The sequence below is a fragment of the Natrix helvetica genome (assembly GCF_964273705.1).
Source record: "Natrix helvetica genome assembly, chromosome: 2".
NCBI lineage: Eukaryota > Metazoa > Chordata > Lepidosauria > Squamata > Natricidae > Natrix > Natrix helvetica.
This window is the reverse complement of record NC_138552.1, coordinates 62,833,360-63,121,717: the sequence shown is the minus strand read 5'-3', so window position 1 is coordinate 63,121,717 and position 288,358 is coordinate 62,833,360. Positions and strand designations below refer to the sequence as shown.

Below are 288,358 nucleotides of genomic sequence, written 5' to 3'. Positions count from 1 at the left end.
CCAGCATGGCTGGCTGGGGAATTCTGGGAGTTGAAGTCCACAAGTCTTAAAGTTCCCAAGTTTGGACACCCCTGATCTACACAGTTGAAAGCCTTTGGATAATCAATAAAGCAAATACATGTGTCTTCTTGGAATTCCCTTGATTTTTTTTCATTATCCCATGTGACCATAATTGCCCTGATAGTTTAAATACAGCTAGTACATCTCACAGTTCTTGTTCCTTGTTTTGCCAAAGTCTGTAAAATTTGGGGAATTATCTTATTAGAATGTGAGATATTCAATTCCATTCAACCTTTATTACAGTCACAGACAAGTACAAAAATGGGAGAGAAATGCAATTGTTTAATAGTTTCAGCATTCTTTGATACTGCATTTTATTAGTATTGAAATATAAATGGAAATTTTCCAATCCCTTGGCCATTGCTTTCTTTTTCATACTCATATCATCTTGTGAGATTTTAAGCAATTCTGTTGGTATATCATCAATGTAAGCAGCTTTGTTCTAATTAGCAAAATTCATTAGGGTCCATTTAACTTCTTTTGTTCAGAATGTCTGGTTCTGGTTCAGCGATCAGATCTTTGCATATATCATATTTTTGTTGTTGTTATTCAGATCTCCTATGTATTTGCACTGGCTCTTTTTTATATCTTCCTTCTTCTAGAAATGTTTTAATTTTTTGTATTTTATTATGTAATTTCACATTAAAACTCCTTTTATTTTTGTAATTTTCTAAAATAAGATCCTTATCTTTCCCATTTTATTATTATCTGCAGTACCTTTGCATGTGTTTAATTATAATTATCCTTATCTCCTCTCCTCTCCTCTTGAGAATTAAGTGTTTAAGTGGGCAAATTTTTCTGTCTGCTTTGCTTATTGCTTTTTATCTTTCTTTAGCTTATATGCAAGCAGAAATATTGCTTTGCATATCTAATGAGAGGCCTATTTGTCATTAATTCAAATTTCCTGTTTCTAAACTGTTGCTTAGTATCATTCTTATATGTGGTGTAAGAGTATAGTCAAGATCTTTGAGTGTTAACAGCATGGGTGCACAAATACACACAAAGGATATAACAGTTCTTGAGTGTTATAAATATACAGTTATACTTAACTGTTCTTTTTGTAGTTTACTTTAAGACATTCTATCCAAGTAACATAGTCCAAAGCCAGCCTCCTTCTCAACACGATTACTATTATTATGTGGTTGATCTCACAGTCAGCAAGATATTGTTGTTGTTGATAATGATGATATTGTAAATAGTTTTTCACATTGTTCAAAGAAGTTTCAGGGAGGAAAGGAAGGTATTCAATTCTTTTACTCGATATTGGAGGGATCCAGCTGGAGACAGAAAAAGAACCAATGAGAACTCTGAAATTCTTCCAATTTCCTCTTGGTTTCAGCTGTCCTACCTCTGTCTTCTCCAGCTAGATATAGATGCACCATATCTGCAACAGGCTTTTGGGATTTGGCCATTAGAACTCTATTCAGCACTCTAAGAATTATTCTTGCATACATTACAATATTGGCAAGCTTATTTTCCTTACATTCCTGTAATGTAGCATTTACCAGTGTTACAACTTATATGTTGGATTGACAGTTCCACTGAGCTGCTTGATTCCAAAATCCTTCACTTGTTCAGTCTCTACCAAGTTGGACCCAGGCATTGTATTTCTGCAATTTATGCAGACGTCTCCCCCTATTTGCATTTAAATTGGACTTGGTTTATAATTGACCATGCAGCCACGTATAAGAAATCCTTTTGGAGCTCTTCACAATCTCCATTTGTTTTCAGCACCCTGAATGTTGCCAGCAAACATTGAAATTTAAATCATAAAGCAGCCCTGTAGATGTTGTGGTTTTTATCAGCAAAACAACCTTGAAGCCATGGGATTTAACATTGGTTTCTAGAAAAACCTCATGTTTTCTCTCTGGTTGTTCTTCCACAAAGTCTAGGGTAGTTGCTATCAAGGAAACAGCTGGCCTTTTTTCAGTTGCAGGATGTAAGAGGCTTGATGAAGATGGGATGGGCACGTTTTTTAGTCACCATGTTCCAACTGCTGCCTTCCATGTATGGGCTGTTTTCAATAATTGAAAGCATTTTCAAGGACCGTAGAAGAATGCCAGCAATGCCTTAGTAGCTTCTCTTTATACACCTATTTTTGCATTGTTTATTAATGTTTCAGCTAAGTGATAATTAGTATTAGTATGTGCCATTAACAAACAGTATGTGTTGACTCTTAATGTCCACAAGGATAGAGCATTTCCAGGATGATCCATCACAACCTAATCCTTCATGTCTTCCAATAGTGCCCCCATCACTGCTATGATAAAGTCCACCTGCCATAACACTGGTCATCCTCTTTCCTTCCATTATTCCTAGCCAGATTCCCAAGGAAACTGATTGTTCACATAACGTATCCAAAATATGATAATTCGAGTCTGACCATTTGTGCCTTGAGCAATAGCTCTGAATTAATGCATTCTATGTTTCATTTGTTATTTTTCTTAGCTATTTATAGTATTCCCAGGAATCTTCTCAACAAAGGTTCCAGAGCACCAATGTTCTTTGTATCCTGCTTCTTCAGACTTTAATTTTTGTTTTCATAGAGGGTCGTAAGGGAAACCATTCCCTGCATGATTATGATCTTTGAAGGTACAGGTATATTCCAGCATCTCAATATCTCTTCCTGGCTACATTTCTTGACTTACTTGACTTGACTTAACTTTATTATTGATATTTATTTCTAAAAGCCAGAAGTTATCCCTCCCTCCAAGGTTGGTTACTGCATATATTGTCATGAGGTTGTTTGGGGGTTTTTCTTCCTAACATTTTTCCCACAAGTGCAGGTTCTGTTTTTTCCCCCTGATCTTTGGTTGCAACAGAAATTGATCAACTGGTTTGCCATCTGAGTCTGATCTTGGGTTGAGAGAAACCAACTAACCCCAGTTTGGTCTTTTTTCTATTTATTTTTACTCCTTTTTTTTTTTACTGTGCTCTTTGACTTTCATAACTAGAGCTTGCATATCATTTGCATTTTTAGCTATGAAGCTAGTATCATCTGCATAGTATGGATTATTGATGTGTCTTCCTCCAGTTTTAAAACCACATTAATCTTCTTCCCATCCAGGTTCCCTCAAGACTCTTTCTGCCCATAGGTTGAATAACTGAGGAATGAACATACAGCCTTGTCGCATTTCGTCGCCAACCTGGGGCCAGTACATTTCATCAGGTTCTCTCTGGAACGTGGCTTCCTGTCCTGGTGCAAATGTATCATTAAGTATAATGAGATCTTTTGGGAAATTTTCTAAGAAAATTTCACAGCTTGACAGATTTGACACAATCAAAGGCCTGTCTATAATCAATGAATATATGTGGTATTTTTGCTATTTAACATTATTCTTCGGCCTTCTCTAAAACCAGGTTAAACACTGTTTGTTCTGTCAGTCAAGTGCACTTTCTTCTGCTGTTTGGTCTTTATCATTCTTTCCAAATTCATCCTTAACCATTCCTTTGATTTCATTCCACAGTTCCTCTAGCTTACTATCAGCAAGGTTTAGGACAATCTTTAATATTCTTCTTGAAAATGTTAGGTATATAATGGAAACTGTTCATCTTTGTTCTTCTGCTTTAACCTGACTTGCAACTTGCATACAAGAAGTTCTATGCTTAGCCTCTGGCTATGTTTTGTTGTCATAACTTTTGACCTTTTCCACCTCCTTGTCCAAATAATGTAGTCAATTTGATTGCTATGTACTCCATCTGATGATATTTTGGTTGTTTGAAAATTGTATTAGTAATGAAAAAGATAACTGGCAAAAACTAATATCTCATTCTTCTATTTGATTTCTGTTATACTGGTTGCAAGTACTTAGGCCATGAGATTTGTTTGTTGCTTGCCAGGCATTTTACCATCTACCATAATTTTTTATGCATTTAAAGAAAATTGTGATGAACGGTCAGATGCCTGGCAAGCAACAGACAAATCTCATGGCCTAATATGCATAATATTAGCATACATTTTTATGCATAATAAAATATTTTGAATATGTCATAAACCATATAATTGCAGCAGTGGTGGGATTCAAAATTTTTTACTACTGTTTCTGTGGGCATGGCTTGGTAGGTGTGGTGTGGCTTGGTGGGCATGGCAGGGGAAGGATAGTGTAAAATCTCCATTCCCTCCCCACTCCAGGGGAAGGTTAATGCAAAATTCCCATTCCCTCCCGATCAGCTGGGACTCGTGGGGCAGCAAATAGATGAGGCTGGGCCAGTCAGAAGTGGGATTTGCCAGTTCTCCAAACTACTCAAAATTTCCGCTACCAGTTCTACAGAACTGATCAGAACCTGCTGAATACCACCTCTGTATTGCAGGCTTGAAATAGTCATAGATAGATTAGATAGATGATAGATTATGGGTGGCAAACCTGCTGCGTCATGTCATCACATGATGTTTTGTGACATTTTCCCATTCATGGAACTGGGGCAGGCGTGGCCTGCATGAGATTCATCTGTCCCATGGGCTGCCAGTTTGACACCCCTAAGATAGATAGATAGCCAGATAGATAGATAGATAGATAGATAGATAGATAGATAGATAGATAGATAGATAGATAGATAGATAGATAGATAGATAGATAGATGATAGATAGATGATAGATAGATAGATAGATAGATAGATAGATAGATAGATAGATAGATAGATAGATAGATAGATGATAGATAGATGATAGATGATAGATGATAGATAGATAGATAGATAGATAGATAGATAGATAGATAGATAGATAGATAGATAGATAGAAGACAGACAGACAGACAGACAGACAGACAGACAGACAGACGATAGACAGATATAGGGAGTACTTTCAGCATCCTTAAATAGGAGAGGAAATCTAATAGCCCGAAGACTGCTCGTCCAAAATTATTCCATTTTTTAAGGATATATCTGAAAATAGTTGTAAATAATTTAGCAATATATTGGTGCAAAAGTTGCAAGGACAAGACATATGGTTTCCTAAAGCAAGTGTTCTCTTTTTAATTTTTTCTTTTGATTTTTCTTCTTCATCCTCCTTCTTCACACATTGGCAATGAAGCTAAGCTTAATTTTCTATTCCATCTGACAATAAAGAACAACCTTAAGCAGAGTCAAATCGTGGGAGAGCAGTTCCAAACAGCAAGATAAGGCCAACCAAGAAGAAAGCACTCAAGAAAGAAATATTCTTGCAGTTAATCTTTTCCCTCCTGGATATTTTTGACTAAAAAAATATCTAAGACTAAAACTCTGACCAGCTTTTTTATCAATCTATCATCAATTATTTCCCACAATATTAGCTTTTCTTTTTTCAACCATCTCAGCCAATTAATTTCTGGCTTTGCTGTGGTACAGAAGGATATATTGAGAAGATTGCTATGCAGTATTAATGATGGAGACAGTCAAGTTGCTGGTTTCCCATTAGTGAGAGCTACTGCCTCTTGCTTCCTCCAACAGCCCAGCTCCCTGGGTCTCATCCCTCCCTGTTAAAGTCATATCTTTCCACCATGCCAAAAGATTATTTTAGACTGGCTGTTTTTCTCTCTGCAAAAATAAAGGTAGTCATATAAGAACGAAGTAGCTGTGTTGTTTTAGTAGTCCTTTTTGCAATCTCCCACTGGCTCTCTGAACAACATTATGATGAGCTCATGAGTTCAGAGTACTGCAGCAATGAAAATATTTGCTGGGGAGCATGAACTCATTTCCAATATTGGAACTGAAATAAGTAGCTGTATAAGAGAGCCCTAAACTCCCTATATTTTGTCTAAAAGTCCTGCTGCAAGTAGAAAAAAAATAGAATAGTAACATTATTCCAGTTGACAAAGTAGATCTCCAAGTAACTAAAGTTATAGCGGAAAATCTGGAAGCAAACGAACACAGAAACATGCAAAAAGCATGACAAGGGGTCAGGTTTGAAATGTACCTTGTTTAAATTGGAGTAGATTATTATGATTTCATTTACTCTGCTCCATATGCTCTGTGTTACCAAAGATGGCAAAAGTAAGCAACAGAAGGTATCATATTTGCCAGATGGTATGGCTGTATGTGACTCTTTAAAACATTTAAATAAATATATCACTTCTCTTTCACATAAATGTTATGCCACGCACAGCCGACCTTTATTGTTGGTGATTGGTAAGTTGCTCAAAAATGAAATACACAATAAAATTAGATTTAAAAATATTTTAAAAGTTAGGGAAAGAATAATTTGCTATAGATTAAGCACAGAATCTATTGTTTTAGACATAAAATGAGCCTACACATATGGCTGTGTACATTTGATACATTGTACATGCACAAAAATCAGGGCAGGAAGCATATTTATGATATCCTGAATGAAAAAAGAAAGAAAGAAAAAGAAAATGTTTAAGAAAAGAATTCTGAGCTATAAAAGAACAGACAACATAAAGCTGCAGGGCCGGATGGACTGCCAGCGGAAATATATAAAGAATTCCAGGATATGCTTGTTCCAACGCTGTTGGAAGTTTATAATGCTGTGTTGAAAGGGGCAGAGACACTGTTATCATGGGCAGAAGCTAATATTGTATTATTACCTAAAGTAACTAACAGACCAGATGTTTATACAAAATTACAGACCAATCTCACTGCTAAAGGCAGACTACAAAATTTTTGCTCTAATAATAGCAGAAAGGTTGAAAAAATTCCTTACATCATTCATCCACACAGATCAAAATGGATTCCTCCCCAGAAGACAAATTAAAAACAATATGAGAATTATGCTGAACATTCTCAAATATTATGAAGTGCATAATGAAAAACTGGTTGCACTATTTTTTCTCGATGCCCAAAAGGCATTTGATAATGTGAACTGGGAACTTTTGCATCAACAATTGGAACACATGGAATTTGGGGATAAATTTATAAACACGATTAGAGCAATATATACAAATCAAAAAGCCAAAGTAATAATTAATGGTGCAAAGTATAGCAATCCAGAAAGGTACAAGACAAGGTTGTCCCATATCCCCGCTGCTATTTATACTAATCTTAGAAGTTTCAGCCAGGAATGTACGTAAAGAGGAACAAATAAAGGGAGTAGAAATTAAAAAGGAACAATTTAAGTTACAGGCTTTTGCAGACGATCTAGTGTTTGTGTTAGAGAATCCTATAAAGTCTGGTATGAAACTTATTGAGGAATTGACAGAGTATGGGAAAGTAGTGGGTTTAAAGATAAATATGACAAAGACAAATGCTGGTTAAAAATATGACATCAAAATCGAAAGGGGAGTTAACGAAGAAATTGGGTATCCAAACTGTCAAAAAAGTCAAATATCTAGGTATACATTTATCTGCTAGGTGTGTGTCCATCAAAGAAGATAACTATACTAATTTGATCAATAAAACTAAGAAAGACTTAGAAAGGTGGAAAAATCTACAATTGTCCCTGATGGGTAGGATTGCAGTCATAAAAATGAATGTATTACCAAAATTTCTTTTCCTATTTCAGAATATTCCCATTAAATTAGAAAAAGGTTTTTTTAAGGATTTGAATCAATTGGTTTCGAAATTTATTTGGCAGGGAAGAAAATCAAGAATAAAACTCAAGGCTATGCAAGACACTAAGGAAAAAGGAAGATGTGGCATACCAGATTGGGAACTTTATTATACTGCGGCCACTTTAACATGGTTAAAAGAATGGATAATGTTGAGAAATAAAAGATTACTCAAATTGGAAGGTCATGACCTCCAAGTAGGATGGCATGCCTTTCTTTGGTATGAAAAAGGATCTGCACACAAATATTTCAATAGACACTACATCAGACAGCTCCTGTTATTAATATGGAAAAAAATTAAACATTTGGCTATCTACGATGGAAGCATACATACACCCAAAGTTAATTAATTAATTAATATGGAAAATATAGTTACATATAAAGAGTTATTGAACAGACAGGGGGAGATCAAACTAGAATTGGCATCACAAAGGGTACAAGTAGAATGGTGGTCCTACTTACAGATACAATCAAGGTTTTCACAGGATAGGAAGAAGGAAGGTATTGCCAAAGATTACACAATATTAGATAAACATTTGATACAGACAGAAACAGGCTGATCAAAGTGTTGCATAGATTTTTCTTGGAATGTAAGCTAGAGGAGGAACATGTCAAAGAAACTATGGTCGCCTGGGCAACAAATTTTGGTAATAATGTGGAACTGGCTAAGTGGGAAAAACTTTGGATACTTAATCAGAAACTTACAATGGCTACGGCGTATAAAGAAAATCTTTATAAGATGTTCTACAGATGGCATCTCCCCCCCCAGCACGGCTCTCCAAATCTGGCCCCAAATTGTTGGAAGTGTAAAAAAACACCAGGCACTTTTTATCATATGTGGTGGATGTGCAATGAGGCAAAAAAATATTGGAAAATGATTCAGTCATGATTAGAACAAATGGTGGGAGACCAAATCTTGTTTTAACCAGAAATTTTTCTCCTAGGTATAATACCGGAGGGGTTTAAGAAAGATACACTTTATCTAATTATACATGTACTAACTGTGGTGCGTGTAACTTATGCACAATATTGGAAAAAAGAAAATACACCATCAGAGCTAGATACAATCAGAAAAGTGTTGGCCTATGCGGAAGCAGATAGGCTCACTCTTGAACTTAAAAATAAAGGGGAATTAGAATATTTTGAAGCCTGGGACAGATTTTATGATTGGTATAAGACAAGGTGACAAGACTGGAACGAACTGTGCATATTGTGATTGGACAGAAGGATAAACAATATATTAAGCAGGCTAATTGTTAATGGTTGAGACTAGCTGTATATAATGTGAATGTATGGTCACTTCGACTTCGTGGTACTGCATTGTTTTAAATGTAAAAATAATAAAAATATACCCCCCCCCCCAAAAAAAAAGAACAGACAACATGAAAGTACAAAGACATATCTGGTAACTCCCCTGCTATTCTGATTCTTAAATCGTTATTTGATTATATGATTTAATCTCTCTCCATAAGCCTTTGGGGTATTATTTATTTATTTATCAGCAAATATTAATGTCCTTCTGGCACATTAGCCCTAATATTCTTGGTCTGCAAAGCCCATCAGTGGTTATCTGGGATGCAAATGCTGAAAATGAACACCTGACTCCTTGTCAAACTGCAAAGATAATTACTCCTAGCACATCTGCCATTGCCTCTGGCTACGTTACCTGCTGTGACTGCTTTTCATCATGCAGGTGTCAGTGAGTCTCATAAGTCACTTTTCATGGCTGGGGACATGTGCATTTACTGACAGTGGAATTATTTCTTCTTAAGAAATAATGGCAGGACCAGACAGTGGAATTTATAATCAAGAGCTTACCATATGATATACAAATAGGAAATGTCACCGGAGGGCCCTTTTACACAGAAAATATAATGAATGATATATAGACAAGCCACAGACTTACATTCAAGCACACCTTAGTCTCCTGTGGAACAAGAAGTTGGGAAATGTCTCTTTCAATTCTTTTAATTAACTTGTCATTTTGTCTGAAATGATAACTGACTTAAATTGGGATTTTTTAGCAAGCCAAAATAGAATTGTGATTTCTGATCTTGTGTTACTCAGTCAAAACATGGCTATTATTATGCAGACTTCTGACCTCCACTTTTTTGAGAGTGTTTGTTCCTCACCAAAGAGGCTTTTGTTTCCTGTGTCACTATCTGGATATAATGCCTTTTCTTGGATTTTTCTTTCACTTGGGGTTGGTGGACAGTACTGTTTTTCTTTTTCTTTTTTAAAATTAGGTATACAGTATTTTTTATTATTCTGCAAGTTTCTGGCTGTCTACATTTCAGCAAAAAAAAAATGCTTCCATGGGGAGGGGGGTGGCTTATCTTTGTAAGTAGAGGAATCTAGGAAAGTTGCAGACTTTTGGAGAGATGATCAGTGAATGGAAAGTAGGATATTCTGGTGTGACAACTAGATTTTTATATACACCATATTTGTGGGCAGACACATTGGCCAGATAATAATAAGCCCTCCTTCTGACCCATATGATATAGAGTTCGTCAATGGAAGGCAAGCTGGTTGCAATTGGTTTTTCTGCAGTTCAAACTTTCCTTTGAAGTCTGTACCTCTCCTATTTAGTTGCTGTATCAAATCAGACAGCTATCACACTACAGATGACAGACTCAATAATTCCTCTGTATCAAAAGTTCCTGGGGCAGTCTGAACTTTCTAAGTTGGTGCATGAAGAACAGTCTTTTGTTTTTTTAGTGCTTGTTGTTGTTGTTAGCTGCAAAGTCATGTCCGACCCATCGTGACCCCATGGACAATGTTCCTCCATGCCTGCCTGTCCTCTACCATCCTCTGGAGTCCATTTAAGCTCACACCTACTGTTTCGGTGACTTCACCCAGCCACTTCATTCTCTCTCATCCCCTTCTTCTTTTGCCCTCAATCTTTCCCAGCATTAGGCTCTTCTCCAGTGAGTCCTTCCTTCTCATTAAGTGGCCAGAGTATTTGAGTTTCATCTTCAGGATCTGGCCTTCTAAAGAGCAGTCAGGATTGATCTTCTCTAGGACTGACTGGTATGACCGTCTTGCAGTCCAAGTGACTCGCAGGAGTCTTCTCCAGCACCATTGTTCAAAGGCCTCAATTCTTTGGCACTCAGCCTTTCTTATGGTCCAATATTCACAGTCTTACATTGCAACTGGGAAAACCATAACCTTGACTACACACACTTTTGTTGGCAGGGTGATGTCTCTGCTTTTTAATATGCTGTCTAGATTTGCCATAGCTTTCCTTCCAGAGCAATTGTCTTTTAATTTCTTGGCTGAAGTCCCCATCTGCCGTGATCTTGGAACCCAGGAAAATAAAATCTGTCACTACCTCAATTTCTTCCCCATCTATTTGCCAGGAATGGTTTAATGTTATTTAAACTGAGATATCAAATTCTGGGAAATTATAGAACCAAAAACTTGAAGGATTCTATTGCTGATACTGTGCTGTGAAATATAATAAGAGGTAGTAGAGTAGGTGGGCTTTTCCCAAAATCCAGTCTCATCTCTATAGTTTTAAGCTCCAGATAGTTCCAGATACACCACAGGGCCAGTTTGTTCAACCTCCTATCCATGTGCAGACCCATCACCGATGACTGTTGTACAGTGGTGGGTTTCAAATTTTTTTAGAACCTCTTCTGTAGGTGTGGCCTGCTTCGTGGGAGTGGCTTGCCAGCCATGTGACCAGGTAGGAGTGGCTTGCTAGCCATGTGACTGGGTGGGCATGGCCAACTTGTAAAATGTGGTGAAACCCACTTAACAACGCTCTTGCTTAGCAACCAAAATGTTGGCTCAGAAACTCTGGCATTTGAAGCACGCAAGTCTTAAAGCTGTCAAGTTACAAGATCATTGCACCCCTAACCCTTTAGAAAAAAAGACCCAGGGGTGTTCAAACTTGACAGCTTTAAGATTTATGGACTTCAAGTCCCAGAATTCCTCCTCTCGCTCTTCATCTTGATGATGTGCAGACGGGCGGAGGGAGGGAGTTGCAACCGGTTCTAAATGGCACTGTAGATTTGTGGAACCTCTTCTATAGAAGAGGTTAGAACTGGCAGGAACCCACCCCTGCTGTTGTATCATCTGCAAACTTTAGTACTTTAACAGAGGAATCCTTAGAGATGCAATCATGGTGTAGAGAGAGAAGAACATACAGTCCTGAAAGGTGCTCAGTGTGATTTCCTGTAACTTCACCTATATGGGCTGGTTATGTAATATTAAACTATGAATTAGTAGCAGGATCCTCAATTTGTGGCAACTAAAGATAAGCTCTGCTTCATTTTAATCCTTTTTTTTAGCAATGAGGCTTCCTTCCTTTCTCATGCAAAGGACAGGAGAGATCTCAGGCTGCATTTGGAAGACCGCTCTGCACATTTTCCTTCTCTGTAATTCTCTTTGCCCCTATTGGTTCTTTTTCTCCTCCACCAATTTTCCTTCCCTTATTTTTATTTTCCTCCCTCTTTTCTTCTTGCTTTGGTCTCTTCTGTGTATGTTAGAGCGATGGTGGTAGGTTGTTATCATATAGCAGTGCCAGCCTAGGGAATTCTGGGAGCTGAAATCAACATATGTTAAAATTGCCAAGTCTATTGGGATTGGCCACATTTCTAGCACTAGCCAAGAACCGGGCTTTTTCAGCAATATTGCTGGCAAGTGTGCAAATTAAATTTTTATAAATCCCTCCTCACAAATAAAAATATCCTCAATCACTCCTACAGTCCTATTTTCTGTGAGTTGGAAGGAACCTGTGATAGGATGGAGGAATCTTATTGCTCTCTTATCATCCTGCAATATCTGCCCTTCAGCATGAAGTATAGACAGATTTTAAATAATGATCAGACCCTTGCAACCTACCAGTGCAATATCTACTAGACTGTTAACTTTTTTGACATTCGTTTGATATTGAACAAAGGATCATTGTAATCACCTAGTGTTTAAGTGCCCTGGCAGTGTTAAATTTATGCCATTTACTCTGGTGGAATGGAAACAAGATTATAAAGTAATTGAGTGCATAAAAGAGGAGAAAATAAACCTGAGCTCCAATATTTAGGAGGTTTCACAACTATTTCCATTGCACTCTTTCATGTGACAAAGTCATTCTGGTAAGGTTGTGAGACTTCGTCTCATCTAATTTCCTTCACACAATTTTTTCCTTGCAACCTGATCGATCTTTAGGTTTTCTATATATTCTCATTTTAGCCACTATTGGAAAGACTTGAATAATTTACTGCCTCTGCCTTGAATTTGGCAGCTCTTTTCAATAGTCACTAATTTACTGCACCTAGCAAAATGGTGGTGTTAGTTAGTTCGCCAGCCTATTCAAAAGCAACACGTGGGTAAAAAGGACAATAGCATACAAAACGGGAAATCTGAAAACATAACCCCATGTTGATAAGGATTCTTTTAATAGTACTATATATTAAAAATAAGCAAAGATGATTCACCTGAGGAGATTTGTACAATAGCTGCAGCATCCTACCTTTATGGATGAACAATTGTTACTATAAACCAAGAGAAATGTCCAGGGGTGTGATCGACTTATGTTCACAAATCTGAGCACACGCACCATCTCCGTTCATGTGCAGGATTTTCCACATATGCGTAGAGTGTCAAAAATGGGATGTGATGATGTCCGGGTGGGGGAGTGGAGCCTCCTGCTGTTACTGCTACCAGTTTGCCCAAACCAGATAGAACCGGCTGAATTGCACCACTGAAATGCCCATATCTCCAAACTTTAAAACAGAGGCTCTGTACATGTTTTCAGCTACAAGACCAGATAACAAAAGAGATGATTGCATGCATCTAAAAACTGCCTTTAGAATTTAGCCGATACTTCTCCAGTTATTTAGGCAGTTTTGTTATAGACATTTCCTGATCACTTAACTCTAAGGTGGTTCACGGCCTTTGGTGAGATTATTTTATTGAATCAGGGAGAATAATAATCCTGTTATTCTCCCCCTCCCCCTATAGGACACAGCACGATCAAACCTATCAGTTATGGGGAATCACTTTCTGCAAACATGATTGATCCAGATTAGAGGCTGAACAAGGCAAGAATTATCACAGGACAAAGAGCATCTAGAAATGACTATGCAGAGTTGGTGGAATAACAATTCTTCCTCTCTTCAGAATCAATTGCTGTGAGTGAATTGGCACAGAAATAATTCATCAGGAAGCACTTTAAAACTAAGTGAAGGCTTTTCTAATTGGACTTGATACGTGCGGGGGTGGGTGTATTATTTGCAGTACCCTCCAATTTCCAGAAGTCCTGACAGTTTTGAGTTCAATTGTAACCTAGGTTATGAAAGTTTCCTTCTAATTAATTAGAGTGGATAACTCTTTGGCAATTATTTTTGTTATGGATCATAACAATAAAAAGCCAATGTAAAGCTGTTAAAGGAATGATAGGACAACGTGCAATAGCAGTGGCTTATTGAGATGAATTAAATATTGTGAGGAATGCCCCTTCTAATATCTAAATATAAATACCACACACAAAACTATTCAAAACACACAGAGAAGTTCCCTGAGGATGGGATCCAGCCAGAGGTGGTATCCAGCAGGTTAACACCAGGTCTGGAGAACCAGTAGGGGAAACTTTGAGTAGTTTGGAGAACCAGTAAATACCCCCTCTGACTGGCCCCATCTATTCTTTGCCTCCCAAGTCCCATCTGATTGGGAGGAAATGGGGATTTTGCAGTAACCTTTCCCTGGAGTTGGGTGGGAATTGAGATTTTATAGTGTCCTTCCCCTGCCACATCCACCAAGCCACACCCACCAAGCCACACCCACCAAGCCACACCCACCAAGCCTTGGCCACAGAACTGGTAGTAAAAAAAAATTGAATCCCACCGCTGGATCCAGCATGAGTCGGAAAGCTTGGCAGACAAAACCTCTGGTCCTGGAGACCAACCCAGATTGGATCCTGCAACATTATCCTAGGAGACACACACCTTTATTCCTTCCAGCATCTTTCTACCAGGCTTCTCAAATGCAAAATTAACATTTTCTCCAAGATATGTTCCTGCTCACATAGGCAAGAATGAAATCCCCCTGTACCACTCCTGGCCCTGCTCTAAGAATCTTTTATTTTGGTGGAACTTGAAGAAATCTACAGGTGAAATAAAATAACCGATCTGTGCCAGACCTCAGCAAAGGAAAAACAGAGGTTGTTATCTTTGCAGCCCAGATTAGAGTTGCAAACATTCCTTAAACCCAAAAGAAAATATAGGTAACATAGAATCAGAGATTCCCATTCCTGTTCCTTTCTGCTAACTATCATAGAGATTTCCAGCAAAGTGCCAGTTCATACAATCACATTCTTTTGGGACATGAATCTTTGTGCGTATGTGCACTCATGCACATGTGCATGTACCAAATCAATTTTTGCCATCTTTTGAATCCAGCCCAGAAGAGGTTGAGTTTCACTAATAGGCTCTGATAAACTTGTGTTGGATCACAGAGCTTTCCTACTTAAGGCCAATAGTTGTATAGACTCTGCTGTCTTTATTGATAGATTTCCTTAAGGAGCCCACTTCACACAGTGCCTCATCTGACAACAAGGTGTATGCAGAACACAATTTTCCACTGTAAAAGCAGGCCTCAGACTCACTCTTGTCTTTAGATGACCAGGTCAAGAAGCCATCCGAAATCTGTATAAAGCAATAAATTGTTATACCAGGGAGGACTTTCTACTGCATGCTAAAACGGTTTATTATAGTTAATTGTCACCAGAGTCTTGGTGCCTGAGTCTAGAGATCATACTTGGGTCTCTCTGGCTCATGGCTTCACTTTGTTAAGAGCATATTCATTTATGTTTACCATCCACCCAGAAAAAAATAAACAAAACCTTTCCTCATAAATTTATGAGGAAATAGTGATTGGTATATCTGCTGAGAACTATTCATTACGTGCAGGAAAGAACTTACGGTATCACAAAATAGACAAAATAATAGAAAATGAAGAAAATGAAATGCTCTGGGACTTTAAAATCCAAACAGACAAATGTCTGCCACACAATACTCCAGACTTACCAATTGTTGATCAGAAAGTCAAAGAAGTTTGGATAGTGAATATGGCAGTGCCTGGAGACAACAGAGTAGAAAAGAAAGAACTGGAGAAAATAACAAAGTATATAAATCTGCAAATAGAAGTCGAATGATTATGACAAAAGAAAGCAAAGATAGAACCAATAGTAACAGGTGCCTTGGGTACATGTGGAGTACCACTTCAACATCATTGGCAATGACAAAATCAGTCAATTGTAGAAGTTAGCATTACTTGGAACATGTTACATCCAGTGATGATCCATTTGATATTATTAATCAATATTTGCTTATCCCAAGTCCTTGAGAAATACCAAATTGAGTATAAGCATCTGGCTGACTGTACAACCACCCATAATAATAATACTTCATTGTCAAGCATGTCTCTGAAGAGAGTCCCAAAGGGCTGAATTCAGGGGCTAAAATTGGCAGAGCAGAAAGTAAAGCATTTCAGACTAGAGAAGAAGTGTGTACAAAAAGAATGGGTCCATTACAGTCTCAAGGCTGGTGGGAAAAGAAAATGATGTATCTATTGGACTGAAAAAAGCGGAAGGAAAGTCCAAAGATGTAAAACCTTGGAGCAGACAAATCTATATGAAGGGCTTGATCTCTGTGTTCTGCATCAGGCAGAGCTTCTGCATAGATATCATTTCCTTACTGTCTGCACTAAAGCAGCTTATCTAGCAGTATTGAGTCCTTGAAGTGTCTGCGGTTACATAATTTCTGAATAAGCACTTGTGTTTCTGGAGGAACAGAAATGTGTAGTTGTACCTGTCCTGAAATCTGACAATAAGGTAGTGTCAGAAACAGAAAAGAGGGGAGGTGACAGATATAGGGGGGGGGGGGACTTCAGGTAACAAGAACCTAATGAAGAGAGGAGGAATGACTGAAGAGTGGCATGTGAAGGAATTCATACCTGGCATTTGGCATGAGAGAGAAATGAGCAGGAGACTTTAAGACAAAATGGCATAGTCCTGAGAATGAAGAAAATGGAGGAACTCTAGTTCCCACCTTACTATTGTTTGATATAACTTGAGTCAGAAGGAAAGTTATGATTCTATTCTTCTACCCTAAAATTACAAACAACATGTCTGTTTCTTGACATGCCTGTTTCTCAACATTCCTATCTCGAAGGTCTAACATCAGCCATGAAAACCTATCATGGTATCCCTCTGTTCCATGTTATCCTAAACAAAATCAAGCCAGTTATTTAGAATGTCTGTGGAGATGCTCAGCCGTCCAGGTCATGGTTATCCCAAAGAGGCTTTTTCAAAAGGCAATTGGACTTCCTTTGTTTTTCCTTAAAGACTAAAATTCATTGAAGAAGCTTCTTGAATGACAAGCAAAACATCAGGAAAAACAAAGGAAGTCCAGATGCCTTTTGAAAAAGCACCTTTGGGACCAGTTATTTTGAGTTTCTTTCTCATGCTTTCCTCTTCCTATAAATGGTATATTGTTTTTTCAGCCGTGTTCACTGTTCAATTTTTGCTATCTCCACCAGATCCTACTAAATATTTCACTTTACAAGGCTTGGATGCTTCAACACTTACTTCTTTCAGTAAGATCATTTATTATCAGAAGCTAGTTTGGATTATTCCTACCCTGGGGAAGATTTAGAGTAGCAGCAACATTTATGAGTATGAGGCCTTCTTATTGACTTGCACGAAAAGTAAAATCATACCAGAAATTGAAAATGCTGGAAACAGAATTTTTGTTCTACACAAAATACTGTATGTGTGGGCATATCTAATCTTAAAATTGGATGTTCATAAATACACATACACACACAACCAAAAAGCATATTGATTAGATTCTTTTGAAGTTCATAACACACACTGCATATCTTGTAAGAAAGATGTGTTTGCATATAATTTCAAAAGAAATAATAGCCTGATATAGGAAACTACTGTTGAACAATTTGTTAGGGAGCTATAAAATGAAACTAATTATTAGGAGTTTGGTTCTAGAACCGATGAAATTGAAAGGGGTGAAATTATATTTAGAATGAAAGATGAGAGAATAAAGGAAAGAGTTCAGGGAGAGCTTTATTTCATTCTAGAAAAAGTAACTGGTATATGCCATACAGCTGAAATAATGGGAACTGGATAATTACAATAACACCTTTCAAGGAACTACTTAAGCTACCCATCCATGAAAGAGAATGTGAAAGGATTCTCATAAAGATGGCTGAATCTGAAAAATTACAATCAAGGATATATAATAACAAATCGGAGAAAACCAAGAGCTCCCATTGTAAGAAACTAGGTCATCTTTAGAACCATTCTGTACTTCGGAAGATTTGCAATAAATAGGGCAAAGAAGATAGAAATCCTGAGCCAGGTGTAAGTTATCTGCCATGGTTTGGACACCCCTGGACAAACTGTACAATTTAATGAATCATTAAGTGAACAGAAGCTGAGTCAACCTCTAAATCATACCAAATTAGATATTTTGTGCAAACCTGAATGCTTATTATACAATATCTTCATATTCCTGTTTTCTTAGTTTGAAATATAAACAACTGTACATAAACAGTATAGTGGTGGGATTTTACTACCAATTCTGTGGGCGTGGCTTGGTGGGCGTGGCATGGCTTGGTGGGCATGACTTGGTGGGCGAGGGGGAAGGATACTGTAAAATCTCCATTCCCTCCCCACTCCAGGGGAAGCTTACTGCAAATCCCCATTTCCTCCCAATTAGCTGGGACTTGGGAGGCAGAAAACAGATGGGAGTGAGGCCAATCAGAGGTAGTATTTACTGGTTTTCCAAACTACTCAAAATTTCCACTACCGGTTCTCCAGAACTGGTCAGAACCTGCTGAATACCACCTCTGAAACAGTATATTCAAATCCCAGTAAGAGTATGGCTAGCTGATGAGAGCTAAATAGCTTGAAATAGATCTATACTAGTCTCCCTTTATTTATTTATCAGCACAAATACAACCCAAACATAGCAAAGGCAACATTAAAAATAAAAATATGTTTTCTGCCTGGATGGTCTTCTGTAATGAGCCGAAGGACAGAAAGGGGGAGTATTTGGGCATACCAGGGGTTGTAACACAAATACATACCTATTTCCCTGGCTCAGCTGATAAGGAGGCGAGCATGTGGTTTAATGACTAATACATCTGCCTAATATGTAATACAGCCCAGGTTCAAATCCCAGTAAGGGTATGGATAGCTGATGAAAGCTAAATAGCTTGAAATAGATCTATACTAGTCTCCCTTTATTTATTTATCAGCACAAACACAACACACACACACACACACACACACACACACATACATACATACATATTCAAATGTATATTGTATACATATATACATATATATATATATATATATATATATATATATATATATATATATATATATATATATATATATATATATATATATATATATATATATATATATATATATATATATATATATATATATATATTCAAATGCTTTTATCACAATATAAGTGAGGAAGCAAATGATATTGAGTAAGGCCATAGAAGACTTTAGCTTCAGTCGGATTGAAGTATTTCAAGACATGTGAAAAAGTGAACATGGATCTGTGCACCTCTTTTGAAAACAACCATCTTTTTCCAGGATCACATAACTGCAAATGAATTGCAGACAAGGACTCCATCACTTCAATATGTTGGCATAATGTCAATCTCTGCATAGTTTTCAAGGCCAGGAAGGAAGAACCACACAGATTTCAGTAAAGTATCTTGAATGTTAATCTGGAAAAAATACAGGATATTGGAAAATGCAATAGAAAGTGCCTACTCTTGCTTATAAAATAATAATAACAACAAAGTGTCTTTGAATACTTTGACCTCTTTCTTCCCCGATCTCTCTCCACCTGCATAACAAATGAGCAGAGCTTCCATTGCTCTGTGGTGGCTCGACTTTTTGACCATGCCCTGCAGATACCCTTGGTCTGAGTTGTCATTTTTGAGATCTGTCAACTGCCTTTCCTTGTTATCTCCTCCCCAATCACCTCACAAACATAGCCTTAACTTGTCCAGAAAAAATTAAAGTCGACACATTTGCTAAAGCAAGTGTTTTACCACTAAAGACTTTTTATTTTTAAATTACCTGGCATGAAGACATGTCTAAGTGATATAAACCTTATACTTTATGGAAGAGCTCAGAATCAGACTTCAGAAATTACTAGAGCACCCGTGACCTGTTGTGTCTTTCTTTCTGATATACTTCCTTATCTAAACAGAGAAGCAAGTACAAACCTGCTACTACGCTCCCCCCGTCACATGCAGTCACATCAGTGGGGGGTTCCAAACTGGTTGTAGTTTGGCGGCCTGGGTCACTGGAACCGGCAGTGACCTAGGCCTGCCACGCCCCCAAACCAGTTCTCCGGGAGGTGTCGTAGGCGCCGCCATCCTGTTTTTTGCTTCTGTGCATGCGCAAAATAGTTTTTATGGCACTGTGCATGCACACACATGATCAAGTATGCATGTGCAACATGACCACAAGCAAACCGGCAGTAGTGCCTGCCGGAACCTACCCTGAGTCACATGATTCCCATTGATTTTCTCACAAGTCAATGGGGATGTTTTCCAGGATTTCCCATTGACTTGTGAGAAGTTGTCAGTATTAGGTTCTATATAATGATTACATAACCACAGCAGCAGAGCAGTGGAACTAAAATGGCAAGAACTTTCAAAAATTTAATTCTCAGAGTTATGGGTGCCAGCATTCTGTAAGTTACCCCCTTTGAGGTACTTTGATTGGGAAAAAAAATTGTCCAGTGATGCACTATTAGCCCTGGTGGCGCAATGGTTAGAATGCAGTACTGCAGGGAGGAGGAGCCAATGTAATGACGAGACGACGTGCAATCTCAATGTTCTGAGATCGCCATTGATACTTTTGCCGCTGGGTGGTCCAAACGGACCTAAACCATCCCAACAGAGACGGTGAACAGGAAGAATACGTCTTGCTGATCTCAGGGACATCGCAAAGTCCCTGATCGATCCAAGAGAAGTTCTTCAAGCCGGCGACAAAAAATCCAGCCATTAAGCTGTTGAAGTCGGGGTGGCTCCAAAACGGAAGGATACGGAAAGAGAAAGTGTTTCCAGCTGGTGAGGAATTTTTACCATTTTAAAATAGACTGCCTATAAAAAACTTAAAATTAATTTAAATTGGAAAACAGAAAAAATAAGCAGCAGAATTAAATTTGAATGGTTTTGGACAGTGGGTTATCTTACTTTTTAAATGCTATCTTCATGGATGGAATTTATGCAAGACTTTTAAAATGAATGGATTAAGTTTTCTTCTATTTTTTTCTTTTATTATTCTTTGTAACCTATGGACTAAAATTCTCCTCTTTCATTACTGTGGGTGTTCTTCTAACTCATTCAAGAATTGGACTTTTTTTTAAACTTGAAATACAAAAAAGATACAAAAAAACAAAGAAAATTGAAACAATAACACTGCTACTCGGAGGATGGAGGTTTGTGTATTAGAAATGAAACACTCTTGGTTTTCTCACTGATTATCCTGGCTTGGCTCTTCAAGGTCTCACTACTTGTTTATAGAGAGTGATAAGAAGAAAAGCATACAGATGTCCCTTTGAAGTATATCTTTAACCAGAGAAAAGTGAAAATAAAACGTTATTGAGAATCTATGATTAATCTTGTTAAAACCTTCCAAGCTAGAGCAGCAGTGTTTGTTAGCTGAAGTTAATGGCCCAATTTCAACGGCAGAAAGAAATTTTAAGTCTGCAAAAGATATTCTCAGAAATACAGAAATTATCAAACACACATGAGAGGATAGAGAAGAAGTTGAAGACTCAGCGCATCTAACAGCAAAATATGATGAAGAAGTTGGAGATGTTTATCAAGTGGAAAAAGTGGTGGTTAAAATCCTAAAAATCAAAGAGGAAAATGAATATAAAGAAATTAAAATTGCTGATATTTATGGTGATTGGTTTGTCTCTGAAAATGGAAAGAGTGGCATACCGAAAGAGGAATTAAATGGAGGGGAAATCTACCCCAGATGGCAAGATACAGAAGAAGAAGAAACAAAAGAATTTATGGATTTAAAGAGAGAAATTTTATTAGCAATATCATTGATAACACTACCGACAATCAAAGATAAGCTGATTAAGGAAACAGAAGAAGGGCATCGAAATTACATGAGAGATTTTATAAGCAAAGAGTTGCTAAGAGGAGTCCATACAAAGTTGATTAAAGAGATGATTAGAGGACTAACACCACAAATGGCAGAAGATATGAGGCTGTTTTGCTACTGGAAAGATACAGGTTGATAGATGGAAGAGTATAATTTAAAACTAGTTAAACTTAGTGAAATTTAGTGACAATAGATATAGTTAAATAAATAATTGATAATGATAATAATGTATACAATGTGTAGTGTTATGATAAGTAATAATGGGATATTAATATTGAATGGTATCCATGAAAGGAAGATTAGAAATCCTTTTGGATTATATATAGTTAATAAAAAAGAACTAAATTAGATACAGTTAAGTCTTGATTATTAGGGGGAAAATGTTATGATACAGGATATAGTCAAATAAAGGAGGGATAATGATAACAACGTATATACAGGTATGGGTACAACATAAGGAAACTGGATGTAAATTGTAAACAGTGATTTGGACAGGAGGATTAGAAAACTTTGTTATTAAATATTATGGATGTTTAGCTAGAATAGGACATAAGGATTCAGTGTTATTGGAGGATTTTAGAAATAGTAAATGAAATGCCAGTATGTGGTTATGTATTGAATCTTGGTATATTCTATGATGAAGGACGTTTAAACAATTATAGTCAAATGAAAATGGAGGTATGATGATGGTAACATATATAAATATCTGAGTTAAAATACTTGAGTTAATATGAATTATGGTTGATGACTGTGGAAGAGATGCACGAAAGCCTTTTTGTAACCAACTGATACTCTTTCTACAGTATGTAAAGAAGGATGTGTTGTGTTTGTTTTGAAAAAAATTTATTATTTTTTTAAAAAAGAAAATTATACTACCTTTCCTACCTGATAACACTCCCATAATTCTGGGCTGTTTCCTATAATTTCATTATATGATATGCCCTTATAAAATTGGTTTCTAGTTTTAATTTCACAAATAACAAATAACACAAATTAAAAATAAAAAAAAATTATTTTAAAAAAAGAATGCAGTACTGCAGGCTACTTCTGCTGACTGCCAGCTGACTGCAATTTGGCAGTTTGAATTTCACCAGGCTCAAGATTGACTCAACTTTCTATCCTTCTAAGGTCAGTAAGGACCCAGACTGTTGGGGACAATATGCTGACTATATAAACCATTTAGAGAGGACTGTAAAGCACTATGAAGTGGTATATAAGTCTAAGTGCTATTGCTATTAAAGATTACAGACCCACGAGTTTTAGCACTGAGGCATATAAATTGCTGTTGAAATGCTAAGCCTTGGGGAGAACTATCCATCACCATTTTATATAACAGATATTAGATATTTCTTCTATTCCCATTTTGGGAAGAGCAGCACATGAAGCTTTTGATTTGATTTGTTAACATTGTAAACATAGATGAGTCTTTGATGCAAGAACAATTAATTGGATGAGTAGTCTAGTTATAAGAAGACAAACAGGAAGCTGAGAATATCTTTGAACTTGCATTATTCAAACAAAGCAGTATATAGACAGCAATATATCACTGCTTCAGTGGAAAAGCTATCTGGCAGTCATGCACATTTTTATATTCTGGATGAAAATGAGAAGCAAAATTAGAGGAATCTTAGAATTTGAGTAGCTTGACTGCAAGGTGGGCAGCATATAAATTTCATAAATAAATAAAATTGTCATCATTAATACGTTCATTTAATCCACCCTAGAGAATATATCATTTTCATTGTTTGACTTCATCCTCAGTGAAGTTTTTCCAACTATTTTGTTACAAAAATTACTTAAATAAAAAGGGTGGATAATATGATTATTACAGCAGAAAGTCCAGAAAGGAAGTGTCAAAGAATGGTTTTGAAATATGCTTTCTTTAGGAGAATAAACCAAATTCTTATGCTTATAGATCTCTCAATGTATTAGACCAGAATTGCAGAGAGGGAGAGAAAGGGTCAATTGCAAGGCTATTGACAATGATAGCAATTCAATCAGAATGCATTTAGAAGATGTGTTTAACATCAGAGTCTCAACATATGGTGATACCTGATCAATCTTCTATTGGAAATTAAAGCAGGGTTCAACCTGACTAGTACTTGAATGAAAAACTAATATCAAGGTTATGAGCTTGTTCAAGGAGTCAAAGGGATCCTGGAAGAGAGAAGAGCAAACCACTTACCAACTGTTGTTAAGAAAGCTACATGGTTGTGTCATATAGTCATCTCGATCAAGCTTGACTTGAAGCTGTCTTAACCTTTACCCATTTAGTTTACATTAATGATACATTTCTGCAAACAATTTTCAGAAGACTATTGATGGTGTCCTTGTACATTTGTAACACATACTCTTGCAAAGATTGTATATCTTCTTAAAGTAATGCCAGGTAACTTAATGCAGCTAGCTGATATATGATGTAGAGCTACCCAGCCCTTCCCAGAAATGAATGGCATAAGTCATTTGAGAATAAACACTTAATAAGAGTGTCAACACATTACAAGAGTTGTAATACTTGAGAGATTCTATATCAAAGAACAGACTAAGGCCAAAGCAAGAGAAATAAAATCTTGATTTGTATGTCTACTAATATTGAAAAAGAAATTGTCAGCTCTCTGGTATGTGTTCTGTAGAAATGAAAAACAGACTGAAATCATATGGCATTCCTGAATTGCCATGGGGAATGTTGGGCATATCTTATTATCATCATTTTACCCTAGTTTTCAGATATCAGAAAACATGGAGAGTTTGTGATAAAACAAAAAACAAGTGATTCCCAGGCAGTGGGAAAGCAGTGCTGGCATGTTATAAATATCATAAGAATATTACGAGTGATTATTTATTTATTTTTATCCCATCTTAATTATTTTTACAGATAACTCAAGGCAGCAAACACATCCAGCATATCTTCTTCTTCCTATTATCCTCACAACAACTCCCCTGTGAGGTGGATTGGCCTCAGAGAGAATGACTTGTCCAAAGTCACTCAGCTGACTTTCATGGGTAAGATGGGATTTGAACTCACGGTCTTTTGCTTTCTAGCCTGGTGCCTTAACCATTAAACCATATTGGTACTCATATTGTATAATCCAATGTTATCTATCATTTGCCAGCCAAGAATGTTACTAGTGTTCATGTGACTCAAATCTAACTAATGTTTGAGTAGCCCAGGGTATTTATTATCCACATTAATAGCTGAAAGGGCAATTCATTGTGTGATATTAAATTTAATAAAGATAAGGGCTGGTGAAGTGTCTACATTTGTCGTTGTTACAATATCAAAATATGCCTTATTGGAATGCAAGTTGCCCCATGTTTCTGAGCAGAATAATAAATAATGCCAGCAACTACTAATTTTGCTACCTCTTAAAATAACTGGCAATGTACACAAAAATACCTGGTAATGTAAACATTCAAAATTAATAAAAGGGATTTTGTGTTTGTATTGCTAAAACTCTGATCTTTTTGCAAGAGGGACAGCACGAACAAATGCACACAGATAAAACCTGATTGTCTACTATTGTTAGCAAAAAAAAGTGTAAACAGCGTTGTTCATATCAAGTAATGACTCTTGACGGTAATTGGTATAACTGTAAACAGGGGCCATTTAAGTTAATAATATGGGTTAATCAAAGACTAAAGTACATCTCCTGAACAAGATACAAATCTTATTTGAGAGCATTCAGAGTACTTACTGAACTCTGGTGCTACTGATGGTGCTATTAAAGAGGATTATAGTGCAATTTTTGAAAACAATATCTGCAATCATGGCTGGGTGATCTATTATAGTTCCCTTATAATTCAGGGATTTCTTCCTTTGAAAAAAGTGTATTAAATATATTTTTTATAACCCAGGAGAGAGATCATTTTAAAATGTTCTTGATAACATTCTCGTCCAACCTTGACAATAGCATGTTTGTAAGATATGCCCTCTCTTCCTACCCATGTTTTTACAACTACCGAAGAAAGATGTAAAAATAGTTTCTTTACAATAATAATGTAGCAAATAATTTTGACTCATCAAATAAAATACATATACTTTCTTGACTTTCTGCTACTCATATGTGTTGCTTCTCTTTTTCTGTTTGTGCAATTCAGAATGAGTATTTCTCTATGGAAGAAGCAGTAGCTTTATGTTTCTGCAAACATTGAACATTATAAGATTCATATCTTGATATCCTAGAGTACAATAATGTTAGGGAATGCACTGTATTAAAACTGTCTATAGGAATTCAAATTGATGCATCTGTATTAAACAAAGTACTGGGTTAACACTTAGAAATCCAGAACTCCTTTCCTTCCTTCTTGCAAGTCTGGTGACACAATTGTACACAAATTTAATACTAACAGCCCTTTGTTCATGTGCTTGCCAAACTAATTTTTCATGCGACACAGGTTTTTTCCAAATCAATTTGAATTAATGAGTCCATATAAGATGGAGAATAGTGTCAAATGCTTTGTTAAAAATTTACAGTTAGAGTTGCTTCATCTGCTAATGCTGTAGTTTGATGAAACAAAGTCAATTTCACATTGCTTAATCTGTGGGGGGTTTTGTAAAAAAAAATCAATGTTTGTGACTACTATCTCTATTCCCTTCTACTTGTTTAAAGTAAAAACAAGTTGATATGCACATGCAAGAAGAAAACATTAGGCTTGCTTGATTGTAATGTCTTTCTTTATCTGAACAAATCAATATCACCAAGTGCTTTATCTTCCAAACTCTTCAATTATTATTTCTTTTAATCATCGCAATATACCTGCATATACAATGTAGAAAGGTCAGATGCAACAATGGATGGAACCTAATCAGGGAGAGAAGCAACCTAGAACTAACAAGAAACTTCCTAACAGTGAGAACAACTAACCAGTGGAATGGTTTGTCTTCAAAAGTTGTGGGTGCTCCATCACTAGAAGTCTTTAAGAAGACACAGGACAGCCACTTATCTGGAATGGTCTCCTGCTTGTACAGGGGATTGGATTAGAAGACCTCCAAGTTCCCTTCCCATTCTGTTAATACTGTCAAAAGACAATGAGACTATTGCATTTTACATAACTGAATAGAACATTTCAACAAGGTAGCAAGTGCATACACAATTCCTGTAATACTGTCTTTTTTTTAACCACCAAGGCATTAGCATCTCCATTAAGAAGCTTCTACAGAGAAAGAAAACCTCAAAAATGTGGAGAGATAATACATTTCAGATAGTCAACGGGAATTCACTGCTTCAAAACTTATGTCAGTGCCTTGGCATTTACTTTAAAACATGATGTAAATGTCCAACCCAAAGCAGAGGAGCAAGCCTTGTTGAAGAACAATCAGCAAGGATCCAACAAGGAGTAATCCTGTCTCACCACACTTTTAAAGTGTCAACAGAGACTTGAATGAAGGTGAGCCTGTTGACATTGTATACTTGATTTTAAAAAAAGACTTGATGAAGTTTCCTCATGAAAGGCTCTTGAGTAAACTTAGCAATAATGAGATAAGAAGACCTGTCATTTTAAGGATATCTCACTGGTTGCAAATAGAAAGCAAAGAATAGGAATAAATGATACATTAATAACTGGGGAGAAGTAAGAGGTCAGGTCCCTCAAGGATCTTTGTTTGGATTGGTGTCTTCGCACTTATTTCTAAGTTATAATGACTTAAGGGTAAGCAATGCACTCACCAGTTTTGTACATGGTATTAAATAATTCCAAAAAGTAAAATTTAATTTTGATTGTTAAGAGCTCCAGAAGAATTGTTCGGGCTGAGGAAACAATCATTTATTGGACAAACACTGTTCAATTTAAGTAAGCATGAGATAACACCTTGAAGCACCCCCTCCCCAATTTCATATACAAATTGATAAGGACCAACATGGCAGGGTGAAAGTGGAGGACCAGAAGTCATCCAGTGGAACTATTAGAAAGAGAATTAAAACAGACAAATGAAAATGCTTCTCACAGTATATGAAAGTTACTATCTTTTGACCAGGACTTCATAAATTCATAGCGAATATATCTATTAAGAGCTATTAGTCTTAAAAACTGAATTGAAGGTGGTACCATGTCTTCACTATCAGTTAATGTGAGGAAACAACAGACAAAGAAGGACACATCAATAAATAATGCTAAGGCAGGGCGAAGATGTGGAGAAGAAGCTTTATCTTTCCATGGTGAGCTTAGCCATGAAATATCTTCTTGTAAGAAACACAGTGAGAACTGTAAGCAAAAATTTATAAATATAGAAATATCACACTGACAGCAAAGGCTATGTTTATTTCCAGTTTTACTCATGTTTGTGTAACCAGAATCACTAGAAAGTCTAAACAAAGAAAAATTGAGGGCCTAAAAATTGTAGCATGAAAATGGTTGAGAATTCCTTGGTCACAAGAAAAATAAATAATGTAATACCAGAAGAAGTAAGACAGACTAGTCACTAGAAGATCTAATAATGGAGTAAAACCTAAATATTTGGATGGTATTTAGATATTTTTTTGAAAGCAATCAAAAAAGAGGTATGTAGAAGACAAAGTGATGTAGCATCAGCTTACAATAACTCAAAAACAAAACAGTTACTGACAGATGGACAATTTGGTGGAGCACTATCCATTGGGTCATAAAGGATTGAAATCACTGAATTACTGAACAACAAGACATACATCAAATTGATTCAAAAGCACCTGTTTCTTTTTTTTTAAACAGAAATTTTTATTAGTTTTACAAAAAGTTTCAGGAAAGGGGATAATGGATAAAGTTACAAATTTTGACAGCTACATTATGCAGGAAATGGCACTCCCCCCAATTCTCATAATTTTCACTTATTGATACATTAAATAATTACTACTTAGTAATATTTTGACAGCATATTTTTACCTTATATCTTCAAGTGATTTCAATCTATTTTATATCAAACAGAAAAAATTCCCTGTATTAGCAATTGCATTATTTTTCTAATTCACTTTTGTGGTCTAAGTTTTCTCAGTGTTGCCTCTTCTTCCCCCACCAGCAAGGCTCCGGCACCTCCCGTGTCTTGTGTATCCCATGTGGTATCATCAGTTTTGTCTAGGAGCACTTTGTTTTTTTCCATGAAGGCCTCGGCCTCCATAGTTGTATTAATTCTAACTCTAGTGTCCTCCCAGAATATCAGCATACCTTCTGGCAGAAGCCACAGAAACCAAACCCCTTTCTGGTATAGTTTCTTCGCTAAAAGCAAATATTTTTTTTCTTTTATCTCTGACTTTCTTTGGGATTTGTTTCAGGATGACTATCTCTCTATCCTTGTATTTTAACACTTGCCCCCTTTGTGCACTCAGAATCTCATCTCTTGTCGTCTTTCTAAGAAATTTAATGTGAACCTCCCTTGGAACATTGTGTGTTCTAGCGTAAGCTGAATTGACTCTATAGACCAGGTCAATATCCCATCCCAACTGTTGTCTGTATTTTTTAATATATTCAGCCAATAGTTTTGTCAGATCTTCATCATCAGCCTCAATTACATTTTGAAATCTAAGGAAAAAAGACATCCTTTCAAATTCCATTTTTATCTGATGGTTCTCAAGTTCTTGGTTTCCTCTCCTCCCCCCTCACCTCCCCCCTCATCTCGGCCATCCCGTCCTCCAAAACTTCCAGTCTTTGCGTCTTTTGAGCTGTTCGGTTTTGATTTTCTCTGAGCTGTTCGTTCATTTCTTTCAGTTGATTCTTCAATTCCTCCTGCCCCTTTAAGATCTTTTGGAGCATCTGTTGGGTTAAGTTGTCCTCCGGGGCCTTGGGCTGTAACAGAGATGTTAATGTCTGTTGCCCGCTGGGGCTGGACATTGAGGATGTTGGAGCAGAACCAGCAAAGCCTGGTTTCCCAGGTGGTGCTCTTTTCAGTGCCATTTTGATAAAGAGAGCTCAGAGATGTCTGTGTCAATACAGTGAGAAGGCAACTGTAAAAGTGGATAGCGAAGAGAGATCATGAGGCAGGCAGTCCAGGCAAATAAAGACCTTTTCTATAGTTCAAATCCAGACAATAAAATCCATTGTTCCAAGTCCAGAATATAGTATATCAAGAAATATCTCTGAGTGTCATGGAGACAAAGACAAAATGCCAGCAGTTTCCATGGGTGGAGTCAAATTTCAGAGTGCATGAAGACAGCGGAAGTGAAAGCACCTGTTTCAACTCAGTGCAGCAAATCAGCTCAGTGATTCAGTTCAAAAAACCAGTTCAACTGAATACCTTTGAATGAAACCTTCAAATCAAATCTTCACATAGTCCTAATTTTGATTTGGGTCATCTTTCAGAATTGCATGAGAGCTAACAGAGGTAACTGTAAGAACAGATCCCCAGAAAAAAGATCTCCCAGGAGAAGCCTCTGCTGGAACAATGGCATTCAGTCAATGGAAGGACACTACCAGATGTGATATTCAGCAGGTTCTGACCAGTCCTGGAGAACCGGTAGCAGAAATTTTGAGTACTTCGGAGAACCGGTAAATACCACTTCTGACTGGTCCCTTCACCATCTATTCTCTGCCTCCTGAGTCCCAGCTGATCAGGAGGAAATGGGGATTTTACAGTATCCTTCCCCTGGAGTTGGGAGGGAATGGAGATTTTACCGTATCCTTCTCCTGCCACACCCACGAAGGCATGCCACGCCCGTAGAACCGGTAGTAAAAAAAATTGAATCCCACCACTGGACACTACCATACACAAGTTTAGCATTTGTAACTCCTCTTTTAACACCAAAGAGCTGACCCTTTTGAAGATCTCCCAGTTACCAAACCCACTTCAAACAATGTTTTAATGGCAAATTCTGGGGATGGAGGATTGGTCTTTAAAGATCAATTTCTCTTCTCCTTCCTGAAGCATTCATTAAAAAAAATATTAGACTAGGACAGTTTTAACAATGAACTGCAACTGTTAAAGACATTGAAAAATACCATCAGCATCATAAAACAATTTTTAAATTATATATTTTTTCAAAAATTATCAGAATATGAAAAGATAGAAACTGTCTTTATATATTGCCCTTGGGCTTTTCTGTCTATCTCATCTCTTCATTTTCATATGTCCTTATGTTGAGCAAGAAACAGTAGCAAGATGGAGCTACTCTAATTGGACTCACATGAATGAATGGAAAGGGCAATGACTTCAACAAATTGAATAAGCCAACAAACAGAAGTGAATCATCACAAAGTGTCAGGTTGGCTGGGTATTGTGAAAGTTACCAATTATGGAAAATATTTGCAGCTCAGGGTTGAAATGAGGAATTCTTGGTGTTCCCTGAGCTTGGTTGTTTTCTTGCACACATTTTATTACCAAACTAGGTAACATCATCAGTCCTAATTACTTAGTTTGGTTAATGAAATGTCTACAAGGAAACAACCAAGCTTAGGGACCAGCAAGGACCCCTCATTGTGAGAGTTGTTGTCCAAAATATATAGAAAACATCAGGTAGGGAAGGCTGCCCAGCTGTGGAAGATTACTGTGATCTCAACAATAACTAAAGATTGTATGACCTGTACCTTGAGATATTCTTTTGACTTGCATTGAAGATTGCTATTTTACCATAACTCTGGTACTAGACAGAGTAATCATTCTCCATCATACCTGGAGAAACCAATTCTAGAACTGAATCTAGGATTTTTTGGAATACAAACTAGGCCTTCATCCACCAAGTTAGGGCTTTGAGGGCTTCCTAGAACTTTTAATATACTTTATTTGAGGATGATATGTTTCTAAGTATAAATAAGAGATAATTGCAATCTTGAACAAATATTGAGAGCAAAATATTTGAACTCAACACAGAACTGAGCTCAAATTCCCAATACAAAAATACAAAAGGCTTTGCTTTGTTTTCTGTTTCGTATTCAAACCTCGCAAACTGTTGTCACTTTGTTACTCATCAGTTTCTTATTTAGTTTTCTGAAATTCATGGACTAGCAACTGAGTTGATTTATAAGCATACATTTTAAATCTGTGCAAAGCATACCATACAAGGAAAATTATATTTATTATATGTACATTTGTAATCAGTTGGCTAAAACAACACCCCACATAGTGAAGTTCTTAAAAAATGAGCATTCAATTATTCATTAAAAGAAGCAAAGATACCACACACAATTATGCATACACTTAGCAGAGATAGTTTCTTCTGCAAGATGAACTCCTACAAGCATTTCCCATAGTAATCGGTATTTACATAGGCTTTTTAATTCTACTTGATTCTGGGTATGGTACTGCTTCCCAAACTTTTTCCTTCATTACCCAAAATCACTAATCAGAAAGTCCTTTTTACTCCAAGTAGGTAAACTACTTTTAAGTCAGTTTAAATATCCCTGTTGTGATTGGCTTTGTGTGTGGTTACCCAAAGAAAAAACACTTTTACCTAACTTTGGGTAATTTCCACTGGTTTGGGAAGCATTGGTGTATAATATTGTATGTTGGGCCACCAGTTAAACTGCTGTAAAGCAGATTATTAGACAATGGCTCAGAACAGCTAATGGGTATTTCTTTAATGAAAAGAAATGGCTGAAGAATAGTTGGAGATGAATAGTTGCCCCCAAATAGGTTAATGGTAATGATATTGTGAATCAGAATAACAGGTATGTAACAATCTCCTTTTCAGTCACCTTTGCTTCAAGATATGTGATCCCTTTAAATGGTGTATCACAATCTATTCTTCATTTTAAACAATTCTCATTCCAATGGGAAAGATTATTTGGGGAGGGAACTGTTCCTGGCAGTATGGGGGTTATGCTGACAAGACAGTCAATAGGTATGCCTGAGTTTCACTACAAAATCATCTTTTAACAGTCTGCAATCTTGCTGGCTTCCTAATCCCTTAATTAACTCCCAACAGAAAATTCTCACAAGAGAATTACTTTCATTATTTTTTTTCTCACATGGGAAATATGGTCAGCCACCAACTTTGCAGTGGGATATGAAAGTTTCCTTTTACCCTGAACTTCACTCCTGATATCTACATGGACACGGACATGACATTTTCTTGGTAAAAGTATAGACATAGTTCCCTATTTTTCTTCTTCAAAGAAAGTTTTTTTTTCTTTTTTCTACCTTCCATTCTAGCCCATGACTCTAGGAGTTCTTAGTGAAATCTTATCCAAGTACCCTGTTTCCCTGAAAATAAGACATCCCCGGATAATAAGCCCAGTTGGGCTTTTGAGTGCATGCACTAAAATAAGCCCTCCCTCCCCAAAATAAGCCGTCCCTGAAAATATTGCAACACAGCAGCAGGCATGAGGTGACCACACTTGCCATGTCCTGCATCTCAAAAATAATAACACCTTCCCGAAAATAAGGCCAAATGCTTATTTCGGGGGTCAAAAGAAAATAAGACTGTCTTATTTTTGGGGAAACATGGCACTATATAGGTTTGTTTCTACTTAGCTTTTTGAAATTGACTGAAGTCAGCTAGGTACTATCATCAAATTCAGAGGAATAATTGACAGCAAGTTTGGTGCATGACTAATTTGGGTCAGCTTTGCCTTATATACATTTCTTAAATGTTGGATTCTTTTATCTTGTGGCACTTTCAACACACAAGCCCAGCTAAAATAAATATCTGAAGAGCTTTGCAAAACTCATTGGTGCCTATTAGATTGAAAAAGACTAAAGCTCTGGGCTTTTAGCAAGCCACACTCAGAAACCTAACTTTGAAATGGTCAAGATTTGGGACAATGGTGAATCTTCCCAGAGGGGCAGTCTCTCAAAATCACTTTAAGAAGATAGCATAAAAATGTCCAAGAAGTTACAAAGAACCCCAGGATAAGATCCAAGGATCCACTGACTGTTGTCACCTAAAGTCAATGTTTATTAAAGTCACTGAGAAAAGCGTAGGTAACAGTGGAATTCATAGAGTAGCAAAAAGAAAGCCATGGCTCACTAAGAAGAATGTTAATGTTTATCTCAGTTTTGCCAGGAAGATATGGATGAACCTTCAATCTTCTGACAATTTTTTTGACAGTTGTGTCAAAAATTAAACATTTTGAGCCAAATGTTAAGCATGAAAGTGAGAGTGTCATGGTTAGGGAGGAGTGCTTAACTGTCCCAAGAGTTGTATACTTGTAATAATTGAAGGAAGCATGATTTATTCAGAATATCTGGCCATCTGGCCAGAATTGATGATAAACTGCAAATTCAAATATAGTAAAACAATGAATCCAAACATGCAAGCAAGTCTACAAGAAATACCTCTCTGTTTCTCTTCCCTCTTATGTCTCAATGAATCAAGGAGGAACTTGCCTTCTGAATACCATCTTGTTTCCTGTGACTTAATGTTTTAGCCTTCTTTACTTAAATAATAATTCTTGCCTATTTCCCTCAAGATCTACTCCCCGATTCTCTGCAGATTTATATTAGGGTTGATACCAGTACAGAACCTGAGTTGTCCACTGCACTGCTTAGTAATGATTTATCTGAATTAGTTTCACTGCTTATCTCTTGAAGAAGTAGGTATGGTTCTGTTATTTGTTCACACTAGACGTAGTATTCAATAGGTTCTGACCAGTTCCGGAGAACCGGTAGTGGAAATTTTGAGTAGTTCGGAGAACTGGTAAATACCACCTCTGACTGGCCCCACCCCATCTATTCTCTGCCTCCTGAGTTCCAGCTGATCAGGAGGAAATGGAGATTTTACAATATCCTTCCCCTGGAGTGAAGTGGGAATGGAGATTTTACAGTACCCTTCCCCTGGAGTGAAGTGGGAATGGAGATTTTACAGTATCCTTCCCCTGCCACATGCACCAAGCCATGCCCACTAAGCCATGCCACACCCACCAAACCACGCCCATAGAACCGGTAGTAAAAAATATTGAATCCCACCACTGGTTCACACCACTTCTTTCTTGTTAAATCCCTCCTCAACTTGCTATGTTAGGATCCCATGAAAATCTATTCTGCCAACGATTTCTGTAACTATTAATATTCAGTTTCTCACCTGTTTGAGTGGGATAGTGTTGAGGCTCAGAAACTGTTTTCTGAATGCAGCTTAGACTGCATTCAGAGGATCTCCAACATTTCAGATACCAACATTTACCATGCTGGTAAAGTAAAAAGTAATATTGCACCTCCATGAACAATTAAAAGAACATAGCTATCTGTATTTGTTTAGACCAAGTTTTGGTTACACTGATAAATGGTCTGTATAGGGAGACAACTAGAAGACATGTTAACCTGTTGATACTCTTGGATTTCTCAATGGCTTTTGATATCACTGATCACAGCATTATTTCAAATAATGGAATTGTGAGTGCTTCATCATTTTGCAGTGATTTTGCTATTTCTATGGAAACTACCAGCATTTGTGGAATTTCTTCTTCGTCCTTGATCATTGTCCTGGAGAATCTGCAATGTTTCATCTTGTACCCCATCTCTTTTATACTTATATAAAGCGAATAATATGAAATAGATAATTGGCACCAGTATGTTGGGATAATCAGCCACATTTCTTCTCTGTTCAATGTTAGAAGTTATATTTATGAGTTCAAAGGTATGCATATATAAGAGAATAATTTAAACAAAATGTTGATTCTGCAAGCATGTGTTTGGGATAGATGCTGACAAGGGTACTTCCTATTTCACAACCAAACTGGAATAAGGGGTGTTTATAGCTATTACAGCTAATAAAACAAATGCATTGATTCTTACTTCTGGTTATATATGTACTGGTTACTTCCAGCTTGCATTATTCTCATGCATCTTTGTCAAATGGATGTTTGTAATTGTCCTAGAATATGGCACATAGGATGGAATGGTTGATGCTTCCAGGAAATCACATCACTTCTATGTTAAAACAGTTGTACTGTCTGTGTCTGGCTTTCTGAGCTTATTTCAAATTTGTCACTGTAGTGTTTAAACACTTATACAGTTAATTTCAAATTTTTTGCAGAATCAATTATTATCACATAGTCTGTTGCACATTCTTAAATCCTAAGGGTAACTTTTATAGATTCTACCACAGATATGTTGCTAATTTGAGAATCAGTAAACATTTGCAAACATAACCAAATCCATATTTGGGGTACATAGCAGAATAAGTGAGAAATCATTAGAATATCAGAGAAACCACACAAAACAATGAACTCAAAGATAAGGGAAGAAGTATTGAGCACAGCCTGTTAGAACAAGCTTTCTTGTTCAAACTTCTATAGTGTATTGTTCTCAAAAAAGGAAATTAGAAATAACTAAGATCAAATATGAGGCTGTTCATTCCCTAAACCAAACACTGTTTAATCCAATATAGGAAGATGATATGTGTATCAGTTTGATAAAACTGCTTGTTTGAATATATTTTTTGTTCGTAGCTACAGATCAATACTACTTCCACACACTCTTCAGATGTTGGTTTGAAAAAGGTTTTCCTACAGTTTCTGGTATCATGAACATGATGGCGAGAACGTTGGATGATCACTGGAACAATGACACAGAGCTGCTGCTGAGTTTAGCACATTTTTGCCTCAGGGTTTCACCCAGCGACTCCAGGATCTGACCCAGCTGAAGATTTTTGGTAGGAAGAAGAGTAAACATAGCAAAGAGATCCTGCCCCATCATCCTGCAAGGAATTGGAAACAAAGCTGTTGAGATATCAGAACAAATAGGAAGTTGGCTTTGATATTCATCTGTGTCAGGCAGTCACCTGCCCTAATCCTCCTTTATATAAGGTGATATTTCAGAAACAAATGCTATGTGTCAAAAGCTTGGGAAGATAATGGCTACCCTAAACAGGTGCCCCATTGACATTGATCAGAGATGGACATCTTCCTCAAACTAAGAAGCAGTTGTTTCATATTCCAATGAAAAGTGGTTGCTGTAGGTGGATTAACATTAATACATGGCTGACATCATCTCATTAAAAAAAAAAAATAGGGCCCCAGGGATCCTACATCTCTTTTGCAGGACAACTCTAGGTGAAAATGGGACAAGGAGATGAGAGTGTCAACAGCAGAGCTTTGAAGGAGCGAGGGGAGAAAGAAACAAAAAACAAGATAAATTAACAGAATCGGAGCTTTGAATTTGCAGTTTCCTATCACAGAGATATTTTGGCAAAGACAAATTGGCATATTTGAGAAGTGGGGAGAAAAGTCAGACAAAGTGAGAAAAAGAGTTCAATAGGTGGAATAAGGGGGTGGAAGCACAAGCAAGATCTTGTAAGATCATCTTCTGTACATTCTAAGTTCATTTTTTTCTGAAGACACAGCAGGCAGCAAGAGAACCCATCCCACACAATTAATGATTTTCACCCATTTAGTGCAACACTGACTAAGTGGGTTATTCCTCCTTCTTATAATTTAAGGGTGTCCACAGGGAATGGTCCAAAGCATCAAGGCAAAGGCAGGATGATGCAATCAAATCTCCATCTGATTTTTTTTTAAACGTTCATTGATCACACCATCTTGACTTTTTGTTCTACATCCTGCAGATGCTCCTGTTACAGGATTCAGGATCCAGACGGCAGAATTCCAAGCAAGGCTGCCATTCATAAAATGTATTCAGCACAAGAAAAGAAAACAAACTCAGTAGGATGTCCATTGGATTGCTCCTTTTTGTTATAACATTGAATATAATAAACTACCAGAATCAAAACTTTTCGAAGTGACTAAATTGAAATACAGAGTTGCGTCTCTACCAAAAAAAAAAAATAGCAGTTATTATTCAAGGTTCCAGTGAATACCCACTGCTAATTCAAGTTTAATTTCAGGTACTTAAAAAGGCAGAGGAAGAGTTTAATTTTAAATGCCTGTAAGGGGGAAATGTTCTCAAACAATGCATTTATTTTAAGAAGAAATCTCACTAAAGAGATTATAGAGGCTTTTGGAACAGAATATTTCTGTACTTTTGAAGTTACATTTAATATTTAAATTGTCCAGACCTAGTTTTTGGCCTACAAATTTAGAAGCAATGTCACACGCTTTAGGTCCCAATAGGAATGATCCCTAGACACAGGGGTGAAATGTTACTGGTTTGGGATGCTTCGCCCAAACCAGTAGTAAAAAATGCTACCAGTTCACCTGAACCAGTAGTAAACAAAAATGCTACTGATTCGGGCAAACCGGTAGTTCCGATGATCAGTTGTGCAACAATCAGTTGTGCCACTCGATTTACAGCTGTATGGAAAAGTCCTTCACACTTTCAGTTTTAAGCTGTATTTATATGCTTAATCAACTTTTCACTCATAGAAACCATGCAAAATTAGTACTGTACTTCGATGAAAATTTCTGTAGTCGGATTGAGATGCATAATTTTTATTAATATAACCAAAGTCTTTTTAAGGTTTTGAGTAAGTTTATGTGCTAAAACAAACACAAATTGAATTTTCGAGAACGTTAGGATAGAAAGTAGCCAACCAGCAGCAAGCTTTGGCTGACCAATCAAAATGCACAGAAGCTAAATCTATGAGCCAATCAATGTTGTCATACTCTCTGGCTATAAATAGGCATGAAAAGCATTGAGAAATTTAATTTAGCTCTGGTTGTGGGCAAGGATGAAGGCATTTGCTTTCACCAGTACTGAGCAGCAGCACCGCATCATTGTGCTTCCTGAAGAAATAGCCAAGAGAGTGAAATGCCATCGCACCACAGTGAGCAGAGTGGTTGAAAAATACCAAATAACTGGTTCAGTTGATGACAGGCTCCCCTCTGGAAGACCAAGAAAGTCAACAGAATGGCAAGATCCATTGGCAACACATTTCGATGGCTGACAGGAAGCTCACCTCACCTCAGATTACAAGAATTTAGGGTGAAACATGTAATGTAAAAGTGTGCACAAGCACAGTGCGTCACAGATTGCTTGCCAGAAGCTCAAAGGCTGCAGGGCTTGAAATAAACCTTTGCTCACAGACGCTCACCGCTCTCGTCAACATGCATGGGCCAAGAAGTATGCCAAGTAGAACAATGAACAGTGGGCCAAGGTCATCTTCAGTGACTGGGAATCAGTGCAATAAGTATGTCAGAAGATTTCCAGCTGAAGAATTTAGGCCCTATTGCCTTGCATCTCTCTGTGAAGCATCCATTGCATGTGATGATCTGGGGCTGTATTGCTGCTTCTAGTATTGGTCAGATACAAATCGTGCAGGGAATCATACATTCCAAGCAGTATGTTGAAGTCCTGGAAAGATCATGCTTCCTTCAGCTCTGGAAGGACTTTTACTTCCAGGATGACAATGCTCCTTGTCATCGAGCCATGTCTGTCCAGCAGTGGATGAAGAAGCATGGTGTTCGACTCCTGGATTGGCCAGCTCAGAGCCCTGATTTGGACCCCAATTGAGAACTTTTTTTTGAAATTTTTTTTTTATTGGTTTTACAAAATTTTAAGGAAAGGGGTAATAGATATGGGTACAAATTTTGACAGCTACATCGTGCAGGAAATGGTATTCCCCCCAAGTCTCATAACTTTTACAAAATGATAAACAAAATGTTATTGCTTAACTAGATCTTGACAGCTTATTTTTACATTATATCTTTCAATAATTTCAATCATTTACTTTGTATCTAACAAAAGGATTCATTGTATCAGCAATTGCAATGTTTTTTCTAACTTACTTTTGTGATCTGAGTTTTCTCATTTCTCATTGTTGCCTCCTACCCCCCGCCTGCCAGCAAAGCCTCGGCCCCTCCCTCCTTCATCTCTTGTGTACTGTCCGCTTTGTCTAGGAGAGCTTTGGTTTTTTCCATGAAGGCCTCCGCCTCCATAATTGTATTAATTCGAACTCTGGTGCCCTCCCAGAAAATCAACATACCTTCTGGCAAAAGCCACCGGAACCAAAATCCGTTATCAAATATTTTTTTTGCTAGTAGTGAATATTTTTTCCTCTTATCTCTTACTTTCTTTGGGATTTGTTTCAGGATGGCTATCTCTTGTCCTTATATTTTAATGTTTGCCCCCTTTGTGCCCCCAGAATCTCATCTCTTGTATCCTTTCTAAGAAATTTAATATGAACCTCTCTTGGAACATTGTGTGTTCTAACATAAGCTGAATTAACTCTATAAACCAAGTCAATATCCCATCCTAATTGTTGTTTGTCTTTTTTAATATATTCAGCTAACATTGTTGTCATGATCTCCTTCAAGTTTTCATTGTCAGTCTCAATTACGTTTTGAAATCTAAGGAAAAAAGACATCCTTTCAAATTCCATTTTTATCATGTGGTTCTCAAGTTCTAAATTTCCTCTCTGGACCACCCTCACCTCCCTGCTCATCTCAATTGTCCCCTCTTCCAGAACGTCTTATCTTTGTTTGTTTTGTGCAGTTTGGTTTTGATTTTCTCTGAGTTGTTCATTCATTTCTCTCAATTGATTTTTCAGTTCATCCTGCCCTTTTAAAATCTTTTGGAGCAGCTGATGAGTTACTGATTCCTCTTCAGGGGCTTTAGGTTGTAGAAACGATGTTAGTGACTGCTGTCCAATTGGGCTGGATGTTGAAGATGCTGGGGCAGATCCTGGTTTCCCAGGTGGTGGTTTCTTCGGAGGCATCATAAAAAAAAAAAAAGCTCAGAGATATCTATGTCCATACAAAGAAATGGCAGCTATGGAAAAGCACAACAAAGAGAGACCACGGGGCAGGCAGTCCAGACAGGAATAGAGACCTTCTATATAGTTCAAGTCTAGTCAATTAACTCAGTTATTCCAAATCCAAGATATTATGTAGCAAGAGATGTTTCTGAGAGTCATGGAGACAAAAGTATAATGCTAGCAATTTTCATAGGAGGAGTCTAATTTCAAAGAGCATAAAGATGGAGGAAGTATGCCATCTTGCTTTGCCAGCCCCAGAGATTAGGAAGCAACAAGTCAAAAGTTTTCAAAATTTTTAAAGAAGTCAGATCATCACTTTTCTTTCACAATTGCATTAAGAAAGTCATTTTGCCATTGCTTATAATGAGTGTGATTCCTTTTAAAACTCTCTCTCTCTCCTCCGAGAGAGAGGAGATAAATCCAAAGCCGCTTTTCTGAGGGGGGGAATCCCCCTCCCTCCAATCACACTTCCCAGGAGAAGATTGAAAGTCTTTTAAAAAGCTGATGATCGTTCACTTAAATATCAAAAGGAGAATTGGGGAGGATTCCCATCTCACCGCACTTCAGCTGTAGCCTTCAAATTGTCGATCATTCAGCTGCCTCAAAACGAAAGCGCGTGGGAGCGTAGAAGCTCCGTCGCGCACCCCCTCTTGCCTCTCAGCTCCTGGGACAATGCTGGAGCCCCCCCGGCCGCCGCTGATCCAGGGGCCCCCCAGCGAGCAGCCCCTATGGCAGGGCGCCCCTTCAAGGCACCCTGTGCCCCCCCCAAGCCGAGGGGAGCCCACCAAGAGAGCGCAGGGCGGACGAACACGTCCGTCGTTCTCAACAACCGGAAGCAGAATCGACCCAATTGAGAACTTGTGGGCCATGTTTGGGTACGAAATAAGGAAGAAGCATCCGAAGACCAAGCAGGAGCTGATTGAATCCATTATTGCAGACTGGCACAACATTGTCACCAAAGATCAAATGCAAAGGCTTATACAGTCTATGCCAAAGCAATACTACCTGGTGATAAGCAATAAGGGCTGGCCAATTTCATATTAGTAATCATGTTTGGTTAACTAAACAGTCCTTTTCAGGGCCACAAACCATAAAAATGTTAACAAAACACTAGCATCGGCCTTAGTAATTGCAACACGTATGCCACTGGGTATGCATCAGTTAATCTATTTCATAGTCATTGTAAGCATGCAAGAAAGTTCACAATCCCCATCCAAACAGCACCAAATTGCAAAGCTTATGCTTTTCACTTAAAAACTGCCAGTATTTATTTAAATCTAACAATAGTTGCATAGCAGTTAGCATAAAATATCATAAAATCAATGGCCTATCCAAAAAATGTCGTAAACCGTAAACAGTAAAGTGTGCAGGACTTTTTCACACAGCTGTATATTCTCTAGAAAGCAGGAAATCTTACATGCTTACCTTTGGAGACTCAGAAAGGGCATCTTAATTCTCCTTTTTCAGCACTGCGCACAGAGCGCACATTTGGCATGCATGCGCCCGACGGTTTGGTAGCAGACTTCAGAGAATTTCACCCCTGCCTAGGCATATATTGATTTCATTTCTCTTGTGGTATTTCTGCCATGGATCTGAAGGATAGTGAAGAAGATGCACTGAAACTAGTAAAAGCTTACTGAATCCCAGAGAGAACAAACTGGCCTACAGGAAAAACCAAGCAAAGAATAGGAAAAAATACATGGCAAGGTAAAGCATTACATGGACAGAACATAACCAAAAAATACTGTTGAAAAAGCAGATAACAAGAAGATGTTGCAATGGCTAAGGCAGGAAAGATGAAGAAAGAGACAAAGTGACTAATTCTGGTTGCATGAGACTAAGATTTAAGAATAATTGAATAATTGCAGAATAAAGCCAGAATTGAGAGGATAGCAACAGATGGCAAATAAAGAAGCTGAAAAACAGTGGACCAATTAGTGAGCTGCTGCAAAAAAAAAAGATTGGACAGACTGATTACAAACATCAGCATAAAAATGGTGCATTGGAATATCTGCAAGAAATAGCATTTGCCTGCAAGAAAGAACTGGTGAGGCTACAAGATTGACAGAGTATAATGAAGACCTAAAGTGCTCTGGGGCTTCAGAATTCATACAAACATCTGCCACAGAATACCCCAGACTTAACAACACCATCAGTCAATTGCAAAAGGCAGCTTTACTTGGAACAGCTTACATCCTGTGACCATAACTTTCACACCATCAAACATCAACATCTGCCTATCCTAGGTCCTTGGGAAAGACTTGACAGGTGGCTAAAAAAAAAAGCCAAATCCAGTCTAAACATTTGGCTGACTGTGCAATCAACCATCATATGAAATTCTGTCTGGATTTTCCATGCACTTGGGGAAGGCAAAATGAGAAAACCCAATTTCACAGCTTATCACAGGAAAGGTTCCCGAAATCAAGAAGGGTTAGGAACCATGAAAGAAATATTTTCATGTGTCAAAGCTAATGGAACGAAAACACCTGCTTCGAGTGCTAAAGTAAAATATGAGTGAAATAAAAGAGGATAGAATTGGGGTTGGACTTTCGATCCTTAGCCTGATTACATGTGCACAAAATTCTATAGGTTGTTCGGCCACCTCATCTCCAATGTTATCTTATACTGAACAGGATGCTCTGTGGGCCCTACCCACTTACCCATGAAATGCTTATGGACTTGCTCCTGCACCATTAGAGAATATCATAATCTGCTCTACTGAAGAGCTGTTCTTTCCCCAACAGTGCCTTTTTTCCTTTTCTTATGCTCAGATCCTGGATGGGGTTCAGAACTGCTTTTTCACCTTCTGTTCTCAAAGAAAGGCAAACTTTACTAGTGTTGAAATCTGGCATAAGAAACATTCACGCCTCCCACACCGACACTGATGGCAGGGCTGATGATAACTGAAGATTTCCTAACTAGAAATTTGCTCTTTGCTATATTTCTCACTTAAAACAATTAAGAAATGATTTTTTTTTCTTATTAATGTGCCTGGTGGTGACTTTTTGATTAAGGAATTCACACCTTGAGAGAAAACAGAAGATTCTAGGTATTTTCTTACCTCTTCCCGTTCTGCAGTTAGGTACATATATTTCTTGCTGCCATAATAATCCAAGCTTTGATGTGGGTCGTATATCAAAACTTCTGTTTTGCACTTCAGGAAATATGTCTGTAATATTTTCACACCATGAAAGATCTCTTTGTCTCCCTGTATTATTGTCTTGATGTAAGGCAATTCTTTTTGTATTTGGGAGGTGTTACATTGCTTGAGTCATGTTGCCTTTTTGAATTTACACTATGAACCACATCTTCTCTGCTGGGGTAATCGCTACTCAGTTGGACATCATCAGGCTAAAAACATAAATGACCTGGACTTCTCACATGCATACATCTCTAGCAGGGGAAGTGGGTTAGAACTCCTGCCCACCTTTGGGCTGCAATGCACACCCATGTAGTCAGAATGAATGAATGAATGAATGAATGAATGAATGAATGAATGAATGAATATGCATATATGTATGAGGTACGGGAGCAGGTTATGGATCTAAGTCCAAAGGCTGATACATCCAACCTCCAAAAGACAGTAGTATTACATGAAGAACTTCAATAGAAAGTTGTCTGTTAATGAAAATAGAAGAATATGGCTGTTCTGATAAAAACAAGAACAAAAAAAGCAGTGTGAGAGCTCAGAATCAATAAACATTAAGAGATACAGGCAAAACTCTATTTAAAGTACATTATAGAATGAACTGGACACCATTCCAATAGCGGGTAAGTCATACAAAACAAAGAACTGGCAAGGAGGGGAGTAAGTTAGTAAGCTATTGGACAATTAAAACAAGCTCTTGTTTCATTTTTCAAATTGCTGTTAGGCACGGAGAAAGAAGCAAGTTAGAAATAAATATGTATGATCAAGGCAAGGATGTTCTCTCACAAAATCAATTATTGTTTGAGTCTAATGAGGCAATCAGAAAGACATATGTAATCAGTTTGATAAGGTTGCCTGTTTGTATGCAATGTTTGTTTTCTCTTCTAAAGAAACATATTCTATTTACAAATTATGAGAACTTCAAACCAGTCTTTGCTGATGAGCCAGAGAAAGGTTTTTCTTATGCTAGGTCTGTTTTTCTCAATGATGAGACCTACTGTATATTCACAAATGTCACAAATCACCATGAAAAATGATGAAATTTGTGTTTTGACAATGTAAGTCCTGTCTTTCCATACTTGTGTCCCAATGTCAGACCAAGTAGATAAGTTGTTCATTTATTTAACATATATCTACCCCACCACAATCAAAATGATTTTTCAGCATCTTACATCAGATATAAATAGAACAAGTTAAAACATTCAGAGTCTTATTTAAAACAGAAATTAACAACTAGCAATAAAAAACAGCCATCAGCCAAAAGAGAGTTAATAATAAAATAAAAGCAATGAAAGATGAAAAATGGCATAATGCATCAGCTCAGGAAAAACAATAATTTATGGAAAATCAGCGAGGAGGCAGCTATTATGATATCCACCAAGAAGCAGATCCAAAGTGTCAGCATTAAGTTATGTGGTTCATATTATAATGTTGTGATTAGCATTTTATTATTCCCCCTCACCAATGCCTAGATAAAGAACAACATGCCACTGTGGTTGATATTAGTCTTATTACAATTTAGAAGAAGATTTATAGTATTACCTTGAGTCCTGGCCTTTTAGAAATCTTGTGCTACTGGATTTTAACATTTTTTATTGGACTTGGTTTTATTGTATATCCAAGTTTGTAAGGCTCTTAGTACAGCATATGCAAGTTCAAATAAATGAAATAGTGAAAACAACACAAACTGGAAGGGAAAAAATCACTTGCATCTAAAAATAGTAAAATAGTGTTTTACTAAAGAGAACAAAGCTGGAGGCATAGAACCATTTTCAGAGAGCTGATTTAAAGGAAGCTTTTCATCTGAAAATGCACGTGTTTTCATTTTGTCCGGTTATATCCTCTGGCTTAGTTTTTCAGAATCAACAGTAGAAAAAGATTCTGAATGACCCATAGACAGGTGATTTCAAACTGCTTTCAACACGTTGTAGAAACAGTTGTCTGTAGCTTAGATTGCAAAAGCAACTGCCTTTCCTTTGATAGTACTGAATATGCTTATTTCAACAGAGTGACAAAAACCTTGAAAACCATACATGTTTCTTGATAAGAGAGTCTGATTAATATAATATACTGTATGAGTGCACGGAACAATGTAGAAATTACTTGAACTCTAAATTGGGAGTAGAAATTGTAGTCTAAAGCAATCCACATTTCTTAAGGAAGAGCTCAGGGAGCCTGTCCTGCTACTAGGCTGGCTTGGGAAGTTGATTCAGGAGACAGAAGTTGGAAATAGCAGCACATGTTCAAGCAGAAACTATTCTGACCTAGGCTTCCCAAGATCATGAAGCAGACTCCTTGTCCCAACAAAACCTGTTTTAATTAGGTTAAAGGGAATTCCTTTCCAGCAAAGTCCCGGCAAACAGTCTTTCATGAGATTTCACAGCTACAGACCTTTATCAGGATTAGAGAGTTGCCAGGCCGATATCTTCCAAATACCACGCTGTAGCAGCAATTACTTGGCAAGAAGTCAGGAACAGATCTTTGCCCTAATGAATTGAACTAATTGTCTCCTGCAAACTCCACTCCCCTTTCGCTCCTCTTTATTCCATTTGGGAGGGGCCATTCACCGTCCATCTGTGCCTTTACTCCCAAGTCGGCCCTTGTTTCTTAACTGTTCCCTTCTCCTGGCAGCTCTGTGCATGCGCATATCAGGAACAGGTTCCAGCTGTTCTTCTGTCCCTCTGATATCCAACTCCGAAGGCAGCTGATAACTGTCTGATGGTTCTGGCTCCACCTCCACCTCCGATGCAGAGCACTCATCAGAGCTTTCCCCAGACTTGAGGATTTGGCCCATGTTCCTCCCCAACCTCCTCACTGTCTGAGTCTGTCACCAGCTCAACTGGTCACTGGCAGACCACAACAGAAAAAATTTACTGAGCTGCCAGTAAAACAAGTAAAGGGAATGATCCTATCTTTTTTCCATTTTGAGATTATCAACTTCCAGTCCACTTTCCTTATACTTAGAATAGGTTTGTTTATTTCTCTGCTTGTTTGTTTATTAAATTTTTATGCCACTCATCTCACAGATTCAGTGGTTCTGGGTGGTTTAGGTTAAAAAGTACTAGAAAATAATTAAAATTAGGAAAAAATGAATAGAAAAGCTAAAAGCCAAGACGGGGGTGACCTGGCAGTGGGGATCTTCTCTACCCAGTCAGCCACCCTCCATGTATCAGGCCCCTAATCGGGGCCTTGGGTCAGTTGGCAGAGCCAAATTTTTAGGCTCTTCCAGAAGACCAGGAATATGGGGCGGATCTCACTTCCAATTGGAGACTATTCCAGAGAATGAGACCCACAGCAGAAAAGGCTCTTCTCCTGAATCCCACCAGCCAAAATTCTTTGGCCAACAGGATCCAAAGTAGCCCTTTCTGCTTTAAAAAAATGGGGTAGGCTAGTCTCTTCAGGTGAGACTGTTCTTCAGATATCCCGAACCCAAACCATAAAGCAAGGGTATCAAATGAATCCAAACCCATAGGCCAGAACTGGCCTATGGGGTGCTTAGAACTGGCCCATGGGGCTGCCCTGGAAACAGCAAAGTACTAGCACCAGTGCCTCTGCCAGCAAAAACGGCAGCCTCCTGCAGCCCTCTACCAGTGAAAACAGAGCTCTGGTAGGCAGCACGTGATCCACCCAGGATCTGGTTTTGGCCTGATGGCCTCTGCCAGCGAAAACAGAACCCCCTTGAGCGTTGCCCCACTTGAGCCCCATTTTTGCTGGCAGAGGGCTGCAGAAGGCTGTCGTGGCTGAAAACAGACCCTAGATGAGTGATGTTGAGCCACCACCACCCCTGGCCATGTCCTCTGGCCATGGTCCCCCAGTCCGCTGAGGTTAAACACAACCCTGGTGCAGCCCTCAATGAAATCAAGTTTGACACCGCTACCATAAAGACTTAAAGATAATGACCAACAACTAAGGTTCTTTGCCAAGGTTTCAAATGAAACTTTGATAGACATGGGCCACCATGATGATAGCCGTACAACATAACCTATAAAGAGACATGTCCCATTGCAGCAGCATCTAGAGTGCTAGATGATGTCATAGCATATATCAATCACACTCCAAGTTTAAAGATCTGATCACAAATGCTCACAATTTTGCTCATTTTTAGAACAAAATCATTGTTTGAAAAATGAAATCAGGCAAAAAGCGGCATTATTTTCATGCCATTTCAAAAGAACTGATGTGCCAGTTCTCCTTGCAAGTCCTTGCAACATATTATCTCTTTTTAGAACATTTTAGTGAAATAATGGCAACTTACGCATCTCGCAAAAATAAATCACAGAATTGTCAACAGTGGCATTTTTGGACAGGGTGCTGACATTCCTCTAAAAATGTATTTAAAAAATAATCCATGTTAACATAAAGTTATCTAAGATTCAGCTATTTATAAAATATATTCTTCTCTAAAGCATTTAAATATTTGGCATGCTGAATTGTAAGCGGCAATTAGAGACATACGCAAGTAAAATCTTCTATTGATTTATTACAAACAAATATGTGTTATAGCTTGCATCCAGCTCGTGAACAAAAAATTTCAGATCTCACATAGGATTTCTAGATTTATTAAAATCAAGGTCAAAGTATAGACTATTAATTAACACTTGGGGTTTTTTTCATAATATAATGAGATTTGAAGATTAGTTTGACTGATTCAAGTGTTCCCAACTCTGTGAGTTTGCAAATGTGAAAAGAAAGCTGCAATATATTGATCAGTTATCTAAATTTAACCTGAGTAGTTACTAGTTAATCCAAGGATATTCTAGATTACAGAGAGCAAAACTTGACTCTAAACTCCTGATCTTACACCATATAGATATATGAATAAACCAATTAACATCTCTAGAAGTCTTCTAAGGAATATGAACATTTAGTAAGCATTAACACTCATGAAATTTCTCACTGCTTAGGCTACCTACTCAGCCATCAATTACTATATCATTACTATTATATTGACAGAACTACATTGGGAGATACTATAAATCACAAGAAAGCAAATGACCTTAAGCGTGCATAATAATAAATTTGCAAAAAATTAAAAAAGCCTTAGGAAACTTCTATGATTTTGACGGGGTAAGAAATAGAAATTACACAATAAGTAGAAAGTTAATTGAACAATTCTGCTTATTGTTAGACATTTAGTTGATGACATTATTTGATCACAACCATTGGAAGAACAAGAATGCTTGGCCTTTGGTACTGCACCTGATGCTATTTGATATAGATATAAAGAAAATATGGTAAAGCTGTTCTGAAGTTATCAGGGAACTTCCATCTTCACACACAATGCTATATAAACTTGAAAGTATAACAGGTGGGGGGGGGGGAGTCAGAGAAGTCCAAGGAAGTATGTTAAGTTAAAGGGAAGAATGAAAAAGGATACTGGATGGAATAAGGGATGAAAGCATTGTGGGTATAAAAAAACTGAATGTAAAAGAATATTTCCTGCAAAAAAATAACAAAAGGCATTTCATAATGCATATAAAAAGAAGGTAGAACAAGAAATGTTTAAAATTAAAAAGAGAAAGGAAAAATGCAGAGTAATTTACAGGGAATAAAACATAACTTGGAACTGATTAAAAAACAGCTAATTCAGGAGCCTCCAGTGCAGTGAACTGAATTAAAAATAAAAATGAGTTATTATTTGGGATGAAACTGAAGGTAGCAAATGCTGGAAGGAATCCTTTAGAAATTCATATGAGGATTTATAGAGATGGAAGAGTGGAATGCTACATATTAATATGTTGAACACTAATGTGTTCAAGTAAATGCTATATAGATTTGTTCAAGAAGAAAATAATGAGGGCATAAATGTGATTAGACCATTAAAATGGGAGAGGCTGCGTGTGTAGATGGTATAACTGGAAACATGTTAAAATATGAATGTGCTTTTTCTTATAGACAGCTTGCGAGAAGAAAGTGGCTGGTTGCTGAATGTGATCAGAATGATATATGGTGAAATTAAACTGTGCGCATGAAAATAAATTATTAAATGGAATGCTTAGTGAATGGCTAACTTTCAGCAGAAAGTAAAAAAAGGATGTGTACAGTAATGTATTCTTGTTTGTTTAAGGTATTTATGGAGAAATTTCTAAAAATGCTTGTAATAATATTAAATGCATATTTCTTAGGTATCTGAATGTAAATATATGCAAATGATACTATTTGTTGAGAACAATAATAATCTGCATCAAATCTTAAATTGTATGATACAAGGGTAGGAATCTGAATATTAATATATTGGAATCAAGGGAGTTGTGTACTATAAACAAATAGTAAAACCTAGATTGTGTGCATGAATATGCACAGTATAATATTTATTGAAGTTGGGAAAACAGATGGAGAAAATTTAAGATTTGCAAATACTGATACAAAAGTATTGGGTAGTGTGAGGTCTATTATGAGAAATACATAAATGGCTGTTGACAAAATTAAAAATGTCTGTGCATAAATGCACGCTTCTGCCAACTGTTGCATAAATGTGAAATTTGGGGACATCAGGAGAAACATAAAACTAAGTTAAATGCAGAGGAAAAGGCTCGCTTAAGCGTATCTGTAAAACAAAAGGAGAACAAAAGATAATATATGAAGTAGTGAATGGACATAGCAGAATCAACAATTTGCAAGGGTGAAAAGGTATGGAAAGGTAATGTGCATGAGTTTGATACAAACTGTATTTAACTATATATCCTTCTCTTATCACATGCCTCTAACTTTTCTGACTATCTATTATATCTTTCCTCAGCTTTCCACTGTATTGTTTGATACATGTATTTGTCCTCAAGTCCAATAGTTTTCTCCCCATCATCTCCATTTCTAGTCTAGGAATTTTACAGATGCAAGCACTAAAAATCCAAAGTAATAAATAATTTAATATAGCACAGCACTGTAAAATTGACAAATTGAGACATGTGTACTTTCCAGAGATCTTTTAAATTGGTACATGTTAAATTCAGGACAGCGATGGACAACCTTTCTTGGCTCGCGTGCCATAAATGGAGGGAGCGCAGGGGGGTCATGTGCAGGCGTGCCGCACCCATAATGCAATGCACAACCCCCCCAGTGCGCATGCGTGGCTCAGGACCTAGTTACCTGCGGGATCGTATTCTGCCCCATACATCCCTACGACCCGTCCGCTCGCACAGAGAGGGACTTCTCCAGGTGCCGTCCACCAGACAGTGCCATGGGGCGGCGTCTAGGAGCAGAGCCTTCTTTGTGGCGGGCCCAGCCCTGTGGAATGACCTCCCCCCGGATATTAGGACCACTACTGACCTCCGCTCCTTCCGTGTAAAGCTCAAGACCCACCTATTCCAAATAGCCGGCCTGGCTCAATCATAACTTCATAACGCTCCTGATGGGTTTTTTAATTCAGTAATTTTATTTAATGGGATTTTAAATTGTGTTTTTTAATTGTCTTTCACTTATGAGTCTACCTCCTCCATGCACATGTATATGTCTTTGTTCTTTATGTATGTATGTGTCTTTATCTGTATTTTATCTGTTTTGATTGTACGCTTCCCCGAGTCCTTCGGGAGAGGGTTGCGGCTAATCAAATAAAATTATTATTATTATTATTATTATTACAGGCGCTCCCCCATTTTTGCATGCTTTTTTCACCCTCCCCAGGCTCCAGAGGCTTTATAGGAGCCTGGGGAGGGCGAAAACAGTCTTCCCCCCCCCCCCCGGACACCCTCCGGAGGCTTCAGGGACCTTCAGGAGGCTTCCCTGATGCCTTCAGAGTGCTCAAAATGACACTCCGAGCAAACCGGAAGTGACTTCCTGTTTGCTCAAAGGGTCGTTATGAGCGCTCCGAAGGCTTCAGGGACCGTCTGGAGGCCTCCCAGACGCCTTCGGAGCACTCAAAGCAACCCTCCGAGCAAACCAGAAGTCATCTATTAAAGTCTCTGGAGCCTGGGGAGGGCAAAAAATGGCTTTAAAAAAGGATGAATGTAATAATAGAGTAGAATGAGCTTAGCTGGTTGTGTTTCCTGTCTGATCTACCTAGGTAGGCTAACATTAACTAATTAAACACTACGTAATTAAATTGTTATAAAAAGCACAATTAGGAATTAGTACCATTCAAAAATCCTGAATAAAATATACCAGAATAAAATCCTGGTAAAGGTTTCTAATTAAGACCATTAAATCTGGGCTGCAAAAAACACCTGATGACCATAAGAGATCAGCAAAGATTTAGTTTTCTATATCTCTTTGCTTCTAGCTACCTCCGTTTGGATTTTTACAGCACAGAATTGGTAGTCTTGACCATAATATTGTTTCTAAACCTCAGAAAACACAAATTAATGCATCCCATATCATAACAGCAATACAGAGGGCAGCTGAAGCCCTAAAGATCACTAATATGGCACATTGGACTTGAGGGAGGAGTGGCTTTTTGAGATGGAAGTAAGAAAAGTACATGTTCTAATAACTTAGTGAAATAAGAAGTGTTGCTGCTGAAATGGAGGTGTTTCACTCCCCCCCCTTCTCTCAATTACATTTACTTTGTCCTTGAGGCTATAGATGCCCGAATTGTTAAAATATAAACAACTGTTTTCAATTACCTCAGCTATCACACTTCCCCACCCCAAATGCCTTTTCTGAGCGTTCACAAGCACTGTGAGAACAAATCTGATAACACACCTGTGCTGAAACTGTCTGAGTTTCTTCCTTTTAATTCCTCTGAGATCAGAATCTAATACCCTCCCTCCTCCCCAGCCCCCAAGCCCCACATCCCCAGTTTTTAATGTATTGTATCTCAGTGCATAGCCATTCCTCTTATACAGCACATTGAGCTATTATATAAAATGATACCACACAAGATTCCATGTTGTAAATAGAGTGCAGTTACCACACACATATTTACATACCCCTATCAATGCAAGTAAAAAAAAAAGTCCCAGCTTTGAGTTTTCAGCCATTATTTGTAAAATCATGAGAGTCTTGGTCAAATGAGACTGCGATGTGAGAACTTGAAGTGTAACTGTTCATGCAGAAAATCCATTAGCTTTGATTTGACTTCATTCTGATCAGAACTTTGCAGCTTATCATTCACAGCAGGGCCAAAAGCCCCTGAGGTGTAACCAGAGATAGATGTCCTTCCCCCTGGCTTTGTGGAAAAATTGAGTAGGAATTGTTAGAATTTTAGAATCACTCCCTTCTGGGAGTACTCAAATGATATGGAAATCTTCCAAAGCAGGATAAAATCTTGATATTTCTAAGTCTTAGAATAAGAAATGAAGCCATCCCCTCCCCTAAAAAAAAACCCAGCTGTATAAAATGATGTTTGTTTATTGATATGGGGGGAAGCATTTCAACTGCCTCACGCAATTGTGCAGGCAACCGTTCTCAGACTGTGCTTCCAAACACAAATTAGAATGACAAGACATTTCTACCCATCAAAACAACCAAGAGGGTCTTCTTCCATACCCTCTCATCTGCTAAAAATCAGGCCAGTGGTAGGCAGGAAAGACATTTTCCAATACCAGAGTTCACCCTTTAAGGCAGGGGTGTCCAAACTTGGGAACTTTAAGACTTGTGGACTTCAACTCCCAGAATTCTGCTGCCAGTATGGCTGGCTGGTGAATTCTGGGAATTGAAGTCCACAGATCTTAAAGTTCCCAAGTTTGGACACCCCTGCCTAGGGCTTTACTCCTGGCCTCTGTACTGATGCTTTTCTGCTTCAAAAATCCTTGTACATGTTTATACATTATTTGCAAGATATCTCAAACCCATTTTAAAACAGTGGGATATAAAGGGAATAAATATGTGAAATCGTTTTGAACATAAAAAGAGAAGGTAAATGTTTCCTTCTTATTCTTCAAGTAAAAGAAAAAATGTGGAATGAGGGGGAAAAATCTAAGGCTAAAACATTCCATGTGTTTTCCTGAACATTCCTGAAACCATAAATCTCACCTAAACCACAATTAGGGAAGTATGTTCTATATAGAAAAGAGGCTTGTTTACAGGAAAAGTAGTTTTGGAACAGACAAAGCTAGCACCTAATTAGCTATAGCTTACTATATCCTACTAGGAGTAAGAAGGGACATGGTAGCGCAGTGGCTAAGACGCTGAGCTTGTTGATCAAAAAGGTTGGCAGTTCGGCAGTTAAAATCCCTAGTGCCGCATAACGGAGTGAGCTCCTGTTACTTGTCCCAGCTTCTGCCAACCTAGCAGTTTGAAAGCATGTAAAATGCAAGTAGAAAAATAGGAACCACCTTTGGTGGGAAGGTAACAGCATTCCGTGCACCTTTGGCATTTAGTCATGCCAGCCCCATGACCACAGAGACATCTTCGCACAGCGCTGTCTCTTTAGCTTTGAAATGGAGATAAGTACTGCCCCCTAGAGTCGGGAACGACTAGCACATATGTGCGAGGAGAACTTTCACCTTTATTAGGAAAAAATATCATCTGTTTGGTGAGGTTACCGAAGGAAGTGACCTCAGATTAGCAATATTATAAAGCATAGAAAAAGTGACGAGACACAAAAGAGACCCAGAGTCAGTCCTTAACTATCCAAATCCTATTACCCACTGATGGTCAATGGGTCATAAGATGCTGAAGCATCCATTCCACTGAAATCACACCTCTAACATAAATAAGGGGTGGGTTTTTTTTCATCTTCTGCACTGTCACTTGGAGAATCAGAATTAGTAGGAATCTTTTCTCAAGGAATCAAGTTTTCAACTGAGTTCGACAATACTCGATCCACCACCTATCCCTTTTAAAGAAAGGTATCTCCTGTTATGGAAAAAAGACACTAGAAAACAATATTTGCAAATGGGGCAATAGCTGACAAAGCTCTCCTAAAATTTAGGTTGCCATTCTTTTTGATTCTAGGCCATCTTTCCTCCCAGGAACTAAAAATGCTATCTGTGACTGTCTTCCTCCTTTTTGCTTTTGCACAATATCCCTAAGAAACACAAAAGAAAAATTATTTAGGCCAGAACCATCCAATACATTTTATGGCACGTGAAAATTTGAATCTTGTTCTCTCTCAATGCTCTAACTGCTGCACCAAGTTGTCTCTCTGCAAGGAATTTAAAATATAGGAATTTATTTCGTGTCTTATTAAGCACAATCTTTTGCAGCCCTGGAAAATCATTTATTATACTCTTAAGTAGCTCACATTTAAAACACTAGCAGCACTTAGCAATAAAACCACAAAAACAAGACAGCAGAGAACAAAGATGAAAGCAGCAATAGTTTATCATCAAATGCAGATACAAGTTTAAAGGGCTGAGTAAATTTGCATGGGACTACAAAGATAAACAACATGGCACTACACACAACACTGGGAAAACAGTTTGAGCAATAGGAGCCCAGTCTTTGATCAGCACTCATCTTATCTCAGAAGGAATTAACATTCCCAATGCAGCTCAGAATCTGAGCACATTCAAAGAAAAACACTGCAAAAAATTGTTGATGCTCTATATAACTCTACAGATAAATTTTCAGAAAAAAACAGACTAGGAATTGATGTATATATGCATGTGTATAACTATTTTAGGGATGCGATGGCTCAGTGGCTAAGATGCTGAGCTTATCGATCAGAAAGGTCGGCAGTTCGGCGGTTCAAATCCCTAGTGCTGTGTAACAGAGTGAGTGCCCGTTAGTTGTCCCAGCTTCTGCCAACCTAGCAGTTCGAAAGCATGTAAAATGCAAGTAGAAAAGATAGGAACTGCCTTTGGTGGGAAGATAACAGCATTCCATGCACCTTAGGCATTTAGTCATGCCGGCCACATGACCATGGAGATGTCTTTGGACAGCGCTGGTTCTTCAGCTTTGAAACAGAGATGAGCATCGCCTCCTAGAGTCAGGAACGACTAGCACATAAGTACGAGGGGAACCTTTACCTTTAACTTTATAACTATTTACCATCGTCCCCTCCCCCCTTTTGTTGTTTTAATTGCAATCCCCCAAGAAAGCAAAAAGGCAATAAAAAATCAAGGCCTGGGCCATGTACCATATGTTACATTAACAAAACTTTGTTAAGAGAGGTCAGGTTCCTTCTGCCTACTAGCCATAGCTTGTTGAAGATGCTGTGTGTTCCCAGTGCTACTTGGACATTAAGAAAGCCTAATCTAATATCTTCAAGCTATATAACTGGGTGGGTAGGTGGGTGGGTGGGTGGGTGGGTGGATGGATGGATGGATGGATGGATGGATGGATGGATGGATGGATGGATGGATGGATGGATGGATGGATGGATAGAATGAATGAATGAATGAATGAATGAATGAATGAATGAATGAATGAATGAATGAATGAATACTATATAGTTATTGATACCCTTTATCATAAAGAAAAAATAGAGCTTTTTAGAATTTGGAGGAAACACCCCAAAAGCACATTCTTCCCTCAAGTCTCTACCCATGGCAAACAAAAATGCATAGATATGAAAGAAAATACTGATCATTTATGAAACCAGAATTGAGAATAAGTTGAATGGGTGGCCTGAATATTTATTCTGATTTTAAATCATTCTCTATCAGCTTGATGGAAAAGGAATACTTTTTTCTTTTTATTTAATTAAAGATGTGGAGAACTTGGGAAATTCTCATGGATGTGAATTTCTTGCCTTATGTAATTATGAGAACACCCCAGGGTGAATATGCCACTCCTTCATTGCAGAATAATTTCTCTCTCGTGATCTAAAGCAGCCTCCATTATTCTCACCTTCATATCACGACAAAAACCATCTTCTGGAACACTTTTTAAATCAGGAAGAGGATCAGTCAGATAGGTTGAAGTACAATAAATAAAGAGAAATACAATAAAAAAATAATGGGGGGTGAGGGAGGAGATCAATACCAACTCAGTAACAAATGCACTTTTGTTACCATCAAAAGAAATTCTACATTATTTGCAAAACACTCAGTGAACGAGGTAGGAAAACATTTTCTATAGTAGAGAAAGAGCCCTGAGGATACAGATTTCTGAAAATTGGAAAATTACAAAATTATGTTGTAGAAGGGGGGAAAGTCCTTTAAAAAAGGATCATTTAAACCGCAGATCAGAATACATTTCACTGGAGTACAAATTGGCTTATTGGCAATAAAGACAGGGCCGAAGAGGGGTGTGAATAAAGTCCTCCTTTATGGACTTAGGTAAATTAGAATGTATGTATGGCTAGAACAGCCAAGTGTTTTACTGGTTATAATTCATCATGTGTCTAGTGAGGTCATTGAGGCCCTTAAGGTATAACAGTGAAATAATGGGGCAGAATATCAAAGAGTTTTGAAAGAACAAAGAAGCAGTATTCTGGGAACAGAATTTCTATATCTTATACCAGTGTTTGGTGAAGCTTTTCAGCACCGAGTGCCAAAACGGGAGTGAACGTGCACGCCAGAAACTGGAAGAGCAGCATGCGCATGCCAGGAAGATAATCTTCCAGTTTCCGGTGTGCAGCACCGCCCAGCTTGTCTTTGCACACGCATGCATGCTAGAAACCGGAAGACCAGGTGGCTGGTGCCATGCGCCGCAAACTGGAAAACCATCTTCCCAGCATGCACATGCGCACCGGGCACTCCTCTTCCGGTTTCCAGCACTCCCGCACACGTGAAAACCAACTGGCCGGTGTGTTGAAACCCAGAAGAGCAATGGATGACTGCTCACGTACTTGTAGAGATGGATCTGTGTGCCACTTCCTGTACAGGCGCCATAGATTCGCCATCACGGTCCCATACCCAGATAAGCAGGGATTAATACCAGAAAACAACCAAGCAAAAAACAATACTCTAGTCAAAGAACTACCAAGGATATAAACAATCAAGTATCAAACAATCAATCAAACAGAAAACAATACCCTAATTAATGAACTACCAAGGAGAAAGCCATGCCCCAAGAAACATTGGCAGGGCAAGCTACTGTATATAAACAGGAAGAAGATGTCTACTAGCACTGATGATGTTATGCAATTTGGCAATGAAGTGTCTGCAAGCAAACTGCCAAGCTCAGAGAGCGCTTAAAGATTCCCCAGAATTCATTTCCAGGGAACTACTTTCTGAAAGTTCTGGTCTTAACCCAGTATCTTTCCCCAGCTTATCAGCATTTCTCAGCCTTCTAAATATTTTATGGCTAAGCTGACAGTGGAGTTTTCCTGGGAAAGTATTTTTGGAAAGGGGAAAGTTGCATATTTTGATACCATCCAGCTGAGCCAGTGCTTTGTTTTCCCAGGGAAGTTGTATTTGGGTTAGAGGCTTTAGACTTAACTTGCAAAATTATCTTCATACGGTGCTCAAAACATACACTTTAGTTTTGCCAAATATGGGTCCTATTTCCCTGTAATCTATATTATATGGTAAATAGGATATCCACTGACTTAATTAGTGCTTATGCACAGGTAATTAAGTGCAGGCCTACAGCTTTATGTATTAGCATTTAAAAATAACAGTCATTTGCACTTGACAAACAGCTTTTGTGAAAAATCTGATTGCATGAGTGTCTTTATGAACACCTATGGGTAAAAAAAAATTCTTTGCATTTAATAAATCTTGACTTTCACAGCAGTCCATAGAAATCCGCTTGCTTCAGTTGTTCCAGTTTCTAAGAAGCTATGAGACCCTGAAGCCGCTAACAGGCTTACCAAAAATAATGTCATTGATTCTTTAAAAAAATATTTAATGGATTATTATTTTTTTACATACTAAAGAGTGATGATCCTGCAAGGCCAAAGTAATTATTTAGAGGTCAAGACTGTGTAGAGGAAAAAGGTTGGATTATTTGACTAGGGATAAACTAGTAGCTTGATATTTCTGGTAACTCATTGCTGAAGTAAGATTGAAAAGATGACAATTTTTAGAATGCATATATGTATAAAAGTTGGGCTATGGAGGGAACAGTTATTGCATTTGTAACTTTAAAGGAGTGTGAAAAGTTAATATATTATGCTGATTCTCAGGGTGATGAAGGTTGGAAAGTGATTTTGTGTTGACAACCTTCCAAAAACAAAGTCTTTTTTTTGATTTTTTCTTTTTCTTCTACTTTTTTCTGCATTTTCTGAACTTTTATTTTAGTTTTGAATTCTAGTTCAGTTTGAATTAGTTGTTGTTGTTGTTGTTATTATTATTACTTTTTATTAAAGTGGTTATTAATATCTTCAATAAGATTTTTTTAAAAAACAAAGGTGACTGATTCAATTGCAATTTATCAATCACAAAAATTATCTCGCTATTACCACAAGAGCAGGGGGTTAATTTAAACAACATATGCTTATGTTTATTCTGGATAGAAAAAATATTGTCAAGTGTTATTTTAAGTATTGGCTTGATTTTAAATAATGAACTATTAATATTCTGTTCTTCAGGTCCTCCCAAGTCCTTTGCTAAGAGGCATGTGTGTGCATGTGTTTATATATACATCAATGAATACATTTAGAAGGGTATATATGGGAAGAGAGAAAGAAATTCATGATTGGTTGAGTTGAGGTGGCACAGTGTTAGAGTGCAGTACTGCAGGCTACTTCAGCTGACTGCTAGCTGTAGTTCAGCAGTTCAAATCCCACTGGCTCAAGGTTGACTCAGCCTTCCAACCTTCCGAGGTGGGTAAAATGAGGACCCAGATTGTTGGGGTCAATATGCTGACTCTGTAAACCGCTTAGAGAGGGTTGTAAAAGCACTATGAAACGGTATATAAGATTATGTGCTAGTGCTATCTGATTGTTTCTTTTAAATGTATTTCTTATTCTGAGTATTACAGTTCAGCAGTTGCAAGGCAGTCTTCCAGGGTTACTTTCAAAAGTTTATGGACATTGTATAAGAGCTCTGAAGACACAAGTTGCATATCCCTGGGTTACTGTGAGGAGGAGGAGGCAGGAATGAGGAAAGAAGGTATTTATTTTCCAGATCTGTGCTTGGTCTCATACTCAGCAGGCGTGGAGATATGTGGCAAAACAAATTAGTTAATGAGTAAGCAGCGTGGCGCTTCCCTTTAAAATGTACTAAACAACCATCTGTCTGTAATGCTTTACTTTGAATCCTTGCACTTAGCAAGAGATGGGACTTGATGGTCTCAATGGCCCTTTTCTATGCTTCTATGATTCTATGCTTCTCAACTGTTTATAGAAATACATTGTACCATTGGTCTATCCAACCCATTTTTAATGTAGCCTTTCTTTCGCCAGCTTCCCTTGGTGCACCAGATTGGTCCTGTTGTCTTCTGTTTAAAGAGTTATCCTACTGACAGATGGATAGACGGATGGAGAAGGCCTCTTTATGTATAATCTCTTTCCAATATTTTGTTAAGTTTGATGGAATAAAAAGATACAGTAGATCATTCCGTGGAACTGCACTTGACCATGCTAGAGAGCTTGCTAACATGGGCCTGTTTCTGGAAGCACTGTGGGCAAGATTTGAAGATGGATCCAGAACACAGTTGGCAGAGGGGGAACTTCTGCCACTTCGGCAACAAAATCAGTGGACCAAATATCTCCATTGTGTTGCTTCCAGGGCCAGTAGAATAACTCCACTCCGCTTCCTCATCCTCAGTCCACCGTCTCTGCCTCCAGCCTTGTAATGATGGACCTCCCAGTCTAGGGGGCATGGGCATCCTGGCGCTGACAGACCTGGTCAAAGACAAACTAGGCCACCATTCCCCAGATGATGATCGACTCAGTCCGTAGCCCTTTGGCCACTTGCCTTCCACACTCCTTCCCTCCATCCGCAGCTCCCATTCCTTGGGCCTTACAACTGGTTTCACACCCTCTTCCTGAGCCTCCACCTCCACGCACTTGACTTCCGACTCTCCGTAGATGTACCTTCTGCCATTCTGAAGCTTTCTGCAACAGCAGACTCACTGACCAAGACAAGTGGCATATAAAATATAAGGGAGAGCTGACTTTCTCTCAGCAGGTCTAGGCCAGCACATGCAGATAGAACAAAGGCTCCTTACACTCTAGTATCCAAGAAACCTCTGAGCTTTATTTCTGCTACAAGCTTGGACCACAGCACACAATAAAAATGTAAACAAGGTAAAACCAGCTCTAGGAGCTTCTGCCTTCCCGCGCTTTTATCTGCTTGCTTCCCCCCAGTAGCCACCATGCAGTTGCAGCAAATTCCCTCCCCCTCACAGTTTATCAAAACATGACAAATTTAAACGGCTCGTCCTGCTCTGCATCTCGTTGCTGCTGCTGTGACATCATCAATCACCATCGCTGCTTGTAGACGGGATCAGAGGCCCCACACTGGAGTCAGGTTACCCACTGCCAATCCCCCCTAATAATGCAGAGCCTTGGACTGGGCTCAACACCTGTATGCTCTTATTTCAGCAGTATTGGGAGAAAAAACCAGTCCAGTTCCAAACAGGGAGAAAGACCCTGGAAATAAAATGGAGGCAGGCTGCAGGAAAAGAAATCTGTTGATTTGGAAGACAGGAACTAGTCACAGTAGCCTGTTTCTGGGGTGGCTGACAAAATGGGGTTGAGAGTAGGTGGGTTTTTATACATTCTTTGGGGCTTTGTGATTGAGATGCCTGTTCCTGTGTAAGAATGTATCTTTCAATATCTTAATGGCTGTTGCCAGATTCCTATGGGGTCATGAAGAGATCATGTCTGGTTCTACAGGCAAAAGGGGAAATGCAAATCCTAGGTGTTTGTCTGAGCTGTTATTATCAGCTTTGGCTTGCATAATTGTGCTGCTTATTTTGAGTCTTTTTGCTTATGAATAGATTCTGAATGGATGCAAAATCTCCATTCCTAAAGATCAGCATCTTCAAGCTTCTTCTTGAGGCTGTTTTCCTATGGCAGAAAGACCGGGTTTGCTTTCTGCATTTGTTAAGATTTTTCTCCTCTTCTCCTTTAGGATAAATATTCTATCCTGCCTCTTTTTAATATTAAGAATAAAGAATATTTTAACCTGGGGAGGGGAGGCTTTCCTACACCAGGAAAATAATGAGTACCCTCGAACATGGAGTTGTGATCTAATGAAGACTGGCCCATAAAGAAGAAGTTATGTTATGACAAATAAAGATGAAGGAAAGTAGTCAGAAGGGGAGAAATATCCCAAAATAATAAGACATTTAAAGACTTGTCAAGCAGTGATGTTGGACTGTGAATGTAAGATGTATTCACAGCAAGCAGAGTTTCTCAGTGTCATGATTTACAAAGCATAAGAGAGTGTATATAGATGTACCCTACTTAGAAAAGAATTATTGAAATCAGTTAGACAAGGTGGTCTTCAATATTGTAATGTGCACTGATTTTAATGAACCTACTCTTGCTCTGACTCAGACTGAGCATTGGCTCCGGGAGAGCATTGCAGGGGTGGGTTGCTGCTGGTATTACTGCCAGTTCGGTGCATGTGCAATTTTACAGTAACCTGCCTGTGCACAGTTGCCCATAAATAGATCTGTGCATGCGCAGAACATTAAAAAATGAAAAAACCATGCCGCGCTGACCAGGGAACCAATTTGGAGGCATAGCAGGCTTAGGTCGCTGCCAGTCCCAGCGACCCAGGTCAGCAAACCACTACCGGTTCGGACAAACCAGTCCGAACTGATAGGAACCCACCTCTGCAGCATTGTGTCTGAAATGCATGCTGTAAACAATCTTCTCTTTAGCTTACAACTCCAGTTTTTGCTTTATTTGTGATAGACTCCTTCCAGTAGGTTCTGGCCATGCAAATCATGTGAAAATGCAGAATCCAACCACTCTGAAATTACTATGAGAAACTGAATGGACCAATCCCTATTGATAGATTTACCTTATATCTGAGCGCATTAAAGGCAAAACGATGGAGAGTCAGAAATTTTAACTGAGAATTTACTGGCACACATTGATTCACTGCACTACCTTACTCTAATTGTTTTCAGACTGTATTTATTTATTTATTTATTTATTTAGTACTTAACATATCAAAATGTACATTAAAATGAGGAGGGAAAAAAGCTTTTATGGAATGTCTTTGGCACCCCCTAATGGCAAAGCATCTTTTACAAGAGTGGATACTTCCATCCCACATATTTGGAATATATCCAGGCCATGTTAAACCTTTAATTATATCTGTGGTCAAATGCAAACATTTACTCTTCTTTTGTTACATGCGGAGACAGGTAACATTGTATATTGCAATAAAAAGTTATAAAATGCCTTGTTGGAAATTGTACTTTAAACAAGTACAATTTCAAACAAGGCGTTTTATAACTTTTTGTAGTCAGTGAATCACGAAGGATTTGCAGTTTCAAATAAAGCAGTAATAGATGCCAGCAATTATTTAGGTCATTTTTAGAATAGAATAGAAAGTGTGAATTTGTCTTTGGTGTATATGCTCTCAGTGTACATAAAGAAAAATAAAATAGAATGCATTCATCAAGAATCATAAGATACAACACTTAGTGATAGTCATAGGTTACTAATAAGCAATCAAATTATACTAGGAAACAAATAAAGCAATATAAATTTTAAAGATAAAAGCAACATGGTTATAGTCATAAGTGGAAAGAGGTAGGTACTAGGAAGGAAGATAATAATAATAATACAGTCTTAGTAGATAATATGACAGTGTTGTGGAAATTAGTTGTTCATCCTTCTCGTTTTAGCTTTTTCATGTTTGCTCATTTCTATTTATTTATTTATTTTATGTCCTACCTTTATACTTATGTGATAAGTGTTCAAGGAAGCTTAATGATAAGAAAACAAAATGCAAAATATAGGAACACAGCAATAACTTATCAAACAATTAAAAAAATGAAATCAGTGGAATTAAAGTCAGAGCATTAACAGGTGATTGAAGGTGGAACTCTCTGCATTGCTTTGCATTGAAAGTTACCCTGTGGATGTGTGGCTGCCACAGAAATGTGCTGAAGCTAAGCACATGCTCACAATAACAGTACTTCAAAAGCTCTCTGTCATGGGTGACAGCTGGGTCACTAAATGTCATCCAACAATCTAAACATATGAAATGTTGAAGACAATATCCACTTGAAAATCTTTAAGTACACAGCCGCTGTGCCAGGCAGGGAACGAGGCGGTATTATTACTAGCTATACAAACATATTTCTCACCTAACACATTTCACCGCGAAATTATGTGCTGGGCACAAGCCCAATGATTGTTGCATACCAGGAACGTGTTGTGTGCTACAGAGCCTGTAGTGAATACTCAGCCATCTCAATTGCTCGACTACAGAGATATGTCTGCCATCTAAATTACTTCTGGAAGAATAGGCACATTTGGGATGATAATCGGGAGAGAGGGGAGAGCGCATCTAACAGCCATCACCCTGTAACAAGAGATCAAGGCCATTTACGACTAGACCAATGCTTCAAAAGTTTTATTTTCTCCAACAGTCATTCAAACTTAAGAAAGGAGAAAGGATAGCAAATAGGATTAAAATGATTTAAAAAAAATTATTGGAAAACTTAACAAGCTGCGAACAAACAGTTCTACCCCTCTACCAATGTTGTGATTCAATATGAAAATAATATTAACCTCCCTTGGAGGGTTGCTGAAAGATTATTGCAGGAATGCATGTAAGATGTTTCGAATGGCCCTTGTTATCTTTAAGGTGACCAACCGTCCTCCTTTAGGGAGGACAGTCCTTCTTTTGTAAGTTCTGTCCTCCCTCGAAAAGTGTCCTCCTACATGTCCTCCTTTTCGATATTTCCAGTAATTATGAGACGCATGCGCTCCACACGAGAGATCTTGAGATAGAGCGCCGCGTGCAAGTGGCTTTGTTTATCAAAACACGACACGGCACGTCGGCAATTGAATGACTCCCGGTAATTATTTCTTTCTCAGTGAATAGTCAATAATACAGAGGCAAGTACAATTCACGTTTTATTAATTCATTAATTTATCTATTTAATAATTTGGTGAGCAAGTGAGGCACAGCCTAACCTTTCATCATCAGGGCAGTGAGTCATTTGATGGGAAACTTGCCTTTTGGGAGGAATGACCCAGCTTGGCTCCCGCTTTTGATCTGCCGCCCAACGACCGAATGGAGAAGCGAAGAGGCAGGAGAGACAAAGCAGGAGCCAAGCCGAGTCATTCCTTCCAAGAGGCAAGTTTCCTATCGAATGACTCATTGCCCTAGACTCGAGGCTCCAGTCCAGGCTGCGGTGCTTGCAGTCCTCCAGGGACTCCCAAGCTCGGCACCAGAGAGCCGCTGCGAGAGAGGCTGGCCAGGTTGCCCGGGCGGCGGCAGAGGTTCCCTTTGTTCTTTCGGGTGTGGGAAGCGGGGGGGGGAGAGGCTTCCTCCGCTCCGTCCGCTCCCCATCTGCGCTGCCCTCGCCCGACAAGTGCGCCCTGGATTCCGCGCAGCTCTGGCAGGCGGTGCCATGGCTGAATCCCAGGGCGGAGGGTGGCAGGTCGCAACTGAGCATGCCTGACTGTGGAATTCTGGGAGTTGAAGTCCACAAGTCTAAAAAAATTGCTGCCTCACTAGCTATAAACCTCACTGCAAATATGTATACTTTTATTTACAAGTTGTAACCCTGTTGTCAACAGAAGTGTAAAATAATTTAAATTTAAATTTTAGTGAAGTTATTTGCTTATGTTAAAGTTTCAGTTGTAATAATTAATTTTATTTATTCATAATGTGCTTGCATCGTTCGTGCAGCTTTATATTTTATTGAAAAAGTTTCACAATGCTAAGATTTCATGCGCCAGGACAAAATGCGAGGCTATTATTAAATCAGTATTTAAAAATTACTGTGATAAAATACTTACAGCAGACTTGAAAATTGCAGCATTTGTAACGGTTTTATCTGATGCATCAAATCATAATGAAACCAAATTGTATCCAATACTAGTAAGATATTTTAATGTTACCAAGGGGATTCAAGTAAAAATTTTAAATTTAGAATCCATTGAGGGTGAAACTGCTGAAATTTTGTCAAACCATCTATACAGAGTAATAAATGAAAACAATTTGAAATCCAAAGTTGTTGCACTAACAGCTGATAATACAAACACAAATTTTGGTGGGTGAAGACGCAAAGGGGTGAATAATGTGTATGTAAAATTACAACATTTACTCCAAAAGAAAATACTAGGAATAGGTTGTAATGCACATATTTTGTCAAATGCAATCAAATGCGTCATGTGCCATGCCAATTGATGTAGAAGTAATTATAACTACGATTTATTTGTATTTTAGTCGTTTTACCGTTCGTGTGGCTACTTTAAAACAATTTTGTGAAGAAGCAAATGTTGAATACAAAAAACTTTTAGGATATTCAAAAGTTAGATGGCTTGCTCTAACACCTGCTGTAGAGCGTGTTCTACAATTATTTGAGCCTCTCCGTTCATATTTTTTAAGTTTAGACAAATGTCCTAAAATCCTGGAATCGTTTTTCAATAATGAAATATCTGAGATATTAATGTATTTTGTACATAGTCAAGCATCTATTTTTCACAAAGCGATTCAAAAGATTGAAGGTGAACGCATTTCAGCTACAGAAATTTGTCTTATTTTGAATGACTTTATCCTTCAAAATAAATCTCGATTTGAAGATAAATTTCTTCCTTTAATTATAAAAAGAAAATTGTCAGACTTAGAGGAATCAAATCCGGGCATAACGGAAAAGTTTATCAAAGAAGTGCAGAATTTTTACCAAACATGTTTTCAATATATCGAAGAACGGTCTGAAACAAATATCACAGGAAATAACAGTTTTCAACAGTGTTTTTTTACTTCATCGCAAGTATATTGGACAGATATTGAATCTTGTGTTGAGTTTTTATCTAAAGAAATGCCAGACATTAAAATAGACGACAATTGTCTCTTTGAAGAAATTAGAAGACTGAATGTATATTTAAGTTCTGAAAAATTAATACAATGGGAAAATCATTATGTTGAAATTGATAAAAGATGGGTGGATATTTTCAGCCATTTCAAAAATGAACATATTCCATGTTCATTTATTTGTATTTGTTCAATTTACGTTGTGCTGCCCTGGAACTAATGCAGCAGTTGAAAGAGTTTTTTCAATTGCCAATGATTTTTGGACAAGTGAGAAATCGAGATTGAATGTTGATACTCTAGCTGCAGCACTTGCTGTAAAATTCAATATGAAGGATATTTCTTGTTCAGATATTTCCAATATATTGTTAGAAGATGATACATTGACAAAAAATATTAATTCAATGGAAAAGTACTCATTTAAATAATAATTAACAGGCATGTAAGCATAATTACAATATAAAATGTTACAAATGTTTTATTATGCATATATCATATTTTAGTGTATTATTATTGCAATGAATAAAATATTTCTTTTATTTACGATATATTTTTTCCAATTTATTTGTCCTCCTTTTCATTGTAGAAAAGTTGGTCACCTTAGCATTTTGGACAATAAAACGTGTTTTGTCCTCCTTTTCATTGTAAAAAAGTTGGTCACCTTATTATCTTACGTAAGATTACCAGAGATGCTCCCCATTACCCAAGATGGCCACAAGTTAAGTCAGACTTCGTTTCCTGCATTGGTTTGCTGCCGCCTAGTGGCAATCTAGATTTCTGTTGGTTATATTTGGTAGCCACATACTAAAACTACTTTTTGTTTTAGCAATGTTCTCTCTGATTCAACATAGGGCTAACCAGACTTAACAAGGCAGTCATGTGTGTTTTATTCTTTGCTCTATTTGCATATACAATATGAGTAACTTGGGGGGGGGGGGAATACATCCTTTACTGAAAACATAGTTCATAAGAAAGTCTCACTCGTCCCTTCAAAACCTGATCTTTCTATGTTTTGCTTCTTCGAGCAATTTTCTCCCAGCACACATAGGAAGGGAGAAGGCATCACAACATCTCAATCAATGTATGCTTTGTTTGATTAGATAGGTGATAGATAAATATAGATGATAGATAGATAGATAGATAGATAGATAGATAGATAGATAGGTAGGTAGGTAGGTAGGTAGGTAGGTAGGTAGGTAGGTAGGTAGAAACAGACAGACAGACAGACAGACAGACAGATGATAGACACACACACACAGAAAGAGAAAGAGAGAGAGATTCCTGGCAAACACATTCAGAATAAGATCACAGCTTCTTGTCCTAATGCAACACATGCACACTCATAAATATATACCTGCGATATCTCAGCTGAATTTTAAAGAGGAGAGAGGAAACAAACTTCAAGGCCATATAGCCATGATGGTGAACCTCTGACACCTGTGCCAGAGGCGGCATGCAGAGCCCTCTCTGCTGGCACGCGCACCGTTGCTCCAGGTCAAATCTCCATAGAGTTTCTTTCGGGAGCTTCTGTTTCCCTGCAAATGATGAAAAAGAAGCTCAGGAAAGAAAAAGATCTTACCTCTTGCTGCGCTGCCAGTGTTGGGATGCCCCACCTCCCACCGACCAGCTGGTCTTCAGGACTTTGCTTCATATGTGTGCATGTCTGAGTATGTCTGTGTGCATATCCATACATGCATGCAATCACACGCTTTCAGTTTGGGCAGTCAGTGTCTGAAAGGTTCACCATCACTGCCAGTATTACTGGCAAGGCCAGTTTGGAGTTTTAGTTTTATTATTATTTATTTATTCATTTGATGGCCCAATTGCAAAGCAGGTCTAGGTGACTAACTAGGGCTAAAAGCCATTATAACAGGAAGGAAAATAGTAAAATAATTTTAAAAATAAGAGAGAAGATACTGTACTAGCCCTCTCTACACAATTTAGGATGTTTCTGCTGGTGCAAAGATTTCTGTCTGAGATTAACATTTCCTAGTTGATAAAAATTTCTTCAACTGAAGATCCTCTAAGAGAGAGAGGCATGACAAATTCCATGTAGTAAAGAGTCTGAGGAAGCCCACGAGAATTTAAGCAATTAAAAGTAAACATACATTCACATTATAATTGATTATAATCTTCCACCCAAATCACCTAAACTGCACAACATTTTTTTCTAAATTAATCTTAATTATCCAATCCAAATTTAATAAGAAAAATTATTTCATATGTATAACATTCACAAGGAAATCATAGTCCAACAATCATCATTAGAAAACTTTTAGCATGGAATATATTACAGTTCCTAAAGATTATTTAGCCAGAGTGGAACTGATCATCAGAAAATTGAAATATGGAATGTTTATTTGAGTGGCATAAATTACTATTCGGGATGGAATTGTTTGAAATTATTAATATTTGGATTGGGAACCATATTGTGTATTGGAGCTTGTCTTTTTAATGTTGAAATTGTCTCTTTTTGTATGTTAAATGTAACTGCAATTTACGTTTTGTGTATTTAGTTTACACTAGGATGTTGGGACAACCTTATACCTTTTAAATGGAATCTTGTTACAGTTAAAAGTTGAGAGGTGTATGAATACCAAAAATGAATATCAAACAATCTTTTTCCCATAAGGAATAATATAGTAAGTCAAAAGGCAGCCAAAACTGACAAGTTCTAACTTGTGTGTTGAGTACCAAACAAACAATGAGTACCAGGAAAAAAATTTCACATCAAAATTTATTGAGTATCAAATTCAATGGGTTGCAAACCAGTTGAGTAACCAAAATATCACTGTAGTTAGAAAAAGTGCTAACACTCCTGATTTCTTGCTACCAACATTCTTCCATTTTTAATTTATTTTTTTCTCAATATATTTTTATATTCTATAGATCTTCAATTTTTCCTAATTCTACCAACACAGTCTTCTTGTGTGTAGATGGGGGTTTAATTTGAATTAAAAACACAGAAACAAATGGCACATAGAAAATGAGAATGATTACAGAATTCTAGTGAGATTTAAAATGCTTATTAGCATGCTTAATTATCCATATAGTTTTGCCATTACTGTTTATGTTTGTTTTGGTTATTTTAACATATTATGAAGAATTATGCATATGCTTATTCTGGGCCCAGGAAGTGAAGCATATTTATTGAATTCTAATTTAGTAACAACCATAGTAGGAGTAGCGAAAATGAGAATAAGGAGGTCCCCTGCCTTCAATGAAATGGTCAAAAGTCCAAAATAAAGCAGATTAGAATTTCTTGCTCATCTCTGCTTCTATCTTATGCCTGCAAGCATTGCCAATATCCTATAAGGCGGAAATAGAAAGAAGGCAGCCTTCCAGTTTTTGTTGGACTACAGCCCCCAGCAACCAGATTGATTAATGCTGAGGGTTGCTGGGGACTGTATGCAGCAGTAGGTGGTAGGCCACAGGCCCTTCGCCACAAAGAGCATCCAGTTTCAAATCTATCAGTGATGTCACAGCTGGAGAAATCCGCAGTCTTCTGATTGGGAATTTTCCTATATATAGTTTATTGATTTAGGAGACTGTGTTAAATGCATACTGGAGAAAAGGATGCCACTGAGTCTGTAAGTCAGTCCTGTTTCTGAATAGAGCACAAGAGAAAAATAAGGATTTTTTTTTAAAACAAAATGACATTGAAAGCAAGAAAGAATTGTTGAGGGGCTACCCTTGAAGAGCATTCAGAATCTACCACTGGTATAGAGTGAGGCAGCATTGGTAGTTCTCAGGCCCTGAGGAATGGCCCGTGTAACATCACTGCTCTGCAAGCTGCATTGGCTGCCAGTCTGCTTCTGGGTGCAATTCAAAGTGTCAGTAATCACTGTTAAATCTCTTCATGGCCTGGGTCCATGAAGGGACCATTTCATCCCACTGGAATCAGCCCATCCCACCCATACTGGCAAAGAAGGCCTGCTGTGGGGCCCATCAGCTCAATTATTCTGGTCTCCAGAGCAGTGGTGTGTTGCTAGCCGGTTTACTACTGGTTTCATGCTCGCGCGCACGTGCACGCAATGTTTCTGCGCATACGCAGAAGCATCCGGGTGGGTGGGTGGGAGGGCTCCCAATGCCGCCACTACCAGTTCGGCCGAATTGGGCTGAAACAGGAGCAACCCACGTCTGCTACAGAGTCCATCAGAAGGGCCTTCTCTGCTGTTGCGCCTGTCCTCTTGGAACATCTTGCCTGCTCCAGTGTGAGATTGGCCCCAACCATCCTGACATTCCCATAAGAGCCCAAAGACCTGGCTCTGGCAGTTAGCTGGGGCCCTAATGGGGTAGTATCAAAGCGGAGGTGGCTGATCGAGTAACAACAGATCCCAGCTTCTCTGGTTCTTTTCCTCTTCCTCTTTCTTTCTTCTATTCTGTGCTTCCCACAAAGTTATTGTTTATTTTTCTTTTTAAAATAATATTACTGAAGTTGTTGAGAAAAAGAATAATATTTTATGAAGCCACTGACAATAAGGAAATACTAATCTATTACTTCAGCCATTAAAATGGAGCAGATTTTACTGACCTGTGCATCAATTCAGCTGCAAACAAGATTTTGCTACAAGAGACTAAAAGTGTCATGAGGTCACACCTCCCTAAATTCAAGATAGATTATACCTCCTGTGCTCTTGTAGATGATGTCCAGAGAAAGTATATCAATTTTCTGACCTGAGTTAATATGTCTTGAACTCTAGAAGATACAATCTATCTGCCCATCAAGGACACAGGTTCAGTTGTTGAAGAAAAGAAGAGAAAAAATTAAGTTGGGTAAAGCCTAAAAATAATAAAGCAAGCAACCCTGAGTAGGGCAAGCAAATTAAGCCTCTCTCTCTCTCTCTCTCTCTCTCTCTCTCTCTCTCTCTCTCTCTCTCTCTCTCTCTCTCTCTCTCTCTCCTTCCCTCCCACCCCTCTCTCCTCCCCACTCTCCCCTCCCTCCTCCCTCCCACCCTCCCCTCCCACTGCCCTCTCCTCCCTTCCAGTGTTCTTGGCAAGATTTCAGTAGTGAAAAACAATTTTGAAATCAATTTTACATTGCCTCCTTCTGGGATTGAGAGTGAGCAACTAATCCAAGGTCATCCAGCTGGCTTTGTGCCTCAAACAGAACTAGAACACATATTCTCTCCATTTCTAGCTTCGTCCCTAATCACTATATTAAACTGGGTTTCTTATAGTTCATAGGTGGAAATTGAGGTAAAGAAACCTAGAGACGGTTTGGTTTAGTGATTTAGGCAACAGGCTAGAAACTAGGAGAGTGTGAGTTCTAGTCCTGCCTTTGGCAGTGAAGACCAGCTGGGTGACTTTGGGCCTTTCAGTCTCTCTTAGCACAACCCACCTCACAAAGCTGCTGTGGGGAGAGTAGGAGAAGGAAAGAATATTAGATATATTTGCTGCCTTGAGTTATTTATAAAAGTAATAAGACCATTATTTTATTTCTGTCTCTCACCTTACAACCAAATAACTTCCTATATCTATTGCTACAAAATTGAACTACATAAATGTGAATAATTACTAAATGTGGTCCAAACGATACAGAATACTCATTATTTCATATCATCTAAGGGTGGTCCATATTTTTGCTGCTTAGATCTGGTAGCTCTGTCTCTGCCGATTCTTAGGAACCCAAAATCTTGAAGCGATAAACTAGATTGTGCTCTACGTCACTTCAGCAAGTTTAACTGACCATACAAATTAAAAACCAAGAGTGTTTTAATTTTTAGATTTTGCCTTCAATTGTAATCTAGCTGGCCAACATTAATTGTCTTCCCACTAGGTTAAATATTCTATTTAAGGCTATCAAAACATTTATAGGCTGTGTCATTTTATAATGTCACTGTTTCTCAAATGAAATGATAACAGGAAACCTCAGATTTAGGGAAAGAGATTGTCTCATGTTGTCCTCCTGATTTCAGAATCCATCTCAGAAACTAGCTGAAACATCTGCTTGTACATGATCTGAAGATTCTGATACAACAACTGAAGGTGAAATAAGCCATTTTGCTGTGATTTGATGGCCACAGCATGAAAGTAAGAAGTAGGGAGCACCCTTCTCAAGAACTAGTTGTGACAGAAAAGTATAAAGAGATGTAGTTTTTTTAAACTTTGCCACTTTCCAGGCCTGAAGGCGCAAGCATAACAATCCACGCTTGTTTTTATTCTCTTCATTTTCTGATTATTCAGATCATTTTTATTGTTTTTAAATTAACATTAATCCTTGACTTCAACTTCTCTAGCTTGCATCTTTCCTTCAACTGGCCTCCTGTGCTCGATATTAAGTTGAAGAAGATTTACAATTGCAACATCAAAGGCCAAAAATTTTAATCTTTGCACTAAATATTCCATCTGCTATCAGGATCTTCATAAATGCTCAAGGATTTAAAAATCTCCCTTGATTGAAACCCAGTCCTGTGTTCATATAGTTTAATTGGCATTTTATTGTTTTCCTCTCTTTCTGTTTTTTTTCTGAAATGGAGAGTGTTTATAGGCACATAAAGCAAATTTATTTATTTGCGAGCTCTAAAATGAGCACTGATGCAAACCTGCATTTTACTGATAAAACAATAGTTTTAATTGTTTTTTCTGACTGAAATCTCAGCTACAATCAGCAAATTGTTAATTGGTTTTCTCCAGTACTTTTCAAGCTTTAGTTCCCACTAATGAATTAACAGACGTATATTTACCTATTAATCTATAATCAACAACAACAAGTGCAGATTCCTGCATTGGAATCACAGAATGCTTTCAAGAGCTTCTTCTAATCCTTACATTCTGTGATGATACAAGCAAATTGATGGGACCATTCAAAATTGTTCTTCTTTGTCCGACTATTTTTTGTGAACCATAACTCTATTTACAAAAGATTGCTATTTTTATTTTATTAGGTATCGTGGGTGGAAAAATCCATCTGGTTTAGTTCCAAAGGCACTGCAAACATGGAGGCTGATTGGAAAGATGGTTTATTGATGAAGCAGAACCAGCTGTGGCTCTGGGCAGCTGACCACATGGCGTTGAGAGTGGAGGGTTTTTTATAGCTTCTCTTGGGCTTTGCACTTGAGCTTCCTGTTCCTGTGCAAGAACATGTATTCTGTTGGCTTTTGTGGGGATTATGGAAGGGTCATAGCTGACTCTATAGGTCAGGGGTGTCCAAACTTGGAAACTTTAAGACTTGTGGACTTCAACTCCCAGAATTCCCCAGCCAGCTGGGAGTTGAAGTCCACAAGTCTTAAAGTTTCCAAGTTTGGACACCCCTGCTATAGGTTGTCTGAACTCCGAGGTTTGGTTGAAATTTGCTGGGGGGTGTGATTCAATGAAGGGGCGTCTGTTCTGAAAGGATATTACGTAATTCCTATTGTGGCTTAAAGGCATCCTGTTTTGGCTCTTGGGTGATGGCTGCTTCTAATCATACCATTCTGCCTTTGTTTCAAAATATCCTTTCTTTAATGGATTACCAAATCTGCATTTCTATCTGCTGGGGGGGAGGGGCTATTAAGAATGAGTCTGTTTCCTGCCTCTGAAAGAAAAAGGATGTTTCTCCATTTCTCCCTTTGGGAAATATAATATTCTGCCTTTTTTAATATTCCTCAAAATATTTCATTCTTCTAGAGGGGGAGGGCTTCCCTCAGTATGAATTCAAATAATTTCAATTTTAAACAGGAAATGCAGTGTGTATAAGCTCCTGGATTTACAGATACCTTAGAAGAGTATATTAAATCTCTCTTCAAAAAGCTTGGCGTTCACTATGCAACAACATATAGTATGGTACTTTTTATTTGGGAAATATAAGGACCAGAACTCCCAGCATGCTGGCGGGAGAATTTCGGGAGTTGAAGTCCATACCTCCTAAAGTCCCCAAGTTTAAAAAACAGTTTGTTACAGGGGTGGGTTGCTGCTGGTTTTACTACCGGTTTGCAACGCGCCAGACATATGCTGTGTAAGTATGTAAATTGTTCTTTGCACATGTGCAGAACAATTTACAGTGAACTGCACATGCGCAATCACTAAAAAACAAAATGGTGGCGACACAGTGGTGGCAAGGGAATTGGTTCGGGGTTGTGGCAGGCCTGGGTTGCTGCCAGTTCTGCAACCCAGGCCTGAATTCCATTACTGGTTCAGCTGAACCGGGCCGAACTGGGAGCAACCCACCTCAGGTTTGTTAGAATGTGTTATCCATTGTTATACACTGTAACATATCAAAATGATAGCATTGTTCCAATATCTCAGGGGTTGCCACAAAGAAGAGGGAGTCAAACTATTCTCCAAGGCACCTGAGGGTAGAACAAGAAGCAATGGGTGGAAACTAATCAAGGAGAGAAGCAACTTAGAACTGAGGAGAAATTTCCTGACAGTTAGAACAATTAATCAGTGGAACAGCCTGCCTCCAGAAGTTGTGAATGCCCCAACACTGGAAGTCTTTAAGAAGATGTTGGATAGCTATTTGTCTGAAATGGTATAGGGTCTCCTGCCTAGGCAGGGGGTTGGACTAGAAGACCTTCAAGGTCCCATCCAACTCTACTATTGTATTATTGTATTGTAAAATACCATAATACACATATTTCTCAATACCTTTTTAAATTAAAACAAGTGCTACATTGTGGTTACAGAAGAGACTAACTATGTCAATGGGCTATACCAACAAGCCAATTAGCCCAGAAAAACCAATGATTGGAGAGTGTTGGAGTTTTTGTTCTTCAGTAAGGGGTTACTTTTAAAATAGTATTTGATTATTACTAAGAGGTTGGCAAATTGTAGTAAGACACATGCAGCTTACAATCAGCACTTCTGTGTTTGGCTAGAATCTTTGGAGACTACTTTGTTGTCTTTCCTCATCTTTTTTTTTTTTTTTTGCCTAAAAACAGGTACGGAATAATATTTCAAAACTATATTAATAGTAAAAAACCCCAAACTATCTTGGTTGATACCTAGCAAGGTTAATGTCTTCTAAAGGATCTGCCAGTTATTTTCTACTATCTATCTTCAATTCCTTTCTAGCAACAACGAAATGAAGCCGCTTTAAGTGTTTTGATGTTTCCAATTTATAGCCCACGTGGAAACTTTTATGGAATCAAATTTGCTTGAAATCAAATCTTGTTCTTCTCAAATCTCTCATTCATATTGAAAAAACAATTCAATTTTGATCTGACATTGGCTGATGCACACATTATTATGCCTTGTACCTCGGTGTGATAAATGGAAAAGTCCAATGAAAGAATGAAAGGGTTAAATATTTACTGTATTTTTCAGAATATAAGATGCACTTTTCCCCAAAAAAAGAGGCTGAAAATTTGCGTGCACCTTATACTCCGAGTGTAGCCCACCCACCCACCGGCCGCCATCCTTCGGCTCTGCGCGTCCTCTTCCTGGTTGAAGAGATTGCCACAGACAATGGCTTGCGTTTTTGGGCTCCATGCCTCATGTTTTCAGCCTCCAAACGCTCCGTTTGAGCCCCTTTCCAGGCTACTGGGATGATCAGAGCACATCATCACCAATCGCCACCTCTGAGCGTTGTGTTTTCAGGAAGGGATCAGAGCATTTGGAAGCTGAAAATGCAAGGCGAAGAGCCCAAAATGACAACCCGGAACAGCTGCTGCCTTCTCTTACCTCTTCCACGCTTCACCTGCTTTACTAATGTCAGCTCCCTGTGACAATCAAATGTGCTTTAGGAGCAGCTTTTATGCCCCAACGAGACATAAAACGTGCACACTTGCTCACAACCAGTGAACTAATGTGCTGAAGCTGTGCTGAAGGACACTAGCCAGATGAATACCTGGTAGGCAGATTTTTTCCCCTATTTTCCTCCCCAAAAACTAATGTGTGTCTTATATTCCAGAGAGTCTTATAGTCCGAAAAATACAGTAGTAAATGTATGAAAGGGGCAGGATTCAAACTGGTGGCCTCATGACTCATAGTTTAGTCCCATATTATACAGTTTATACAGTTTGCTTTTGTTTAAAAACAGGATACCTATTTTTTTTTGTTATTCTTAATTCATCAGTGAAATACTAAGAAAAACCCATCTGCATAGAAATTTAATATCTTTTCTCCACTTATTAAAATCAAAACAGAGGGAGACACTACACAGACATCATAAGAGATCAGAGGGTGCATCTACCGTAAGAGCTGTGTTATACTGCCAGCTAGTGGTTAGTTGACTGCAAGACATGGTAATTCAATCCAGGCAATTTTAAAAGATATCGTAATACAGTATTACAATGCAGTCATTGCAGATCATGAAGCTTGCAGCAATTAGAAATAATTCCCTTTAGAATTCTTATCTCAGACTGCCATGTAAAGTAACAGCCTCAGATGTAGATGTAGGTGCACGAGCTGCACTTGAGATTAGCCATTTATTTCAAACATACAACTGTATTTCAAAATGGGAAAAGCCATCTAAATGGTAAGTGCAGAAATATAATACTTTTGGATTGTCCTTCATTCTGTTCAATTAGCCTCATTATTCATTTGTAAAATTCTACACTATATATATTTTGGGGCTGTTATTATTTTGAGTTATTGCATATGAATGATTTTGGGAAATGCAATATAAACACACAGATATGTGATGCAATCCAACCACATCTCTAATCCAGGGTCTCTTCCCCTCCGCCAAACTATGTTCTTTGCATCCAGAATCCACTAAATCCTACCCATCTCTATTCTAGCTTTTCTGGCCTAGCAAGATGACACATTTACATAGTGGTGGGTTCCGGATCCCATTCCAACCAGTATGGCAGCGTCCACACAGCGCACGCATGCATCTTAGCGCCTCCGTGAGCCTCCACGATGCTCCAGCTGCTCAGCGGAGCATTGCGCAGGCACTGTACGTGCCATGCGTGTGCACGGAAGCGCCAAAGAATTAACAGACCGGTAAGGAATTCGGGCGGGCGGGCCCTCCAGAGCACTGTACCAGAATGGTATCCGGTGCTCCGGGCAGGCTCCGGTACGCCTGTACTGCGTCGTACCGCCTGAAACCACCACTGATTTAGATACTCCTGACTGATTTTGGAATGCTAAGCAGAGTAAGAGCTGGTTAATACATAGGAGACCTCCCAGAAGTCAGGAGCAAACAAAGATAAGTATTATTGTGAAGAAACCTACCCAGATCTGTCTATGTCAGGGGTGTCAAACTCACGTCGTCATGGCATCGTCACATGACGTATTGGGACTTTTTTTTCCCTTTGCTAAACTGGGCGTGGGCATGGCCAGTTGTAACGCATCCAGCCTGCGGGCCGCAGGTTTGACAGCCCTGGTGTATGTAGACACTAAAAGTTAAGTATGACCTGTCTTATCCTTTAAAAATACTTGGATGTTACTGTCTTCATTTCCTCACTGTGGTTCCCATGTGACTATGGGACTCCAAGGTACTTATAAATAGTCTGTATGTCTGCTATGTGGCCTTGTTGGTAGTTCCACATCATCAGTCTTAATGATCTTCCCTTTCTTGACTACCCTTCAGCCCCACTTCTCCAATCAAATGACATCCCAACGTTCTCACTATAGATCCATGTCAAGTAGATCAGCAAGTCAATATTCCATTCACTCTTAGCATACAAGATGTTGTCATCCATGTAGAGCAGCGGTCCTGTTTTGCCAGCGCTGTGGACTGGCAGCAGCAGAGGTGGGGGGAGAGGTTTCATGCACACATGTGCTACTTGAACAAATGCAACTTCACTTGCTCATCCATTGCTCGTGTAGCCTGGTTCCCAATGGACTGTGGCACAACACTGGGCTGGGGACCAGGGGTTGAGGACCTCTGGTGTAGAGGAAGAGGCTGATGCTAGTGTTCTGACCCAGACTTCCTTAGAAAGCAAGAAGCAATGTCTTGGTCCCTGCAAAACCTCTTTTGTTTATACGACTGTGAATTCCCATCATTCATAGTCAGCAAGGCTTAGTAAATAGTCTTTCAGAGGTATGTTTATCCACACACACCTTATCTCAGTGTGTGAGATAACTAGTTTCCAAACTCAGGGAAAGGCAAACTCAGCAGTCTCTCTTAAAGTCACACACAGAATTTGCCAATCTTAAACTGACCGAATGAATGAATGCTTTCCTGTAAAAGCCCACTCCCTGTTCGTTCCTCTTTTGTTTCCTATGGGAGGGGGCAATCACCTCCAAGGTGTGGCTTTACTCCTAAGTCGAGGTCTGCTTTCTCAGTTCTTCTTGTCTTCTGGCAGCTCTGCACATGTGCACTGGGAACATGTTCCAGCTATTCATCTGCCTCACTGCTGTCTAATTCCCTCTTTGCCTCTGATACAGAGCCCTCGTCTGAGCTTTCCTCAACCCCAGGATTGGCCCATGTTCCTCCCCAACCTCTTCACTGTCTGATTCTGCTGCCAGCTTCTGCTGGTTTCTGGTGGGCCACAATAGCTAGTTCCACTCTTAAACTAGTATCTATATCCTACCCTTGTGATTATCTGGTTCAGGGGGTGCAAGTCTAGGCAGAGCAGCAGTGGGGGCTAGTAACATCACCTTGGTATATGCCACACTTGATGGCTACTTGTGTGATCTGTCTTGAGTTGACTTCCAGTTTGTCTTCCACAATCCGATTGAATTCTTTAGGAAAGTTTAGTCCCGTGTTGATTTTGTGTAGTGCCAGGCATTCAGATTCATGAATGTGGCATTGTGTATTATTACTCTTCTGGTGCATAATACAATAAGGTTGAAATCTGGGGTTCCTAATCCTAGTTCCTCATAATTCTCAACGTGGTTTGACATTGGGTGTAGAGACACTGAATGAATATATCATGCAATCCATGTATTTGAAGCGATGACAATTCCACGGATGGTTTCCTTTACGCTTAATATCTAAAGTGGCCCAAAATATGCTGCCCTATCTTAGCCCTGCTTTTTATTGCTAAATAAAATTAGCCTTTCACCACTTCTATTAAAGCAGTAAGAGTTTTGTCCTAAAAGGAAGAGTCTTCCATGTTGTATCTGCATCATTATAGTAACCCAGAGCTTATTTCAGGGTATGGGGGAATGTTAAATCATTATTTCACTTTACTAAGTAAAGTGTATTTCTAATCAAAGTTAATGGACTCAAAAGTTAGCACTCTGAGTTCGTCTGGGCCAGGTGACTTATAGTGAAATGTAATATTTTGCCATACAGATAAAAGGGATCTCTCTATGGGTTTGCTTCTTCCAAAGAAATAAAAAGCCAGTTTCAGACGTTAATACTCAAGTTTCACATTTTAGCTTAATAAAATGTTAATGATCAGTATCCAAGGCAAGGTCAACTCTAACACACATTTGGGATTGTTGATAAAATGTTACTGGTTTAGTAGAAGGATTATTTTCCCAGGATGGCTGCTCTCTGGTGGCAGGGATATTGCAATCCTTTACAGAGATGTTGATAACCTAGCATGACCCTCAGATTTTTTTTTAATGTGAACATTTCAAAAGGCGATTTTAGATATTCAAATATTTTAACCAGTAAAGCACGGGAACTGATCTGACATTTATAAGCGATGCAGTAAAAAAATCCCAATGCCTTTGATGTCTGCATTTTATCAAAAACAGCTCCACACGTTTAGTCACAACTTTAGGGCTCTCTACAGATTGTATAATCAAACCAGCCTCAAACTTGCTAAGCAGGAGCTGCTCTTCGGAGACCAGGAAAATGACATAGGACAGCGGTGGCGAACCTTTTTTGGCTCGCGTGCCATAAGGGGGGAGCGCAGGGGGGTCGTGTGCAGGCGTGCCGCACCCATAATGCAATGCGTGACCCCCCCAGTGCGCATGCGTGCACTACAGGTGCGACCCTCCTCCCCATTTTTACATGCTTTTTTCGCCCTCCCCAGGCTCCAGAGGCTTTATAGGAGCCTGGGGAGGGCGGAAACAGCCTCCCCCCACCCCGGGCTTCCGATTTGCTCTGAGTGACTTCCAGTTTGCTTGGAGGATCGTTTTGAGCGCCCCGAAGGCTTCAGGAACCGTCCCGAGGCTTCCCTGATGTCTTCGGAGAGCTCAAAACGACCCTCCAAGCAAACCGGAAGTCACTTCCAGTTTGCTTGGAGGGTTGTTTTAAGTGTTCCGATGGCTTCAGGGACCGTCCCGAGGCTTCCCTGATGCCTTCAGAGTGCTCAAAACAACCCTCCGAGCAAACCAGAAGTCACTTCCGTTTTGCTTGGAGGGCCGTTTTAAGCAGTCCGAAGGCATCAGGGAAGCTCATGAAGCCTCCGGAGGGTCTCTGGGGGGGGCTCTTTTCACCCTCCCCAGGCTCCTATAAAGCCTCTGGAGCCTGGGGAGGGCAAAAAATGGCTTTTAAAAAGGGTGAACTCAGCTGGCTAGCGTGCGCATGCGCGCTGGCCAGCTGACAGGGCAGCGCCTCGTGTGCCCTGACAAATAGGTCCACGTGCCACCTGTGGCACGCGTGCCATAGGTTCGCCATCACTGACATAGGAAGTCACTTCTCAACTGTTGCCAAGAAAACAATCTGGGTTTTTAGCAATTTAATTCAAAGGATTTCTTTTCACCTTTTCCATGCTTGTAGCATACAAACGTTTTTACCCATATACTTTGAGAGCTATTGCACCATTGCACTTTTAAGGTAAAGGTTCTTCTCGCACATATGTGCTAGTCATTCCCGACTCTTGGGAACAGTGCTCATGCCCATTCCAAAGCCAAAGAGCCAGTGCTGTCGAAAGACATCTCTGTGGTCATGTGTCCGGCATGACTAAACACCGAAGACACCTGGATCAGTTACCTTTGCACCAAAGGTGGTTCCTATTTTTCTACTTGCATTTTTACATGCTTTCAAACTGTTAGGTTGGCAAAAGCTGGGACAAGTAACGAGATCTCACTCCGTTACACAGCACTAGGGATTCGAACTGCCGAATTGCCAACCATTCGATCGACAAGCTCAACGTCCTGGCCACTGAGCCACCATATCGTGTATTGCACTCTTACCCTATGTTAATTTATTTTGGCCACCAAATGTTGAATTACTAATAGTAACACAGGGGAAAACCTTATGCCAAATAAATTCAATCCAAATAAGTAAAATGTCAGCCCTGTACATCTCCTGTCTGGAGAGACTAAGGATTTAAAATTGGACCTTCTGCTTACAAAGCAGATCAATTATAATGGACTGTTTGAACATGACAATTGGATAAAAGATCCCCAATCCAATTGACTTTCATTTACCAATCTATCAGCAATCTCTGCATTCGCTTGGAATATAAAAAATGATTTTTTTAAAAAAATTTAAATATTCAAGGAATATTCATCTCACAATAAAGCCGAGAGAGAAATGGTATTACAATCTTCCCCTCCCACCCGAAATAATATTTTAGGTTTTTAAATCAATCAGATTTGCTTGCACAGGTAGTCCCTACAGCAAAACTCAGAGAATATTGTATTGGTAGTCCCTGGCTTACAGCAATTTTTTAAAGTTTGACGTTTCAATGGTCTCAGAAAAACTCACAACCCATCCTCAAAGTTATGGCTGTTGTGGCAACATGGTCACAATCCAGGCATTTCAGAGTCACAACTCACTTTTACAATGTTTGAAGCACATTTTGGTCACGTAATCACAATTCACAAACTTCTCAGCCAGCTTCTGACAAAGTCGAGAAGCCGGATTCGCTTAAGGAACACATGATTCACTTAACAACCATGTGATCTGTTTAACGACTGTAATTGGCTTAATTGCAAATTGCAAATGGATCCAGTTATGTGACTACTAGCTTAACTACATTACTTAGCAACCAAAATTCAAGTCCCAATTGAGGTCATTAAGTCGAGGACTATCTGTACTAGATCAAGAGATTTCTCAAATTGGTAAATTACATTTTATTATTGCCTTTGCTTTAGTTGTATCACATCCAACAGTTTGTGAAAGTTGAAATTTGTCAATTATGAGAACCTGATACTGTGTCTTTTTTCAGTCTTTGAGAAGCACAACGACAGGTTTGAAATCCCTTCAGTTTACTTTGAATTATTTCTATTGATAAAGATGCTTTTAATAAAGCATCCCATGTAGCATAAATAAGAATTTGTTGGAGAAAAATGCTTGACATTGGGTTGATATGTAGTACCTAGCTAGCAAAAACCCTAAATTATATAAATAATTTGTTTATACTTTTAACGGGAGACAAAAGATACCAAAATCATATTACAACCTTGAATAATATAGTTCGCAAATTTATTATGCATTAGGAAGCTTATTAACTTAAAAACAAACTGCATAGTACAAAAGGTTTGATATCTTTGCTTAAGGCGGACCAAGTTTCAAAATATATATATATATTTAAATTTTGTTCCGTCATTACACAATCCTTTATAAAAGCTGTATATCTGTCAGTGCCCTCATTACATTTATAAATACAAGATTTACACAGTAACCCATCAGGAAAAAAAGTAGAACTTCTTATAAATATCTACATATATTCATACATATAAAACATTCATAAGAGTACTTTTGTTAGATTTTTGTGTAATGTTCCATTTTTACTGCCACAAAATACACAGAAATCTTTGCAATTTCAAAAATGCTTCTAAAAATTGTAACATGGTACTTTGTAGAAACTAAATCATCTTTTAAAGTCTTTTTAGATAGACATTTCACAATTATAATTCTATGAGATTCTTCAGAGATTGATATGAAGGCTAAACATAGCTGATAACAATGTACACTAAATAGCAGTTAAGGCAGGAGCGAAAGTAAGGGGGACAGAAATGTTTCACATGGCAGTTAAAAGACGACAGATGATGCGATAAATACATACGTCAATATAAATTGCCTCAGCACCCATTTAATTAGTTCATATGTCAGAACTGGCCACGCTGGTGGTGCCAGAAGTGAGCATCACTAACGCTTTCTATTGAAGGAATAATCATCATTGCCTTGCTCAGGTTTTCAATAGGAGCCCTTTTAATTATCATCTCAGTTAGAGATTTTAAAAACAAGGGTTGAAAATGCACCAATAGTTTATCTTTCAATTGACATTCCCTGCACACTTTTAAATAGTTCGGCAATATTCAATCAATCAGGCAGCATGTTAAGAGAGAGATATAAGACTATATTGATGGAGTGGGATTGTGACAAAAAGCTTTGTCAGTAATGTTTATTGAAATGGAGTATTCTTTCCAAATCCCCACGAGCGACAAGAGTAGAGAAGCAATGAAGACATTGGGGCAAGGGGGGGGGGGGGGCTAGCAGGGTTATGGTTTACTCACAGTGAATTTGGGTACTCAAGTATTTAACTACATCTGAAGATCATCTTTCCCAAGATACTGCAATTCCACATTCTCAGTTCAGTGTTGGGTTCAACAATAATTGCATGGATACAAAAAGAAAAACTTGCTTTGGACTGTTCTACAGAAAATCCACCGTTAAGTGGTTGCAATCAGCCTTAATTGAATACCAATGGCCACTTATACATGATATCTTAGGTGAGTGAAATGTGCAAAGCTTTTGACAGATCAAAAGTTCACTCCAGAAGAGAACTGCTCTGGATTCAGAGCTCAGTGCGTGGATTATGTCTGCCCGATGGCTGTCTCTGTTTATCTTAGAAAAAAAAAGCTCCTTTCATACGCTGCTATCTTGAAGCAGAGGCTCAATATCCTCATCACTGCCCCGATCTGGACTGTTGCTCTGGATACTGTTGATGCTGTTGCTGTGCTTTCTGGTATTGGCGGCTTTACTGTGCTCGGGGATAAATAAGGCAACCAGAAAGGCTAGGAGGACTGCACAGGCTCCAAAAAGGAAAGGAGGGCCAGGTATGACTGCATTCTGTAAAAAGAAAATAAGAAAGGCTGAGCAACCACAGATTAGTATAATGGGAACAATGAAGCCACTCACATCCGCATCCTTAACTGCCCAGTAAGTAGACAGTTATATGTGTCACTACTGTGCTGCCAACATCAGACTTGCATCAATTTTGAGAGTTGCTGGCTGTTGTCGAAAGTTAGAAATTTGTCTTCTCCAGAAATCACACTCCTATTTCACCCCATAATGAAATGAGGCAGAATACTAAAACAGTAGGAAGCCTTTTTTGTTCTTGGTGTTTTGAAAAGAATCAGATAAAAATTGCCTTGTATGCTTCCACATGTGCTGCACCAGGCCTAGGAGGGTGAGAACTTCTGCAAATTGAATTATAATTATTTATACTGAATAATTGTTTTGACAAAGAATTGGATTTTAGAAACGGGGATCCTAAAACATAGTATTTTAACCTGTGAACTGTCAAAATTACACAGCTGATATTATAAGGTCATGTTTCCAAAGAAGCATTCTTCAATCCAAGAAACTGACACAAAACAGAGCTGTTAGAAGGCCAAGGAGACGAACGGCTGGCAACAGCTAAAGAACATGAAAAAAAAAAAAAACAAGGCAAGAGTACAAAAAGATTATGTTTTAGCTGGAAAACCCATCAAAAGAATCAACTGCTGATTCACTCCATGTTATGTCTTGCACTTTGAAATGAAGAAATATCAGTCACAGGACGCCCCATCAATAACTATTAAGAGCCACTATTCCAAGAAAGATTTATAATCATTTTACCTCATCACTTGGATCCTGCCTAGCAGCCTTATCCTGAACTGGTGCCAACTCATTAAGTTCCACGTGGAAGAGAAAGAATATGAAGCCATAGAGAGCAGGGCCAAGTCCATTGCACAGACCTCTGATTCCAGTTATGATCCCTTGGACGACACCTGGGAAAGAGCAAGTTCACAGTGAAGGAGAAATAATTTCTGCCGGCCATTCCCACTTTAAAAAGGCAACAAAAGAGCTCCACAGATTGCATTTCAAATGGATTCTGGGATCTTATACAGCAATCAAGCTGACCTTCTCCTAAGCTGGCTGAATATTAACTACCGCATTTTTCAGATTATAAGACGCACGTTTTTCCCTCAAAAAAAGAGGCTGAAAATCTGGATGTGTTTATACACTGAATACAGCATTTTTTGCCTCCCAAAACTCTGCCCCCTTCACCAAAATGGCCATGCATAGCTTTTAGAAGGCTTCCAGAGAGCTCCTGTGGGCTGGGGAGGGCAGAAATGAGGAAAAAATGGGCCGGGGTTTTTTTTTTGGCTCAATTTTGCCCCACCCCCAGCAGCACTCTACAAGCCTTCTAAAGGCTACCCATCCCCATTTTTTTGACAAAAAACAGGCCCGTTTTCATGAAAAATTGGCCTTTTTTGCTCATTTATTGTGCCCCCCCCTCCCAGGAGCACTCTACAAGCCAAAGGGCTATTCATGCCCCTTTGGGGGGAAAACATGCCCGTTTTCGTGAAAAACAGGCTGTTTTTGGGAGGTTTGCAATTGCCTCTTCAAAACCTAGGTGTGTCTTATACTCCGAAAAATATGGTACCTTTAAAGAGAGATCAGCTAGATTCAAAAATAATGTTGTAGACTAGTAATTAATTTGAGACATAAAATTGCCCTATGAAAGACAGATTTTCTTGTTAGATACTTTCAAAACAACCCAATTAGATCACTGATCTCAACATATTCTTTTATACTGAAATGACTGTTCCCATTCAATTGTTTTGAATTCTGTATTTCAGACAGTATACAGTATTCATATAATCTGACATTTAAACATTCTCACATATTCAGTCACCACTAGATGGCACTAGCATGTACTTTCAAACTTCTAAAAACTCTTCAGAGGATACTTAATTACTAACCCCACCCCCAGTTTAAAAGCTTATTTTAGATTACATTATATACTTGTACAAGAAAGGTATTCTACAAAGTGCCAACAACAGTGTATTCCCATTCTTTTTCATCAAAAATTCTAAAACAATAATTATTTCTAACACAATAAAAAACTGACAGTCTGTTTTCAAATCCTGGCCTAGTGAGAATGAAATCACTGTGGGGATTATGACATTTCTATCATTCCCCATTTTCCACCCATTAAAAAAGTGAACCTAAATCACCATTCTTCCAGAAAGAATAATAATAATCTATGTCACAAGCAAACTTCGCTAAAAATAAATGCAAGCTAATCTCACAATAAACTATTGGAAAAAATAGGGCCGAGATTCTCCCCCAGCAAGGAGGTAAAGAGATGATGGGCAAAATAATGAAAAGTATCCCTGCCCATCACTAGTTCTTGGATATATAGGCTAGCTGCAATGATACCAAAAGGCTGAACTGCACATCTTGTCTACCATGCAAGCTCTGACCTTTCCTATTTGCAAGCCCCATGTTGCATGCAATTAGCTAAAGCAGGGGTGTCCAAACTTGGCAACTTTAAGACTTATGGACTTCAACTCGCAGAATTCCCCAGCCAGCAGAGCTGGCTGGGGAATTCTGTAAGTTGAAGTCCACAAGTCTTAAAGTTGCCAAGTTTGGACACCCCTGAGCTAAAGAAAGAGATTATCATCATCAGATTGTCCCTTGTCAGTTGTGATCCTGTGTTTTTACTGCTAAGGGGTTTGCTTTGGAGCTTCTTAGCCCACACAAGTTATATCCGCAAAAGAAAATCACCCTCAAAAAATTCTCCAAACTAAAGAAATATCATTTATGAAGAATCGCACTATGTGTAACTTGCCTCTTCTTGCATGCACAAGGGGCAAACAAAAAATATACAGACTGTACTCCTTTCAAAAGTTATTGCAAGACTGCTAACCGGAAGCCTTCAACTTACAGCAGTTCAGTTAGTGACTGTTTGAAGTATGACAATGGCACTGAGACCTAGGACCATTTTTCACCCTTACAATCATTGCAGCATCCCCAGGGTTATGTGATCAACATCCAGATACTTGACAACTGTCTCGTATTTATGACAGTTGCAGTGTCCCGGGGTCACGTGATCACCTTTTGTGACCTGACAAGCAAAGTCAATGGGGAAGTCAAATTCACAACTGTGTTACTAACTTAACAACAGCAGCGATGCGCTTAACAACTGTGGCAAGAAAGGTCGTAAATTGGGGCAAAACACTTAACAGCTTAGTAACAGAAATTTGGGGTTAAATTGGGGTTGTAAGTGGAAGACTACCCATATTACTTTTCTAAAGCACAAACATTAGACCTCCACAGTAATGTTAAGAGGGGGAAACAGCTACAAGATCAGTTTGGTAGAAAAATAACCTTGCTTTCACCTTGTTGATCTGAATCTGCGTTTCGTGACACAAGAGCACTGATTGCTGGGAATGTGATACTTGACATGGCTGCAACAGCTCCAGCTGCCCACATCATCCTAAGCACAAGAAAACATAATGCTATATAATTTAAAAGGAAGGATCCATTTAGTAGGTTTTTTTAACATTTTAAAGAATTATCCAGATAGATGATAGATAGATAGATAGATAGATAGATGATAGATAGATAGATAGATAGATAGATAGATAGATAGATAGATAGATAGATAGATAGATAGATAGATAGATATAGATAGATAGATAGATAGATAGATAGATAGATAGATAGATAGATAGATAGATAGATAGATGTTGTATTTGTACTGATAAATAAATAAAGGGAGACTGGTATAGATCTATTTCGAGCTAATTAGCTCTCATCAGCTAGCCATACCCTTACTGGGATTCGAACCTGGGCTGTATTATATCTTAGGCAGGAGTCTTAGCCACTAAGCCACAGGCTCATCTCCTTATCAGTTGAGCCAGGGAAATAGGTATGTATTTGTGTTACAACCCCTGGTATGCCTAAATATGGGAGGAAGGTCACTACTCCCTCTTTCTGTCCTTTGGCTTATCACAGAAGACCATGCAGGCAGAAAACCATATTTTTATTTTTAATGTTGCCTTTTTATATTTGTGTTGTATTTGTACTGATAAATAAATAAAGGGAGACTAGTATAGATCTATTTCGAGCTAATTAGTTGGAGCTAATTAGCTCGAAATAGATCTATACTAGTCTCCCTTTATTTATTTATCAGTACAAATACAACACAAATATAAAAAGGCAACATTAAAAATAAAAATATGGTTTTCTGCCTGCATGGTCTTCTGTGATAAGCCGAAGGACAGAAAGAGGGAGTAGTGACCTTCCTCCCATATTTAGGCATACCAGGGGTTGTAACACAAATACACACACACACACACACACACACACACACACACACACACACACACACACACACACATATATATATATATATATATATATATATATATATATATATATATATATATATTTGTTCTTTGCTCTTGATACAAACATTTGAAGTAGTATTGCCAGGTTCGGCTCAGCAGCTTCAAACATGTAAAAACAACTGTTCACCAGGACAATAATTAAATTAGTTGGTTTTAGGTAACCAGCAATAAGGGTAAAAGAGATAACATTATATATTTTAGGTCAAGATATATATTATTCTTTTTTCACTTGCTTTAGCATTATATTTTTCTGTATTTAAAAATATGCCATTCATATTGAGAATCTTGGTGTGCTTTTTAATTAAATTTCTTTTGCCTATTTGGATATTATTGGTTGCAGATCATAATAATGATTGATCGAAGTCGTCTCTACAAATGTTATGTATTTTGTTAGTTGTCTCAGATCTAAAGTCAGGCTTTGTATCACAGCTGCTAAAAAGGTGGATACCCATGGAAAGTTTTCCACTCTACCAGCTATAAAACAAAGAGAATTGCACCCCAAAATATCAGCTGGTGGAAAATGTTGCTACCCCCCCTGATAATAAATCAGATTTATTATTACCGTGTTGCATTGCCATAATATGAGCTGTACCGGCTACCAGCTTGTTTCCAAGAAACTGGTTATTGCCTATAAAGCCCAACATGACTTGAGATCTGGGTATCTTTCGAGCGCACCTCTTCCAGGAAGAAGTGGCCCAACCAGTGCAGAGAAAATACCTACTGGAGTATCTATTAGAAGAGGATTCAAAAAGGGACATTATCTGGGGGAGCACCTACCTTCTATAGAATAACTTCCCTTATTCAATTATTTATTAAGTTCTGACTACTCTGAAAGGCCTTTGGAAGCTAAAACTTTGCTGTCATGAGTGAGATGCATCATAAATACTATGTGATAAAATATTACTTTGAGAGGATATATTTATAGTTTTTCTTGTTCTCTGTGTCTGTCTCTCTGCCTGTCTTGTCTCTCTGTCTTGTCTGTCCCTCCCTCCCTCTCTCTATCTCTCTCAAAATAAGCCATTATATTTTTCTATTAAAAAGTGCCTAATTTCAAAATTTAGCAAACCAAAATACGGCAGTTGCCTTTATCCCTTGTCACACATTACCAGGTTGCAACTACATTTTTCCTTTAAAATCTATTTTGTCCACAGCCGCAGTTCAAATTCTGTGTTTTGACATATAACGTTGTCAATGACTTAAAACTTGGTAAACGACTTAAGATCTTGGCCAAGAGTTATTAACCTTGATGTCAGGCTACCTATCTCTGAAGGCCATCAGCTTGGAGACCACGGGGCTTTCTTGTGCACTTGGTTGGCCAATATGAAGACTGACTGCTAGACTAGAAGGGCAAAGTATCTGATTCAGCAGAGCATCATGTTCTTCAAGCACCTCTTCCTATATCATCCTATCCAATAAACACGGAGTTATTACATCTATGAGTTAGAACTGTACATAAAAATATGGCCCAGGTAGGTCTACTGTACCCTCCAAGCCCACAAGCACAACATGCAATTTATTCACTGAATTGTTAAAAACAAAACTAGGAAGAGTCAGTTAAAAACATATCTGCACTGCACTTACCAAGGCTGAGAGCCAAAACCATACCAGGCCAGCTGGAACATCTGAAAACCAAGGCCAAGCAGTACTGTGTTTTTGTTCCCTATAGTCCTCATTAGGATGCTGAGGAAGACAGTCTACAAAAGTCAGAAAATGCATTATGCAATTTATGTATAAATCAGTATCTGAATAAACACAGAGGCAAAAAGAAAATATTTTAAAATTAATTTGCATGGCTGTGCAAAAATCATCTGGAACCGATATCAATTTTTCATTTATTATCTCCTTTTAATGTCCTCATAATCCAGCGATGGCTAACCTTTTTTGGCTCGCGTGCCACAAGTGGGGGAAGCGCAGGGGGGTCGTGTGCAGGCGTGCCGCACCCATAATGCAACGCGCAATCCCCCAGTAATTTTTTCGCCCTCCCCAAGCTCCAGAGGCTTTATAGGAGCCTGGGGAGGGCGAAAAGAGCCAACCCCACCCCCCGGAGGCCCTCCGGAGGCTTCGGGGACCGTCCGGAGGCTTCCCTAAAGCCTTCGGAGCGCTTAAAACCATCCTCCGAGCAAACCGGAAGTCCGGGTTGCTCGGAGGGTCGTTTTAAGCGCTCCGAAGGCGTCAGGGAAGCCTCCGGACAATCCCTGAAGCCTTCGGAGCGCTTAAAACGATCCTCCGAGCAACCCGGAAGTCACTTCCGGTTTGCTCGGAGGGTGGTTTTAAGCGCTCCAAAGGCGTCAGGGAAGCCCCCGGACGGTCCCTGAAGCCTTCGGAATGCTTAAAACGACCCTCCGAGCAACCCCGAAGTCACTTCCGGTTTGCTCGGAGGGTGGTTTTAAGCGTTCTGAAGGCTTCAGGGAATCCTCCGGACGGTCCCTAAAGTCTCCGGGAGGGGGAGGCTCTTTTCGCCCTCCCCAAGCTCCTATAAAGCCTCTGGAGCCTGGGGAAGGCGAAAAATAGCTTTTAAAAAGGTGAACTCAGCTGGCCAGCGTGCGCATGTGCGCTGGCCAGCTGACAGGGCAGCGCCTCGCGTGCCCTGACAAATGGCTCCGTGTGCCACTTGTGGCACGCGTGCCATAGGTTCGCCATCACTGTCATAATCCCTTGCGGGGTGAAGTCTGGACAACTGAATGCAGTTGAGTGTTTACTGGCCGGATGCCCTTCCTGTTACCAATGCATAGTTATATTCAGTAGATATATTCTCATTGTGCCCAGAGAGAGAAATATCTGCCTCTACCTAGGATTGAACTCACAGCCTCCTGATTGTGAGGCAAGAGCTCCATCTGTAGGCCACTGCACCACTCAATTTTTCATTTATGTGTGCACAAATTCAGCCTCAACTTTTGGGGGGCCTTTCAAAACTACAACCAAAGCCTCATGATATATTTCCAAGGAAAGACCTTGATAAAAGCACTAACAAAAAAAAGTCTTCCCAAAGAATATATGATTCTTTATTAAGAAAGCTGCTAGGTGAAGTCAAACATTCCTTGCAAACAAGCAAGGTCAATTGTCCACTAGTACAATGTAATGTTGCCCCTGAAAAATGTTGGAAACTGCAACTGCTACAAATGGCATGTGATGAGGAAGCTGATGGGAACCACAAGTGGTCCTTGTTTATCAGTACCGTATTTTTCGGACTATAAGATGCACCAAGATTTTGAGGAGGTAATTTTTTTAAAAAAAATGGTTTTGCACTCTGCAGTCCTCCCAAATCCTCTGCACACCTGTTTTTTTTTTTTTTTGCAAAAACCAGGGCATGCATAGGCTTTGGGAGGCTTTTAGAGTGATCCTGCGGGCTGGGGAGGACAAAAATGAGCAAAAACCAACCCATTTTTCACTCACTTTTGCCCTCCCCAGCCCCAAGGAGCACTTTGCAGGCCTCCCAGACCCTCTGCACGTCCATTTTTGCAAAAAACAGGATGTGTGGAGGCAGAGTTTCAGGAGGCCCAAAATGCTGTATTCAGTGTATAAGATGCACCCATATTTTCACCCTCTTGGGGGGGGGGGTCAATTTGGGGGTGAGTGCGTCTTATACTCCAAAAAATACTGTAAGTTTGTTCAGTAACAGTCTGAAGTTACAATCTGTGAAAAAGTTACACTAGTCACAGTGCCCCCCCTCCCCCCAATTGACTGTAATTTGGGCTCTTGGCAACCAGTGCACACATTTATAATAGTCGCAGTGTCCCATGGTCACATGATACTATTTACAACTTTTATAGCCAGCTTCTGACAAGCAAAGTCAATGGCGAAGCCGGCAGGAAGTTGCAAGTCATGGTCACAGGACAACACACTTAACAATTGCAGGCGATTCTCTTCCCGCAGCCAGAACTAACATAAGCAGTGTGGTGTTTCACTTTCAACATGTCACTTTTGTGACAGAGTTGCTGGTCCCCAATTGCAGATTGGTAAATTAGGACTACCTGTACACGTATTCTGTGTGATCGGTGCTAGGTGATAGTTTGTTTCCAAGTTCAGTTTCAAGTGCCTCATTTTCACTTTTTAAGCACTGATCAGCTTTATGCTAGAACCATTTTCTTCCATAGGCTCTACCAACATGTATCAATCATAATCTAAAACTTTTTTTTAATGTTCACTCTGTGAATGATAATCAGGACAAAGGTTTTCTGTTGCAGAACCTTTGCCAACTGGTCAGACTCCAATTCTCTGTCAGAATCTGGTAAAAGAAACCAGCTTTTAACATTCTGAGTGTTCTTATTTAATGCAATATTTGGACTGATATATTAAATATTCATAATTCTGTTAAGCATTTATGAATTATTATGTTAGACATTAATTTGATATAAAATACGTACTTTTTGCAATGTTTTTCTTTATTTTAGAGTAGTTGGGTCCTACATAGACATTTTATTTCCACATACATAATTTGCAAAGTACATTTCATCACTTAATTAATACATTTTAATTATGCGTGCTTGTTGCAATTTTTTAAAAACTTATTGAAATTATGCTTACCTGAGCAACTATAGAAAGAATGCCAATCACAGCTATGAATGTTGCAATGCTTGCATACTCAAATTTTATCACCTGTAAATAAATGAAACAAAATCTGTACTTAAAACTTCACAGCTACTGAAAATCTTTTTCAGAAAAATGAATGATTATAGTAGTTACAGAAAGTAAATTTACAAACGGAAAACAAACTTGGAAAAGAACACCAAACCTAAGGTGATTTTTGTGAAGTATATAACTCCTAAAAAAAAAACCTTGTAGTAAAGTAGTATCGATTAAAATCCACAAATATCAACTCCAGTTAAATAAAAAGCAACCGATTCCTCAATACCATGACCATTTACTAATAATATATATTGTCACATGCAGGATGGCACAGCACTGCACAACTTAATTTCAATTCAAATTGTTCTCCTGCACCTTCATAATATTTTCCATTTTGAGGTGAGTAAACACACAAAGACAAACACATACATACATACATCCCTATTATTTTGAGAACGAGGCAACCTGTTTCAACCATTTTGGAAGCCATTGCTCAGAACTGCTACAAACCATAGTTCAGCCATAATCCTTGGGTAATATCGCCAATTGGGGCCAGGACTGCTATCAGTAAGCAATGTGGTCATAAACATGGCATCCCAGGATCGTATCTCTTAGCAACAACAAACCTGGTACTATCAGTTGTCCTCGTAACCCCAGGATGTACAGATTATTAAGTGAGAAGACATGAGAGTTTCAACATAAGGAATGTTGGTGGGGGGGGATGGCTGGGGGGGGTAGAAGATGCCGCTGGCAGAGGCTAGGGAACATAGGGGGGGCAGCAGGGATCTCAAGCAGATTGGATAGGGTGTGGGAAGTGGGGGACGCTCCAAGCAGGCATGTACTACAGGGTGTGGGTGAGCAGGATCCCTGGGGATCTTGTACATATCAGGTTTCTTCAGACAAAAAGTAGTGGGAGACACTTTGGGGTCTACTACTTTGACTTTCCCTTTCGGCCTTCCTATTGACTTTGCTTATTAGAAACCAGCAGGGAAGGTTCCAAATGGTGATAGGACACAGCTCATTCTGACATCATAATCACCAGATACGTATGTGTCTGCCTCACAATCACATGACCGCAGGGACACTGCGATGGTCAGAACTTTGGAGGGCTGATTGTACACTAAGTTCAGTTTTTTCAGTGCCACTTTGAATGTCTGCCAAGCAAACAGACACATCAGGGACTACTGTAGTTACTACAGAAATCTACTTGTTAGCCTCCAACAAAAGCTTAGAAGCTTAGATTAAAAGCACAGGGTGGGTGGGTGGGTGGGTAGGGAGGTAGGGAGGTAGGTACTAAGTAGGAATAGTTTGCTTTACAGCAGGCTCTCCCAATCTGGGTATCTTTCAGATGATACAATTCCATGATATACTAGGGTCAGAGATCACAGAAATTATAGCTCAAAATGTCTGGAAGGCATGAAATTGGGAAGATGTTTTTAAATGAGGGCTGGTCTCTCTGGAAAGCAGGCCTTCCTGGTGAAATTAACATCTTGTCTCCAACTAAAAGTTATAGATTGCTACCACATTTATATTGCCTTTGTGCTATTTCTTAATTTTTTATGAACTTTTAAGAGAATTCTGAAAGAATGGCTAGAGAAAGATTTTAAGGAAATCTTCTCTGCCCATCAATAAGATGTCAAATTTACATAGCAAATAATATCATCTTTTTATTTCTTCATTACAATAACAGGTTTTTGGTTACTTACTTGCTTTTTCTTAGAAAAATCAGAAATGTGAAGATCGGAAATGGTATGTGATTTGGAGTCAAATAGTAAATATATATATATTTATTTATCTATCAGTACAAATACAACACAAACATACATACATACATACATACATACATGTATGTATGTATGTATGTTTGGAATCTACCTTTTCAGTCTATGGACAGAAGAGTGTCATGATTAGAGTAAGGAATATTATGTTACTTCAGGGAAAATTTTAAATTGAAAAAGTCTGTTTGTAAAATAAGAATACAGGTAATTCTTGACTTATGGCCATTTGCTTAGCAATCATTTGAAGTTATGAAGGTGCTAAAAAGTGACTTATGGACCAGTCCTCACACTTACAACCATTCCAACAATCCCACTGTAACATGATAGTGATCCAAGAGTTTGTCAATCAGCTCATCCATGTTTGCAACCGCATCCCAGTGATCACCATTTGTGATCTTCCCAGCTGACTTCTAATCAATGGACGAAGCTGGGTTGGCTTAACATCTGAGTGATTCAGTTAAAGACAGCAGCAAAAAAAAAAAAGTCATTCAATTGGGTGAAGTCACGTGATCATTCACTTAACAATCACATTGTTTCATGACCAAAGTTCTGGTCCCAATTGTGATTTAAATTGAGGACTATCTACAATGCATTGTGTTGAACGTTAGAGCTCTTTCAGATAAGTTATAATTGCATATGAGGCCCAAAACATGGGAGTTATTTCTCATTCATATCCCCTATAATTTCACTGAATTTCCAAAGTAACTTTTAATATGCATTTGGGACAAAAGAAAAATATGTGGGCTGATATTAAGGAAATTGGACTATGGGAACCATCTTAAGGGGTTAAAAAGGATCCTCAAGAGTTTGTAATCTGTTAATATTTCATGAATGGGAAACGTCCCTGTGCAAGACAGGTATTTTGTCAGCTGGCTCACAGGCATGCTTTCAATTTCATCTGTGCCCACTAGCCCAACAAAGCTGAAAACTCCACTTTGTTCAAGACAACTAGTTTGACAGTGAAAAATGTTGGAAACTACTTACTTGTCTCAAATAAAGGAAAAAACTAGAATATTGGCCAGCTTCAGGGAGGTAAGAAAGAAAAACAGTGATGCAGGTCAGCAAGATTGTAGAATCTTTCCCAACTTTTCTCAAAGACTGTCAAAAGATAAGAGGAAAAATAAGGTAAGACAAAAGAAGCCATCAGAAATAAATGAATTATTTCTATAATTTATTAATTATAGTATTCATGTATTCATTCAATTTGTGTCCAACACTGATGAAAAGACCCTTGGTAACCAACAATAAAAACTCCACAGAACAATAAAGCAAGCTCAGGAGACTAACAAACTCAGGGACTTATTCCCTCAAATATGTGCTATGAGGTACATTCCAATTTTTAAAAGAATGCAATTCCACCTTACTTGGTTTCCGTTTTGGACTATTTTGTCTCATCAAGACCCTTATAATCTCTTGATACTATGCCAAGATATGGACAGAATCTACTGTATGGGACAGAGCAAGAATGAATAATTAGATAGCATCAGATGACATCCAAAATTGACTGACTGGAATCCCTTAAAATTTAATGTAAAAGTTAAAAGAGTGAACCATCTGGCATTGTACAAAAGTGCAGCCAGTGAACCAATCTCTCTTCCCCTGCCCTGACTGGAATTGTTCATTACGAAACAAGAACCTTTATAACACAGCCTCCAGTCTCCAATCCCTCTGAGAAGTACATAAGTCTACAGCAGTGTTTCTCAAACTTGGCGACTTTAAGTCCTGTGGACTTCAACTCCCAGAATTCCCCAGCCAGCTATGCTGGCTGGGGGATTCTGGGAGTTGAAGTCCACAGGACTTAAAGTCACCAAGTTTGAGAAACACTGGTCTACAGTATCAAAGTTAACTGAGATATTTAAAAGAACAGTAGAAATGCACCAGGTTTTAAAAGCCATTCACAAAGTGTTCTGATCCTGTGTGTAAATCTGAACTCAAATAACTCACTTTGTTTAGAATGTTCTGCAATTGTGCACTGGTCACTATCCCTATTCCAAAAATGAGAATTTAGAGACAGAGCAATGCTTGCCAAGGACAGATAGACTCAGTGAGTCATCTCTTAAGGAGTAAGCTCCTTCAAAGTTGTTGGCATCAATCCCTCTTGCAATGAGATACTGATAGTGTCCCACGTCCAATTTATCATGTTCTTTCCCTAATCTTCCAAAGAAGCCAGGACTGGCAAAGATCCAGTCTAGTACGGAGTAAGGAAGATGACCTTGACAAGACATAGACCAAAATCTATTACCAAAGCAACTAGGAGAAAAACAAGGTATAAATCACGCATAAGTGGGTCAGAAAGACGACTTAAGTCATGTGGGTATAAAAATGGAAGAGGCACAGCATTCTCAGATATTTGTTGTTATAGTCATCTCTCAATTAAAGTAGTCTTAGCCTTTTTGGGCAGTTGTTTCTTGGTCTGGTCTGCCTGATGTGTCTGGCCAATCCACAGGTGAGTATAAGAGCCAAGATAACATTTTATCACTTCAGTTGTTCCTGATAATATAACACGTGAATGTTCCAATCATTACAACAAATTCGGCACACAAATAGTCAAGATTTTGAAAAATCTGAAAGGCTTTGTTTGCCAAATGCCACGTAAACAAGTTGCAGCAGCCAAGAAGGAACTCTAACTAAGTTCTTCCAAAGGGAGTTTGCCACCCTAAACAAGGTTACTGCCTGAGGGTTCTCCAAGATAATAGAATAGCCGTTTCACTTCTTTTTTAACCCCTACATTGGTTTGAAATTAACTCTGTTTCCTGCTCAGCGTCACTTTTTGTCTTCAGTTGGCACCTAAGGTGTTACTTCTCCAATGTCACCTCCCAGAGGCCATCAGTAAATTAGAGGGGCATCTAGAATTGGCCAAGAGAGAGGCTGTCTGGAATTAATCACATTGTCTGCCTTCATAGCCTTCCATTGCCAATGCTAACCAGGTCACTCAACGAAACTGTTCTCAAGACTATGAGAAAGTACCAATGTTCCTGTCAGAATCCATCTAGAACTGAGGTGCTTAAGGGCAACCATGTTAATCAACCAATTGTGATTAATCATCGGTAGCAATGAATCTAACCTGAAGGGAAAATGGCAAAAAGCTGATAGAAAAATACTCCATATCCAGGTAACTAATCATCTGCTCCAGAGCAAAAGTCAGAGTCACCATGAGATTGCCTACATCTGCTGGGACTGAGTTTTATTGGGACAAGCCAATATAGGTAGTCCTCAACTTACGAAAATTCATTTAGTGTCCATTTAAAGATACAATGGCACTGAAAAAAGTGACTTATGACCATTTTTCATACCCTTGCAGCATACCTGTGGTCACATGATCAAAATTCAGATGCTTGGCGTCTAGGTTCATGTGGTCACCTTTCCTGAACCTTCTGACAAGCATAGTCAAAGGAGAAGCCATGTTCACTTAACAACCATGTTACTAACATAATAACTGCAGTGATCGACTTAAATAACTGTGGCAAGAAAGGTCACAAATTAGGACAAAACTCACTTAACAACATATATTTTGGGCTCAATTTGGGTCGTAAGTCAAGGACTACCTGTAACTGCCATGGAGGTTATGAATTCTAAAGCTGTACATAACCCTGTCCCAAAAGGCTTGGAGATTTCAGTCATTCAACACCTGCATGGACTCTTTATGTACTCTAAAACCAAGACCAGGTTAAGCAAATTGGGAAGGGTTCCTGCAAGGGAAGGTAGTACACCTGTGGGGATTTCTAACTTGTCCTTGCAGCCTATTTAATACATAGGCATTCATATCCCACTATTTCAAGAGTAAAGTCCTTAGTTACACACCAAGCAAGGCTAGTTTAAAATCCAACACCAACCCTCCGCCCTGACTTGAAACCTTGGACAGGACATCTCTAACAGGGTCATCACTGCATGCTCCTGAAGACAGAATCTGGGCTAAAACAAATGGAGCAACAAATAAAAGTAGCGCTGATGTTGAGAAACTTTTTTTTATTGATTCTAACTTCTCACACACTGCCAAGCATGACCTTTCCAGGAAATTCTCTTGACTTGCAGAAGGATTTCAGAGAAAGATCCAAGGGGGTTAGCTATCCATATTTGATAATAGCCAACAGAAAAGAGGGTTAGGGTTATATTATATTAGACCATATTATATTAAACTTCTTGATTTTAAGGGGACTAAAGCTGAAGTATATTTGTTTTTCTAAAAAAAAGGATTCTCGTGAGTCCAGAGAAATGGTAAGAAGGATTCTAGGACAGAGAAGCTCATGAGAAAAGACAACCAGGACAGATGAAGGTTCTCCAAAAGGGAAGGACTAAAAGCAGACTGCAATTCAATGCTGAAAATCTAGTACAAAGCAGATACGTTTATCCACAGGCCAATAATTAAGTTGCCCGGAATTGCTTTAGATAATGAGATGGATAGCACATAAATTTAATAAAATAAAATGAATCCGTCTCTCTAGTTTGAGTAAGATTAAGCTTCTTACTCATATTTAATTAATCCTATAGTCCCAGAATACAACATTGCTAGACAAGTAGTCCTCGATTTACAACAGCTCATTTACTGACTGTTGAAAGTTACAATGGCATCAAAAAGTGTCTTATGACCATTTTTCGCACTTATGACTATTGCAGCATAGTCACGTGATCAAAATCCGAATACTTGGCAACTGACTCACATTTATGAGGGTTGCAGTGTCCAAGGTCATGTGATCAGCTTTTGCAGCCTTCTGACAAGCAAAGTCAAAGGAGAAACCAGATTCACTTAACTGTGTTATTGATTTAACAATGCAGTAATTCACATAACAAATGTGGCAAGAAAAGTCGTAAAATGGGGCAACCCTCACTTAACAACTGTCTCGCTTAGCAACCTAAATTTTGGAGTCAATTGTGGTTATAAGTTGAGGACTACCTGTAGCAAGGTTGGCATAACTTTATAAAGAGAAAAAGGAATGACTGGCACTGATGAGACAAAGCTCCAGAAATCTGGGTATCCATTCACAGAACTATCATGTAAATTCTGAGGCACTTCGGATTAAAATAGGAAAAGTTAACAACTCCCACCATCATATTGGAAAGGATAGAAACTCTGATAAACAGTTCTCTCCCTCAACCTGTTCCTCCTTTCAGGTAGAATAATTTTGTAATGGTTTGCTTCAATGCATTATTAATGTGATGGTGTATTAAATATTCTTCTTATTGATGATTCCCTAAATTCATCTGGGCAGTTGCCCATGGTAACCAAAAGCTTGACTTTGGGTCAAATTAATCAGGATGGCATTTAATGGTGTACTTTCTGATCAAAAATAAAAATTGTTCATCCAATAATTTGATTCCACTTTCTAAACGGAATGAAGCTAACTTCCAATTAGTAACAATCTGCCTGTCCTCAAAGTTAGTGAAGCCAGACCACAGGAATTGTGCATGTTGCTTTTATTTTCATTTCATAACACCAGATTTAAACAGGACCATTATCTGAACTGTTTTAGAAGTCAGGATAAATGAAATAATAGAAAAGCATACAAAAGCTGAGAATTTCATTTGTTACCTTTTCAATTCCACACTGACTTATCTGATAAAGAATTATCTAAGTTCCTGCTTGCCTGCCATAACGTTAAACAGACAGCTATGTTAAATATTATAAAAGGTTCTGTAGGATTTTACCATCACTAGTACTAATACCTTATTGCCCACAGCAATATTTATAAACATAACTAGTTTATATGTAGAAATAACATGTGGTTAAAAAATAGCTTCATGCTTGTTTGACAGATTTTCATTTTAATCAATCCATTCAAAATACATTTTCTTTTACAAATGAAAAAGTGACATCCTGTATCATAAAACAGAAGAAATATGACTGGCAACTTACTGCAAAGGGATCTGCTTGTTCCCATGATATAAGAGCTCCCCATGAAGGTGGTCTCATTTTTTCAGGTAGAGATTCTGGTACAACTAGTAGTATGAAACAGATATCTACAACAGCCACCACTGTAGCAACTAACACCACCAAGTTATCACCGTACAAATTAGACAGATGTGCTCCAATAGCAGGACTAGTTACTAAACTTGCTGCAAACGTAGCAGATACCTAGATATAAGGAGAAAAAATATAAAAGATAATACTTGATAGAAGAAAAACTAATACAATTAAAAGTTAATTCCAAACACTAACAAGATAGAGATGTTCTGACTTAGACATAGGCATGTATACATCATAGAAAAGTGACTATTAAAGTCCAGTTCTAGAGGAAAAATCTGATAAAGCCTTATCAATCCATCACAGAATATTCCAGGAAATGACATTAAATCATTGTTGCCCAATCCTTCTTCTTAAGGTAAGGTAGAATATCCCTTCTAATTCATCAAGCTTTCCTTATATTTTTTAATTTCAAGGTTGATTTAGCTTGAACTTATTTTATAAGTGATTTTACTGAATATTTTCTGATATTAGCAAAATGAACAAGGAGCCGTATTTCTGCAAAACAATTCAGCCTACCCACCTGCTTTGGGAGAAGGGATTTGCAAGTACCAGATTTTTTTCTACAGGCTATGCAAAGAATCCATTAGTTGTAGACGAATCTCATTACACCTAAATTTGTAAATTGCCCTATTTTGCTTCCGACCAGCATGCTGATGATCAAGTCGAGCTGCAAAATCATCATCCTTCTCATTGTCAACTACTATTTCCCACTGATCTAATCACAGCTCACCATGCTTTCTTAGTTAGCATCTCATTTTGTACTAACATGGAAAAAAATGGGAAGGGGGCAACATGATTTCTGAAATATCCTCAGCAGCATTAATAAACATTTACCAAAATAATTTATACTGCAGAGATATAAATAAATAACACCCCTTTCCAGGAAATGGATTTGTGATGCAAGTTTAACAAAACCATGATATGTCACTTTAAAGTAAGCATGCATATTTTTCTGCCCCCCTCTTCTCTTACACTGTACAAGCAATTTAAGAGACAAAGAATTCTACCTCCAGAATTCTGAAGGCATTTAAAAAATTTTCTTTTACTATAAATATTTTGAGGTGTTGTTTTAAGCTGGGTAAGGAGTGGTTTACATGCTGTAACATTTCCTTATTTAGTGTGAACTGAAATTTTCTTTTATGGAAAGGCAGCATTAATGTTAAAAAGAGGTGCTTGAAAAATAAATCCCCCCACAATCTCTTGACAGTATCATAATTTTTCAGTATTAAAAGTCACTAACAATTATTTGAATTTCATTATTATTATCACAATTGTGATTATGACTTTTATTTTGAGGCTACATTTATCTCATTGCATTCAATATTAATGTAGGTATTGCAAACAGTATTGCAATATCAATAACTGGAATTACTACCGTGTTTCCCTGAAAATAAGACAGGGTCTTATTTTCTTTTGACCCCCCCCCCCCCGAAATAAGCACTTGGCCTTATTTTCAGGGAGATCTTATTATTTTCAAGGTGCAGGAGGCGGCGAGCGTGGTCACCTTATGGCTGCTGCTGTGTTGCAATATTTTCGGGGATGGCTTATTTTGGAGGGAGAGCATATTTTAGCACATATGCTCAAAAGCCCAATTGGGCTTATTATCTAGGGATGTCTTATTTAGGGGGAAACAGGGTATTTCAGAAATTCTCATACTAATACAAAGAGTCATAATTTATCAACCGCAATGTTTCTTCTATGGCCTTTCATTCACTTAAATCATTGTTTTCATTAGTCTGTCATGTGGTTCTTTTTGCTGGAACAATTCAATCAACAGTTCAATTTTCCATTTCTTTAATTTATTTTCAAATCCTAGCACAATATTACAATTATATTGCTGAACCTTATAGCAATAGTAATAGCACAGACTTATATACTGCTTTACAGTGCTTTACAGCCCTCTCTAAGTGGTTTTACAGAGACAGCATATTTCCCCCAACAATCTGGGTCCTCATTTTACCCACCTCAGAAGGATGGAAAGCTAAGTCAATCTTGAGCCTGGTGAGATTTGAACTGCCAAATTGCAGTCAGCAGAAGTACTCTGCAGTGCTGTACTCTAACCACTGTGCAACCATGGCTCATAACTTTTTAAATGGCTAAAAATATAAGTTATCTTGTATTTTTATCTTCCAATCAGATATTGTTGTCAAAATTAAAAAGCTGGTTTTTGAACATTATCCCTTTTTTTTAATGGGTACATGAAAGAAGCTTGGATTTTTAATTATTATTTGCTTTGTACAGAGGGTATTTTATCAATGTTTCATAAAATATTGCACTTTCGGATCCCATCAAAAGTCTAATGATTGCAATCTAATCAATAACACATTTTTTTTAAAAAAAAATAGGAATCCTCTTTTATCACCATCTCAGAGGTTTAACTGTGTTTTTCAGGAAAATATTTTTCTGATATTTAACTACTTTCATTTTACTAAGGGGTTGCTAAGGTACTCAGAAACTAATGACACAACAAGAAAAGTTCAATGCATTAAAAGCATGACACTGTTTCCTGATAATTATCAGGAATTACAAAATGACTTCAGCAAAACAGTGCTGTATGAAGACGACTCAATTGTCTTCTTCATATAGCACTGTTTTGCTGAAGTCATTTTTTAAAATTAGATCCACATTTTGTGGCTTTGATTTGAATGCTGAGCTAGAAATAGGAAATATTCATAGTAAATATTTATACATACAGGTAGTCCTTGCTTAACTATGGTGATTGTGGATAAGGAACTCTGTTGCTAAACCATGTGGTCATAAGCATGATGTCACGTGACCACAGAAATTGCAATAGTTTTGTTTCCATGGTTAGGTGAATCCCATGTGGTCATATTATTCCATTGTCATGTGATTACCATTTGCAATCTCTTGTTTCCCTATTGCCTTTACTTGTTGGAAGTCAGCAGCAAAGGTTACAAATGATGATCATATGACCATAGGATGCTCCAACCACTGTAACTGCTAGCCAAAAGCTAAGCTCCCAAATCATGATCACACTGCAATGGCTACAACTACAAGGTACAGTCTAAAGTCCCCTCATTCAGGACCATAGTAACTTCAAACAGTAGCTTTATGAGTGGTTGATGAACGAGGGCTACCTGTATTACAAAAGATGCTTACTATAAATATCTATGGAGATTCTCAAGTCATCCCGATCATGGTTGTCCCAAAGGTGCTTTTTCAAGAGGCAATTGGACTTTCTGGTTTTTCTTTGAAGATGTTTCACTTCTCATCAAAGAAGCTTCTTCAGCTCAAACTGGATAATGATGCTTCCATTCCCCACCACCCAGTCAGAGCTGAAGAAGCTTCTTGAATGAGAAGCGAATATCTTCAAAGAAAAACTGATCAGAAAGTCCAGTTGCCGCTTGAAAAAGCACCTTTGGGACTTACTATAAATCCTTTATAAGAAAAGAGAAAGGGTGGGTTTAAAACCTATGGCTATCTAGATTTTTGGATACAATACTCTCCCAAAATTCAAAAATTATTCATTGGCAAACCACAGAAACATACAAATGCAGTGCTTTATATATTAAAAACTAACTGCTACAGAGGTATAGAAGAGGAAATGGAAAACCACTGTTTTTATCTAGAGCTTCAGTTACACCCTTTAAAATCAACCATTATCTACAGCTCATCTTGAACTGTATTCCCTTTTCACAGGTTTTTGAGTTCTAGGTATTTATTTGCTTAAATAAATAAGTAACTGTCTAAAATTTAGCAACAACTCTGCAGCATACCTAGCCATCCAAACTATTTTGAATGTCTTCTTGGATATCTTTTACATAACCAGTCATTCATTATATACATGTACCTCCTTATCTCCAAAATAATACATGCCAAAAATTTGTAACCAGTATCTCATTATACTTAGCTCCTATGCAAAAACAGACACCACATCATTAGAGGCAACTTTCAATCTTTGATTGGAATTCTTTTTAATTCTGCAGGATACTTTAGGATTCATTGTAATATGACCTCCAATGCAGAAAGAAATGAAGACTGGCTTTATCATGATGTAGCTGAAATATTATGAAAGTCCTCGATTTCTCATCTTAAAACATCAATGTTCAACAAAGATGAACATTCCCTTCCATAATCCATGTGTTACGACACACTAATTTAAAAATGTCTGTTTCATTCCACCATTTTGAAAATGATCATTATTAGGTAAGTAATCACAACAATCTTTACCACCTGCACTTCAATAGTTCCTGACCTCCTTGTTCTCTCTACTTACATGATTATACTTTTATCCCTCTTATCAGAAGACACCGCTTCGTATGTGTCTGACATAAATTGTATTTCACAAAACTACAGGGCTTCATTTAATACTGTCAGTTCTTTAAATACCAAACAGTGCTTTGTTGCTTCTACTGTATCCAACTAACACAGCTACTCCCACACACCATAAATTGAATCCTGCTGTGTTCACTTACTTTAACCAGCATCTATATTAAAAAGTATTCCACTGTGTCAAAGAAAAGCATTTTAATACATTTTATGCTAACATTTGCAAAAGATTAAAGCAATAGTTTCCACCATTACTGATAATGTTCCACAAACTGGCCAGTTAAGAGTCAGTATTCACTCATAAAGCATCCAAGCTAAGAAAAACTGTCTATAAAGGATGTGTAATTAGTTGACCAGGGCAGATTATTATCTCTTTATAAACTGTTAAGATGAAGAAAAGAATCAGAATTGAATTCTTGGATTGGTCTACCTTGAGGGGCTGACAAACCTTCTTTCTATTTAATGGACTTGCCTATTCTTGGGGATGCTATATACAAGACCTTCCCCCCCCCCCCGCCTCTCCATTAGACATCGTGTATAGGAATAGAGCTACTATAATTTCTAAAAACACAGTTTCAAATTTTATTTTTAAGTACTATCACATTTTTTAAAAATCAGAAATTATTAGTGAATGCTGACATGATACCCAAGAAACCAAAGTACACGTTGTGTCAAAGAATTAAGAAACATTCTTACCAGTCCGTAAGCAGTGCTTCTCTCGTGTTCTTGAGTTATATCAGCTACATACGCAAATATGACAGAGAATGTAACAGCAAAAATCCCAGATACAGAAATCATTGCAAAATACCACCTGCAAAAACAGACCACATTTATGAATTGCAGCTACATTAAAAAAAACTGTAAATATACCCAAGAAAAGCAAACGTTTAGATTGTTTCTCAATTAGATTTATATCTCATCCATGTTCAGAGACTCCTTTGCCAAGTGTACTTATAGTATACTAGCTTAAAAGACTTACACTGACTCACTTTGACACAAAAGCAAGGAAGTTTAGATCCATTTTCTTAATACGGTCACCTCCACCCAAGTGCCCTCCCCCCCCAATACCCACACAGTTATTTATGCCACACTCACCATGGACTTATTTTCATTAATGGAATAGGGACACAAGTGAAGAAAACTGTAATAAGGAGGAAATATTTTCTTCCCCAGACATCAGACAAAGCACCTATCAGTGGAGCACTCATGAAGGATAAAAAACCCTAAGAACAAAATGGTAATGATATTAATGTTGTTTCTAGTAACATAGCGACTATAAAATGTGTTATATTTTGGGAAACACTTGTTGATAAAGCATCATTTTGAAATAACAAGTTATACAAATAAATCATTTAAAACACACACACAGAGCAGGCCAGCAAAGCTGCATGAGTCTCAAGCATGAGTTTCATACTTTTGAAATCCAATAAAACTCTTAAGCTACAAGAGAAAATTGTTTCCATGGCAATGGCAAAAGTGAAAGTTGCTAAACAAATGGGTGAATTGTTCATTGTAATATATTTGAGCGTCCATCTCAATAAAATGAAGAATAAAGTTTCCATCAGATAAGAGATAAATTATAATATACGAAAGGTCACAGTGCCTACAGATTGCTAGAAGCACAAAGTCATTTCAAAGGGTACATCAAAGCAAAATAAGAAGCCAAGAATATGTTATGTAGTATAAAACCAAACATCTCACTAGCCTAGGATTATGTTTCTATAGTGACTGACATTGCCCACAGCTGGGACATAAGCACAATGTCACCTTTATTCTACCAGAAAACTAGATATATCATCATAAAGTACAGCTGATAGTTTGAAATTAGTAAATGTTAGTTTTAAATGTTAACATGGATTGACTGTGATTATTTCATGGAATGCAGAGATTTTTTTTGACAAAAATATATTTTTTATTATATGAAAGCTTCAACCTCTTTAGGAATTTTTAAAAAGCATTCAAATTATTGAGGGATAACCACATTTGCAGTGAGGACTTCATTTATATCTTTTTTATTTGCTGTATATATTTGCAACAAATGCAGTTTAAGGAATGTTTGGTCAAAGTACTGCAGCTGCAAATACCATAGCTAATAACAGCAAAGGCTAATCAGGTTTAAAAAGAAAGGCTCTGCAAAGAAACTAGTAATTAAACTCTATTATTATGACTTCATGTCTCTCAAAAATTCAAAATATCACCTATATCTTTTTGTTGAACAGTGTGAGTAAACATCACTAACAGTGATTTACTTGTCTTTACTTGTTCCTCTAATTGCTTTTTCCCAAATGTTTTTAACCACACAGCCAGGTTAATTTCTTTGAATTTTTAAAGTAGCGTAGACACTTATACCATACAGTGCAAGTTCCCCTGCTTCTATTGTGATATTAGTTTTACAAATTATTAGAAGGCAGTAGAGATATGTTATGAATAAATCTTATTCTTTGATTACGGGGATGTTGTAAATTACTTCAAGCAAAGGTTTGACAAACAAACTATTTTGAGTAGATATTGCTGAAAGAATGTCACACAGCTCAAGGCCTATTCTCTCCCCGTTCTGTGCATGCCACAGAATCAGGCATTTAAGTTATAAGACAGATTATAACTGAATGTGAAGAGGAGGGGGAGGAGGAAGAGGAGAGGGCAGTAAGAGCATTTGGACAATCAAACTCACTATCCAATATAGGTTATTCTTCACATTGAACTTAATAGTTTAAATGCCCTATTCAAATATTATGATTCTAAGATCAGATTTCCCTGGCTTTTCTGTAGACAGTATCGCATATAATATTCAGTTCATCCTTTGTATACACACATGTTGACAGATGACATAAAGCACAACAAACAAGAGAGTAAATTTAATAAATTGAGAATGGGAATTTTTTCCCTAAAATTTATTTTAGGACAGTATTGCTTTAAAAAAAAAATTGGGGGCCTTGTAGAAGAATGGCGAACTGAAGACAGCGCTGGGGAAAGCATAGCCAACAACTGTGTTTTTCTATTTTTCTTTTAGTTTATATTACTTTCCATCATTGTATTGTAATCTTTAGTAAAGTTATTTTTTTAAAAAAAGAACAAACTGGATGGGCTTGGACCCATGCATAAAAGGTAGTTAATTCTGTTTACAGAGTTCCCTAACTCAGGCACCTCTAAGTTGACAAAGGTCACAACACCTGGATAAAAGGGCCTCCAAGGAGTAACTTAATTGATGAGCTGCTTCATGTGAGCACAAAAAGTCTTCCTTAGGTGTAAAAGTACTTCAACAAAAGTAAAAAAGCAGGCATAGCTATTCTCCACCTGAACAATTTAATGAAAGTGCCACAGAAACAGAATGGTGGGCTTGATCTTTCAAAGCAAGCCGTTCTTACATATCCTTTTAATCTGCAAATTAGCTGTAATATTGCAGCCCACGACACCTTAAGTCATCAATGTTTGATAATCTACAAGCCACTTTGAAGTAAAGGAAGACTAAAATAGAAAAAATAGACTGGTAGATAAAACAGTCAAATGTTGCCCAGTATCTAGCGAATTATAAAACTCATGCCATATTCTACAGAAAATTTTTAATTTATTTCACCTATATTTCATCAGTTTCCAATACTGATCTGATTTTTAATACTGTAGCACAATATTAAAAATGTACTGTATTTAAAAAGAAAATTCCACTAGGCTAGCTCATTTCTACTCTCTCCCTCCCTCTCCCTCTCTCTCCCTGCCTTAAGTGTTCACTAGGTAACAGCATATATTTTCTTTCTTTGCTTTAATATTTATCACTTTTGAGAATTTCAAACAAATGCTAAGCCTTTTTACATATCAATTTGGACCACTGGTACATCTATTTAGGAACACATGCTTGTTTAACACTCTACAAGTAGGCAGTAAACTGAAAATCACTACTGATGCCAGAATTTAAATAGTATAAAATAATTGCATTAATCTTTGTAGGTCTCACTTACAAAGTAATTTCCCCCAATATACAAATCACATTAATCAGTGAATTGTCAAGAAAGAGACCTTTACACGTGAGTTCTTTAAAAGAGATGCAGTGGTATTAAAGATACATCTATTAACTTTTCCTTTTTTGCATTTTTAATGTAAAAAATCATTTTCTTATCAAGCCATCATGGATATTCAAAATACTGACATTTTCTGCAACTATTTAAAAATATTCACTGATAAAACACAATATAAAAGTTAATACAAGTAGTCCTCAACCTACGACCACAATTGAGCCCAAAATTTCTGTGCTAAGTGAAATGTTTAAGTGAGTTTTGCCCCCTTTTACAACTCTTCTTGCCACAGTTGTTAAGTGAATCACTGCAGTTGGTAAATTAGTAACACGTTGTTAATCCGGTTTCCCCACTGACTTTGCTTTCCAGAAAGTCACAAAAGAGGATCACATGACCACGAGCCCTGGACACTGCAACTTTGTCATAAATATGAGTCAGTTGCTTAGTGTCCAAATTTTGATCACATGACCATGGGGATGTCTGCAATGATTGTGTAAAAAACAGTCATAAGTCACTTTTTTCAGTGATGTAACTTTGAATGGTCATTAAATGAATTGTTGTAAGTTGAGGACTACCTGTATACTTTTCCTTTCTCTGAGAAGAAATCTTTAGATTTGAATCTTTAGAGTAGTTTTTCCATTCATATAACTGTGAATCCATTAGAAGTGGAAGGACAAAGGCTGTTCTTGATCCACTTTTATTCAGCTGACTACCGAACTCTCCAAATCATTTGGTATGCCTCCAATGGACCACACACACATTCAAATTAGTCAGTGAAATGAATCCTACCCTCCCAGTTTTCCCAAGGTCTTTATTTTTCCACAAGCCCTTCTTTTAAGGTCAAAGTATCTCAAGTCAAGCAGTCTGAAACAAAAAGATCTACAAAAAGATCTGTACAGATAAGTCCTCGCTTACCAAATGCCTCATTTAGCGAATGTTCAAAGTTACAATGTAAAAAAAAAGGCATTTGTGATCAATTTTTGCATTTATGACTTTTACAGCATCTTGCAATGTGAGATTGCCATTTGGACACTCTGTAACCAGCAAACCTCTTGAAGCATCCAGCGGACACAGAATCATCACCTGTGTGCTTTCCAACCATCTTGCAACAAGTAGTCTTAACAGAGAACGCATAAGTCAAACTGCAAGTTGGGGGTCATATGTTTTACTTAACAACCATGATGACTCACTTAATGACCAAATGGAAAGTCACATTCTAAGTCCATTGTGGTTACATGATATTTCTCTTAGCAATCCCAGTGTTTAGCAACAGGATAACCAGTCCCAATTGTGGTCACTAAGTGAGGACCGCCTGCATATTTGCTCTGAGGGTGAAAATGTTTTGGCTTTTCTCAGAACAAAACCAGATCATTTTGAGCAATGTTGCTTCAAGCACTTCGGCTTTTTCAACTGCATGATTGGTAAAATATTTTTCAAAATACAATCATCAACTTCCAATCCAAATGTTTCTGGCCTAGCCAATACTGCAGCATGATCTGGTTCCAACTCTGCTGCTACTAAGACTGAATAGAGGCAATGAGGAAACGAATAAAATAAAGTCAGAAATTATCCTAGCATATGATCCCAACCACCGATTCTTCTAGATCAGACATAATGCTACCTTTGTATACAAACTAGACAACCTGTGACTCTTTGGATCATCTTTTCAAAAATATTTCCTTACCAGATTCTTCAATGCCTTCAACAATGACAGAAATTCTAATGTAGTGCCTTCACTGGAAAAGTTGGGATACTTTCAGAGATGTGTCTGGCTTAAAAGTAGCCCGTGTTGAACTGTATGGCATAATCAAACACCAGCATGGGGAATGTTTTATAACACTTTGTATTGTGTCATAAGCTATTTTATGATAATTTTATGACATCAAATGTTTTATAGAAATTGCCAAATTTCAATGCCCTAGGTCAGTCATGGAGCGTGGATTTTGGACCCTGTAAGTTAGTCCACTTGAAGTACCTTGGCTCAAAAACTGTTGTCCTATGATGTACCATTTCATCCAGCTAAAGGTTACGGGAACAAGAGTTTTATCAGCATATAGATTATTGCCCTATGGAATGTTAGTAGTCATGTTGCAAGTGTTAATATATGTTCTAGATCAGCAGTCTCCAAATTTTTTGGTACCAAGGTCTGGTTTCATGGAAAATAATTTTTCCACAGAGCAAGGAGGAATGATTTTGTGCACTACTTAGATCCCACATTGCGCAGATAAAACTTCACTCATTTGCACAGACCAAGTTCTAACAGATTGCGGACCGGTATTGTGGCCCGTGGGTTGGAGATGCCTGTTATAGATTGTGCTTTTTGCAGGCAGGTTATCTATAAAGGCAAACGCAAAAGGGGCATGTAGTTGTAATGTTGTTGTGCAAATATTGGACTATTGATTACAATCATTTTTGAGCTAATATTAGTGTATGCCTTTTTCCATTCTGCGTGTGCTCTTCTATCACTGACACAAAGTTTTCAAGCTACAATTTACAAATGCAAAAACTGGTGTAAACACAGTCCTTATTTCACACAAGCCATTTGCTGAGGCCAGATTATTTATCAAACTGATATGCTGCTAGTTTGATTTAGATATTTTATTGCCTCATATTTTTAATTTACTAAATATCTGTGCAGCTTTATCCATTGAAAACGAGGGCCTGCTGAGCTCAACTGGTCTTACATATACTTAAGAATATACCACAATTTTAATTACATAACCACCTTTTAAAAAATGTAAATGTCAGTACTTGCCTTGATGCTGTTTTTATAACTATAAATCATGTAATATTTCCAATTTAGAATTGCTATTCTGTTCATCAGTAAGAGTGATTATACTTAAAACATTCTTACCTTAACTCCTTGAATGAGGCCATTCATTAGAAATGTATGCTGAGGAAATGTTTTATGTAAGACCTATAAGAGAAATACTTTATTTCAAAACTCACTTCTCAATTTAAGTAAATACATATTTAATAACTTCAAAAGTAAAGGCTCCTACATAAGAACATTCATGAAGGGTACTGAAATCTAACAGGAACACAAAGATATAGGAGGGGAATGCTTGAGTAGCATTTCTTCTTAAAGTCCTCATCATTTCTAGTCTAGTCCCCCATAATATGAAGAAGCTGTTGGGAACAATATGAATTGAAGATTAAAGAAATTTGCAACCTAGATCCTTTCCTCCTGAGCTAAACTTCACTGAACACAAATCTAGGACCAAATTACAATATAGAGTACCGTATTTTTCGCACTATAGGACACACTTTCCCCCCCCCCCAAAAAAAGTGGGTGGAAATATCTGTGTGTCTTATACAGCGAATATTGCGACGGGGAGGGGGGTTGGTGCGGAGGCAGCATTCGCCACTCACTGCTGTCTGTCGCGCTGCCACCTGTCACCGCTGCCACTTGAGCCTTTGCTGCCAAGCAGATGATTGGCGGTTGGATCGGCCTCCTGGAATACTGCAGATCAGTTGTTCTAGGCAGCAGGGATCGCTGCTGCCACCTACGCCTGCCACTGGCGAATGACCATTCGGCTGCGATGAGCAGCAGCAATCCCTGCCACCTACAACAGCTGATAGGTGGTATTCCGGGAGGCCGATCCAACTGCCAATCAGCTGCTCGGCACCGAAGGCTCCAGCATTTTCCAGCAGTGGGAGCAGTTCAGCTCAGTTGACTGGTGGAGCTCATCAGCGGAGCCCTGATGAGCCACGTGCTGGGACTGCGATAATGTCCTGAAGCCTGACCAGTTTGCTGCAGGAACGCTAGCCAGATGCTATGAGGTAGATTTTTTTTTCTTGTTTTCCTCCTCTAAAGCTAATGGACGTCTTATGGTCCGGTACATCTTATTGTGTGAAAAATATGGTAAGTCATTACTACCTCCATTAAAGAAATAATTATGGCCATATACTCCATCATAATTAAATCTTCCAGACCAAAAGAAGCATATCTTCAGTAGTTGATAAAAATGATATTAACATTTAAACAACTGCAATATAAAGGTTATACATTATCTGCAGAATAAAACAAAAATGTTTCTAGTTGCATGAAATGTGATTGTGGTAGTTTGAAACACTAAAAGAACTGATTTGTTGTCAGAATAAAGTAAGTTTATTAATACAATAGAAAATGTATCACAAACTATTATTTAACCTCATTAAGCATCTCCCCACAATCTTCTTATAACAGATATAGAGCTATTTTGATTGTGGGAAAAGAAGAAAAAAATCCAGAATTTGCATTGTGTATTATGTATATTGAACACACTAGTACCAAGCAACAAAGGAAAAGAAATTAAAATGTTCAATACATAGAATACCTTCTTAGTTTGAGAACAATTCTCATGTGCAAGCTGGCAAGCCATTCCCAAAACTCAGCTGACTTTCAAAGGAAGCCTATAGGGAATTGATACCCATAACTGGATGGATTTTGACAAGAACAGTGTTACCTGGCTTTTATAAATTGTAATTAAAGCCCATTCCTACATTCAGGTATTGCAGTATCTTAACAAATAAGTACCCTGTTTCCCCGAAAATAAGACCTCCCCAGATAATAAGCCAAGTTGGGCTTTTGAGCGCATGCGCTAAAATAAGCACATGCGCTTTTTAAAAAATATTGCAACACAGCAGCAGCCATGAGGTGATCACTCTCGCCGCCTCCTGCACCTCAAAAATAATAAGACCTCACCGAAAATGAGGCCAAGTGCTTATTTCAGGGGTCAAAAAAAAATAGGATCCTGTCTTATTTTCAGGAAAACACGGTACACAATTTAACAGAACTAGAAAGAGAGGTTTTATAGCAACGACAAAAAAATGTACTGTTCAAAGGAAGTAAACAATTACGAGAGTATTCTTTGTTCTAAGCAAGACACTAGCAGCATTCACACACAGAGTTAAATAACAGCTAGTAGTAGATAAGTGCCCTGGAAGGTTTCATATCTACCATGTAGATATCATGTCCCATATCTAATCATGCAAAACTGGTGTTTTAATTTTATCTAAAGCTTATATTTTAATTAAGAAAATTCTTGCATTCCAAGGTAAAATTTAACATGTTTTATTTCTCCAAAATTCTGCCAGCTTATCAGAGAATGTTTAGGATTTACTTGTTATATTGGCAACTACCTTGGATTTTGTTTCAAGAAATTTATGTTCTCTCTGTGCTGGGTGGCAAGGCAAGCACAACTGACATTCAGTTTGGAATAACTTAATTGCTGGATGTGTTCTAGATTCCTGACAAGTTTCTGGGTTCTTCCAAAAATCTATGAAGATTTCCCACCTCTCTTTAATCCACAATGTGGCTCATAGCCTTTGAAACCTTACTTGTTGAAAGTCCGTTAGCCACAAAACAGTTTTGGGAAAAAGCTTTTCATTTGACCAGTAGACAACAGAATGGTTCCTTCCATAAGATGCCAATGAGGTAATGGGATTTGAAAACTTACTGTGAGCATGGGTGTTGTGAGGAGTCCCCAAGCAAAAAATTCAAGGAAGATCACAATAACAGCATGGTACACACTTGGTCGGCCAATACCTTGCTGTTAATAAAAAGAAAAAAACCAGTATTAGTAGTATATAGGCATCAGGGATTTGTTTTTATAACAATAATTTATATATTAGAAGAGACAGAAAGTTTTGTTGATTTTTTACATTAAGTTTTGTGGGGAATTTTGCATGCCATGGTATGGAGCAAAAGGTACCCTGATCCTGTAGAAGCCTTGTTGCAACCCTTCCAAGAAAGCCACTTAAGAATGAAGGGATGACAAAAATGCTCCAATTTCACTTTATAAAGCTAGAATCCTTTGCTTGCATCTGCCTATAAAATTCCTTTCCCCATTTAATGACATTTCAAAAACACAACATATTTGAATAGATTTTACATAAGAACTATGGTATAATGTCTTCTTTCACACTTTAAAACCCCATGTGTCACCAACATTTTATCAGGATGCCCTACTTACAGACATTTACATTTCACTCTAAACATGTCAGTGAACTAACAACCAAATAATAAAACTTAAAAAAAACATTGATATATTATAACAAATATAAAATCAAAATGTAACAAATATCTATAAGAATCAAATCCACAATGCACTTGAGGGATTCTCTAGAGCAGTGGGTCTCAATCTTCCTAATGCCACGACCCTTTCATACAGTTCCTCATGTTGTGGTGACCCACAACCATAAAATTATTTTTTGTTTTCCATATTTTTTCAAAAGTATGTGTTTTCCGATGGCCTTAGGCAACCCCTGTGAAAGGGTCGCTCGACTCCCAAAGGGGTCCCGACCCACAGGTTGAGAACCACTGCTCTAGAGTCTAGAGCAGTTACTGAGGATGTATGAGAAGTGAAAATTACTGCTCCTTATTTAACTATTCAAGTTTTCATATTTAATGCACCTAAAGTTTATAAAAATTAACAATTCAATGTAAATTACTAATAGAAGACTTACTCTGCCATTTTCAAAATACTGAGTGTCCATCAGGTAACCAAGATTTTATTAACACAGAAACACATAAGATACTTTCATATTTGATTAATTCACTAATATACTGTATAATTTAAATAGCTGCAAGATCTTGTTTTATAATGAGGTAATTATATCATTCTCCAAGTAAAATTCTTATTTTTCAATTCATTTTCTTCAGTTGTGCCAAATACAGCATTTTTAGAAAGTAAAACTAGCAAGAGTTTATAGACCACTCTTTTATCTCTTTTATTTTCCATTCATTTAAGAGGAAAACACAAACATACAGTTGATTGTTGCAATCTGATCAGTGATGTAATAAATAGGGTTGCGCTTAGAGAAGAGGTAGAAAAATATACAGAGATTTCCCTTTGGAGAGTGTTGGATCCCACCATAGAACTATTTTATGAAGTAAAATTGCAAATTGTGTAAGTATCTGAGGCCTGATCCAGCTCTGTGGAAAAGGCTCCAATGCTGGGAAAGGTGGGAAGGGAGAGAACAAGGTGGCAAGGCGGGATGGACTGTTATAGCTGTGAGGGATGCATCACTGGAGGATCTGAAAAGGCCAGATTAGATAAGGATAGATTGTCATGGAGAAAATCTATGTGGTCATTTGAAGAAAAATGAATTGAAAGCACGCACTCCCTCAATCACTCACTCCATCCATCCATCCCACCAGCATCCACCCATCCATCCCTATCAGCACTTCTTCCCTGGCATGATATCAGCACTCACTCCTCTTTCATATTCAAAATGGACAGTTTTGTATGTATGTATGTATGTATGGTGCAGATATGTATTTATGTACATATATAGCATGTGTACATGTAATGTATGTGCTTGGGTAGATATACACTCTCTTGAGAGCAGGCAACAGAATTTCATTTTTAATGTGGGGGGGGGGGGCGTGCTGGCAGTAAAAAAAAAAAGATAATAAAGTTATCTTATCCATCCATCCATCCATCCATGGCATGCTAATCAACATTTCTAACACACCTGCTGGCCTCCCAAGGTTCGCACTCGTTTAAATCGAAAGCGAACCTTTCGAAACTGAAAGCGATTTCCCGCAAGATCTCATGAATTACATGGACGGTCCTTAGGAAACTCCAGCAGCACCAGAAGTCTTCGAACCAAACCCGGTCACCCACTCAGCACCACCCAACGGCTTCCCAAGGGAGGGGTGAAACTCTTCCTCGCCCTTGCAACCATTCCCAAAGGCAAGCAGCAGGCCCAGAAAACAGAGGAAGGGGACGAAGAGGAAGAGGAGGCGCAGCGGCGTTTCTTCCCGGCTGCAGCTTCTCCGCACTGAACCCAACCTGGCCCCCATCAGCAGGACCAGCATCCCCTCCCCATGACGGCCAGGATTCCCCGGAGCTTCAGCGGGCGGAAGCCCCGGGAAGGGAAAGGAGGGAGGGAAGGAGTCTCTTCGCAGACACTCACCGAGGCGCCTCCGCCCGGCTTGAACCCGATTCTCCTCACCAGCATGATTCGGCTGCCGCACTTTCCGCCGCCTCCGCCGCTCGCTCCGGACGCCGCTGCCTCGCTCTCCACCACCGCCGCCGCCGCCACTGTCAAGGCCACCACCTCCGCTTCCCGGCCGCCCGGAGGTGGAGGAGGAGGAGGAGGAGGAAGAGACGGAGACGACGGCGGCGGCGGCTTCGGCTCGGGGCTCATTTCGCTCCCATCTTGCCTTGGCGGAGGAAGCGGCGGCGAAGCAGGGGCTCCGGGCGGCCTCCCGCCGGCTCCTTCATCCGCTGCCACCGTCTCAAGGGCCGGGCGACTCAGGGGAGGGGGGGGCGGGAAAATAAAAAGAAGAAACCACAGCGGGAGAAGAGAAGGAGAAGCTAAAGGCGCCGCGGCAACTTTCGGCGGCAGCGGCCTCTCCCCGCTCTCTCAAGCGCCCTCCCGGGATCACCGGGGACACGGCCGCCGAAAGCCACACACATACACACACACACTCACACACACACCCGCCGGAAAAGACGTCACATACGGAGGAGGCGGGGCTTCCGCGCCGTGGAGCCGCTAATCATATACCGTAATAGGCAACGTGGGCGGGGCTTTGTCTCCCGGATGGGCGGGAATCGCGTGAGCCCGGTGGCTTTTTCTGCGTGCTTAAGTTCGGACCGGAGTAGAACAGAATAGAATAGAATAGAATAGAATAGAATTCTTTATTGGCCAAGTGTGATTGGACGCACAAGGAATTTATCTTAGGTGCATATGTTCTCAGTGTACGTTAAAAGACAAGATACAATCGTTAAGGTACAACACTTAACGATAGTCATAGGGTACAAATAAGCAATCAGAAAATTAGATGCTTTCAGCGATTTTTCTACGTGCGTTGCCCCTTTGTTTCCTAGAATCTAGATACGTGGGAAAGAGGCTGTGGTGCTCACGAATTTCTATTCGTACCCATTTATGTGTAGCCGGTGTATTTTTTTTTATTTTTAAATATTGATGTATTTTCATGCTTTGCTTTTTATTGTATAACATTAGAGGCACGGGGCATGTATAAATTATTAAAGTGATACTATTTTTTTATTACATAAGACGTCAAGGACAATTGTTGCACACAAAGTATTGGGAGTAAGGTACAAGAATGTTTCAATATTACATTACATTTTAGCAATACTGAAATTTACTGCTTATTAATTAGTTGGGTACAGGTAAGTCCTCGATGTACAACTATAGTTGGACCAAAATTTCGATTGCTAAGCAAGTTGGTTGTTAAACGAGTCATGACTAATTTTATAACCTTTTTTGCCATCGTGGTTAAGTGAAACACCACAGTTAAGTGAATCATATGGTTGTTAAGCAAATCCAGATTTTCCCATTAGCTGTAGCAGAGGTGGGTTGCTGCTGGTTTGGCCCGGATCAGGTGAACAGGTAATAGCGGCGGCGGGAGGCTCTGCCCACCCGCCCGGACATTTCTGCACATGTGCAGAAGCATCGCGAGTACGCGGGGAAGCACACCTGAACCGGTAGTAAAATAATTAGCAACCCACCTCTGGCCTATAGCAATAGCACATAGATTTATATACCGCTTCACAGTGCTTTACAGCCCTCTAAGCGGTTTACAGAGTCAGCCTCTTGCCCCCAACAATCTATGCTTGTTGGAAGCCAGCTTGGGAAGGTTGCATGACTCTGGGATGCTGCAACCATTGTAAATGCATAGTGGTTGCCAAGCGCCCAAATTTAGATTATGTGGCTATGGGACTGCTCCATTTGTGCAAGAAAACCAGTTGTAACTCCCTTTTTGCACTGAATTGTAACTAAACGTTTGCTAGATGAATGGCTGTAAATCAAGGAGTTCCTGTTGACTCTTCCTAATACTTTCTCCAGGTCTTTCTCCACTCCTTGAAATTTATGGCACATCCATAAATTTTTCTTAGCAACAATATTGAAGGAATTTGCTAACAGTTTTTGTTAACTTCCTGGATTTCCTGGAATTGTGAGATCCAAGCATTGCTTAAATTTGTTCTTATTTAACTCCTTCTGCAATTAGTAGGGATTAGGTTTCAGTAACCATTCAATATCACAAATGCAAAATCAGTAATTGTAAAGTGAAATGTATCCTAAATTTTTATATGATACTCTTTAATCAGCTCCATAAATTTGAAGTCATCAAGTCTAAAAGTGATTGATCTCTTTCTTCAATAGGGATGGTTTAAAAAGCAGATTATTTTTGTCCAAGGAGTTAGTAAAGCTTTACTAATACAACATTTTTCCCCTGTTAATGTGGCCAAGACTGGGCATTTTATTGTATTATTTTTAAAAAAAATAAAATAAAAGTTTGTTAAAGCAGGGGTCCTCAATCCATAGTCTGACATAGGACTGCGACATGCCAGAAACTGGGCTGCACAAACAAGCGAAGCCCCATGCACAGGATGCAGGCAGCACACAAAACCACACCCCTTCCGGTCTGCTGTGTTAAAGAATACACAAAAACTACCAAAAACAAAATAAATCAAAGAAATTAACCATATCGCATATATATGAAATAATAAGTATGGTTTCATTTTAAGGATAAAACTTAATTCCATAAGTTATCTTAAAAGCTATGCCAAAGGGAGCGGGGGGGGGGGGGGGATTGGTAGAAATATTGCTTTTTCAAAAATGGATAAATTACATTCCCCTAATCCAATCTTCAATTTCCAGATTAGTAATATTTTTCCCATTTCTCAAGATAATTCTCTCAGCAATTCCCCTGCTTGAGTTCCCCAGAAACAGTGAAATAGCAGAACAAACCCAAAATTGAAACTGTTTTTTTTTAAATTAATGATTTTGAAGGAACTGTTCTCAGGCATAAGCAACCAGACCTCTACACATGCAGAGTTCAAACTAACTACTTTATTACATTCTGACTATAATACGGGAATCTCTCGTCTGGCAGCCTATTCTTGGAACAATTAAAATGAGGCTCCAAGGAATTCAGGGAAAGCCAGTTCCACCCCTTTTGCAGGTGCAGTGACTAGACTAGCTCCTCCCTCCTCCCTGCCAGGCTGGATGGTTCCCAACATCTGTCTTCAAAGCATAAAATGGCAAGACTGATTCATTAACATTAAGGTTTTTTATTTTATCATGGTATTAACTGATCTGCTCTACTTGTGTAGTCAGAAATTGCCATTAACATCATGGTAAAGAAGAAATTTGGATTCCAAAATTATTATTTGAATTGCATTGATTTGCTGGAGTTTAAAAGAGCATCTGACAGTCAAACAGAGCCCATTAATATTCAGCACTGATAATACATTTGGCGCCTGGGCTTGCTAATAAAAACTGCTTCAATTGTAATTCAGTGTATTGATGGAACAAAATACAACTGCCTATTTCTGTTATTAAGAAACAGAATCAATGGAATAACTGGGTTAGGGTTAGGATTCATAGTTCCATCATACTGCTGTTTCTTTAGAGGCAATAAAGTGATTCCTATAGCATTTGTGAAATTAAAAAGTAAAGCTATCTCCCTAACAATGGATTCAACACTTTATTATTAATAGAAATATCTTGATCACATCAAGACTTACTTTACTGGCAAAAAGGTAAATATGCATATATGTGCTAGTCGTTCCCGACTCTAGGGGGCAGTGCTAATCTCCATTTCAAAGCCAAAGAGCTAGCACTGTCCAAAGATATCTCTGTGGTCATGTGGCGGGCATGACCACCCAAGGTGCATGGAACGCTGTTACCTTCCCATCAAAGGTGGCTCCTATTTTTCTATTTGCATTTTTACATGCTTTCGAACTGCTAGGTTGACAGAAGCTGGGACAAGTAATGGGAACTCACTCTACGCGGCACTAGGAATTCGAACCGCTGAAATGCAGACCTGATCGACAAGTTCAGCGTCTTAGCCACTGAGCCACCACGTCCCTACTTTACCAGTAGGCATAAGTAGTTCTATACAAATGAATTCATTGTATTCAGTTGTGCAGATATGTAAATTAATTAATCCGAACATTGCTGTTTTATTAGAATTAACTAGGGGGTCTTTCAACCATAATGATGTCCACCATTTCTTGAACTTGCAGAAAAGTATGAGAGCATACATTGTTCATTCCACCACCTTTCCCTCCCCACAACCCACCACTTCAAGGCCTTTCTTATTCTGCCACTTGATTTTCCTTTTCTGTACTTGGTTACAGACAAGGAAGAAGCCCCCAGAAGCCAGGAAAGGGATTCCCTTTCTTTATTTTTTTATCCACCAGTGGAAAACAGCCACTAATCACGGTCCTTAATGTGAAGCAGGATGAGATCTGGTGAATAAATGGATTTTTGCATGGCAGGTTTAGCATTTCTCCAATTACCTATCTCACTGATGGTAAGTGCTGAGGCAGGTGGCGGGATGCAAGGTGAAGCAGAAAAAGTCCTCCTGTTCTTCCATATAGCTTGCCCTTTGTGTCTTATACCTGTCATCCAAGCTATTTCTGTATAATGCTTTTCTGAAAATGGGCTTAATTCAGAAACAGCATAGCTGACAAGTAAGATGCATCCAGCCCGAATGGGGTTAAGGAAGAAGCAATCGACCTCAAGTCTGGCAGCATCCAGAAGTAGCTAGATAATAGCCAAAGAGAACCTAGAGAGGACATCTTGACTCAAACAAATCTGAGTGGTTTACTTCTTGCAACAATAGCCATCACCATAGCACCTACTGCTAATAAAGCTGGTATGGAGTGGGCCCAGTGATGCCCGCACTCCCTGCGAGAGGCGCATAATATTGCTAATTCTCTGGAAAGTAATAAGAAAATAGCTGTGAAGCACTGCACAAAGTCATGGAAACTGCAGCTGTGTGAGCCTGGCCTTAGGCCATTGTCCAGAGCGATAGCATTTTTGGATGGGCCCTCAGAAATAATAATTTTAAAAATGGAAAAAAACTAATGTCTATATAAAACCTGTAATACAGCAGAACCTGGCTTTCATTTCCCTGTTAACTCAGCCTGTATAAGGCAGGACCAGCATTCTTTTAGAAGCATTAACTAGTGCTTAAAAACAAATCCAATGCTCTTTTAGAAGATCTCTAACCCTAAGGCGGCTGTGTAGGAGCTGACAAGCACTGTTGAAAGCACCAGTCAGACATTACTGGACAGATGCCTCTCCAAGAGCCAGGAGTCTGTCTTGCAATCCAACCCAAACTACGGAAGGAAGAGTTCAACAACCAGGGGCAGTATTCTGCCGGTTCAGACTGGTTCACCCGAACCAGTAGCGGAAATCACAGATGACCCCGCCCACCCGTCCCAGTTCTATGGCATCCCATTTAGGCCCTTTTTTTTGCCCAAAGCGCATGCACAGAAGGCTGAGCGCATGCACGGAGGTGGCACGTCAGTGGTGAAATTCAATTTTTTTTACTACCGGTTCTGTGGGCATGACTTGGTGGGCGTGACAGGGGAAGGATACTGCAAAATCCCCATTCCCACCCCACTCGGGGGCTAGCCAGTGGTGGTATTTGCCGGTTCTCTGAACTACTCAAAATTTCCACTACCGGTTCTCCAGAACCTACTGAATTCCACCCCTGTGGCACGTGCGATCGAAGCGAGCGAGCATGCTCACATTTATGAACCGGTAGGGAAGGTAAGTGAATACCACCCCTGTCAACAACCACAGGAAATAGAGCAGTGGTTCTCAACCTTCCCAATGCCGCAACCCTTTAATACAGTTCCTCATGTTGTGGTGACCCCCAACCATAAAATTGGTGTCTCGGTTCCTAAGACCGTCGAAAATATGTGTTTTCCAACGGTCTTAGGTGACCCCTGTGAAAGGTTCATTCGACCACCAAAGGGGTCCCGACCCACAGGTTGAGAACCACTGGAATAGAGTGTTCTCACAGTACATAGAAGTGGCCAATAAGAGCTAAGTAGATCACAATCCCTGAAACTGTATTCACAGCAAACGTGCTGTAAAAAGACAGAAAGCACCACAATATAACTGGAGCAGCTAAGGAGAAGTTTAAGCTGAGGGGTCCTTGGTGCTCTCTTAGCCTTGTTGTTTTCTTCTAGATGTTTCATTACCCAAACAATGTAACATCATCGGTGCTAGTACAGAGTAGGGTTTCCTCTCAGTTTATATTCTAGAACACGGGTGTCAAACTCACTGTGTCATGCCATCATGTGACATTTTGTGATGTTTTTCCCACTTACAGAGCTGGGGTGGGTGTGGCCTACGCGTGAGGCATCCGGCCCATAGGCTGCCAGTTTGACACCCCTGTTCTAGAAGTTTGAGCTGCTTCAGATATGCACAGGGCATGAAATGAATGAACTCAGGGGGTTGCTGTGGTTAAGGACAACTGAGGAAGAGTCTGTATCATTTACTAGGACTTATGCCACCTTATTTTAGTGTCATTTCTTATAAGAGATTGGCAACCATCTATAATATTTAGTATTTTGATATTATAGTCTGACATAAAGACACTGCTTTTTTCCCCAAACCATATATATAGATATTGGACTCGGTGTCTGGTGAGAAAACCTATTAGAGCAATCAGCTCTCACTCTCTATTTTAACATCTCTTAATGCAATGTTCTTCTTGTTAAACATGACCTTCTCACATTTCATGCCAGTACTAAGGGTGGCATTTGTATTGTTAGGCCATGTTGCATGTTTCATCGTTTGTGTATCATTGCAGTTAACACAGATGCCTCTACTAATGCAGCTCTAATAGCAATATGCTTAAGTGTTTCTGTTTATTGTAACGCCAACTGCTGGGAACATAATCAATCCAGGGTCTTTATGTTAGATTGAGTGCCAAACATGATTTCCACCCTTAATTGATTTTTTAAATAATTTCACACATAAGTATCTTACTTCATCTTCCCCCTCCCTTTTGGTCAAAAATTCAGAGCATTCCAGGACCAGAAATTTAAAAAAAACATTGCTATCCCTTCACATCATCATCATCATAGGAACTAGGAACATATATTTTAAGAAGATCCTTGATTGATGCCTAGGATGCTGGCAGCAACCCGTATCAACCATTAGCACCAGTCAATGGTATTTGTGACATATCTTTAAATGTTCAGTTGACTGAGTTTCATGTTTAATCAATAAATAAAATAAAAATAATATAAAAATAAAAAAATATTTTATAAAATTCTTGGACATGGTACCAAGTGCCCTGATGACAATGGGAAGCATGTAACAGTGATACCCATTGTCATTGGGGTGCTTGGTACCATGTCCAAGAATTTTATAAAATACATCAAGAAATTGCAGCTTCCTGAAATAACACCAGAGAAACTGCAAAAAACCTGCTACTCAGAAAATTGTACCCTATTTTTCGGAGTATAAGATGCACCCTTTTCCCTCAAAAAAGAGGCTGAAAATCTGGGTGCGTCTTATACACTGAATACAGAAGTTTTTTGCCTCCCGAAACTCCCCCCCCCTTCACCAAATTGGCCGTTCATAGCTTTTAGAAGACTTTTAGAGAGCTCCTGGGGGCTGGGAAGGGCAGAAATGAATGAAAAACGCCCCTTTCCCCCCCCCTCCCAAGCCCCCAGCAGCACTCTACAAGCCTCCTAAGTGCTCTTCATGCCCTTTTTTGGAAAAAAAAACGGGCCCGTTTCCAAAACAGGCTGTTTTTGGGAGGTTTACAGAGTGCTAAAACTTTTTTTTTAATTTTCCTCTTGAAAACCTTGCTGCATCTTATACTCCAGTGTGTCTTATACTCCAGTGTGTCTTATACTCTGAAAAATAGGGTATATTTTAAGAAGATACTTGGTTGATACCTAGGATGCTGACAGCAACCCGTATCAACCATTAACACCAGTCAATGGTATTTGTGATTGTTCTGTAGGGAGAACGAGGCAGGCAGGAACTGAGGCAAGGCAGGTTGAAGCTAACACAACCTTTATTAACAGTATAACACGGCAAAATGTAAGGCAAACCTCGACCTGGCAAACAGCAACATTTGACAGCTGACAGTCCTTTTTATACTAGATCTGTCAGACTCTGAACCAATAGAATGGCTGCATTCTCCCACCAGCTGGCTGCTCACGTCTCAGCCAATCAGGGGCCGGCAATGATAGTCAATGGCGTTGTAGCCTCGAGGACTTAACAGTGATACATTTTAAATGTCCAGTTGATGGAGTTTTATGTTTAATCGATAAAAGAGATAATAATAATAAACGTCCCCTCTGCCTATATTGCTTGTTTGCCCTCAGTTTATTTTGTTTACCCTTATACACTGCTTGAGTAGAGTTAACATTCACAGACCTTGGAACTACTGTAGGAGCACACTGTGTTCCCCTACCAGGAGCTGAGCGTTTCTGCGGGGTAAGGTTTTATTTATTGTAATGTAATGTGACTAATGTTGAGATTGGGAGGTTTATCTGAGAAGTTTGCCTTGAGGCCAGAAAAAACATTGCTTATGCCTGCACAACTATGACCTCAGCCTTTTTCATTCATGAGATGGGTAAAGATAAGGACACTTTCATGGGGGAGAGAAGGGAAATTGCTGTCTTCCAGGATCAATTATATATGGTAAATAGAAGAATGAATGGATCCGTTGTGTTTGGATTAGGATGACAGCAAACATTGTTTTATCTTCCCTGTAAAAAGAAACCATAGAAGCTTTGGAATATTTTGATTTTTCCTAGATATGTTTAGCCAAAATTAGTCTGCTAGAAACAAAATAGGGCCTTATGGGACAGGGATACATACATTTCTTGGCTGTTTGGAAAGTCAAGAGGAAAAAATATACTTAAAAATGCCATCTCTTTTCTGTCATAGAGGCCTGACTCACACATTGGGCTAATCTATAGTGTGATTAGTTTTCTTCTTCCCATTGAACTATTTGAAGAAAGCACAAGATAGACTACAGGCCATAGTTGCACAGAAATATGTATTGTGGATTAATTTCTCTGTATTGTAAGGTGGTGCTAATTTGTATAGTTGCAACAGCTGGCTTATCTTTGTTGTAACTATCTGTTCAGTTGGTTTAGTTTCAAAATTGTGAAGTGTTTTTTTTTTTTTTTGGATCATATTTCTGTAGTTTGATTTGTACCAAACCTTGATAAAGGCATATCAATCATCCTCTTCTTCCTCATCATCATCTTAGATATAACCATATATAATATTTTCATATCCAAGAATATTGATAAACCAGGGGAAGAAAATAATCTTATATCTGAGATGGGCAACCTAAACCTCTACTGCAAGTAGTTTTACCTAATATTATCAATAAAGAGCTATTACGGAAGTTAGTGATAGTGGAAGGAGGGGACTGGTTACAAAAAGTCAGACACAGCTTAGCAACTGAAAAACAGCAAATGGAAGTTAGTTACCAGGACCTTGTTATAAATTCAAATTCAACCCTAGAAGAAGTGTGTTTCAACATGGTGGGCAGATACAAAACCTCTACTATAATCACTATAAAGATTTATCTTAAATGCAGCAACAGTTCTACAGTCTCATCTTCAGTTAATACTACCCATAGTTTTATATTCCTTTATAGTGTCTATACAGAGTAGGGTATCAGTTGCTTATAGGAAAATATGCATAGGATTATAGCCTTTGCAAAGTCAAGATTAATCCTTTATTTAAAAATGTGCCTACTGTTTCTTTAATGGCAATCTTCCACACATACATTCAATAGGTTTTTGTTAGAGAAGGACAGAATGATGGGATATTGAGTGTACACTATGGTCAGTGTCTGTTTGAGTTGCCATGACTTCAAATAACCCGGAAATAAATCAGAATTATAAAGGCAACAAAGGTGTGCATTTCAAACTCTGTATGTTGGTGCCATAGCAACTGTTATTCAGGGCAGGTAAAGAGGTTGATAAAACTGGTAAAATTAAAATTGGGAGGCTTACTGAAGTTGCAGACATATTAATTCCTGCATTTCTAGAGAAACAGAATCTCAGTGGTGAGTAGAACACAGAGGAAAAAATAAATAAAAGGGGGAGGGAATTCAATTTTGCTTCAAGCTTTGTCATTATTGGAGAACTTCCACAAACAAATTACAAGGAAGATTGCAACAGAATCATTACTGTTATCAATTTCAGTGAATACGATAATACTCTACTAATCGATAATACTTTTTCAGCTGATGATGTTTAAACGTGTTGAAGTCCATTACTGATATATTTTCTAGTCAGAATTTCTCTTTGGTCATGTTAGGTAGAAATTTTGTGAGTTGCATTTCAGACACATCCAGATAAACCATATCGGTAAAAGATGAATTAAAGATAGAGGATGAAATCCAAGATTTATATGGTCCCTCCCATCTCCTGACTACAGTTACCCTTCCTTTTCTTCCATATAAAAATAAGGACAATCTCTGGAATGAATTTTCAATGAAAAAAGGAACTTATCAATCCTGGTCACTTTCACAAATGGAAGTAATTCCCAAATACACATTGGTCAATCTCATCCCAGACATAATTTATATTTATTAGTGAACACCAACAGAAATTCCATTAAATACTCTCAAAATAATCCATTATTTTTTTCTCCAAATACAGCTTTCGTAGATGGCATTCGCAAGTGGATACTGGACTAAAAAGGAAGTGAATGGAAATCCTCCAACTCCTAGGTATGGCACACTGGTTTAAAAAAAACCCTGTCAGTCTTAATTTATGTCTCTGTGTTATACTGAAATATAGCACTAAAAGTATTCAGTGAACTGTTACATTTCTCTTTCTTTTTCTTGGCTACCTTGCATTAGAATTTAATTTATAAATAAGTTTATTGTGGATAAAGATCTGGTAGTATGACTGTGGTTACCTTAAGGAAACTATTCTTTGGCTTATGTGAAATCTGTTTTTAAAATCAAAAATGTCTCTTTAATAGTGACTTGTAGGTTTTCTTGATTGACAGTTTCACCCACACATATACACCGAAAGTGTATATGTGTGCATCCATGCCAGTATATTTTCAAAAATATCCTTGGTCACTGGGCATAACATAAGAGTTATACATTTTGTTATTGTATATTAGATAGATAATATAATGTGTATTTTTATTAATAATAATAATTGTGTATATAATATATGGTGCTGTTGTTTTGTGCACATGTTGTGTGTGTGTTTATATAATGTAAATATAGTTTTATAAAACTGTGAGTATAATTTAGAGTGGTGTGAAACTTCTTCCAAATATCACATCATGCAGATACGTTGTATTCAAAAAAAGCATCTTGTTTCTTACATATTTCATCCTATTTCTTATATATTTTTATAAGGCTTAAATGATTTCCTTGGGTTCCTCCCAATTTTATGAGGTTTAAATAATCTCCCTGGGTTCCCTCCAATTCTTGATTCTAAGAGGATAGTCATCTCAAGGGATAGCCATGCATAATGTGCCACGGAAACCAAATAACCATAGCTCTTGATAGTACTATCTATTACTATTTCCTACAATGGTCAGCAGAGACTTCAGGTCAATGTCTTATGTTTTACTCTCTCCCAATGAGAATGATGTAGAGAAAGACTTTGTGTGTGAAAGATGATATTGTCAAACTGGAAACAATGCAGACAAAGAAATGAACTTGGCTCTACAAATTTCTAGCTCCTCCTAAAGTTTATATTGCTGTAAAATTGATTCCAGTTCCTTGTGATTATACAACCGCAACAGCTGAGCCAATTTAGTTTTGTGGTCAGCTGTGATATTTTTGAAATGCATGAAACAATAATAAGTTTGGTTTGGGAGACCTTCAGTTCTATGAAGCCTATGGGCAATCTGTTTCCTCGTCTGTGGAAACTCCAACTCAAGCCACCTTCTGACTCCTGGTCTGCAGCCATTCTGCTGTTGCCTTTCAAGGGAAAGATAGCTTGAAGGATTTTCTGCTCTCTCCCCCATAGGGGCCTAGAATTTTATTTTATTCCAGACAGAGAAATAAATGAAATGTGTAATAAGTTTATACATAGCAAGGTACTGTGTATTTATACGGATCATATATAAGTGATTTAATCTACTTTTCTTCACTACTGCATAAGATTTTATTCTGGTTTTGTTATTCTTCTGCAAGGTCTGTAGAAGTTCAGGAAATGCGTGGAGGTTCTTCTCCTTAATAGTTCTGAGTGATTGCAGATCCTCTCACAGAGCTTTGGAGGGTTTGGCAAGAAGAGATGGTAACAGTGTGAAAGGGAGCATAGGTTGCTTTCCTAAAGCATTAGCCTCATGTCCCATGAACTGCAGCAAAAAGCCACCTCACTACTGGAGATGTTTTTAGAGGACCTATCCCTGTGATAGCACTTCTCAACTCATTCCCAGCCTGCTGCAGAGGCAGCTTAACATTGCATTTATCTACAGGTTGACTATTTTAAGTTATAATGAACCCTTAAAATCTACTTATGATCTGGTTTTGAAGTTCCAACATTGCCCTCTCCCCATACCCCGACATACAACCACATTTTGAGTGCTTGGCAACTGGCCCTCATTTATGGCTGTTTGCAGTGCCCCACGGTAACATCTTTGCGATTTATAGCATTTTTGCCAGAACCTCGATCTTACGTACAGTTTCTAGCTAAACCCGCCTCATAGCAAACAACGGGGCGGCTTACAATTACAAAAAAAAAAGGTAGTAAAATCAAGTCCAGTCACATTGTGACCCACTTTATGACCGTCACGATTTAAAAACGTAATTTTGGGATTCGATTATGGTCATAACTTTAAACTTGAGGACTACCTGTACTGTAGTTTTAAAGTAGCATTTTCATTCTCTTCCAATTCTGCTGTGGGCACCATAAATGAACATCTTGCTGGTGAGAATGGAAATGACAAGGTCAAGGGCTGGAATTTGCCTTGCTTCCATAGCCCCAGAGGTGAGTTACTACCAGTTCGGATGGGTTTGGCTGAGCAGTTAGTAACTCAGCCTGCCACACCCCCAAACCGGTTCTATCATCGTCAGCAAAAAAAATTGTGCGCTGAAACAGCAGTAATGCCAGTAGCAAACCCCCTTCCCCCTGCATAGTCCATTTTAAGTCATGCCCATTCCAGTCCAGGAAACCTTGTCACTCAAATAGGTTATTGCAGTCTTAAACCAGTGCAAGCAATGTGTCCATGAGTGCTCTGTCAGTGCTCTTAGCAGACAGTAAATAAAATTGAAGACAAAATGAAACTACATTTAATAAAACAACCTGACTAGAATTTTTGAGTCCAAAAGGAGCAATCTATGTCTAGGTATAAAGTACTATTTAACATTCTATAGAATCATCTAAAACAGGGGTGTCAAACTCAAGGCCTGGGGGCTGGATGTGGTCCACAAGGTGCTTAGAACTGGCCTGTGGGGTTGCCTTGGAAACAGTGAAGGACTGACCCACAGTGCCTCTGCCAGTGAAAACAGAGCTCTCAAGGGCTGCATGCTGCCCTCCCAGGCTGCATTTTCATTGGCAGAGTGCTGCAGGACATCGAGCTGGCCATGCCCACCCCAGCCATGCCCACTCACCACCACCACCCTCGAGGTCAAACACAACCCTGATAGAGCCCTCAATGAAATCGAGTTTGACACCCCTGATTTAAAACACCTTATATATTATCATTTTTGTCTATGGAGATTTTCAGTCATCCAGGACATGGTTGTCCCAAAGGTGCTTTTTCAAAAGGCAACCGGACTTTCTTTGTTTTTCCTTGAAGACGTTTCCCTTCTGTTGTGAAGAAGCTTCTTGGACAGGAAGTGATACGTCTTCAAGAAAAAACAAAGAAAGTCCGGTTGCCTTTTGAAAAAGCACCTTTGGGATGTGGATGACTGAGAATTTCAATAGACAAAAAAAGTATAGTATATTCTAAAATGTAAGTAAAATATGATAACATGTAAAGTTACAAAAAGGATAATATTTGAGGTTACATAGAATATGTCTTTCTAGTAGAAACTTGGCCCATCAAAGACAAACAGATCTTCCATGCTGCTGTGCAAAACCTAACCACATGTGCTGTACTAAAAGGCAGTTCATCTGTGAGCAGCATCTCGGCATAAATTAAGTCTGAGCAAGCAGAATAACTGCTATCAGAGGAGGATAAATCTGGTTCAAGTGTCTCTGTAAAAGTAGGAATGAAGAACATGTTCTCTGGTTTCCATCTCTCCAGACTCACACAGGCAGAGCCTTTTCAACCAATCTTACAATTTTTTAATATTTTCCACCCAACATTTCAGAGGGGAATAATCCCTTTCAATTACTAAATTCTGCCCTCATTTTGGCTTGGACAATCAGAAAGACTCGGTTTCCATGAAAGCATTTGTGCATGTGTTTGCAGGGGTGGTATTCACTTACTTTACCTACCGGTTCGCAAATGTGAGCGCCCGTCCATGCATGTGCTCGGCCTTCCATGCATGCGCTTTGGCTTGAAAACGTGACTAAATAGAACGGCATAGAGCGGGTCCACCCGCAATTTCCACTACTGGGTAGGTTGAACCAGTCTGAAACAGCTGAATACCACCTCTGATGTGCTGCCTAACCAAGTATTATGCAGGCTCCATATGTGGGTTTAGTGCTTCAACCTACTTTTAAACCCGTTATTAGTTGTCTCTTATAAAAGCATTAGAACTGCCATTATGAAAATGAAGGGGTGCCTTGGTTGATTGAAATCAGGAATGAGAGCCAGATTCTGCCAGTGGTTTGTCGCTGGTTCTATGCAAATAAGGACATTTCAGATTTTCTGCTGCTATTGCCAACAAAGGGGTTTAAGCAGAGTCTTATTTTCTAGTGATTTTTTACTGTATAAGAGCACCATTTTTACAAATTGGCTACTTACAGGTGCTACCGCTACTGGTAACAATTTAGAATATATGGAACTTAGAATATATGGAAGTAAAACTGAAAATAATTCTTCTCATTTCCTCTCTGAAACTGAGTGACAGGACACGGGGGGGAGGGGTAGCCAAGTGCACCCAGCTGCTTCTGTCACTCCTTTATAGCACATATTGATCATTTCTTTTCGATTATCTCTGCATCCAATTAATACACTGCATACATAGTGGTGAAGTACAAGATGAACCAAGAAGGAATTCCCTTCTGCTTCAATACATATCTCTTTGCTGTGTGCGCAACCTGCATCTGAACTATTTTCTGGATGTCGGTTTAGATCTTTTTCAGAAAAGCACCACATGTGTATAAAGCAACAACCCCAGAACAGGTATTCCTCAACTTGCAACTGTTCATTTATTGACCGAAGTTACAACTGCACTGAAAATTTATGATCATTTGTCACACAAACATTGCAGCATCCCTATGGCCATGTCATCAAAATTCAGACACTTTGCCACAACTCCTATTTATTTATGAGTCAGTTGAATATATTTATGATAGTTGTAGTGTCCACGGATCATGTAATCACCTTTTGTGACCTTCTAACAAGCAAAGTCAACGGGGAAGCCGGATTCATTTAACAACCACCTTATTAATTTAATGACTGCAGAGTTTCACTTAACAACTGTGCCAAGGAAGGTCCCAAAATGGGCCAAATCTCACTTAACAGTCTAGCTTAGCAACAGAAATTTTAGACTCAACTGTGGTCTAAATAGAGGACTCCATGTACTTTTTAGAAGAGTGCTAAAAGAGTCTGTTCAAAATTAGCCCAAGTAACAGTTCAGCCATACAGACATTTACTCTATGTTCACAATCTGTCATTCAGGCAACTTGAAAAGTGACTAAAAGCTTTGTCTTAAGTGCTTTTCCCTAGTTGCCCAAACCCATCCCATTACCTATTAAGCACAGCAATTGTGGTGGTATTTCTGACTGACAGGTTCCACTGGCAGGGAAAAGAAATGTAGCTGGAGGTTCTGTCAATTGGTGCCCGTAAATTGCTTCTTAAAACCTTGAAGTTATATCCAATCCCCAGCCTCGTTGCTGTGGCCAAGTAGAGCTCAGCCATCAGAGCAGTTCAAAGTGTGCCAGGTACTTCCTGCCAGCTCTCTCTAAGAGACAGAAATGCATATTAATAGGTTGAAAGATCTGATGCAAGTTCAGTTAAATTTGGCTGCTTGCCTCCGTAATTAATGCGGTATTTCTGCTGTCCCTAACCTATGCATTTGCAAATGAGCACAAATACTTTTTTTAAAAAAACCTGCCAAATCCTTTAAAAGATCCATCCTTTACATCCAGTTTGGAAAGAAAACTACAGAGGCTTCCACAAATGTGTTGCTTTCTCCTATGAGGCCGAATTGATGTCCACCCTGACTGATGAGTTCCGTCTAGTGATCTGGTCCTAACTTTCTTGGTCTGGCTCTTTCCTATGGCTTCTCCTGACTTTGGTTAATTTTCTGACTGGTTCTCACCCTCCTAGGTTGATATTTTAATATATCTATCATATTTTTGGACTTTGCTTTTAATATTTATGTTTACACTTCCATAAGTCTCTGCTGGAGTAACAGGCTAGAATTTTGAAGAGCTTATTGAATAACTCCTGTTAAATAAAAAAAAAGTCAGCATTAGATTTTTAAAAAACTTAATGAATAATTATTACAGAACTCCATATTCCAGAAAACAGTACAAATTGAGTAAGAACTGCAACTTAGTAAATGATTGGATTATTGATATGATTGTTGATATGTGAACAGCATCTTTGACTCATTTTCTTTCATTTCTGTCCATGCTATATATAACCAAGTCCATCTTATTTAAATGACAGGGAGGTAGAATTATATAGAATTATATATGATTCATTTAGTGGAGGGGAGGTTTTCATATGATGGAGAAAAATAAAGAGGATGATGATGATGATGATGATGATGATGATGATGATGATGATGATGATGATACAAAGCAGTATAATGATGTCTTCACTCAATTATGGAAATATCCTGAATTTGTATCAATAAAATAGCAAACAACAAGAAATGCTTTCACATCAAAGCTGCTTTCTTCTCTTTTTTTTAAAAAAGGGTTTACCTCATGGTGTACTTATATCACTTAATTTAAAATATGCTCCCATAATATTTATCATTGTTTGATTTACTATTTAGACATGGACATGCATTGGTAATGGCTGGAAATATAGCATTTATATTTGGGGGCTGCTCCTTTTATAATGCTTCTGTAAGTATCAGTTTTCTTTGTTATCTCTTGTTAATTTGATCACTATTTGGCATCAGTTCTCAAGCTGTGATAAATTGCATGCCTCGTCTCTTTTTTTACTGTTGGATAAAATCTTCTCTCTCCTGTCACTGAGCTTAAGAATCACAACATCCTGGTCATTCTCTATTGATATCTCATAGATATGCCTGCTTCTGTCTAGATAATTGTTTGTCTATTATTTCTAATGCAACCAACTCGAGAGAGCTAAACTACACTTTAATTTTAAAATCTTTCCATGTCTAAATGCCAATATTGATGACCTTTGAATAAAACAAGTTCAGTATCTTTCTTTCTTTCTTTTTCAGGATGATCAACCAACATATTTCAATGACTTCTACATGTTGACAAGTGAGATACTATTCATCTTTTCTAGCAGACAGTATGTTTAGGAGTTTATTCGTCTCTTTGGAATTCACTGTAATGGAGCAGTTTTATTTGTAATGAAGAAAAAGAGTTATCATTATGAAATTGCGGAATTTTAATTGTAAACCATAGAAGAAGGAATAGTTTGCAAATAATGCTAGTGTTTCTCCTGTACACATTCCTAATATAAAAATTGTACAAAAATACATCATTTTGTAGAATGTGCCTTTTGCAAAAAAAATTGGGGGGGGGGACTTGAATTGGTACAATCAAGAAGTTGGTTCTTGACTCATTTTAGCACAAGAATTTGGTTCTTGACTCCCATTGTTTTAACCAAGATTTCTTGAATAAACTTCTAATGCACAGATTAATACGCAACCTCAGGAGTCAAGTGGTACACAAATTAAATGAATAAATGCCAAGCTTAGACTAATTAAAACATATTATGCCTTAGAGCAACTAGATTCATACATTTTGTGTCATTGTGTATAGCAACACAATGCTGCTTTTATCATTTTAATGAAAAATGGAGCCTTCAGATGCCTCTGTATTCTGCTAAATAGAGCCAATATTTTTTCTTGAATATTTGATTGTTCAATGTTCTTTATTCAATATTTCATGAAACATGCCATGAATGTCACAGTACCTGATAGGATCACTGCCTAACTGAGTGATCTGCATGTCAACAAAGACCGTGCATAACAAATAAGATTAAAATGTGATTTTGCTATTATGGATTGTTTTCTAACCACAGTTAATCTCATTATTACAACACTGTAAAGCAAAACGAAATAAACCACATTCTCACTTCACATGATGTTTGAAACTAACCACTCATTCCCCAAATCTATAGTGAAAATATTTCCTCTTCTTCTCTAATCTTTTTCTGGAGCATCCATCGGTTTCTTCAGAAATAAGATACTTTCTCCTATAAATAAGACTAGTCAGCCTTTTTATACACCACAGTATAATAATCAAAATGTGGATCTTAGAAAGGAAACATCTACTCTTGCTTTTCTTAGAAGGAAATAACGTGTGTGAACTTGCATCACAATCATTTTTTAAAAAATTTGGAAATCTTATTTAGATACCAGTGCTTTTTGTTGGCGTGTACACCTCCACCCATATAAATATACAATGACGTATTTAATGATGATGATGGTAATCTCAAATATCTCCTAATTTTCAGTTACCCTGACTGATTTGATGTGGGAAAAGATACCACAGGATGGACATATTCCATGCCCACGACAAGGGCATTCACTTAGGTAAGTAAGCAGTTCAGAAAAAGAAAATGTATCCATCATTTCTTGGTACAGAGATATAAAATAAAACTAGATTATTTCTCAAGCTCAAAACAAAGGAGAAGAGATTAGCAATATGTGCCCATTTTTGGATGTAAACTGAGTTTTATTCATTCTGAGTTTCATACAAGTTATTCTAATAGCTCAGAAAATCAGAAATCTTACTTTATATTGCTTCTCATTTAGCACTTTCTATTTAGATGCTGACCATACAGTATATCCAGAAGGAGACTGTCTTAGCCACACCTGGTTTAAAACACCAAAGAGCTAGAAAAAAGTAGTGGCCATTAAGTAGGCCACCTGTTGTTATACAAAATTTTTCCAGCATATTGAGGGCACTGCATTGCAGAAGGCTGTCCTGCAGCATTGATTTCATGCAATTGAGTTCAACCTAAAGAAAGCAAAGCACAGATACTTTCTCCAAAAATACTGCTGATATTAAGATGAATTTGATTATACCTAAACATGAATTAATTCCAAGATGTTTCATTGTATTGTCCATTCATTTGTACTACACAAAATAGTTCATCTCAGCTGATTAGTCCTTGGTAAGGAATCCATGTGTATGATTATGCATGGATATCCACCCTTCATTGTCATCCACAATCCATACTACCATTTTAATACAATTTCCCATATAGGTTAGCTCTTGTGGATTTCAGCTATGGGCATTGTACTGTCTCTTTGCTCAAGCTGGGAATAACAAAACTGCATTCCAATACACCCTGGAAGCCCAGACAACATCAGTAGCCAAGAAATCAGTTTCATCAGATAAGATTTGGTGTCAGATTGACTTCAAGTCCCATTATCTTCAGGCAGCATGAAGGCTACTAAAATCTAAAGGCCATTAGTCTAATATTGTCAATATTATTTCTCTCCTACTGTAATCAAGGAGAGAAGCAATCTAGAACTAAGAAGAAATTTCCTGACAGTTAGAGCAATTAACCAGTGGAATTGCTTGCGTCCAGAAGTTCCAGAATGCTCCAACGCTTGAAGTTTTTAAGAAGAGATTGGACAACCATTTTCTGACATGTATAGGGTTTCCTCCTATGGATTAGAAGACCTCCAAGGTCCCTTCCAACTCATTCTATTCTATTCTATCCATTTTTCCAGCAGTTCAAATATGTAAAGACAAAAGCAAAAAACGCCAGTTACTGAATGGTCAGAAAACCCATGATCAATTTTATTCTAAGTTAACTTCAATTGAATCTTGGTGAAGGGTGTTGAAATGGAATCTATCCAAGCTTTCTCCACAATAGTGCCATTATGATAAATGGAGCTTGTTCTTTGATAAAGAGAACAAGGTATGTTAGATTATAACACAAATTGTTACTAATTTGCTCTAATTGATTCATCTTATAGTAAATATTTCAATATTAGCATGTAGTGAAAATGAACTATTTCTTTTCGTTTAGAAGATTCATGGAGCTTTTTTCCTCTTCAAAAGCCCATTATTGATAAAATGGCTAGACTATATATTATTTTATGTAAATATATCAGAATACATACCAGAATATATAAGAAGAAAAACATCTTCTTGGCTTAGGAAATGTTTAACATCTAGATCATATTGATCCTGGAGTCATTATTCTTCACTTATGAATTTATTAGGGAGTATATGGATTTCCAAATATCATGCATTACTTCGCCAACTCTAGTATGGCAAAACCATGAATGAACAAAGTTCTACAAAGCTGTATGACACGGTTGTCAAACTCGCCACGTCACGTTGCCATCACGTGACATTTCACAACATTTGTGGAGCTCGGGTGGCCGTGGCCTGCGCATGACGCATCTGACCCACAGACCGCCAGTTTGGCACCCCTGCTGTATGAGATAAGCCATATGAGGAATTTCATGTCCCACCCACCTCTCCAGTGGGACTAAAAAAAAAACAGTGGATATGGATATATATTTATTTATAATTTAAAAATACCTAGGAAGGTATAGTTAGAAATAACAATAAGCTGACCACTCCACTGATTGGCTTATACAATTATAAAATGTCAATGGCCTCTGGGGCATATTTCCATTATTAGATATGGTTGTATAGACTTCCATAGGTAGCCCCACATGACAAATGCCATAAGTTGTTCATGTTCAAATGGTCTCTATGATGCTCACATCACCTCAAGCCTTTCTTGAACAGGTAATTGTGGTGTGGTGTGGTGTACATCAAATTGCCTGGAACTGCTACTGCTGAACATAAACTTTTCTGTTAGTGAGGTGTTGCACACTAAATGCTTCAAACCATCACAAAAAACCAGAAAGTAATTTTCATGTGTAATTCATCCCTGTTCCTCACCTCCAAGTTTGTAATTCTGCTTCCATTTGAACCTGTTTCTTTCAATATACAAGTGTAGCTTTATACTTCAGAAAATGTGTGAGGGTGAGATGCGATAGTAAACAATTTAATGAATTTATCCACTTTCTCAAGAGATAAATATTTCACTTCATCTAAAATAACAATACAGCTGTTTTCCAACTGCTTTTTTCATGCCATGTAATCCCTTATGGAATCAACCACCTTTTTCCCCCCTTAGTTTTTAAGAAAGCATTCTCTTTGGGAACCTATTTCCTGTTCTAATTGTGAAAAAAAAGTTATGTTGCAGAGTTTATTTGTGTATTGAATTAGTCACTGTTATTCATATATTCTGGTTCTTCTGGAAGTTACCAAGGTCATGCATGAGTGAACACACACCCAAACTATAAAAACAGTATTTATAGAAATGTAAACTGCAGCAAAATTTAAAAAAAAAACAGAATGTAGATCATATTTAGGCCTCCTATGATCTACAAATAACCTGTAACCCTCAGCTGCATTTCATATAGCCCTTATCCCCTGTTGGCTTCTCACCTGATTCCATTGCCTAGCTGATGAATGCTAGAAACAGCCTGGAAATACACCCACATTGTCATAATCCCCAGTTCTTCCTAACATTCATTAGCTGGGCAGCTGTTGTAGGCACATCATGGAATCCTGCCAGCACTTCTGGCTGTTGAGGACCAAAAAGCTTCTCCACTCCCAAATTAGATTATTGATACAACTGTGTGATGAAGGCTATTACAGGTCAGCAATACTCTTTGAGGAACCAAGGGTATATTTTTCTACAGAAAATCCTAACCATGGGGCGGGGAGATACAGAAGTTTTATTGATGACTTTAACATTTCAACTTTCTTTTATAGTGTAGTAAAAGGCAAGATATATTTATTTGGAGGTTGTTCAAGCCAGAATGCCAAGTATTGCCTTCCAGGGGTCTATGTCTTTGATCTTGGTGAGTAAAATCATAACTTTCCCAGGATTTATAGTTCGTTTAGCTAATGGCTAGTCAAAAGCATTCTTGCACATGTTTTGTAAAAAAACAAAACAAAAAACATTTCTTATCCTAATACATTATTACTTAGGATCAGCCATGACAAGTCACCAGGGTGGCTTCTGATAATCCCATCCATTTTATGAAACTAGTATTTGCTGTGTGTCTATAGCATGGTAGGGATTCTACTAGCTTTGTTGAATTACTTGAACCTTTTAAAATTAAAACAGAAGTTTTAAACAAAAATCTGATTTAGTATTGGGACCTGTTTCAAAACATACTGTATCCCTCTAGTAACATTATTTATTCTTTCTAGTCATGGGAAATTGGAGCTCATTCTGCACAGATATATTACGGTGTGATTGAGCAAATGAAAGATGAATGCCCTTTGATTAGATCTATGACACAAAGCTTTGGAGCTTACTTTCTCATGGCACCTAGAGAGCTGAAAGGAATGTATCTCATTTAAAAATGACTCCCTTTTAGATATATCTTTGCTCACTGAAGGTGATTTGGCCCAAGTTTAGATTCCCTACTGAGATGTTTTCAAATAAAAGGTTCACTCAGCTCTAAATGTAAGTTCATAATCCACTGTACCTTAGATCCAACTTTAGCCTGATTTGTTCCAGAAGAGAAAATGCTTTAATCTTTTATGGGTCTCATGCAGGGCAACATGCCAGTCCTAATTTTGGCAATAGTTGTAAAACTTTGCTCTGCAAATAAACATGGACTATCTTTTGAGAAGCAAATGTAGATTCTCCCAGAGCTATTGCGCAATGTTGTATGTGTGGCGGTTTTGACAAGAGCTTTTAGAGGAGCTTCCTTCATTTTATGAAACTAGTATTTGCTGTGTGTCTATAGCAGGGGTGGGGAACCATGGCTCTTTTGCGACTTGTGGACTTCAACTCCCAGAATTCCTCAGCCAGCAAAGCTTGGAGGTTTGCTGGAGGGTGGAGGTCCCTGCTCTATAGCAGAGGTGGGAAACAATGACCCCTTTATGACTGGGGGACTTCAACTCCCAGAATTCCTGAGGCAGCCATGTTGGTTCTGGAATTCTGGGAGTTGAAGTCCACAAGTCGCAAAAGAGCCATGGTTCCCCACCCCTGGTCTATAGCATGGTGGGGATAATTAAGGTATTTTACAATTCAACAAATGTATACATTTCAGCCATAACAGACTGTTTTCAACATCTCTGATTCGGTTCTTAATCAGTTGGAAAAAGCAGAACAAACATAACCTGACAATTTGATAAGGGGAGTTTATCAAGTTTGCAGATGATACTAGGCTGGTATGAACACTTTAGATCAGTGGTGGGTTGCCAATATTTTTACTACCGGTTCGAGTGCGCTCCTCTGCGCACTTGCACGTGCGACACTTCTGCGTATGTGCAGAAGCGTCTGGGCAGGTGGACGGAGCCTCCCACCGATGCTACTACTGGTTCAGCCGAACCGGGAGCAGCCCACCTCTGCTCTAGATCAGGGGTGTCAAACTCATGTCATCGCAGCAGCATCACGTGACACATTGGAACTTTTTTTCCCCCTTTGCTAAACCGGGCATAGGCTTGGCCCTCGGGCCGGAAGTTTGACAGGCCTGCTCTAAGTGATAGGCTCAAGATCCAGATTAATCCTGACAGACTTGAACTCAGGGCCCCTATCTAACAAAAAGAAATTCAATGTAGAGAAAAGTAAAGTCTTAGACTTAGGCAAGAAAAATCAAAAGTACACATACAGATTAGGTGAAATCTGTCTTAAAAGCAGTAACTGTGAGAGGGATCTTGGAGTCCTAGTGGACAATCAATTAAATATGATCCAGCAGTGTGCAGCAGCAGCCAAAAAAGCCAAAGCAATCCTAAATTGCATTAACAGATGCATTAACAAATGATGATTTGAGGTATTAGTACCATTCTATAAAACCTTAGTAAGGCCACACCTAAAATACTGCATCTAGTTTTTGTCACCATTCTATAAAAAAGACTCTAGAAGAGTGTAAAGAAGAGCAACAAACATGATTAGAGCCTGGAGGTTAAAACATATGAATTGGGCATGGCTGGTCTAGTCACCCCTTATGTCCAGGGGTGACATAACAGCAGTATTCCAATATTTGAGGGGATGTCACAGAGAGGAGGGGAACAATCTATTTTCCAAAGCACCTAAAGGCCAGATAAGCAACAATGAATGGAAACTGATCAAGGAGAGATTCAACTTAGAAATAAGGAGAAATTTTCTGAAAGAGACCAATCAACCAATGGAACAGCTTGTCTTCAGAAGTTGTGGGTGCTTCATCAATGGAGACTTTCAAAAAGAGACTGTACAGCCACTTGTCAGAAATGGTATAGGGTGTCCCACTTGAGTAGGGGGTTGGACTCGATGCCTTCCAATTCCGTTATTCTGCATTCTGTATCTATTTTTTTTTCATCTGAATTCTCATGTATCTGCATCCTAGCCCATGAGTACACAAGTTCATGTCATTCTTAACTATACCACAGTTAGAGTAGTGTTTCTCACTTAAACTGGCAATGGCAAGTAGCAGTTAAAAGATGTATACAATCTGTTATTCTTCATCACTCATGAATCAGATGATCAATAGCAGATGGGAACAAAGTGACATTCATCCACTCATGCTGATGTTGCTAGGTCTTCTTCCATCTGTTTCCTGATATCAGGTGCAGCTCAAGAACAACATAGAACAATCCAGCCAAAGTTCCATTCTTTCTTTCTTTATATCCAATAAATAGCCTTTTGCAAGACTAAACCCTTATTACTATTGCCCCAACAGATATGTTCTGAGAGATTATAGGGAGTGGCTGTCCAAAATTTCTTCTTCTATCTCCTGTTCAGTTCAGTGACGTGCGGTGAGGTTTATGACTGGTGAGGCACTGACACAGTGCTGGGTTTCAAATATTTTTAGACTTGTGGACTTCAACTCCCAGAATTCCACAGCCAGGCATGCTCAGTTCCAATTTAAAGCGACAGCATTTGTTTTTCTCCTTTGCTCCTTCTTTCTTTTTCTTTTTCTTCTCCTTCCCCTCCTTCCTCCCTCTCTCCCTTCCTCCCCCTCTCTCAAACACACACACATACACACACACACACACACACACACACACAGAAGTTGGATTGGACTATCTCTCCTACCCCTTCCCTCTCTCACTCATTCTCAAACAAACCCCCACACACACAAAAGTTGGATTGGATATCTTTTCCAGTGGCTTGAAAGCAGCTCCTCTGCCATCCCCCCCCCCATTCCCCTGCTGCCTTTCCCAAACACCTCCACCATTGCAAATGCAGCCTGCTGTCTGGGTGGGAAATGCCTGGAACACAATAAAGCCCACCCACCACCTCCTGCTGGCAGGCTGGGGTGAGGAGAGGCAGAGAAGCGGGAGGGGAGCCGATCCAAGCCTTCTAAAAGAAAGAGGCTGGGGGGAAGTGTGTGTACTAAAGCATGGCTCTTTGCCTGGCTTCCTGCCTCCTCCTGTGGTCTCCTCAGTGCTCGCTTGTGCTCTCCCTCCCCAAGTGTAGTTTGATTGCAGGCGGAGCCACGTTGCCTTTTCAAACTTGTAATCAGTGAAGCTGGGCTAGATTTTTATATAGTTTTATCCAGCTGTGTGTGTGTGAGAGAGAAATGAATGAGGGCCTGGGGAGGAAGTCACTACACTTGGGGAGGGAGAGCACCAGTGAGGAGACCACAGGAGGAGGCAGGAATCCAGGCAAAGAGCCATGCTGTAGCACACACACCGGCCCCACAACATGGCTCTGCCTGCAATCAAACTACTCTTGGGGAGGGAGAGCACAAGCGAGCCAGGGTCCTTCCCTCCAGCCTTTGCCCAAAGCCCTGCACAGCACCAGGAGGATGAAGTTTGAATTCCTCCCCCTCCCTCCAACCCACACATACCTTTTCCAGCTTTTTTTAACAGTTAAGCAGAGTCATCCACGGTGAGGCAGTAACTAGCTCAGCTTTTTACTTTTACTTTTTTTTTTCATGATGAGAGTGGTGAGGCTGTGCGTCACTTGCCTCACCTGATTGCACGTCACTGGTTCAGTTCTGGGTGGGGTTGCCTCTTGTCTCAGCACCCTCATTGAAATGTGTTCAATTCTTCCTGGAAAACTTCACTATAGTCCCTCACACCACCTCCCTGTCCACATACATCATTCCCAGTGGTGGGTTCCTGCCGGATCGCACCGGATCGCGCGCGCTCCCTTTCAGCGCTCCACCTGGCTCGCGTGCTCCCTTTCAGCACTCCACCTGGCTCGCGCGCTCCCTTTCAGCGCTCCACCTGGCTCGCGCGCTCCCTTTCAGCGCTACACCTGGCTCGCGCGCTCCCTTCCGGCGCTAAAGCCGGAAATACAGTTTTGCCCGGCCCTGGCGAAGCAACGACGCCTGCCTGCGCTCCACCAGCTCGGCTGGGAACGGAGATGTTTCCTCAGCGGAGGAAACATCTCCGTTCCCAGCCGAGCTGGTGGAGCGCAGGCAGGCGTCGTTGCTTCGCCAGGGGCGGGGCAAGACTGTACTTCCGGCTTTAGCGCCGGAAGGGAGCGCGCGAGCCAGGTGTAGCGCTGAAAGGGAGCGCGCGAGCCAGGTGGAGCGCTGAAAGGGAGCGCGCGAGCCAGGTGGAGCGCTGAAAGGGAGCGCGCGCGATCCGGTGCGATCCAGCAGGAACCCACCACTGATCATTCCTCACATTCCTCAAAACCCCTTTTATTAAACGAGTGTGAATTCCTCTCATTCACATTCAGCAAGGCCTGGCAAACAGTCTTTCAAAGGAATATTTATGACTACAGACCTTATCTATCTTGGAAAGCTACCATGTAAATATTTTCCAAATGAGGTGCTATGCAAGGAAAGACTGGGCAGAGAGTCTCTGAGATTCACAGACAGATCTTCACACTCCTGAAATGAATCTTATGACTGAACAAATGAATTGTTTCCTGCAAAAGCCCACTCTCTTTTCACTCCTCTTTTATTTTCTATGGGAGGGGCCAATCACCTTCCGCCTGTGATTTTACTGCCAAGTCATATTATATATATATAATTTTTTTTTATTTTTTATTTTCAAAACACAAAGAATCCTCCTTTTTACATACTGTAGAAAGTGTATCAGTTGGTTACAAAAAACTTTCCTGCATCTCTTCCACAGTCATCAACCATAATTCATATTAACTCAAGTATTTTAACTCAGATATATTTATACATATTACCATCATCATATCTCCATTTTCATTTGACTATAATTGTTTAAACGTCCTTCATCATAAAATATACCAAGATTTAAAACATAACCACATACTGGCATTTCATTTGCTATTTCTAATATCCTCCAATAACACTGAATCCTTATGGCCTATTCTGGCTAAACATCCATAATATTTAGTATCAAAAATGTCTAATCCTCCTTTCCAAATAATTGTTTACAATTTACATCCAATTTGCTTATGTTGTACCCATACATATATATACGTTGTTATCATTATCCCTCCTTTATTCGACTATATCCTTTATCATAACATTTTCCCCCTAATAATCAAAACTTAATCAAATTTAACTTAATTCTTTTTATTAACTTTTATACATAACCAAAAAATTTCTAATCTTCCTTTCATAGGTACCATTCAATATTCATATCCAATTATTACTTACCATAGCAATACATATGTATACATTATCATTATCTATTTAACTATATCTATTGTCACTAAATTTCAATAAGTTTAACTAGTTTTAGATTATACACTTTCATCTATCAATCTGTATCTTTCCAGTAGCAAAACAATCTCATGTCTTCTGCCATTTGTGGTATCAGTCCTCTAATCATCTCCTTCATCAAATTTGTATGGACTCCTCTTTGCAACTCATTGCTTATTAAGTCTCTCATGTAATTTCGATGCCCTTCTTCTGTTTCCTTGATCAGCTTATCTTTAATTGTCAGTGGTGTTATCAATGATGTTGCTAATAAAATTTCTCTCTTTAAATCCATAAATTCTTTTGTTTTTTCTTCTTCTGTATCTTGCCATCTGAGGTAGATTTCCCCTCCATTTAATTCCTCTTTCCATATTCCACTCTTTCCATTTCCAGACACAAACCAATCACCATAGGTATCAGCTGATTTGATTTCTTTATGGTCATTTTTCTCTTCGTTTTTTAGGACTCTAACCTGCACTTTTTCCACTCGATAAACATCTCCAACTTCATCATATTTTACTGTTAGATGCTCTAGATTTTCCAGCTTCTTCTCTGTCCTCTCAAATGTGTTTGATAATTTCTGAATTTCTAACAATATCTTTTGCAAACTTAAAGTTTCTTTCTGCTGTTGAAATTGTGCCATTATCTCCAGCTGACAAACACTGCTGCTCTGGCTTGGACGGTTTTTACAAGATTAAGCATAAATTCACAATAAGGTCTTATTTTCACTTTTCTCTCGTTAAAGATATACTTCAAAGGAACATCTGTATGCTTTTCTTCTTATCACTCTCTATAAACAGTGAGACCTTGAAGTGCCAAGTCAGAATAATCGGTGAGGAAAGTAAACGTGTTTTGTTTCCAATGCACAAACCTCCAGCCTCCGAGTAGCAGTGTTGTCTTTCCCTCTGTTGTTACAATTTTCTTTGTTTCCTTTTGTATCTTTTTTATATTCTAAGTTTTAAAAAAAGTCAAATTCTTGAATGAAATAGAGAAGAAAAAGGGAAAACACATGTACTAATGAAGAAGGAGAATTTTAGTCCATAGGTTGCAAATAATAATTTAAAAAAAGATAGAAGAAAACTTAATCCATTCGTTTTAAAAGGCTTGCACAAATTCCATCCATGAAAATAGCATTTAAAAAGTAAGATAACACACTGTCCAAAAACATTCAAAACTTAATTCCGCCACTTATTTCTTCTGTTCTCAAATTTAAATCAATTTTAAGTTTTTTATAGGCAGTCTCTTTTTAAAATGGTAAAAATTCCTTACCAGCTGAAAACACTTTCTCTTTCCATATCCTTCTGTTTCGGAGCCACCCCAATTTCATCAGCCTAGGGGTTGTGCTTTTGTCCCAGCTAGAAAAACTTCTCCTGGATCAATCAGGGACTTTACAATGTCCCTGAGATCAGCAGGACGTATTCTTCCCGTTCACTGTCTCTGCAGGACGGTTTAGGTCCGTTTGGACCACTCAGCATTAAAAGTGCCGGTGGCGATCTCAGAGCATTGAGATTGCACTTCATCTCATCGCGACATTGGCTCCTCTCCAAGTCTACCCTGATTTCTGAGTTATTCTTTTCTTCTGGCAGTTCTGCGCATGCATACACTGGAAACAGGCTCTAGCTGTGCCTCTGCCTCACTGCTGTCCAGCTCCGTAGGCACCTGATCACTGCCAAATGGCCTCGACCCTGTCTCTGCCTCCGACATAGAGCCCTCGTCCGAGCCTTACCCAGCCTCTAGGACTGGCCTATGTTCCTCCTCAACCTCCCCACTGTCTGACTCTGCTCTCAGTTCCGCTGGCGGGCCACATCAAGAGCTAATTCTTCTCCATTGTTTCCTCCCAAACAAAATATGGGAGAATCTGGAGGTCATAATTTGTTGTCTATATTATAAAGGCTAAGACTGGTTAGGTAAAGACTAGACAAGACAGAACCACTTGTAAACATGGAATAAATGTATAATACCATTAGACTGAACTTTTTCGCATATGCTACTCTTTTCATGTCTATAATAAAAGCTACTCTGGTGTCCTTGGAGCGGCTACAATTAGCTACTGAGTACAAGTCTGGATTTCTGGAGAGAAGAGATTTATTGACATGTCTGATGTAAATATTAATGCATGTAAAGAAAGAAGAGAAATTGTGCTGCTAGTGACTCAACATACTTCAAGATTGTCACACAGTCATACACACACACACCATTGCTTTAGTAATTATGCACTGTGCAAATATAATCAGAATAGTTTTCTGTTGGGGTAGATAATACTTTTACTCATCCCTGGAGAGAGGCCCTCTAAAGGGAACAAGGAGATCAGGGCTTTTACTTTGAGGAGTTGCAGAACAAGATGGTGGTATATGTAGAGGGAGGGGGAAGACATGTAGATAATAGTCCCTGCAATGAATATCTATGAATCATCAGAGAGTAATTATAAAGCATAATGTTGTTGAGTGTAGAATTCCAGATTTCTACCTCACTTTGTGATCCTTTTCATATTTTGTCTGGTAGCACTGCTTAACAGTATATCAGATTGCTCCTAATGCATGGTCTACTCTATACCAACTTACTTGCACAGCGACTGGAATAATCCAGCAAGAAAAATATTCAACCAGTCATGATGAGGGAAGGAGGAAGGATGGAAAGAAGTTCTTGTGATATAGTGTTGGAAGTTAAAAGGCCTCTAATCTGTCCCCCCCACACTTTTTAGCACCTCACTGACTCCATTGGGGAGGCAGGAATCTCCTCAGGATAAAGAAAGACACTCATAATAAATCCACACCTAGGGAGGGTTTAGCACCTCACTGGCTCCATTGGGGAGGCAGGCATCCCTCAGGATGAAGGAAGACACTCATAATAAATCCACACCTAGGGAGGGAACTATATATCTGAGGGCAATCTTTCATTCTGGATTTCGTAAGTGCCTCAGGATCAAAGGCCAGAACAGGAGCACCTCAATCTGCACAGGAAGGACAACTACCTTTGGACAAATACTTTAGAAAGAGCATATACAACAAACCATGCCCCCCAAGTCCACACCAAGGGCCAGTCCCCCTTTTGAAACCAAGTCTTTGGACCTAATTTTTGTGTAGCCAACCCCCCAAAACCAACCTCTTTGCTTTTGGGAATAAATGAATCTCCTTCTCTCACAGTATGTCTGGATTTCCTTTTTTGATCTGTTTTTGTTCTTCTGGTAACTTCACACAGGGATTTGTTCTTGCGCAACCCCAGAACACCCCAATTATTCTTCTAACAATAGTATTCACCTTTCTTTAAAGCACTGGTGTCTTTGGGCTTCATTTGTAAGTCCAGTGTTTCTGAATTATGTACAGTGATTTATAAATGATTAACCCTGGCTTTCCAACTAAAGAATTCATTGATCCATTACAAATGCTACACTAAATAATGATTTAGCATCACATCCAAGAACTGTGGCTATGCACAGTTTCTTTGCCCCTTTCTCAGGCATAGCTTTGAGGAAGAAATTGGAAGTTACGCTTCTGCTTTTAATTAACTGGTGGGTTGTTGTTTTTCATCTTGTCCAAAATCACAGGGTTTATTAAGTTTAAAGTAAAATTAGAACAGCTTTTCCCCACTCTCGTGGCCTGTTCTATACCACCTTACATTCCAAGTCAGCCTGATCATTATCCAATTTGGCTGAGGTTCAGAAAAAATAATAAGCTCCTGTTAAAAGGGGAAGACAATGTTTCCAAACTCTTTCCTGCCCAAAGTTTATCTACATAATAATAGCATAATGTTACATATGAATGAGGCTATTTTTGTACAAGGGCAATAACTGAAGGTAGGGATTAGACACTCTTTTCCCTATACAGCTAGGGTCACAATATACATAAGCATGAATATATACTTTTTTAAAAAAATTAAACGGCTCATACATAACTTGGGAGAATATCATTTTAAAACAGAATAGCAATATAAGATATGAGGTGAAGATGCTTTTATGAAATGATCCTCCACCTCCAATTTCTGTTTCCACTGTGCATAATGATCGATAAAATTTAATGCATTGCTTTTATTTAATTTGCATCTCATGTTGCAATTCAAGAAAACTATTTATGCTCCCAGCATGTATATATGTTTATATATTTGATTCGAGTATCCCCACCCCCCCGGACATATTGTTGTGATTTTCTCCCAGGGGAAGTCACCAATTTAGAGATTATGCCCACTGAAGAGTAAAGTCCAGGTTTTAAGTAAAGAAAATGGATATTGCCTACAATCTCAGAAACAGATCCATTGGAAAACTTAATCTGTGACTGGAATTATAGGTTGGGATGGAACTGCTTATCATGAAAGTTCCACCAAGCAGGAACAACTATTGCAGATCAGTATGTAATGCCAGAATTCACCTTCTTATTTTTAAGAAGCTGCAGGAAGGTTGGGTTCACACAACCCACTTGGCTAAACTGTGGCTTCTTTGCTGTGATCACAAAATACCCTTACCCATGGATAAGATACCCTTTGCTTTCTCAATTAACCCAGTTTTCTGAGTTTGTGCAACACAATGAACCATAAGTTAAGTAAGCACAACATTCCAGAATAAAATGTAGCTGGTGATGTATCAGTTTGTGGTGGAATATATTATGCAAATCCAAACAATATAATTAATCTAAGGTTCACTATGTCATGCAATCCTAGGCAATTTAATTAATTTAGTAAACTGTGGTTCAATTAATCATGAAGCCAAACCCTGTATTTCACAACTAAAATTTCAAGTCAGATTATTTACAAGTAAATACTGTATACTGTTTATACATTGCAGCTCCAAAACACAAGGTGCTTGAGGTTAAAAATGAGCTTCAATGTCTTTTTCCTCTCTGTAAGGAAATAGATGGCCACTATACAACATGATAAATAGATGCAACATTATAGGAGGATGAGGATTTATGCTCCATCAACTGCATGTGTCTTTCAGATTCTTCTTTTGCAGCTCCAGAGCCATTCTAGTGCCAAATTTCAACAAGATAGTTTTCTGCTGATAATTGGTGGAAAATTAGTATTTAAAATGTAAAAAAAGATTTGTTTAAATATTATTTAATGCTTTTTAAAAAATAGATAGAACTATTTGCATGGGCGGTGGTGGTGATCAGTGGTAGATTCCAGCCGTTACGGCCGTACCGATAGTAGTCCCGAGTCCCTTTTTGGGAGAGGGGGCGGTCTAGAAATCCAAGAAATAAAATCCAAGTTGGGAGCAGCAGCCACACGGTGGCTCATTTGGCCCACCCACGTCCCATAGCTGTTTATAACTGCCAATTGCGCACACACGCACAGTGTGCTGCACCTGCATGACCTCTGCCGAACAGCTGGGTGTCGCAGGGGCAGGGGCATGCGATGCATGCACAATGTCCATGCACGACTAGGATGCCCGGCCCCATGCTCAGCGTACCGGTAGCGACGGGGACTGGGACCCACCACTGGTGGTGGTGATGACAATGATAATGACAGCTGAAGAGAGGAGGAGTGGAGGAAAGAAAGGGGAAGAAGAAAAGAAGGAGAGGAGGAAAGAAGGAGGCAGAGAAGGGAGCTTGAGAAGATGGAAGGAGTAGGGTTGTTGCAAAACAAGATGGAGATATGGGGTGGCAAGAAAGTGACCCCAACTGTGTTTTCTATATTTGTAAGAAGATAGTGATAAATGTTAATAGTTAATAGATAACATTAATAATACTTACAAGAATGTATATTTGTGGATGTATTTGAAAGGGGAAAAATAAAAAATTTATGCAAGCAATAATGACGACAGCTGAATGGAGCCCCCCCCTCAATGTTTTTATTCACGAGACACAGTTTGAGAGCATGTTATGTTATGAGTTTCATCATGGCACCATGGATGGTAGAGAGCACAAAGTGACATATGCAGTCATAAAACAAAACAGTCTAACTGAGCATATAATCCCAAAATTGCTCCAAAGGAGTCCGTAGTCCCAGAAATTTCTCCTCCTGATCCTCCTGTTTTCTTTGTACCTCCACATTCAGCACTCCTGCCTTCTGTGGCACTGAAGAAAGAAATAATATATAATATGCCTGTCTATAACTTAGACATTCCCCAGACCTCCTCATTGACACCATTCATATAATAAATCAGCCAACCCTAATTTGCCTAGAGGAAATGCTATCCATTCTTGTCCTTGACCCTTTGATACCTTCAAAATCTCAAAGGACTTCAGCGGGGGGGGGGGGGGGGGGCATTTAGAAGGAGGGAGGGATGGATAGACACATTCCTTTACAAAGCAGCTTCAAAAGGGTAACTCCATCAAAAGCCTGGTTGGAAGTGAAGCAGCCTTTCACTGATGCTTGACACAGTCTTAATTGAGAGCGTTGAATTAAAGAGCAGCTGTTTACCTAAAAAAAATACATTGTCAGTGAAAGGATCCAGCTTTTAAAACAGTCATTTGCAGAAGACATATGGGGAGGCAAAGAACAGTCTGCTCTATAGAATTTCTTCCAGTGGTTGTATTCTGTGAGAAAAGCAGAATGAGAAAGTGGCTTCTGCCCAAGCCAACTTCAAAATAAGAGAGTAATTTCTTTTTCTTCTCCCCCCCACCCTTATCTTAAGATTCTCTAACCTGGCAGAAAGTCACAACCAGTGGTCCTGCTCCTCAAACTCTTGAACACAGTTCCGCTGTGGTAGGCGAAAACATCTTTGTGTATGGTGGCATGGAAGATAGTAAAGCAGTGGATGATCTCTATACATTCAATACAGGTAGGTGCAACTATATCTTCACAGGACAAGGTAGTTTGCTGTACGTCAGTCACTCCAGAATGCAGCATATGTTCATAAAACAAATGCAGATAGAAATGCCAGTTTGGTCTAGTACAGGGGTTGAGAACCTTAAACACACAAAGAGCAACAAAGGTCCTAAACAGAAATCCCATCCAATTTTGGAGCCGACCGGAAGTCCGGTTCCCTACCATAGTGTCTCCTCCTAGTGCGGCATCCTTTTTCCTCTCCCTCTCTTAACTGAAAACCCTATCAATTCTGGAGCTGACTGGCAAGAAGGAGCCGCAGCAGAGGTGTGAAAGAGCCACATGCGGCTCCAGGGCCACCGGTTGCTGACCCCTGCTATAGTGGTTAAGGCACCGGGCTAGAAAGCGGGAGACCATGAGTTGAAGCCTCACCTTAGCCATGAAAGGCAGATGTGACCTTGGGCCAGTCACTCTCTCAGCCCAACTCAACTAACAAGGCTGCTGTTGTTAGCAAAACAGGATGTAGAAGGATTTGGATATGTTTGGCAAATTTGTAAACATAACAAAGGCAGATATAAATAACATAAAGATACATACAAATAAATGAATGAAATTAAAAAATAACCTAACCTTCTTATTTCTGTCAACCTGCAGTACAGGTTAGCATAGAGCCCATTATTACTTGCTACATCTATAAATTGGTAAGAGTTTATCTTACTTATAGCAAATGTGTTGATCCATTTAATTAAATAAATGCAGCCTAAAAATGAGTCTAGCTATATATTCCTGTGTATGCTATCAGCCAATCATGTTAAATGTGTTCCATAACTATTTATAGGAAACTACCAGGGAAATTTCTTTGAGAAGTAGTTTTGTATGATTTTTGCTTCCTATGTCATGTTTTCAAACATTTATAAATGTGTCAGCCTCTGTTTCGCTATTTGCTTTCGGCTGCCATTGAATTGGGGAGGGGGAGCTGGTATTTGGGAGGGGAAGTTTAAGTACAGGAGAGATTGTACAAAGGGAGTTTTGGTCTCACCGTCTATTGCGCATGCCGGAGTTTAGTGCTTGGTGTCGGTCAAGGCCAACCGTCCTGCATACCAACCTAATGATGCTCCTTGAAGATGGAACTCACATGATACCTAAGGGATTTGCAGATTGGACACTGGGATGAGGGTTACCGGGGGAGGGGGTTTGGTCACATATTGATATGTATGATTTCGTGCGCTTTTGCCTCAGATCTTGCTTTGCTAGCTGCTATCTTTTCATAACCAGTAAAAGTACTCTTAATTCTGCAAAATGGAGTTAAGTGGTTTCTTTCTTGGTTGCTGAGGGAGGCCAGCTTGACAAAATGTTTTACAATATCCCAGCACTCCTGTTCATTATAGCTCATAGAATCTTGGAACTATTCTTGTCATTCTAATATTTCATGTTGGCATTTAGTGTCTCACTGTTGGACTCCAGTGAAAACCTTTGGTTCAAACCCTCGTGCTAGGTAAGTGACTATTTTATTATTCTTTTTGTGTTAAATGAGATACAGTATGTTAGTCTTGTGTTCTTCTATTTTAGTTGTCAAAAAAACTGTCAATGAAAATTTAAATCTCTAAAGCAGAGGTGGACAATATTGTGTGGTGTGGATCACACCTAATGTTTGGAGGTTGCCTGATTCAAAAGGAGGAAGCAGCACAGGTGTATATCCATGGGCAGGAACATAATTTCTTCTTTTTTTTCCCCTGGGTTTGCAGTGTAGAGTTGCAATTTTTACTTGTCCTTAAGACTCTGTTAAAGCTGTTTATGAACTTTTATGTAAACCTTACAGTTTTGGCAATCACACATTTTTTTTAAAATTGCCCGTATCTGTTTTAAAGCCTCATTCATAGTTCAAATCACATACCATGCAACAATATTTATTTATCTGCTAAATTAACAAAAAAAGGAATAAATGTTGGGTATCTTAGAGCATATGCACCCTGAACAGTTATTCCAGGATGAGAATAGATCACCAAGCCATTTCTGAAGGGCAAGAACTGGTGACCTCACTTTGGAGTCACTCCCTTCATGCTACATTTGCATCCTCCATGAATTATCTCCTGGTATCCTTTTAAAGTTCTCTTTTTCTTCTTCTATCATTTTGAACATTCATACTCCTCTGGATTTTACTTTATTATAGATTAACTTCAGTGGTGGGATTCAAATTTTTTTACTACCGGTTATGTGGGTGTGGCTTGGTGGGTGTGGCTTGGTAACATGGCAGGAGAAGATTGCTGTAAAATCTCCACTCCCTCCCCACTCCAGGGGAAGGATACTGTAAAATCCCCATTCCCTCCTGAACAGATGGCAGATAATAGATAGGGACGGGGCCAGTCAGAGGTGGAATTTACAAGTTCTCCGAACTACGCAAAATTTCTGCTACCGGTCCTCCAGAACTGGTCAGTACCTGTTGAATACCATCTCTGGTTAACTTCAGCAATGCATTGATTATTACACAGAAAGATGAGTATCCCCTCAACTGAATCAATGGTTACCATTGTCTTGAATGAACCCTTCTAGTCATGTGGTTTCCAATAATACTACAGCAGCACAACGGTAAATGGAAGGTTGCTGGCTTGAGACCTAGCAGAAACATATTTTTTTAACTTATGTTTCCCTAAGCGATCAAGTTTCCTCCAGCCTTTAAAAAGACAAAAAGTCCAATGGTGCACCATTTCATTATTTCTCAGGTCACTTGAGTCTTAAGTCACTTGAGATACAAAGATTTGATCTCCCACATGTTTTGCCCCTCTGTAAATTAGTGATTTAATCCTTTTTCATTCCAGCCCACATTTGAATCTAACAGCCAAAACGTAGCAGGATTTTCCCCACAATAAAAGCTTACCTTGTTACAGGTAACAAATTTCACAATCAGTTGCTTGATTGAATCCTTGAAGTTAGTTCTCAGATGTGACACTTTGGCATATAAAACTCTCCAAGTCTCAGCTGTTCTCAATTTAAACAAAAGGAGAAGTACCCATTTTCTAGCTTTCTATATCATTAGGTTAATTAATAATGGTTTGCATGTTGTGCTGGCGAAGATGTTGTTTGGTTTTAAGGGAAATAGTTTAAATTGAGCAAGAAGGCAGTTCGATCATTTGGATTCCATTGTATTTGTCAAGCAAAGGGGATGCAGTAACAGTAACCAATTTAGCAACTATGATGAATTAAAGTGCATTAAAATGATTGTGCATTAAAGTGCATTAAAATGATCCTGTCATATTTATTTGCAGTTCTTTAGTCAAAACTAGTAGAGGAGCCCTTGGTAGAGATCTGGGTCACAGTTTAGTTCTGATTTTGGAGCAAGTCATTCACAACTTCATGGCTGATTTGGAAAGAGTTGGAAAAGTTTTATACCTACTGTTTAATTCTTAGTCTCTTGGCACTATTTTCTCCAATAGTGATGGCTGCAGGCAAAACTAGCTATAAGTCTTCATACCAGCATGGCATAAACTTAAACCTTAGCTCGGCAAACACTTAACCACTTGTTTTAGGTGTGGCTTATTCAGCAAAAGCTCACAAATATGATTCAGCAAGATTTGTCCCTTTATCACAGCTAACAGTAAAGGTACACACATACACACACACCAAAGATTTTTTAAATTGTAGTTCACATATAAATCTGGGCTCCAGGATTCAAATTGTAGTCTATTTTTTCATCTTTCTAAGAAAATAGGTACCTGAGCTTTCTCTTGATCTTGCAAGACAGCTGATTTGTGTTAATCTATGTTAACAGTTTGCTCAAGTCCAGGAAAAACTAGTTTATGTCTCACCTTCTTCAGTCCTTATGATAGGGAAAAATTGGATATTTGGCTCCCTGAAGTGTTCACTTATTTCTTTTTTGCCATTTTGTTATAGACATCTAAAATCATTTAAAAATTTATCAGCTGCAATCTCATAGGACATTGCTACAATTACCCTTTTTAAAAATGCAACATTTATTTCATTTACACTTGTCCTTCCTCCAGCAGGTCAATAAAATATTCATCCATTTTACCCTCACAAATATTCTGTGGCTTAAGATAAGCTGAGACATAATGATTAACAAAAACTTACTTAATCAAATAGCTATCAGTATGAGGATTTGAATCTGAGTCTCCACAATCATAGTTTGACATTCTAATTTTTAGGCAAATAAGCATAATCAAGAAGATAGGGATAACAGTCAGTCCTAATGGGTCAAGCAGAAAGGTAATTATTGATACAACTAAATATATTTTGCCCGGAGGGCGAGTGGAAAGTAAGGAAGGTGATTTTAGCAGAGTTATGAAGGTTTTGTAGCCTATGCCAAGGGACTAAAGTATTTTTTAAAGTCCAGAACAAGATAAAATTCAGAAGTGGCTCTGGCAGACACCTTCCTAATTAACTGAAAAGGGAGGAGGTGCAGCACAATGAAACTAACAAGATTTCAGTAAAAATGGTTGTAGTACTTCCTGTGGAATTAATTTCATGGTCTGGTCTAAAAAATGGGTTTGACAGGTAACAGCATCTAACCAGACTAAGCATGGTCTCTGTGTTTTGATACATAAAAGATAGCAATAGTCAGGAACTATTTTCTACTATCCATAGAAAGAGGATAAGAAATAGCAGGTATAAGTGGCAGTAATCTAGATTTTATTTCAACATGAGAAAAAACCTCCGGACTATCAAATCTGTATAACAGTGGAAGAATCTACCTATGGAAGTTTTCAGAGAAGAGGTTGCAGAGCCACTTCTCTCAGATAGTTTAATTCGTTTTCCTGAAGGTGATCCCTGTGATCCCTTCCAGCTCCATAATTCTGTGATTCTATTAACTTGTTCAAGTAATTAAGGAGGTGAGATAGGCGGCAAACAAATTAAACAAACAACCAAACAAAAAAGGAGGGTCATATTTGATTAGTACTTGGATGGAAGACTTCCAGACAATGCCCAGTTTGCTGGTTTAACTGGGAAATTGACCAACTGTTCCAGAAGAATGCAATGGTAACCCATGTTATTGGCAAAACAAATTCCTACATGGAAGTATTCAAGAAGTTACAAGAATCAACCTTGACTTTTCTAACAGTATCTAGCACAGGGGTGGACAACTATGGCCCCTTTATGACCTATGGACTTAAGACCATGATGGCTCAGGAATTCTGGGAATTGAAGTACACATACAGTGGCCATGGTTGCCCTTCCCTGATCTAGCAGATATGCCTGTATTGAGACATATTTCTGTTAAGGATATAAGCAGCACTTTTAAAATCCAACTTTATTTTATAAAAAGTTTCTCTGCTATTCTGCAAGCCAGAAATGTTATTTCACAATTTGGATGTTATTAGCTGGTCCCCGGCTCCATAAATTTTATTTCATTAGGTACTATCCATAAATCAAGACACTACCAAAGAAACATAAATAAATTTATTTTTTTACTATTAAGCTCTGTGTCCACTGCCATAGTCTTACCCAATTCAGTGCTTAAGTGTTCATTCAGAAACAATTATCATGCACCTCAGGTTAGATTAATAGCGTCATGTAAAAAAGTTCCTATATGTAATTTAAATAATGTTTCACCTGATCCATAGCTTTCAGCAACAGAGTCAAAGTTAGCACATAACCATTTTCAGAAATGTTCTATGTACATTCCAAGTATGAAGAAGAGCACTTGGTTTATTAATATTTTGGTATATGCACAAAAACAAGAGCACAAGTTGCAGCAAATCTAAAATCATTAGAGAGTGCAGTGCACCAGCACAAAACTGCAAGGATGACAAATTCAAAGCAATTTTCTTCATCTTCAAAGAAAGTGCAACCACAAGTTGGACAAGTTGTTGGACAAGTAAAAGAGACTTTTACCAGAACTTATCCAGGACATGCCATCCCTTGTAAGCCCTAGAAAGATGAGAATGGGTCAATGACCTCTGTGTATGTTGCTTGGGGAGCAAATATTTTAAAATAATGCATCTGAAATCCATGTGGTACAGTAAAAGGCATCTTTTGATTCACTTTTCATCACCCAAAATATACGTCTGCAGCGTATTATAATCCTTATTTGAGGGTCATGGCTGACAAGATGCTTCTTGTTATGCCTGACATTTCTCTTAGCTGGACCAAATGAAATTCCACTTAAATTTAGGGCTACAAATGGATATGACCCTTGCTAGTTTTCAACGTAATGAAAGTGTTCAACCGCTTCATAAATCTGGAGTAAGATCTAAGCCACAAACTTGCAATTACAAAATTAGTGTATCAACAGCCGAAAGGAAATGTTGGTTATATGAATCATTCTAGCATTGATATGTTTGTTACTGGAATGGTTCACAGCAGAAATCTTTGGGCTATGTTTATAAATTGCAGTTAAGCAGCTTGGAATGAATTTTTGCATTGGCATAAGTATGCATATAAAATCATTATTATGCCTTGCATTTGCCAAGATTGATACTGAACTTTTTAGGACTATAAAGTAGTGTAATAAAAATAGCAAATTTTAAGAACTGACAAATGTCATTTTGAGGATTTTTTAAGCTGTATATTTGAATGTATTACAAGGAAGATAATAATATAATCGTTTAAAAATTACTTGCATTCTAATGTATCTTTTATTCATACAAAGTATCCCATTCAGGTTTTATGTTATTTCAGAAAGATCTCCTAATTTCCAAAAAGGAGCTTTTGGCGTGCAGGGGATCATGTTGTAGAAGAAAAATATACCAAATAATCTTGTTTTTCTCATTTGTATTTTGATCCAAGCCACTATCATTCATCCTTTAATCCCTCTTCATTTTACTGCAAGAAAAAAGGAACCAGTAAATATGTATTTTGTTATTATTTAAAAAGACAAACAGTAACACTTGAAATAAAATTTCTGCAAAAATAAACTGTCCTGGGAAAACGTGTGGCAATGGAAGCATGAAATGTAGATACTACCAGAGCCTCAAGCAGTTGTTTAATTGGTGAATCCATAATGAGTTTACTGTATTTAATATAGTTAGATAATATAATGTCATATAATGAGCTGTTTCATTTGTTCTATGGAGTACTCTCAAGGGATGGTGATTCAGATAACTAGATGTTGCCATCCAATAGAAGATAATTGTAAAGCCTGCTGAAGAATCATCCTGAATTTTTTACCATTCATATTCATATAGCATGATGAAAGACAAGTTTTGAAATTGTTTCAATGGGGAAACAATTCTTGCATTAAGGTGCAAGACATGCATGCATGTAGTACATATATGGATACCCTGTTCTTCATCATACGCTCATATTTCTAGGAACCTGCCATCCCGTTGGCATCCCACTTGCCAATTAAACCCCAGAGGAAAACCTTGCAAGGGGGGCTTTTCAGTAGCTATTCTACTGTCATACTGAAAAACCAATTAAACATTGCAATGCAGGAAGTACAGTTAATAGGCTGAGAATAAGTGCCCTGATTCAAGGTTGCAGGCAAGCACACTCAGACAAGCTGTAGCCACTGCAGTTAAGCTGATACCAACAAGTACCAGGAATGTACAATACATACCAGATACTAGGAATGTACGGCAGTGACGTGTGGTGAGGTTTATGGCTGGTGAGGCTGGTGACGTCATCAGCGCGAGCTACAGTCCCCTTCATGTTGACTCAGGAAGGCGGGGAATGGGACCACGTGTGCAGGAGGCTGAAGTTGCCTCAGCCTCCTGCACACGTGGTCCCATTCCCCGCCTTCCTGACTCCTGAGTCAACATGAAGGGAACCACGGAGCGCACTTCGTGGGACCACGGAGCGCACTTCGTGGGACCACGGAGCGCGCTCCTTGGGACCGTGGCTCACGCTCCGTGGTCCCCTTCATGTTGACTCAGGAAGGCGGGGAATGGGACCATGTGTGCAGGAGGGAGGCTGAGGCTAGAGGAGCCTCCTGCACACGTGGTCCCATTCCCAGACCACGTGTGCAGAAGGCTCCTCGGCGCCTTTTCCCTTTTCCCCTTTTTTTTATTTTCATGATGAGAGCAGTGAGGCTCTGCCTCCCCTGCCTCCCCTAACCGCACGTCCCTGATGTACGGTAGTTCAAATGCTTAGAAGAGAGTGCTTGCCTGAAAAAATTTGCTTACAGTCCAAGAAGCATAGTCCAAATATAATCCATAAATTACAGAGAACAAAATCAGGTAGTCATATGGTCAAAGGGTCGTAAGCTAGAAAACTGAATGATTATCTCCAAGGATGACAAGCAAAGCAGCTATCTAAATCTGTCTCCAGACAGCTGGCTGCAATTACTTATTCCTCACTCTTTGCCTAGCAAGGAGTCTCATTGAGGAGCATTGCTCTGCTCACCTCTGTAGATATCTAGAGTTAGGGCTTGTGCCTTGTCATCTGATTGCTCCAGCTGAACAGTAGGTGCAGGTGGCTGATCAGCCTCAATTGAATCCTGCCTCACTAGGTCTTGAGGCTGAGAATCCTGAAGCACAAGCTCCGGTAGAACTACATCATCAGATTCAAGGTCAGAGTCAGATTCTGAATTGTGACTCATAAGAGTGAGGGAAGCCACGAATGAGAGTACATTTCTTGGCTTGTATGTACAGAATTTCAATTGCGAGATGGGGGCGTTGGAGAAGCAGAAGTTTTTGGAGGAAAGGGCTTAACATAGACAGCAAGGAAGGGGCAATTAAAGGGAACCAGGGTACAATGGCTCCTTGTTAATGTCTATGGAGATTCTCAGTCATCCAGGTCATGGTTGTCCCAAAGTTGTCTCTTGAAAAAAAGCACCAATGGAACCTAGTGTTCTGGGATCACAAACTTTTTAAAGTAAGCTTAGGGGATATTTAATACTGTTGTACATTTAAAAATGTCAAGAGGAATTCCAAAGTTTTTTGCAGCACAGCCAAAAGCAATAGGGCATGCAGAAGAAAAAGGTATTGACCTCTATAGAGCTGTTACCAGAGTAGAAGTGAGGTTTTCTACCTGCACTTTTGTAAAAATTAGACTTTCTGTGCTGTAGGTGTCACATTTCTTACTTCTTTGAGTGTGAGAACAGAATTTGTGGCCAAGAGATTGAACTATAAATCCATATATGTTTGATTTGACTCTTGGCTTTAGTCTGGATTGACAAAGCAATCCACTTTGTCAGCTTCAGTATGTAATCTGGTTATAACATTATTCATTTGTCTGATTGTTAAATGCAACTGAATGCTTAAATATACCAGATAAATTGTATTAAGGATTCTTATTTTGTCTACATCTAGGTGAGTAATGACTTTTCATTGCTGGAGAATCTTTTTCATTGCTGGAAAATCTTTTTGTGGATTGGCTTTGTGGAAGCCTATTCATAAAAGTTGAAATACCTCATAGTCTATAGTTCAGCCATCCCCAATTCAGTGTCTCACATTTAGTACTACCATGTTTTCCCGAAAATACAACCTGTCCTGAAACTAATGCCTTGCCACATTTTTTGCGTTTTAAGCCCATCCCCGAAAATAAGCCCCCTGGACAACCCCCCCTCTGGCCAGGCAGAGCACCGCTCACCAACCTAGCAGTATCCCGAGGGCACCAAGCCAGGGGAGCCGGGGAGAAGGTGCTCACATTGCTTGGTGCCTTCGGGATACCGCTAGGTTGTGGAGTGGCGTTCTGCTTTGCTGGAAGGGGGAGTTGCTGGGCTGTTGCTCCCTTGTGAGCGGGCTCCTGAAGAGGCTCCTGAAGAGGCACATCTTCAGGGGCAAACTGAGGTGACCACGCTCACAAGCAGCCACCTGGCAAACCCCCTCTCCAGAGTTTGGGCAGAGAGGGGGCAGAGCACCATTCACTGACCTAGGGGGTATCCCTAAGGCACCAAGCCATGTGGCACTCCCTAGGTCAGTGCATGGAGCTCTGCCTGGCTGGAGAGGAAGGTTGCGTGAGCGCCTGTTCCACCCCCAGCAAGCATGCCTCCCAGCCTCACCATGCCCTGGCCCAGCTCTCCCTGCAGGGCCAGGGCACTGCCACCACCCCGCTCCGAGCATAACTTCTTCTCCAGCTTCTGAGCCACTGATGAGCAGATGACCTCAAGAAAACTTGTGAAAATCCTAACAATGCAAGTGGTGATTTTGCAATAGCGCAGTCCCAAACATCAAGTTTTTACTGTATGATAAATCTCTGATTAATACAATAAATTTATAATTTTTATAAAATATGCTTATTTTAGAAAAGAGAACATTAGAAGAAAATGTGAAAATAATAATTGTGCACCCAAACACACAATTCCAGATAAAATTAGTTAAGTTGATCTGATGGAGCAAGCTTATTTTTTTCTCCAGCAATCTTGCAGGGAACAGTCTGTAGCTATTCTCAGTCATCCAGGTCATGATTGTCCCAAAGATGCTTTTTCAGAAGGCAACTGGACTTTCTTGTTTTTCCTTTTGAAGACGTTTCACTTCTCATCCAAGAAGCTTCTTCAGCTCTGACAGGATAGTGGGGATGGAAGGATTTATATTCCTTGCAGACAGCTGGTAATTTCCATCCTTAAGTTTAGAGCAGGGCTGTCAAACTTGCAGCCCAAATTATTTTGGGACAAACAATTTGGGATGAACATCCTTTCAACAGTGTGGGAGTAGGAATGGATTTCAAGAGGAAAAATTACAGACTACAGGAACCAGGAGCACTACTCAGGTGACCCCCGAGGACACAGATAAACTTCCAAGTGCTTCAATGACCCTCTAAAAGGATGCAAATGACCAGCTGTCTGCAAGGAATATAAATCCTTCCATTCCCCACTATCCTATCAGAGCTGAAGAAGCTTCTTGGTTGAGAAGCAAAACGTCTTCAAAAGAAAAAACAAGAAAGTCCAGCTGCCTCCTGAAAAAGCAATTTTGGGATTTGCAGAAAACGGTTCATACAAAAAAGTATGATCTAAAGGAGAACATACTTGGCATCTTAATTAGACATCATTAAGGCAACTGAGACTAAAAGTATAGCTACATTTTTATGGAAATCCGATTTCAAGGAAAAGCAGTCTCTAAGCAGAGCGTATCATGTTTTGCCCATTCATGTGATTATCTCCTAATTTGCAGCTAGATCCCATTTTTAATAAATTTATATTAACTAAGCCAATTAGTTCCAGCTAAAAATTAACATAAAATCTTATCGTGTGAAAACATTAGAAAATAGAAAGGTTAACTTGATCTATTCAACTTTCTAAACCTGGTGACAATTTGTGAGGGAGTCAGAAGAACCACAGAAAGTAAGAATTTCTGCTAAGAAGGCAAGGAAACCTTATAAGAATGCTTTGCACCAACAGAGCACGAGTAAATCATAGATTAAAAGCAATGAATGCATAAGTAAAGCAAAGCCTGAACAGAAGCCCTAAACAAAGCAAAAGAATAATTTTAAGTGCAAGATGATTAACATATTGACAGGAAATATCTCTCGGGAAGGCAACCAAACAGGGAATATTTACAATTTGATATGGGAAAGTAAATACAGAATAAAAGAGCATGTTTCTTCACCTGTTAGAAGCCTCATGCTTGTCAGATATAACAATAAACATTCCCCTGCTGGGGTATCTGTAGTTTCCTGCTACTTCTATCAAATGAAAGCATGTGTGCAATCTCACAATGCACAAAAGGCCATGGCTTGTATTGTAATGGCATGTTGCTCTTTTGTCATGTTGACCCACTTGACTCTCCCATAGAAATTCATATTACACCTGCTAGCACTCAGCACCTTTCCTGAGATTTAGATCTATACTGAAGCTCATGAGAGAAGACTGTCGAGTTTGGCTTTATCAGAAGTTGGAGGGGGAAAAATCAAACTATGAGAAACAGCTTGGGCTGAGGGCAGAAGGAGAGAATTCTAATCATTTTTGGATAGGATAGGATAGAATAGAATAGAATAGAATAACTTTATTGCCACTTTGAATGTACACTAATCGGCATACATTCAAATGAAATTTCATTGCATGCAGCCCTTAGAGAGTCACCACCTCCAATATAGACTACATGACCATCCATGAATGAATGAATGAACGAACGAACGAACACAAAATTATGCATATACCTACATATATTATATAACACAAAATTTTGTCCTTTACCAAACCATGCTATGTACAAAAATATATAAGAACTGTCATTTATACAGAAAAACACAGAAGAAAAAGATGCCCATCATCTCTTCCTCTTCATTTCAATAATCTTTCACAATAGCACTAGAGAGAGAATTCACAAATAGAAGGTCAAGAAAAGGCTATAGCTATATACGCCATTCAAAGTAAGTCCCCTTAGACTGACTTTTGCAAAAGCATACGTAGGATTATTCTTCATATCAATAGACCGGTTTATAAGCCATGCTGGACCAGCATTTATCTCGGCTAACTCCAAATGACAGCTAGTAGCTCTCATGATAGGATGGAATAGATGGTCCATTCCCCTCAAAAATGGTCTCAGTGCAACAGCCCTACAATTGTTTGTTTCTAGATCTCATGCCCTGGTACAATATTCAATCAAGTTTTTGGAGAAAAGATGTTCAGTTGGGTATTCTTCCTTGTACTCCACTCCTCTAGTGATAGAAGGGGACATTCTGGTTCTAATTCGAATAATATTTCCAATGGCTTTGTAGTGTTTCTTGAAAATATTCACCCATTTTTCATTCCGTTTGAGATTTCTTAGTATTAAGTATTATCTGATTTAGTCAGAGGTTACTTCAAAGGCATTTGCCACTGGGTTCTTCCTGGCATGTTTCAATATATCTAGTGCAGGAAAAGTCTGCAGAGCTGAACAATGTATGAAAGAAGCAATCATGGAAGACAAAAACATTCAAAAGCAGAGAGCAATTTCATTTAGAATACTCTTAAATGACAATCTGGGGCAGATTCGGCAAATGGAGTAAATCTTGCAAGTCCTGACCAGAATAATGGGAAACAAGTCTTTCTGGGTGTTCTGATCTTCTAAAGAAACAAATAGCATACTTACAGTCTGGAAATGTGTAATATTATGGCGCAGTTGTCCACACCTGATGAAAATCCAGTGGGACTGGTGAAATGTGTCTTTCAGCCAGAATTATTACAATATACAAATACCAAGTGCCCTTATGTCAACCAGTATTATGTGAAAATATTGAAGTTAATTCCATTTGTTCCACATAGGTCTAGATTTACATATGCACAAGTTGGTCACCACTTTTTCAATGTCATTCCATTCCAGACAGAATGGGAAAACTTGCTGCAGCCTACTCGCTACGGTCAACTCACAATGGCCACCTCGCCATGGGACAATTTGCCATGGCCAATTTGCCATGGGACAATTCAACAATTCAATTAAATTGTTTAAAATATTTAAAAATGTTTTTTTAAGTTTTGTCATTCACATTTTATTTTATCCCTTCTTCGGCATCCTTTCTTTAATGATTATATTAGACTATTACTTCGATATTAGTGTAACTCTTGTCCCATAGCGAGTTGGCCATGGTGAGTTGTCCCATGGCAAGTTGTCTGTGGCAAGTTGGTTGCGGCCAGTTGGCCATAACAAGTTGGCTGTGGGAAGTTGTCATAGACCCCATTCCAGATGTTTAGATGTCTATCTCCCAAATTCACAGCCGCGTGACTTTCTGAGTATTCTGGGATTTTAAATTCACACATCTGAGGAATGTCCAAAACAGGATAGTCTTGTACATAGATTCAGCATATTCCATAATTAGGGAAATCTCTTCCCACAATTGCCTACAAGAAAAAACTTGGATGGGAATCCACCAAGGAATACCAAAACAATAAGCTAGATTGGAAGGTTGACAAACATCTCAGGAAAAGACCAGAAATCTATATGGGTTTATTTGTGAAGTGACCAAGAGTAAACTTTATTTGAAGAAAACATCTTTTATAGCCAACTAGAAAAGTTTCAGACTAATAGCTTCAGAAGTCTCCTTTTTAAAAAGCAGATAGTAGGAATTATGTGACTTAAGTGAGCCCAACCATTATTTTTAGCGCATTCTTTTTGACATTCTTTTACTTTGAAAAACATTTCTTCCTCAGTTGGAAACACAGCATTTAATTCAAATGGATTTGAACTCTTTAGGTCAGGCCATGCTTTTGCTGCCATTGGAGAAATCATCTATATGTTTGGCGGTCGTTCCAATGAAGATGAATATTATACTGATGTGTATGCGCTGGACACAGGTTCTTTTCATTATATGTGATCATTTTGTTCGAATTATGAACTGCTGTTCTAAGTTAGCAAAGTAATGATTCAGTGAAGAGATGAAAATAAATGTGACAATCCCTGACCATTTAGGGTTATCTTTCAAGCAGTTTCAGGGCCCAAAAAATTCTGCTACAAAAGAGTTCAGATAGTTACCTACTATATTTGCCAAAAAGGAAGATAAAGGCTTCCCATTCCAAATAATTATCTGTAAATGGGGTGAAGTAATTTTTCATTTACTGAGAATATGGTATTATTAAAGAATGCATACATTTCCTTCTAGGAAGAAAGATCTGTGACTTTGTTATAAAAGGAAGGTAAAAACAGCTTAGTGTCCAGTGATTTATTCTCCTGTCTCTATAAAACATACATGGAGTAAATTGAGCTAAGTAGATCTATCCCCTAGCACAGTTAATGTGGGAGAGAAAGCCACTCAACTCACTGAAATTTACTACAGATGAGATGCCTTTTATACTCATTTTAATGTGGGATGCCTTATAAATAAATAAATGGGCAAGCAGACAATTCATTTAGCTGACAAAGACCTGATTTCTTAGCAACCAATCTTCCCTAGGGGTGAGGGCGGATCCTCCTTCTTTTCAGATAAATATGGTACTCAGGAAAATACATTACTCTGAATTCTTTGGCAAATGGAGTATGGCAATATCAAAGGAGGATACACAAGGGAATGTAAAAAAATATATATCCATGTAATGTAAGTTTCACCGAATTTGGTGGAATTTAAATTCAACTAACAATGCAATCACGGCATAGTGCAGAGTAGACAGTTTTGGGTGGCTGGGACACATCTAGGGTTTTGAGAGCATGTTCCAGGTATGTTTACAAAATGGCCATCAGGTTAGGCATGGTCAGTCAAATGAAGTTCTCTACAATTTGATAGGGCCTTTGTAGGATCCAAAGGTATTCCTGCAATCCGCGTAATGCTAGAGGCAGATTATTTTCTTTACAGCATTCTAACTTCCAATTTAATGTTGTTGTTAAAGAAATATTCTGTTAAAGTCGCCTAGGTTAGGAGACAGTAGACACCAGACGCAGTGTCTGGGGACACTTGATGCCTGCTTACCCCTAGCTTAGCTTGATGCCTAAAGATTGCTCCCTGTTTGTTTTCCATTCTATGTGGATGCTTCTTGTTGTAAAACAAAGGGGGAACTAGCATGCCACACATTTGGTGCCTTTGACTCCATTTGGATCAGGGTTTATATTTTTAGGGTTTCACAAAATAAGAGCCCTCTCTAACACAAAGCTTACTATAGGATCCAATCTGGGTCAGTCAGCGGGGCCAGAGGTTTAGAAGACTTTCGGACTCTCTACCAGAAGGTAAAGATAAATTCCCTGAAGATGGGCTCCAACACAAGTCCGAAAGCTCGGACGACTAAAGCTCTGGTCCTGGTGACCGACCCAGATTGGTCAACATTATCCTGAGACACAGATATTTGCCTGCATTCAACAAAGCCTAATAGCTGTGGAGCCTGCAAGGATGACAAAAAAGTGAAGATGGCAGACAAAGTCTTCTTATGTGTGTGTAGATGTTGTCTCATCTACAAAAAGGATGGGACTTTAATTGCACTGTCACAACTGCCAACTTGACTTTTTTTAATCTCATCCCACCAACCCCCACAATGCCATTGGTTGCTGAGATTCTGACAAAGAACTGGCAAATTATGACTGATTGCATGTTGCTATATTGTGTAGGGTATATTCTCTGGTTAAAGACCTTAATGCTAAAGCCTCCTTACCCTAAACTGCTTCATTGGCCATAGCCAGGATTCAGGAATATGCTTCTATAGAACTTAACTCTAAAAGGGATGGGAAATCTTCACCAGCATTTTGAAACTCTGATTTGGCAAGGCTTGAGTTTTTAAATATTGCACTACATTTAGAGAGATATTATGACTCTTGTTTCAATTTGTCTAAATATGCAAATAGGCTCCGTTAATAATGTCTCTACTGATGGGGTTGCTGGTTGTTTCTCTTGCAATTTTCCACAAATCCTCACCCTTACTCTACTACTGCACGCAAAGTACCGTGTTTCCCCCAAAATAAAGCAGGGTCTTATTTTCTTTTGACCCCCGAAATAAGCACTTGGCCTTATTTTTGGGGAGGTCTTATTATTTTTGAGGTGCAAGAGGTGGCGAGCGTCGTCACCTCATGGCTGCTGTGTTGCAATATTTTTGGGGATGGCTTGTTTTTGGAGGAGGGCTTATTTTAGCGCATTTGCTCAAAAGCCCGATTGGGCTTACCGATATTATCTAAGGAGGTCTTATTTAGGGGAAGCAGGGTAGGTGTAAAGTTAAAAATAGTGCATAAGTATTGTGAGGAGAGAAAAAACTGGAATCACGTCAAAGAATCCAGTCTTTGAGTAGCTTGGGGAATTAATATGCTTTTATACTTTTTTTAAAAAATGGATGTAAATGTCAAAGGATTGGAATAGTGCTATTTCCAAATACTACAGAACAAAAGCAAATGAAATATGTTTTTGTGTTATTTTCTTTCCTCTCCCCAAGTATCTTTAATGTGGCAAAAGTGTGAAGTAAAGGGAGAAAAGCCTTTTGGAAGATCACATCATACATTTACAGCACACAGTGATAAGGTAAACAACTGAACATTTTACTCTCCTGTTACAAATTAATACGCTTTTACTTCCATTGTATTTGAGAACAGAAAATCTTGACTGCAAAGATTTAGGGCAGATATACACTCACTGTTTGTCCCATTGCCAGTAAAGCCCACTCCATCACTTTCTCGCTGTAGGAATGGATGGCATCCTCCTCCTTTTACTTCCTGTTGTTGAAGATGCACCCCACAGCCACGTCTTCAAGCTAAAGCAGAATTGCTGTTCTCCAACCTGAGCCATTTTCAACACTTCGGAATGGATGGTCTCCAGTACTTTGGTCTATTCTAATAGCAGCCACTGATTGGCTGTAGTGCCTGCCATTCTTCCTCCACCCCCACCCCCACAACTGCTGATCACTGCTGATCATGCGCAATCCTTCTGTTCTGGGTTAGGTGAAATATGTTTTCCTTTTTTTCCTTACCTCTTGCCCAGAGAACTACAAAGGCTTCCCTTCCTCCTTCCCTTTCTCGTTCTCTCGTCTTTAGGTTGCAAGAAAAGAACATTGCTACTTGTTTTTGTTAATCTGAAATATTGGATCTTCCTTGCATAACTTCCTTGCACAACCTATATATGGAACATAGGGGCAAAAGAACGGCCAGTTTCCTATTGCTGTAATTACTGTAAAATTAGAACTAGGACGGTGCCAGTCACAATCAATCAGATGTGCACATGCAGAGTTCAAGTTAACCACTTTATTGTTTTCAGCCTATAATACAAGAATCTCCCCATTTTGACAATATGTAAATAAGAATCCAGGGAACTTGTAGTGGGTGCATGAAAGGAGAGAGACATACAGAGAGTTGGGGGCCACCTTTGGTGGGAAGGTAACAGTGTTCTGTGCACCTTTGGCGTTTAGTCATGCCGGCCATATGACTATGGAGACGTCTTCAGACAGTGATGGCTCTTCAGCTTTGAAACGGAGATAAGCACCACCCACAAAAGACGAGAATGACTAGCACATATGAGGGAGGATAATTTTTACCTTTACTTTTTTTATTTTGCCTTTGCAGCTGTAGAAAATACTATGTACATCATGCCATTCAAGAACTTAATCTATTTCCTATATTTTCCAATGCTTCCACTATCAAGAGAATTTTCAGGAAATTTGTGATAGAATGTCTATCAAACCCTGAGAACATATAGGAGGAGAAAACTGTTGCAGAATGACAATTACTATTATAGAGTATTAATACAATACACTGCTAGCAACATCATCTTTTCCAGATTTCCAAGTTGTTCTTATTTGCCGACTTTGCCTATTTTGAAGGGGTTGACAAGAAACACTGGGAGAAAAGGATGAAATCTTTTTGCATTTTTATTCATCACCCATCACTGGCATCCACTGGGTCAGTGATGTTTTCCATCAATATATCACTGACAGATCCATTTCAGAAATACTCCACTGAGCGTTTTTTGTAGCATTCGCAAAGAGCAAAAGAAACAATTGCAAGATCTTGCTTGCTCCACAAGGTGGGGAACAAGGTGAGCTTCTATTTGACAGGCAGAAGTAGAAAGCGTATAATCACCTGTATCTGGCTGAATATTCCCATCTGAATATTAGGGTCAGGAAGCTGGCAGGGATCTAGATTCTGCCCTTATGGCTTGGTCATCCTAGAAAGTTCCTTAGCTTGAAATGACAGGCAACGAGGGAAAGACTTCAGTAACAGAATGCAGCTGCTTCTTATCAATTCCTTGCCACCTCCCATTTTATCCTATGCGTGAAGAGTTTGCTTAGAGTTGTACAATGTGTTATTCAATCCTGTTATTGAGAATTAAATGAAGCCTCTGTGGTTTAGCTGATCACACCTATCATTTGGAGTCCTTTGAAATGTGAGGTGGAGAGATAGGCAGGGGAATTGGCTGCATTCCAATCCAGCTTGTTTTAAACAGATTGCTAATTAGCAGACATTGGCCATTTCCAAGGCAACCAGCAATAATAGTCCACGTATATCCCCAGAGCTTCAGTAAGGTGTGCAGAGCAAGACAAAGGCTTACAGCAGACTCCCAGACATCAACAACTGGAAGCAATCTTGGTATCCCTTGAGCAATATGCATGTAATTTAGGAAAATCACTCTCTTATATTAGCATAGGAACACATATTAGGAGATAAGTCCTTTGCGAAGCAAAATGGACATATAATTACCCCATAATACCGGGATTTCTTCTGAACATTTTCAAGATTGAAAAGAGTTTTATTTTAGAGATGTTTGCCACATTACCATGTGCTATTGATGATCAATTAATGGACAAATCTTTTTAAAAAATCATTATTGTGATGGTCTCTCTCAAGAAGAATATCAATGAAGAACAAAATGTTGAGTGCAAAATAAATTGGTATGGTAATATCAGCCATTATTCTTCCATTTTAGGACATTTATCTGTTTGGAGGAACTTTTGAGTTCAAAGATGGCAAAATCATTTCGAAGAATGATATTATGAAATTAAGCTTAGGTGAGTAGGAAAGGAATGAATGAATATTCTGTTTGAAATTTGTTTTGGGAAGTTATTATTTTGAAATATATTTTTAAATAAAAATCTAAAGTTTAAGGTCCTATCAAATATTGATTTCTGCTCATCAAATCTGAATGGTTATCCTTTATACTAAAATTTTCTCTCTGAATGTTCTATATTTTGTTCACGCTTTTTAAATGTAGTAAACACAAGTCTAAACTGCTTCCTCCTCAAAAATAGTCTGCAAAATAATATGATATTGTCCCCTTAAATTCAGGGGAGTATTATTTTGTTTTTAATGTTTCATGTTAAAAAAAAAGTTAGCAACTGCTCATTCTTCATTTGTCAGCAAAATAAAATACATACATACATACATACATACATACATACATACATACATGGCTATTTTTGCTTTTAAATCAATCACCTATAGTAAACACCAGTGACGTGCGGTGAGGTTTATGGCTGGTGAGGCTGGTGACGTCATCAGGAAGGCAGGGAATGGGACCACATGTGCTGGAGGCTCAGGCTGCCTCAGCCTCTAGCACACATGATCCCATTCCCCTCCTTCCTGAGCGCGCTCCGCCGGCGCGCGCTCCGCAGTCCTCGAAAGCGACTGGGGAACGACGAGAACCTTCCTGCCTCTGCTGGACTTTGCACGCTCCTCGCGACTACATATTGTGCCGACAACATTTCTGCCTCCGCAGCTCCCGGGCATGGCCGGACGGATGTATATAATATTATATATATATATATATATATATATATATATATATATATATATATATATATATATATATATATATATATATATATATATATATATATATATATATATAATACTATATATATATGGCCGGACGGATGTATATAATATTATATATATATATATATATATATATATATATATATATATATATATATATATATATATATATATATATATATATATATATATATATATATATATATATATATATATATATATATATATATATATATATATAGTATTATATACTATTATTTCATGAAGAGAGGTGAGGCTCTGCCTCCCCTGCCTCCCCTGCCCGCACATCCCTGGTAAACACATAATAAAGAAATATTTACAGGCTGTGTTGCCGTTGTCCAATTTGTAGCTTGGAATATTCCCTATCACTTTAGAAATGTACTGGAGAATAACTTTCCAGCTTTAAATAAACAGTGTGGAAATTTTGAAAATTACTGCAAAATTTAGAATAGCTAAGAAACTTTCAGGAGTTATAGAAGTGTGATGGGAAGCATTTTCACCTAGCTGGTCAGCTAATTACGGTAATTTAAAAAGTTCAGAGAGAGCAACTAAGATGGTCAAAGGACTGGAGACTAAATGAAGAACGGATGCAGGTTTTGGATCTGGCTAGTCTGAAGAAAAGAAGAATTAGGGGTGATATGATAGCAGTATTTCAATATTTGAGTGGCTGCCACAAAGAAGAGGGAGTCAAATTATTCTCCGAAGCACCAAAGGTCAGGACAAGAAATAGTGATTGGAAACTGATCAAAGAGAGAAGCAACTGAAATTAAGGAAAAACTTTCTAACAGTGAGGACAATTAGCCAGCTTTCCTTCAGAAGTTGTGGGTGCTCCATCACTGGAGATTTTTAAGAAGAGACTGGAGAGTCACTTATCTGAAATAGTATAGGTTCTCCTGCTTGAGCAGGGGGCTAGACTAGAAGACCTCCAAGGTCCCTTCCAGCTCTATTCTAGTCTAATTTATAATTATAGAATAATGGAATAACAGAGTTGGAAGGAACTTTGGAGGTCTTCTAGTCCAACCCCGTGCTCATGCAGGAAACTATACCAAGATAAGATAACTCTGTAGAAAAGTGGAGCTGATGTTTGCAGCATTAACAAGGGAATGGATGAGTAGATCAGCCCCTACTATCTTCTCTGGATAAATGACAGCGATGTAAGATTACCCAAACTGTTTCTCGTTACAGCTGTTCCTTTTTCTCATGAAGAAACAACCAGTGACGTGCAGTCAGGTGAGGCAAGTGAGGCACAGCCTCACCACTCTCATCATGAAAAAAAAAAGTAAAAGGAAAAAGCTGAGCTAAAAAGCTAAACTTCATCCTCCTGGTGCTGTGCAGGGCTTTGGGCAAAGGCTGGAGGGAAGGACCCTGGCTCGCTTGTGCTCTCCCTCCCCAAGAGTAGTTTGATTGCAGGCAGAGCCACGTTGTGGGGCCGGTGTGTGTGCTACAGCATGGCTCTTTGCCTGGCTTCCTGCCTCCTCCTGTGGTCTCCTCACTGGTGCTCTCCCTCCCCAAGTGTAGTGACTTCCTCCCCAGGCCCCCATTCATTTCTCTCTCACACACACACAGCTGGATAAAACTATATAAAAATCTAGCCCAGCTTCACTGATTACAAGTTTGAAAAGGCAACGTGGCTCCGCCTGCAATCAAACTACACTTGGGGAGGGAGAGCACAAGCGAGCACTGAGGAGACCACAGGAGGAGGCAGGAAGCCAGGCAAAGAGCCATGCTGTAGCACACACACCGGCCCCACAACGTCACCAGTCATAAACCTCACCGCACGTCACTGGAAACAGCAAGACAGCAATCTTGGAATCAGAGTATTTGTCATAATTCTTCTGTTCACAAACTGAGCCTTTCTACCATTCAAGCACTTCCCTTGCTGTTTTTGGAAATAGCCTATTCACTGATGCAAAGAAGTTACAAAGTGACAAGGCTGGAAATATTACAGGAGTGCTTTCAATCCTCAGTATGACAATATGAATGCTTATTTTTATCATCTATATTATATTTTAATTAAGAGTTTTAGTTAAACAGCAGAAAGCAAGACAAGTTATTGGCTACAGAAAGTTTTAGAAGCTCAGAAAACTTCAAAAGGAGTTTGAATATTAAGACGCTGAATCTACTTTTATAGAAATAAAGGTATTTTGTGAGAAAGATACATGTTTTTTAATATATTGTAGACATAACAAGACAAGGAACTTAAAATGGCATTCAGGGATAATCTTTGAAGAACTGTACCAGGGCCTGTGTCACAAATTTGATTCAATTAATGTCAGCTATGTGGCATCTTTTTGAGAACAGTCTGTTCCCAGATGAAGTTAAAGAACAAGATATTCAGCAAAAAATGTGAATTTGTCACCAGATATAACTGGGTGAGGTTTCACAAATTAGAAATGAGATAATAATAAAAATTGCAGAGAAGAAAGGATATTTTCTTGTTGTTGGATTCATAAAAGAACACTTTGCTTAAAGTAAGTGCTAAAGAAATTTGTAACAAGGGTCAACAACCATTTTGAAAGGATTACAGAGAAAGATTTTCTGAACCAGAGAAGAAAGGACTGCAAAGTCTGTTTGTTTGATCAGGGATAAAATATGATATATTGTTATTCTGGGTGTCTCTTTTTGGATTTATTGATGCCTTAATTGGAAAAAATGTCGTGTGTGTGCATTTGTTTATGTTTAACATGCTGTAAAGGAGCTAAGGGTGATGAAACACCACAAGAGACGCCTAGAGAGTCGTTGGAGATCCTCCCGCTCCAAACTTGACCGAGCACAGATACAAACCTACTTAAGGACATACCTTGTGGCATTAAGAGCGGCCAAACGTCGACATTGTGCCGCTCTTATTGCGTCCGCAGATAACCGCCCTGCCACCCTGTTCCGGGTGACCCGCTCCCTTCTGTCACAGAGGCCGCGGGAAGCCCCTTTGCAGGGCAGGGCAGGGCAGGGCAGAGGAATTTGGGAAATATCTGCAAGATAAAATCGCTCAAATCCGGAGGGAATGGATCCCTTTCAATGGGCTAGGGGAGACGCCCAAGGCGAGTCTTGAGAGACCACTCTGGGAGGAGTTTGACTCGGTTGCCATCGAGGATTTGGATAGATTACGTGGGCGACTGCGACCTACCACATGTTTATTGGACCCGTGTCCCTCCTGGCTTGTACTGGCATCCTGGGAGGTTACACGTGACTGGCTCCTGGGACTAGTGAATGCTTCGTTGGGCGAAGGGTCTCTTCCGGCCGCCTTGAAAGAGGCGGTTGTGAGACCCTTACTCAAGGAGCCTTCGCTGGACCCAACGGAGCTAGCCAATTATCGTCCTGCCTCCAACCTTCCCTTTTTAGCGAAGGTTGTAGAGAGTGTGGTGGCCCAACAGTTCCCACGTCACCTGGAGGAAAATGATTATCTAGACCCGCGCCAGTCCAGCTTCCGACCCGGGCACAACACGGAGACGGCCTTGGTGGCGTTGGTTGATGATCTCTGGAGGGCCAGAGATAGGGGTTGTTCCTCTATCCTGGTCCTATTAGATCTTTCAGCGGCTTTTGATACCATCGACCATGGTATCCTTTTGCAGAGGAGCTGGGGGTTAGGGGCACCGTTCTACGGTGGTTCGGCTCCTACCTCTCCGGCCGGACGCAATGTGTGTTGGCAGGGGAGCAGAGGTCGACCCTGAGCCCCCTCACTTGTGGGGTGCCACAGGGGTCGGTCCTCTCGCCTCTCCTGTTCAACACATATATGAAGCGGCTGGGTGAGATCATCCGTGGTTTTGGGGTGGGATATCATCTGTATGCTGATGATACGCAGCTGTACATTTCCACCCCGAACCACCCCAACGAGGCCGTCGAACTGATGTCCCGGTGTTTGGAAGCCGTACGGGTCTGGATGGGTGACAACAGACTGAAACTCAACCCCTCCAAGACGGAGTGGCTGTGGCTTATGGCCCCCTGGTTCAACCAGTTGCTTCCATCTCTGGCCATCGGGGGCGAGCAACTGGCCCCCATGGAGCGGGCACGCAATTTGGGCATCCTCCTGGATGCCCGGCTGTCCATGGATGACCATGTAACAGCCGTGGCAAGGGGGGCGTTCCACCAGGTTCGCCTGGTGCGCCAATTGCGCCCCCTATTGGACCGGGATGCCTTACGCACAGTCACCCATGCGCTGGTGACGTCCCGCCTAGACTACTGCAATGCTCTCTACATGGGGCTTCCATTGAGATGCACTCGAAGACTACAGTTGGTCCAGAATGCGGCCGCGCGGGTGATTATGGGGAGTACTAGATACTCCCATATAACACCTCTCCTGCGCAAGCTGCATTGGCTTCCTGTGGTCTATCGGGTGCGTTTCAAGGTTTTGATTACCATCTTCAAAGCGCTCCATGGCACAGGACCTAGCTACCTGCGGGATCGCATCCTGCCCCATACATCCCTACGACCAATCCGCTCTCACAGAGAGGGACTTCTCCAGGTGCCGTCCACTAAACAATGCCAGAGGGCGACACCCAGGAGTAGGGCCTTCTCTGTGATGGGCCCAGCCCTTTGGAATGACCTCCCCCTCGACATTAGGATTACCTCCGATCTCCGCTCCTTCCGTTCAAAACTCAAGACCCACCTTTTTCAATTATCTGGCCTGGCTCAAACATAGTTCCATCTTATTCCTCCTGACAGTCTTTTTAAATTAGTAATTTTAAACTGGGGTATTTTAATTTCTAATTTCATTATTATTATTTTATGTATTGTAATGGTTGTTACCTCCTCCGTGTAATGTAATGTAATATATATATGTGTTTTTATTTATTGTACGCCGCCCCGAGTCCCTTGTGGAGAGGGAGCAGCTAACAAATCAAATAAATTGAAATTGAATTGAAAAGTCTTTTCACCTATAGTTACTTTATGAAATCTTAACTTTATAATACTTAAACTGGCTTTGCATTTAATTACTTATTATTCTTCGGAGTAAGGAAATTTGGGGAACTTGTCTTTTTAAAGGAGAAAGTATTTCTCTTTCTTATATTAAATGTCAGGCTCTTGTTTATATTAGAAGACTGGGATTACTTTAAATTTGTGAAATGTAAATGCGTTTATAGATTAAAGTGGAGATATGGAATGGATATTTTAATAGAATGAGTTGCTGTTTTGAGTTAAAAAATATATTTGCAATGGGGAAAATATTGTGTATTGGAGATTGCCTTTGTAAAGGAGAAATGGTCTTTTGGTCAAGTTAAAATTTGGTTGGGACCATTTTATGCCTTTTAAATACGAATTTTTTCAAAGATAAGATTTGAAATGTGTATTGTTGGATTATATATATATATATATATATTAACTAATGTTAAAATTCTACAGCTCTATTTGCTGATAACTAGACTAAGGAGGACATTACTTATTTGATTTATATTGCTAAGTGAAGGTTTGTGGAATGAAGAGTTATACATCTATTAGCAAGAAGAGGTGGAATTGTTTATACTTATCATGCAAGGGGTTGGAAGTCACTCTATTGTGGAGAAAAAAAGAGGGTTATATTTTTATTTTTTATTTCTTGCATTTCTGCTCTTTTTTCTTTTTTAGTTTGTGCTATCTTTTAGTGTTCTGCTCAAAACTTTTAATAACATTTTCTTTAAAAAGGAAATAATGAAAGCAGCACAATAAGAACTTCAAATGAAAGCAAAATGTCAGTAGAAAAAGTCTAGCTCCAATTTAGTGTGACTTTTGGACTTTCGTGATATAGAGGAGAGGAGTGGGTCAAGCTATTTTCCAAAGCACCTGAAAGCCAGACAAGGAATAATGGATGGAAACTGACCAAAGAGAGATTCAACCTAAAAATAAGGAGAAATTTTCTGACAGTGAGGACAATCAACCAATGGAACAGTTTGCATTTGGAAGTTGTGGGAGCTTCATCACTTAAGACTTTCATGAAGAGATTGGACTGCCATTTGTCAGAAATGGTGTGGGGTCTCCTGCTCGAGTGGGGAGGGATTGGACTAGATGACCTACAAGGTCCCTTCCAACTCTGTTAATCTGTTAAGTGAAGCAAAATGTCAGTAGAGAAGGTCTGTCTCCAATTTAGTCTGAATTTTGGATATTCTTGATACAGAGGAGGTTCACAAAATAAAAGGGAAAAAACATTCAAGTATAAGCAATGGGGATTATGAATCTATGGAATAACCCTACACCAGGGATGTCCAATTATGGCTGGCTAGAGAATTCTCGGAATTCCAGTCCACAAATTGCCAAGGTTAGACATCCCTGTCCTACACTGTAATACCTACACCCCTAGCAACTCATCCTCAAGCTCAATTAGGTTTGGATTAAATACATCAGGAAGACCATTTTAAGTAAATTTTAAGTTCATAAGCTTAGATATAGCATTTTGAAAGAAATGGCAACTGAAAGGTAACATGCATTGATTTCAGATTCATTGTACTGATCTACTGTGGGAGAACTGAGGTCATTTGCTTGCATTATCTGTTCTTCACTCCTTTTTCTTTCCCCCCTTGTTTCACGTTAATCTGTCAATATTGTTACAGTAGATCTTTGATTTGAGACAGAGGATTGCTTTTAGTCATTTTGAATTAATTAATCTTCTATAAAACATAGAAAACAATCTTTTTAAAGGGTGTGTTTTTTATTTGCCTTTGTTCTTGCTAGTCAGTAGAATAATTAGATTAGTGTTTTCAGAGCTTTTGAAATTAGAGTTCTTTCTGTAATATATCTTGCTATTATATAAAAAGTCTTGCATATTCGGTCATTTTTCACATTTAGAGTATTGACCATAACTATGTGCTGCAAAATCTTTTTTTCAGTCTTGCCAATGAAGCTGCATTACTACTATTATTTTATTAATAAAATATTTATGATATGTTATATAGCTCAGATGAAGTGGAAGAAGCCACTGTACATAGGGATCCCTCCAGCTTGCAGATGGAATCATGTTGCATTTATTCTTCATAATCACGTAAGTGAAAATAATTTTATAGTGAGAAGCTGCCATCTTTGGTCTGTTTGAACTTGTCCCAGTCCAGAATCTTCCATAACCTACTTTGATTTGTGCTTCCCATACATTGTTAGATTTAAAACTCTTAGCGTTCTTAAACAACATGGCTTTTAGAAAAAAAAATGGGCTGGGAAAGCTATTGTGTGTCCTTATTTTTAAAGAGTAGTAAACATGATAGCAATAGCACTTAAACTTATATCCATCATGTTTTACCGCACTCTCTGGGTGGTTTAAAATGTCAGCATATTGCCCCCAACCATTTGGGTCCTATTTTACCATCTTCAGAAGGATCGAAGGCTGAATCAACCTCGAGCCCCATTAGGATCAAACTCCAGGGTATAGGCAGAATTAACATGCAATCCTTCATTCTATCCACTGCACTTATTGCTTATCCTAAGCCAGTAAGTCACAACAAATATACTAAGCTTATAAAAATGGTAGGGATGATTAGGGCATTTTCAACATGAACCCAAAGAGCATCTCTCATGTCCTTCCATAACTGCTCAAGAGTGACCTTTGTCCACTCAAAAAGATCCTCCCCCAGTGAGATCCCCTAACAAAGACTTACTCTTCTAAATATCTTAATTATTTGGCAGTTTTCTTTTGTGTAATAAACACTTTTAATTGATTTTTATTCTTGCTGTTTAATGTTTACTAATTGGAAAAATTCTGACTGTTTGTGCAACTGTATTTTTAGATTTATGTTTTGAGACTGGATTTTGAACTTTTGTAAAGGACAGTCTGGAAATTTTAAAATATATAAACCAGTACAGACCTGGTCTATTCAGATTTTCTAGTATGAAGTCAATTTAGAAATTAAAATTAAAATACTTTTCACAGAGGCTCTCTGAGTGAACTACTCAGTTTTTTTGTGTCTTGGCATAAAAAAGGAAGTTTTAAATGAAGCCACATCACGTTCACTAAAATTTGTTGAAATGAAAATATACAGGACAAATTTTGCTTTGGAGCCAAAAAAAATGGAACATGATCTGCTCTCAGAATTCTGCAGAGTGAGGCTGTGATCTCCACCAATGTCTGAATGTCTATTAGGTGGTCATCTTGACTAGGATACCCAAAGAAAAATATTTGACCAATGATTGCAAAATTCACCTGCCCACTTTCATTTCAGGACATGAATCCTCCCTCCCTCCTTTCCATTTCTGAGTTTAAAAGGTGGAAACTGCAGAATTGGTTCCATAGATATATAATCTCTAAGAAATGTATGTTAGGAGTGTCCAAAATCTTTTTAAAAAGGAAAAGATATGATATAAATATTTTTCCTTATATGTGATTTCTGTTCATTGCTTTTTAATGCATTTTAAAGGAACTATTTAATTAGGATTCTTACATGTTTCCATTGGTAGCTCTATATTTTCGGTGGAATTAATGGGAAAGAATTCAATGACCTCATGGGAATGAAACTGATAAATCCTTCAGAGAGACAACTTTGTAAGTTTATTTCAACAATACTAATTAATTGCATTTACTATTGTTTAGAATAGGGGTCTCCAAACTTGGCAACTTTAAGACTGGTGGACTTCAACTCCCAGAATTCCTCAGCCAGCAGGTGCCAAGTTTGAAGACCCCTTATTTAGAGCTCAGATTATACTTATTCCAGATTTCTGTAAATTATCTGTATTTATCTTGTATTTTACTTCAGTAATTATCAAACACAAATTATTGATTTAGCCTCTAAAATTGTTAACTAAGATACTAAATACAATAGGTGTTTCCAAGGTTGCCATTGTCACATTCTTTTTAAAATCTATCAGACATCTTATCTGTACAATTATTTATAAATTGATCTAAGAAATTAACCCCACTTTCTGCTCATATTTTTAAATGCATATATTACTGACATCCTTAAATAAGAATTGTTGTAAAAGTAAATTTTCCTTGAAACAAGAATTTTAATTTATGTTTTAGTATCATCCAAATGATACTAAATATATAAAATAAATAAATAAATATCAAATAAATAAATCAAATGATACATGAGGGACACGGTGGCTCAGTGGCTAAGACGCTGAGCTTATCCATCAAAAAGGTCAGCAGTTCAGCAGTTCGAATCTCTAGTGCTGTGTAACAGCTTCTGCCAAACTAGCAGTTTGAAAGCACGTAAAAAATGCAAGTAGAAAAATAGGAACCACCTTTGGTGGGAAGGTAACAGCATTCTGTGCACCTTCGGCGTATAGTCATGCTGGCTATATGACCACGGAGACATCTTCAGACAGCACTGAGTCTTCGGCTTTGAAACTGAGATGAGCACTGCCCCCTAGAGTTGGGAACAACTAGCACACACGTGCAAGGGAAACCTTTACCTTATCATCCAAATATGTCTTACTATCTTTAACAATGAAAATTCAACTAAATGTCAAGATCCTTGCCAAGAATTCAATGTTCTGATCATCATGATTTCTTTGATTTGCGAAGATACTTAAAAAATATTTCCATTCCCACATCTTGTATCATTTGAATATTGTGACTTGCATTTATATTTTATCCATACAGTTACACAAAAGGATTAATTTCAAGATGTCACTATTATGCATAAATGTATTTTACTACTTTTCTTACAGGGATGATCTTACAAATCTTTGACTGAACTGTGCAAATATCATTCAGCCAAATCTCTTTCTCAAGACCCTCAGTTCAAAAACTGAGCCTTGATTTCCATTCGTTTTGAATCTCATGTATCTTTTGATAGTTAGCTATGTTATAGTTCTCACATGGTACTTCCAAAGGTGCTTTTTCACAAGGTAACTGGACTTTCTGGTTTTTCTTTGAAGATGTTTCGCTTCTCAACCAAGAAGCTTCTTCAGCTTTACCTTCTAATTTAATTTAATTTAATTTAATTTAATTTAATTTAATTTGTAGGTCACTCATGTACAAGATAACAGGAATAAGAATAAAGTAATAACACAGAAAATGGATACAAATAAATGTGGACAGTAGGACAGGAACATTAGGCACGACATACATTTCTCAAATGATAATTTGTTCATGTACTAACTATAAGCATTGTCTCTTATATCTTTAGTAACACAGTGATAGAGAGACACAAATTACTATTCACTGGGCAACTCTTTGCTTCTCTGTAAATGAATAATAATAAATTATTACAGAAAAGGGTCCTAAAATATTTTTGCTGAAGTGTAATGAATACAGTAATTTTAGAAATGCACTTTGACCAGGAAAAGTGCTATAGAAATGATTAATAATAAATAGAGCTGAGTTTTAAAATCTATTATATAGTCTTTGATCATTTTAGATAGTGATATTTTATAAAATAGAAGCTCAAGAAGTTACCCATTTTATTGTACTAAGAATATTGGAAGATATTTCATACTAAATTAGGTAAAATTGTGCACTGTGATGTTATCATTATATATAAATATGCAAATAAGTTACACTCATTTGAGCTCTTCCTTGATGCATAAATGCAAGTCTTATCCAGAATGTACTTTCTAAAAGAAGACACTTCACTTGTATAGAGTAGTGAATAAAATAATACATAAGATACAGAATACTTTTAGTTCAACCTCTTCAGATCTTAGAATCTGCTGAAATTATAGATAAGTTGTTTAATGTTAAAATATGTGCTTTTTGCCCCTATTCTGAGGTTATGCTTTAGAGGTTAAGAAGAAATTCTCACCATTTTCTATTATATCTTGTTTGTGAGTCCTGTTTGTAAAATTACATTAAAGAACTGGCCCGATGAGCATCTCTTCCTAGTAGCACCTGCTTGTGATTAGTTATATACAACCAGTGACGTGCAGTCAGGGGAGGCAGGGGAGGCAGAGTCTCACCGCTCCCATCATGAAAAGAAAAAAAGGGAAAAGGCGAGTGCTGAGGTGAGGCTTAAAAAAGCCTCTAAAAAGGGGAGGACTTTGATCTTTGCAAGCGTGCAAGCAAAATACCCCAGGATCACGGTGGCGGGGACAGCAACTCCTTCCTCTGCGCTGCGGAGAAGAGCCATGCTGTGCAGGAGGCTCCTCAGTGCTAGCCTCAGATCAGCACGAGCCGCGGTCCCCTTCATGTTGGCTCAGGTAGGAGGTGAATGGGACCGCGTGTTCAGGAGGCTCCTCAGCGCTAGCCTCAGATCAGTGCGAGCTGCGGTCCCATTCCCCTCCTTCCTGAGCCAACATGAAGGGGACCGCGGCTTGCGCTGATCTGAGGCTAGCGCTGAGGAGCCTCCTGCACAGCATGGCTCTTCTCCGCAGCGCAGAGGAAGGAGTTGCTGTCCTCACCACCGTGATCCTGGGGTATTTTGCTTGCACTCTTGCAAAGATCAAAGTTGTCACAGTCCTCCCTTCATGATGATCATTTGATGACATCAGTGCCTCACCAGCCATAAACCTCACCGCACGTCACTGAATACAACCATATTGTGGTTTAAAATTTTAAATAAGCTACTTTTCTCTAGCTATATCTGAATCTTTTTTAAGCAGAGTCCTTTCCTGAGAAAGTGAAGTGTTATCAAGTATTTTAGTTTTGATTTTTTTAAAAAGTCAGTTCTGAGGTCAGTCTATGAAACAATTTTGCTCTGTTATCTGGCTCACTTGCATTCTATATAGCTCAGTTACCAGCCGGCAGTCTTACTATTACTTCTGCTTTGGTATTCCAGTACTTTCAATACTTAATTGATGATGATGATGTCTGTGATTATTATGGCCAAAGTGGAAATTCCCAGAGTCACTTTGGATAGTGAGATGGGCAGCATCTAAATTTAATAAATAAATAAAAGTAGTTTCACTGAGATAGTTTTCATAGCATTTTTCTCTCCACATTTTTCTTCCAAATTAGAACAATCTCTTAATCAAATAGAACCAGTTCTTAATCAAAACATTTATCATATATACATGTTCATAATTTACTGTTAAGAATAATTGCTATAGTGATTTGACACAAGTAAAACAAAGAATTAAGTAACTTCCCCCTTCTTGCAGTCCTTCTCTGAAAGAAATAGTCTAAATCTCTTTGTAAGCTTACTTAATTACCTGCCCTATTTCTTCTTCTTCCTCTGTTTCACTCATGTCTACTCAGAAATAGATAAAAAACAGAGTGAAAGCTGAAAACATATCTGTTCTCTCTAAGTCTACTGCCTGCAAAATTACTTACAACCAGAGAGAAAAAAAGAGGGAAGACATGTAAGAAACAGCATATAATACTGAGGGTTTTTTAAAAAAATCTTTCTTTCCATTTATAACCCAACAAAATTATGGTACTTTCCTTTAATAAAAATATGGGAAAAAGCAGTGGTGGGATTCAAATTTTTTTACTACCAGTTCTGTGGGTGTGGCTTGGTGGACTTGGCATGGCCTGGTGGGCATGGCTTTGTGGGTATGGGAGGGGAAGGATAGTGTAAAATCTCCCTTCCCACCCCACTCCAGGGGAAGGGTACTTTAAAATCTCCCTTCCCTTCCCTCCCCACTCCAGGGGAAGGTTACTGCAAAATCCTAATTTCCTCCCGATCAGCTGGGACTTCAGAGGCAGAGAATAGATGTGGACGTGGCCAGTTAGAGGTGGTATTTACCGGTTCTCCGAATACTCAAAATTTCCACTACCGGTTCTCCAGAACTGGTCAGAACCTGCTGAATACCACCTCTGGTAAAAAGGGAAATAAAGCAAAAATCAAGGCTATATAAAATAAGTAGTAACAGTAGCATTGTGGGTGAGAAGAAAAACATCTTCAAGCAGAAACAAAGGAAGTCCAGTTGCCTTTTGAAAAAGTACCTTTGGGACAGTATATGACAGATTTTGAAAAAAAGTGGTGAAAGTATCTTATAAAGAGGCAGAGATGAATAGCTTGACTTCTTCTCATGCTTTAGAAAAGAACAAAATGGCTAATGTTTCTCAAATCCTTTATTACAGGTCAGCGACCCAGACTAAATAAAACTTTCTAAATAAACTAGCAGAGTAAAGCTACAGAATATAATATATAAAAGAAGGCATACAAGACAAAATATATACAATTACGCTTGCATTCTTTTGCTATAAGCAATGTACAAATTTTACAAGCTACAAAAACAAACTTTGCAATGGCATGAGTTACCTTGAGGTCCTTATCTGCTACTAAAAATTGCAGATAAAATTCAGTCCATCCATCCTGGAAATAGAGTTAGAAGAGGCATTAAGAGTCTATGTCTAATTGAAATTACAATATAACAGAAGATCTCCAACACTGCCGATGGTATAACGTTCTATCATAGCAATATAAATATTCATCAACATTTATTTTTTAAGTTAATCTAAGGGGGCGCAGTGGCTCTGCAGTTAAAGACACTGAGCTCGTCACACTGACACACTGAGCTCGTGAGCTGGAAAACTGACGATCTGGATTCAAAAACCAAGTGCCACTGGATGGGGTGAATTCACGTTCTTGCCCCAACTCCTGCCTACCTAGCAGTTTGAAAGTATGCAAATGCAAGTAGATAAATAAGTACCATTTTGGTGGGAAGGTAACAGCGCTCCATGTGCCTCAGCATATAGACATGGTGGCCACATGACCACAGAAGTGTCTTTGGACAATGCTGGCTCCCTCGGCTAAGAAACTGATATGAGCACCACCCAACTGGAAAGGAGAAACCTTAACTTTAAATTAATCTGAGTACAATGCCACATGGAAGGGTGAATTGCTATTGTCCAATTGTAGCTTAAGTGAGAGTTTACTAGATTCTGATTGAAATTCTATTTCAGGGATCCTTTGTTTAAGTACCACCATTACCTGATCTTGTCTATTGTTTCTTTGCAACTCAGAGATTTAAACAGAGAGAAGAAAAGAAGGAAAAGAATAAAGCATTTAGCTTTAATTTTTTAAAGGCCTAGATAAAGAATATTCAAGAGCAGAAATGCATCCATAGCAGTTGAAATTTCAATCGTGATGACAAAACCTGCATTCGTGAAGTGATAACATCAACTCTGTTCCTTATCTATATGTGTGAGCCATGACTTATTAAATGGGGTAGAGGTTGCATTATGATGTACATTTGGGTTATTTTTCCACCTTCTCCATCCGAGATGCTCCCACTGGCTATCAGTCTTCATATGCATGTATATTTATCTAAAACAAGGGATTTATTATTATTTTTTCTTCCAAACAAATCCACGGAAATGTTTGACTGGTTCCCATTTTGCTTAACTCTGCAGTACCATATGGAATGGAATTGCTGAAAACATGAGATGCTGCGTAAATATTATTTTATTTCTTTAGATTTGTATGCCACCCTTCGGAAGCAAATATTCCCAACACATCTCAGTGAATTGACTCATTCATTTCCAGGTGGCCACAAAGAAACATTTGAAAGAGAGCTGTGCTTCTAAAGCAGCCTCTTCTTCAAAAGAACAATACTAAGCACAATGGAAAATGTTCAACATTATCTTTCCATTCCATGATAGTTAGAACCTACTGAAAGGACAAATGTATTGTTTCAAACACAGATTCATCTTCCAAGTGAATATAATCATATTTAAGCTACTCAATACAGCTTATGTATACATATGGTAGCTCAGGGGATGTGGTGGCTCAGTGGCTAAGACACTGAGCTTGTCAATCAGAATGGTCAGCAGTCCAGTGGTTAGAATCCCTAGTGCCCTGTAATGGAGTGAGTTCCCATTACTTATCCCAACTTCTGCCAATCTACCAGTTTGAAAGCATGTAAAAATGCAAGTAGAAAAATAGGAACCACCTTTGGTGGGAAGGTAACAGTGTTCCATGTGCCTTCGGCGTTTAATCATGCTGGCCACATGACCATGGAGACGTCTTTGGACAGCGCTGGTTCTTCGGCTTTGAAAAGGGAGCTGAGCACCGCCCCCTAGAGTCGGGAACTACTAGCACATATGTGCGAGGGGAACCTTTACCTTTATATATGGTATCCACCTTCCATCACCCGTATCTTATAGCCTAAAATCAAACCTTATTAATTTTTGTTTTAACTAAACCATGTTCATAAGCTAAACTTACGTTTCTGATCTTTGTTTTTTAAATTCTAGTTATGAAAGAGATTTTTTCAGAACTGGGAATCCAAGGAATAAGCAGCAGGTATTTCTTTTTTCCTGACATCCTGTTTTTGCCTCCGACAATTTCTAAGAGAGAAGGGGGTTTGGAGGAAAGGCTATTATTATTTTTTAGCATCAACTAACCAGTACCCAGAAAATCTCTGCAGTCTGCTAACAATAAATATTTTGAGTTTATTCTTAGCAGGCTTCTTCCGTCCCACTGCTTTAGGATGTAATTCTCTGCGTATTCATCTATTAGTGAGTGCCATTGAACTAGCACTGGTTACTTGTAAGTGGATACAGCATATGTGAGCTAGTGCTGCATTTTTTCTCTCTACCATGCTTCAAACAGGGTTATCTAAGAGATTTCAGGCCAAAAGCTTTCCAATTCGAAAGATCCTCTTTTGATCTCAAAACAGACCATTTCCAGTTCAGACCCAGCTGATTTTAGTCCAGAACTGCTGTCTCATACTTGCAATGGGCTGTTTTGTAATAAGGTGTTTCAATTCAAAATTAATCCAAATGATTTATCCATTGTGACATATAACTATTTAGTGATATTTAGCAGTTATTCAGCCCCGCCTTCAAAGCTAATGATAACAAGAGCAGCTTACTGAATAGCATACCTAAAATCAGAGGAAATACCTGAAAATAATAATGAAATGGTTGGAGAAAGCAAATTTGTGTGCATAAATACTCCCAATAGCCAAATCTAGCCTGAACATGGATCAGTGATGCAGATTTAATAGGAAAAAAAGTTTATTTAAGGCAATACATGGAGAAGGATGGGCACAGCCGACCACTCACCTAGCTGCATCTTAAAGTATTAAGTAGAGTCAGCAAGCAAAAGACTCTGTGTGTGTTGGAACAGCAATAGAAGGAATAAAAACAGGGCATGCAGAGCAAAAGACAAGGGAAACCCATGTGGTCAATAGGCCATCAAAGAGCTGAAGAATCAGTGTCACTAAATTCAATAATAACAACAACAACAACCTGCTTTTGCAAAAAAACTACCTTACTCAGAACTGCATATATACTCAGACGTTACCTTAACAGCTCTTTGGTTTGGGGTTAGGATTTGAACTGTTAAGTTTTTACCAATCCCATACTGTGAATCGAATTGAAGATTAAATCTATAAAATAATATAATAATAATAACAACAGTGATGCCCATTGTCAAAACAGTGTTACTCATTGTCATCAGGGCACTTTGTACCATGTCCAAGAATTTTATTAAACACATCAAGAAATTGCAGCTTCTTGCAATAACACCAGCGGAACTCCAAAAAACTGTGCCACTTGGAACATCATACATTTTAAGAAGGTACTTGGTTGATACCTAGGACACTGGCAGTAATCTGCATCAACCATTAGCACCAGTCAATGGTATTTGTGATGCATTTTTGAATGTTCAGTTGACTGAGTTTCATGTTTAATGAATAAAGTAAATAATGTAATAATGTAAAATATCACACAAATGCTATACAATCATTATAAAAATAAATCGGAAACATCCAATAATGTCAAGTCAGAAATCACAAGCTAACTATAATTTATAAACAAACCATTGCTGTAATAATACTCTAATGTTGGTAGAATCATAGATTATTTGTTTAGTGATTCACCTAATAAGGATTATTGTTACAAAATATAGTTCCAAAGAAGTGTAGCAGACAAGCCAAGCTCATGTGGCATTAGCCAATTTGGCACCTCACGTGATGCGAGTTATTATAACAAATTAAATATATGAAACAAAGTTAATGACCAAGTTTATCCAAACTTAGTTCATAAGTGGAGTAGCCCACAAGAAGCAGTTGTAAAACATTCATAAAATAAAGGTCTCATTTATGTGAAACAATGAAATAACAGATTCATGCCTCTTGAAAATTGGAGCAAACTCCAGTTATGATTGTGCTGTATCTGGAAATTACAATCAGTGCAATATGCAACAATATATTCCTGATGGGTGTAAATCTAGGTTTCACATAATGTGTATCCTAACAAATCTGTACCGGTTGAAAATTGGACATGGGGCACAGTATAACTATAAGGTTATAGTTAAATGGACCTACCTTTACCAGCTAGCAATTTTACAAAAAAAAGACATATTTCCAGATATAGAAATTCCCAATACATATTCCTTTGAGAAAGAGATAGTCTTCATCATCTACCCTCAGTTATATACCCCTAACTTCTCCCTCTGCTGGAGATAGATAAAGGTTGGCCCTTTTCAGACTAGGGGCCTTATTCGAGAAGCTGAGAGCTGGGGTTAGGAAAAAATTAAAAGTTTTATTATTCCTCAATGAAAGTGCCGGTGTGGTGGGGTAGTTAAGGTGTTGGAATAGGAATAGGGAGACCATGTTCTAGTCCATCTTTGGCACAGAAGTCAGTGACTTTGGACCTAGTCCCTCTCACTCAACCCAAGACTGTAAAATTGAAAGTCCAGTATGTTTGCGTGAAATTTGCAGACTACATTGGAGAATCCCAAAAATTCCTGAAAAAGACTGCTTAAAGCACTTCCAATTTGTTGCCAAGAAAATTACTTACACGCATCAATCACCAAAGATTGAATGCAATTCAAAGGAGATTTTATGTATATACAGACAGCACATGTTCTATTGAATTATTCCTTCAAGCAGTTACAATTCCAAAATCCAACACTGAGTTTTATTTATATATTTATATTTATATATGTGTGTATGTATGTATGTATGTATGTATGTATGTATGTATGTATGTATGTATGTATATACGGTTAGTAAGATGGGAAACAAATCTTCTCTCCCAAATAACTACTGTGACTCATGTAAGTTTAACTTAAACTGGCTTTTAATATGCTGTGTTTGACGTACAGTTTTACATCCACCAAAATTCCTAAGGTGAAATATGAATTGAAAGAACATTCTGTGATGCCTGCATCGGTTTCACCAGCACCTTCAGCTGCAGTAAGTGACTTACCGTTACTTCAGATTTGCTAGCACATACATTTTATTACAACAAGGTAGTTACTACACAGAAGATTTTTTTAAAAAAAAAATTACCAAAACAAGGTTGTTCATCCATTAGTCAAACTTTTACAAAGTGGCAAGTCACATTTTACGCTCTAAGCATATGCCTTGGGTGTATCTGAATACTATAAACCCAACAAAATATACACATCTATCCTTTTCTCTTTTATTGGTTTTCAAGGTTTTTTGCTATAAGAAATTCCTTCTTGCTAAGGACTCCCCCTCCTTTTTTTGTACAGGTACATGCACAGGAACATAGGCTCTTGTCTAATGTTAGTTTTGGACTATTGATTCACCTCGTAGATCAATATTGCTAACACTGCCTGGTGGGAATTTTTGTAGAATCGGTAGCAAGGCCAAGATTAAAGCTAAGATTTCCTGCCTGGAAACATTTGCTTTACAGTGAGCTACAATTGTGACATAGAAAACATCACATCCGCTTCAGCAATTCTCCCATGGTTACTTAATTCTTGGGCATAGAAAGATAATCTAACTCAAGTGACAAGTTAATGACACCATGAACATTTATGGTACTTTTGCCACTCTGACGGTTTGATTTTTGCTTTTGGGACAAAAATGGGAAGTGTTTTACAGTATTTCTTGTTTGCTAGTTTTCCAATCTCCAGGATTTATCTACACAATATCTTAAATAACTGCAAAGACAAATACTGTCAAAGTATTTTATCCTATCACTGCAGTCTCTGCCTCACTCATATGATTCATACCCAGACTTGTCTTTTCCCACTTTAATTCTTTTTGTTTTCCCTGACGGCTTTTGAAACTTGGAAAAGATGGGCACTTGTTGTGGTTACAAGTGCTAGTAGTTGAGGTTAGTAACAATTGAGGTTAGTAACAATTCTAACAGGAATCACTAGGGAAAAGGCAAGTTATTACTTCTAACATAGGCCTGATGAGATTGAAAAGGAAGAGAAGAGAGAAGAAACAGCATCGACATATGTCAGGAGGAGTCTCCAATCTTGTCAACTTTAAGATCTGTGGACTTCAACTCCTATAATTCCTCAGCCGCCAATGCAGGCTGAGGAATTTTGGGAGTTGAAGTCCACAAGTCTTAAATTGCCAAGTTTGGAGACCCTTGACATATGGCAATCTTAAATCTGCCCTCAAGGTGGAGGAAAGGGATTAATTTTCTGCCTGAAAGCATTTTTGTGCCTTTCTCTAGGAAAAGTTCCAGCTATAACCCTTAGATTTTCCATAACTTTCAATCAATGCAAGCAGCAAAGCAGTTGATTATTTGCTCGTTTTGTTGATGGCGAGGGGTTTTTCAAACCTTCCTAAGCTGAAAAATATAGGTTATCTGCCTAAGACCTCCTTTACTTTATTCTAAATAATTAGTCATTAGTTTAGAGGAAAAGGAATATGCAGATTTTTTAAAAAAACAGATAAACAAATCCAAGGATTGTGTAAGGAAACATTCATTAGACTGTGCTGATTTTTCTTGTGTATAAAAGAAGTTCAAACATTGGTTGGATGGGAGGAATGTTGCCTATTTACCCAACCAGAGATAATGGTCATTGTGAAGGTTAATAAACAAATATAATGTTAAATAATTGTTAAATATTGTGAATTCTTTTGATTGCAGCTGCACTTGAACTGCTTGTACAAGGTCTGTTTTATGTATTTCTTTCTGCCTATCTAGCATTTGACCTACATACATGGTCTCCTATGGAAGCTGCCTGAAAATATTGCAAGTCATTTCAGAATAAAATTTGCAGGAGTGACCCATTTAAATGTTCTTTAAATCACTTGCTTATAAAGATTTCCCAGATTACCTCGGTATCATCTTTACTTAACAGATTAATTACTCTGTAGTTAGCTATTAAACTAGCAATTAAATATTTGTCGTCATGATATACTCCTTGGCAAATGAATTAATTAGCACTGAATGTTGAGAAATGGGTTGCTAAATAGCAGGCATTATGTTGTAACAGAATAGAGTAATTACATTTCATTATGAGTATTATTAATTTTATTAACTGAATAAATGTCAAGTATTTCCTCAACTCCTACTCCAAGCTGTATCATACTGTTTGAGAATCAGATACAAAAGTAAGATACACTCACTGTCTCAGTACAATTGCTAAATTATCATGTCTGGAGTTAATCACAGCGCAAGATGATGAAACACTCATTTTCAGAATTTTAGTTCCAGATTGAAATGCAACAGTTATCATCATCATCATCACCATCCTATCTTCACTGCCGTCATCAGGCCAAATAGTAAAAAAATGCTATGAAAAAGGTTTGACGAATTTTTAAAAGATATTCCGAGGCATGGATATATTAATTAATTATTACTCACATTTTGTTTTTGATGGAAGTTGAAGCACTGTTAATTAATACTTTCCCATATAGATAGAAGAGCTCCAGGATTTCCATTCTATATGTAACCAAGCAATAAAAATGATTACAAAGGCTTTCGGATTATTGGACTCTGAATTTCAAAAACTTAATATGTAAGTATTTTTATTCTACAGTTTACTCAGAGTAAAATAATTTCCTCAAAAATCAGAAAGTTAGGTTTACCCTGCAAAAATATCATAAGCATAGTTGTTATTGTTACAGAATATACTACAAACTGCCTGCAAATGTAATTGTTTCATCTTTATCTTAACTATGACTTTTAGTAAGAGTCAGAATAAAATACGAAGCATAATATAGTGATGATTGTTATTGCCATATTTTTTTTAATGTAGGACTAGCCAATAACCTGGTGTTGCCCGGGTATGTATTTATGGGGGGGGGGGGGGGAAATGTCCGGACCAAACATAATTTCTAATGTTGGATTTTCCCCCTTATTAGAGGGAGCTCCCTTGTGGAGTACTGTGAAGCTGTTACCATGGCAACTCCGCTCCACTGTACAGTAGAAGCTATTTTATGGCAGTACAGTAGAAACCATTTTAAGGCACAACAGGCTGTATCTTAACAGAACACACACCCCAAGGGGTGTTAGCGGTGTCTTACCCCCACAGTATTTGTTTCCAGAGAGTAAGTCATCTGTGTACCAAGTTTGGTTGAAATTGCTCAAAGCGTTCCAGAGTTATGCTAGAACATACACACACACACAAACACATTTATATGTGAATAGGTGAATTAAACTCATGGGGGTGGAGGCAGTGTCAAAATCCAAAAGAAGTATCTCAGCTTTTAAGAAGAGATTGGATAGCCATTTGTCTGAAATAGTATAGGTTCTCCTACCTGAGCAAGGGACTGGACTAGAAGACCTCTAAGGTCCTTTCCAACTCTGTTATTCTATTATTCTGTTAGCTGCACAGTCAAATGGCCTTCCCTTTTTATGTGAGTGGCAAAGGAACAGGCCTTCAATTGTATGGGCTTCGTTACCTTCTTCATTCCCCCATCCCCAAATCCAATTGGAAATAGGCAACATGGATGAAGGTAAAATTGACTTTAAATCAACTTCTGGTACCCTATAAGGACAGATCCATGTTCTTTTATTGACAACAGTATAGAAGCATCTTCTCCAGCATATATCCTGGAACACCGGGGATCCTGGAACACCGGGGAGCTACCAGAGGACTGGAAAAGAGCTGATGTGGTTCCCATCTTCAAAAAAGGAGAAAAAATAGATCCAGGAAACTACAGACCTATCAGCCTGACCTCAATACCAGGAAAGATTCTGGAAAAAATAATCAAGCAACAAATTTGCAAACACCTAGAAGCAAACAAAGTAATAGCCAAAAGTCAACATGGATTTGTCAAAAACAGATCATGCCAGACTAATCTTATTGCATTCTTTGATAATGTGACAAAATTAGTGGACCAGAAGAATGCCGTTGATATAGTTTACTTGGACTTCAGTAAGGCTTTTGATAAGGTAGACCATAACCTACTACTACTAGATAAAGTAGAAGAATGTGGGTTAGACAGCATCACCACCAGATGGATTCGTAACTGGCTGACCAACCTCACTCAACGTGTAGTCCTCAATGGAACTGCATCTACATGGAGGGAAGTATGCAGTGGAGTACCCCAAGGCTCTGTTTTAGGCCCAGTACTCTTCAACATCTTCATCAATGATTTGGATGAGGGAATAAATGAGGAACTCATCAAATTTGCAGATGACACCAAGCTGGCAGGAATAGCCAACACTCCAGAAGATAGGCTTAAGATACAGAAGGATCTTGACAAACTTGAACATTGGGCACTATCTAATAAAATGAAATTCAATGGTGAAAAGAGTAAGGTTCTACATTTAGGCAACAAAAACGGAATGCACAGGTACAGTATAGGTGGTACCGTGCTCAATAGTAGTAACTGTGAGAGGGATCTTGGAGTTCTAGTGGACAACCATTTAAATATGAGCCAGCAGTGTGCAGCAGCTGCCAAAAAAGCCAACACAGTTCTAGGCTGCATCAACAGAGGGATAGAATCAAGATCACGCGAAGTGTTAATACCACTTTATAATGCCTTGGTAAGGCCACACTTGGAATACTGCATTCAGTTCTGGTCGCCACGATGTTAAAAAGATGTGGAGACTCTAGAAAGAGTGCAGAGAAGAGCAACAAAGATGATTAGGGGACTGGAGACTAAAACATATGAAGAACGGTTGCAGGAACTAGGTATGTCTAGCTTAAGAGAAAGAAGGACTAGGGGAGACATGATAGCAGTGTTCCAATATCTCAGGGGTTGCCACAAAGAAGAGGGAGTCAAGCTATTCTCTAAGGCACCTGAGGACAGAACAAGAAGCAGTGGGTGGAAACTAATCAAGGAGAGAAGCAACTTAGAACTGAGGAGAAACTTCCTGACAGAACAATTAATCAGTGGAACAGCTTGCCTCCAGAAGTTGTGAATGCCCCAACACTGGAAGTCTTTAAGAAGATGTTGGATAGCCATTTGTCTGGAACGGTATAGGGTTTCCTGCCTAGGCAGGGGGTTGGACTAGAAGACCTCCAAGGTCCCTTCCAACTCTACTATTGTATTATTGTATATTTCCCAGTTGAGATCATATTTTGAAGATATTTTCTATTTTAATTAGACCAATGTAAAAAATAAGTTAAAACAATATCCCTGATCAATTCCCTTCTTAGCTATCTACAGGCTATATTCTGGTGTTTTTGCTGGGAAAGATTTTTCCACCTCCAAACAAAATAACATTAAAATATGAGACATGTATGTATGTGAGTTTAATCAACATAAAACTATAGCAATATAGTACATGTTGATGGTACTTCTTTCAGTTACGGAATATGTATATGAATGGATGTATATAGTTATTTCTATATATCTGTTCTGTACATTTGTTTGTGTTTGCTTGCTTTTTAAAATAAAGCTCAATTCTTATTTTTTATCATTTCAGGATAAAAGCTGAACTAGCTCAGGCAACCAAGGCTTTTCAGCATGAAAAGGATCAGTATGACAAAAACCTGGAAAACCAGCAGAAGGTAGGGTTTATTATTATTTATTATTAGCAGTATTAGTATTATCTCTGTTAATACTAGTGTTGCAAATTGGGGCTACCTTCATTACTAATTCTGTCAAGACCTTCAACAAGCTAATATCTTCTGGGAGACCCAAAATAAAATTATACTTAATAACTAATGCAATAGATTCAATATTTTTGAAGTGAATAGCATTCGAGGCAAACAAATACACACTTGACATTTAATAGTTAAAATTAGCAGTCATACAGAACTCCAAGGCAATTAATAATCCATGGGGAAATTGATACATTCACTTCAGGGAGAGTTAAGACCTGCAGTGAACTCACAGAAAAGTATGGATCATTTTTGTGGAGTCTGCCGAGTATTCAGTTATTATTGGCAGGAAAATAAAAGGAAAAAGAAGATGCAAAAATGTCTTGCCGTAGCAAGGGATGGGGGAAAAGTTTAAGGCTTCTTGTTATACCAGAGAACAAGAAGTTTATAACATGCAGTGTTCATAAAACACCTACACACTCTATGAGTTACACTTTTGCACAAATACCACCTCTCTTGGTAAGGGAGAATAAAATAGAAAGAAGGTTATAGTCCTGTGGGGGGGGGGGGAAGGGAAAAATGAGGATTACTCAACCAAAGTTGTCTTAGGTCTCTGATGGAGAACCTATGGCATGCATGTCCAGAGTGGCACGCAAAGCCATGTTGCCCGGGATGGACGGCCCTGCCTGTTTGTCTTCTGGGTTTCTGGTATGCATGCCAGCACGATGATCAGCTGTACTTCGCACATGCTGAAAACTGGTGTGTGCATGTGCGGTGGCCAGCTGATTGTCGGGTGCGCATGCGTTCCAGAACCCAGATGTTTGGCTTTTTTTTAATGCGATCCCTTTGTGCGCATGGAAGTGCCAAAAACCAGCCTGTGCATATGCACCGGCCGTCTGATTGTCATGTACGCATGTGCGCTACAACCAGGAAGTTCAGCTTGTCCAGAGTACGGCCCTGACAAGCGCGTGCACACACACGAGTGATGTTTCTGTGCAACCTTTTTGGCACTCGGTGCTGAAAAGGTTTGTCATCCCTGTCCTAGGTTTATTGAAAGCTGGCGTAGTAGGAAAAGAAGTATTGATTGTCATGATCTCTCCTGGAGGGAAAGATAAATTTGAGTCTATGGATACATCTTCCCGTTGCCTTTATCTCATTATGAGTCACTGAATTCCTAATTCTTTAAGTTCAAGCACCTCTGGTTACGAGGAAGAACGAGTAGAAAGACTTTAAAGGCTGAACAAGAGCAAATCCCAAAGAACTAAGCTGGAAAACCCTAGAAACATAGAGAAAAGTTATATTTAAAAATATTTCAATATAACATTAACATTTTAAAAAATCACATATTAATGAAGGAAAATGCAAACTTATAAAGATCATATTATAGCACATCCAAGGAACAGAATCTGGTGTCTGGGCTGGTAAATGGTTATTGCCAGGCAATATTGATCTTTAAGTGTCAAAAAATTCGCTGGAGATGTCAAACATACGGTATTTTTTTTTTGTATCTGCCATTTTTTTACTACACTCCAATAATCAGTGGTGCGAAGGTGGGGGAGATAAGAGAATGTTTTTAACAGTCTTAGGTCACAGTTGCTTGGATAGATCATTCTTGGGTCCTTTTGAAAACCTTGGGCTTCCTATCTTTGACTAGACTAGAGTAAGAAAACCGAGGCAAAGTAATGATGCCAGTGAGGGAGGGAAAAGCAACCTGATACCATTTGCTTAGCATTACTTACAGCTGCATTCCTTTAGATAGCCTTCACTTGTTATAATTGTTAACAAAGCTGGGGAACTGATGTGAATTGGATGGTGTAGTTATGTAGTTGGTAGATGGTGGTAAATATTCTTAACTTTCTAATAAAGATTTTTCTTTCTTTAACTCAGGAGCTACAAGTGATGCTAGAAAAACACAAAGTCCAAAACGAAGCATGGCTCAAAGCCAGAGCTGAGGAGAATGACAGGGAAAAAGAGGAACTCTTCAAACTGAGAGTAAATATTTACAAAAGTCAAGAGAAGGGTAGAGGCTGGCAAGTTTCCCAACATTTCCTTATCCTCTTTCCCCTGAGTTGCTTTTGATGTTCAACATAAAACAACTCCCTGGAACAAAATTTCAGTCCTGTAAGATAAATATAGTACCCATGTTTCAAAACTAAAACCAGTTTGATAAAGCTGCTGCATTTGCTGGAGCTTGGGAAAGTTAAGATAAATTGTGTTTTCAGAAATAATATTGTTTTTTCTGTTCAGTGACATTGAACAAGACTCTTACTGCCTTCTAGATTAAATAATTTTGGCCTAATTGCAATGATATCCCCGAAGGATCTATTAAAACAACACTCAAAAGGTCCCTGTTCCTATTGAAGTTGTAGTGTGCAGTCCTACATTAAAAAGAGCTTTGTTTCGGTCTAAACCACAAATTTTGGTGAGAGTGGGGCAAGAGAGAGAGAGAGATTAATAGTATTTTCTGAGTAATGTACTCAAAAATAATATTGTTTATATCATTTCTATGATTTCACTATTGTTAAGAAGCATTGCAATCTGGCCTGACAAATCCAGTTATTGGACAGCTAAAATATTTAAATACATGAATATTCCCTAGTGGAATATTAAATTACATATTTGTTCCATTCGTGTATTGAGTTGGGCTGGAGGATCTATTTTGGATGCAAACTGGAAGAGTGGAGCAAAATATTCCAATCTTTTTTTAATTATACAGCTGTAAAGTAGTTTTCCCCAGTTTGGTTCCAGGGGTGGACAGAAAGTCAGCAGGGAGAAAAGATCTTAAAACTATATTATGGTCTATGGAAAGCTATAAGGTGAGTCTATGAAGGCACATCTCAGTACTAGTTTATAAGTGAAAATATTTTAATATACCGGTACATCCAATAGTCCCAAATATCAAGTATGACTGAAGTCTGTTTTCTATTTTTGCTATTTCTAAATACATTTTCAGTTTTTCATCATAACAATAAAAGTGTATCACAAACAATTATTACATTTTAAAGTAAAGATGATCTCCCCACAGCCTTCAGCCTTAATAAAAATCTAAAAACGCATTTTACTCTTACCAAAACCACCTCCAACTAAGAGGTAGTATTCAGCAGGTTCTGACCAGTTCTGGAGAACTGATAGCAGAAATTTAGAGTACTTCAGAGAACTAGTAAATATCACCTCTGACTGGTCCCACCCCCATCTATTCCCTGCCTCCCGAGTCCCAGGTGATCGGAATGGGGATTTTGTAGTATCCTTCCCCCGGAATGGAGAGGGAATGGAGATTTTACAGTATCCTTCCCCTCCCACACCCACCAAGCCATACCCACCATGCCACGCCCACCAAGTCATGCCATGCCCACCAAGCCAGGCCCACAGAACCAGTAATAAAAATTTTTTGAATCCCACCACTGCTCTAGCTGCATCACAATATTTCAATTCTATGTAAATCAGCAGCAAAGTTTACTGCCATTTTAAAGTGTGAGGTCTGAATAAGCCTTAGTCCTTTCCTTCTTTAAAACAACAATGTTCCCCCCAAAATAGAATACTAGGGTCACCCATATAAGTGTGATACGGCCTTGCATACTGCTGCCCTGCTTCCCTTCTTCCCCAAAGCACATGATCTTTTTAGTACCCTCTACCTTCCCCGGAGTTATGATACCTTGGCTTGGTGTGAACTACATGTTCATTTATTAAAAACAACAGATATTGTGTTACACCAGGGGTGTCCAAACTTGGGAACTTTAAGACTTGTGGACTTCAACTCCCAGAATTCTCCAGCCAGCCATGCTGGCTGGGGAATTCTGGGAGTTGAAATCCACAAGTCTTAAAGTTCCCAAGTTTGGACACCACTGTGTTATACTTTTTTTTATCATGTAGCTACTGAGCAGCAATCTCAGAAAAATACAGCTCCCATGGAGCTATCATACAAAAGGACTCAAATCATCAGAATAGAACTTGTGAGCGTCACCCCTCCTGCTTTTCTTCTTCCCATTCCAGTAGTTTTATTGTCCACATAATTTCATCACACTGGAAGATCGTTAATGTCTACATTACTCTTTTCCTAATATTGCATTCTTGTGTTAGTAAAGTTAATTAATTAATCTGGAACATCACAACTGAGATCAGTTACAATAATTTTTCATAAAGATTTTAATCTCATTGAGTTAAAAACACAGTCGCTTGTCGTGTAACTGATGATTTATGTTTTTCAACTATTGTCAAGATCATCAAACATAAATCAGCTTTGAAAAAGAGACAAAGAATGGAGGTCAATTTTTAATGCAAGGTCCTTATTTTTCGTCCCCACGTGAGGAAGTGATGCAAAAAAAAAATACTATGATGATTCTCATATCACTAGATCTAATTAAACAGCATAGAATTGTTTTCAGAGCATAATTTTCTATAGATTCCAGTTTTTAATATGTATATATGTTAATACATTATGTGCACATGCATTTTTTTTTTCTGTGAAATATTTCAAGTCAACAACTGATTTTTATTGGAGCAATAAATAGCATTTATTTCTCTACAAGTCCATTTTAATTACCGATTTTTAGTTCTAAAAATTCCCATGGTGAGCATTCACTTCTGGAAAAATCATATACAAAGCAAATAAAACCTCTTGCACCATCCAATGCCTCAACTAGCTAAATGAAACAGTAGATGGAGCAGGTCATTTTGTTAAGCTAATGCTGTATATGTGCATACTATACTGGTCAACTTAAATCTGTGGTGAATATTAAACCAATTCCATACTTTAACATTACAGAAAAATCTGTTGTAGTTTTCTCTTTGTTATTACTAATTCTTTAGTCTAGTGGTTGAAGTACCAGGCTAGAAACCACAAGACTTCTAGTCCCGTCTTAGGCATGAAAATGACTGAGTGATTTTGGATCAGTCGCTCTCTCAATCCAACCCAACAGGTGTGGTACTTTAGTGACTTAATAACGCTGGAGAAGGTTTCTGCTCCTGCAGTTCAAGTCCTAGCGCTGCATATTGAAGTGAGCTCCTGTCACTTGCCTCAGTTTCTGTCCACCTAGCACTTTGGAAACATGTTCCATATGAGTAGATAAAAAAGTATCATTTCAGGGTGGGGGCAGGATGGACGACCTGACCTATTTCATATTATGTGTTTTGGTTGCTTGGCTTTTTTTTTCCTTTCACACATTATATAGATTAAGCCATTGCGGTTAATAAAGTAGAGTTTATGGCTGAATGGAGGAAAGAGGCAAATTTTTTTGTATCCAAGAGCCTACATCAGAATTGATAGTGAAGGTCACAGTGGATGGAACACTGATGCATATCAAGAAAGCTTTGGCAAACATGTGGGCAGATCTGTGAATTTCCCCCCTATAATTCTGAGGAGGGAAGGAACTTGAGGGTAATTAAATTGCCATACCTATTTCAGAGCATCCAAATTATAGTTTTCATGCATTTTGTTTTTCAACCAAGACCAAATAAAGACAATAGTCCAAAGTGGGTCACATAAAAGGAGTTTGGAAGTTTCCCATGACCAAGTGTCATCTTAACCAAATGAATGATAGTTTATGTAACAAATCATGATTAAATGAGTCATTGCTTAACACAATGCAGCAAAAAAAATTTCAGAAGAAAAGCTTCACGTGATTTTATTTCCCTCTGGACAGGGTGATTAGAGATTTTAAAACGTGTATTTTACTTCCCTAAAACAATTATTTGCTCATGAAGATTGTATAACACCTGCTCAGATTCTGGAACCGAAAAACTTTATGGAAAGGGTCTGGAAGAGAGATATAGTTATTTTTATGCTTTGCACTTATTCCTGTGGTTCAGAATTTTAATCTAAGTGCGCCTTCTGACTTTTCTCCCACAGGAAGCAATTCTTCAAGATCAGGAAAGGCTGAGAGATGAACAGCAAAATGTTCAGCAGTGCAATCAGCAGCTCATTTCTGTAATGCAACAACTCAAAGGAATGTGAAACGTTTGCTGAATGAAGCCTGATCACACAACACAGTGTTGCTTCAAACGGATGAGCTGTTATGTATACTGGGACAAAAGATCCTGCTACACTACCAATTAAAGCTTGATCTTGCTGAGGTTCATTCAACCCTATGATTCTGGTTCCATTAAATTCCCACTTGCTTTTAAATACATTATAAATTTTTGATGCTTTGTTTTTTTTAAAAAAAAAAAACCAGATATGTAGACGACCGCGCCTGAGGTGTTAAATAATGAGGAGGATAAATATACTGAAATACCGCTTATGCATTTTGTATAAAAGTTTGAATCGTGTGTTTCCGTTCACAAGGCCAGCAGCACATGAGGCACACTTAAAAGGGGAAGGAACTTCAGTAGTTCAATCATGACTTCCAGTTTGTCTCTCCTGCTGATGCTCCTAATTTTTCTTTTAAGATATGTCTAAAGAATATGCTATCATTCTTTAATAACCACATTTCTGATTATCAGAGTAATGGTAACAAATGTTTTGGCTTAGGGTTAAAAAAAGGGGGATTATTCGGGTTCAATTCTTCATAGTGCATAACAACCCACTTCCCCTTCCCCATATATGGTTATTCAAATGTCAATCCCATTGAGATAGCTCTAATTCTGCAGAATTAATAAATATATCCTTATTATTTTATCATCCCATTGATCAACTGATGAAAACATATTGCTTTTCCTGTTTTGCAGCGGAAAGTTGAAATTAAAGACACAATGTTTTGATAAAACTTACCCAATAAACAAGTGGCTAACTGGGTACTTCAGTCAATTACCTCAAATCTCCTGTATCTTGTAGTTCCTTCACTGGACTCATAGTAGCTTAGACTCCAGCCTCAAAAGTCTGTAGAAAAAATGTTTAGAAAATCATTCTAAACAGTGTAAAAGATGAACCTATAGGTGGAGGGAAAATAAGGTGGAGAATACTTCAAATTTGATCTCCACTTTAGAACATGAATGAATGGCCTGTCTATAGCACTTTAAAGATGTAGCTTTGGCACTGTGCAGCCTCAATATGGTGTTCAAATTGCTAAGAGGGATGGAATAGATATCTATCTCTTTTGGAATAAATATCTTCCTTCCCCTTTCAACAACTAAAACATAAACATCCCCCCAAAGTACTACTACTATTTTTTCGTTTATTCTTCCTCCTTCTCCTCCTCTTCTTCTTCCTCTTCCTCCTTTACCTCCTCCTCCCCCCCCTCCTCCTCATTCCCTCTCTTCCTCCTCCTCCTAGGGCTGGATTTGATGGGTTGCTTGATTTACCTCAAATCTCAACATAAATATACTTTCAAAAACATAGAATGCCATCTCATCAGTATTCTGGATTGAGGCCTAAAAAGCTATAGCTAGAAAGACTTTCCTTGGATATGTATGAATACACCAAATTCCAGCTAGCATGAAAAATGGTTGCCATAGCACTTAGCCCTCTCCTTCTTTCTGTATCAAGCAGATCTCTTTTCAGCCTTGGCTTTAGCATCATGCTGCTCAAATCCTGTGAAATCTCAATATAAAATTGGCAAAAAAAGGTCAATATGTACAGATAATTTGACTTACAACAGTTCATTTAGTGACTGTTCAAAGTTACAATGACAATGAAAAAAGTGACCGTTTTTCATACTTATGTCCATTGTAGCATCCCCGTTGTCATATGAACGAAATTCAGAGGCTTAGCAAGTGTCCGAGATTTAGATAGATAGATAGATAGATAGATAGATAGATAGATAGATAGATAGATAGATAGATATCAATAGCACTTATATATATACCACTTAATAGTGCTTTTACAGCCCTCTCTAAGCAGTTTACAGAGTCAGCATATTGCCCCCAACAATCTGGGTCCTCATTTTACCCACCTCGGAAGAATGGAAGGCTGAGTCAACCTTGAGCCTGGTGAGATTTGAACTGCCAAATTGCAGGCAGCCAGCAGTCATCAGAAGTAGCCTGCAGTACTGCACTCTAACCACTGCACCACCTTGGCTCACGTGTCTGTGTGTGTGTGTGCGTGTGTTGATTTAAATTATACGCTAGGGCTGCTCCATAGTTTAGAAGTATGAGCCATTTCCAGTTTGGATCAACACAGTTGCTTTTAAGCATCATTTAACTCATACTAGGCGCAATCCAAGCATGGCTTGATATAAAGTGCCAATATGGTCATTGATAGGGCATACTGCAGATCCCATCAGTAAAGTAATTTCTCCTGGCAGGATCCAGAAGAAGAGTCTTCTCTGCCATGGCTTCTGCCCTCTGGAGCATCTTACCCATTGAGGTGAGATTGGCTCCCACACTCCTGACGTTTCAAAAGAGCCTTAACACCTGGCTTTGCCAGATGGCTTGGGGACCCAATGGGGTTACCCAGAGTAGTTGGATACAAGATGGACAGCAAATAAATTTAATAAACAAACAAATATTTTGCAATCATTCATACTTGATTTCTTGCAACCAATACAATTGTTGCTTGTTAAGTCTTCAGTGAAAACTGGGATCCTTGGCTGGTTCCTTTCCTAACAAGCTAAAGCCATTATATTCCATTCCTCGGGGGAATGCTTCTTCTATCGAATCCCATTTAATAGATTATATTATTTCTGTCCCAGGCCCTCATTACTGCATCCTACCATTAATGATATCCAAGCAGCACCTCATTTACAATATTAATTTCTCATCTATGCATTGCTTCGAAAATACAAGCACAAATATATTGTTTTAATCTTCCACCAGAATTGAATCCATACCCCTGGATGCGTGCTGCAGGTATAATCACCCTTGCAGACCTAAATCAGGAAGCGTCTGGTAGCACCTTTTCAGACTGACACATTTTATTAAAAAACATAACCCGTCTTGAGCTACACCTCATGTCATCAGATGCCTGCAGACTTTGTAACCTTGTAAATTTCTCAGATGCCACCATCAGTCTGGCTGAGTGTTGCTTTTCAGATGATTCAGTTGCCCGGCCACAATCCTACTGGAGCATCAGTGTGGGTAAGATAATGGTGTTTAAAGAAGTTTAAGTCCATCTCATCCAACTTGCTGAAAATTACTATGTGAAGCAGCTGCTAGCAGAAAATAGAATCTTGGAATCAGGGAATAATAACTGTAGAATACAATTCCTACTGAAGAGGAAGCATAGGAAATAGCAGTTAATTTTCTTCCTTTATTGCAGTTTCATTCAGGAGAGGGAGAGAGAGAGAGATAACAGGAATAGGACGCAAAATCATGTCACAGGATCTACTTTGGAGGTCTTCTAGTCCAACCCCCTGCTCAAGCAGGAAACTTCATACCATTTCAGACACACGGTTGTCCAAACTCTTCTTAAAAACCTCCAGTTCCAGAGCATCCACAACTTCTGGAGGAAAGCTGTTCCACTGATTAATTGTTCTAACTGTCAGGAAGTTTCTCCTCAGTTCTAAGTTGCTTCTCTCCTTGATTAGTTTCCACCCATTGCTTCTTGTTCTGTCCACAGGTGCCTTGGAGAATAGCTTGACTCCCTCTTCTTTGTGGCAGCCCCTGAGATACTGGAACACTGCTATCATGTCTCCCCTAATACTCCTTTTCATTAAACTAGACATACCCAGTTCCTGCAGCCATTCTTCACATGTTTTAGTTCTCAGTCCCCTAATCATCATTGTTGCTCTTCTCTGCACTCTCCCTAGAGTTTCAATATCTTTTTTCATATTGTGGTAACCAAAACTAGATGCTAATTGCAAGTGTGGTCTTACCAAGGCAATATACATTTGTATTAACACTTCATGCAGGGGTGCGTTCTGGCAGGCACTACTGCCGGCTCACTCATGGGCAGCTGCATGCACATGCATGCGCAGTGCAATAAAAATTGTTCTGCACATACACAGAAGTGAAAAACAAGATGGCGGCGCCTATGGTGCTGCCTGGTGAACCGGTTTAGGGGTGTGGCAGGCCTGTGTCACTGCCAGTTCCAGCGACCCAGGCTGTCAAATCACTACTGGTTCGGCCAAACCAGGCCGAACTGGTAGGAACCCACCACTGACTTCATATGATCTTGAATCCCTTTATTAATGCAGCCTACGACGTGTTGGGTTGTTTTTTTTTTTGCACCTGCACCATACTGCTGGTTTGTATTTAAGCAGCAACGTGCAGTCAGGTGAGGCAGGGGAGACACAGCCTCACCACTGTCATCCAGAAAAGAAAAGAAAATGTAAAAGGAAAAAGGAAAAAGGGGAGAATTGAGGTCAGGCTGAGCTAGTTGCTGCCTCACCATGGATGACTCTACTTAACTGTTTTAAAAAGCCTCTAAAAAAGTGCCCTCTACTATGAGGCAGGAGAACTGCATGCTTCATCTAGTCTGACTTTAGGAGTTTTATGATCACTCGAGCAGAGTTAAGCAACGGTTAAAAGCCTAAAAATTCCTGACGTAGGTGAGGCACACAGTTCTCCTGCCTCATAGTAGAGGGCGCTCGTTTGGGCGGGGCTTCTTCAGAGGACCTGAGGCAAGAGCAGAGTTGAAATCCTCTCTGAAACAGCTGGAAAAGGTAAGTGTGTGTCAGAGGGAGGGGGAGGAATTCAAACTTCATCCTCCTGGTGCGGGGCTATGGGCAAAGGCTCCTGTGGTCTCCTCGCTGGTGCTCTTCCCTCCAATCCAATTTTGTGTGTGTATGTATATATGTGTGTGTGTGTGTGTGTGTGTGTGTGTGTATGTGTTTGTTTGAGAGAGAGTGAGTGAGAGAGAGGGAAGGGGGTAGGAGAGATAGTCCAATCCAACGTGTGTGTGTGTGTGTGTGTGTATTTGAGAGAGGGCGGAGGGAGGGAGGTGGGGAAGGGAGAAGAAAAAGAAAAAGAAAGAAGTAAGCTTCTTTAGCAAAGGAGAAAAACAAATGCTGTCGCTTAAAATTGGAACTGAGGATGCCTGGCTGTGGAATTCTGGGAGTTGAAGTCCACAAGTCTAAAAAAATTTGAAACCCACCACTATGTCAGTGCCTCACCAGCCATAAACCTCACCGCACGTCACTATATTTAAGTGAGTGTCCATTAGGAGTCGAAGATCCCTCTCACAGTTACTACTGTTGAGTCAAGTACTACCTATTCTATACATCTGCATTTGGCTTTCCTTGCCTAAATGTAAAACCTTACTTTTTTCTTTCGAGCTCCTTCTGTATCTCGCGCCTATCTTCTAGGGTGTTGGCTATTCCTGCCAGCTTGGTATCACGTGAAAACTTAATCAGTTCCCCTTCTATCCCCTCGTCTAAATCATTATAATATAGCTTTACCCACTTTTGATTCTTACATAGTGTTTTCCATCCTGTTCCAGTAGTCTTTCTTTAAATAGTATCCAAGCCAGTCTACTCATGATTTTTTTTTACAACAAAAGTAACATTTCTTGTATTTCTCTAGGTCTTTCTCTGAATACAGTAATGTATTTATTAGCTTCACTCTGTATGGGAGTTCATTCACATAGAGGCTTCACAATGCTTTGCTACTGTCCAAGAGTAGGGAGGAGATAATATCAGCCTAACTATGCTATCTCCATAGCATTCCTTTGACATGCCTCTGGAACAGGTCCATACTCTGGGGTTATCAGTATAACTCCTCTAAGAAACACCGTAAGATTAGCAATTGGCATTTTTTCTTTTTTTTTTTTTTTTTTCAAGAAGTTTTATTGGTTTTTTTAAAAACATTTATGCGGAAAAGGGTAAGTGGAATAGTTACAAATTTTGGCAGTTGCAAGTATGGCAGACGCCCCCTCCCTCCAGACTCCTAGGTTACATCAAAATATCAAACCTTATTACATAGTCATAATAAAAATCAGCATATTAATTCTAGAAAAAATACTTTTCAATCAGTTTATATAATTATAATATATAGTCTAGTTGTAAATTCATTAATACTTTCGGTCTGTTTATAACATTGTGGTTTTCTTATTTATTTTTGTGATCTGAGCTTTCTTGGTGTTGCCCCTTCACCCCCCGCTGGCAGAGCTCCGGCCCCTCCCGTGTCCTGTATAACCGTTGTAGTGTCATCTGTTTTTTCTAGGTTCGCTTTGTTTTTTTCCATAAAGGCCTGTGCCTCTATGGGTGTGTTGATTCTGATTCTTGTCTCCTCCCAGAATATCAGCATACCTTCAGGCATCAACCATCTAAACCACACCCCCTTCTGGTATAATTTATTCGCCAATTGCGAATAGCTTTTCCTTTTTTCCCTAATTTTTTTGGGAATCTGCTTTAGAATGGTTATCTCCCTATCGTGGTATGTCAGTGTTTGCCCCCTTTGTACACCCAGAATTTCATCTCTTGTGGTTTTCCTAAGAAATTTAATATGAACCTCCCTGGGTACATTATGTGTTCTGGCATATGCTGAATTCACTCTATAAGCTAGATCTATCTCCCATTCCATCTGCTGTTTATCTTTGTGTATGTATTCAGCTAGAATGTTAGTCATAATGTCCCTTATATTTTCCCCATCTGCTTCTATTACATTTTGAAATCTAAGATAAAAGGACATTCTTTCAAACTCTGCTTTCATTTGTTGGATGTCAAGTTCTTTGTTCCCCTTCTGTAAGGCCTCTACCCCCCCCCCTCGCCTCCGCCACCCCACCCTCCACAAGGTCCAGTCTCTGTGAGTTCTTAAAGATTTGGGCTTGATTCTGTTTAATTTCATCTTTCATTTCCCTTAACTGTTTCTTAATTTCCTCCTGGCCTTGTAAAATTTGTTGAAGCATTTGTTGGAAGTCTATCTCTGTAGTCTTGGGTTGCATCAGTTCTGATATCTTTGACTGTGTAGCTGGACTAGACGTTGCAGACGTTGGAGCAGAAGTAGCAAAGCCAGGCTTTCCAGGAGGTGGTCTTTTTGGAGACATGGTTTATGAAGCAAGGAGATCAGTCAAAGTAGAGACTGGGCAGCTGGAGAGGTAGAGCAGGCAGGCGAATTCAGAAGGCAGAGGATCCAAACAGATGGGGATTTCTTTAGTCACTCTAGCAGTAGATGAAAGTTTTTTTTCTCCAAAGAGTTCAGAAAGTAGCAATCCACAAGAAATTCCTCTGGGTGACTCGGAGACAAAGACCGGAAGCCTGAATTTTAAAGGTGGAGTCAGGTTTCACAGTTCATGAAGACAACGGAAGTGTGCCATCTTGCCCTGCCAGCTTTGGGCTCAGAGGCATAGTAAAATTTTTAAAAGTTCAAAAAGTTCTCAGTTCATCCATTAGTTCTGGAGCTAGGTCGAATGAAAATCACTTTTATAGGGGTGAGGCATCATTAGTTGGCTCTCCCCCCTCCTCCTCTCTGGGGATGGAAGGAAAGTCTTTTCAAGCCGCTTGTCCGAGGGAGGGGGGGAAATCCCCCTCCCTCTAGCCGCACCTCTAGCAGGGATCCGAAAGTTTAACTTTTTAAAAGTGCTGAAAAGTTCATCAATTCAAAAGCGAAGGAATGCAGAAAGGAAGCCTCTCACCATACTGCCGCTGCTTCGTTCGGAAGTGTGTTCTCCGATCGGCATGGGGCGAGACGCATGCGCACGCACGTCCTCCAAAACTGCTCCCCGATGCCTAGAACGAAGCGGAGGAGCCCCCGCCAGCCGCCGCCGACGCCAGGACCCTCCGCGAGCCGTTCCTTCGGCAAGACGCCCCTCCAAGGCGTCTTGTGCCCCCCCAGAAGCGGGGGAAGCCCACCGGGAGAGCTGGAGCAGGCAGCGATCTGCCTGTCGCCGTAGCCGCCGGAACCGGAAGTCCAGCAATTGGCATTTTTTCATGGGTAAAATTCAAATGTCAGTAACCATGGAAATAGCAGTCAGTAATCTCCATATACAATGTCTGTTAGATAGTACCGTGGAGAATAAAGAGGGTGGCCTTGAGAGAAAGAAGAAAAGTGTAGATTAGGTCTGGCACATGTACAAAGCACACACAAACATCTCAGAGAGAGATCTTCCTATTTCATATGGTTATAAAAGCAGAGGGGTGAGGGTACAATCAGACTGACAAGCTCATGTTACTATAGTCAATCTAAATAAAAGTAGTGTTTAGTCTCCGGTGGAGTTTATTTCCTGCTCTGGTCTCTTCGTAGGACTAACAGGTAATCTGTACTGGTCCAATACTTCTCCCATTTTTCCTCAAAGGACTCTCATTCGATCAACTACTTAACACTAGAAGGCGGCAAAGGATTCGCGTCTCTTAATTTCAGCGTAATGGTCATCTGGATGTATGCTGCAGGTGGTCTCGCAACTTTAGGACTTGTAGACTTCAACTCCCAGTATGGCAGCTGGCTGAGGAATTCTGGGAGTTAAATTAAGAAAGGGTTTCATTCGGGAAATATTCGTTTCTCAGGCACAGCGACACAATTTATCCAAAATGGCTATAGATCTGTCAGTCAGTTCTACCTTATCTACCACTCTGTGGCAGCAAAGAGTCAGGGTTTTTCGTTCCTCTTACAGGTAGCCCCTGATTTACAATAATGAGATCAGAACTTCTGTCACTAAGTGATGCAGTCTTTAAATGAGTGACACTGCACTATATGACCTTTTTACCACAGTCATTAAGCAAATCACCACAGTTGTTAAATGAGTCAAGCAATTGTTAAGCAGATTTGCATCCTGTTAAGATACTCCCCCCTCTAGTTGTTGCAAGGACAATAGTAGTTTCCAGTCAGATTCTCTCTTTTCAGGCGGGAACAGAGAGAGACCTGATTGGCTGAAGCGCTGGCCGGCTCCCCTTTAAAAAGGGAGCTGCCAGACCTCTCACTCAGTGGATGCCGGTACTTAACCAAATAAAGAGCTGTTGTTATCTTAGCCTTTTGTGCCTTTCATTACCCAATCTAACACATCCCCCATCAACTTGTCTTGCCAGAAGTCTCCTGAGAAGTTCATAAATGGTGACCACGTGACCAGAGGATGCTGCAAGTGGTCCAATTTTGATCAGGTGACTGTAGGGATGCTGCAATGGGTATAAGGGTGAGGACCAATCATAAGTTACTGTTTCCAGCACCATTGTAAGTTCAAATGGTTGTGAGTCAAGTATTACTTATAATTACCACCTTGTGATTTGGGTTTACCCAGCTGAGGCGCAGTTGATAGGTACAAGTTGTTGAAAGCTGGCATTGAGAAATCATTTTATTTAGCCTTATATCCAATTTCAGCCTGCAGGTCACTATGTTTATCCAAAAGGGAAGCAGAGAAAAATGTATTGGTAACTTGAAATTATATTTGTGCCTTTATAAAGGGTATCCAGTACTATCTTCTCAGACCAGTGGCTACAGGAAAAGGAATTTAACCAAACTATAGAAGTTCAAAAGTCAATACCAATTACTTTTTTAATTGTGTGTGTTAAGTCAGGGACAGACTAGTCAATTTCAAGCTGGACACTCTCTAGGGGTCTTGGCAGCAGAGCAAGCCAAGATCTGCTGTTAGGATTCAAAGGCAATGCCACATTCAAGGAACACAGGCAATGCAACAAAAGATTATCTGATATACAATTTAAAGTACAGAGTATTTTAAGTACTGTGAGAAACATAAACACACAATGTTACTTAAACACATGCCCATTCTTCCTCCATAAGCTCCTTCAAAACAGCATGCAACATCCTCAGCTGTCTAAGTGATCTACACCCGAAGTATTCAACCTTAGCAACTCTGAAATCTGGGGATTTCAACTCCCAGAATTCCTCAGCCAGCCACATTGGGAGTTGAAGTCCACAAGTCTTAAAGTTGTCGAAGTTGGACAGCTTTTTTAAAAATTATGTCTTCCCTCACGAGTTTGGTCCTTGGGCCAAGTGCCAAGGACATCCTTATCTGGGTATGTTTGGGTCTTTGCAGATTTGCTATTCGGGAGTATACAGGTGCTGGACAGAAAGTTCATACACATAGCTTTGTGTCAGTTTTCAACACTGGGAACCATCCAAGAACAAACAGGCAAGTGGGAAAAAAAGTAAACTACTTTCAATTGGTTCTTGGGAGTAAAAAAGAAATCTGGCATTGTATTTCTTCACCCAATGAGCCTCGGTGGCACAGTGGTTAGAGTGCAGTACTACAGGCTATTTCTGCTGGCTGCCAGCTGCCTGCAATTTGGCAGTTCAAATCTCACCAAGCTCAAGGTTGACTCAGCCTTCCATCCTTCCAAGGTGGGTAAAATGAGGACCCAAATTGTTGAGGGCAACATGCTAATTCTGTAAACCACTTAGAGAGGACTGTAAGGCACTCTAAAGCAGTATATAAGTCTAAGTGTTATTGCTATTGCTATCTGCAAATACATTAGGTCAACCAGTTGACGGTTCCACCAACTGTGTTTTTTTTAAAAGGGCCTCCATACCCCCAAAGACAACAGGAACAGAAGTTGCCATTCTGTCATAACCAAAACAGCAATGTAGAATAGGAACCAAGTCCAGGGATCAGCAGGAAGGAGACAGTTCCATAGCAAGCCTGTCAGGACAATTGACAGATTTTACAACCCAAGCAAATTATTGCTCTGATCATGTGATCTCAAACAGCCCATTCTCTGTGCAGTGGGTTAAGATGAGTGATCTTCCTTCATTTTTCCAAGAAGAACAGAATACCTTGGACAGTAGCTTCGCCGTTGACTTTGCTTTTAAGAAGTTCATAAAAGACGATCACGTGACCCTGGGACACTGCAACTTTCATAAATATATACCAGTTGCCAAGCATCCAAATTTTGATCACCTGACCATGGGGATGCTGCAACAGTTCTAAGTGTGAAAAATGATCATAACAATAGCATTTAACAACAGCATTTAGACTTACCATATTTTTGGAGTATAAGACGCACCTTTTTCCCTCAAAAAAGAGGATGAAAATCTGGGTGCATCTTATACACTGAATACAGAATTTTTGGCTTCCTGAAACCCCATCCCTTCACCAAAATGGTCATGCATAGACTTTAGAAGGCTTATAGAGTGCTCCTGTGGGCTGGGGGAGAACTGCCTGTTTTACATTCATTTTTGCTCCCCCCCCCCCCCCCCCAGAGCTCCCAAGAGCACTCTATAAGCCTCCTAAAGGCTATGCATGCCTTTTTTTGGACAAAAATTGGGCCCATTTGTGCAAAACAATTTGCAAAAAATGAGCCATTTGTTGCTCGTATTTGGTCCCCTTAGCCCCCAGGAGCACTCTACAAGCCTCCTAAAGGCTATGCGTGCCCTTTTTTGACAAAAAATGGACCTGTTTCCGTGAAAAATGAGCCATTTTTGGGATGTCTGCAGCGTGCAAAAACTTTTTTCAAAATTTGCCTCTTCAAAATCTTGGTGTGTCTTATAATCCAGTGCATCTTATACTGCGAAAAATACGGTATATACCACTTCACAGTGCTCTATGGCCCTCTCTAAGCAGTTTACAGAGTCAGTACACTGCCCTTTACAATCTGAGTCCTCATTTTACTGACCTCAGAAGGATGGAAGGTTGAGTCAACCTTGAGCTGCTGAGAGTCAAACTGCCGAACTGCTGGCAGTTGGCAGTCAGCAGAATTAGCCTGCAGTACTGCATTCTAACCATTGCGTCACCACGGCTCATATTAAAGCTGATATTATTTCCATTTCAAAGCTGCCTTCCAGCTGATTCACATTAGTTCCTTGCTTTACCAACTTGTCTCAATTTGGTGTAGTTCAAGTGGAATGTTTCGCACCACTTTGAGCCTGTCTCCCTGTTCTCATGATGTCATTTGTTTTTAGAAGCTGAGTCAATATATCTCTGACTCTCTTCTAGTTTGTTAGAAAATGCTGCAAAAGTTGTTTCCAGTTCACTTTCCTTTTGAATCGCAAAGTTTCCAAGAATCTCCTGCTGAGATTCTGTTTCCCTTCTCGTTTCTTGTTTTCCTAGCACAGAAAACTTGGGCCTCTCCCTGCCAGCCCCCTCCTGTTCCCAGGCCATTACACGGCACCTACAAGGAAGCTTCCATCATCTCAGTCAATTTTAGTGTTCTGTTCCTGACCTGAAGCTTATGCTTTCATAGATACATGCTTTAGAACAGGGGTCTCCAACCTTGGCGACATTAAGCCTGGTGGACTTCAACTCCCAGAATTCTGGGAGTTGAAGACCGCCAGGCTTAATGTTACCAAGGTTGGAAGGAAACCCCTGCTTTAGAGCTCATCCTCTCTTGCACTATGTCACAACTATTGGAAAAGTACCTGGTTGCAAATTCCCTGACATGCCGTCATGCCACCTTCACAAGTTACAGGGTTATTTTAATTGTGAGGTTTGAGAATACGTTGAGACCCATAGAAGTTTGAGAAAACATCCAAGTCATAATGAGCCAAACATGAGTCTTAAACGGAGGCTTGAATAACAATCAGCATTTAGTCTTTGATCAAAGTTTAAAGAAACGATGGTCAGTTGTTCCCAACATACCCCAAGGATACGCAGGGAAGAACTACCCTTCAGAGAAGGTGTAGCTCCTTTTTATACAGTTAGAGACATCATAGAATAACATCCTCGCTTTACAATACTCCTCACTAGCCTTATCAGCGTTATCTCTTTCCTCTGTTCCCAGGATTGGTCATTTGGCTCCTCATTGTGAAGGGCACAGGTCAAAGGTGAGATACTTCTCAGGAAGAAGGGGGACATATCAAAGGTGTCAGTTTTACAGCTCTTTACAGCTCCATTCTGGGATAAGTTCTATGCCCATAGATTGCAATACAATACAATACAATAGTAGAGTTGGAAGGGACCCTTGGAGATCTTCTAGTCCAACCCCCTGCCTAGGCAGGAAACCTAATTGCAGATTGATAAGAGTTCAAATGGCAAGGATCACAAGTTTTGACATTTGCCAGATATTCTACACACCCTAATAACAGGGCCACAGAAAGTCAGTTGCAGGGAACAAAAGGTACTTACCGTACAGCAGGCAAGCATATACATTACAAATACAAGGCATAATATATGTGTGTTACAGAAAACAAATATTTCTACTAAAACCACGAGTTTGTATCTTTATTACTATTCCCCTTCATAATGTAGCAGCGAATGTCTACCTTCCACCACATAATTTTCCTCCTAGCAAGCTGTCAGCTATTTTCAAAACATCAGACATGTATAATAAGTACAGGATTATAGGTAGGCAAAAATATAGTTTAGCCTAGGATTCTGCTTCATTTCACTTTGGGTCAGTGGTGGGTTTCAAATGTTTTTAGAACTTCTTCTGTAGGTGTGGCCTGCTTTGTGGGAGTGGCTTGCCAGCCATGTGACCAGGTGGGAGTGGCTTGGCAGTCATGCCACTGGGTGTGCATGGCCAACTTGTAAAATGTGGTGAAACTCACTTAACAACGCTCTTGCTTAGCAACCAAAATGTTGGCTCAGAAACTCTGGAATTTGAAGCACGCAAGTCTTAAAGCTGTCAAGTTACAAGACCCTTGCACCCCTAACCCTTTAGAAAAAAACCCCCAAGGGTGTTCAAACTTGACAGCTTTAAGACTTCTGGACTTCAACTCCCAGAATTCCTCCTGGGCGGAGGGAGGGAGCTGGAACCGGTTCTAAACGGCACTGTAGATTTGTGGAACCTCCTCTATAGAAGAGGTTAGAACTGGTAGGAACCCACCCCTGCTTTGGTACTCCATGGATTCTTTACCCAGGGTTCTCTGAAGGAACTAAATTTGCAAATACTTTTTAAAAAAACTGGCAAGACCTCGAAGGAACACAGACAACAACTGAAATTGTATCTTATTGTACTTTAAAAAACACAATAGCCATAAGAGCCAATTGGTAGCTTCTCGGTGAGCAGGCATCATAGTTCTGCGAAGTTCTTGGTGTGCTCTGAATTTAATTGTTTGGTTGCAGAGATTTCATTACCTGATTAGGTAACAACCTCAATGCTGGAAAGGAGTGGTGTTTGCTCTCTGTTTATGTACAGTATCTTACCCTGTCAGTGTTGATAAGGATGCTGCTTTCCTCTGAGCAATTCCAAGTTTGGCTGTTGTTTTATTGCTCAGTTGTTTGTCTTGTGTTGATCGTGGTATTAATCCCTAATCCCTTCTGAATGGTTGTTCAGAATGTATAGCTAATCTGATCTTGAAGCTTTCCCGTTCTCTTGCAGTGTTGCCTTCTTGGGAGATTTGGATTCCCCCTTATCTCTAGACCTCATAGTGTCCACTGATGACATATGTTTATTTATGTCCTCTGAATTCCTGCTCTCCCATTTAAATAAGTCTGGCAGGTTAAGCTGGAATCTTCTGGCCACTAACAGCTTTGATATCCAGCATGTGTATCAATGCCAGCAGAGAAATTCAAAAATAGAGAGCGTATTCAACTGTTTGGTGAAGAATTTACAAGGTGGAAATGCCGTGGTGAAGAAGCACCCTTTCTTTTTGTTGATCACTCAGTGACTGAGTTCATACTTTCACAGAGTGTTAGAGACTAAGTGGTCCAAAATGCTGGGAATTGCCATTGATAAACTGATGCACATTTACTGTTGGAAGTAATAAAATATTGTTTCTGTGGATGGAAGTCAAAACTATAGTGGTTTGTGGGACAGACCAAGTATAGTGGTATGTGGCAGACAAAGAGGAACAGCTGTCATGTAAAAGATGTCAGTCTAGGATGGGGGAGCTGGGAAAAATTTCAGGAAGGACCCTCTCTAGTTTTCCACAGAACAAAACAAAAGGAAGAATAAATACTTCCAGTCTTGCAAGATTAAGTTAATATAACCTTACAAAAAAGACAGAGTTAATACTCAGAGTTGTGTTCCTAGCTTGAGCTATCTCCAAGCGCTACACAAAGAGACACAAGCTGCTTTGTGAATAATCGTGGGGAGTTATGGCAGAATCCGAGAGCAGAGAAATTCTGTCTGTCATAACAGCCAAGATGTGAACTTTTAGAAAACAGCCCAGGAGACCAAAAGAATCTGAAATGCAACGATAATAAAAGTGGAGCTTCAAGATAACATCCTTGAAGAAATATAAATAAATAAGAAAATCGATGCTGGTGAGAAGAAATATTACAGATCATGTAATAAAATCTGGCTGTCCAAGAGTCAAGAGTGTAATAATGATACAGAATAGATAAAAAGATAATGAGATTCAATAAGCAATTTGCAGCTAAAAGCGTAATATTCCCTTAATTGTTCACCTCTGTTAAAGGTGATATTTGGATATCAGAGTGAATATAGCCCTTTATAAGGATAAAGATTTAGGATAAATCACCAAGGGAAAATGATATTAATGGCACGTTAAAAATTGTTGACCCATTTTAAAAGGTCTTATGGGCTGAGGTTAGCAATGAAATAATTTCTTTGAAAAAGTAAACAGGAATTGAATACATTCAGACCAGATCTTGTTGCTGGTTTGTTTGTTTTTTAAAGGCAAACGAGAAGAGAAATCTTGCTACATTGGTGAAAGTCAATTACGATAAACCTATATAATATTATGCTGGCCTATGAATCTAATCCTTTGGTACTAATACAATATGACTGATCTTGGAATACTTTTGCGCTCAGTAAAATGGGAACAGAAACTTTATTTTACTTCAGAGAAACATTTAAATTTATATTGTCACTTAAATACTCCACAAGGCAAGGCCCATGTTTCAAAGATTAGTAATGATATATTTTAAAAACAAAATGTGTCCCATCACTTATAAATTCATGACTTAGCTGAAACAGAACAACTGTAAATCATTTTATTGATTAATTAATTGAATTTATATGGCCACTCATCTCACTTGTATGTGACTCTGGGCAGCATATACAATTAAAACACAACTAATAATCATAAAATTCAACCATTAAAGTCAATTAAAAACAGTTAAAAGCTATAATAACAAAAAGAGGTCTGAACTTATAAACAGTACAATTGTTTAGAATGTTCCACGCTTCCCAGGCCTGATGGCAAAATCAAGTTTTGATGGCCTTCTGGAGATCAACAGTGTTGAGTTCAAATTCTCTTTATCTTTAATATAGATAAATAGCTCACAATGTTTCCTTGACTATGGGGGTATGCCAATGATTTACTGAATAAGCTACAATACAAAATCACACATAATTATAAACCAAGGTTTACAAACCCCGGAGGTCATATACAATATTATGATAAAACCAAACAAACTGCATTATGGATTACCATGATGGTTTTATATTCAACACATTTTACTAGTTAGGTGCTGGTATGCAAAAGAGAAAGCGCAATGCACTTTCATGATCAATAGGATTCTCAGAATTTGGCTAGTGTCTTTTATTTAAAATTTAGCAATTATAGCATCACATAATAGTGGTCATATCTAACTGCAACCAGAATGAATTCTTTGCACCTTGCACTACTTCCCCCTTTCCTGTCTGAATTTTATTTCCGCTTGTATTTTATATTACAACAAACTCTAATAAAAACTGTAGTGTGTATGTATGTCTTATTAGCGTTTATTGCATATATGACTGTATATTGTATTCGAGTTTGCAGTAGTTTATTGTGTATGGTGGTGAGATCTGTTCCTCCTAGAGGTACTGCTGGATACTGCCCACCTGCCAGGTGGTGTTGAGCTCAATACAGGCCCTACCAACATCACGCCCAGGCGACAGGCCAGTCAGCAGGTTTTTTTGTCGCCACCCATGGATCTACGATCAAAATGCAGACATGAAGTGGATGCTGTGTTTGATCATGCAAAATCTTATTCCTTGATCCAAAAAGTGGAGCCTGCTCCTGGGGGGAAAGTTCTAGGAAGGAGGAGGAGGAGGGGGAGGAGGAGGGGGAGGAGGAGGAGGAGGAGGAGGAGGAGGAGGAGGAGGAGGAGGAGGAGGAGGAGGAGGAGGAGGAGGAGGAGGAGGAGGAGGAGGAGGAGGAGGAGGAGGAGGAGGAGGAGGAGGAGAGATTTTATTGTATACATAATGAACTTGCTTTCATTTACTCAAAAGTAATTACCTGGAGTTCTACCCATTCCAGTTCAGAACTATTTTACTATTGAGATTGTAAAATTTAACTCCGGATACCATTGCTCGGGGTCTTTCAACCTATCAATTAAAATTAAAATTATTAAAAAAAACTTTGATGCCAACAGGGTTGGTTGCTGGTTTTGTTGGTTTGTTTTTGCTATTTTAATCCTACATGAGAGATTACATTTCAGAAACAAAGTGACCAGGCTGGGAGGCAAGTTGCAATTTCCCATCATTGCAGATGATGAACCTAGCATAGCACTTGCTTTAGAATATAGTGGAACATCATGGGAAGGCTAACCTTCCATTAACCCCAGGAATTACAGCTAGGTATGTGTACTGATTTCCATCCAATCTAAACTTTCCATTTCATTCTTAACTGTCAGTGGGGGGGGGGGGATTGAATATGAATGGGTGATAAAGGATGGCAAAGGAAAGAATACATTCCAGACAGCTGAAATATAGACCATATTTGCTTTTGTCCTTAAATCCCCACTTTAGCTGGGCAGGAATAGCAAAAACATGCCACTATCACTTCAATGAGTTTTCCTCTGAGAGTAATATTTTAATTTCTTTCTCTCGGACTTTAAAAAAAAAACACCCCAAAGCCAAACAAAACTGAAGCCAAGTGAGGATATAATTCATTCCAACAATAAATAAAATTTTAAGTTATTAGCTACACATCTGTCTTGAAGTGATTTTTAAAAATTTATTCTTTTAAAATGGTGACAAAAAAAAACAGTCAGAAAAACAAAATAAAGCACAAAAATAAAAACACATACATTGGCAAACAACAACAACCACTACATAGAAAGTGCTTTTTTAAAAAAAAGAATTTTAAAATGTATAAACTGCCAGAATGCTTTCTTTGTATATAATAAAAATGTTAATGCTTTTCCATGAAAAAAGTGACTTACACATACAGTATAACAATAGAAAAACATTTTAAATGCTATTCTTCTGTAGGAAGTTATCACCTAGCCCTCTCCCAGAAAAATGAAATATCCTAGGAAATATTGAAAAAGCAGAATATTATATTTTCCTGGATATGAAAAAGGGAGAAACACATTTTAAACATAAAGTAAATTCCTGCAGCTTCCTGCCCATCCTCACTTTATCATTGGGCCATTAAGAAGGCCAAGGTAGTCCACTTTACATAATAAAGAGTTCTCCCCTTCAGCTCCAGGGGGATGGGTGTAGAGTTCTGGCAGTGACAATGAAGGCATGATAAATAAGTCTTTACTCAACTGACCACATGGCAGCTGAACTCAATCAAACCTGAATTCAAAACTGAGCCTAGAGGGTTGCCCTTGCATGGGCCCATGGGAGTCTGGCAACCAATCAGAATACATTTCTTACACAGGAACAGAAAACAGATAGGTGGGGCAGAACAGATTATAAAAAGCCCTGCAAGCCCTTCTTCTTCTCTCTTCCCTTTCCTTCTCTTCTTCTCCACCAACATTGAAGCATGTGATCACCTTTTCTGTTCAGGACTCAAGCCATGCGGTCCTGTCCACCATTAAAACCATCTTTCCAAGCAGCCTCCATGTCTCCAGTGACTTTTTCCCCACTTGGAGCCGAACCCAGAAGGACATTTCTTCCAACACTTCTACTGCATGGAAATATGCTGATAAGTCTTCTAAGATAAAAAAAAAGTTCTACAAAAATTAATAAATAATGACTTCCACAGAAGGCATGACAAACTGAAGACATCTCCACAAAAGTAGAGCAGACAAGCATGGCAAAGATTACAGAAACTATGAGTAGACTGGTTCTTCAGAACCTCTCTGAACAAGGAGAGGACAGGAGCTCACCCATATATCCTCCAGATGGCTGCTGCTCATGAGGAGACCACAGAAGAGTAGTTTTCCATGAGTTTGAGCATCAAGAGACAAAGGGGATCATCCATCTTGCTCGCAACCACAATGGAAATTTTTAAAGAACGTCAAAATCAGAAGGCTCAGTTTCTAAGCACTTCATCTTAAAGCTATTAAAGACTTTTGGAACAATAGATTTGAAAAGTCTTCATTGGATGAGTTTAGCTTCCATTCTAACAAAAGAAATTTCTATTATAAGCTTAAGAATTGAAAGAATTTGAAATAAACAGGTAAAAATGAAATAAGATTTTGATCTAAGAAAGGTGTAAAAGATTTAAGGGACTAGGTAAATTTGGAATGTTGACTTTTGTTACAAGATTTTGGAATATATGTGTGTGTGTGTGTTCCAGCAGAACTCTGGAACGCCTCGAGCAATTTCAACCAAACTTGGTACACAGATGGCTTACTCTCTGGAAAAAACACTGTGGGGTTAAGACATTTCTAATACCCCTGGGGGGGAGGATGTTCTGTTAAGATATAGCCTGTTGTGCCTTAAAATGGATTATACTGTACTGCCATAAAATGACTTCTACTGTACAGCACAGCAGAGTCGCCACATAGTGTGTGCATGAACCCACAGACTGTTCTCTCAACAAATTGCAGCTAGATAAAGCATGGATTAGCACGACATAGACACTCAGTCGAGATCTCCATGCCCTTAGAACCTTTTACTTTTATCAACTATGCCTTTTCCTAGTTTGTGTTGTTTAGCTGCTGCAAACTTTCCATGCCATGCTACTCATGGTGCTAGTATCCAAAAGTACAGTAAAAAGCAGTTTGGTGACCCATGAGAGAAAACCACAGGCTGATTAAACAAACCTGACATTTACTGTCTGGCTATTAAGCATGCTGGGAAGCAAACAGCCTCTCCAGTGACACTGAAAGTTGCATTTTGTTTCCTTCCTGACTGATTTTAAAAATAAGTCTGGAGGGATTGGGGAATATAAATTGGTTTTTGTTTCCACATTCTTGAATGTAGCAGAAAAACGCAGGGTAAGTAGCTGATTAATCTTCGAACGTAGCATTTTAATGTTCTGGAAAAGAAAATGCATTAGTGATAAATATAGATTAAAAAGGGAGAAATTATGTGGAAGATAGAGGCTGCTATGGCAATTGAGGTGGGGGGAGGAGGAGTGATTTAATTCGTGAATAGCAGGATATCATACTATAGAAACAGGCTGCAATTGAATAAGTAAAAATCCTGTGCTTTCCCAGGCTACTATCTGCACATACCATCTCCATAATAATTGGAGGAAATTCTGTCTAATTTTTACACTGTTGCATTTCAGTGTCAGAACTTCATGACATAGATCCAGATTGAGTTCAGTCATAATTTCATTGTGTTTTACTGAATGGACTACAATTGACCATGTACCACTGAACCATAAACCACTGGTTAAAGACTGTAGTTGCGGGGATCAAATATTGAATTAACCCAAAACGTTGTACTGGGCTAAACAAACCATGTTGCTGTGGCGTGATCATGAACCCTTGACTTCAAAGGTACTGCCCAGGAATTGAGATTAGGCTACAGGAGCTGACAACCTGCAGCTTAAAGCCATTTGTAGCCCCTGGTCTCATTTTAGAGCACCGTCCACAGCTTTACTGAAGAAGCTCTTTGTAATTATTTAGACCTCTTTCAAGAGATTCTTCCTAGCAGGCTGTAGAGCACAGCGAGAGAGAAGGGACAAATAATGTTAATAAATAAAATGATAACAATAAAATAAGATGTCCAAAAGCAAAAAAATAATAACCTGGGTTTTATGCATTAAAACTATAAATCGTGTTTTACAAGCTACAGTAGCAAGCATTGTTTATCTCACTAAAATCAATTCAAATATCCTTACTTTAGTATGTGAGCCAAGCCCTATGTTGAAATATTCTGGAAATTAGCAGATTGGGCCTGATCAGGTACAGAAGTGCAGTGATGTTATACTAAAGTCCCTGCCCCCCCCTCAAATCTTTGGAAAGGTGCTTGGCAGAGGCACTTGTAACCAGAGAGGTTGGGGATGACTAGCGAATTACAGAAAGAAACCCGAGATTCCCCAAAGATGTAGAAAATCTTCTGAAGTGTATTTTTCCCAGTCTCTTGAGTATTCAGGGATGGGGAATGAAAACAAAAACAGACTCTTTGGAGCTTCAGCCATCCAAACCAAATACTCAAAGGTATGTTCCAAATAAAGTGCCCAACCATAGAGGTAAATGTCTATGGTGCGTCTCAGTTATGGTTGTCCCAAAGGTGCTTTTTCAAGAGGCAACTGGACTTTCTGGTTTTTTCTTTGAAGATGTTTTGCTTCTCATCCAGGAAGCTTCTTAGTCTCTGGAAGCTTCTTTTTTTCTCAGAACTAAAGAAGCTTCTTGGATGAGAAGCAAAACACCTTCAAAGAAAAAAGCATCTTTGGAACCCAGAGGTAAAGTGACTTGGAGTACAAGGAAGCACAACTGTAGCATCTATCTCTAGAATGTTCCAAAGCAACCATATCTTTTCCAGATCTCATACCAAACATACCAAACTCGATTGCAGAAAATACGACTTCAGCAACAGAGGGGTCAACGCCTGGAATGCTCTATCTAACTCCATTGTTAACCAAGCCACGCCCACAGAACCGGTAGTAAAAAAAAAATGAATCCCACCACTGCATTAAGCCAGAATCACTATTACTATATGATGGCTTAGTTTACTATTAAAAAATCAGCCATAATCACTTTTTTAAAAAGACATCGGGTAAACATTTGGGTTGGTCTCACCAAAACCATGATTTTCTAGACACTAAAATCAATCTAGCAGCAGGCAGAGAGCAAGTCTTTTGTTAAATTCAGCTGCATAATTTTTGATATAGAATAAGAAGGCATTTTTTCAAGTCAGACAAATTGCTGTGATATCCTGGCCAAGAGCTCATCCACTAAATATAAATTTATAATGATAACATAATTCTGATGACCTAGTAGAATACTAAGGTCTGTGGCATATCTGATATGATAAGCAGCAGCCCTTATTTAAAAATCAAGTTGTCTTTCTCTGCATTGCCCTTTTTTCAAGTGCTAAAATGCTAAACAATCGAATTCTGCTTCCCATTAGACTGTGAGACTCCCAGAAGACTGTGGCGACAAACTAAGGTACTTTATTTCTAATCCACTTTAACATCATGGTAGGTGCACATTATGAGAAAGCAGGATGCATTTATTAAAGACACCTAGAGGTTCATTTTAATAGAATTCAGTGGGAACCAGTTTGCACGTTCTGCCTCCCCTTTAGCATTCCAGGAAGGAAATGCGGATGTTAAAATGTTGACTTTAAAATGTTTCAGCATGTTCTGAAGCAGGTAGTATTAAATTACATTTAACTGCTCTTTCAAATGCCGTAATGACAGGTCTTGGTTTCCACTGGATGTTTTGTTTCCAAGAGGTTAAGGAATCCCAAACCTCCTGCAAAATGTGATGAACTTATTTCCAGTGCACTTGCTGGTAAGGGAATTGTGATCTGACAGTTGTGAGTTTTGATAGGAAAGAATTGGAATGGGCCGGAATCAGGCTTAAATTCAGCAGCTAAATATATGAGCCATATCCTTTTCCAGGCAAATGGTTTTCACCTATGGGAGGTTTCTGTCTGCGTTTGGGATGAAAAGACAACCTATGCTAAAATTAAACAATCCAACAGTGTCCAGATGCTTCTAGATGAGCATGATGTAAAAAACTGACCTTAGCTACCACAATCCTTAGCTCTCGTCTGTCACAAATCCCATATTCTCTCTATGTATAGTTTTATTAGTTTATAATGTAACAGAAAGAGAATACAATATTAGGAAAATTAGGGAAGGAAAAGGGGAAATTAATAGTGGGGGAAAGGGAGGGAAAAAGAAAAAAAAGGCATTGGCTTCCAACTCCTATGGTGCAGTTAAATAAGGCATTAAGATCTACAGTACATTCAACTTTTTGCTTTTTCGTAATAATACAAACTAGCCATTTCTATAATAGCAAATCTATCAAATCGGTAAAACCCAAGATCAAAGTTTCATCTTAAACCACCTCAAGCACAAAGTCCAGAAGTGGTTTCCAAGTCAAAGTAAAAGTATTTGTGTGGTTTTTTTTCTTTAATCAGAGCAGTCAATTTAGCCATCTGTGCTAACTCCATCAGTTTTGCAGCCATTTATCCATTGTGGGGGACAAATCCTATATTCTCAACTTCCAACTAACACAGATAGTAATACCCTTCACCAGTCCTACCACTGTTTACTTTTATGGGCTACACAAATACCATCTATGAAGTCCCAGATTTGATAGGAAAATGGATGACCATTAAAGAGACAGAAAGATAAGAGTGTCTGTATTTGTTCAGTAAAATCAGTGAATAAGTTCGTAAAACTTACCAATAAGATGTTTATATTCCTATTATTTTTTGTAAATTGAAAAATACATAGAAACCAAAAGCAAAATAGATCTCAGTGCCATGTGTGAACCTCATCTCTCTCTTTCTTTTCCTGCCTGAGATTTCCCCGTTTCCATCTATCCTACTCTGATTAGTTTATCACCAAAAGTAAGAGTCAGTGCATCAGTTAATTAAAAATGTCAGAAAGTGATCTTTTATTTATTCATTAATTTTACTGAATTTTTAATCCCACTTTGCTGATAATTGGAGAGGAGGAACAGAGGAAGGCCTTGCCCTAAACTAACCTGGCAAAATGTACAAGAAAAAAGTTTGGAAGAAAAAAGAAAATCAAAAGTTAGCTTTTCAAGGCTACAGATGAGTAATAAGTTCATCAACAATGATAAAATATAACAATTTGCTACCCAAATTAAAGTGACAAGAAAGTGGAGAAAACTTCCTTCTGTCCTCCTTTCCTTTCTTTTCCTTTCTTTTCCTTCCCTTCCTATACATGCTGGCATTTGTTGACTGCATAAATTATATGGATGAGCTGAGAACAAATCTCATAGGGATTATTTTTAATTTTTACAGCCATGATCACTAGTATTATTCTGTTTCACATAATGAGGACTGACATCACTCTAAATTCCAAGTTTCAGGGTAACAACTGTTTACACAAGATGTTCATAAACTCTCAGTTGTTTCTCATCAGGCACAGCCTCCTTCATTCTTCACTGTTATTTTTTCCATTCCAATTGTCAGAAACCTAAAAGAAGGAAAAGAATAACCTAGTATATTCCTGTGGTGATACAAGTTGCAAACATCAGAGGTACTGACTTGAAATGTTTTAGAAAAAAAATGCCAATATTATGAATCATGGAAGAACTTCTCTCAACAAGAAAACTCTTCCATGGGAAGAAAATTTCATGGTTACATAACCTTCCCTAATTTAAACTAATTTTGGAAAGATACAGCAGTCACAGGTCCTTTCAATTGTAGACCTTGTGTCTGTTTATTGCACAGGGAAAGAAGAAATCTGCAAATTTGGGACCACATTTTTATTAAACATGTCATGTAACTAAAGCCTCGATGTAAAGAAGCCAAGATATGAATGTTTAAAAAAAAACAATACTGCTGTGGTATTCCAACTGTATCATAATAATAGCCTTCATAGCAATGTTCCACTCGTGTTATGAAAGTCACATTTCACAGAATAGTAGAATTGGAAGGGACCAGATAGGTGATTTGTCCAATCCATTTATATTATGAAGGTTTTCTTAAACTATCCTTCCTCAACTGAGGTTGTCTAGATCCACAAGACTACAACTTCCATAATCCAGGGAATATTATCCAAAACTGAAAGTGTAGGGAGCACTGGTGTGACATATTTGGACTGTATTAGTCTGCGGAAGGCTGCCTTACTCAGATCCATCTCATTCCCAGCAGTGAAAGGAAGGGGTGACTACTTATTCCTAAGATCAGAGGTGGGTTGCTCCCGGTTCAGTTGAACCGGTAGTGGTGATCTGGCCTGGGTCACAGAACCGGCAGCGACCCAGGTTGGCCACGCCCCTGAATCAGTTCCCTGGTCTCTTCTGCCATTGCCAGCATGTTTCTGCGCATGTGAAGAACAATTTTCAGTCAACTACGCATGCGCAAACCAGTACAGGAACCCACCCCTGCCTAAGATGGCCATATGGCTTCTGCTTCAAATAATATGTCTGTGGGAGTTACCATCATCCTTACAAAGCTATCACTGGCTGGGAATAATGGGTATTATGGGACAGACCAAGGTAGAGAAGTAATACTGTAGCTAGACAGAGCTACAATTTCCTTTGGTTGAAGCAAATTGTTGCAGTATCTTTATAGCATTGATTTTCACAATTTCCACTCTCTTTTTTCTTTTTCTGCTTTGATTGTTTAATGAGGTTCTCTATATTTAGTGTTGCTTGCCTGCCAAGAGCCATGTCAGTTGAGAAGCTGATGAGAACTGAATTCCAACACTTCTAAAAAGAACCAGATTGAGAAAGGCTCTGCTGCAGAGCAAAAGTGGAGCCCTGTTTGCAACCAGGAGCCCAGGTGTGCTCCAGACAAACATAGTAGGGTATGTCTGCAATTATAGATCTGTGCAGTTCCCAGTGGAATCTCCCTGTGGTTTCACCGTAGGTAGCTTTTGGCACTGAACGCAATGGTAATCAGTCAAGAAAGAAGTCACCATAAGACAGGGGTGTCCAAACTGGCTGGGGAATTCTGGGAGTTGAAGTCCACAAGTCTTAAAGTTCCCAAGTTTGGACACCCCTGCCATAAGATAATCCCATTTCACCTTCCTCCATCTTAAAAGGCAACCACACACTCAGGCCCCAGTAGAAATGAGACCATGTTGATCTTGCTTCAAATACAACAAACTATCAGAGTCCCACCACAACAACAAAATATCTTAAATCTATACGTTTTGTGGCCTTTATTCTAGACAACTGCTGCAAAGATAGAGTCATGGTTTAAAAAAGGAAGACAAGTAGTGGCTACAATAAATCTCTGATGGGGTGGGGGGGGTTGGAAAAAATATTATTAAAGCTCTTGTTTATTATGTTCGCGGCATGTGTGCACTGCATATAAAACAGTCCTAACCACCTTGATATTTTTCTTCACCATAGTCTATGAACATATCTATGCAAGGTATAGAGGGATAGAATCAAAATCCTGTGAAGTGTTAATACCACTTTATAATGCCTTGGTAAGGCCATACTTGGAATACTGCATTCAGTTTTGTTGCCAGGATATAAAAAAGATGTGGAGACTCTAGAAAGAGTGCAGAGAAGAGAACAAAGATGATTAGGGGTCTGGAAACTAAAACATATGAAGAATGGTTGCAGGAACTGGGTATATCTTAGTTTAATGAAAAGAAGGACTAGGGGAGACATGATAGCATTGTTCCAATATTTCAGGGGTTGTCACAAAGAAGAGGGAGTCAAACTATTCTCCAAAGCCCCTGAGGGCAGAACAAGAACAATGGGTGGAAACTAAGGAGAGAAGCAACTTAGAACTGAAGAGAAATTTCCTGACAGTTAGAACAATTAATCAGTGGAACAACTTGCCTCCAGAAGTTGTGAATGCCCCAACACTGGAAGTTTTTAAGAAGATGTTGGATAGCCATTTGTCTGGAACGGTATAGGGTTTCCTGCCTAGGCAGGGTGTTGGACTAGAAGATTTCCAAAGTCCCTTCCAACTCTGTTATTCTATTCTAAGGTAAAAGGAGGTCCCACACAGTTTTATTTCTTTTTTTTTACAGCACCAGGGCATCCACAGCCATCGTTACATGTAAAAAAAAGTGGCAGGGACTCAGTTGCATAGTTATAACTGCCACCTTAACTTTTCCAACTCTCCTGAGAATTCCATACAACATTTTAATTTGTGTTTCCAGCAGATGAGACAGAGAAAGGGGAAATATGACAACATCAGAAAACATGCAATGGAAAAGGCAGACATACAAATAGTTATGCATTCACCATGAGGATAGCACAATTTAGTTGCTATAAAACCAAAATGGAATTTTAAAAATTTTAATAGCCAAATGTATGGTTTTTGATGACAGAACAAGCAGTGAGTGGTGCTTTAAGCTACAACTAGGGAAGTGATTGGGCTGGAAGTTCTTTGGAGGTCAATTTTTTAAATCGCTTTTTTAATACAGAGAAATGAAAAACAAACATAACAAACCAACTTGTTTGCTCACCTGACTAGAAAACAGCATTCCATTTAATGCACTATGCCTGCACTCCTATAATACAAGGTTTTCTTTTCTGAGTCATTCTGGTATTATTTTATGCATGAACTCAGGGGGGAAAATTATAATAGTGGAGAGCGCAGACAAAAGATCGTTTAAATAATTTAATCACTGGTCATTGGATCAACAAAGGCATGGTCAGCTGAGAGACCAGAGTTCATAAATATATTATAAAAATGAGTGATTATTTAATTTTAAGTAACAGTTTTCTGGGTTGGATTTCATATGTGAAATATTGTGCAAACGCAGTTTCTGAAAACAAAAGGGAATTATCATAGTCCAAATTCTGGCACACTGATGCTTTCTAAGTTTGTTCTATGGGGTCAAAAATTCTGGGACAAGATGAAATAAAGAACAGTTAAGTCATTCTATACAAAATATAGCCTTATTTTTTTTCCTTTTAGAGCTCCTTCCTAGGTAGTTGGAGAGCAATTTTCTAAGGTAGTTAGAAGCCTTTGGAAGTAGATCCCCATTCTTTTTGGACCACAGAAAGCTCTCAAACTTTGAGAATACACTCTAGGTCTTTCTAAACCTTTGTTAACATAGGTGCTAACCCATTTACAAAACGGCTGCTGTTATCAAATCTTGTACTAGGCACTGCAATGAAATGATACTCCAGATGCTCAACTTTGTGTTCAGATAAAGCAGACGTTTCACAGACATAACATGGCTAGATAAATTCCTTTATTGCAGATAAGAAAGAAGACCTATGTGTGTAGAAGATCTGCCCACTACAATATCCCTATAATATGTCTGCTACAAGGTTTAAATTCTAGCCCTTTCCGCCTCTGGCTTCAAGTCAAGAGACTTTTAGCTTTCCCTTGGCCGTGAAAAGCAGAGTTTCAATGTTGACGTAATCTTGGCTGAGAATCACTGGTTCATACCTCATCAGTTTCAGCTTTACATCATATTTCTATTTATTATCTTTTAAATCTGCTGATCACAGATCCATAAAACTTCTATAAAACTTCTTCCTTAAGGATGAAAGACTATGTTGGTCATAATGATGCAGATCTATCCATTCCCAAGAAAATGAGAGCATGGGAAAGAGATGGGGTTTCTCCGTTAAAGTGAAGTAAAATTAAGGATAGTGCTGTAGATTTATAAAGGGGAAGCAGCAAGGAATGCCTGCCTAAGTACATCTAATCTGATGGACCAGACCAACACTCTCCAACCAGCAACAAAATGTGAGTGCCTCCTAAAATCCAGCATCTTAGTCAAACAGATAATTCAGCTAGATTGGTTGTACTGATTTTCTTTGAAATTCTATGCATGGAGATATTGTTGTCGTCTTCTTCTTCTTCTTCTTCTTCTTCTTCTTCTTCTTCTTCTTCTTCTTCTTCTTCTTCTTCTTCTTCTTCTTCTTCTTCTTCTTCTTCAAAAGCATTCTTTAGCATCTAGAAATTTAATTGTATTAGTTTAATTAGACAAGTTGTTCTCCATATGCAAGTTATCCTTACGTTTCAGAGCTGAAACATGTTTTATTAAGTTCATTATTTCTGCTCTGGGCAGGAAGGTCTGAAGCATCATCCTTTCTATTTTCTTAAAACTGGGATGAAAGGAGAAATTCTTGGTAGAAAAGTTGAGCACTCTATAACTAAATAGACTGGGGCTGGAAGTTCAGCCTTGCTACTTTATAACTGTGTAAGTATCTTTTACTGTGGAATCTTTGTAAAAAAAATAAAATAAATAAAGGACTTGCCCGTGAGATTTTAAATGATTGCAGTCTCTGAGGACTCAATCGCAAACCAAACATGGAGTTAAATCCACCTCAATTTTTATCGTTTGCTCATGGAAAGGATATCAGGTCTAGAGATGACCAAGGAAGCAATAGCAAGCCACTTCCAAAAATCTTTCCTGAATGATTTGCAGGGACTAGTCTAGGTAGTCACCAGCACTCAAAACTGACTCCAAAGATAAGGAGGGGGTGTATGTGTATATACATTATCTCTCTCTCTCTCTACTCTCTCTCCACTACTCTCTCTTTTACTCACGCACACATAAACACACACGCGCGCATAGCAGATGGGGCAGTGTTCTCATTCAGCCAAACAAAATGCCCCCATATTCTTTGGTACTTACTGACAGCTGAGAATTCTAAGAATAAATGAGCCAAGGCATGTATTTCATTTGAAGACATCTCATGGATGTCATGTAATCAATTTGAAAGACCTGGAACCTCAAGTGAAAGGACATCACATTTCTGAAACACACCTTTATTAGTGGTTATCTTACTGAAACACAGTATTTCCCAGCCATTGGCCCCTCTACCTTATCTTTTTCAGATGAGATCAGGGGTCCCCTTTCATGTGGAACATTACATCATTAAATCTTTCAACAACTACGCCATAAATCACTTGCTGGCAGTTTGGTAACTGTATTATTTATTATTATTTATTGATTTGATTTGATTTCTAGACCGTCACCCCCTCTCCCGAAGGGACTCGGGGCAGTGTACAGGTACCAAATTAAAAACCATACAAATAATAATAAATATAGTTAAAATCGGATTAAACTTTAAACCCCTGTACAAGTTTATAAAAATTAAAAACTTAGCCTAAGACCAACCCGTAAAATTTAAAAATACAGACTGAGGTGGGAGAGCTGGAATTAGGCCAAGCCGGCTAGATTAAACAGGTGGGTTTTGAGCTTCTTACGGAAGGAGCGGAGGTCCGTGGTTGTTCTAATATCAGGGGGGAGGTCATTCCAGAGGGTCGGGCCCATCACAGAGAAGGCCCTTCCCCTGGGCGTCGCCCGCTGGCACAGCCTAGTGGACGGCACCCGGAGGAGTCCCTCTCTGTGTGAACGGATCGGCCGAAGGGATGTGTGGGGCAGGATACGATCCCGCAAATAACTAGGCCCTGTGCCATGGAGCGCTTTGAAGATGATAATCAGCATCTTGAAACGCACCCGAAAAGCTACAGGTAGCCAGTGCAGCCAGCGCAGGAGAGGTGTTACGTGGGAGTATCTAGCGACTCCCCAGACTGCCCGCGCGGCCGCATTCTGAACCAACTGCAGTCCTCGGGTGCATCTCAAGGGGAGCCCCATGTAGAGAGCGTTACAGTAGTCTAGCCGGGACGTCACAAGCGCATGGGTGACTGTGCGAAGGGCGTTCCGGTCCAATAGGGGATGCAATTGGCGCACCAGGCGAACCTGCTGAAATGCCCCCCTTGCCACGGCTGTCACATGGTCGTCCATTGACAGCCGGGCATCTAGGAGGACGCCCAAATTGCGTACCCGATCCACAGGGGCCAGATGTTCACCCCCAATGGCCAGTGATGGGATCAGCTGGTTGAACCGGGGTGCCGGTAGCCACAGCCACTCCGTCTTGGACGGGTTGAGCTTGAGTCTGTTACTTCCCATCCAGATCCATACGGCTTCCAGACACCAGGACATCACCTTGACGGCATCGTTGGGGTGGTTTGGGGTAGAGATGTACAGCTGGGTATCATCCGCGTACAGATGGTAATCTACCCCAAACCCACGAATGATCTCGCCCAGCGGCTTCATATATGTATTGAACAGGAGAGGCGAGAGGACCGACCCTTGTGGCACCCCACAAGTGAGCGGCCTCGAGGTCGACCTCTGCCCCCCTGCCAATACAAATTGCACTCGGCCAGAGAGGTAGGAGGAGAACCACCACAGAACGGTGCCCCTCACCCCCACCGAGAGGTCTAGTAGGACCAGGATGGAGGAGCAACCCCCATCTGTGGCCCTCCAGAGATCATCCACCAATGCGACCAATGTCGTCTCTGTGCTGTGGCCGGGCCGGAAACCAGACTGGCATGGGTCCAGATAATCAGTTTCCTCCAGGTGGCGTGGAAACTGTTGTGCCACCATACTCTCCACAACCTTCGCCAGAAAGCAAAGGTTGGAGATGGGACGGTAGTTGGCTAACACAGCTGGGTCCAGGGAAGGCTTCTTGAGTAGGGGCCTCACCACCGCCTCTTTCAGGGAGGCCGGCAAGAACCCCTCCCTCAAAGAAGCATTGACTAACTCCTGGAGCCAGCCTTGTGTGACCTCCCAGGATGCCAGTACAAGCCAGGAAGGACACGGATCCAGTAAACATGTCGTGGCTCGCAGTCGCCTACGCAACCTGTCCATATCGTCGGAAGTAACAGAGTCAAACTCCTCCCAGAGTGGAGCCTCAAGACCCACCACCGACGTCCCCTCTAGACCACTACTGTGGTTCACCCAGTCATGCCTGTCTCCTATCTATTCTCTGCAGTTCCCCAAAATTCAAGATTTTTTTTCCAAAACAACTGAAATCTTATAATTAAATCTGACAAGATGTTGTTTTTTGCTTAACTTTTTATTTGTTTAAAATAGAAAATATCTTGAGAGATTTGACGATTTTCTGAGATTTTTGCTGTTTTAATACATACATACATACATACATACATACATACATACATACATACATACACACACACACACACACACACACACACACACACACACACGAGGTGGTATTCAGTTCTGGAGAACTGGTAGTGGAAATTTTGAGTAGTTCGGAGAACTAGTAAATATCACCTCTGGATGGCCCCACCCCCATCTATTCTCTGCCTCCGAGTCCAAGCTGATCAGGAAGAAATGTGGATTTTACGTATCCTTCCCCTGGAGTGGGGAGGGAATGGAAATTTTGCAGTATCCTTCCCCTGCCACATCCAGAAACCATACCCACCAGGCCATGTCACGGCCACCAAGCCACGCCCACAGAACCAGTAGTAGAACAATTTCTACCACTGATATGCACCCAATTTTTTGCATCCATACCAGAGGCCAGCGTTTTGCTTATTAGTAGTCAAGTACTTAACATTCCAACATGAAGCTCACTTATTACAAACAAGATTCCCTTTTTTCTTTTATTGAGTAGGGTCAACACCTGCTTTGTTTAACCTGTAGCCCATCAAACAAACTATACCACAGTGGTATGAATTCAATATATCTTTAAGACAAGCAATTGGGCAACGCTGGTAACCAAGAAAGGACACGAGTTCTCTAGAAACATGGGTGAAGATTCTATCCAGACTTGCTATCTGGGAATATTTTCAACAGAAGATGCTGAGGAAGAGCTGGGGAACTCTCTCGGAGCCTCTCTATATAACTGTTTTCAATTCCCAAATAAAATCGATTTTGTTAACTTATAGTAGGTAAAATTAACCAGTGTAATGTATTTTATTATCTTTAAATGTAATTTTTATTGAAGAAATTTGAACAAGATAAAAACAACACAAATATTACAAAAATAAAGAAGAATGGTGAATAAAAAAGTAAAAGTTTATAAAGTAACAACTTCCAATCTATTTGACAGCGATTATAAATGCATTTATATTTTACCCTCACTAAGGCTGCACCATAATTTTTTTCTTTCTATAAGCTACCCATCAATGTATTTCATGACATGACTTATGAATTACAGGTAGTCCTCAACTTATGACAATTGACCCCAAAATTTATGGTGTTAAGTGAGAAATTTGTTAAGTGAGTTTTTCCTCCTTTTACAAATATTCTTGCCACATTTGTTAAGTGAATCACTGCAGTTGTTAAATTAGTAACAGGATTGTTAAATGAATCTGACTTCCCCATTGACCTTGCTTGGCAGAAGGTCGCAAAACAGGATCACATGACCCTGGGACGCTTCTACCGTCATAAATATGAATTAGTAAAGAATCAAAATGTAAATTTGTGACTGTGGGGATGCTGCAACAGTCGTAACTGTGAAAAATGGTCATAAGTCACTTTTTTCAGTGCCGTTGTAACTTTAGTCACTAAACGAGCTGTTGTAAGTCGAGGACTACCCGTACTTTTCTTTTACATAGAAATAGAAATTGAAAACACCTGGAATGTATATGCAATGTTGCAATGCTTCAGGAGTCTTACCTAAACAATAAAGCAATTCGTACAGAAATCTGAAGTGAAACCAAATTAACAAGTCACCAGTATTAGGAAAAAATATGACATCCTACAAATGTATTAAGGTTCTGAAAACATTTTAAGATGTCACAAATAGTTTTAGGTTGAATCAAATTAACAGCCTTTCTAGTTCAGTAGTATCTACTAAGGTCATGCAAGGCTTTGAATCAAAAGGCATAAAGTGTGATGACCTGGGGCATGACACAAAGGCAACACAGCCAGAGAACCGGTATGAGTCCCAACTGTGCCCCCAATGTCCCTTTCAATGCTCCAACCTGGAGAAAAGCTCTTCCACAAATCTGTAACAACTTTTGGCTGAAAGTACTCCAGTCAAATTGTTGTAAGCAGAGAACTTCCAACTATAAATCCAAGGCAAGATAAGGTAATTAATCCAGCAGGGCAAGCAAGATAAGGAGTTCCAGAAGTGAAGTAGCACAGCAGTAAAGCAAACCTGTTGGGAGGATGCCAGGAACTCAGAAAAGCAGTTAACATCACATAAACTCAGTGTTTGTTCCCGATAATCACCCCTCCCATTTGCCTCTCCTTTAAACTCCATCCCCAGGTGTGCCTTGTGAAGGGAATTGGGTCCTTTCCTTCCTCATAAGCCATGCAACCCATGTTTCTCTCTTCTCCGTTCTTCCCTGCGTACCTTAGGATGAGGAGGGGGTGGGCCTTGGTCTTCATCTGAACCCCCTCTCCCTTGTTCTACCTCTCCCCTGCTCTGCCCATCCTGACTTTGCCCAGTTTCCTCCACAGTCAACGGAGCCACTCTCCCGCTCTCTGTCAGCTGTTCGTCTTCCCCTTTGGCTTCAGACTCTGACGGGGGCATCACATAAAGGAGTTTGGGAATATAGGGTTGTTTTCACATAATACCTGTTAGCAGGGGTGTCAAACTCAGATCGTCAGAGTATCATCACATGACGTATTGTGACTTTTCCCCCTTTCACTAAACCAGGTGTTGGCATAGATAGCATGTGACACATCCGGCCTGTGGCCCATGAGTTTGACAGCCCTGTGTTAGAGACTCAATAAGGCATCTAAGTCTTTATCTGGGATCATGTAGCTACTCTCTGGAGTTGCTAAGCAATCCTGGGAAGAAACATGTTTGGTTGAAGGAATTACCAATGGTTGCTGTGTCCAAGTTCACATATGCTCTGAAGCACATTTTGCTCTTCAGTACTACAGTCATTTTATTTAATTGAACTAGAAGTGGCTGTCTAGAATCCTAGGTAGTGATACTCTCTCTTGCTTATTATTGCGTTCTTTTTATTAGTCAAAGACTAAGCCTTCGGTTGTGAATTTGCCTAAACTATGGGTTTATTGAAAAAAAATCACTAGTTCTCACAATATACTGCCCAATAATTTACAAGCTGCAATAGCCACTTCATATAGAATGCTAAGCCTAAAACCAGCCACATTATGCAATTTATGAACCAGCCAATAATTTTTAAAATTGAACAATTATGTTATCCTATTTTATAATAGGTAAATTGTGTTTTTGAATTAAAGGCATAAATTAACATAACTGCTGAAGATTCTTTTTTTTAAAAAAAATTATTTAACTGTCTCTTATTCTGTCAATAGGAGAGATATTTTGAGTTCATAGGTTAACTGATTTTATTCATAATGAAAACTGTTAAAATAATTAGGCCATAAAATGCTTTTATATGTGAATGTTGGATGAGTCATGGATCATTGTGTCTTGTCACCTCAGGCAATTTCTTTAAAAACAAAGCTAAGCCTGGTTTTGATGAATCTGTTAAGGGTCGGTTTAAAGAGTCATTCTGAAGGTTTCCTTTGAAAGTGTGAATTGGCTATTGTGCTATGATGGAAAGAACCTGACATTAGGCTGTCCTCACATCTTCGCTAAGTCTTTACCATGTTCTTATCATATTCAAACTTCAGTGAACAAATATGGAGGCAAGGCCATCTTATGTTTCTTATCCATCAAACACGGAACCTTAAACATGTTTATTGTATTATCATTTCCACCAGAAATTTGCTTCTTCCTTCCTTCAAACCTTCATCATTATTTTCTATTCCAATTCTCTTTGTCTCCTTTCCTTTGTTCCTCTGTTCAGTTTTCATTACCCAGTAGATATTTGGAAACCTACCCTGTGGAGCTGTATGTCATTTCAGTTAAAATATATCCAGGGTGGAGGTGAATATTGGTTAATGGGCAGGACATGGAGGAACCAGGACCAATGTCTTCCTCTCAGGGCCCTCATATCTCTTTCTTATTCCTACAGAAGAACTGAATCGTTTTCTTTTTTCAATCTGAAAACAATGCCTAATGTATGTGGGAAGTACACCCCAAAAAGACAGTGCCAGAAACCTCACAGCACCAGACACCTCAGAAAACAGTACCAAGAAACTCAAGCTAGCCCTTCCCCCTTTAAGAAAACCAAAAAGCAGCAGCTGAAAGAAAAACTCAGAGCAGCCTTGCTAACAGAGCTGACAATAGAAACACTTAAGTAGAGCCATTAAGATAAGGAGAATCAGGCTAAAAGTAACTCACCAAGACAAAACCAGAACTCCCCTTTTCCTGCCCCCTGACAAGATTAACCCCCAGGATAGGAAAGACAAAGGCCCTGGGCAGTAGTGGGTTTCAAAAAACTTTTTACTGCCAGTTCAGTGGGCATGGCTAGATGGGGGGGGGCATGTGACTGAGTGGGCATGGCCAACGTGGCGTCACTCATGCACACTCACTCACATGACCCTCACACCAAGCCATGCCCACCAAAATGATGGCAAAATGTTTGACCGGGGGGGGGGGGGGAGATGTTCCAGCCTTGCTGGAGCTAAGGCAGCACCTGCAAACTACACAGTAATTTAAAAAGGGTTTGTCCTCCCTGGCCCCCGAGGAACACTCTGCAGGCTTTAGCAGGGATGGGGGAAGGCAAAAACACCAGTTTTTGAAAAAAAAATGGGCAAAAAAACAGGACATTTTTCTTTTCCCCAACCCTGCTGAAACCTGCAGAGTGCTTCTGGAGGCTGGGGGAAGGCAAAAATGCCTCCGTTTTTGTGAAAAAGGCCCCATCTCTGGAAATTTACAGACTACATGGCCTACTTTTATTCTTAAGGTGACCAACCGTCCTCCTTTAGGGAGGACAGTCCTTCTTTTGTAAGTTCTGTCCTCCCTCGAAAAGTGTCCTCCTACATGTCCTCCTTTTTTATATTTGAAGGCTAATCTGTTGCGCGTTATGTGACGTATTTTATTAAACAGTTTTTAATGGTATTTTTTTTTACTTCATCGCAAGTATATTGAACAGATATTGAATCTTGTGTTGAATTATTATCTAAAGAAATGCTAGACATTAAAATAGACGACAATTGTCTCTTTGAAGAAATTAGAAGACTGAATGTATATTTAAATTCTGAAAAATTAATACAATGGGAAAATCAATATGTTGAAATTGATAAAAGATGGGTGGATATTTTCAGCCATTTCAAAAATGAACATATTCCATGTGAACATTTATTTATACTTGTTCAATTTATGTTGTGCTGCCCTGGAACTAATGCAGCAGTTGAAAGAGTTTTTTTCAATTGCCAATGATTTTTCGACAAGTGAGAAATCGAGATTGAATGTTGATACTCTAGCTGCAGCACTTGCCGTAAAATTCAATATGAAGGATATTTCTTGTTCAGATATTTCCAATATATTGTTAGAAGTTGATACATTGACAAAAAATATTAATTCAATGGAAAAGTACTCATTTAAATAATAATTAACAGGCATGTAAGCATAATTACAATATAAAATGTTGCAAATGTTTTATTATGCATATATCATATTTTAGTGTATTATTGTTGCAATGAATAAAATATTTCTTTTATTTACAATATATTTTTTCAGGGACCTTCCGAGGCTTCCCTGATGCCTTCGGAGCGCTTAAAACCACACTCCGAGCAACCCGGAAGTCACTTCCGGTTTGCTCGGAGGGTCGTTTTAAGCGTTCCGAAGGCTTCAGGGACTGTCCAAGGCTTCCCTGATGCCTTTGGAGCGCTTAAAACCACCCTCCAAGCAACCCGGAAGTCACTTCCGGTTTGCTCGGAGGGTGGTTTTAAGCGTTCCGAAGGCTTCAGGGACCGTCCGAGGCTTCCCTGATGCCTTTGGAGCGCTTAAAACCACCCTCCGAGCAACCTGTAAGTCACTTCCGGTTTGCTCGGAGGGTCGTTTTAAGCGTTCCGAAGGCTTCAGGTACCGTCCGAGGCTTCCCTGATGCCTTCGGAGCGCTTAAAACCACCCTCCGAGCAACCCGGAAGTCACTTCCGGTTTGCTCGGAGGGTGGTTTTAAGCGCTCCGAAGGCTTCAGGGACGGTCCCTGAAGCCTCTGGGGGGTCGGGTGAGGCTCTTTTCGCCCTCCCCAGGCTCCTATAAAGCCCCTGGAGCCTTGGGAGGGCGAAAACAGCATGTAAAAATGTGGGGGTCGTGCGTTGTGCACGCATGCACACTGGGGGGGTCGCGCGTTGCATTATGGGTGCGGCACGCCCGCACTCAACCCCCCTGCACTCCCCCCACTTGTGGCACACGAGCCAAAAAAGGTTCACCATCACTGTTCTATATTTTACAGGTTATTACTTATATATGTTCTTTTACATTAAGCATTTTAAAGACCTCCCCCCCCCCAGTATTTCATTTGGGTTTAAACTAGTCCAGCTTTGTCAAAGCATATGGAGAATAATAAGGTGACCAACTTTTTTACAATGAAAAGGAGGACAAAACACGTTCTATTGTCCAAAATGCTAAGGTGACCAACTTTTTTACAATGAAAAGGAGGACAAATAAATTGGAAAAAATATATTGTCTCTTTTCGCCCTCCCCAGGCTCCTATAAAGCCTCTGGAGCCTGGGGAAGGCAAAAAATAGCTTTTAAAAAGGTGAACTCAGCTGGCCAGCGCGCGCATGCGCGCTGGCCAGCTGACAGGGCAGCGCCTCGCTTGCCCTGACAAATGGCTCCGTGTGCCACTTGTGGCACGCGTGCCATAGGTTCGCCATCATTGATATAGAAAAGAGAATTGTTGCCACATTTGTGCACTTTGCGAGTGAAACCCACCAGACCTTTATAATAAATTCTTAAGATACTGTTGTAATTTGGTCTAGTGGTTAAGACACCAGAATTGAAAGTAGGTGACAGTGAATTCAAGTCCCACCTTAGTTGTGAAACCCAGCTGTGTGATCCCTAGGCCAGTCATTCTCTTTCAGCCCAATTCACAGGGTTCTTATGAGGAGAATAAGAGGAAGGAGGTATATTGGGTATGTTTACCGCCTTGAGTTATTTATAAAAATAATAAAGGTGAGATACAAATAAGGCAAGGTCAGTACAAACTAGCTTTCAGAAAGGTTTATATACTTACGTTTTGGAAGAAATTCCCTGTGTTTGTTTCCCAGCTGGGAAGCAGTCATCAATGCTGAGAAGAAATAGAAATTTATGTGTTTTTATTGTACGCCGCCCCGAGTCCTTCTGGAGAGGGTGCGGCTAACAAATAAAATTTATTATTATTATGGAAGCCAGCTGCCAGAAAGGGGATCCTTTAATAATAAAATAATAATAATAAACTTTAATTTATAAACCGCACCCTTTCCTAAACAGGACTCGGGGCGGTGTACAGTCATATTAAAACAGTATGAATACAAAATATAGAAATACTTAAATATACAAATAGGTAAACTATTTGTAAATATACAAATAGGTAATTCAGGAAGGCAAGAAAAGTAGTGACACAACTCCAGTGTTCCTGGTTTGCAAGCAGATTGGGGATGTGACTCTGAACCCTTTATGCTTAATTCCTCTTTGAAGCTCCTACAGCTTGATGGTTTATTTGTGTGCCTCAAGTTAAAGTGATTGCCCTGGATCCTGTTTTACTGCCTTAATGAGTTAATCCTGTCCCAGGATCAAAGATGGGTTTCTATCAGTTCTTTTTTTAAAAAAACAAAGTTTTATTGGTTTTTTTTTTAAATAAGAAGGAAAAGGGTATTGGAGTAGGTTACAAATTTTGGCAGTTACAATGTGTGAAGGGTGTCCCCGCCCCCCGTACTCATAGTATTCATTTAAACAAATAATTCAATATTACATAGTAGTAATTTGTCAGCATGTAAATTCATATAAGTTTCAATCAATTTGTATAAAGCCAATTTCCTTATTCATTTTTGTGATCTGAGTTTTCTTGGTATTGCCCCTTCTCCCCCCGGCAGCAGAGCTCCGGCCCCTCCCGTGTCTTGTATGTCGGGTATAAGATCATCAGGTATATCTAGGAGTGCTTTATTTTTTTCCATAAAGGCCTGAGCCTCTATGGTTGTGTTGATTCTAACTCTAGTATCCTCCCAGAAAATTAGCATACCTTCAGGCATCAACCATCTAAACCACACCCCTTTCTGGTAAAGCTTCTTCGCTAATTGCGAATAATTTTTTCTTTTCTCTCTCACTTTCTTGGGGATCTGTTTCAGAATGGTTATTTCTCTATCTTGATATTTCAACACTTGCCCTCTTTGTGCACTCAGAATCTCATCTCTTGTGGTCTTTCTGAGAAATTTAACATGTACTTCCCTAGGAACATTATGTGTTCTAGCATATGCTGAGTTTACTCAATAAACCAGATCCAGTTCCCACCCCATCTGTTGTTTTTCTTTCTGTATATATTCAGCCAAGATGTTTGTCATGATGTCCCTTAAATCTTATCATCTGCCTCCACTACATTTTGGAACCTGAGAAAGAAGGTTATTCTTTCAAATTCTGTTTTCATTTGGTGGATTTCAATCTCCTGATTCCCCTTCTGCACCCCTTGCACCTCCCCCCTCATCTCAGCCGTCCCTCCCTCCAAAAGATCCAATCTCTGTGCATTTTTACTCGTCTGGTCTTGGTTCACTTTCAGCTGTTCTCTCATCTCCTTTAGTTCACTTTTTATGTCTTCCTGTCCCTTTAAAATTTGTTGGAACATCTGTTGAAAGTCCGTCTCAGCAGGTTTAGGCTGCATCAATGATGTTAACGTTTGTTGTCCACTCAGACTTGAAACTGTAGATGTGGGGGCGGAGACAGCAAAGCCCGGCTTCCCCGGAGGTGATCTTTTAGGTGGCATTATATTGAGCAGTAAAAGTTCAAAGTCAATACAGAGAGGAAATTAAGGAGGGAAACCGCTGAGAGTTCAGGAGGCTAGGAGTCCAAGCAGAGAGGAAATTGTTCTAATTACTTCTGGCAGTAGAGTAAAAAAATCCTTTGTTCCAGGGAGATGCAATTCAACCGGAGATTTGTCTGAGTGTCACAGAGGACAAAGACAGGAAGCCTGAACGTCTATAGGTGGAGTCAATTTTCAATGTTTATAAAGACAACGGAAGTGTGCCATCTTGCCCTGCCAGCTTCGGGTTTTAGAGGCATAACAAAAAGTTTCCAAAGTTTCCAAAATTTTCAGATCATCACCTCATTTATAAAGTTAAAATCCAAAATCCGCCTTTGTTATGGGTGTGAAATCATTAGTTGGCTCTCTCCCTTCCTCCTCCTCTAGGGCCGAGAGCAAAAGGTTTTAAAGCCGCCTGTCCGAGGGGAGGGAAATCCCCCTCCCTCCAGTCACGCCTCTCCAGCCAAGTTGAAAACGACTTTAAGAACAGCTGGCAGTTTTTTCTTTCCTTTTCTTACGAACAAGCAAGGGAACGGGGGGGGAGTTTCCGACCGACTCAGGGGATCCCCCGCTATGCCGCCCCTTCGGCAGGAGCCGCTACGGGGCGTCCTGTGCCCCCCAAGCGGTGGGGGGCCCACCAGAAGAGCGCGGGGCGAGCAGAGCCTGCCCGTCGGGTCAGCAGCCGGAACCGGAAGTCCGGGTTTCTATCAGTTCTGACCAGTTCAGCCAAATAGGGAGTAACTCGGCCGGACACGTGATTGTACTGGTTCTATCCTGGGCGCCACCATCTTTATTTTCTGTTCTGCACATGTGCAAAACAATCTTCATTGAAAAAACGTAATTTTCCCCCTTATTGATAATTGGCTTGGAGAGTTGTGTTAAAGCCACCCATTGTTTGCAAACATGGCTAAGGAAAGGAATTATGACAGAAAGAACAGGAAAATATTGAATTTTAAATTAACACCTTTGTATCAAAGAACGACATAGAATGGTTGGCCAAACATAAGAAATATGAGCCTGTTATCAAAAACTAAAACACTCATTCTAATGAAAATATTATAGAATATTGTTATCTGATGATAGCATTCCAGATATCAGAAGAAAACCCCTTCCAAACAGGGAGTAAAATTATAGTAATGTATAGATTTGAATTAATTGGAAATTATTGCTTAGAGCCCAACATATGGTGTAATTGAGTGATATAAGGAGCAGGAAAGGGGCTAATTAATTCAACCCTTCACTCAGCTCTCAACTTCTTCTGCAATGACACCCTAGCTCAGGAGTCCCCACCACCACCCTGATCTGTGGATTGGCATCGGGCTGCGGCATGCCAGAAACCAGGCCACGCAAACAAGCAAAGTCTCATCCGCGGGATGCAGGAAGCACACAAAACTATGTCCCCTCTGGTCTGTGGAAAAAAGTGTCTCCATGGAACCCTTCCCTTGTGCCCAAAAGACTGGAAGCCACTGCTCTAGCTGATAGCATCTTCTCATCAGCTTTCATTTTGATTACATAAAAATGTAAGAGAAACAGAAATGCTACACTTATGATGTAGGTGTAAGAGCTGGATAGCCAATCCACTCTTCAACTGATGACTCATGATCTCGTGAAGAAACCAAAGGGAGACTGCCTGGAAAGTCAAGGAAAAATGCTACAATTCAATGAAAATGTTGGAAGAAATGTCCTTCCGGGCTCAGTTCCAAGTGGGGGAAAAGACACTGGAAACATAGAGGTTGCTTGGAAATATGGTTTAATGGTGAACAGGATCACATGGCTTGAGTTCTTGAACAGGATCACATGGCTTGAGTTCCTGAGCAGAATCACATGGCTTGAGTTCCTGAGCAGAAAAAGGGCCGAGATACTGAGTGTGTTCTGGTTTTATGTCCTCTCTGGGTTCCATCCCAGAGCTTCCTGTTCCTGTGTAAGAAATGCATTTTGATTGGTTGTCAGACTCCCAGGGGGTGGGGGGGGTCTTAGCTAACTTTGGAGGCTGTCCTAAGACCCAGGTTTTTTTGCTTTGCTGGCTGATGCCTTGTGGTGAGTTTCTGTTTGCTAGATGGGTCTGCCTGAAGGGGATATTATGTAGAATAGACTGGCTCAAGGCTTAATGGCCCATTGGCAAAGGTGGAAGTAATGAGTTTCTTCCTCCCTTCTAGGGGGAAATATTTTGCCCTTTTAATATTCCCCAAAATATTTCATGTACTAGTAGAGGGGTGAGTTTTAATTTCCTACAAAAGGACAGACACAAGGCAGCAAAATCATTAATACAATCCTTCTCCCAAGCAAGTAAACTATGGATATTTTATTTTCTCCAAGCTCATTGCTTAAAAGACTATCAGTTTTAAGTACTGAACGGCTGATGGAAATAACGGAGCCCGTATGGTTGCAACAACTTTATTTAACACAACTATAGAACGGAACAGAACTTCCCCCGCCTGAGAGCTTTTTTATATGCTAGCTGTCAGGACGGTAGCCAATAGAAAGCCTCCAATGTTCCCACTAGCCAGCCAGCACACCAGAACCAATAGCCTTGCGTCTCATTGATTGACAGTGTTGGTCGGAGGCACGAGGACTTAGCATTCCTTTCCCCTGATTGCACAGGTGTAGTCTTGCAGATAGGCGGAAATTCGATGGCTCCACCCCGAACGTCTTCAGTTCCATGGGGGTCGCTGAAGACGCAGGTTGTTCCGGCTCCTCATCCACTGGTGGGCTGTGCGGTTCCAGGCCGACTGGAGACTCCTCCATTGCTGGATGACTGGAATGTGCAGGTACGTCCTCCGACAAGAACGAGGTGGTTGTAGGTAGCTGAATAGATGGTGCAGGGGTGCACACTGGTCGGCAGGCAGCAGTGTTGGAGGGGCATGATTCATGTGGACTCTGCAAGCTCTGCAGTCTGTGTGATGGTTCTAGGATTCTGCTGCGACACCACAACTGGTCCACATGGTGCCGCTACTGATGACCGTCCTCTAACTAGACCCAATAAGTACATGGTACAGTTACCTAAACAATCTGCCCTGGAACCCATTTTGGGTCCCCAATACAATTTCTCGCAAATACCCCTTCCCCCAGTTTGAAAGTGCGGGTCTGGCCACTCGATTGAGGTGTGGTGTCTGATTGATAGGTGGGGTGTAAACGGTCGAGCAGTGTGCGAAGGCGCCTCCCCATTAGTATTTCAGCCAGGCTCTTCCCAGAGATCAGACAGGGTGTTGTGTGTTGCACCAACAAGTAGGTGTTAATCTTCTGTTCCCAGGTGCCAGAGACCATGCAACCTAATGCATCTTTAGCAGAATGCACAGCTCATTCCACCGGCCATTACTGGCTGGGTGATAAGGGGCAATTAGTGTGTGTCTGATACCTAAGGTGGCTAAAAATGATTGAAAGGCAGCAGAGGTCAGCTGAGGACCATTACTGGACACTATAGTGTCTGGAATTCCATGTGTTGCAAACATATGCTGAGCGCCTGAATAGTGCAGTCAGAGGTGGTAGTGCATGGGGCACAACTCTACCCAATGAGAGAAAGCATCCACTACTATGAGAAAGGAGCAGCCTTGGACTGGGCCAGCAAAATCTAAGTGGAGACGGGACCAAGGTCCCCTTGGCAGGTCCCATTCCCTTGCTGGAGCAACTGGAGGGGCTGGTCTAGACATCTGATATGGAGGGCACGACGCTACCCAGTCTTCAATGTCAACATCCAACTTGGGCCACCAAACGTAGCTGCGGCCTAATGTCTTCATTCTGGCTATGCTAAGGTGGCCTAAGTGGAGGTGCTGCAAAACGGGGTTGCGTAGGGAAGATGGCACCACCATTATGTTTCCCCACAAGAGGCAGTTCCTCAGTTCGGAGAGCTCCAGCCTTCTGCGATAGTACGGTAGGAATTCTTCAAAGTAAACTGTGACTGGGCCCAATCTAAAACTTTAGAAAGGACAGGGTCTTTAGTGGAATGCACGTCAATGTCAGTGGCAGAGAAAGACAGCTCTAGGTCATTGATTAAGTGAACTGCAGAGGCCGGAGAAGGATCTTGGACAATTATGGGAAGGGGACAGCGGCTTAATGCGTCCGCATGTCCCACATGCTTCCTCGGCCTGTATTCCATATAGTATGAATATGCCGCAAGGAATTCTATCCACCGCGACATTCACGGAGACAGAATAGTAGGAGTTGATTTATCCTCTGCCAAAATGCCAAGAAGAGGCTTATGGTCAGTCCGCAATAGGAAGTGGCAGCCGTAAAGGTAGTGATGAAATTGTTTGATTCCTGCTACAGCCGCCAACGCCCCCTTGTCCAACTGGCTATAATTTCTTTTGGCCTTGGACAAGGAGCGTGAAAAATAGGCAATAGAAGCCTTGCTGCCGTTTGGGCAATGATGGCTCAAAACAGCTCCTAGATCATAGGGAGAGGCCTTAGTGGCAAGGATCAGTGGCAGAGATTCGTTGTACTGTTATTAGTACAGCAGATTACATCAGGAGAGATTTGACAGCCGCGAACGCATGCGCTTCGCGGCTGCCCCATCTCCATGATGCAGAACTGTCAAGTAGTCGATGCAAAGGCTCCACAATGGAAGCCTTGTGGGGCTAAAATATAGCATAAAGGTTTAGAAGACCTTAGAATGCTTGCAGTTCTGCCTTATTAGAGGGAGCTGGTGTATTTTTTTTTTTAAAAAATAATTTTTATTGGTTTTTAAACATTTATAGGGAAAGGTAAGAAAGGTACATAGAAAATTTTGGCAGCTCCCGTGCCAGTGGTATAAATCCCCCCCAATCTCACAATTTTTACAATGTTAAAAATAACGTATAAAAGATAAGCATAGACAGAATCTTATTTTACATTATGTCAGCCATATGTTCAATCATCTCTTTCTTTGTCACTTTCTAGTATATCAACAATTACATGTACTTCAAATACATTTATTTTTGTGACCTGAGCCTTTTTGATATTGCTCCCTCCTCCCTGTCCCCAGATGGAGCCATAGCCCCCCCCCTTCATATCTTGCACATTACTGCCTTTTTCACCACACCCCTATTTTCATCCTCCAGGAGAGAACTATGTTTTTTAATGAAGGCTTCTGCCTCCTCTACTGTGTTAATTCTAATTCTATTTCCCTCCCAAAAAATCAACATTCCCTCTGGCAATAACCATCTAAACCATACTCCTTTATTGTATAATTTCTTTGATAAGGAGGAATACTTCCTCCTTTTTTCCCTTATTTTTTTCGGAATTTGCTTAAGGATGGTAATTTCTTTATCTTTATATTTTAATGGTCCCTCCCTTTGGGCCCCTAGCACTTCATCCCTTGTGGTCCTCCTAAGAAACTTGACATCATCCAAAACGTCCGTCACCTACAGGAACCCGAAGTGATCTCGGGAGCTGGTGTATTCTTAATGGCCTCTAGTTGGATTGAGCCGGGTGAATACCCAGAGCATCAATACAAAACCCTAGGAAATCTACAGCTGTCACTTGAAGTAACACTTAGACCTTTTCAATTTAAGTCTCTTGTCCCTGAAGCGCCGAAGGACGGCCTTAGCTTGTCTAACAATTCTTCACGACTATTTGCTACTATGAGCACGTCATCGAACTAGGGCAGAACACCTTGCAAACCATGGAGCAGCCGCTCCATGATACTCTGAAAAATTCCAGGTGCCATGCAGACTTCAAACTGGAATCTGCAGCATTGGAATTGGTGATGATCGTCTGAGCGTCAGCCATTGCATCGTCAACAGTCAACTGTTGATACGTTTGCACTAAGTCAAGTTTAGCAAAGAATTTTCCGCAGCCCAGAGTGTGCCGCAGATGCTGCACCACTGGAACCGGGTAAGGATGTGCCTGCAATGCTTGGTTAATTGTTGCTTGTAATCAGCGCAGATCCGATCCATCCGATTTGATAGGGATCACTATAGGGGTTTCCCATTGAGCAAAATCTATGGGCTCTAACATGCCCTGCTGTGATAGTTTGTCGATTTCTGCATCCATTTTAGATTGCAGAGCGAAAGGGAGTCTCCTAGCTTTTAGTCTGATAAGCATAACACTAGGGTCTAAGGTAAAAGCAATAGGTGAACCTGTATATTTACCCAGAGTATCGCTAAACACATCACTAAATTCTCTGGTGAGGGCATCGAATTTCCCGAGGCCATCATGGCATGGATTCCTGCGATAGAGAGGCCTAAAGCCTCAAACCAGTCTAACCCCAGTAGGGTTGCCCTCGGGCCAGCCACTACGACAATAGGAAAATAGCTCTTAAACTGGCTATGTTCCACAAAAAGAGATCCCTTTCCTACAAAGGGAATAGGGTTATTCTGGTAGTCTTTCAAAATGCAATTACACTGCGCTAATTGGCGCTTAGAGAATCAGTGTGATTATCCAGGTCGCGAGGTGGGTCTTTTCTTTCAGAAGCCCACCTTCGTCACCAATTTTAAGTACTGAATGGCTGAGGGAAAGAACGGAGCCCGAATGGTTGCAACAACTTTATTTAACACAACTATAGAACGGAAGAGAACTTCCCCCACCTGACAGCTCTTTTATATGCAAGCTGTCAGGATGGCAGCCAATAGAAAGCCTCCAATGTTCCAGCCAGTCTGCCAGAGCACCAGGACCAATAGCCTTACGTCTCCTTGATTGACAGTCTTGGTCGGAGGCATGAGGACTTAGCACTAAGCTCCCTGATTCTCACTAGCTCTGGTCCTTTCTGCTCTTAGTTTTTTGGCATGGCAAATTGGAACACTCAGTAGTTGAAATTGGATTTTCTGGGGCAACTTTCAATCTGAGGTACATCATGAATGGCAGAGCAAGTGCTGCATCTCCTTGACATAAAACACAAGGCATAAGGCAATGATTTGTGACAGTCTATGCCACTCAGCATTAAATTATTGTCCCATTAGCATCTTGTTGACATTTTCCAGTCTCCAACTCTTATCTCTTCTTACTTCCTGAGATGCGGCATTCCAGCATGTTTGGTTAATGGGCAATAAAAGAAGGTCAAAGAATATCAACAAAAGAACAGCAACTATAAACCTATTTGTTTCTCTAATAAAGCAGCTATTTCATGCAATCAAGATTAACAATCAAATTTGAAGATAACAAATTACTAATGTAAGTACAGCAGTACCATATTCTGTATCTAATAAATCCTGTGAATACAGCTGTTTTCTGTTATAGAAGGTATGGTAGCAATAATTCTTTTAACATTTCTGTCAATCGAAGTTACATGCCAGTACCAGGCAAAGGCAAGCAACAAGAAGGTAAAATGTTCAGGATGAAGTATATTTGGGGCATCCAAATTAAATGAAGGCCCAATATCAACAGAGTACTTGACTGTACTCCAAAATATGATTTTTAATAGGATCTCTCATCAAAAACAAGTGGTCTTTTAAAAGGTGGGATTAAAATATTTAATTAAATGCATAATTATATTACTATTCCATACTACAGGGGAAGTTGGTGATCTTTACTATTGTTTAATAATCTTTGAACATCGCCTTTGTCAGATTGTAAAAAGAAAATAACTTATCAAAAACTTTAACTCAGCCTGTGGGTAACAGATAACAATGCTAATGAGTAATAGAAAATGTAGTAATTTTTATCTTTTCTGTATCAAACCTACTGTTGGAAGAAATGTCCATCTGGGTTCAGTTCCAAGTGGAGAAAAAGACAATGGAAACATGGAGACTGTTTGGAAAGATGGTTTAATGGTGGACAGGATCACATGCCTTGGAGCTCCTGGGTGAAAAAGGGAAGAAATGCTGAAAGTCCCAGAGTTGTATGCCCTCTCTGGGCTTTGAACTTGCTGGGGCACAGGAAGAGTATCCTGACTGGTTGCTGTCAGAGGTCATAGCTAGCTTTGTAGGTTGTCTGTGTGCTAAGTTTGGTTGAAACTTGGTGGGTGGTGCAATGAAGGGCAATGAAATAGGGTAGATCTTTGTTATGTAGAACAGACTGGCCCAGACCTTAATGGCCCATTAACAAAGGGGGGGGGAGGGTGAGTTTCTGCCTTTCTGAGTTTCTACTTCTCTTTTTAGGGGAAATACTCTGCCCTTTTAATATTTCCTAAAATATTTCATTTTTCTAGGAGAGAGGTGGGTGCTAACTTCCTACACTGCTAATGTGGAGTGAGAGAAAAGACACAAACTGCTCAATATTGGTAGATAATTGGAGGATCCATTTGCTGGAAATTGGCAATTACCATCTACTTATTTGCTATCCAATAAAGTTTCTACAGGATAAAAGCTGGTTTACCCACAGCGAAACTAATAGAAGGCAATAAATTAAAAGGCCACATATATATGAAAATCTGCAAGCTAAGCAATAAAATGGCCACCGCTGTTGAAATCAGGTTACAGGCTAAACAATAAACTCTTCTCAGAATCCACTTGAAATGATTTCTTAAAGATGGGGGCATCTTGTGAATAAGTGTTACAATAATTACCTTATATTAGAGGTTTTACTATGAGCCTGCTACGTTTATTATTACACTTGCCTTAGTCTATGAAATACTTAATGCCATATTTAGAAAACATAATGAGACAATATTCAGAGTGATTCTTACTTATTTATTTACAACTATTATAAATTATTTGAGAGCAGAAATAACATTTCTTCTTTAATAAAAACTTGGCAATCGAGATCAATAGCAAAATGAAGCAAAATAAAGTAAAATATTTAAAACAGCAGTTAGTAAGTTTTGATACTACATACCAGTTTCTAATAGATAGATGGGTGGATGGATGGATGGATGGATGGGAGGGAGGGAGATCCCAGTGGTGGTAGAATCAGTCAGCCCTGTGACTCCTAAGCTGGGGAGTGGCTCCAACAGATCCCAAGAAAAACACTAGGGTTCTCTATCCTAAAGAGCGCAATATTAGGAACAGCTAAGATCCTGCAGATTTCACATACAATCATGGGCATACCTTTAAGGTGTTTAACCACAAAGATACTACAGTGGGCTGTGTAACTAAACTCTTGATTTGAGTTATTAACAGGGAAATTGACAATGTGGTTCCTACCTTAAGCAATTATCAATGAAACACACACACACACACAGTGTCTGGTTTAGGTGTTTGCCATTAGCTATTTTTTATCTGTTCTACAAATGCAGTTAGCTATAAACACATTTGTTTTAGGTCATTGTTCTTTAAAGTATGATAAAAGGACCACTGACGGTCCCCCAAGAATTCTCTGTTTTGCAAAATCAAAATTATTTGCAGCCTATGTTGAAAAATAATACAAAATTAAAACCCTATTAAAATAATGAGGTGTGGTAGTGGCAACCAATGTGTCAATTTTAATTGTTAATACAATAAATATTGGTAAGTATAACACAAACAAAAGCTTTTTAGAGGTCCTATACAAGTTTGCAAAATGAAAACAGGTCCTGGGATTAAAAAAAAAGTTTAAGAAGCACATTACATACTAGCATCCCTTTTCCTAGAAAGCTAGCAATAATAATAATGATTTAAACAATTGTCTTTCACAGTGATTTTCTGACAGATGGCCCCAAAAATAGAAACCGGAGGAAACCCAAATACTAAAATAAGAGCATTATAAAAGCATCATTTCATGTGATAAATTATTGACATACTTTAGATATGGCAGCATCTGCCACAAAGGTGTGTGTGTGTTAAAAAAGCAAGAGGATAGTTGCAGCCAATGGACTCTACTCCCACGGTTTTGTATGTGCATGCCACACTGACGCACATGCAAAACATTTAGTTGTGCTGCACCAGCTCCTGTATTGCATGCCTTGACTTCCTCTGCAGATACTGATGGATAAGAAGTCGATGATATGTGAGGCCTAGGGCAATTGCCAACTTCTTTGAAAAGCTCTGTGAATAAAGTGCAATTAATTTTCGAGAAACTGAATCAATTATGGAGCAGGAGCTAAATGAGATTTTTAAAGTTAACCAGGATTGACCAATTCACCACCAAGAAGGATTTTTTAAAAAACTACTCATCTTCACAGTCTTATCTACATTGTTTCCTTAGCAGTAGACAAAATAGTTTGCTATTGCCTTCTTCAATGATGTTTTAACTTCCCAGACTAACCAATTGCTTTGATATTCTGCGGAGTCTCTCATCCAAGGACTAAACTGGTCAATCCTGCTTAGTTTCCAAACCTAAATACAGCAAAGTTGGCCAGCTGCTGCCACCTGCTGAGAATAAACCCTTTATCTGTATTTTTGAAGCTGTAGCTTGTTACAAAAGTTACAATTTTGTTAGCCTTGAAAGGACTTTAAAAAAATAAAATAAGAGCCACTCCCCCCAAGCTTCTTCCCAACACCTGTTCACAATTATTGCCAAGTAATTTCAGTTGAAGGGTATGAAGGGATAATCTGCTTGGGTGTGAACAAGATTTACTTAGTGGGATTGGGATGGTCTGGTTCATGAATTTTAAATAACCCATATTCATTATTTCTCTGTTTTCATAGTAATTTACCTAAGCAACGTCTGTGTGCATCTTACAGGCTTTGTGTCCCAGATCTTTCAAAAGTTTAGCAACACAGAGAAGGACATCTTGACTAAGAAGAGTTTGGTTCTGTCCATCAAACAAAAAAGTAGCAGCTGCAAAGGGTTTGCTTTGCTGCCAAAAGTAATAGTCAAGCCTCGGACTGGGAAGAGCCCATTTTTGCCACATCTGTGAGCCAGAGCAGTTGGGTATTGATACTAGTTGCCACTTTACCTGCAACACTTTTCAGTCCCAAGGTAGGGAGTTGGAATAAATTCTTAAACGTCTGAGGTTAATACTGATGGTACACAGAGTGCTTCCATCAGCCCCTCAAACGCCAACTTTTGCATACCTCATTCATTTCTTCCCAAGAGGCTTTCCCATCTGTGCTATAACAGTGCTGAAAACGCGGGAGCCTGCAGAAATCACGATGTACTTCAGCTTTCTACGGGGAATCCAAGGTACCACAGAAACGCAGGTACCTCGGATTGGGCTAACACTGATTTTTCCCCCCTCCTTCGCTGCCTGAAATAAGACCTAGAAGAAGGGACGCCAACACGAAGTTAGCCGCGTGGGTCGCTCCGGCGGGTGCCAGAGGACCCGGCTCCCACAAGAGCACCCCCAGCGCCGCGGATGCCGTCCAAAGCCGGCAAGCTTCTCCCACCACAGCCGGCCGAGCGTTGGGCTTCCCGGATCGGGGAGTAGGCGGGAGGTGAGCGAGCTCGAGGCGCTTCTCTCCTGTCGCAGTTCAAGGGAGGCAGTGCGCCTGCGCGCCGCAAAAAACGGAGGAGGGCGGGGCCGCGTGTTTGGAGCGGCTCATTATTTGGCAGGAAGGTGCGGAGGCCTCTCTCCTGGCAGCGGCTCCAGCGCAGGCAGAGGGGAGGCTCCCAATGTGGCAAGAGAGAGGAGGGCTAAACAGCGGCGGAGAAGGAGGGGGCCAAGCGAGACAAGGGGAGCCGCCGCAGCAGCAGCCGCCGCCGCCGAGGAGCTGAGCGGCCTGGACGGGCGAACGGGGGTGGCGAAGCTTCTGCAGCTCTGGCCCCACCGCCTACGCCACCCCCCCGCCGGGCACCTCACGCCTGCCCGGGCGAAGGCGGAGGCGGCGGAGGAAGCCGCCAAGGACGAGACTCCGGCAGCAGGTGAGGGGAGAAGGCGAGCGCGGAGGAGAAGGGAGGGGGGAAGCGGGAGTTGCCGCGCCGCCCTTGGCTCGGCCAGTCAGTACCAGCCACAACCGGAGGGAGTCGCTGTGGGGGAGGCGCCGCTCCCCTCCTTTCCCCTCTCCTGGGGCTGGAGTTAATTTATTATTCATTCGCGACGGCTCTCCGCTGCCGCTCCTCCTCCCCTCCGCTTCTCCCTCGCCCCCCTCCCTTCCGGAAGCTGTCCTCCCCCCCCCAAGAAAGCGGGAGCGGAGCCAGAGGGGAGCCGTGGGCGACCTGGCGGGGGAGCGGAGCAGACCCTCCGCCGCCCCCTCCCTTCGCGCGGCGGCTCTAATTGCTCCTCCTCTGGGGGAGGCGCCAGCGCTGCCTTCGGTGGTTCCTCCCTGCTATTGTGTGCCATACGGGGGCCCTCGAGGGGCGCCCGGATTCCCCGCTTCTTGTGCCCCCCCTCACAGAAGAGCCGTGGGAATTGTCTCCCTCTTGCCCGCGGGAGGGTGGGAGGAAGGGGAGTGGGCAGACGGTGCCTCGGGCGGGCGGGACGTGGGGGAGGAGGAGAACTGTTGGTGGTAGTGCCCGAGAGAGTGGGCTTCCTTCCACCCACCCACCCCTTTCCCTTTCCCACTCCCCGAGCAAGGGAGCAGAATCGCCGTGTCAGGAAGCAAGCAGGCATTTCCACAGTTCCCTGACGCTGCGGCTGTCGTATGTGTGTGTGTGAGTGTGTGTCTTGTCAGGCTTTGCCGAGTTCCTTTGTCTGCTGCTTGCTGGCTTGCCCGTCTCTCCTCCCTTCGCTCTTCTCTTTCTCCCTTCCTGGTGGCTCTTCCTCTCCCCCCCCCCTTTCTTCCCCTCCCTTCTTTTTCCTTCACAGACTCCATGAGCTGCCGCAGCTGCAGGTTTGTAAATACTGGGGATGGACAGGCACATACATGCTTATGCACACACAAGCAAAAACATGGCTGACACGGCTCCCCTCCTCCTCCTCCTCCCCCCCATCCCCCCATCTGCATCTTAGTCTTTGTATTCTTTGCTTTTATCTTCTCCCCCCCCTCCACTGTCAAAGGGAAAGGATAGCTGCTTGTTCTCTCTTTCTCCCTCCCCCCCTATTTTTGTGTGGTTGCTTATCGGGCATATAAGGATTTTTCCACTGAAGCTTTCCCCCCCCTCCCCTTGGTGTAAAAGTATGATGAACTGGAAGCCCCATCAGATTCTGGGAGCTTAAGAGAGGCCTGGGGGAGGGGTGAGTGGGGCGACCTCTGCCGAGAAACTGGACTGGAATGTGTGTATCTGTTTTCCTAGGTATGGGGGAAGGGAGGCCAATGCACCAAAATGGTAGTGATGGTTAAATGGGTGTTATGTTAGCAAAAATGCTCAGGGCTATTCCATTTCTTGCAGGTGGGAGGGATAGGCCTCATTATCTTCTAAAAGACAACTAGCATAAAGCATTTTGTTAAAACAAGCTATGATTTTTTTTTTATTCCCCTCTTAATAGTGTAGGTGTTAATGTCTTAGCTAAGCCCTTGTGTAAAACAAAACTTCGAACTGCCACTACAGTAGTTACTTCTAAAATAATTTACGACCCTTGTAGCTCTGGCCTGAAATTGGGGCCTGTAACAAAGAATTGTGCCAGATCCACATATCTAAGCTTCTTAGTTCTGTGTTGGATACAGTAGGGAAACTTTTTATCAAAACTGTTTTGCCCCTTCCCTCAAGTCAAAACCTTGGGCAGATAACAGCACCCCCTTCTGGCTTACACAAAACATCATAGAACAGATTTGAGCCAAATGTTTTTTTAAAAAATATTCTGCCTCTCCCCTTCTTCCCACCCCTGTACTTAGTCAACTTTCTTTTTTGGGGGGGGGGGGGGAATAATGAAATGACCTTGAGTATAATCGCTGTTTAGTTTTAAAGGATGACTGCAGGGATTCATTTTGTTCTTCCCGTGGGAAATTGTGACTGATAAAAAACCCTATTTCGTTGTATTTGTATGGATCTTTCACAATCTGTACTGTAATAGGATTTTATCCCTTTATTTTATTCTATTTTGCATAAATGATTTATAAGATGAATATTTTTAAATAAAAAGACTATAACCATTAGGAACTTACTCTGTTTTATCTATTGATTGATAAATTAAAAATTGGGAAATAACTTTGTGGGACTTTTTAACTATTTTAGGAATTTTAAGATTTTGGATTAATTATGTTACTTAAGTGATATATTTTTAAATAAGGAGCTTAAGAATTCATATCATTTTATAAAATATTTTCATAGTAGTATGATAAAATATTTCAAAGTGGGCAGACACTGTATAATGATCTAAAATGAAATAGGGCCTTAACTTTTTCCCCTTTTCTCCTCATCTTAAGTATTTTTGATGGAGCCATCAATTGTGAAGATCACAACTGTATTGTGCTCCATTTTTTTTTTGGAAGATTGTTTATCATATTTCCTTTAATCCTCTTCTATCTTCTAAAATTATAGAGTTAGAACAAAGTCTGTAAAATAAAATCTCATTGTAAACATGTGAATCTGCAGATGAAGAAAAACAGAATTTCATCTAACATGGTTGTAGTGATACAACATGATTTGCAATTTCTAATTTGATTTAAGGAGTACTCTGTAATGGACTGCTTTCTGTTTCTGTAAAGATTGTATCTTTTAAGAAGCTGTGACTTATGGCTTGATTATATAAATATTTACTATTTATGAGTTAAGGGAGACAGCAGAAGAATAGATTTAAAATTATAAAGCTTAGGTGGGTGGGTGCTGTTTCTTCAGCAAGTGGGCTCAATTAAGAACCAAGCTGAAGTATTTGTTCAGTAACTATTCTGATATTTTTAGTGACATTTAGATCATTTTAAGAAATGAGACTAATTAGCAGCTTGCATTCTTTCTTTTTGTAAATTTTGTTAGTGACTATATTCTTGTCTAGCGATTCTGAGGTGCTGTTTAGAAGTTGCATTTGGCCAAATAATACAAACAAAGGTGAATATGAACATGAAGCAATTAAGAGTACTTGTTGGGCTGGTTGGGAGTGCAGTTTTAAACTATTTTGGTCCTACAGGTTCTGTTAAAACTACCTTTTAGGTATCACTGTGCATAAATTCCCCCTACCATCTTAAGTCACCATTTTACTTTAGCATTTTGTCACCATTTTACCATTATAAGTTAGCGCAATAATTTCTTTGTCCTGTTTCTATTAACTATATTATTTCATAAATTAATGAAATAATTTCCAAGATTTACAGTATTTAATATAATCCTAAGGCAAGTTTAAACCTCTGCAATGGAATACTCTTTCCTGTTCTGCTGTCTGACTGTACCCTAAAATGACCAGAAATGTACCTACTATATATCTACCAATCTATACTTGCTCACTGGAATCCTTTTGCCCAATGGGGCTTACAGGGCAGAGCCAGGAGTGGCATAATACTAGGAGGAGCCATTTCTTGGAAAGACATATTGAGGGAACAGACACATTTGCTTACGAAAAAAAATTGATTCACATATTTTAAAGGAGCAGGTATCAATCACCACAAAGCCACAACAGCCTACCATTCACATTGCTATGCTCTGATAGTAACATTGTTTGTTAATTGAGATTGTTTCAATCATGAGCCAACATTGTTTTCACTAGGCCTCAAAATTATCCAAATGAGTAAATGGTTTCCTTGGAAAAAGTAGTTGGCATGGCAAATATTTTTGTTTCCTATGAATGATTTGAAACCAGTTCTGGGATATTTCATACTTATATAATTTATATACAACTTATTGTAAGCAGTAAAAGATTTAATCTCTTCTTGAACAGAAGAATGCACTTTTAAGACTCTTTTGAGATTAGTTTAGTGCTTTATTCATGACGCTTCAGGCAGTGTTTTTAACTGTGCTTATTATTGCTTTGGTCTATATTGCTGTCATAATTTACTGCTACCTTATTTTCACACTTATCCTTATTCGCATGCTAGACAAAACTAGCTTTAAAGAATGTTAAACAAAGCCTTGAGTGAGTTGAAACATATTACAGTACCTTTTGTTCTCAGTCCATCCTGATAAGTTGCTAGCAACATTGCAATTGTCAGATTTCATGGCTCCCAGTAAAAGGTATCTCAGTCACCCTCAATAAGTTCACCTCTTGGGTGTTTTTTTCCCCCTCAGTGAGATGATGGGGATAGGGTATAATCAGAGATATGGGAAGATGAGACATTCAGTCTTTTGACAAAGAGAACACAACACAATTTCTAAATCTTGTGTATAGAGCAGAGGTTCACTACACCCCTGAAATCAGGTGTAAAGAACTGTGAGAATAACCTTGGGCGATAGAAGGAATAGCTACAATCTAGGCAACAGTCTGATAAGAGAAATCTGAGTCCAAAGGAGGGATGATGATGGGGAAAGTGGAGGGGGGGGGACTCTTGGATTTGCAATGTTTTGTTACTGTAACCTTAAAGTAAATGTAGTATTGATACTCAAAGCTTTGGTTTGTTTTCTGAACTACCTCAACAGGGCTGATACCAATCAACAAACACTTCTAAGAGACATTTTTAAATTTCGGTAGCACACACTTTCTCCTTTTTAATAAAACCTAATTCTTGAAAAGATACAGGTAGTTCTCAATTCACCACAGTTCATTTAGTGATCATTCAAAGTTACAATGGCACTGAAAAAAGTGGTGACAATTTTTCACAGTTACAACTTTTGCAGCATCCCCATGATCATGTGATCAAAATTCAGATTCCTGATAACTGGTTTATATTTATGACCATTGCAGTGTCCCGGGGTCATGTGGATTACCTTTTGCAACCTCCTGACAAGCAAAGCCAGAGTCACTTAACAACCAGGTTACTAACTTATCAACTGCAGTGATTCACTTAACAACTGAGGCAAGAATTGTCATAAAATGGGGCAAAACTCACTTAAATTCTCATTTAAGAACAGAAATTTTGGGCTCAGTTATGGTCGTAAGTTGAAGATTACCTGTAATTGTGTCACTGGGTAATGAAAAAAAGTGAGAACTATTTACAGACATGGTCAAAATCACTACTGTTTGTCTAGAAGGGAAGAGTGAACCTCTAGACTCCAAGGAGAATTGCCTCTCTATTAATATAGGATTATCAGACTTCTTTTTTCTAGAAAACCATAAAACCCCAGAATCCCCCTTCCTGTTCCATGCATATTTAGATCCTTTTACGCTAAGTTGCTGTTTGAAAGAAGGATGGTAAAATCTAAAAAGTCCTTTACCTAGCTAGGTCAAGTGCTTGACCTGTTGAAAAGTAGATGAAAAAGTTGTTCTTCCACAATATCACAATTGTTTAGTTTTAAAATAATGATGGGAGACGGGCTCTGCCAGACTCCCGCAGCCGATCCTTCTTCTTTAGGGGTCAGCGGATGATCGGCAGCCCGGCAGAACAGCGCGCAGAGCCCGTCTCCCCGGGGCTCCGCACGGCTCCGCACGCTGCTCTGCCGGATTCCCGCAGCCGATCCTTCTTCTTGCTGCAACCTGGACAGCGCTACTCCCACCTCCCCATTGTCCGAGTTGCAGCAAGTGAAGTGCCACGGGCGGCAGGGAAAACGAGGCTTCTTTGCCAGCCTCCCAGCTGGCAAAACAGAAATTTTTGCCAACTGGAAGGTACGTATGTGTGTGTGAGGGGGGGGGAGTGAGAAAGAAAGAGTAAGAGAGAAAGGAAGGAAGGGAGAGAGAGAGACAAAGATAGAAAGAGAAAGAAAGAATGTTGGAGAGAGAGAAAAGGTCTTTGCTCCCTCTCTCTTGCAGCAAGCCCCGATGCAAAAAAACACCAAGGACTTGCGAGTGAGTGATAGGGGCGGAGCTTCCGGGTTCATTGACCAACCGGCAGAAACCCACCACTGCCCAGGTGGCTACATTTGGCCTATAAGACGCACCCAGATTTTCACCCTCTTTTTTGGAGTAAAAAAGTGCGTCTTATAGGGCGAAAAATACGGTATATTCTAAACATCAGGGGCATCAGGTTGACATATTTGATTAGATGAGTTGATTGATCCAATGGCATTCACATATAATAGCATTGGGATTAAACTATAAATATTTTCATTTGTAGGTCAAAAAAGGGAAGCAAATCCCAGGCTGTCCATCTAATGGAGGTCAATAAGTGTTTTTTTAAGTAAGTAAAATACTATTATTCATAATTTTCTTAGCTAAGGTGTGATGCTCTGTGGTGGTTCTGCTTTGACTGTATGCATAAGGAAAACCAGTCTAAAGATAATATGAAATTCTGGTACTCTGGTTGAAAAGCCATATATAAGATTTAAGTGATACTCCTAATACCTGGTGTCATCCTATACATTCAGATTCATAAATCAAAGTTTGACGCACTTACTCAAAGTACATGATCAATGCTAATAGTTATCTCCTTAATGTGAATTCTGGTAAGGAAATATTCCTCCGAGCAGAAATAAGTAGATAGAAAGAAAGTCTCGTTTTGCCAAATTCTTTTTCTATAACAATGTTGCCAGTTTGTGCCTTCAGTGTGAGTCATGGTTGACTGTAGGCATCTCTGCATATGAGTGAAATGACAGACCACTGTGAAGAAAAAAAGACTGGCAAATAGATTTGACTTTAAAAACCTCAAGGGATTCGCCATGAGTACTCTGCACGGCAGCTCCTAGTGAGGAGACCCTAAAACAATGGTGGATTTGAGCACAAGTTTCCAAGGGAGACCTGATCTTTGCTTTCAGCAGTAGCGGCAAAGCTTTTCATAAGGACATTAAACTAGATACTTTCTAATCACATTTAAAAATGCTCAATTTAAACATTAGAGATTTTCAAAATAGAAGTTTAATTTGATACCTTTTGAATTTTACGTTCTTTGGATTTATAATTTTTAAATAGAAAGAATTTAAAATAAGGTATAGTCAATAATAAAAAAGAATTTTGATTTAAGAATTGCATATATTGGACAGGTATTTGGATTATTGGTTGTTTTTGCTTTAGGTCTTGAAAAACAAGTATAGAATTAAATAATATAGTTATGGGAATTGTCTAAAATGAAAATAAACTTGAGTCTTAGGAACTGAATCTTGATGAAAGTTGGAAATAGACAATAGAAGAAACTAAAGAATTAGGCAGAAAAATGTTAAAATAGTTAAGTCAGCTATAACTTTTTTCTTATCGTAAAAAAAAAGTTTTGTCAGAGTGCGCGCAGTGTGACTATTTTGAGACAACCCAGGAGCAAAATATAGTAAACAGAGGTTTGTCTTTCAAATAGTGGTTCATCTACAAGGAATATATACATACACGTACTAGGCAAAGTCAGGCAATCAATCATCAACTATAGCAGCGATGGCAAACCTTTTTTGGCTCGCGTGCCACAAGTGGGGGGAGTGCAGGGGGGTCATGTGCGGGCGTGCCACACCCATAATGCAATTCGTGACCCCCCCAGTGCGCATGCACGCACCACAGGCGCTCCCCCCCCCATTTTTACATGCTTTTTTCGCCCTCCCCAGGCTCCAGAGGCTTCATAGGAGCCTGGGAAGGGCAAAAAGAGCCTCCCCCGCCCCCCCCCGAGGCTTCAGGGACCATCAGGAGGCTTCCCTGACGCCTTCGGAACGCTCAAAATGACCCTCCAAGCAAAACCGGAGGGCCTCCGGGGAGGCGGGGGAGGCTCTTTTCGCCCTCCCCAGGCTCTTATAAAGCCTCTGGAGCCTGGGGAGGGCGAAAAATGGCTTTAAAAAAGGGTGAACTCAGCTGGCCAGCTGACAGAGCAGCGCCTCACGTGCCCTGACAAATGGCTTGCGTGCCACCTGTGGCACGCGTGCCACAGGTTCGCCATCACTGAACTATAGCATGGAAGCACACACAGAGAAACAGATACACACTCACAGGGCCTCTTATATTACAGCGTCTTAAAGCAGTGGCAGTCAAATAACCCTGCTGACTCACTCCTGTTCTTATATCATTGTAGCAGCTGGTTAGCTCTTAAAAGTATTTCCCTGACAAGTTTTTTGATACATGGACTGAACTATTAATAATTAATGTCTCAGAATGGATGTACATTTTAATGGATACATTTTGAAGATGGTGAGAAAATTTTGAAAAAACAATTTACCTGACATAGACGTTATAGAGTCTGAAGGCATAGAAAACAACAAAATTACCAAAACAATATATAAACACAAAGGATTTGGAGATGAAATAGCTGGAATAAGAAATCCTAGAGATGGCTCCTTATGGGATTTACAAAGTAGGCTGGTGAAAGTTTCAAAATCTTTTAAATGCTAGAGTAGTGAAGGATCAAATCCTGTGATGCCATAAGAATTATTTAAAGGTCCAAGTTGTGCAGAACAAAAAGGAATATAAAGGTAGGCTATTTGACCAAGGACAAAATATTTGATATTTCTTGTAACAGCTAATGGACTTTTTGCTGAACTAGGAAGAAAGGATGATTATTTTTGGTTTGCATATAGATAAAAGACTATGAAAAGAAAAAGGAGTATTTTTTTGTTGTAATTTTACAAATGTGCTAAAAGTACTGTATATTAGCTTATGCTCAGCGTGATGAAGGTTGAAAGCCAGTTCTTTATTGTCAGAGTAATGACGATTCAATAGCTGACTAGCTGCTGTAATGTTGTAATACTGTAATGCTGTAATGATGATGCAATGGTAGCAATGATTCAGCAGGGTTATTTGACCTCTTTGAGAGGCTGTAATTTAAGAAGGCCTGTGAGGGTGTATGTCTCTCTCTCCATGTGTGCTTCCATGCTATAGTTGATGATTTTTTGCCTGACTTTGCCTAATACATGTATGTATATATTCCTTGTAGATAAATCACTATTTGAATAGTGATTATTGTATTTGCACATGGGTTGTCACAAAATAGTCACACTGTGTACACACTGACATTTATTAATGTCTTTGTTGCATTATTATTTTTTTACAGGTGGTCCCCAGGTTAAGAATGTCCAACTTACTGAGAACTTGTAATTATGAACAGGCTGCCTATTACTAAAAACAAAACTGTTCTTCCTCGAGCTGATGAACTGCTGAAAATGTGCAGTGTTTTCATGAACTGCTGAAGTAGTGTGATTTTAATACACAGTCCATTTTCAGCAATTCATGAAAGGAAGATAATTCTATCTGCCATTTTTAGTAATACTTAGTCTGTTCATGAGTTCCAACTTAACATACAAATTCAATTTAAAGACTGACAGGTGTGGAACTTTTTCTTAACCCAAGGACTGTCTATATTTTTTCTTCTAGGTTTTTTCTCTTTTTTTCTGCATCTTCTGAATTTTAATTGTTCTTTTTTTCTTCTAGTTTAGTTTGTATTTATTTTTACTACATTTCTTAAAAATCTCAATAAAATTATTAACAAAAAAAGCCACACCGCTTGCCAGTGTGATATAATGGTGAAGTTGCTAGGTTCACACTGAGGAGACCGTCAACCACAGAGGTTCAATGCATTACCTGGCACCAGGTACTTTGACTCAACCCAATCTATCTCACAGGGAAGTTGTGAGGAAAATAGGGAAAAAATATACACACAGCCTTGAACTCAAATGAAAACAAATTTAACAAATACTGTTTTGGATTTTCAAAATTTTCTGCATGAAACTTTAGAAGTTTGAGAAAATCAATAAATCTAACTTCCTTTTCTAATTCCAATATTGTGAGACAAATTCATTACTACATTATGCGTTAGGGAGGGAGGAAGTTTGAGAGATTGGGAATCTCACAATTAATGCAGTGGGCATTGAGGATGTTTGATTGCTATAGATGGATGTAAAAGAAAGTACCAGATGGGAGAGTAAAATCAACTGTGTTGTTCCAGAGGACTTGACTAACTCACTGAAATAAACTTTCTCCACAACAGGGAACAGAACTCTTGAGCCTGAAAGTTTGAAATTACTCTTCATCTTTCTGTATGGGCAAAGAGACTTGACACTAGTCATTTCTGGCTTTGATAGGCCTGCTGGTCACATGCATGCATGTCATTGAAATAAGAATGCATAACTTACATGCATGAGTGGGTGAATGAAGTAAGCAGTTAGTTCAGTACACACAGAGCAATACCTTTCTCCTAGATAAAAGCTGGGTGATGGTGATATTTGCCAGCAATAGTATTTACATATGTGATTCACACATGAGTTCTATTCAGCTACAAACTCTTGGGAAATTTGTAAAGTAATTTGGTGTTAATTTTGCCCCTTGGGCAGACCACATAAAACCAGTTTGTTTTCAACTATAACAACATTAACACATTCATATTTGATCCAATCTTCCTTTGTTATTCATTTTTCATTTCTCATTTTTGGCCTTTATCCCAAACTCCCAAATTAGGAACTAAGTGTAAATGTTACATGCATTTATTCAATGTTGATATTCTCAAGATATGTGGTATCAAATTGACTTTATTGATTACAACTATAAATATAGCTGCTCAGAGTTGCCTCGAACTGTGAGATGAGCAGCATATAAATTTAATAAATAAATGATAATATTCTTGAAATGTGTTTGAATATTAGTAGCTTGGGTAGGTAGTTAGGCTATTGGTTTGAGCTGCGAGCTTCGCAATTTGGTTCCAAACGTTTCATCACCATTTAAGGAGACATCATCAGTGCCTTTTGAATTGTGCTCGTCTGTCAGAACACAAGTTTTCAACCTCCTTATGAGTTGCAAATTAATCTGAATGTTGTTTGTTTGGATAGTTCTGACAGCCAAGCACAATTTAAAAGGCACTGACAATGTCTCCTCAAATGATCATGAAACATTTGCAACCAAATTGCCAAGCTCACAGCTCAAACCAACAGCCTAAGATAATAATCTTATTCTAAACATTATAAAACTCAGTTTATAAAATTAAACTTCACATTTCAAATTATGCATTCCTGGCAAAGGAGCTCACAAAACCAGTTCACGAAACTGGTTGAATTTAATCCCGCTAATCAAGGGAAGGGATGCTTCTGAAAGGTATGTTTAGGCAATAATTCATTTAAAATATATTTGCCCAAAAGTGCATAGTCATAGAATATGTACTGATAAGGGTGTTTCTGAGTGTACCCCATCCCCCTTTGTTAACACACATATATGCAGTGGCCATGTTGTTGTCAATTTAAAAATAGTAATAGTTATGATTAGCATTATACATGCACAAGAAAAATGATCCTCTTTCTGGTGAGCAGAACCTGTTTCTGAAAAAGAATATTGGAAGGTTCTGTTTTCCATTCGGTTAACTGCCATCACAGTTAACACAGAGGTACACATATATTCTGTTTTGAAATTAGAAATAATGATGTGCAAAAAAGACTGGGTAAGAGATTAAAATTATGTTAGTTGGATAAAAGGTAATCTAGCATGTATATCTGTATGATTTTTATAAAACTAAAAATCTAACAAACATCTAGAGATCAGAAGGAAGTTGGAAAGGATGCTATGTTAAAGACAGCACAAGGACAAGAAAATATCTTCACCACAGACAAGTATGGAAGGATTATATGTTATATGTATCTTAACCAACAAGTCTTTGGGCAGCCAAATATCAAATATCTACAAAAATAGAACTTTTATAGAACCAAATCAAAATGTCCCAAGAGAAACAGAAAATGGATGTAGGAAAACTACAAAAAAGTAAAGGATGAAATCTTAACTAGGACAGAAGAAAGCCAAGAGCAAAGGACTAAGAACAGGAAATAAAGTTCTATAATATCAAATGAGGCCCAAATTGAATCCTGATATATTATTAAATATTTCCAAAAGAAATCAAATTTCTGTAAATCTGGATTTTATTCTATGATTAATAACTTGAATTATTAGCAGGTAGTATTTTGTTTTCTATAAAATTACCAAAGAATAAACAAAACAGAAATTGCTATACAAGTAGTCCTCGACTTACGACCATAATTGAGCCCACAATTTCAGTCATAACTTGTGACAGTGATAAAGCGGTCATCATGTGACCAGACTCAATTTTACAACCACTGATTTTTGTGGTGGTTGTTAAGAAAACACCACAGTCGTTAAACAAACCCATTGTTAGGGGACATTTCTGCCAGAAACTGGAGTAAATGCCAGTTTCTGGCAAAAATGTTGTAAATTGAACTTGTGGGACATGGGAATGGCTGCAAATGCAGGCAGACTGCCAAGTGCCCAAAATGCAGTCATGGGGGGGGGGGGGGCACATCTGTCAGAACTTTGAATCTGGATCATAAGTAGCTTTTATGGAGTCCATCGTAACTTCAAATAGTTACTAAATGACTGGTCATAAGTCAAGGATTATACTGTACTATATACTGATTCATTTTTTTTTCTTTTGACGAGTGCAGCATTGCCTAGAACTAAAATCAAATAACAGACAGCTATCATGGTAAATGTTACTATCTTATTTTACTTAAATGTATTGTAATTTCCTATCTGGTGTCCTTTTAAAGTCTGCTTATGTGGTTCATCCTCTGTATACCAGTATTCTCAGATGTTCTGTCTTTAAAATAACTAATTTGCCTAAAGACTCATTAAAGATTTATTTCTAGAATATTTCAGTGCTGAACTAATATATACATCTTTGGCAAAATTGTCAAACTTTGAAATGTAATTAACAATAGGTTAAGTATAGGCATTCTGCATGTGAAATTAAATTCAATATGTGAAATGAAGAGATTTTCCCTGATAGAGGAATGCTTCAGTTTTGTTATCTGAATAGCAATCTAACCTAAGATTGTTATCTAAAATTATTACAATAAATATTTTCCAAAATGTACATCTACCTCTTTCCTTTAGCATATAAGATAGAATAATGAATTAGTGAGAGTTGAATTAGGTTTTTTGTTTCCATATATGCTCATTTGGTTTTTCTTGCTTCAAAATCACTCTTCCTTATCTTTTTTTTTAGGAAAGTTCATGTAAAACTGAACCATTGTGGTTCTAACAAGTCAATTTAGAAACCCTTGTGGCAATAATAAGATTTATTGTTTATTTTTGTAACTGTTCAGTCATGTCCAGCTCTTGACAAATTAATACATGCTACCCTGTCAAGCACAGCTTTCAGTTGTTGGATGTTCATCTTTGTATCAGTTTTGATGTTACCAAGATGTCGTCTTTGCTTGCTTCTTTTTCTTTTCTTGTTCCACTAGCCATTCCTAGCAACAATTCATGCATGAATTGGCATGCATAACATGGCCAAAGTAAATCAGATGTACTCTTGTGATTTTGGCTTCTAGTGAAGTAATTGGTTTTATACAATTCAGCACAATCATATATCATTATAGGGAAGATTATTGCCCTAACTACCTTGCTTTCTGTATTTATATCAATATTTCTTCTTTTCCAGATCGTATTCATATTAACCATTGCAGTGTGGCCTTAGGTTATCCTGCATTTGATTTCAGGAGTAGAACTGCCATCATGAACAGTTTTTGATTTAAGGAAGTTAACTTCTCGAACCAATTCAGTTTTTTCCTTGTTCATTTTAAATATCTCAGGTCTGCAGCTATTGTCATTATCTTTGTTTTCCCAACGTTAAGACTCAATCCTACTTTTTCACTTTCATCCTTGATTTTCCAGAACATTTTTTCCATTATTTTCAGCCAATGGTATTATATGATCTGTGTACCTCATATTATTTATTGTTCTTCCCACAGACTTCACTCAAACATCAGGCAGTTCCAGATCTAACTTCTGCATGATCACTTCAGCATACAGATTGAACAAAATTGGTGATAAATACATCCTGTCTAATTCCCCTACTGATCCTAAAAATCAGCTTTATATATTTGTTTAAATTCTGTTTTGCTAGATATAATACAATTCATAGGTAATAGATCCTTAGCAGTATCTCAGCCACTTCTGGGATTCAGTAAAAGGTCTCGTAGATCTTAATGAGCAGATAGGAAATACATTAGATAGTATAGATTATATAGTGATAATTTGGAAGTTAGAAATAATATCTTTTTAAAAATAAAGTATGTATTTATAGTCTTTAGTCCAATCTTTTTATAGATTAGAAATCAATTGTGAACATTAATAATTGAGAATATATCAAATATGAATTATTTCAGAAGATACATTTGGCTACATTGGCTACATGAAGTCAAGAAAATAAATCTTACCAAGAGTAACAACAGAGAAAATATCTGATGCCTAGTTTCAATGAAGGTAAACAAAGTCATAACCAAAAGCCACCATGGGTTTTTCAAAAACATGCCACGTAAATCTTATTGCATTCTTTTACGAAGTGATAAAGTGGACCAGAGAAATGCTGTAGATATAGTTTACTTGGACTTAAAGCATTTGATAAGGTAGACCATAACCTACTACTTAAAGCATTTGATAAGGTAGACCATAACCTACTACTTAAAGCATTTGATAAGGTAGACCATAACCTACTACTAGATAAAGTAGAAGAATGTGGGTTAGACAACATCGCCACCTGATGGATTCGTAACTGGCTGACCAACCGCACTCAATGTGTAGTCCTCAATAGAACTGCATCTACATGGAGGCAAGTATGCAGTGGAGTACCCCAAGGCTCTGTTTTATGCCCAGTATTCTTCAACATCTTCATCAATGATTTGGTGAGGGGATAGATAGGGAACTCATCAAATTTGCAGATGACACCAAGGTGGCAGTAATAACCAACACTCCAGAAGATAGGCTTAAGATACAGAAGGACCTTGACAGACTTGAACACTCGATGCTATCTAACAAAATGAAATTCAGTGATTAAAAAAGTAAAGTTCCACATTTAGGCAAGAAAAATCAAATGCACAGATATATTATAGGTGGTAGCTCAATAGTAACTTGAGAGAGATCTTGGAGTCCTAGTGGGCAATCATTTAAATATAAGCCATCTGTGTGTTTCAGCTGCCATAAGAGCAAACACTGTTCTAGGTTGTATTAACAGAGCGATTAAGATCATGTGCAGTTTTAATACCACTTTATAATGCCTTGGTAAGACCACACTTGGAATACTGCATCCAGTTTTGGTCGCCACGATGTAAAAAAAATGTTGAAGTTCTAGAATGTCCAGGAATTTTCGAATGCAGATGGATTGTCATTTGGAATGCAACACACCAGATATTACATTTGTAGAGGGCCGAAACGTACAATTTATTGACATCATGGTACCAGGAGATGCCAGAGTCGAAGAAAATGAACTAGAAAAAAAAATTGCAAAATACCCCGACCTGGCCTTCGAAACTACCCGATTATGGATGAAACATATAACAGTGATACCCATTGTCATCGGAGCACTTAGAGCCATGTCCAAGCATTTTATAAGATACATCAACAAATTGCAGCTTCCTGCAATAACACCAGTGGAACTGCAAAAAACTGTGCTACTTGGAATATCGTATATTTTAAGAAGGTACTTGGTTGATATCTAGGATGCTGGCAGGAACCCATATCAACCATTAGTACCACAAATGGTATTTGTGATGCATTTTTGAATGTTCAGTTGACTGAGTTTCATGTTTAATGAATAAATAATAATAATAATCATAATCATCATCATTATCATCATTATCATCATTATCATCATTATTATTCAATTGTATCACAGCGGCCAGTTGTTTCACCGGATTTGGCATTGATTACTAGTCGGGCCCCACCCAGGGGCCTAGGACGTCGTAACGTATTTTCGTAATACACGTGCAGATCCAAGCAGTGCAGCTTTTTGCATTTGACTGATGGTGATTTTGTCAAGTTTTAACTGTTTTAACTGTAATTCCAGTGCTTTTGGAATAGCACCCAGTGTGCCGATTACCACTGGAATTACCACTACTGGTTTGTGCCATAATTGTTGAATTTCAATTTTTAGGTATTTTGGTATTTTGCAATTTTTTCATGTTCCTTCTCGTTGACCCTGCTATCACCTGGTATTGCGATGTCTATGATTGTAACCTTATTTTTCTCAACCGGTGCGATGTCTGGTATGTTATGCGCCAGTATTTTGTCCGTTTGTATACGAAAATCCCACAAGATCTTGACCATCTGATTTTCGGTGACTTTTTCAGGCTTATGTTCCCACCAGTTTGTTGTTTTAATATTATAATTTTGGCACAAATTCCAGTGGATCATTTGTGCTACTGAATTGTGCCGCCATTTATAATCAGTCTGCATGATTTTTTTTACAGCAGCTGAGTATGTGGTCAACAGTTTCATCAACAACTTTGCAGAGTCTGCATTTGGCATCATCAGAGGATTTTTAGATTTTGGCCTTAATGGCATTTGTTCGGATAGCTTGTTCTTGCGCAGCCAGGATTAGTGACTCTGTTTCTTTCTTTAATGTACCTGTTGTTAACCATTTTTCACTGTCCACTTTATCTTTTATTTTTTCCAGAAATTGACCATGTAATGCTTTGTTCTGCCAACTCTCCATTCTTGATTTTATCACATCTTTTCTGTATTCTTGTTTCGTCTGTTCGGCCTTCAGTAGATTTTTGTTCTTTACTTCGATTAGTAGATGTTCTTGATTTTCTTTTAAATAATCAGCCAGTGAATGTTTTTCTTCTTCAACTATTTGCTTCACTTGTAATAATTCTCTGCCACCTGATTTTCGGGGTAGGTATAGTCTATCAGTGTCACTGCGTGGATGTAAACTGTAGTGCATTGTCATTAGTTTCCTGGTTTTTCGGTCCAAAATGTCCAAATCAGCTTGTGTCCAGTTAACTATACCAGCTATGTATCTTATAACTGGTATTGCCCAGGTATTTATGGCCTTGACTATATTTCCACCATTTAATTTAGATTTCAAAATTTTCCTAACTCTGTTGGTGTACTCTCTCCTGATAATAGTTTTTACTTCTCCATGTTTGATGTTATCCAACTGCAGAATGCCTAAGTATTTGTAGGCTTCATTTTTGTTGCATTTAATTAGTTGGCCATTGGGCATTTCAATTCCCTCACACGCAGTGATTTTGCCCCTTTTTATGGATACAGTGGCGCATTTTTCCATGCCAAACTGCATTGAAATATCGGTGCTGAATACTCGGACTGTGTTTGTCAGTGATTGGATTTCTATTTCTGACTTACCATAGAGTTTCAAATCATCCATATATAATAAATGCGAAATTTTTTCAGCTTCTTTGGCTGTTTGGTAGCCTAATTTCACTTTTTTTAAGATTACTGATAGCGGGATCATCGCGATGATAAAGAGAAGAGGTGAAAGTGAATCACCCTGGAAAATTCCTCGATTGATATTAACCATTCCGTAGTTCTCATTCCCTACTGCCAACTCAGTTCTCCATTGTTTCATCGCCTTTTCAATGAAGGATGCAATATTTTTGCTAATGCCAGTTGTTTCTAAGCATTTTATGATCCAACTATGTGGCAATGAGTCGAATGCCTTTTTATAATCAATCCAGACCATATTCAAGTTCATTTTTCTTTTCTTACAATTTTCTAATATCATTTTATCAATCAGGAGCTGATATTTTGTGCCCCTGCTCCTTCTTTTATTGCCTTTTTGCTCTACTGGCAAGATGTTGTTTGTTTCCAAATAATCCATAATATTATCTGCAATAATGCCTGTGAGTAATTTGAAGGTTGTTGGCAAGCATGTTATTGGTCTGTAGTTTTCAGGTATTGTTCCTTTAGTTGCATCTTTCTGAATCAAGTATGTTTTTCCAGTTGTCAACCATTCATCAATTTGACCATTTTGTAAAATTTCATTCAGTTGCCTGGCCAATATTGCATGTAAACTGGTCAGATATTTGAGCCAGAAACCATGGAATTGGTCATTTCCAGGTGATGTCCAATTCTTTACTTTTTTTACTCGATTTTTGACCCATCTCAGTTGTTATTTCTAATACTTGCATTTGTTTGTTACCAATGCTTTTCTCAAAGTCATGTATCCACTTTGCTTCCTTATTGTAGTCCTTTGCATTTTCCCACAATTCTTTCCAGAATTCAGCTGTGGCCTGCTTTTCTGGTTTTTCACTTTTGGTGTCACCATTCACATTAAGACTTTGATAAAAACGCCGTTGGACTGATCGAAATTGTTGATTTTGTTTGTATTGCATGATTCGTGCCTCATATCTCTCAATTTTTCTAGCTGTTGCTGTTATCTGCTGTTTTACAATCTCTACAGTTTCATTGAAGTTTCTTGTATCCAATCTATATCTTCTGATTAGCTGATCTATGATTTTGCTGTTTTTAAGCCGTTGCTCATGCATGTTCTTTAAGTTGCTAGCATCTGCCCTTAATTTTTTGACTTTTTGTTCTAATCGGATTTTCCACTTTGGCTTTGACGCTTTTTTCCATTGTGTGCTTAGGTGCTTTGATTTTAATGCCTAGTTCATTAGTGACTATTACAGCTGCACTGTACATTAACTGATTCGTTTCCAAGATGGATCCCGATTCAATTGTTGAAAGCACTGCATTAACCATTTTCATGATAGGACCCAAAATTTTCTTAGGGACAGTTTTTAATTATGGTAAACGTTGCCTTTCCTCACTAGCCAGAAAATGCTCCATGATCTTGTCCTTCAGTTCTTTTTGTTTTTGAGTTGGTTCATCAGTTGGTTCAATAGTAACTGGTTCTGGTGGTAATATTGTTATTTCCTCTCCGACAGCTTCCTCTGGGAGTTCTACTACGATTTCTTTAGTTGTGTCTTGAGTATCAGTTAATTCCTCTTGTGATGTTGTTGTTTTTGTTTTGCAATTTGCCTGAATTTCCTCAAGTTCAACTTCGCTAAACACCTTATTCCGTATAATAAATTGCCTTTGATCTGCTAGTCGTTCACTAACATTTAAATCTGGATATTGTTTCCATAAATCATACATTCGCTTTAAGTAGCCTCTTTTTTTTTTTTTTGGCTCTGAGTTGTAATAACAGGCCATTATGGCACGATTTTCATCTGCACTATATTTTTGTCATTTTGTTGGCTGGTCCACTTGTAGCCCACTTGTCGACGGATGCCCAAAGACCTCAACATCCGCCACGGCCCTTGTTAACCCGCGCGATGACCGATGCGGTATAGAATTTTTAGTCGTTTCTTTCACCATATTATATGGGTTGGCGAGTTTCTCATCTGGGCTTGGAACCGGCAACGGCGCGGTTGTTGTTGTTGTTGTTGTCGTCATTATTGTTGTTATTATTATTATTATTATTAGTAGTAGTATTATTATTATTATTATTTGATTAATCTTTGGTGAGATTCACAGCCTTTGGGGCTGGTTGGTAGTTCAACAGCTTGAGTCCTAACCAAGGACCTAGGAACTGTTAAGAAAATGTCGGAGGATATATGTTGCTCCAAGTAGGGTGGTTTTTTGTAGAGTCAGAATGTTCAAGTCAGGTAAATTTAGAATGTTCAAATAGTGAGGTAGCCCTTTAGGTATTGCTCCAAGGGCTCCAATTACAATTGGGACAACACATCATTTCTTTTTCCACAGTCGCTCAACTTCAATTTGCAAGTCCCGGTATTTTGTGATTTTTTCTTGCTGTTTATCTTCAATTCGTGCATCACCAGGTATTACAATGTCAATGAACCATACTTTTTTCTTCTCAATTATTGTTAGTCAGGTGTGTTGTTGGCCAAGTGCATGTCAGTCTGGATTCTGAAGTTCCACAAGACTTTGCCATTCTCATTCTCTAAAACCTTCTCAACCTGATGGTCCCAGTGGTTTTTGCTGTACTCAAATCCAAACTTTTGGCACAATTTCCAGTGAATAATCTTAGCAATGCGGTCATGGCGTTGTAGGTAGTCAGTTTGTGAAATTTTGCTGCACCCGTTGATCAAGTGGTCGACTGTCTCATCTTTCTCATTACAGATTATTATTATTATTATTATTATTATTATTATTATTATTATTATTATTTCCCGCCTCTTTCCTGCCGTGGCTGGGCCTGGACAGCTATCTGATGCGGTTCCTACAGTTATGATACTATCGTGCTTGAATCAGTAGTGGCTTAGCACTGAGAACCAACCCAGGCACCTATCATCACTAATGATGAGGAGAAACCAACAAAATTCCACTTTGGATCGGTCATCACCCGGGTCAACAAGGACCACATCAGATGCTATGGCTCCTGGACATCAGTCGAAAAAGGGGCTACAGGGCTCAGTTGTTACTGCTAGGGAAACAGGGCGTGCAACTGCAAAGCGCCTGGAACCAAAGCGCAAAACTTGGAGAACCAAAGAAAATCAACAAATCCTCAAATATTACTGTCAGGCAGAATCAACATCCAGGGGATTTTTAAAAAGTGATGCAACTGTGGAAGGAACAACACCTGAAAAGTGACATAATTGAACAAAGATTAATGGATCAAAGGCGCTTCATCATTCATAATAAAGTTTTCACACAAGCAGAAATGCAACATCTAGAAATATTGGCTAAAAAGAAAACAAGTGATGATGAAGAAGCTGAAGAAATTGGTCCAACACCTGAACAAATTGACCAGCCAATGGAAGAAACGAACATACAGGATGAAAACCCTCCTGTGCAACAACTTGAAAGTGTAGATCTAAGTGATGTAGCAAAAATGCTGAAAGAAAAAATTAAAAACCACATCAAAGAAAATGTAGAAAGAAAAAGACTACCATTCGCGAAGGGCATAGCAAACGAGTGAAAGATCTGTTAACTGCGTTGAACAACATTTTAACTTCCATCCCATCTAGCACACCATATGAAACCAACCAATTAATGTATAGCACAGCCGCCGTTATAACTGCAGAACTAGGTTATAAAATACCAAAAAAGAAATCCACTGGAACACCAAAGTGTAAAATTCGACTTGAAAATAAATTAAAAAACTATGAGGGGATATCAGCAATCTGAAGTTCTTAAAAGAAGGAAAACTAAAGAACAAAAAGCTGAAAAATAGTTTACACAAAAAATACAACCTGGAGGAAAAAACAATAATGGAGATTATGGAAGAACTAAAACAACGTGCAATAGCAACAGCAAGGAAAATTGAAAGTTACGAAGCACGAATAAAACAATATCGTGAAAATGTCCAGTTCAGAAGAAACCAATACTTCTTCTACCGGTCCCTTGATGAAAATCGAATCCAAACTAATATTCACCCATGTAAGAAAAAAAAATCGAACTTTTGGAAAGAACTGTGGGAAAACCCAGTGGAACACAGCAACACTTCCTCCTGGAACAAAGATATTCAACAACAAACAACACAAAACAAGATGGAAAATATTTTAATAAAAACTGACATGGTGGCATGATATTTGGAACGCTGACACAAAGAAGGTCAAGAACTGGAGTGCACCTGGCCTGGATGAACTGCATGGATACTGGCTAAAATACCTGACCAGCCTCCATCATTGCGTGGCCACTCAATTTGATCAAATGCTTCAAAATGCAACAAGCAAAGAATGGTTAACAGCTGGCCAAACATACTTGATAATGAAGGATCCAGAAAAGGCACAGAACTAAGCAACTATCACCTAATTACTTGTCTGTCAACAATGTTCAAATTTTTTACAAGGATACTGGCAAATTCAGTATTCAATCATCTGATAGAAAACAGTTTGCATCCAGTAGAACAAAAAGGAAATTATAAAAAATCAAGAGGAACAAAAGATCAGCTGCTCATAGAAAAAATGGTACTAAAAATGCAAAATGAAGAAAAACAAATTTAAATATGGCATGGATTGATTACAAGAAGGCATTTGACTCAACACCCCACAGCTGGATTAACACCTGTCTGGAAAACTTTGGAATCAGCAAAAATATCTGTACATTTTTGAAAGCAAATATGCAAAAAATAGAAAACAGTTCTAACAACAAATGGGGTGAACATTGGTAAAGTCAACATCAGATGAGGAATCTTCCAAAGGGATTCACATTCACCACTACTGTTCAATGTTGCATTAATTCCACTGACAATAATCCTATGAAACACAAAACTGGGATACCAAATCTCAAGCCAACATGGCAAGATAAAACCATCTACTATACATGGATGACTTAAAAATGTATGCGAAAAGCCCCACTGAACTTAAATCAATACTCAACACAGTTCAACTGTTCAGCAGCGATATCAAAATGAACTTTGGGCTTGAAAAATGTGCTATATTATTCATGCGGTGAGGAAAAATGAAAAAAAAAACCAGAAGGAATAGAACTGGGAAATGGAAATATAGTGAAAGCATTAGCAAAGGATGATGGTTACAAGTACCTAGGCATATTGGAAGCAGATAACATCTTGAATGGAAAAGTCAAAGAGTCAACGCAAAAGGAATACATCAGGAGGGTCCTCAAAATATTAAAATCAAAACTAAATGCTGGAAACATAATTAAAGCCGTTAATACATGGGCAGTTCCAGTGATTCGCTACTCAGGTGGAATAATCAACTGGACTCTGGCTGAACTGGAAAACTTGGACCGGAAAACACGCAAACCTTTGAATATGTACCACGCTTTACATCCACAAAGTGACATTGACAGGTTGTACCTGCCAAGAAAAATAGGGGACAGAGGGCTATTGCAAATCCATCAAACTGTAGAAGAAGAAAAATGAAGTTTGAATGATTATGTGAACCAAAGTACAGAAAAATTGCTGCAGGCTGTGAAAATGGAGAACAGCATAAAAACAACAGAAACAAAGGCAGAATATAAGGAAAAACAGCTGGATGACATTAAATAGATGAAAAACCAAAGCTTTGCATGGACAGCACTTGAAGGAAAATGTGATGACAACTTGACATGGACATATCTTAAGATGGGAACCATCAAGAAAGAAACGGAAGGTTTAATACTGGTTTCTCAAGAACAAGCACTACAAACTAATGCCATGAAAGCGAAGATACAAAAATCCACTGACAACCCAAACTGCCAACTTTGCAATAACAAAGTCGAAACTGTTTCACATTTAAAAGGTGAATGCAGCAAAATCACACAAATTGATTACAAAGCTAGACATGACTGAGTTGCTAAATTAATCCACTGGTCATTATGTAAAAATATGATTTACTCGTATCCAGAAAGTCATGAGAACATAAAGTGGAAAAAGGTATCAAAAATGAGAAGGTGAAGATCTTGTGCGACTTTTGAATACAAATGGATCGTCATTTGGAGCACAACACGCCAGATATCACGGTTGTAGAGGGCCGAAGTGTAGAGTTTATTTATATCGCTGTTCCTGGAGATGCCAGAGTCGAAGAAAAAGAACTAGAAGGAGAGTGCAGCATAGAGATGCCACCGAGGGGTAAGAGATGTGTCGGCTGGGAAGCGACTGGGAAGGGGAAAGGCTGCACTGGCTTCTTGGTAGTGGGCTGGGGGGGGGGGTGCTTCATCCCAGCCAGAGTTGGGGCGAAGCTCTCCTGCCTGCTGGCCCCACAATTTGAGCCCTAGGAACACCAACACCCCTTACCTCCGAGGCTGGGAAGGGGCTCTGGCTTTCCAGTGGAGGGAGGCGGCCCAACTTTCCCTGTCCAGGACTACGGAACCAGATCGTTGGTAGGGATGCTTTGCCACCCTGATGAGGGGGATGGAGGCGGAGGACCCCCGAAAGGTCAGGCAGAGAAGCGCATGCGCACTGGACAGCTGGTGTTCATGTGCGCATGCACGTGTCAGAAACCAGAAGGTCATCTGCTTTTCTGGTTTCCGGCGTGCTCCCATTTGGCCAAAAAGGTTAGCCCTTACTGTATTATACTGTATACTGTTTATTATTACTAGCTACTTTGGGTATTATTTAGCAGAAAAGGGAACTATGAAGAGAAAACATTAATCAAATGCAGTATAGAGACTGGGTGTTTCTGTCCAAAATAGTTGACTTATCTATATCTTGTGCAATTTATATTTAGTCTGAGAGAGATGGTATATTTTCAGAAATAATTTATAGCTTGATTTGAATTATATATGCAAAGATGTACAACCTGTATCTTGTCTTTAAAAAATTCAGATAATTTTTGCTGTGCAAACTTAAAAGACTTGAGATGATGCTTGAAAGAGTTATTGATCAAAGACGTTGGCTTATGTGGGCAAGTAGACTTTCAAAGAGAAAATGAACAGGCTGTTGTTAGATGGTCATCATCATATAATTTGCTTTTATATGTCGTCGTTTTCATATAAAAGGAATATGAAATTAGTATTGCAATTTGAAATAAATTCATTTTGAAACATATTAAATCTTCATATTAGATTTTGATTTGAAAATGCTTGGTTACCTATTTATGTGGTCAGGAAGAATCAAATTATCTAGATTTTAGAGTCAATATAAATTGTATATTCTAGTCATATGAAATTATTTTTTCTATGTCGTTATCTCTGTAGTATTACTGGTTCATAAACCCCAAACTATATATTTCCCTTGCAAATATGTCAAGAAACAGGTTCCCTTGCAAACATGTTAGGAAAGAGTAAATATACAGAGTACAGCTAATCCCCAGGTTACGAGTATTCATTTAGCGCCAGTTCGAAGTTACAAGATTAGCGCTCCCTAGTATTTATGAGCAAGTCCCAAAATTATGAATGTTGCAGCACCACAGCCGTTGTTCGCCCTTATGAACAACTGCACAGATCTGCAATATTCATCACAGACGCCAGAAACTTCCATTCTCGGTACAAAAAGTATTTGCGATGTCTGTCTCCTGCTCCTTTCCACCCCCCTCAACTACTTTTCTCTCAGATGGAGACCTGACAGAGACTGGAAGCTTCATCTGTGTGCAAATGGGGCATTTGAAAGTGGAGGGATTTTACTCTGTTTTGAAATTCCCTATAGGTGTCTGAGGCCTTTGAAAATGGAGGGAATCCCTCTGTTTTTAAAGGCCCCATTTGCATGCAGCTGAAGCTTCCAGTCTCCATCAGCTTTCCGTCTGGGCAAAAAGTATCCTGGTGATGGTGGAAAGGAGTATGGGACAGACACCACAAACACTTTGTGCCCAGGAGCTTCTATCGACTCTCCTCTTCCTCAAAGGGAAAGAAACCACGACAGAGAGAAGACATCTTTGCAAGTTAAGTGAGTCCAACATGGCAGGGAGTGGGAAGCATGAGGTATCTTAGTGGGTTGGGGTAGCGTCGGCCTGTTCCATCGCTATGCCCCACCCTGAGATGCCTTTCCCACCCTGAGATTAATGAACTGTGCATTTGCCCATACATTAAATTAACGTATGTATGGGCGAAAGAGGGAGTGATCTCGTTCAAAGTACAAGATTCACTTCCACGAATCCTCGAGGTACAAATGAATGGGCAGGCTCCATTACATTCATAACTCGAGGACTACCTGTAATTCAGTATGTGGAAAATCCAGGAGATTATATTTGGAGTTTAAATCTTACTGCTGTTCACCTACACAGCATGCTAGGTTATGCAGTTTAGGCGGCATATAACATTAGATTATAGCATTTAAAATATCAGAAAAGATTAAATAAGAAGTCTAAAGTGTATAAAATGTGAGCATGTTTAATAGTACTGCAAAAAAAAAAAAACATTGAAAATCACACATAGAGGCCAGAAGCCACATGTCCTGACAACCATGAAACCTTAAGGCCACAGAGACCTTGAGATACTAGGAGAATCATTGTCTAAGGAATGCTAGGAGATTTCCCATTTGGAAAAGATTAGCTGATATAGCTGAAGAAAGTTGCCACAAGAGGGTGCACAAATGCTATATTTTAAAAGTATAGTTTGAGTCAAGCATACTGTCTTGCCTATGTATGTAATGCCTATGACTGTAAAATGTTAAATATCCTCAAACATGCAGTATGTAACTGTATGCTATCTAATGGCTGTCTCCACATTCCATGTCCCTCGCCCCTCCCTTGTGGGTTACCATAGGGATTCTCCCCCCCCCCTTTTTTTTAGTATTTATATCAAACCATTGTAGGTCACAGATCATCCACCTGTATGGAATTCTGCATCATCAGTATGCTGATGGTACTTGTGTCTTTCGACCCCAGCCTGGCTAAGTGAGGCTACTGAGATTCTGTCCTAATGCCTGGAGCCTGTATAAGTTTGGCTTGGTTGGAATCACATCTGACTCCTTATGGATAGATAGATGGATGCCTTGATATTGAGCAGCTTACAAGGTTAATAGTTACAAACATAACCAAAAATAACCATATAAATCAATAAAATCATTTAAAAACTATTAAAAACTGAAAAACATAATGTGTGAGATAATACTGTTTGTTTTCCTAGAAATACAGCCATTTAGCAGGCTCTCCACCAACATCACTGGATCCCCATGATGTCATTAGGTTCTCCGAAAAGTCTACAAGATCAGAGCCAGTTTCACTTGGGAGATGATGTTGAAAAGTGTGGGCCCTCTCCTGGGTCTTGCCAGATGGCCCCATCATACATAGGACCCATAACATTACTTTTCTTCCATTTCTGTGCCATTTCACAGCTTGACTACTGTAATACACACTATGTGAGGCTGCCCTTGAAGACCACTGAAAACTTCAAATCGTCTAGATTAGAATGCAACAACGCAGGCAGTGATAGGCATGTATGAGTATGCCCAAGTTAACACCTCTGCTTTGCAAGCTGCAACGGTTGTCATTTTGTTTCCAGGAGCAATCCAAGGTTGCTACTCATAAAGCCATACATGGTGTAGGTCTCTGATAGCTAACCTTTTGTCGTGTGCTGAAATAACCCAATGTGCGCATCACCCTCCTGGGCTCTCCTGCGCATGTGCGCGTGACCCCCCATGCTCCCCCTTCCCCCTGCACATGCCACGGCAGAGCTCCGCAAACCAGCAGGCCAGTGGGAGCCGCATGCGCAGTGGAGCTGAGCTGGGGCGACGGCTCGCGTGCCTGAAGAGAGGGCTCTGCGTGCTCCTTGTGGCACATGTGCCATAGATTCATCATCATGGGTATAGGTCCTGGTTACTTTTACACAGAATAGATACCTTGCTTTTAGGTTATGCTTTCTTATTCTGTCAGAATAAATTTCAATTATGCTTTTTTCCCCACAGATGCTCCTTTTGAGCAGTTTCCTTGCAAAAATCTAGAGGAATTCTATCAACTGCACCATTGTTACATTGTGGTAGCTTTGGGTGCCATGACTTGCTCCTCTGTTGCATTTTACTTCTTATTTTCCAAATCATTTTCTACCCATTAAGAGCAAATGTATTACCTAGATCTTAACTTCCCATTTTGCAAGGTGGATTGAGTTGCTCATCACCTCAGAATTTAACCTAAAGAAATTCCTCATGCCTTCTCATCTGTCCTCAAGTAGATTCTTACATATTGATTGATTCTGTGCTATCAAGTCAGTTACTACTCTTAACAGACACATAAATAGCTTTTCTCAATGACGATATGTAGCTAAATGTAAAGCCTTTGAGGACTTCATATATAAGAAGCACTGACTCTTTACAAAACCAGATTCACCAAATTTGGGTCTGTACTTCACAAATAAAGTAGCATGGTTCCTCTCATATAAAATATATCTGATACCATTTCTTCTTTCCACCCTCTAGCAGACAGTACTCATTTTTTCCCAATAAGAATAAAGTGTTTCACAAGTTCTAACTTGCCTATTTCCATCATTCTGCCTGGAAGATATTTCTTGTTTTCATTTTATCAAATCTTTCAAGCCTTATCTGTATGTGGTTGAAGTCCTTCAAATTGACCGCAAGTCAGTTGTGACATTGTGACATCAACTAACCAGCTGAGTGTATTATGTGCCTTACATAGATGTAATCCTTCTTTAATTTTCATGGGGCAAGACTCTTTCTTAAATTTGCTTTTGCATACTACTTAGATTGGGCTATTAAATTGCCTACCATGCTTTCCCAATTCCTCGAAACTGAAAGAGAAACTATTTTCTTGATGTCCAAATAGTGATTGACTTTCATTTGAAACTAAGATGAAAGACCCCTTTTAAAAATTGTGTCTCTCTTCCCAATGTTTGTCTTAAAGAATAAAAATAATGATGAAGCTTTAGAATTGGCAAAATAACAGTGATCCTTTTGTATTAATTGTAGGGCGAAAGTCATTTTGGTCTACAGTGACAAAAAAAATCAGAAGGAGCATGGTACCTTTTTTGACTAATACAAGTTTATAAAAAGGTTTTTGTAAACCTCACTTTAGTTCATCAGATGTAACTGGAACTTTTCATTGGTTTCCTGTGAATTCACACATCCATTCTCCTACATGTTTGGTGTTCAGTTTCACTATGTTGTTCATAAAAACTGAGGAGAGTTAGCATAGTCAAATCATGCTACAAATTCATGGTACAAATGGAGCAGGGGGCAACATTTCTTCCAGGAATACTGTAAGCTAGTGGTTCGCGGACACCTGAGGGACCGTCAGACCATCACGGGGTCCACAAAGTCTTGAAGAACTGTTATAATTTAAATCTTTACTTAAGCTTGTGGTCTCTGGCCATGATGTTTGGCTATAAAAGGTATGTAAAGAGGGTCTGTGATGAAGAAAAAATTGAAAACTAAAGCTATAAGCTATAAAATATATTTAATTAACTGCACACAGACACATGACTTGTGTGTTTGAATTCATAGATTGTAACTCCAAGAACCATCCATAGATGAGTAACAAGCCCTTTTGTTTTCTTTCCATACAAATTAAAAAGAATACTTGACTGTATTTTAAGAATTACCTGGTTTTGAAAATATTAGCTGTGGAGGAGGTACAAACCAAGATGATGGGAATAAAGAAATTACATTTTTGCTGATCTAAACTTCAAGAAAATTAAGAAATTGTTTTTTTTAAAAGAAACCGATTAGTGAGAACTGATAACTGTTCAATCCAAAGAAAAATAAGAATGATGACAGCCTTACTGTACTACAGTCCTTAGTGATTCAACAACATGTTGGAAAGAGGTTGTTATGTCTAGAGGTCCTTCATCAGTGGAGTCTGAGGGAAGGGATGAGGAAACCAAGTAATGAAATGTGTCATGATATCACAACACAAACTTTGCAACTTATGTCTTTGTCAGGCATCATAATGCATATGCATAAGGATGGTTTTGCAGTGTGAAGGCACATACAGATTGTTTTATCATTGTGACTTGGTGTGGACATCTATGCCTTTCATTGGCCCAATTAGTTGCACATAATCTCTTACCATTATTCTATAGACTTTTTACTAATTTTTTTTTTTCATTTGCAGAATATTGTAATTGAAGATCATCAAGGGAAAATAATCCCATTTTCGAGTTTGGTGTTGTTATTCCAAGACAGAGAAACCTTGCAGCTCCACACAGAACTGGATTTTCACCCTAGTTTTGCAGCTTTGCTGCTCACTTAAATACTGATGAATGAAGACCCCATTTGGAAAGGCACCAGGTCAGCGATCCAGAGCTGATGCAGGTAGGTAGCAATACTATCCTACATCCCAACAGTGGATAGCAAATATTGATGGCTGCAGATCCATATCTTGCATTATGGTGCTTCTAGGTGTTGGAGGCCAGATGCCTGTACCTGAGAGTTCTGCTAGTTTCTTGCGTTTGTCACACTAGACATCCACTGCAAATGTAGACTGGCACATTCATTCTGGAATGCTCAACATGGCAAGAGGGACGTAAGAGGGTAGGTGATGTTCCTGCTGTTCCTTTAGAACTGTTGGCTACTAAACAGGAGATTTAGATTGGTTTCTCATGAAGCCTCTTTGAAAATTCTGATTTAAAACTGATTGTCCTTACTCTTTTCCTCTTTGTATATTATCTTGCATGAGCAGGTGTCCGCCTAAATTTGCTTTGTTCTGATAAGGGTTTGGTTCTTTTTAATCAAAAATGATGTACAGAAATATTTAGGCAGGCTTTGCTTACAGTTTCTATAGGCAGCATGAATTAACCATGGTGCAGGACATAGGCCTACTCATTCCTCATGCACGGTTAAAAATGTTTGCGTATAGATATAGAGGATTTATGCTGTCCTCATATTGACATAATTTGACAGAATGTATTTTGCTATTTATATCATCCCTTAAATCTTTTCAGGCAGACTGCATTGTATAGTGTAATATACTGCATATAAATATTTGGTTATTGCAGAGTGCTGTCCTGCAATAAGTTTAAAATGTAGGACCAGGAATGGTGCTGGATTTTTGACATATATAGGTAAGGCTTGTCTGTGTGTGTCTCTCTCTGTTACTAAAATTCTCATGTCTGTAAACTTTAAGCGGGCAAAACAAGGTGCCTCATAGGGCAACTATTTTTGAACCAAGGTACCTTAAATAGATGAACTTAAAGAGTGTTTCTGAAGGCTGGTACCTTAATTCCAGCTAATGAACGAACTTTAATCAGAGTCACATTACAGGTTACTTCATATGGAATTATCTATTTCTGTTAAGATTTAGCAACCTGAGTCTGACAAAAAAGAAGCATGCTATGTACTAAAGTTTAACAACTTAGATCAGATAAAAACTTGCCAGCCAAAACGGATGTTAACCACAGATAACAATTCGCATAGATCAGGGTTGGGCAATTAATCCTAACTCTCTGAGACGAATTGACAGGCCAGATCATGAAAAGGTTAAGTGCTGTTTTCCAAATTCTGGATAAGGGAAGCTTCAGGGAAGGAACCCACTGACTTTCAAGACGAAAGGGGTGAAGGAAAGCCTTTGGGTCCAATTTGGACCAAAGGAAAGGCCAGGACCATAGACAGTGGCATGGGTTTTGTCAGAATAAAAAAAGGAATGAAGTCCCATTGGATTGTGTGTTCCAATGGAACACACAATCCAATGGGATTGTGGGGGACTCCCTAACAAACATTAAATTGATTCGTTTTTCTTGAAGATGAGTAACTTCATTATCAATCAAGTAGATGATCACCAAAAGAAAGCCTGGACTATAATGTAATGTTGCAATTGCTATTTTATTGTAGGAAAAAATAGTTGGAATACATGTATGAACATGTGTTTTTTAAGTTCATAAGGAAAGAAACTGATTTGCAGGATAACTGTCGTGTAATAGTGACAACAGAGAGTGAATGTAGCAAGTATGGAAAAGTTTTAGTTGATAGTGAAAATAATTTGACCATCCTACATGATAATTTCAATCACTCTAAGAAAACATGTCCACTTTGAAGATGAAGACAAGTAGTTTATCGCTTTCACATTCTGATTTAAAATATGTCCTTGAGACCCCCAACCAGAATAATATCAAAGGAGGGGTGAGTTAAAAAGATGAACTGGAAAATTGATGAATTACTTGCCTTTAAAATAAATAAAGTCCAAAATCCCAAACCTCATATCTTTCATTTAATTGAAATTTGGCAATTTTATAAAACATTTTATGACATAATTAGCATAAAGCATAAAGCATTTTATGAGATAATACAAAATGTCATAAACCTTTTCTGTGGTCATATATAAACTACTTTCAAGGCAGATACATTACTGTATATCTCCCTGAACTTTTAAGAACTTTTTCAGAACGAATGAAGCTCTGCCATTGTTGAAGGCATTGAGGAATCTGGTAAGGAAGTATCTCTGAAACAATTAACTAATGGATGGTGTGTGTATGTGTGTGTGTGTTGTAATGAATATTGCTTGTGGCTATGGCTACATTTTAATATTAAGTTTTGATTATTACAGGTTTAAAATGTAGGACCAGAGACAGTGCTGGATATTTGACATCACTTCATAATTGATTCTTCAGCTACACTGCTGAAGAGCGGCACTAATTAGTTTATTTCTGGGTTCAATTCAAAGTATTAGTGATCATCTTAAAGCCATTTCACCCCGTAGGTAGTATACATTTTGTCTGAGGTTATTATCAGTTTGCCTTGCCTACTCTTACTAATTAATTCTTATTAGAAATGTTTAAAAATACTTTTTAGATATTTTTCAATTTTTAATTTGTATGTTTTTAATTTTATAAGCCATTCAAAGCATATATACATGGGATATAAATGTTAATATAAATATTCCTTATTGCTCAAGATTACTCAAGCAATAAATTATCAGGATAGTCAAATTATTTTTGTAACCTAAATTGATTGTAACTGTTGTAAGCCAGAAGGGGGGGAAAGTCACCATTAGTAAGCAATTATATCAGAGGAGATAAAGGCATTGACATTTTAAAATGAGGGAAATGTTTGTGATTTTTCATGAATATTTACTTTGATCATAGCTGAAGTATATATCTATATAAAACAAGAACCTAAAATACCAAATTATAATATAAGTTAATTAAAATATTTTTTTAAGAATTATCTCAAAATTATAATATTCAGAGTTTAAATCTTAGTATTAGATTTGTGTCTAGTTTCCCAGATCCAGCAAATAAATGCACAGAATGTAGCTGTTTCTATACTACCCAATCAACCTGCTAAAAAATGTTTATGTAAAGATGACAGAATTGTGCAGCAGCTGTCCAGGTGAAGTCAGAGACACTGACACAAACTTGTAGTCTTTTGTATAAATATAAATATATTTAACATTCAAATTTGCCGCAGTTTTTGTCATCATCCAGAAAAGGAAGAACACAAGATAGTCAGGAATATCATGAGGTAAATCTGAACAGTATATAGAACAGGAAGAAGAAAAAGGAGGGAAAAAAGGGAAATTCCCCCTTTATACTTACAGCAACCAATCATTGCTTAGATTGCATCATGCATGAGTCATCACTCTAACTAATCATCTACAACTGTAAGTTAGGCCCATTGTACACTTTATTGTTCGGCTACTAAGTTCATTATCCTAACAAAAGACCACTGCTTAAGAGAACTTAGTCCACTGATTTTCCTGCTCTAGAACCACAAGAGAATTTCTGATAAAAGAAAAAATGCAGTAGGTTTGTCTATTTTTTCATTAATCAAAAAACTGCTATATTTGGTTGTTGTTTTTTAATTATCAGAGCACAATATAAATATATCTGGCTTGAATAAAACTAGTATGGAATAGGAATTGATAGTCATTGAAGCCCAATAGTGGAAAAGGAAATATAATTATGTTTTGTTAGATTAGCATTTAACAGGTGATAAAATAAGTTAAATTTTAAAATGTTGTGTTAGAGACTTAATCTGTATAGAAACTTTCTATAGTATACTGTTTTCTATTGTGTATCCACATACTTAGATGTTATTGCTTAGATCCATTTATAGTTTTGTGAATGAAGATAAGATGCATATTTGTGATAAATATTAATCAGAACACACATGGCATTTACTTTGTTTTCTCTGTTTAGAAGATCCAAATGCTATGACTTTTTCAAAACAGTGACACACCCCCTTCCATACCCATTTCATAAATGCTGGATGTATCACTATAAGTCGCTTTCCTTATAGTTATATTGTTGTGTTGTGTTGTGCATTAAATCAGTTGTCATCCTTATTGTAATGACAACCTGCCAGAAGATAATCTTTTATCTGATAATTAAGTGAACACTTAACTAATGATGACACTAGATAACTATGATAGAAATTCTATCTGCTGCATATATTGCTAATATGAAAATATCTGGCTTTCCCCCCCCCCCCAAAAAAATGTAAAAGGCAAGGTTTATTCTTTAAGTTGAATAATGAGAGATTCTACTAATGTCTTCAGTCGAATTATATGACAAGCTCCTTTTATAATAGGATCTCCCTTATTGTGTTGTTGCTACTAAATCTTCTAGGCTTCTTCGAAGTCTTTTTTCTGTTCTACAGGAATATTAATAACGTGTTTTCAGTCCTATGGCCCATCTTAAATGTCCAAGTAGCCATATGTTACTTTCCAAAGCTGTATTTTGGGCCATAGACTATATCTTAACTGGAGTATTAAGTATTCAGCAACATGTCTGGCACAATTTTAATAAAAATGGTTCTATTAGTAGTAACTATGTTAGAATATCAAAGCTGTGGCTCTGATATCTTGCTTTGAAAAAGTTAGGCAGTGAATTGTTTGCTTGCTCTTCATGATTTCATTTGATTATAAACCAGTGCCTAATACTGTATGTGCATTTCAGCTTTTTTGTCCTAACTGATCCTGTGTTTGGGTTTAGCCAGCCTTTGGGGATAAAAATGAAATTTCTAATATTAAAAAATGTGATGCATTTCTTAAATTGCACTGCAGCTGATGTCCTTGATAACATTAAGGGTTTCTTTAGAAGGTTGAAGAGTGTATTTTCTGAATGCAAGTCTGTTAGCTCCCAGTTTAGGTAAAGAGAAAGGATTACTATTCAAGCAGATACTTGGTCTAGCGCTAGCCCAACCTGACTTAATTGTTTGTGTTTAACAGCTTGTCAGAATATGTTAATATGTTTCTTGATATCACATTAATTTCTTTTAATATGCTTTTTTGCCAATTTTTAATAATTATGCTTGAAACCTTTGTGCAAAACAATTTAAATACTAGGTTATTAGTAGTGTACTGAACAAATGCCTATGAGTTGTATCAGTAGTCCTCAATTTATAACCACAATTGGGACTGAATCACTAAGCAATGCAGTTGTTAAGTAAATCAGCACATGACCAGACCCAGTTTTAAGCCCATTTTTACTGTGGTCATTAAACAGATTACATGGCTTCTCAAACTGACTTTGCTTGTCATCTGAGAAAATCGCGAATCATGATCATGGGCCCTTGTGACTCTGCAACTTTCATAAATGCAAGCTGGTTGCCAAGCGCCCAAATTGTGATCATGTGACTGCAGGGATAGTAGGATGGTCATAACTTCAAGGGTAGATTATAAATTACTTTTTCCAAGACTGTTATAACTTTGAATCCATTAGGCTCAAGTCGAAGAGACAGAGAGACCCAATTGAGACCAATCCTTTATTTGCTTATACCTAATAGACAGAATCTTGCCAGAGTAAAGCTATAATTTTCTAAGATTCTAAATATATCCTGAAAGATTCTAGAACACAGGTGTCAAACTTGCCACATCATGTTATGTTTCGCGACGTATTTCCCTTTGTAGAGCTGGGGTGGGGTGGCCTATGCATGACACATCCGGCCCATGTTTGACAGCCCTGTTCTAGGATGAGGCACCTCTTAACCTTTTTCTCTCTCACCCCTCCATCTCAGGACTACACAGATCTTGATCCAGATCTCAATCTGGGAAAGTTCTGAGTTGGCAAAATCCTCCCCCTCTGCTGCTGCAGGTGCACATTCCATCACAGAACCATCATTAAAAGAACAGTTCTAAGTGGAGAACCACCTATCAAACTATTTTATATTTGCAGCACCTGGCTAAAGAATCTTAATTATTTGTAATCCCAGACTAAAACAGCAACAAATTCTAATAATTCTGGAATAAAAGATAAAACTGATAGGCTTGCATTAAAAAATCTCATTTGATATAATGACGAGGTTGGGGTGCCACTATGCCAGTATTTAGCTACCACATTCAGGTTACAAAGACGCACAGTATTTGTCTAAAATGGACATTGTCTTGCTCTTTTCGAATTAAGAAAAAGTTTTGACAAGATAAATACTTCTGTACGGTTGGCTTCTTCTTTGATAAGTCAGATTTACTATATATATATATATATATATATATATATATATATATATATATATATATATATATATATATATATATATATATATATATATATATATATATATATATATATATATATATATATATATATATATATATATATATATATATATATGATTTATATGCCGCCCTTCTCCAAAAGGACTCAGGGCGGCGTACAACATTAAAAAACATACATCCCAAAAGTTTAAAAAAAATTAAATCCATATCCAAAACCAAACTGAATTTAAAAGACAATACATTTAAAATAAGTTAAAATTAACAGGCCAGGCCGGCTTGCTGGAAAAGCCAACTTTTTAGGGCGCGTCGGAAGGACCGGAGATCAGGGATTATGCGAAGCTCCGGGGGCAGCTCATTCCAGAGGGAAGGCTCTCCCCCTGGGGGGTCACCAGCCGACACTGTCTGGCCGACGCCACCCTGAGGAGGCCAACTCTGTGGAATCGTACTGGACGGTGGGAGGCTACTGGTGGCAGTAGGTGGTCTCGCAGGTACCCTGGGCCTAAGCCATGGAGTACTTTAAAGGTCATAATTAATACCTTGAATAGCACCCGGAAAACAACCGGCAACCAGTGCAGGCCGCCTAAAAGGGGTGTAACGTGGGAGCACCTAGGTACCCCCATGAAAACCCGTGCGGCCGCATTCTGGACCAACTGAAGCCTCCGGGTGCTCTTCAAGGGCAGCTCCATGTAGAGAGCATTGCAGTAGTCCAGGCGAGAAAGGACGAGGGCATGAGTGACTGTGCACAGAGCATCCCGATCCAGGAAGGGGCGCAACTGACGTACCAGGCGAACCTGGTAAAAGGCCCCCCTGGTCACGGCCGTCAGGTGTTCTTCTAAACTAAGCCGCGTATCCAGGAGGACTCCCAGATTGCGAGCCTTCTCTGAGGGGGCTAAAATTTGTAGAGATATTATATGGTAAAGATTTATGGGGTATTAACAATGCCTAGGGTTCCTAGAACATGACTAATCATTGCCATATGCAAGACAGACTTGGTTTATTTAAAAAATAATAATTTCCTATAATTTCAGGTTTTATCAGATATTTTCATTGTCCTCATGGAGATAGCCCAAAATATTCTTCATCTGCGGAAATTGATATCTCTTTTACTTTTGATAATTAGCTCTGTAACAGTATGAGAACCAAAACAGCT

The 288,358-nt window shown here is 39.0% G+C and overlaps 3 protein-coding genes across 8 annotated transcripts in view; 2 read left to right on the top strand and 1 right to left on the bottom strand.

Moving 5' to 3' along the window:
- Positions 1-82,153: 82,153 nt before the first annotated feature.
- Positions 82,154-117,186, bottom strand: MFSD14B (major facilitator superfamily domain containing 14B). 3 transcript variants are annotated; one of them, XM_081945847.1, is made up of 12 exons: positions 116,658-117,186; positions 114,155-114,247; positions 111,568-111,630; positions 105,802-105,929; positions 105,403-105,517; positions 100,306-100,524; positions 95,439-95,552; positions 92,635-92,706; positions 89,692-89,804; positions 87,097-87,194; positions 84,545-84,696; positions 82,154-83,773 (listed from the first exon to the last, which is right to left on the bottom strand). In XM_081945847.1, exons 1-12 carry the CDS (start codon positions 116,850-116,852, stop codon positions 83,570-83,572), a joined length of 1,566 nt encoding a protein of 521 aa, XP_081801973.1. In that variant the 5' UTR covers positions 116,853-117,186; the 3' UTR covers positions 82,154-83,569. The 3 variants fall into 3 exon arrangements, with proteins under 3 accessions (XP_081801973.1, XP_081801972.1, XP_081801974.1); XM_081945846.1 differs by having other exon boundaries at positions 116,619-117,185; XM_081945848.1 differs by lacking the exon at positions 116,658-117,186 and adding an exon at positions 116,175-116,300.
- Positions 117,187-117,312: 126 nt separating this feature from the next.
- On the top strand, positions 117,313-202,132 carry LOC309388481 (kelch domain-containing protein 3-like). Of its 2 annotated transcripts, none has more exons than XM_081945850.1 (19): positions 117,313-117,440; positions 127,133-127,203; positions 133,570-133,642; positions 133,987-134,029; positions 135,234-135,312; positions 138,536-138,624; positions 150,902-151,048; positions 152,476-152,527; positions 165,036-165,136; positions 167,684-167,769; positions 170,164-170,245; positions 177,893-177,978; positions 179,382-179,466; positions 186,010-186,058; positions 188,870-188,960; positions 191,397-191,497; positions 194,359-194,443; positions 196,364-196,468; positions 200,322-202,132. In XM_081945850.1, exons 2-19 carry the CDS (start codon positions 127,142-127,144, stop codon positions 200,424-200,426), a joined length of 1,521 nt encoding a protein of 506 aa, XP_081801976.1. In that variant the 5' UTR covers positions 117,313-117,440; positions 127,133-127,141; the 3' UTR covers positions 200,427-202,132. The 2 variants fall into 2 exon arrangements, with proteins under 2 accessions (XP_081801976.1, XP_081801975.1); XM_081945849.1 differs by lacking the exon at positions 117,313-117,440 and adding an exon at positions 126,200-126,534.
- Positions 202,133-251,549: 49,417 nt separating this feature from the next.
- Positions 251,550-288,358, top strand: part of SPIN1 (spindlin 1) — a 55,140-nt gene continuing 18,331 nt past the window's right edge. Inside the window, exons 1-4 of one of the 3 annotated variants that reach the window (XM_081943207.1) lie at positions 251,550-251,874; positions 257,964-258,026; positions 280,891-281,090; positions 281,178-281,309. Coding sequence is in view for 2 of the 3 variants with exons in the window: in XM_081943205.1 (XP_081799331.1) it covers positions 281,039-281,090 (52 nt within the window). In the remaining variant the exon portion in view is untranslated. The remainder of the gene's footprint in view (positions 251,875-257,963; positions 258,027-280,890; positions 281,091-281,177; positions 281,310-288,358) is intronic. The other 2 variants (XM_081943205.1, XM_081943206.1) reach the window with 2 other exon arrangements.

Bases quoted from the DNA above. Each gene is read 5' to 3' on its own strand.
- LOC309388481 (XM_081945850.1), top strand. From the start codon at position 127,142: ATGGCATTCGCAAGTGGATACTGGACTAAAAAGGAAGTGAATGGAAAT. The intron at 167,770-170,163 runs GTAAACAACTGA...CTTCCATTTTAG, and splicing joins TTACAGCACACAGTGATAAG to GACATTTATCTGTTTGGAGG. The intron at 188,961-191,396 runs GTAAGTGACTTA...TTTCCCATATAG, and splicing joins CACCAGCACCTTCAGCTGCA to ATAGAAGAGCTCCAGGATTT.
- MFSD14B (XM_081945846.1), bottom strand. From the start codon at position 116,852: ATGAGCCCCGAGCCGAAGCCGCCGCCGCCGTCGTCTCCGTCTCTTCCT. The intron at 105,518-105,801 runs GTGAGTGTGGCA...CTGTTTTTGCAG, and splicing joins TTAATGAAAATAAGTCCATG to GTGGTATTTTGCAATGATTT. The intron at 84,697-87,096 runs GTGAAAGCAAGG...GCTCTTTCCCAG, and splicing joins CGCAGATTCAGATCAACAAG to GTGTCGTCCAAGGGATCATA.